At 44.3% G+C, this 288,358-nt stretch overlaps 1 protein-coding gene across 2 annotated transcripts; it reads right to left on the reverse strand.

Moving 5' to 3' along the window:
- Window positions 1-38,962: 38,962 nt before the first annotated feature.
- On the reverse strand, window positions 38,963-235,977 carry GRIA3 (glutamate ionotropic receptor AMPA type subunit 3). 2 transcript variants are annotated; one of them, XM_036740134.1, is made up of 14 exons: window positions 235,744-235,977; window positions 177,263-177,450; window positions 154,308-154,361; window positions 146,567-146,728; window positions 139,559-139,726; window positions 131,505-131,609; window positions 130,356-130,463; window positions 127,984-128,190; window positions 119,256-119,632; window positions 108,932-109,130; window positions 76,541-76,788; window positions 49,397-49,511; window positions 46,555-46,801; window positions 38,963-41,214 (listed from the first exon to the last, which is right to left on the reverse strand). In XM_036740134.1, the coding sequence occupies exons 1-13, from the start codon at window positions 235,928-235,930 to the stop codon at window positions 46,556-46,558; spliced, it is 2,364 nt and encodes a 787-aa protein (XP_036596029.1). In that variant the 5' UTR covers window positions 235,931-235,977; the 3' UTR covers window positions 38,963-41,214; window position 46,555. The 2 variants fall into 2 exon arrangements, with proteins under 2 accessions (XP_036596029.1, XP_036596030.1); XM_036740135.1 differs by lacking the exon at window positions 38,963-41,214 and having other exon boundaries at window positions 46,365-46,801.
- Between the last annotated feature and the right edge of the window lie 52,381 nt (window positions 235,978-288,358).

Genomic DNA, 288,358 nt, shown 5'->3' on the forward strand with positions numbered 1-288,358 from the left:
CTATAAGCCATAAAATTTTAAATGACAACCAAGAACCCAATTTAGACAAAAGTGGTCACTAGTGTGTACAATCCTACTGAAATCAGTTTGTTTTGAAGTTCAGGATCTCCTTGAATAGTCACCTGGGGTTTTTGGGAGGAAGCTGGCATTTGTATCACTTTCTGGTACAGTTTAGTGGTTTTTTTAGGAAAAATGACAGTACTTTGTCTTCTATTTTTTCAATCCAATTACCTCATTGATGATGTCATCAGAACCATTTTTTGTCACACTGCTTTCTGCCCGTGTAGTGTTTAAGCGTTAAGCCAACTCTTCACCCAAAAAAGGAGAAGTCTTTAGGAACTCACTACCTCCATTATTAACTGCAGTTGTGGGGAATCTGGTGGTGATGAGGGGAAGGCCACCACCAGAGCCAACAGAGTGGAGACAATGAGGACCTTCCTCAGTATGGTTCAGGATGGGGTTGGTAGTCAGAGAAGGAAGAGAAATAGTTTCTGTGTTATGGCATAGCTTTCTGCTCTGTTCCTTATAAAGCCTCGAATCCTCATTTCCTTATGTTATTGTTATCTCCTTTCCTAATCATGTCCAGTCTCTCTTTACTTCTCAAAGCATGCTTTGCTACCAACTGCTTCTGTCCCAGGGACATAGCTCAGATGACAATGAAAAAGTCCAAATCCTCTGGTCTTCTGGAATTCAAGAGGTGTGGAGAAGACTGAGGTTAAGGTTAAGACCTCTTCCCCACCTTCCTCCAATTGGAGTGATACATTCTTGGGCATTTGACTGGAAGCTTTGACCTCTAAGCTTCCAGGCAACAGAAGAAGCCTTTCAACTAGATTGCTATTTTATACATGATGCAAATTTCCTCAACCAATCTGAAAACAGTTTGTACAAAGTCATTCCAGTTCATCCAATGGCTTTCAAAGAAATCTGAATTGGTCAAGGATTTTTCACATTTAGTTGAGATGACTGATTGATTTGATTCAACTGAAGTCTTTTCACCTGGTTTAGGTATCAGGACGTTTAGCATATTATCATTAACTATCTTTGTGGGGTAGAGTGACTTGATTGTTTGATTCCACTGACCCTTACATTTGCATCAATTTTTTTTGGCTTCCATGTTGCACTTTTAAACCATCTGATCTTTGTTAGAGAAAATGCTTCCTAATCATGCCCTCTCCATCTTTAAAAAAGATTTTTGACCCAAGTATAAGACTTGAAACATCTCTATTAAATTTTGTGTGATTAGTTTCAAGCCATTATTCCAGAATATTGTAATATTTTTGAATAGCAGCTCTGTCACCCAACATTTGACATATCCCTCTCAGTTTTATGTTATTTGCAATTTTGAAAAGTGGTGATGCCATCTTTGCTTTTATCCAAGTAATTGGTAAAGATACTAAGTTGTACAGGCCAAGCCCAGGTCGCTTAGGCACCGTGCTTGAGAATTCTATTCATTTTGACATTAATGATGACTTTTCCACTTTTGCTTAATAGGATTGGGGCTATTTTTTTTGGGGGGGTGTGGGAAACAGTCTGTGTGTGGGGTCAAGGATACAGCTTGTGATTACCATGGGGGGGTCAGTCTGTGAGCAGGGTGGGGGGAGGTTATTCTGTGTGCACAGTCTGTGATACAGCCTATGGGTGGGGTTTGGGATACAATCTGTGGCCATGGAGCAGAGCCAAGCTAACTGGCTCACACTGGGATTGAGAATATTATGACCTTGGCCTCATTAACACCATGTGCTGAGTTGCTGAGCCAACTGTCCCAGAATCCAAAAAGCTCAGGTCCTGAGAATCTGACAAGCTTCTTGTGGGGTATAAAGACAATGAAACAAAACCATTCCACATTCCACTAAGAGTGAGCCCATCTGTGAAAAAGGAATGGCACTTTCCTATTCAAACTTTCTCCCTATTCTATAGAGGGAATGGTAGAGAATTTCAAGGAACTAGGGACTTGGTTGGCTCAGTTCTTAAAAGATTTCCTTGAAACTAGAACTCAGAGGATCACTAAGATTCACCAGATCTCAGAGATGTTAAATACTGGTGTAACGATGTCCAAAATTGCTATCTCATTTTGGGTTCAGAAGTACTTATGATAGTACCCAGACCTCTCATCCACTGAATTTCCTCCTTTATTTCAGCCAATATTGATCATATCAACTCTTATTGTATTAAAACAAGAATTTACTTAAAATAGGAAGCATTATGATATCAAATAAACATCAAAATAGCATTACATACATAATTATACTTAAGTATATAGTTACCATCCCAAGTCACCTTCTCCCATGTTCCCAAGTCCCAGCCTCAGGTAACTAGGGCTATAAGTCCTGGGTTTCTTGTTACTACAGCCACTCTCAGTTTATGGGAACAGGGTTAGGCCTGGGAGAATTTGCCAATCACTAAAAATACCATATTTTAATGTCTGGGCCATCACTGTCTCTTGCTGCTGGACAAATGAGTTTCCTGAGGTCATGTAGCTATAGTGCCCCACATTAAAGGTGGGAAGGAAGTCTCAAGAATCAGTGAGTCCTTTGGTTGGATGTCGGCAGGAACAGGAGAAGCCTCACTGTCTGGCTATGAAATTGCCTCTTTAACCCTCAAATCTATCATTAGTAGAAACAGGAAAATATGAGCAGCCGTGACACTCCAGCAGGACGGGATGTAGCTCATGGGGTCCTCTTGCCACATTGACCATTCTTTTTTTGTCATTTCACCATCCTTTTTTCCACTAATGGCAGCTGCAAGAAAATACAGTTGAGCTGAGTATGAGTTTTGAAATACAAGCACAGGAGCTCAGAGGAGCGTAGAAAAAAAGGTAAATTGATTTAAGCAACTGGAAGGGACAGTATGATGAGCCAATGCTGACGTTTTAGGAGGAGGTGAAGAAACAAGAGACCCTCAGAATGTTAACGTCCTCAAGGGAGTATTCAAGGATTTAAATAAGAAAAACAAGAGGAACAGGTAGTGGATCAATTCTATTTTGAAAGCTTGAAGAAGAGAAGGAAGGGAGAGTAAAAGGAGGAAAAAACACAAATATGGAAAGGAAGAAGAAGGGAGTGACTCCTGCTATTTCTCACAACTGGGATATATGAGAAGAAGAATATACCAAAATGGAGTGGGAGGAGTGGCCATCAAATAAACTTCATTCTTGTCTGAAATGGACAAAGGAGGGTTGGATACACACATACTGCACACACACACACACACAAATATTATGGTATGGAAAAACATCAAACTACAGGGAAACAAAAGGAGATGGAGGATGAAAGAGGGAGAATAATACCGGGGAGGGAATAGTCACAAGCAAAACAAACTTCAAGATCCTGAAGTGGGGCTTCCAAGACAAAAAACAAAAGCAAAGAACTAGAATCCAAGATGAGGCATCCATTATTTGGGGGAAGGGCTGAACAAATTGTGGTATTTGAAGGTATAGTGATTATGCTTTCTTGACCCACTATCCCAGAGCCAGACTGCTACATCTCCCCCTCAGGGTTGTAGGAAGGGAAACTTTAAGGTGAAGGTATTGTGGAGAGAGGTCTCTTCTCTATTGTTATAAGCTTCAGCCTCTACCTGCTGTGTTTTTCTCATAGTTACGGCATAGTTATGATTCCATTTAACTACTTTTAATATCAGTTAACTTTTACAAAAAAGATAACTACTTTGAAGATACAAAAAGAACATAAATGTAAGCATTTTCCCTCAGCACCTTGGGGGCATATTTTCTCCTGTCGTACCTTGGTCTTTGGGGAGAGTGGTCTCATTCTTAGCACATTTTCTATATAACAGTGGTCCCAGCAAGTTCATGCCAATGTGGCATGATTGCCAGATACGTCCTCATCTCAGTTACCACTGGACTGGGCCCTGAAAATCATTCCTTGCTCCTTGGGGTGCAGATGCTGAGCTGGCTGAAAAATCTGTGCTGGGACATTGGGATATCCAGACACAGCTCTATTGATCTTTTAAAACTCAAGGTAGGAGTTTCCAATCCCTTCATCTAATGCTGAGTGAGGCAAAGAACCCAGACCTATATTTGCTGGTCACATGCTTGCCTTGGTGGGGGAGCCCAAGGCCTTTCCACTCATAGAATTGTTTCCTACTGGATACTATCAGTATGGAAGTCAAAGCAAGAGCAAAATGGCCAAGGTTCTCATTGCTAGTGCCCTTTTGAAGGCTCTTCTAGTTCTATGTGATCAGCCAATCAGAGAGGCTTCTCTTAACCAGATGGTAAGCAGACCAGAGCAATTATTAAATGTCAACACATGTTTCAACATTTCTCCAAGATGCTTCTATTACACATAATCACAACTCTCCTGGAAACAGGACCCCTAGTATCTCCCATGTGGGGAATTTGCATCAGCTTAGCACACTGATGCATTCTGTACATATGCTAGTCCTTGTTACAAATGTAACGGAATATTATTGCTTCATAGGAAATGATGAAAGGCATGCTTTTGAAGAATCCTGGGCAGTATGAACTAATGGAGTGAAGTGAGAAGAACCAGGAGAACTGTCTACATGAGGACAACATCATCAGAAAGAAAAACACCTTTGAAAGACTTAAGAACTCTGATCAAGGCATGGGGTATAGAAATCTATCTTGCCCTACAGGAAAATAGAAAGAAAGGGGATAAAAGAAGGGGGTGATAGAAGGGAGGGTAGACTGGTGGAAGGAGTAATCAGAATTCACGCTGTTTTGGGGTGGGGGGAGGGAAGAGATGGGGAGAAAATTTGGAACTCAAAATCTTGTGGAAGTGAATGTTGAAAACTAAAATAAATAAATCAATTAAATAAAGCAAAACAAAGCAAAAGAACTCTGGTCAAGGCATGGAAAAAACATGTCCCCAGAGGACCTACATTGAAACATGTTACCCACCTCCTGATAGGGAGACGTGGTGTAGAAAGAGACATGCATTTTTGAACAGGCTACTATTTGGATTCATTTTGCTTGACTATACTTATTTGTTAAAAGGGTCTGTTTTTTAATTTTGTTTTTTAATTGGGGGAGGCAGTTTAGGGAGATAGAGGTTTAGGAAGTGATGTCTCCCAAAAGAAGGCCATGAAAACATTTTTAAAATCCATAAAAGAGAACAGAATGGAGTTTAGGAAGCACTGACAAACAGGATGGTTTTGAAAGTAATGTAGGGAATTTATTATATACTTTTCTCTTCTACTTTTTCCTTCATTACAATGTTAAATTTTTTTGTCCTGCCATGTTCTTCTGGAAGACAAAATAGGTTGTCTCTATCCATTCTGTCTTCAAGAAAAGTGTGTTTTGCTTGCATAGTGAGCACATTTTCTTTTAATGTTATAGTTTTTGCTTCTCTTCTTCTAGATTGCCCTTCACTCTTGTATGTTTACATTTCCAATCTATTTTCTCTTTTGTTTCTTTGGTGAGACTTTCTGTTCTGCCTGTTACTTTTACTATTCAGGCCATTAATTCTCTCATAATTCTCATTTTTCATTTTAACTAGCATGTTATGGTTCCTCGTTCTCACATTTTACAAGGTCCTCTGTCTCATTAAGTGCTGGATCACTTTCCTTTCTTTTGCAGTAGTTATTCATAGATGTCTGAACTCTTTTACTAGATTTGGAGGCCATATTTCCTTCTGTTGTTAATGTTTTCCCTGTTGATTTATTTGCTTATGTTCACAAAGGTTTTGAGTTTTCTTCTTTCTGAGATCTTTGGTAATTTTAGTCTTTTTTCCTCCCTTTGATTTCCACCTATTTACTTTCCGTCTCTGTTCTGTCTGATGGTAGTTTCCTTGGGGGCTGGATCTCAAAGTATCTCAGCCTCCTGTCACGCTTGGCAATTCACAGTTTGTCATCTTATATCTCTGTCCCATGTGACTTTTTTGTGGTCAGAACTGGCCCTAGCTGGATGCTATGCTCTTTCTCCTAGGCTTGGTGGAGTGCTGCACCCTCCTTCCCCCTCTCTGTACAGTGTTCTGTCCTGGTGACCTGCCCCACTCCCTCTGTTCCTCAGTTCTCTGGCCAGGCACTGGAAGTTCAGAACTTTGCAGTGCTGGTGCTATGGGTTTGTGGCCCTGCAGCTTTTGCATCCATAGGGCTGTAGCTGCAATGGTTGTCATTGTCCCAGCAAACTTACAAAGCCTGAGACCTGGGTTTCCATGGCACTGGAAAGAAGGAGGATGGGCTGGGGTAGGTTTTGCTGTAAGTCTGTGCCATGTCCTTGGGTTTGCTAGTGCAGTCTCACTACCAGTAGCACGGGAGGTGGGGGAGGGTGGTGAAAGGGAGGCTCAGGGTCAATGTATATAGGTTCATGGGTTTTTTTAACCTTCTTTTGGATTCTGGGTGTCCTAGACCTTGGAAACAGCTGAAGTTGCTTTATCTTTGGCACATGATTTATATTTTGGAGAGGTTTGAGAGGTCATGGGGATCAGAGGAAATGTCTTCCATCTTGTTGCTCACATGACTTGGAACTCTAACATATCCACTTAAAAAAACTCGAGTGATATGAAACGGAGATTCATTTCATGTACAATCTCTTTTTGTGTTTTGCTGTGTATATGGAAATGTTCATTTTTTTCCCCTTGCTTGCTGTTTAAGTTCGGAATAAAAAAAGTAAATAAAATAAAAAAGCTAGCAACCATCTCTACTTGGACTTATCCTTTGCCCTGTGGATTCCAAACAATCTTTTGAGGAGAGACAAGGGGAGAGGGACAAGAATTGGGCCTGTGATTTTATTGGTATAAAGAAATCCCAGACGAGGAAACTTTTCCAGGGCAGGTGGGCAGTTTCTCTGCAACTTCCAGTCTTGGAGAGTTGTCTGGGGGCACTTAGCACAGTGTCTGGCATACAGTAAGTGCTTAATAAATGTTTATTGGATTGGATTGGGGCACTGAGAGGTTGTGACTTGCCCAGGGCTACACAGACCATGTGCATAGCTTAAAGACAAACTCTCTCTTCACTCTGCCAGTACCCAAAACCCCCTTTTTTTTAGGTGATTCAAAATGACATCTTTTATTATGCTAGAAAGATGAGGAAAAGATTTGAGTTGGCTCCATAACAACAGAACTATGGGTTTAAGAAACAGCAGCTGTGTCACCTCCTTGAGGTCCTGGAGAAATGGGTGCCTTTTACCCATGAAAGAGCTGGAGGGAGAATGCTTTTGACTTAAGGCTTCAAGGGTGACCTCAGAAATGTAATCCTTTAGTAAGGAAGATTTACTTCTCTTTATAATTGGGAGGAGAGGAGGTGAAACGGGGCCTGTGAATTGAGCCTGTTGAGGAATTAAATATTTATTTGTGGTGATAAATCATATAGTAAGGGCCTTTGAAAGGGACTTTTCATCTCTTTCAAGGGGGAAAAAGCCATAGACTATAACAGGAGGTTATTAGAATAATAATGACTCCCATTTCGATAGTACTTTAAGGTTTACAGGATGTTTTTCTCACAACACTTTGAGGAGGTGGTGCATTTTACAGAGCAAAAAAAATGAGACTAAGGAAGGGAGATAGCATGCCTACAGCTATATTGCTAGTTAATGGCAGAGCCAGTATTCGAACTCAGGACTCTGACTGAAAAATCCAGTGTTCCTTCTGTTGGCATTTATATATAATTCTTGAAAGCTAATGTTACTGTGTTGCCTTCAGTGAGCCTCTTGCTTGCTGTTTCACATCCTAGAAGTATACAGATAGAGACCCTGCAGTGGCTCTTTCCATAGAGGATAGACTTTGCCCATCAATGGTTGAGGGCAAGAGGTGTCAACATTTTTCTGGTACCGCAAATCATTCATCAATGGGCTTTGCTTTATGTTTAGTGGTGAATGACATGAAGTCCTGGAGGAGGGGGAGATGTGGATGGAGAAGGAGGAACAGGAAAGAGATAAAGGAAGAAGAATATGGAGATGGAGGAGAGGTGAGATGGAAGGAAAAGATGGAGATGGATGAAAAAGGAAACAATGGACTCTGACCTAGGGATGGAGTGTAAATAACCAAGGCTGGTAAGAATGCACAGGGTGTCCCTAAAGTTTGGACACATAGGAAATCTCATGAATATCTCATTAACTGTTGCACCAAAGACTCTGTTGTTCAGCGACTTCTTTTTCTGGGGTATGCTAAAGGAGAAGGTATGCTCAATGAACATCACGGATGCAGCACACTTGACTGAATGCATAAACACGTAAAGAGTGAATGTGCTAAAATTGACGGCAATGTGGAGTTATTACATCGAGTTCACGTGAATCTTGCAAAGCGCGTCAACCTTTGTGTCACAAATGATGGAAATCATGTTGAAGATGTTATTTGTTAATATTCCAATTAAATAAAATTTTATTCATTTCATTTCTTGAAAATATGCATTTTTGCCTATGTGTCCAGACTTTAGGAACACCCTGTATTTACTCAGAGCTTTGTAAATCTAACGAAAAAAGATTTATTTTAGAGAGAAGAAGACTTAAGGAACATATGATAGCTGTTTTCAAGTATCTGAAGAGCTGTTTCATGACAGATTAGATATGTTCTGTTTGGCTCCAAAGGGAAATGCTAGGGCCAAAGGGCAGAAGTTATTAAAAGGCAAATTTAGGATTCATGTTATATGAACCTTCCTAACAGTGTCCCCTGTATGACGTACCAGGCAAATGGTCTTCAGCTTTGGAGAAGATCCTGTTTAGAGAAGGTTGAGATTAAGGAGGAAGGAGGGGGAGGAAGGAGCTCACAGGACCAGAGATTTACATCTGGATGGGACCTTAAAGGTAATCTAGTCCAGTACTTCTTAAACAGTTTAAGAAGTCCTGATAGTCCAGTCTCCTCTTTTGACAGCTGAAGAGACTGAGATCCAGAGTGGTTAAATGACTTACCCAAAGTCACAGATAATAAGTGACAAAACTAGGATTCAAACCTGAAAAACGACAATAGTGTAGGTACTCATCACCTCCAGCCACACTTGTTTCAACAGCTTCCTAATTGGTCTCCTTGCCTCAAGTCTCTCCCTCCTCCAATTCATCCTCCATACAGCTTCCAAAATGATTTTCCTAAAGTGAAAAGGGCTGACTCCACCACCTCCCTATTTACTAAACTCCAGTTTACTGGCTCCTTATTACCTTTGGGATCAAAAAGGAAGAACCTCTGGCATGTAAAGCATCTCATTACCTGTTTCTTGTCTAATTTTTAGTCTTCTTCCATGTTACTCCTCTCCACAGACTCCACAATCCAGCTACGTGGGCCTCCTTGCCGTTCCTCCCATAGGACACTCCATCTCCAGACTCCATGCCTTTGCACTGGCTGTGCCCCATGCTTGGAATGCTCTCCCTCCTCACCTCTACTTCTTAGCTTCCCAGATTTCCTTCCATATTAAGAGGGTATTAAAAACTGACCTCTTCGGGAGGCATTTTGCAGTCCTCCTTCCCTCCCCACTCTCCACTCCAGTGCCCTTTCTCTGAGAATAACTTTGACCTATTCTGTATGTATTTTACTGAAAGTGAACCTTCCCTGGGTGAAATTGTTTTTTCTTTCCTCTTCTGAGCTGAGATTTTATTTCATATCCAGCTGAAGAGCTCATTTAGTCTTGTGTATTCGTTGGTATTTTCTAATCTGTAAAACTTCTCCAATTTCTGTTTGCTATTTTACTTGGGTAAATAGGTTTACTAATTATTAACTGTTTGCAATGGATTTTGTGGAGCTAGCATTTGGTGGGAGGGACTAAGCTGGTTAGTGTAAGCTAAGGCTTACCCTCTCCCTTAAGAATGATCAAGGAGTGGATAGAGCACTGGCCCTGGAGTCAGGAGGACCTGAGTTCAAATCTGGCCTCAGACACTTGACATGTATTAGCTGTGCGACCCTGGGCAAGTCACTTAACCCCAATAGCCTCACCAAAAAAAAGAATGATCAAGGAAGTATCTTTCCTTCTAAACCTCTAAACATTGTTCCCTAAGACTAGAAATATTTGAAGAATAGCATGTAGATATAAGTTTAGCCTAATACCCCTCTTGGAAGGTAGAGGAGATATTGCACAGTCTTAGCAACCCTGGACCTTTCCTGTCCATCTTTATGATTCAGGGACAACCCTTCTCCTACTCTCCTTGACTAGAATAACTCTTATAATAAACTCATATGCCATACTTCCTCATTTTACAGATGAGGAAACTGAGGCACAGAGAGGTTAAATGATTTGTTGAGGGTCACACAGCTAGTAAATATTCAAGGCAGGATTTGAACCCAGGTCTTTCTGGTTCCAAGTCTATACCCTACATCACACTGCCTCTACATTTTTCTCCATCTTCTCTCAGTCTATAAACATTTATTAAGCACCTATTATGTGCCTGGCATTGCGCTAGATTCTGGGGATTCAAAGAAAGGATAAAAAGACAGTTCCTACACTTAAGGAACTCCTAGTCTAATGCAGGAAACCCCAAAATTCAGATCAATGGACAGCTCTTGACATTGGGCATTGTTCCTGGTGGCATAATATGTGTGCAACAGAAAGGCCATGAGCTGATTCCACTGAGCCTTCTGCTTAGGCCTTGGGCTCTCCAGCACCTTTCTCACGGTAAAATTAAAGTGCTTCTTCTCTGGGCTTGCTATTTCAGGAAGGCCCCCAACCATGTTTCACCTCACTCATGCCTCCACTCACTGGACTTTTCTTCCTTATAAGCTGCCTTCCCACTCTGGAGAACCTTCCCCCACACACACACACACTGAGGCCCACATCTTTCCATCCCTTTTCCATCTTCCTTTCCTAGAATGTAAACTCCTTGATTTGCTTGTATTTGAATCCCTAGCACTGGGTACAGTGATGGGCATACAGTAAGTATTTCATAAAAGCTCTCTATATATCACTATAGGGCTCCTTGATCATAGCTTGATGACTTGCTTTTGGGGGGTTTAGCAATAGCCAAGCATATAATAAATGCTTTTTTATTCCTTCATTTCTAGATTTCTTGGTTCTTGTCAAGGCTAGTACCTCCTTGAATAGCCAGCTGTCCAAATATTGACCTTGATCAGAAAGAATCCTGGCAGGCAAGTCATTTGCAGGGTAGTTCTATAACATCATGGCACGTGGAAAAGCCCTCTGGTTCCTGGGTGAGCTAGGCCTATTTGTATGGGGTGAAATAGATGCCCCAACTAGGATGTTGCTTATCCCTTTCTTAGCCCTTTCCAGGGCTTGAAAAGGAAATGGCAAACCACTTCAGTATCTTTGCCAAGAACCCCTCCCACCCCCCAACAAAGGGGGTCATGAAGAGTCAGACATGACTGAAACGACTGAACAACAGTGCCTTCTACAGTAATAAGGATGTTAGAAAGATGGTAGTGTTTGGGAGGAAATATAATGAATTCAGTTTTGGATATGGTGAGTTTCAGATGTTTAGGAGATACCTGGTTTGAAATAATCCAAGAGTGAGTTGGAGTTGAGAGATTGGAGGTCAGGTTAGTGCTGGATAAATTGATCTGAGAATCATTGCATTGATATGAGAATGTGCATTGATATAATAATTGAATTTACGGGAAGAAAAAAGAACAAAGGGCAGGTGTGGTGTGGTGGCACACACCTGAAATCTCTGCTACTGGGAAGGCTAAGGCTGGTGGATCGCTGGAGCTCAGAAGCTCTAAGCTACAGAAGGGCTAAAGCTCTTCAGCTGTCTGCACTAAGCTCGTGATATGGGGAATCTCCTCTTCCTCTGGGGGTGAGCAGTCATCAGGCTGCCTAAGGAGCATCAGGCCTGGGAGGAGACACTATACTTCCAAAAACAGAGGTAGGGGCCTCCCTCTCTCTGCAGATCACCAAGCAAAGGCTGGATAACCTGTTGTTGGGGACATGCAGAGAAGATTGTTGTTCAGGTTGGGGTTGAACTGGATGGCCATTAGAAGGATGTCCCTTCCAATTCTATGTTTCTATGATTTTATGATTCCACATTACAGAAATATAAGGAGCAGCTTCTAAAATAATGATATCCTGACAGTATGCAGAAAGGGAGCTCTTGCCAATGGGGTCGGGAGAAAGAAAGAAAGAAAGAACTGACAGCTTGAGGGGATCAGGAAAATTCTCATGTAGAAGGTAGCCCCTGAGCTGTGCTTTGAAGGAAGCTTAGGATATGAATGACCATGACAGTTTCTTGGCTTCCATCCAATAGATTGTGAAGCACAAACTCTCTCTCAAGGGCCCTCCTTCTTGCCGAATATATACTCTGCATCCTGAAATCTGCCAGCAGACTGCCAGTGAAACATCTGTGGCCTGAGCAAGGGTCAGTAAATCTAAACTGGAATATCAACATTGTGGAGTACACATTTCCTGTCTGAGACAAATAATGTGCTTAATATATTTTTATTGAATTGAAACTAATCCCTCTGGCATCAGTGTGTGTCAAGAGTGCTAAATATGGAGTTGAGGGCTGAGTTCAAATTCCAATTTTTAGGCAGTCACTTCCCTGCACTGAATCTCAGTTTCCTTACCCACAAAATGGTGTCAGTAATCCTTGTACACCCTACGTCAAAAGGATATTGTGAGCAAGATGCTTTGTAAACCTAATAGCCTTCCAGATATAGCCAATGAGCAACAGGGAACTGAATCCTACTCTGAGAACCTATGGCCAAATTTCTTCAGACAATTCAGGATTGGCAACTTTCTCCAAGAATGGCTACGAGAGCAAGGTGAGAATCACATTTGCTTGTGGTGTCTCAAAGAGCAGCAAAGAGACATTGCAAAATGTTTTTTTAATCCTGGATTGATCACTGGGGGAGAACACCATGCTACTTCCTAGGCTAGAATGATCCTAATTTGAGATTATAGAGAACTATGCGATGAATATACCAGATGATTTCCTTATTGAAATTTCTACTAGTGCTAAACTTGAAGTAAAAAAGACCTGGATTCTAATCCTGCCTCTGAAACTTACTGGCTATGTGATCCTGGGAAAGTTTTTTCATCTTTCTGAGTCTCGGTTTCCTAATCTGTAAAATGAGGAAGCCTGACCATACTCTTTCACTCCAGCAATTTTCCAGCCTGTTCTTCATGCACAGTTCCCCCAAACTCCAAAGACCAGGCCCTAGTGGAGCTTTGAAATTAGTGCCTTGAGTTAGCCGGTCCTGATCAGTGTGAGCCATAGCACCATATCTAGCTGGACCCAGACTGGAGCATGTTCTTTCACTGTTCTCCAACCTGACTAGGGCAGGTGCTGTACCCCTAAAGCACCTTGAGAGCAAGGACTGTCTGATTTTTGTATATGTATCTGTAGTGCTTAGCACAATGCCTAGCACATAGTAGGTGCTTAATAATGTCCTTTCCCTTCCCCTTTCCTTTTCCTTTCCTTCTCTGTAACTTATAGTCTTAGATAATTTCTTGAAGTACTGAGAGTTTAAGTGACTTACCTAGGATCATACAGCTAAGATGTCTCAGAAGTAGGACTCAAACTCAGGCCTTCCTGATTCCAAGAATGGATCCCTATCTACTGTTACACTGCTTCTCATGGTCATTAGGCCTCATGATTATAAATGAGAGTTATTCTTATTTATGTATAACTACAATTACGTATTATATATAACACAGAATAATATATTGTTACTAGTTCATACCAAACATATACAAAGTCTGAGAAAGCAGTTGATATTATTGCCCAAAACTTACCCAAGTCCATGAAAGCACCATCTGGTTATTTTGGCCGTTCGGGTCAAGATAAGACTCTGGAGGTGAAAGTGAACAGATTCTACTAGCCCAAGAAATGTGAGACCTGGGTTTGATAATAATAATGAAACTGATTCACACCCCTTAGGAACCAATGTCCAATGTATTCACACTATTCTTGGGACGTTGTCAATACATGTCCTAAGGTAGAGAGGCAGCTGTGGGGGGAAGATGGTTTGGACAGGGGGAAAAACCCTATTTTTGGAGTTAGGAGACCCTAGTTTGAATTTCAGCTCTAACATTTACTAGCTAAGTGATATTGGACCAGTCACATAAACACCCTAAACTGCAGTCCTAGCTCTCCTTTGAACTTCCTCTTTCCTCAGATAGGGCTTCAAAATCCCCAACAACCCTTACCCAAAACATCCTGTCTCTCATCTTTAGCTTTAGCTCTCCTAACACTTTTTTTTAAAGATTGTGTCTCTCCATCTCACCCAGGCTGGACGTGCAGAGGATACTCATGGGCCTGATCAATCTACTCTGATCAGAGCAGGAGTTTCTACCCTCCTTAGGCAGCCTGGTGGCCCTTCTCCCCCAGAGGAGGGGGAGGCTCATCACATCACGAGCTTAGTGCAGACAGCTGAGGAGATTTAGCTCTTCTGTAGCTTAGAGCTTCTGAGCTCCAGCAATCCACCAGCCTTAGCTTTCCCAGCAGCAGGGATGGCAGGTGTGTGCCACCACACCCAGCTCCTGACACTATTCTTAAAGATCTGTGCTAGGTTTTAATATTTATATTATGTAACCTGCTCTCTTGTTCTTGTTTTTCTTGTTCTCCTCCTCCTCCTCTTCCTCCTCCTCTTCCTCCTCCTCTTCCTCCTCCTCCTCCTTCTCCTTCTCCTCCTTCTCCTCCTCCTTCTTCTCCTCCTCCTCCTTCTCCTCCTCCTCCTTCTCCTCCACCTCCGTCTCCTTTAAACAACTTTAACAAAAGCCAACTAAAATGAACACTTCTATGTACGTTGTAGAAGGCAAGAAGAGGATTGTAAATGAAACTGCAGATCTCTCTTATGTAGAGCTTGCTTTTCTTTTAAAGCATATAATGAATTAAACCTGCAGCTTCAAAGCTGTGCTGCTGGTCTGTGATTCTTTCTGGTCTTTCTGTTCACTCCTGTGCCTTTTATTTTATCTTATTTATTATTTTTTTAAAGATCAAATTGCATGAGACAAATACAATAGATTTGACATAGATGAGAGCAGAACTTTAACAAGACTAATTCACAACAAAGCTGCAGTTCACACCTCTGCATGTGAACTTTATTAAAGTATGAGATTGGTTTTTTGATATCACATTATTACAAGGAATCATTGCATCAAAAAAATCAGAACCTTGGAAAAAATTTTAAAAGACTGACCTAAAAAAACATTTGGATATGTCTGATGGTCTATGATTTTGCAACACTTTGTGCAAAAAGATGAAGAAACACTTGATCACGGAGGAAATGAAAAATTGCCCAATTCCCTCTCCGTGGTCCTGATCAACACCTTTCATTCCCACACTGCTGAATACGGACACTTTTAGATTGAAGCATAGCAACAGAATACTCTTCTGTGCATTTAAAAATGTTTTCTTTTCTTCCTCTTTTTTTGGCATCTCTATCCCTAGCCCCCGTCTCCCTCCTACTTTACCATTGGAAAAAATAAAAGCAAAACCTTTGTAACACCCACACAATATATATAACATATATATATATATATATATATATATATATATACACACACACACTATATATATATGTATATACACACACACACATATGTTCAAACAAAAGAAATTTCCATATTACCTGCCCTTTCCCCCATCTTCTAGTTAAAATCTCTTCAAAATCTATTTGCGTCACATCCCTCAAAGGGAGATATTTTGAAATGTAAGCAAGGTATTTCAAAAACCTTAATCATTAAGGAAATGAGTCCTGTGATCATGAACAGGAGGGGAAGGGTGCTGTGGTTGGATTTTGTTGCCCTTTTGAGTTGCTGTAGGTTGTATGCTATAGCATGAGTTAAAGATTTTCAGTAAAAAAGACTGTCAAGTTTAAGGCCAACTTGTCTCTTGCCTTTTTTTTTTTACACTGATACCTAATAGGCCCCTTTCAGAGAAGACATTGAGTTGATCTCATTTATCTGAGCCCAGGTTTCAGTGCTCGTTGAAGGACAGTCAGTGGGAAACTGGTTGGTAAAAATGTTTTTGCAGTTTGGCAGCCTCCAGAACAGATAGCTGAATGATTTCCACAAGAGGCCCACCTATCATCAGAGGAAATGAAAGGGGGGAAGGATGGACTATAGATATTGCTCCTGGGATGTGTCTCACATGTGGGGCCCTTGAGAATAGCTACCCCAGGTTCCATGTACTCTATGGGTTCAAATATACCTAAAATCATGGCTCATGAGCCCCTTCTTATTGTTTACTATTTTTCCTTAGTCAGTGACAGGACACAATGAGCTCAAAGCAAAGACATTTAATAAAATAGCATACTAAAAAAACTTGTAATTCAATATTCTCTTGTGGGTCATACAGTCCCACAAATACATATACCATGAGTGGGTAGAGTGGGCATGCATAGGGCTCAGGAATGAAGGACTTATACATAGGCCACACCTGTGACTAGGGTATACCTGTGGAGGGGCAACTCAGGCCTCTGACATTATAGTACCACCTATGCCTTCTGGCACAATGGCATTGCTCTCACTGGGCCTGCTCCCCCTTGGATGTGGCATCAACATTGAGTATATTGTTCTGTTGTTCCCTCTTGGTCTAGTGACTACTAGGCATATCATTTCCATGGTGATCTATTAGTGACTGCTATGTTGGTAGATGCTATGTGTGTCTTATCTCCAATGGCTATTGCTTCTTGATCTCAGCTTCAAGGCTTTATATCTTTAGGGCCCCCTACCAGCCATCTTAGTTTGAGTCTGCTTGATTGTAATGGCTAGAACCTTTCCCAGATAAAAAACAAGCTGACAGATCTTTACTTTTTAAATTAAATTTTATTTTTTAAAAATGAACAAAAATCTGTTTTCTCTTTTTCCCATCTCCCCCCCCACCCCACCTGGGAAAAAGAGAAAAAACAAAACCCTTGTAACAAATGTGCATAATTAAGCAAAATAAATTTCCACATTGGCCATGTTCAAAAAATATGTCTCAATCTAGACCCTGAGTCCATCACCTTTCTGTCAAGATGTTGATATCATGTTTTGCCACCAGTCCTCTGGAATCATGGTTGGTCGTTATGTTGATCAGAGTTCTTAAGTCTTTCAGAGTTGCTTGTCTTTACGATGTTGTTATAGTAGAAATTGTTCTCTTGGTTTTGCTTATATCACTTTGTATCAATTCACACAAGTCCTCCCAGGTTTCTCTGAAACTATAATTTCTTATGGTACAGTAGTATTTCATTACAACCACATGTCATAATTTTTTCCTCCAGTTGATGGACACCCTTTTAGTTTCTAGTTCTTTGCCACCACAAAAAGAGTTGCTAAAAATATTTTTGTACATATGGGTCTTTTCCCTCTTTCTTTGATTTCTTTGGTGGTATAAGCTCAGTAATGATATCACTGGGTTGAAGAGGATGCACAGTTTGATCATTTTTTTGGGTATAGTTCCAAATTGCTTTCCAGAATGGCTGGACCAATTCATAGCTTTATCAAGTGCATTAATGTGCCTGTTTTCCCATAGCCCCTCCAACATTAGTCATTTTCCATTCTTTTTATCATCTCAGCCAATATAAGGAGTGTGAGGTGGAAGCTCAGAATTGCTTTAATTTGCTTTTCTCTAATTAGTGATTTGGAGCATAATGACAGCTCCTTAGTCATAGCTACCATACCCAGCTAATGAGAGTCAGGCAGAGGGCTCCTGTGTTAAGATTAAGTTTTTCTTTTCATCATTCTTGCCTGAGCTGAGATCTCACACGCTTCCACCCCCTTCCAGACACTTAGGGTTAGATATTCCCAAGATCCTCTCTGACTTAGCGTGCAAATTAATTTGAACCAGAATAAAAAGATAAAGAGAATATATCATAATATGTACAAAATGAATAGAAGGTAGTTTGAGGAGGGAGAACACTAGCAGCTGGTGTGTGTGTGGGGGATCAGGAAAGGTTTTATGTAGAAGGGAGTGCTTGAGCTGAATTGTGAAGGAAACCCAGAATAATAAGAGGCAGAGGTGAAGAGGGAGAATGTTCCAGGCATGGGGGACAGCCAATGCAAAGGCATGGAGATAGGAAATAGAGCATCATGGGTGAGGAAGAGCAAGTAGTCTAGGATGGTTAGATCATAGAATCTGTGGAGGGGAGTAATGTGTAGGGAGATTGGAAAGGTAGGAAGGGGCCAGATTGTAAAGAGCTTCCAATTCACATCTTTCTTGAGCATACACCATGTTCCTTGATGGAAGATGCAAAGCCAGGAGCCCAGATAAACTGGATCATTTGCTCTCTGAATGATCAAGAGTTGACTGTATTATTGTGGCCCCTAGGTCAGGATGCATGTAGATAACCTTTTGAATGAGGACAAATGTATGACTTTGATCTTCCCTTGAGGACTTTCTTGTGTAGTGATGCCTAGTTAGGACCCCAAAGGCAGCTGTTAGCTTTACTCTGAGACATGAAAGGTGTAAATAGCTCACCTGTAGGTACAGGTAAGCATCCCTGGTCAAGAACTCTTCCCCCTTAGGATTTCATTGAACACTTTCATGCGTAAACACTCCATTCTGTTCAGCATTTAATGGCATTTAACATTTGCTATGTGTGATGCAATGGAAAGGCACACCCCACCCCAATTGTGAGACTCTTTCCTCCTCCCTTCCATAAAGAGACATATGTATACATCTGTAGGGCTTTTGTTTGTTTCAAAATGATTCCTGACCTTGCTGAAAGGAATAGATCCTAAATGTCTTTTCAGGTCTAGGCTGTATAACAAATGACAAGTCCACAATCAAGGCTCTGACCAATTAATAGGTTAGATTTCAAGGTGAACATCCAGGAGCCAGAAATGGAGGTAGTGCCCTAGAAGGAAGTAGAAAAAAGACAGATGAATAATTAGACTGTGCTGTATCTGTTTTTGGATGTAGGGCTGTATATAAGCATTAGACTACATGGGTCTGGGAGATGTGCCCCTTGGGAAACTGAACTGGCACAGATGGGAAGAGGGGATGCCTACAGCAGTCATGTATCATTCTTACCAGGACTTGTTAGTTATGGAATGCACATCCTTGGGGATATCACTGAATTAGAATGGCACCAAGGATATAGAACTGTGTGCGTTCAGTTATTTCTATGCTAAGGGAGGTAGAGGTGCAGAATAGCAATGCTTGAAAGTGTGAGAGGGGCCTATCAGCCTGCTCAACCTGACGTAATGCCTTCCTACCACCTGAGGGCTATAAACTGGGCTCTTATCATCCTAAGCATTAAATGTGACGGGTAGTGTGATGTAGTGGAAAGTATACAAGATTTGGCTTCTGGATACCTGGCTTTGAGTCCAGGTTTGACACATACTAGATAAGTGACCAAGGCCAAGTCACTTCTCTGAGCTTCATTTTCCCCATCAAATGGAGATAAAAGCACTTATCTTGCACGATTGTTTCAAGAATGAAATGAGAGCACTGATTTAAAGCACTTTGTAAACCTTAAGGTGCTACATGTGATCAGAGGGACCTTAGAAGCCATCAGCCCCAACCCTTTCATTTGACAGAAGAGGAAACTGAGGTCCACAGAGTTTGAGTGACTTGCTCAAGGTCACAGAGGCAATAAATGGAAGATCTGCAGTTAATATTAATATGAAATTGGGATAACCAGAGGCAGTCATAGGATGAGAATTTCCTCAAGTCATGTTCTCTGAGTCTCAGTTAACTTCTCTGAAAAATAAAAATAATATTTTTACTCTTTCCTTCACAAAGTAAGCACTTTGTAAGGAGAGCTGTTACTGTCTTTTGGATTTATTTCACTTCTGATTTTTTTGAGTCAAGGTTTCTCCTCCAGGTGATTAAGAAATCAGTCAGAAGGAACTAGAAAGAAAAAATGAAATAAAAATTACCTTCTTATTAGGAGCTGTAAATACTAATGGCTGCTATATATAATATGGCACATCTTTGCACAGTATACATTTCTGATGGTGTGGTATTCATTTCCCACACTGCAGCATTAGTGAGGAAATTGGGATCAGGTAAATAACACCAGGAAGTAATGACTGTCGATATTACCACTAGTAATCTGTTTTCCTGGAACAAACCATAAATGTATTCAGTTTGGAATTAATACACTCTTTTAAATATTCTCCATAAAAATGACTTATGAGATTAAATCCATTAGTTTAATGGAATATCACAACCATTATCCGGAACTTGTTTATATTGCAATCAGTAGTATGGGATGTTGTCTCAGAATAAGGAAATGAATGTGAGTGCCAAAGATTTTCCCCTTATTTAATTTTAATAACTGTAAATCATTATATGCGACATGTATTTTTCATACTTATGCCCAGTTATACACACATAAAGCCTGTTAGAAGGAGTAGAAGAGAGCAAGGATCATAGTAGTCTAGGCTTAGAGCTGGAAGGGATCTTATAGGCTTCCCGGCCAGCCCCTTTATTTTACAGAGGAGGAAACTGAGGCTCCTAAAGGTTATATCCAGTGCCCCTCCTCTCCTCTGACAGTGCCACCACCATTGTGTAGGCCCTTTAGCATCTCCAGCCTGGACTAGGGCAGTAGCTTGCTGGTTGATCTCCCTGTCTCAACTTCCCAGTCCTCTTTAATTCTAGTACCTTCCCTCTAAGATGATCTCCAACTTGGCCTGTATGGATCTTGTTTGTACAGAGTTGTTTGCATGTTGTCACATCTTTAGACTATGAGCTCTGTGAAAGCAGGGACAGTCTTGTTTTAATTTGTATTCTCAGCAATTGGCAAAATGCCTGACTGTTTCAACAATCTGGCTAGCAGCTGCTGTGGGGGGTGTAAAATCAATGACAACCAGCCCACAGAACGCTGCAAAAACCCAGGTTCTTTTGATCTGCTTTACTAAGGAAAGCAGTGTTAAGGGGTTAATAAGCTTACTTTAATCTGGCATACAAATACCATTCACTTAGTTCATGGGAAAAAGCCAGCACCCTGAACTTCAGAGCAAATACAAACAAATTACAAACATCGACAGACAGACCAAATACAATTCATAGTTACCAACATCTAAGTTCAGCCCGGGAGCTCATAACAAGGGCTGGCCCAGAGTCACGTGTGCCACCACTGCTTGTGGGTCAGAGCTCCAAAAAAGAGAAAGCCAACCCCTGGTTTTATATTTTTTTCAGGATCAAGGGTGAGTCACGCAGGCTGCTCACCCACGTGACCTAAAATCGTCACAAAGAGGCGACTTAAACCCACGTGGTCTAAAAGCCTCTGACGTCCCAAGCATGCCACTCAAACCCATGTAAACTAGGCCCTCCCCTGAGGCAAGGAGGTCACCAAGGACTCCCAATCTAATCAAGGAAACAAAGGCCAAACTCTTCAAGGGCACTTGGTTGAACTGAGTGCTAAGAGCCCATTTTGATTGCCAACACACTGGCACTAGTAGGCAATTAATATTTACTGATTGACTGATTCTCTCCACTCCAGTCTATCCTCTACTCAGCTATAAAATTGATCTTTCTAAAGTACAAGACTGACCATGTCACCCTTCTCCCCAATTTAATGAATTCTGGTGGTTTCCTACTACCTTCAGAATCAAATATAAAATCCTCTGTCTGGCATTGAAAACCCTCCATGACCCGGCCCTTTCCTATCTTTCCAGTCTTCTTATTCATCTATATGTACTCCATGATCCAGCAACACTGGTCTCTTTGCTGTTCCTTGCAAGAGACATTCCATCTTCTGACTGGGCATTTTTACTATCTACACTCCAGGCCTGGAACTCTCTCCCTCCTCATCTCTGTGTCTTGGCTTCCATGGCTTCCTTCAAGTCCCAACTAAAATCTTACCTTCAAAAAGAACCCTTTCTCAAGCCCTCTTGGTATTAGTACTCTCCCTTTGTTGATTACCCCCAATTTATTCTGTATATATCTTGTTTGTACATAGTTGTTTGCATGTTGTCTCCACTAGTAGTCTGTGCACTCCTTAAAAGCAAGGACTATCTTCTGCCTTTCTTTGTATCCCTAGCTCTTAGTGTGATGCCTAGTACATAGTAGCTGCTTATTGACTTACCTGGGGTACATATCTGGCAAGTGTCAGAGGTGGGATTTGAACTGAGGTCTTTCTGATTCCAAGCCTAACACTTTATCTGCTCAACCATGCTGCCACTCTCAGGATTACATTATGTTCAGGTTGATTTCTTGCTTAAAATGATTTTTAATTAAAAAATTAAGAAGCATCTATTTTCTCTCTCCTCCTTCCCTCTTCCCCACTGGAAAAAGAAAAACAAAGCCCTTCTAACAAAAAGGCATTTGCTAGACGATTTCTCCCAAGGACTCATAGCTCTAGTCCTCCCACCTCCCATCCCTTCCCAAGAAGGCGGGTTATGCTAGTGCAATGGGATATCTTTGGAGGGAGTGAGCAACAGTGTAACAGGTTGTCTTTGGGGGAGTGACTCCTTCATCCCTGGAGGTGTTTAAGTAGTGACTGAAGGACCACCTGTTGGGTGGTTATAGAGGGCGTCAATGCTTCAAGCATGGCTTGGGCTAGATAGCCTCTGAGGCTCCTTCCAGCTCAGAGTGTGTGATGTAGAAATGAAGAGGAGTTTTGTATATTTGGGTTAGATAGAGAATCAAGGCAAAAGAAGAAGGTTAGGAGACATCCTTGACAGAGAGCTTTCAAGGCATGTTTGATGTCTATTCACCAGGATGGGTTTCAGTAACAGGAACAGTAAGGTACTAGAAAGAGCATCCAAGGATGACTGCTTTCTCCTCAGGGGGCATCCATTCAAAAGGGATGAGCTAGCCAGTAGGGTTGGCCTTACACATGGACAGTGCATGCAGCTACTTGGAAGTATGACATAAAGCTCTGCTTTTGAGGAATTCTCTGCCTTTTTCTGATGACCTGCCAGAGAGCCAGAGGCCAAGTAGTTCCCCTTCTGTAGGTTCGTTGAGAGGTACCATGGTATACTTGGGGTTAAAAATACCTGGCTTCAAATCCTGCCTGACATTTGTACTAGTGTCTAGCTCTAGGATCTATGTGGGTGTGAACACGGACAAGTTATTTCATCTTTCTAATCCTAAGTTTTTTCCATCTGTAAGATGAAGACAATAATAGCTCTTCCCTCACAGGATTGGTGTGAGAATCAAAATAGCTAATGACTGTAAAGCACTTTGCAATCTTTTAGGCACTACAAAAATGTCATTGACCAGTAGAGAGCTGGACTAGATGGACCACGAGATTCCTCTCTGCTCTAGAACTATGATCCCATGACTTCAGGTGAGAAGACTTGGGTTTGAATTCTGGCTATGACACTTACTGGTGTAACGGAATAAAGGTCATTCTCTCAACCTCAGTTTCCTCATCTGTAAAATGGGCATAATGATTTTCAAACTTCCTGCCTCACAGTGTTGTTGTGGGAAATAGCCTGTAGATATGTGAGGCTTTCTTGTCATTGTCCCAAGTCCCATGGAGTTGGGGGTGGGAACTGATAATACATGAGTTCACTATTGGCCAAGAATGTTTTGGCAGGGGTGGGCCATTAGATGGTTTTTCTACCTGACCACAGAGACTTATGGGGATGAATAACAAGGGGCAAGTCTGGGAGCCCTTGTCCTGATTTGAAGAGAGGGGAGTGGCATGGGAATTGTGGGCTTTTGCAGAGAGGAAAAGGATAGAAAAAGGAGATGAAAGAGGAGTAGAGCAGGGGACAAGGTTTAGTTACTGCACAATTTTGACAAGGGCTGGCCCTTTTAGTGCAGGTAGTTTTTCCTCCCTCCTCTCTTAAAGTGTGTCTGCATGCATGTGTGCATGTGCATGTATGTACACGTGTGTGTACATGTGTGTGTGTGTATCAGATGATACATACTGGCCAATGGATAATGATTTTTTCCCTTTTAAATGGACAACTTAGCATCATAGATAGAACATTGGCCTGGAGTCAGGAAGACTTAGGTTCAAATCTTGCCTCATATACTTACTAGCTTTGTGACCCTGCACAAGTGACTCCACTTTCCTGAGGTTCAGTTCCCCTCAGTTGTAAGACAGAGACAATCATAGCACCTAACTCATAATATTGACTTGAGGATCAAATGAGATAACATACACTTTGTAAACCTTAATATGCTGTATAAATGTCTGCTATTATTAGAATGCTGGTCTTGGATCCAGAAAGGTGCTTTAAGTCCCACTTTTGACACATACTAACAATGCGACCCTCTCAGGTCCAGGTGATTCTCTAAGTCTAAAACTCGCTAAGGAATTGCTTACTTCCATTGGCAACACTTGGGAGTTCCATGTGTCAATGAAATGAGAGGTCCAGTCCTTATCCTTCCTATTTTTTGGAGCAGACCTGTGATTTCATAGGAAACTCCCAGTGAGGAAATTCCCTCTACCAAAGCAGACCAATGACTGCTCCGCATCTTCCAATCTTAGAGAAGTACCCCCTGAGGAGAGAGCAGCCATACTCTTCGATGCTCTTTCTAGTGCCTCACCCTGTCCCTGGTCCTGAAATGCATCCTGGTGAATAGATATCAAACATATTTCAAAAGCTCTCTGTCAAGAATGTCTCCCAACCTTCTTCCTTCTCCTTGATCCTAGATCTAACCCAATGAAATGAATCTCCAATTCATCACTGTATCACACACTTTGAGTTGGAAGGGGCTAGAAAAGAGAGAAGGGAACATGAGAGAGATTGTGGATATGGAATCCTCATGACTTGGAAATGAATTGGAGTTGAGAGCTGAGGCAGGATGATATAAACCCCAGGGGAAAATGGGAGGCTGGGTGAATGGTAGGACTGCAGACAGAAATAGTGAAGTTGGAAGGACAAGCAGCTTTAGGAGGAAAAACCATGAGATCGTTTTGTGACATGTTGAGTTTGAGGTGCTGGTGGGGTGTCCAGATAAAACTCAGAAGTGAGGGAGGAACTGGAGAGGGAGATTTTGGGCACCATGTCCTTAGAGACTTTGGCGTTTTGAAGTCATGGGAGTGAATGAGAGTGCCAAAGGGAGAAGAGAAAAAAGCCAAGGACAAATCCTCAGGTAACATCCACCTTAAGGGACTGGAAAGAGGAAGAGGAACAAGCAAAGGGAAAAGAGATTGAGTGGTAAGAGCAGTCAAAGGACAACAACTAGGGTATCTTACCTTGGAAGTCTAGAGCATAGTACAGAGGTTAGAGGTAGAGGGTTAGAGGGCTGGATTTAGAGTTAGTCAGCAAGTATTTATTAAGCTTCTGATGGGGTGCTTGTGCTTGGACCCTAATTCTAACAGCCTCTGCTTGGGTGCCTGTGCCTGAACCCCAGTTCTAAAACACATTTTATCCCAGGCAGTTTCTCTCTAGCTAAAGGGCAGTGTGCCCCAGCTTATCTCTGCTCCTTCCTCAGTAAGCAGCTGTATCTATCTATAGATTGATTCCCAGATGCTGATAATTGACTGTACACTGGAGATGAAAGAGTTGGACTCTCCAGGGCATAGTCTCTGGTGGGGCTGGCAAGGCAGTTGGTGAGGCTGTGGAAGAGACGGCCAGAGAGTGAGGACAGATTTGGTAGAGACAAGGCTTGGCAGCTGATTGGGTGCGGGGGATGAATTTGAGTGAGGAGTCAAGGATGATAACCAGGTTGTGAACCTGAGTGAATGGGAGGATGGTCATGTCCTAGACAGGAATAGGGAAGTTTAGAAGAGGGGAGGACTTGGGGGGAAAGATGATGAGTTCTGTTTTGGACACGTTGGGTTTGAGATGCTTGTGAGATGTCCAGATGGAGAAGTCTAACAGACATTTGGAGATGATAATTGAACCCATGGGAGCTGAATGAGATAGATCACTGAGAGGGCAGAGACAGAAGAGTGTAGACCTCTTTTTCAAGAAGTTTGGAGGTGAAGAGGAGAGAGGAGTCCTAAGCTGAGACCAATATCTGATAAATAGCTCATTAGCCCATCTGTGGAAAACTAAGCAACATATTGTCTCTTAGGTACCAATGTGGATGGTCCTGCTAGCTCAATATGAGTCAATAGGGTGACATGGCAGTCAGTCAATAAGCATTTGGTAAGCCCCTACTATGTGCCAGGTACTATGCTACATATATAATTTCGTATTCAATATTTTTAGACATGAAAAATTGCTAGCATTGACAACTTCTCCCAAAGCCCTTGGAAGATTAGGGTGTTTTGGCACAGTTTGGAAGCCTATAGGTACATAAAAGATACCATGTGATTATGCAAGGTGTAGCACATAGAACGGGGGGATTGGAAGCCCTAGGATCTCATGGATCCTTAGAAATGAAAAGGCCCAGAGAGATCATCTACTGCAACCTATGCTTGACCTCTGCACTATCCCTCCAAAGTAGTCAGCCAATTTTTGTTTGAATACCTCTGATAGATAAGAACAAAGGTTCAATATATGCCCAAAGCTCCACCACAGCATTCTTTGTGGTGGCAAAGAACTAGAAAGTAGGGGCCCAGTGACTGAGGATGGCTACAAATATTCTGGCCTATTATTGTGCAGTAAGAAATGCTGACTAGGAGGAATTCCAAGAAATGTGGGAAGAATTGTCTGAAAAGATGCAGAATGAACCAAGCAGGACCAAAAGAACAATGAATGCTACAATGTGATTAAACAGATGGCTGAAAGGAAGCTGAACATTAAGTCATGGAAAACTCGGTGAAGGTCCTGGAGAAAAGATACTTAAACATACCTCCCCCCTACACAGAACAGAGGTGGGAGACTACCAGGACAGACAATCACATCTATTGCCAGCTGCAGTCACTGTATGAGATGCTTTTGTTTAATTGGTTTCTTTGTCAAAACAGAGGGTTCCATCCATCTGGAGAGGGGGTTGATGACAAGGTCATCAATGAAAGTTTTTTTTTTAGAAAGACCTCCAGTGAAGGAAAATTGATCTCCTCTCCATGAAACCCATCCAACTTTGAGAGAGTTAGTTCAGCTGAGTGTCCATCTGCTTCTATGCAATAGCTATTGACCATTACTACTTGTGCCCTCTGGGGCCAAGCAGAACCAGCCCAAGCCCCTCTTCCACATGATGACTTTCAATGCTTCCCTTCAGTCTTCTGTAGGCAAAACATCTGGATATGGCAGTTATCATTCTGCTCACTGTACTGGTTGGGTTTTTTCCCTGGAGGCTCTCTAAGATTGTCAATGTCTGTTCTCAAACAGGGCACCCAGAACTGTACACAATACTCCATGTGTGGTCTGAGGGCAAGGATCAGAATTCCCTAGTTCAGGACAATATGGTTCTAATAATGCAGCTAAAGATAACATGAACCAGAGCTTAGTACAGTGCCTGGCACATAGTAGGGGCTTACCAAATGTTTGTTGATTGATATAAAAATATTTATTATATAAGGTAACTGTCAGAATGAAAACAGGCTTATTTTCCTCTATTTTGTGCTGAAATTTCCATCTTCTCTTCATGGAATATTCCATAGCTCCGAGAGATAGATAGAGATAGAGAGTGTAATGAATAGGAAGCTGGCTTCAGAGTCAGGAAGCCTGGGGTTCAAATCTCACTTCTGACTGACTCACTTCTCACTTCTGGCTGCATGATCCGGATAACCTCTTAGTGTTCCAGGCAACTCTATAAGACTATAAATTGAACAGCAGGTGTTGACATGCAGTGGGAGAGGGGGGTTTCCTCACTGAGTTCCCTATACTCATGGCATCACAGGTTTGGAGAAAATCTTTAGTTTCCAACTCCCCAAAACAGTGTTTATAGGTTCCATCAATATATTTCAAATCCACAGTGTTCCATGCTCAAATGAGTTTGGGAAACCCTGCTCTATGTAAATGTTCAGTTGTTCCTTGGCAAATAATCGATGCCTCTCTGGGTCCTTTAGAAGGGACCAGATGCTCTGGCCTTAGGATAACAATAAATCATAGGGTTCGGGGTGAATGCAACAGACAGTTAGAGAAAGAGAAAATACTTCTTGGAAAATAGAAGATACTCCTGACTGTAAACTCTTCAGGGTCTGTGTATCTCCAACATTTGCAAATGCAGGGTGCTATGCCTTTCTCTAAGGAAAGGAAATCAGGTGTAAGTTCAGTTGGTATCAGGCAGTATTAGATAGAATATGATGACTGCTTCACTTGGTCCTCCAATTCTGGTACCCACTGGCCTGTGGAATAGCATGAGCCTTGAATTTGAATTGGCACAGGCACCCAGTAATATTCTCATGTGCCATGATGATAACACAAGGGGATGGGACCTGAGGCCAGCCACCCAGGTGCCACAGCTGTTTTGTGCTTCCCAGTCTCAATTAATCTCTTCCTTATACTTACTCCACTCACTCTCACCATACATATCACTGACTGCCAAATAACAGCTGGTTCCAAGATAAAATGCACCAGCTCTCTTCTATCCTATGATATGGCTCTCCTAAGTATCCTGGCAGAATTACCAGTGCAATACACTGCCTCATAGAGCTCCAGCACTGCAGGGCCATCTCAGAGAGTCTCCTGTGTGCCTCACACTCACTTTCCCCTATACTCTTCTTCCTTGAATGCTACTACGTTACAGTAATAAGTAACGAGAAGGAGAGAGAGAGAGAGAGAGAGAGAGAGAGAGAGAGAGAGAGAGAGAGAGAGAGAGAGAGAGAAATTTGTTCTTCATTGTCTTTGGAAGATTTTTTTCTTTTTGAGCTCATTAGCACTGGCATTTCTGGGCAATGACTACTGGAACACTGATTGACTTGCTTGGATTTAATGAATATTTATTAGCAAAATGCAAATAGACCATTTTGCTTTTAGATGAAAGCTTAGGGAAACCACTGCAGGGGTAGCTTGGCTGAGCCTGGCCACATGTGCTGAGAGAAGATTATTTATGAGGCTGTCGGGACTGATTCTTTAGTACCCTTATACTTTGTCTACTGTGACTAAGCAGACAAATGAAACTGTCCACTGCCCCATGGTGGGCAGGAAGTTTGGCTGTGTTGTGGGCTCCCAGAATGCCAATTGTTGATACTGCTGGGTTGTGAGCAGCTTCCTGGACACAACACCGGCTATGATTAGCTAGCATTTGATTCTATTATGCAGAGAAAGTGTAGATACTGGGAGGCATAGCTGGAACAATCTTTGGGCCCAGATTAAGCAGTCAGAAACATACCCACGATTTAGTTATTGGGAGATGGGGGTGGGCAGAGACTCTGAGACACCATAGAACCTCTGATGGGGAGACTAATGTGGGGCAGGGAAAGTAGGGGTGAGCAGGGCCAGGGCCAGGCTAGAGATGACTTCACCAGGGGTGTGGCTGCACAGGGAGGAAGGTAACTCTTCATGGGGTTGTTCCTGTCCAGCGCAAGTTCCATCTTCTCAATGAAGCCTTTTCTGACTACCCCTGCCTTTGATAATGACTCACTCTTCTGGCCTACTATAGTACTCAGCAGGCCCTTATGAAATGCAGTCTTTAATGCTAGTTTATATTTTCGTGTGCATGTATCCTCTCTCCCTAACCTAACTAGAAGCTGTTCTCATACCTCTTGGTATATCCCAGAAGTGCCAAGGACAGGCCCAAGTGCTGCATTGGGGCTTGCAACACTGCTGAATAGTGGTGTCTGAACCAAATTGAATTGTAATTGGGAAATGTTTTAACACAAGTAAAAATTCAATAAAACAAAGATAATGTTAATTTGTGGTTTTCTAAGCCAATATGTGGCCTGCAGGGATCCATTTGTATGGGGGCCAGTTGTATGGGGAGTGTGTGACTCAATGACTATGGATGGATTGGTCCACTGTGTGTACCATCTTGTCAGGGGCAGGACTGATGGGCCTCACTTATTGGGCAAATACTGAGTCAGGGAAAGAGTAGTCCTTGCCTGAGAGGAACAGGAAAAATAAGTAGAGGACAAGATTTGCAGTATGTGGAGGAATTGATTGTTTGTGTAACTCAATGCATCTCTAGAAAGCTTTGGTCTTTCATAGGGTTGCTGGTATCTCTTTCACTGACATGATGGTATGGTTTCTAACTCGGTATGCTGTTCCTATGGGATCATGGATTTAGAACTGGAAGGCACCTCAGGGGTCATCCAAACCCTCCATTTTACAGATGTGGAAACTGAGGCCCAGAGAAGTAAAGTAACTTGCTCAAGGTCATAGACATAGAGTTACAAGGGACCTCAGAGGCCATTTGCTTCTCATTTTACAGAGACCTAGTGAGGGGAAATGACTTCTCCAAGGTCACACAGAGAGCAAGTAGTAGAGCTGGGATTTGATACCAGAGCCTCTGTCTCTACATATAGCCCTCTTTCCATTGTGTAAACTACTTCTCCTGTTGAAGCTACACTGGTACTGCTGTGAGCTCTGATTGAAAAACGAGACAACTGTCAGTAAGAATAACTGCTCCCAATTCTAGGATCATTGGACCCTAGATCTAGAGCTGGAAGTGACCTCCAAGGCCATCTACTCTAAAACCCTCATCGACAAAGGAGGAAACAGAGGCCCAAGGAGCAGAAGTGATTTGTCCAAGGTCATCCATAGGGTTCTAGAGCCAGAGCTGGGAGAGACCCATGGAAGTGCTGGAACAAGCTTGAAGAGGAGCTGATTGTTAAATTTTCAGTGTGAGCATTTACACCTTGGGCTACAAAACAGGGCTTGATATATTATGATGTTGGTTGTCTAAGCCTTAAGAAAGTGTCAGAGAAAATATTGATAATGGAGATGAAGCTCAAGTGTGTGTGCTATCCATTTTTTTTGAGAGCCTGTTGTTAACCATTTAGCCTTGGAGGGCCCACCAAGGCCATGTGGCCCAACCCCCTCCTTTTCCAGAGGAGGAGACTGAGCCCCAGGGAGGGGAAGGGACTTGCTCTGTCAGGTCCTTTTCTGATGAATTGAGTGAATTCAGGGCCCCATTAACTGGGCACATGGGCTCAGATGAATGGGTCACATCAGCCCTGGGAGGGAAGAGGGAACTGAATGAGTGGGATTGACAGAGGGTAAGGGGCAGAGTACTCCATAACAGGATACTGCCCTGGGCTAAGAAACAGACAATTACACAGGGGCTTGAGGCAGACTCTGGCAATGTTGGGGTATTGTGGAAAAGAAGCTACTGGAAGGGAAAGGTGGAAGTGACGGGGGCGCTGAAGGTGGCATTAAGGGCGAAAACCAACTTTGTGCCCTGAGGCCAGGGACTAGGCTGTTTTTCAGTGTCCAGCATGACACTGACATTATATTGAATGGGGGAGCAATGATGCTCCTCACACCAGGCTGTGCTTGGAGTAGGGACTGGTCTATACTTGACAGATGAATAGTGGATTGGCAGGGCCTGTCCAGGACCACCTGTTTCTTTCATAGTTGGAGTGTTGGGCTTTGAGATGGGCTAGAAGATCACAGCTTCCAGCTGGAAGGGATCTGAAGATCATAGTACTAAAGCAGGCAGGGTCCTCAGAGGCCATCTGGGTTGAGGAGGAAATCGAGGCCCAGGTTGGGGAAGTGATTTGGCTAAGGTCACATATAAGATCCTAGACCTAGAATTGGAAGGGACATCAGAGGCTATCTACAATACCCTCACTTCACAAAAGAGGAAACTGAGCTTCAGAGAGGTTAAGTGACTTGCCCAGGGTCCTACAGCTAGTAAGGTTCTGAGAAGAGATTTGAACCCAGGTCTTCCTGACTCTAAGTACAATGACATACCCATGATACACCACACTGCTTCAGGATGGGCCATGATAAGACCTTTTTTGGAGCCAGGCTAGTGTGTCATTGCAATCAGTTTTCCTCCATTTCTCAAAGTCTGAATCTCTCCCTATCTACTCGTTCCTTCCCTGTTGCCTACAAACATGCTCAAGTCCCCCTTTCTTTAAAACAGATGAAAACAAACCTTCACTTGACCCTCCCTTCCCTTGCAGCCATCCCCCTCTATCTCTCCTTCCTTTTTCCAGCCAAATTCGAAGCTGGGTGGTTCATTGCCTCCTCTTCCCTTCCTCTCCCTCAGTCTTTGTCTGCCTTCTACCTTCATCACTCAACAGAAACTGTTCTTTCCAAGATAACCAGTGATCTCTTAATTGCCCATACTGAGGGAACCTTTTCTCAGGCCACATCCTCCTTGACCTCTCTGCAGCCTTTGGCACTATAGAGCTGTATCTCTTCCTGAATCTTCTCTCCTTCTTCACCTGTGTGCCTGTTCCTTCCTTGGCTTCTTTCCTGGTTCATCTCGCCTCCCCCCATCTGTGGCTGTCCTCTGGGGCTCTAGCCCCGGGCCTCTTCCTTCTCTTTTCTCTCTACACTCTCTTGGTGACCTTCTCACCACCCATGGGTTCAAATGGGTCTGTATCATGTTCCTTGGACATGGCATTCTAGCTTTTGTCTCTCTGTCTTTGCACAAGCAGCCCCTCCTATGCCTGTAAATCTCTGCTTCTTTACGTCCCTTCCACCTCTTCGAATCTCTGGGTTCCTTTAAGCCTCAGCTCTGGTGCCATGATAAACCCTTGCCTGATTTTCCCCTAGTATCCATGTCTTTAAGGACCCCAGCACATTTCCCCTCCCCCCTTGAAATGACTTTATATTTACTTTTTATATATTTTGAGATGCAATGTGGTTCAGTGGCTAGACAGCTGCCTTGGAATCATAAAGATAAATCAGTAAACTCCTTTGGCATCTACTGGCTCATACAGTATACTGTATATATGTATAGATGTATATATACAGGCTCATACAGTATGCTGCCTCATCTGGCAGCAGCTGTTAAATAAGTCACTTAACTTATAAGTGCCCCAGGCACCTCTTTGAGGCTGGAAGGTGTAGCTCTGCATTGGTAGGGAGGCTTCCTTTCTAGTCATTCCTTACAATATTGAAATATCAGATCTGGGATAAATGTTTTGTATTTACTTCTCTGAGGCAGTGTGATACAGTAGTGGCTTCTGGAGTCAGAGGACTTGAATTCAAATTCCACCTCTGATATTTGCTCTATGTGTGGCCTCAGGCAAGTCCCTTCCCTTCTCTTGACCCCAGTTTCCTTGTCTATAAAATGAGTAGGTTGGACTAGATAGACTCTGAAAGCCCCTCTCAATTTAGATTTAGGATCCTGTGGGACCCTTCTTTTTCTCCTCCACCCTCAATAGAATGTAAATTATTTTTGTCTGTGCCTGATATAAGTTTGCTGGTTGAATATTGAATGAATAAATGAATGGTTCTTCTCTGTCTGGGGGTTTGAGCACCTGTAGGTTTGGGCCAGGGGGAGTAGGGAGGGAAGAAGCCCCTATCCTTGGCGTCTCCCACTAGGGGTCATCCAACAGGCTGGATGTGGATGACCATTTGTTGAGGAATACTTTATGTATGTGTTTGGAGGAGAGTTTGTTCATGAATGGGTTGGCTGAGATGGCCTCTGAGCCATCAGCCAATTCTGCCATTCTGTGATTCCATGACTGATGTTAGGCCCCACTCCCTTCCTTGTTGGGTCAATAATGTTGAAATAACAACCACTGCCATTTCTCTGGTATTATGCTTATGAAGGCATCTGTGACACGGGCAGTGCAAGAGTTATTCTCTCTATTTGACAGCTGGGGAACTGGAGCCCCGAGTGGTGAATGCCCTTGCCCAAAGTCACTCAATTGGCAAATGTCAAAACCAGGATTTGAACTCAGATCTGATGTAAGGTCCCATGCTCCTTCCATTAGGCTTTGCAGCCTCTCATTGGTGGTGTTTTCTGCTTTGACCAAGGAGGAATCGTATGTGTTCTTTGAAAGTTGTATTGGGCTGTCTTGCTATGAGGTGGGGTGTGTGTGTGTGTGTGTGTGTGTGTGATCATGATGAGCTTCAGCTCCCATATGCCATTGCATAGGAACCTCCCAGGGACAGAATTGAACGAAGGAGTTCTGAAAACACAATATTGATCTGGATACTTCTGAACTTGGTGAGCAGAGGAAGCCTTTGAATCCAGCTGAGAAGGTTCCCTAGAGTAGAGAGAGCCAAGAAAATGTTTCTTGTGACCTGTAGAGAACTAGACACCAGGAAACCATCATCACCGGCTTCTCTCCTAAGTCTTAGAGCTCTTGAACTCTTGTCTGACCTTTAGATGACTGACAGGGGAAGGATGGGGCCAGGAAGGGACTTTCCTTGGACAGTGTGATAGATGGTAGCCTCTGTCTAAACACTTGCTCTCACCAGCCTGCCTTCGTTGGGGCCACTTGTTAGGAGTGTTACCAGGTAGGGATGATAAGTTTTACTCAATTAGTGAGTTTACTCAAAAGCATTAGTACACTTTGAAGAGATGGGACCCAAATGATATATTGGGATAGAATAGAGGGAGTCCAAAACACAAATCACTCTCTGACCCATGCTGGGGAGGGGTAGGGTATTGCCACTGGGTACCCTGGATAGCCAGGAGGTAGTAGAAAGGTAGTTAGGGATATGGATAACCAAAGGAGATGTGTCGATTCCTTGAAGACAAGATGTCTCTTTCCCAAATACCCTTAGGTAAGACATGGTGGTGGGGGAGCTCTTCAAACACTGCTTACTCAAATGGAGAGGATTTGCATAGGCAAACAAAGCATTCTCCCCTCCCTTTCCCCATCATGGTCCCCCTCACCATTTCCCCCATAGATTTAGATCATGAAGGTCATCAAGTCCAACTTCTTCATTTTACAGATGAGGAAACTGAGGCCCAGAGAGGGGAAGAGACTTGCCCAAGGTCACACAGCATCTGAGGCAGATCTTCAGCCTCCAAGTCCAGCATTGTGTCTATTACACTATGCTGTTGAATTCCTAGCCATCCTTTAAAATTCGTCTCAAATACCTCTTTCATCATGACGCCCTCTGAAAGCTGTTACATGGCCTTCTGCTCACTTTGCTTTGAGTCTGACTGCTCCAGGAGGCCTAATCACTGGAGTGCTGCCCCTATTCAAATAGGACACATGGACTAGAGCAGGTATAGTCTTTCCTCAGGCATGCCTGTGGTTGTCAGGGAAAAGAAAAAATTGTTTTCCCTTTTCCTTAGAGTCAGTTGTTTGGCACTAGGCTGGCCGCACTAAGGGAAATTACAATGTCAAAGAGCACCCTAGGGTTGCTTCTCAGACTCGGGGTGACGTCAAAGCTTCTAGTGATTCCATGTGAGCTCGATATGATGGAAAATGGTTGATTTGCCCATCAGCTTGGCACTCACTATGAACTAGGCTTCCATTTATGGCCAGGGCCTTGAGAGCTCAGGCTCATGGGAAAGGCCTCCATGTCCCCGAAGCTATTTCTGAGTCATCAAAGGGAGATAAATGTGGTGAATCTAGTTTTTAGCATTATGTGTAATTTACTTAGAGTCATAGGATTTAAAGCTGGAAGGGGCCTTAGAGACTATTTGGTTCAGGGATTCTTTATCTGAGATCTAGGAACTTGTTTTTAAAAGATATTTTGATAACTATATTCTGAATAACTGGTTTCCTCTGTAGTTTATTTTATGCATTCCAATACCTTATTATGGGATGGTCTCACCAGACTGCTGAAGGGATCCATGACACCAAAAAGGTTAAGAAGCCCTGATCTGGTTCAACCTTCCCATTTGACAGATGGGACACTGAGGCAAAAGGTCACACAGTTGCCTAGCACTTGGAGGTCAGATTCTCTGCCTTAAAACCTAGTGCTCTTTCTACTATACCATGATGGCCTGAGAAATCATGGATCTACCCACCTCACCCTTTGTATCCCTGCTATAGGAGATAGGGGGAATTGTTGGGCCTAGATAATTCATCACTTGGTAGCCAATGACGAGACTTTCCAAACTTAGCTGGACTGGACACTGGGCCTCTGCTTGAAGCCTTTCTAGCCAAGCAAGAACTACCAGTTTGCCCTTGGCAGAATCCTGTAGTCTTTGGGATCCCAAGGTCATTGCTATGCCATTTGAAGACATCAGAGGAGTACTCTGATGGAGACTCTTACAGGAGGACCTTTTTCATTTCCTCAGATGCTAGTGCTTCTTCCCCCACATGACCATTTATTTACTTTGCTTGTATTTTAGATATAATTACAAATGGACATGTTGGCTCCCCCAAGAGAATTAAGCTCCTTGAGGGCAGGGACTCTCATTTTTGTCTTGTATCCCCAGTGTCTAGCAAGGTGCTTAGCACACAGTAGGCAGTGAATAAATGCTTGCTGACTGATTCCATTGTATCCTAATTCTGTGAAGTTTGGATACTAGGTACGCCTGATAGTATCCTAGCCACCAGAATGTTCCATTCCTCAACTGGGCTGGATGACAGAGAACAAGTTGTGTACCAATGGAGCAGAGGGGTAGCACAGATAAATAAAGGCCATGGATAATACCAAAACTACTTACGTTTGGCTTCAGAATGTATTCTAAACGCCAACCTACATTTATATAAATAAATCCAGGTTTGCCAACCAGATCAACCAGATTTGCCCACCAGATCAAGGTAGTAGTTACTCATTTTAAGAGATGCTTCCCCTTAGAAAAGGACAGAGCATCACATTCCTCTAATGAATAAACTTGTCTTGTGGGTTTAAAATAAGTTTTGATTTCCTCATCTCCACTTCTATACTCCTATGATACATTGAAGTAGTAGGAAGGTGCCCATCACTGATGTATAAACCATGGCTTCTGTCTGAGGACTAGCTGAACTAAACTCAGAGAAGCTCAGCCACTGATGGACTTTGTTCATAGGAGCATAGATTAAGAAGGGCCCTCAGGGACCATCTACTTCAGCCCCACCATTTTATAGAGGAGGAAACTGAGGCCAAGGGAAGTTAAGGAACTTGCCCAAGGTCACACATGGGATTCTAGATTTCAAGCTGAAAAGGATCTCAGAGGCCCTCTAGTACAGCCTCCTCATTTTACAAAGGAGGAAACTGAGGCCCAGTGCAATTACATGGCTTGCCCAAGATCACACATAGGATCATAGATTTAGAACTGGATGAGTCATTAGAGGCCATCTAGTGTATAGCAACTCACAAAGACTGCCACCCAGGTGGACAAGAGCTGTGACATGGTTTGGTGACTACAAACACCCACAAAAGCAGAGATCCTTGAAATATTGGAGCCAGTCCGGATTTACTTGAAGCTGACAGACACTATTCAGGGACATCTTTATGGCAAAAGCTTTGCCTTCCTCATTCTGAGCGACTCAGGCTATTGTTAAGGCAGGCTCTTGTTCTGAAGGCAGACCCTCCTTGGGAGGGAAGGGGTGGTTCGCCCAGGGTGAAAACTCCAATTACCATGTCTGATCTAGAAAGTAGAGAGAACCCATTACCATTGAGAATTGGGAGTTGAGGATGCCACCTTGGAACGCTGATTTCTAATTGCTGTGAGAAAAAGGGACATTAGCAAATATTCTGTTTCATGGAGATCAGTAATTTCAATGCTTTAACGTTTTACCCTGTAGAGGGGAAACGGCTCGCTTTGGTGCCCTATTACGAGCTCTCTAGCACTGAAGTACTACAGGAGCTCACTAATTCTTTTCCTTCTGAGCAATGCCTGCCTTTCTTCTTTGAAGATGGCACCATTAACAAAGCTCCGCTCCATGTGGGTATAGCTGTGACCACAAAGACACAGGGTCAAGAATTTTGGTCAGTTTTGTGAGAATTGGGACAAAGCTGAAGAACGGTGTTTGGGGATCTTGCTGCCAGGACTGGCTCTGTGCACAAGAACAGGCCTACTTACAGGGGTATTGAAAGGCCTCTGAACAACAAAATCTCTTACGCTGGTCTGTCATAGCATCCAAAATTAGTCACTCTTTTGAGCCTTAGCATTGTAGACCCTTGTCAGAATACAAATTTGTCAAGCTGGAGATATGGCTAGCTGGACCTTAGCTTGATGGCTTTCAAGGTAGCATTGTTCTAATTACTGCTACTGTAGCCCAAAGAAGTTCTCCAGTCAAAGGGAAATCTTTGAAAGTTGAAGGATAAAAAGCAGCAGAAGAACTATGGCCAACAATTAATTAGAATTTCAGAGCACAGATGTCCATAGCCCAAGCGGAGAGCAAACTGCAACGAATGACTATTACTTAATATTTCAAAACCTACTGAGCCCCTTTCTTTCCCTCTCCCTATTTTCTTCCTTCTTCTTCTTCCCATTCTTATACATTCTTCTCTATTTTGCTCTACGTTTCTCTCCCTCTCTGCAACGATCTCTCCTTCTTTTCTCCTTTGCCAATCTTTCCCTCTAAACCCATTTGTCTTTTTCCTTCTCTCCAACCTCCCAGTCTCTCCCACTGTTTCCCCATTTCTCTCTACTTCTCCTTTAACCAGCCATTAATAGGAAATGGAAGGATATTTGAGGGTATTTGTTATATTTATTCAATACGGTTATATGCTCATGAGTTTTTTATGTCTTGATCTCAAAGGAAATCTAACTACATTAAGCTGCTTCTAGCTTCTGTGTGGCCCTTGATTGATTTTTTTCCCCTGTGGGCCAGAAGTACTTGATAGGATAAAGATTTTCCACCACCACCACATTAAGCCATGAGCATTGTAGCACGAATGTTTCTTATCTTGTTAAAGATAGCACCGGAAGGTCTGGGGCGCTAGACAGATTGTGATGAAGCAAGAGAGCAGGAGAGTAATTTGAATTCTAGAGCTGGAAGTGACCTTAGAGACCATCCAGTCCAATCTGGCTTTAGAGCTTGAGGCATCATTTTGGTATGGAAGATCTGGGTGGGCCATGAAAGGGACAGCTAGAATGGGGGCCTCAGGGCCCTGAGCATTGGCCACAGAGAGGGCGAAAGGGTTGGAGAGAGTCACATACTGCCCGTGTGTCCCAGACGCCAGAGCCAACCTGAAGCCTTTGCTTTAGGGAGCTAAGTATCTCACCAAATCTAAGCTCAGGGGAGCAGGCTTCCTTTTGTCAGCAACTGATAAGCCATGGTTCAGGCCTGAGGGCCTGCCTTGGCCCAAGTCGGAGCCAGGGGGTGGGGAGTTAGTGGGTGGTTGACTGAGTGAGTGGCTAGGTAGGTGAGTGGGTGGTTGGGTAAATGAATGGGTGGCTAGGTAGGTGAGTAGGTAGCTGGGTAGGTAGATTAGAATTCAGCGCTTATTAAACTGTGGGTCGTGACCCCACAGTTTAAGAAGTGATGAAGGGGTCTCGAGTAGAGAAAGTTTAAGAAGCCCTGGGTTAGATGAGTGAGTGGGTGGGTAGGTGAGTGAGTGGGTGGATGGGTGAGTGAATGACTGGTTAAATGACTACATGACTAGTTGGGTATGATGAGCATGAGCATGGGGAGTCTAGAGAGCGGAATTGTTCTAGGCGACTAATTGGACATCAGAACAGAGAAGCCGAATTTTCTTTACAATTTTATTTACAAAATGTACTAAAACTGTTTGTACAATACCCCATTACATTGAGGCTCGGGAACTTTTGCCCACACATGCAATTTATGCTTTGATAGCCATTAGTTTGCTTGGAAATGTTTTCGTTCACTTGAGTGCAGTTTTAACGACAAAAGGAAAAGAACCTCTAAAGAAATCGAATCCTCAAGTCTCTACTGCGTGAACTCTCATAGCTTAAAGTTAGTAGCCAAGAAGTTGAAGCAATCGATACTTTTAAAAATTTTATACATGCAAATTTAAAAAAAAATAACAAACCAATTTACCGGCCCTTCACCCTGGTGAAGTTTTCATGCCAAGAAATGGAATAAGCTTACATGAACGGCCATTTCTCTCCGTCCAAGGCCGGTTTGTCGCTTTGTGTTATACAATGTTGTCACGCACAGCTGTAGCTTCCCACTGCAGGGGATGGTATATAGCATTCCAAAGTTGAAAATCACAGTTTCATGAAAAAATGGAAAAAACCCCACAACAGTTTCATCTTGTTCAATACCATTTTAATACTTGACAGGTGAGTTCTTCTCTTTATGAAAAAGTTTTGGGAATGAATTTATATTACACTTTCCTGGGAACGTTTCATCCGACAGGACTTTTTGTCTCCCTTTCCCTTCTGAAGACTGAGTTTAAAATACGAAGGATCTGGGCCTAAGAGTACAACTTTGGGAAAGGACTCAAAATGCCCAGTCTTTCCAGTCTCCTAACTTCCAATCTGCACTCATTGTCAATGAGCTAAGACTATGAAACTGCAGAAAGCAGACTGCTATCTATATAGGAGGTAATCGATTAGTGCATGGAGACTGTACTCGTTTAGACTTCTCAGTTGAATCCCACAGTACAGATGCATCTATTTATTTATTTATGGATGGAGTGAAGTGGGCCTCTGACAGTGCACCCCAGTGGGGAGACTGATCCATCTTGAGGCTCCCAAGTGAGCGGTGCTGAGGATCTCTGTTTAGCAGTAGGATCAAGAATGCGCCTCTTTAATTTTTTTTTTTTTAGCCTTCGCCAACTAGAAAAGGACACATGCAGTCTGGGATGGAGTGTCACGGGCAGTCACAGGCAACAGGTGGTAGGCCAGGTCTAGCAAGAGTGAAGTGAGCTGGAGAAAGCGCCTAGGCTGAAATGGTAGGCCCTCTGTGAAAAGCTGTCCTGTTTCCATTGGTGGACACTTGAAAGGCATACGTATCAGAGAAAGCAGAGCTAAAACACAGTGTTGTTTCTGAGAAAAAAGTGATTCTAAACACGACTTGGAGCAGCATCTCCCTCACCTAAATGCTTGCTAGCTCTTCAGTTATGGGGGATTCCAATACATACAGAAAGCAAGAAAAAGTGATAGGCTTCTTGAAAAGCCGCTCAAAATCCATTGGAATAAAAGCACCGAGAGGTATGCCTGATAGGAGCGTCCTGTTCTCTTGTCATCCATGGGAGAGGGAATGGAGAGTGCCGTTGATTCCTTCACCAACTGGGAAATCACAGAAGCCTTCCAATGAATCTGGTTGCCGACTGCAGAGAAGTCACGGGTTAGTCTCTTTGTCCAAAGTGTTTGAATTCTCTTTTCTCAGAGGGTTGTGTTCATGGTCAAAGGATATACACATATTGGGAACATTGAAAGGATATAGGGCATATAGAAAATCTCCACTGATAGGGAATACCAAAGACATCTGGGCAGCAGCCAATTCTAGAAGTGCCAGTCTGGTTTCTCAAGCGATGGGAGACATAGATTTGAAATCATTTTAGCTAAGATGGAGCATGGGCAGGGGAGGGGGGTGGTATTCATAGAAATGAACTTAGGGAAATTGGTTTTGTTTTGTCGAAGAACAGGATGCTCATTTGCTGTGTACATGATATATACTGGGGTATCAAAGAATGGCTTTTGTGGAACTGCTTGTTTTTACAAGAATTATTTCCTTTTTTCCATATGAGAATCTTGCCCATCCACCTTGTGTGTGTATGTTGGTTTGTTTGTGTGTCTGTTAGATTTTCAAGCAAAGCAAGAATATTTCAATGATGATTTGCATTGCTGCAAGTCTCAGAGTGTTCCATAAGGCACTGAAGGACAAAAAAATCAGTTTTTCCTATTGAAAGGTCATTGCACCATCAGCAATATTCGTGTCATGCCTGACACCAAGGAGAGAGAAAAATCTGGCTCAGGATCCTTGAAGCAGCCACTTTTTCGGTGAATCGTCCTGTCACATGCTCCCAGTGGGGAGGGACCTGCAAAGGCAAGTGGGAGATTCAGCAGTGCCCCGAGGCTGGGCATCCCCTGGCCAAACCCCAGGGTTCTACAGTTCTCAGACTGGCACCAGCCTGGAGCTGCTCCCCAGCTGGTGTAGGCCCTCATGGGCCCTCACATAGCCAGCCAGACCATTTTCTGAAGCTTGATGCTCAAGGTCAGCTAGGCAGGGCTTCCTAAAGACCCTGGAGCCCTGGATACTTGGCTGATGACTTAGGTTGTTTGTAGGATAGAAACCATCTGTCACTGATATTGAGATGTAAAAGTGAAGGACTAATCTGATTTGGTAATTCCATTTCCCTGTGGCAAAGACCTTTAGTGTCTTTCTTACCTTCAAGAATATGTACAAGGTCCCCCTCTGGCACTTGAGGTCCTCACCGTTCTTTCATTTCATCCTGTTCTCTCCCACCCCTGTGCATTTGTACAAACTTAGACTGTACTCCCACATTCCCCACCATGTTGAAGTCCTACTTTGCCTTTAAGACCTAACTTTGGTACTACTTCCTTCCAGAAACCTTCCCCAAACCTTTTATTAAGAAGTGATTTGCCATGCCTACTCTCCCCCCATCTTGAATTTCTCGTGCCTCTTGGTTTTATCTTTCCTATGCACTGAAATTGAGAGACCGAGTGACTGAGGCAGAAGATTGGGCTGCTGCCTTGAAGTTTGAGGTTAGAAGGCCTGGGTCCAATTCCCGTCTCTGACATATCCCAGCTGTGTGCTCATATGGACAGATTACTTACTCCCTCGCTGTCTTAGGCAACTCTCTAAGACCAGACATTACAAACAGTTGCCCATTGGTAGAGGGAGTTTTCACTTGGGAGTTCCCTATACTAATGAAATCATAGGTCTGGGATCCAAACCCCGCCAATGTACTCAATCATATCCTAACCTGCAAAAGAGGCAATTGGGTGTCTGTCTAACCCATGCCATGATACTATAAATCCCTTAGAACTATAGACTTGTGCTCTGCATAGACTAAGCATTTAATAAAGGTGGATCGAATGCGTTTTCTGTTGAAGACATGTGCATTGCAGTTGTACCCAAGGTATTCTCATTTCAGAGCAAGGAAAAAATGTTTCTTGCAGATGACTTAGGTGTTTTCCTGTGGCTGCTCCTTCTGCTTGAAAGGTTACAGATGGTTTCTCTCCTATTCCCAATCTAAGCTTTTAGAGTTTTAAAGTTGGAAAAAAGCAAAATGTCCAGGGACTTGATATGCCATTGCAAGTATGCCCGCTTTGATGCCATGTTGCCCAGTGGAGATGCAGGTCACATGTGGGTCCCTCCCTCCCCTTCTGTCCGAGCACTGATTTTCACCCCTGTGGGATAGCACAATTATGGCCTGCTTGGATGACCTGTCCCTTCTTCATGCTAGGAGTGACTACAGGACTTGGTGGAAGGGGCATTGCAGACATTGCTCCCTCCCATCCCCAAGCCCAATAGCTCTATTCCAGAGCTCCGAACCAGACAATTTCAGAAAAGTAAACAAATTGGCTTTCCTTGGCTAAAATCTCCAAGCCCACTACTTCCTGCTGGCCCCTGGGTAGACCAGCTGCCAGGCCTCAGAAGAGCCCTCTGTGCCTGCCTCCCCATCTGCCAAACAGGGCTAGCAATCATCCTCCCTCTCTCCCAGGATGCTGCAAGGATACAGTGAAGTCTCCAAGGGGAAAGGACTTTGGGGAAACACAAACGCAATACATACTACAGTAACACCTCAGGCACCCAGCAGTGGGGAAGGACGGGATGGGGCACTTAGTGTCATGTTTTCAGTTAGTCAAAGGCCGACCTATTTAGGCAATGAAGGGGTGACCCTTCAGAGGCTATAGGCACTTGTCTCAGAAATGTTTACAAACTCATCTTATCTTTGATCATTTTCAACATTCAGCACCTCCAAAGAAGTCTTGTAGGAGCACACAGCTCACATTGCCTGAGAGAATAAACCTAGAGAGGAAAATGAGATCTTGTCCTTAAAGGTCACACTTACTTCCAAAGTCGACAACGGCAGAAAGAAGACTGGCTCTGCAGTCAGGAGACCTGGGTTCAAATCCGAGCTCTTATGCTTATTACCCTGTGGGACCTTGGGCAAGTCAGTTAGCCTCCCTGTACCTCAGTTTCCTCCTCTTTAAAACTGGAGGAGGTTGGACTAGATGGCCTCTGTGGTCTCTTCCAGCTTTAGAGCCATGATCTATGATCTATGCTCTATCACATAATCATTGAGAAATAAGCAGTATTTAAAAAATAGAGTCTGATTAGAAATGTAAGAAGCCAGAGGGAGTTATGAAAGACAATGGGGCCATTAGACAGTACTTATAGTAGAAAGAATGTTGGATTTTTGAATCAGAGAGAACCTGGGTTCAAGGTCTGATTCTGCCATTGACTAGCTGAGTAGTGTTGGGCATGTTTCTTCTTCTCTCTGAACTTCAGTTTTTTTTTCTCTGTCAAATAAGGGAGTTGAACTAGGTGGACTTTGAGATCCCTTCCAGCTCTAGATCTGTGATCAGATGTGTGACCTTGGGCAAGTCACTTGGCCTCTCTGGGCCTTGGTTTCCCCATCTGTAAAATGAAGGGGTTGGACTACTAGATGGTCTCTGAAGTCCCTTCCAGCTTTAGGTCTAGGATCCTATGTGTGACTAATGCACCAGTCACATCACTTACTTCCCTGGGCCTCAATTTCCCAATATGTAAAATGAGGCGGTTAGACTAGATGGCTTCCGAGGTCCCTTCCAGTTCTAAATCTGAAATCCTTTTAACTCCCAAGACTACATCCAGGCTGCAGGAGAAGGCAGAAACTTCCCAAAGTTCTTAGGAAATGAGAGGCTTTTTGTTGACCTAACTGGTGTCCTCCCAACAAACATTTTGCCAAACTCACTGTTTGCATTCACTACTGGTTTCCCAGTCCAGCTCAGATTTGTGCACTGACACAGGCAAAGTCTATTTCCAGGACTTAGGAGGCTTTCCCCTTGTTCCAACAGGCCTCTGACAGGCAGCCTTAGAGGGCAGCCCTTTGGGCCCGTGCTCTGCCCTGGCTTCAGGCCCGCTATGGTTCTGGTTGTCTGGGTGCTCACTGGGGTGTTACTGTATTGCTGTTCGTCCATCAAGACACAATCTTTTCTCATTTACTCAAGCCTCGAGAAGCAGGAATTTGCTTTGGGGGAAGGGACTCATCCAAGGGCACAAGACTGAAGCCAGAGAAAAGGGCAAAAGGCAAGCTCCGCCTTGGAGCCAAGGCAAGCTCTTCTTCTTGTGGGGCACCTACCACAGGACTATGTGCTTCTATGCTTCTGCTCAGTAACATTGAGGTCCAACGTTTGCTGATTCCAGGGTTTGCTCAGGCCCCTTCCCTGGGGCTATGTTTTTTCTTGAAGGCCAGTAGACGCTTCAATAAGCTACGGAGGTCATAGCTCCTGAGCATCCATGGCTGGGGGCCATGCTCTTGGGTGTAATGGCAGCTGCCCCAGCACATTCAAAGGTCCTGGGACAGTAATCTCCCTCAGCCCTCCAGTGACAGAATATATCTGGGTTGGGAGGGAGGGGAAGAGGGACCTGAGCATGGAGTCTCATGAGCCATTAGAATGGCTCACCACCAAGTACACTATAAGGGGGATGTGGACAGGGAGGAGCTTGGCAATGTTTCCCCTCCCCTTCTGGAGCTTTCCTTTGAAGAACTGAGCATACAGGGCTAGACTTGGCTCTCCATATAGCTGACTCCCATGTTAGGATCCTGAAGGTCACCAACAGGACATGGGCAATCACAGAGGCATGATGATCCCGTAGAAAGAGCATTCCCACTAGGAATCAGGGAACCTGGGTTCCAGCCTTGGCTCCCCTACTTGGTAGCTGTGTGACCTTGGGCAAGTCACTTAGCATCGCTGGCTCTCAGTTTCCTCCTCTGTCAAATGGGCATCATAGTACCTTTCCTCAGATGAGGTAACAGATGTGAAAGCATTTTTGGAGCATTAAAAGCTTATTATCTCAATGCAAGATATCATCATTTTGACCCCATTAATACCAAATCTGAGATAATTTGAGGGGGGCTGGGCTGAAGTTTGCCTTTGCACTGTTCTGCGAAGAGGAGGAGTGGCTAAGCAACTTAAAAATATGCACAAAATTGCAAAGGGTTTGTTTAACCTGCTCGGGAGAACAAAATGTTTTTAAGGACATCGACACATTAAGTGTTTGCATGCAAATGGATGATGCTAATTAAAAATGAGTTCGTTCTTTTTTTTTCCAAAAAGCAGACCCAGCTGAACCTCTACTTGAAAACATGGTTAGTAACATTTCGTGACTATGTTATGACTAAAGATTGAAAAATAGCTGATGTCTGCAGCAGCAAGGAACAAAAAGCAAATTAAGGCATCAAGATTCTGTTTAAACTCAAATAGTGAAGGATAGTCATTTGTTTTAAAAAGCCTTGGACTGATGGAGAGATTGATTGCCCTGAGGTTGGGGAATGGAAGGAGAGTGAGTGGAGGCTCAGGAATGATAGTCATGAGCTTATGGGTACCAATGGCTTTAGACAACAAAGAACAAAGGATTATCTTTGATAACAGGAGTATAAGTAGGATTTAGTCCAACGAATGGAGTCACTCAGTGTTCTTTTCTACTGCAGACATCAGTTTGGTTATTAACTATGGCATATGTACTGAAAGGTATTAAAAATCGATTCCTGAAAAGATGCCTATAATCAGACCTTTTCCTAATTCAAACTGGCCTTGCAGCTGGTCTGAATCAGGTGAGGCTTTGCTGTAGGTCTCTAAGTCCCAGTGGCCTCCAACAGCAGAAGTCTGAATATAGATGGGAAGGGTCAGGGGAGGGGCAGGGAAGAGAAGTTTGTTTCATGTCCTCCAAGAAACACTTACCTGAGCATGAATTCTTGGGGAAGGGAAAAAGAGGGAAAATATGACTCAAATATTGGAAAAAAATGGTCACTGGATTCAAATGACTGTTTAAAGAATCATAGACTCCCTTTGGGATCACTTCACTTCATTTCTGCTACTCATTTTTATCATCGATTACTGGACTGAGTAATGAGAATGGCTTCTCTAGAGACTTTGTTCCATGGCGGGAGAGGGGAAGGGGAAAGGGAAAAGGACGAGGGAATGCGATTCAATCACAAACATGTTACCCAGAAACTCAAGGAAAGCATCATTCATTATGTGTGACAAGAAAGGCACAGTCGCCGAATAGTTTTCAAAGAATCCAACAAACACTCTGAAGACTAGACATGGCTCGGGAGAACATCACCGAGCTGAAAAAGGAAAGGGCACACAATGCACAGCAACGGAAGGGCAATTAGCTTAGTCGTAGCAGGCCTTGGCCGTACCCTAGATCTTAACACTCTCTGTTCCATACACGTTGTAGCCTTCTCTGTAAGTGGCGTAATTCTGGGTGGTGGCGGCAGGAGCAGGCTTAAAGTTTTGAGTGTTCTTCGTGAGTTTCATGCGTTTGGATTCCGCTCGGGATTTGTAGCAGAACTCTATCAGAGCCACCATCATGGCCAGCCCCAGGCCTCCAACAAGGATATAGAATACGCCGGCCACGTTGCTCAGACTCAGAGCGCTGGTCTTGTCCTAAGAGAAATGGACAATGTGATTAGTTGGTGGGAAAACCACAGGCAGTGGGACATCATCATGCTTTGCAACAGTTCAGGGCTGTCCTACACTGTCAAGATAACTAAACACAGGCATAGATGGTATGGCTCAACCCTGGCAACTGGCTCATGTCATGCAATGAGTACATTATGCTTCCACTGACTGCTATGATCCCAGGGGTCCTACCGCCTCAAAAAAGATGTTAAAAGCATAACCTCCTGACAACTAGCTTTAGGAACCAAAGAGTAAATGGAAGCATAATTCATCCCTCTGCCAGCCTCACTAAACACCTATTGTCAGAGTTTAGCCATGGCATCTCTCTCTGTCTTTCTCTCTCTCTGTCTCTCTGTCTCTCTCTCTTTCTCTTTCTCCCCCTCTCTCCAAGTAACAATTCCATTTGGGAACCTAAAGTATTCTTTGGCCTCTCTACCCTGCAGTCCTTTCCCCCATCCTCCTTGAAGCACTACATCTATTAGTCCCCAAAGCAATGGGTGAGAGTATTAGAATTTCCTAAAACTCTGAGCTGGGGACATTCTTTGCCAGGGTCTTTATATCAGTGTTTGCTCCACTTCTTTCTCAGTGGTTGAGAGATCACTCTAGGACTAGCTTTGATTAGGGTGCCAAGCCTTTCTGCTGATGGACTCCATCTGCAGTAGAAGTTAGTCTGTCAACGTCCTCCCAAGAGCTGCAGGGGCCTAGTAGGAGGCCCCTTTAGTCCCCGATTGGCTCCATTTACAAATCAGGGAACATTTCTAGGAGGCTGGTGATTTTAAAAAAAATACCAGCTCCTTTTAAAACTTGGATTTCAGTGAATGTTAAGGATAATCTTTAAAAACACTAAATTGATCATAAGCTTTCTATTTGCTAATTTTTAAAAATGAGGAAGACGGTCAGTTACTTTCAGGTCAGACTGCAAATTTGTCTAAGCTAAGACTGCATGAGAAAGCAAAACCTGGATTGCTGAATAATGGAAAGGAAAAAAAATTGCTACCTGGACCCCACCTTCAAGGTAGGACTGACCAAGGGAGGGAGGAGGGGTTTTCATTGAAAAAGTAGCATTTTGTAATCTGTTTAGAGGGAATTGTAACCATTTTGCTACTGGATTCATCAGAAAGATTTGCTCATCATCAGCTTATTACCCCAATGGATTAAGTTCTCTGTTTTAGCTATAATGCAGTGGGGAGCCATCAAGGATGCTGAGCAACAGAAGGAACATAGCCAATCCTTGTGTCTTTAAGGCAATTAAAGTTAAATGGGAAAGATTATACATTTGTATGGCCACATCCACATGTTTCTATTTCTTAGATGCTAGTCCTATACTTGTTTGCCCTGATGCAAAGGCCAAATGAAATTGGACTGTATATGAAGGAGGATGGAAAATATCCCTATAAGCAACCCTGTGACTCATTGCTTGTCTAGGAGAAGTGACAGTTCAAGTTGAGAAAGTAATCCAAAATATATGTCACTTATGGCAATGGATCAATTTTAGGTTGGCTCCTCCCCTGCCCTTCCCCCCACTAATGTCACCCCAGTCTCACTATTGGATTTCCATATGTGTTCCTTGACATGGCCCCTATAAGCTGTGGCAACAAGAGTTCTGAGTTTCATATAACTGAGCTCCCAGGTAATTATGTCATTTATGGCCACGAGACAGAACTACAGTAGCAAAATGGTTCAGTGCATAGGGGAAATGAATGTTGGCGTTTCATGAAATGAATTAACCGATCCCACAATATTAGTTTAAAGAAAGTAAAAAGGAAAAAAAAAACGGAAACTCAAAGGAAAAAAATAACTTTCTTGGGGGAGCAAAGGGATAGAGGGGTGGGGTGAGGGAGAGGCGGGGAAGAGTGTTTCATGCTTATCAATGTGATGTTAATCCTGACGATGTATACCCTCAACGAGCATGCGGCTAGATCTCAAAAGCGCTCCAAACAGCTTTGGAAGTGAGAAATGGGACAGACTTAGTGGTCTTCGAGAACCACCCAGGTGCTGGACTTGATTCAACAGCAGCTGGAATGAAGCTGATTCATGAATTCTTCCAGAGACCAGTCTGGTTTCCCGATTTGAGGGTGGGGCCAGCACAATATTAGAATAACCAAAAGTACTTACAACTTAACAAAGTCTCTGATACTGGAAGAGAAAAAAAAAGCTGTTGTGATTGGTTCTTTTTTTTTTTTGGTGATTTTGGAATTGTTTTTCCTTGAGCCTTTAAAATGTAAAATACAGTGGAAACCCCTTAGAATATACTGTGGGCCAAATCACGGCCTTTCTCCAAAAGAACGGGCATAATACCACCAGCCCGGTGTGATATGGTTGATCCTCAAGACCCATCCTTGGTCCGTTGCTTCAAGAGTAGCATTATAAGGGGGTCCCATTGTATCGAGGTAGGGTTATATGTGTTTGTGCAGTGTGTGCATGCATGTGTGTGCGTGTGTATGTATATGCATGCGTGTGTGCATGTATGTGTGTGTGTGTGCGGGTGTTGTTTTGGGAAAGCCATTTCAGGGGGAATCAAATAAACAGTGGGTCAAACTGCGATTGCTAATCAGTACAAAAAGACCGCCAGCGACTGACCTTACTCCCGGAGTCCTTGGCTCCGCACTCCCCCTTATCGTACCACCATTTGTTTTTCAGCTTGTCTAAGATGCCTTGTTCACTGAGTTTCAATACTGCAAGGTTTACAGGCGTTCTTCACGTGGGAAATAACATAAATAACATTATATTATGTTATTTTATGTTATTCAAGCTTCAAACTACTTTAAAACTATAGAAAGCGATAAAGCAGGGAGCCCTGGCCACAGTCATTTTAGACACTGCAGGCAACCTGAGCATTTTTACCTTATCAAACTTTACACTAGAGCATCTCTATATTTACCAGGGCCTGCCCATATCGCTTTGAGTAATCGGCACACACTGTTAAATAACGAGGGTAGAAAAACAAGGCAGTCACTTGTTGGGGCGGGCTCTCTCTCCCCTTGGATGCAATTGTCTGACTGCCACTTACTGCGAGTTGGGTTTGATCTAACTGGGCATCTTGTTGGACTTCCAGACAGAAAGCATTTGGGGGCATGGGAAGCAGCAGGGGAGAAGAACAAGAAAGGAGTCCACATTACAGACAGAAAAGCTGAATGCAACAGATCAGACACCATTGTTGTTGTTGTTGTTGTTGTTGGCATCCTCATCGTCCTCGTCGCCATCCTTCTTTTCCTTAGCCGCATGAAGATAGTGGCTGAGAAAGTTCATTGAAACATTCACTGGAGAGGCCTGAAAAGGCCATCGAGACTTTGCCAATATCACAAGTATCTCTTGACCCAAGGCACACCTAAGAGTACGCACCTCTGTTGGTATCCTCCTTTTAGGGCTCACTGTGGGGTGGAGGTGACCCTGGGCTTTCAAGGGCACTGCCAGAAGAAGTCCTGTCAAGCTCTAAAGGCTTCTTTTCCATACTGAGCTCTAGATTGTATGTCTGGCAGCTGAGGGTCTCCCTGGTTAAGTATGTAGAGGCTCACCATCAGAAATGGGATGGGGGGGGAATAGAGCATAAAAAACAATTTTTTTTTCTATAGAAACTCATGAAACTTGTCTGCCAAGGCCTGGAGGGCTTGACCTTTTTGTGGGTGGTGGGAGGATTCAAGATCCAGGTTTCTTGAAGCATCAAGGTAAATGTTGTACATGTAGCAACATTCTAGATATGCAACTTGTCCCTCCAGGTTATAAACAGGTGGCATATGTTAGTCACATGAAAAGAGAGAATGGGGGGGCTAAAGATGGAGGGACTAGATTCTGGGTAGCCTTCTCTAACTGCTATGGCTATATGACCATAGCTGAAGTGCCTCCAAAGACACAGCTCATCCTTGGCCATTGAAATGGCTACTTTGGATTCAAAGGCAGACCACTTGTGAGGCAAGTGACTGATACCATAGTGCCAAGTGGTGCCAAGGACACTGCTGATTCCATAGCTGTGGGGAGGAGGTAGGTGGCCTCCATATGTATCTGCAGTAGTGGGGGCTTCTCTCTGCAAAGAGACTGGGAAAACTCCTGAAAGATCAATTTTCCAGGCCCCATGTCCCCTCCATCAGATGCTTGGGTAGGCCTGTCCTTGGCCTGGCTGGGGTAACTGACATTATTTCTGGGATTGTTTCTCATCTGTCAATGACTATGATGATTCTGGCCCCCTGTCTTCTCTCTAGGGAAGCTGAACATTCAATTAAATATCTCTAGTTGCTTTGAGTAAAAGGGCATTATAGAGACAGTACAGTGTTAGCTTATCATGAGGCAAAGTCAAAATAAGAAAACCAGTAGGAATTAAACAACAATTACATAGACCAAATCATGAAAAAAGAGCATCAGTTGATGGTATCCTGACCAGCCCTAGTACCATGACTAACTGCCCCACTTACTTTCTATAGGAGATGATGAAGGTCACCATGAACATGTCCCACAATGCTCCTTCCATCTCACAAATAAGTCTGACCAATCCCCTTTTCTGACCAATGCCAATCCTGCCACAGGCACAGAGAGCAGGCCTCTGGAACAACCCTACTCACTGAGCCTCCCTGCCTTTTCCCTACCACCACCATCATAAGAGGGAGCAACTTTGCCACTTTTGGATGTGTAATGTGGCTTCTTAATGGAGGACTCTTAAGACAGTGGCAGGTTGATGACAGGCTATTGTTGGAAACTGGAGCCTGCATTTCATCATACAACTGGGAAAGTCTTTGGGGAGACTTTCCTTAAAGTCCCAGTGGCCACGGTCTTTTGAATTGAGAAGAGGGAGGGAATTGATAGGGGTGCTATATGGTAGGTAAAGCATCATAGGATTCTCCAAAGGAAGCTTGAAATTCCATTATGATATTATCTGGGGCTGAAAACTAAAGGAGTCAGGAAAACCCTTAAAGCCGGGCCAGGTAAACCTCTGATACTGATGTCTCTTGGGACCCCCTGAGTCATTGTCCTCTGGCCCATCTTCACTACTCTCTGACATGTGCATTTCTATTCGCCCCTCTTTATACAGTTATCCCTTCTACATCATGACTTTCCCCATCATATCGATATATAGAAGGTTGGCATTAGAAATTAAATGGGAATTTTGGGGGAGTTTTGTGGAAGCTGCAGATGACACATGAAGGCTAGCAGATGACACAGAAAACGTTTAGAAACTCAGAAATGCATAAATATATGTATAGTATTGTGTAATATCAACATATTCTATCATTTAATACCATAAAAATTCAGATTTCTTCTCTGGTACAAAGGGAGAGCCAAAAATTTGACTCAGATTTTCCAGATGGCAGGGGCTCGGTGCCCCAACCCCTGCGATGTGGAAGAGATAACTGTATTGTTCTCTTTTTCCTTCTTTACTCTTTTCTTACTTTCTTTTCCTTTCTCTTTTCTCCATTTCTTTTCCATGTATATGTTTTGGGCCAGGTCTACACAACCTAGGGCTGATAGGTTTATCAGGAGGTCTGTCTATCACCCCGTCATTTCTGTACCTCTCCAACCACTTGACATTTCCACTCCCTCGGCTCCAAGGTATCTTGGGCCTTTGTGGCCTTCCTTTGGTTGACTCAGGTTTCCTAATAGTGATTATTAGTCTGCCAAGTTCCGTTTGCTTCACAATTATCCCTCACCACCCCTCCTTGCCAATCAAAACTCCTACTTTCTCAATTTGGGTGGTCTCAGCTAGGTGTTGGCAAGGAAGCTGTCTGCTTACAAAGTGGTAAATAATTACTCGACAGAGAGTAGTGGCACTCAAAAGAAGTACCTGTTAATTCAAAGGCTCATAGGATCCTCGATCTAGAGGTAGAAAGGACCTTAAGGGTCATTAAGTCCAGCTGCCTCATTTTACAGATGAGGAAACTGAGATCTAGGGAGGTAAAGCAACTTGTCCAGGGTGACAGTTACATTTGAACTTAGGTCTTTGTAGCTCCTGCCTTGCTGAAACACATGGATATTCTTCTAAGCCTTCCTGGTGGCCCTTGGCTCTTCTCTAACTGGAAGGTTACCAGCCCTTGCCTTGGGCCTGTTCAGTGACTCCCTGTGGGATTGCTTCCATTATGGTTTGCTGAGTCCTACTCGAAAGCACTGAGACTCACAACTGACATACAGTGGGTTCTTACACTGCCATTGCTGACAAGCACCATAGGCCACTGGAAATTATGGCCTTTGAATGGGAAAAAATACCCCCAATCAAGTCCAGTCCATTTCAGAAAACATCACAAAGGCAGGCAAAGGAAAGTATAGATAAATACACTTAAGGAGGCCAGGATGGCTGCCAAGAAAACAAACAGAAGCTACTTTCAAAGCCAAATCTCCCACCATTGTATGCCTCACTGGGGTAGGGCCAGGGACAAAGGGAGCCTCTCAGAAGTTCTCGACACACTATTGACTCTGTTTGCTCCACATTGTATGATCCCCACTACAAAGTCACATGAAGGCTTTTCCTTTGCACAAACTACCTACCCCAAGCCAAAGCCAACTGTTTGAAATTTCAAATGATAGACCTAGGTTTGGAAGGGACCTTAGGGGCCATCTTGGCCAACTCCTTCATTTTCCATATTGGGAAAGTGAGGCCCAAGGAGGGGTGAAGTGACTTATCCAAGGTCACACATAGGATCCTAGATCTAGAGCTGGAAGGGCCCTCAGAGACCATCCAGGTCAAACCCTTCATTCTAGAGACTGAGAAGCTGCAAGCCAAGGAGATGAGGTGACTTGACTAGAATCACACACAGGCCCGGAGCTCTAGAGCTGGAACATCCTTTAGAGGTCATTCAGTCCAACCCCCTTATTTTACCAGGTAAAGAGACTGAGGCCTAGGGAGGTGAAGGTCATGTGTAGGATCATAATTGTCATGTTGGAAGGGACTTGCGAGGCCAGCTAGCCAAATTCCCTAATTTTACTGGTGAGGAAACTGAGGCCCAAAGCTGAAGCTATTTGACCAAAGAGGCCAGACACGAAACCAGGTGCTCCTCCTCTAGAGCCATCACCTCCCATTTTCCCACCTTTGCCCAATGACTCTACAGAGGGAGCTCCAAGACCAGGCCTGTCCTAAATCTTGTCCCTCCTCTGGCCCCCTAATTGGTGCTGATTGAACTTATGGGAACTCTATGCCTTTCCAATCTTCACCCCGTTGTGAGGATTGATTATACAGGCTTACTCATCAGCCTAGGGACAGCAGGTGAGGGGACTGAGGCAACTTGAAGGTTAAACAACTTTCTTCAGGCCACATAGCAAATTATTGGGTAGGACCTAAAAGGCAGTGAGGCCTCATGTACTTCCAAATAATGAGAACTCTCACTTTTCTACTACTCTAAGGTTTATCCAAGTACACTCCTCACAATTGGCTTATGACGTAGGCAATTTAAGGATGATTAATTTGTCCCATTTTACAAAGGGGGAAGTAGAGGCTCACAGAGGGGAAGGAATTTGCCCAAGTTTGCAAAATTGCAAATGAGTCAGCGTTTGAACCCAGGGCTCCTGACTCCAAGTCCATACTAGCACCACCAAATCCTATGTTCTGTGCTTTCCAGAAAAACACTTCTTTCGGAAGTCAGGAATGTTACTATAACGCCTTTTTGTTGGGATTATCCCTGACCCAATAAACTCTTAGCCTAGCAAGGGCACATCTCACAGCTGAGATCTCTTGCTGCCATTCCCTGAGAAAACTCCAGAGGGATATGACACAGGCCCTTTGGAGAGTGGGGAAGCATTCCGAGATTTAGAACAGTACTGGAAGAAGCTGTCCAGATTCTTTTCCAGGAAAGTATTTGGGCGGTCATTCACTCAACAAGTTCACTGCAAAATTCTTGCTTAGTAGAGATTTCCTAGAGAAAGATATTGAGTAAGGATGGGGGCCCAGTAGGAGAGACTACACACATCAGCATGACTTTTGGCTCCCAAACACCTCCTTCACTAACCTGCCACCATGCCTATATTTCTGGCATTAGAATTTCATTCCTCGGGTCATTTCCTGTTAAAAAGCACATGTCCTCAAGAGGATGCGAGGAAACTAATACACAATGGTCTAAAAAGTTACGCAATGTTCTCTTACATTCAGAATTGATTTTTAGAATCTTCAGAGAGAGGCAAGGACCTTTAAGCGGAGAACTACATTGTAAGGACATCTTTGAAGGGTTCTGTGAAGGGGAAGGTGGTCGTTAAATGTAGATGGACTCTGGGCAGAAGGGAGGGCAAGGAGGAGAGACAGTGGGGAAAACCAAAACATATCCTAAGGGCATATTGAGTTTGCTTTGATTGCTAGACACAGTTATTAGCTGGCATGAGGTAACCGGTAACCATGTTCACTTGGCTTTCTTTTCATTTGATCCATTTGAGGAATAAGAATGGAGAGGGGTCTTTGCTCTGGCAGCATGACTCAAAGATGGATGAAGCTCTAAGTGAAAGAGTTAGGATGACTTAGGGCCTCCTCTGATGCTTTATCACGGCACACAGGTGACTCTGGGAATCCTGCCAGTACAATATGAGCTCTGGCAGCTAAAAAAGCACAGGCCTGGTGACAGACCATATGTCTGTGGTCTGAGGTCCAGCCATGAAAATTTGGAGAGCCTCATTACCAGCTTGGCCACAGGGTGCTTATTTCATTTTGCTTTTTGCCACAACTCTCAAAGATCATTTTATCAGTCATAGTGGAATTGTGATCTGTACCAGTGGAGGGAATACTGACACTGGGGAAATAAGAAATGCTTGAAATTTTGAAGAAGAGTGATTTAAAGACTAAAGTGACCAGAATCTTGCCACACTTTGATACTTTTTGCCCTAATAGTCAAACCATGCTTTTGGTGGCAATGCACAGGCTGAGGCCCAGTGGTATTTTTAATGTCTAGAAGCTTCAAAGTGAGTTCAGATTAGGCAGGAAGGACGAGTGGGTTAAACTGAGCAGTGACTAAACTCAGCAAAAGTTAGCCAGTAAGAAAACTATTTGCTTCTAGATGGAGATTTTATTATTTTTTGCTCCCTGTGGTATTTATTTTCTTTCTTCATTTGTTACAGCGATCAGAAACAATACTGATACTTTAATAAACTGTTTCTCCTTCTTTTCTTCTTCTTCTTCCTTCCTCCTCCTCTTCCTCCTTCTCCTCCTTCTTCCTTCTCTTCCTCCTTCTCCTTCCTCTACCTTCTCCTTCTTCCTTCTTCTTCCTTCTCCTCCTCCTCCTTCTCCTTCCTTCTTCTTCCTTCTCCTCCTCCTCCTTCTCCTTCCTTCTCCTCCTCCTCCTCCTCCTCCTCCTCCTCCTCCTCCTCCTCCTCCTCCTCCTCCTCCTCCTCCTCCTCCTCCTTCTTCTTCTTCTTCTTCTTCTTCTTCTTCTTCTTCTTCTTCTTCTTCTTCTTCTTCTTCTTCTTCTTCTTCTTCTTCTTCTTCTTCTTCTTCTTCTTCTTCTTCTTCTTCTTCTTCTTCTTCTTCTCTTCCTCCTCCTCCTCCTCTTCCTTCTCCTACTTCTTGTTCTTCACAGCAAATAAAGGGCACAGGATGGATTGCATAGCTTAATTTCTTACATATTTCAATCATCCACACTTAGGGTTAAAGGAACTGCAAAAACTGTGCTCTGTAATTCAGGGCACTACTTACTTGGTAACAATTATCCAAATTGCAGTCAGAGTCCCTAGGAGCAACCACAAGGCTTTAGGGCATATCTTATGGATTCAACGTGATTTTAGTAATGGAAATTTTACATGGCGGGGCAGGAAACAGGCAATGATAGTCTCAGAGAAATTCCTGAGAGGTAGCCAGGATATTTCCCCCTTGCAAAATTATACTTTTTTCTGGAAAAATAAATGAAAAACTTTTAGAACAAAAAATCCTCAATTTATTTTCGAGAAAGTCAAAAGTAATACACAGTAACAAGATACCTATGACACAACAAAAAGAAGTTTTACAAGTTTTATTTTGAAGATAACCTGAGTTGTGAATAGCTTGGAGTCATGTCAAATTCTTTGCTATAACAAAAAATGCCAAGAGAGTAATTTAAGAATGTTGGGCTGTCTTGCAAGGAAAAGGAAGAAGAGAAATGTGGGCCATGGTAATTCATCAGCAAAAAGACTCTGCCAAAGAATCTAGTGATCCTGGAAGATGCCTGGAGATGCAGTGTCTCCAGAGGACCTTGAACTATGGAAAATGGAGCTGAAGCTGACAAAGTTGGTATGGAGAGTGACAGCTTTAAGGACACAAAGGGGGCAAGTGGGAAAAGAGAATATGAGGAAACAGTGATACAGCCGGTGTCTGCCAAGACCACTTGGAAAGATTTCAGCATTATTTACAAGAAGGCAATATCTCCAGCGCCTGTTGGGTAACTTCCATAAAGTAGCTCAGACATAAGACATCGAGGAAGGTGATTATCCTCAGTGTCATTAGGACCATGTTGGTCAAGGGGTATCTGATGTGTGTGTGTGTGTGTGTGTGTGTGTGTTTGTGGGTGGTGTTTCTAACAGTATATTTAAAGATGCCATGTTTGGAAGGTTTAGCTTGAAGTCTGAATATTTTAAAAAGGATGTAATTGCCTTAGAGTTTAAACATACAATCTTTGGCCCAACCTGCAATAAGATTGGAATGGATGCTGCCCTTGGAGTCTGAACATCTGGGTCCAAGTTCAAGCTCTGCCACTTACTTGTTATGTGACCTTGGGTGAGTCACCTTCATGTTTCTAAGGTTCTGTTTTCTCATCTATAAAACAGAAGTGATAATCTGTGTTCTGCCTGCCTCACTGGCTTGTGGGGGTCAAATGCGATAATGGATATGAAAGCATTTTGCAAATGGTAAAATGGTATATGAGTGTAAGCTAAGTTTAGAGGGGGACTGTGCGGGGAGGAAGGAGGGAAGTGGTGGAGCTTACATTCTGCTGGGGGACACAATATATACATCAAATATAAGGTGTGAGAAGGGCTGGGGTCCTAATAACTGGGGGTGGTGTGGAGAAGGCTTTCCAGAGAAGGCAGTATCTATGCTGAGCCTTGAAATAAGAAAAATGAATGGATGGAGCATTTATTAAGTGTTTACTATGTGCAAAAGCCCCAGTGGGGCTTTTAAGTTAAGCACCAGAGGTGCAAGTAGAGGAGTAAGATGGTCCCTGCTACTAAGGAGCTCAAATTCTAATGAGGAGGAGATGATACATGATCAATGATGATATGGTTAATGAATAATGTACGCAGGGTGTCCCAGCAGTCTTAGTGCAGTTTGAAGCTCTCAAAAGATGTTAATAAAATGTTAATGGCCCTCAGTGGAACAAGGGAAGTTTGGAAGAAGGGTGCTATTCCTTGACACGGCCTGCTTTTGTTTTACTTCTACTCTCTACTGTCTCCCTGAATGGAAGGGAAAAGAACACCCATCGCTCTGAGAAGTTACAAAGACAAGATGTTGAGCTTGAGACGCCTGTAAGCTAATGGCTCACATTTCCCTTAACACCCAACTATAGAAATTAATTAAATTATATTATTAATTTTAATTCAGTTAAATTCAACAAAAAGCAAGATGCAAACGCATTCGTGTAGAGGAGTATGGTGGAAGAATATTGGTGATATCACCTCATAAAACAGCAAACAGAAGCAGAAGCAAAAGTAAGGTTAAGGCAAGTCTGGCATGAGACTCAACTATGCTACGTCATCCCACCGGTACTCAGAGATGATGCTGGTAGGAGGACAAGCAGCAAGACTTGTTAACATTACTGTAACTATTTTTATGACCAATGAAAATGGAAGTACCACATTCTGTTCCTATCATCTGAGTCCTAGAGGGAGAAACGACACTTAATAATGGCACTTGGGAAAAGTGGATGGACTTGATCAATGCACACTGAAGAAATGTGGGCTGGAGGCAAAACAACCTTCAAAACATCAAGGGATCATTTTACAAACTATCTTGGGGCAGAGAAGATATCAAAAGGATGCAAAAATGACAGATAATGAAAACATTGAAAACAAGGAGATAGATAGGATGTCAATTACTACCAGCCCACACTTCCTCGTCTTTAGAAAATCTATGAGAACGATCTACACAATGACTACATATCCAGGGTACCTTTGATGGAAAGATAAGAAGGGGACAAGTATGCTTTTCCAAATGATTCTCTATAGCAGATCAGATCTTTACTCATTCACCTGACTGAAAGGTATGGAAAAAACAAGAACCTATTATATTTATTTTTTGTCGATTACCAAAAAGAGACTTGGTGGATCAAAATACAGCCTATAAAATTCTCCTTCATGAATTTGTTAAGATGATACAAAGATTCTCTCATGCATATATTAAAACCACAGAAGATTTCTTGATAAATTCATTTCTAGAGTAGGTTCAACAACTCTCTCATTATTATTATCAAGTGAAGCATAAAACAGGGAGACGTACGCTCATCAAAGGTGTCTGCCACTGTGACAGTAGCTCAAATGGAAGAGGGATTTCCCCTTAGACATCACATCTTCTAGCATAGGTTCCCAAAGTGGGCAAAACTGCTCCCTGAGGAAGGCTAGAATGATGGGGGTGGGGTGGTAATAGCCTTGGGGGATGCAAATTTTTTTAAAAAACCATTAAGGGGTTAAAATCAGTAGATTTCAGGGGCAGGCACTGAGTAATTCTTTTTTGAAAAGGAGGCAGTAGGCCAAATACATTGGGAACCTCTGTAGAATCTAGAGGCTTTTGTTCAGGGGTTCTAGTGTGCTGGTTGCATCAAACCCCTAAACATTACAGAGCCCCCTCATTGAGATCCATGATTACTTTGAAGAGATCAGCCTACCAATCTACACAGAAGAAACTAAATGTATGAAACACACCCGTTGTACCAACTAAGGCATGTATTTGGATAGCTAGTCCATTGAATGAGGCCACCAGTACCTATAAGATGAATGAGTTGGTTTCAGTCTTGAACAGCTTGGGCTGGACTGCATTTGGCAAATGGAACACTGTTTTTAACCATGTCTCTGCTCTCTGGTACACAAGCCAATCATTTTTTTTTGAAGACAAATGTTCTCCCAGTGATGCTCTGTGGTTATGAATCTTAGACTACTATATTCATCTCCAAAGAATCAGAATTGTGAGTGATCCAAAGGGCGATGGAGAGATGCATGGGGGGCACAAGCGGGCTACAGCACATTTCCAGCAATGAATTCTGCAGAAGAAATGCCATAAGGGCTATTATTCTGGAAATATATGATAGTAAAATGAGGGTGGATGGTCTTTTGTTGAGAGTGAGAGATAACCAGTGTTCATGAAATGGAAAAAGATATAGAAGAATTTCTCCAGAATGTTGGATGGACCCTCTGTGGGAGGATCTATTTGAGTACATGAACCAGCATGAGAAGGAAAGGATGAAACAGTAGAGGCAGAAAATTTATCAGTGAGATCATAGATCTGCTGAATAATTCAATTTAATTCAACAAATATTTATTATTGGTATGTTAAGATGAGAAATTAGGATAGCAAGGTGGTACAATGGATAGAGCTCTGGCCCTGGAGTGAGGAGGATCTGAGTTCAAATGTGGCTTCAGACACTAGCTCTATGACTCTGGGCAAGTCATTGAACCTCATTTACCTCAGTTTCCTCATCTGTAAAATGAGCTGGAGAAAGAAATGGCAAACAACTCCAGTATCTCTGCCAAGAAAACCCCAAACGGGGTTACAAGGGGTCAGAGGCAACTGAAACAACTGGACAACAAGATGAGAAAACATTTGTGAATGTTGAAAATTAGGCCTAGCTTTTCTGGTGCCTTGTGCTGGCCCTGCTCTCATTTGGCTCCTCTGGGCTCAGTGGGGCTCCTAAAATTTTAGGAATCCCAGACCAGTCTGTAACAACTAAGTGGAGCCCATGGTATTTGTAAATGAGTTTGGGTGGGCTCTTAGCCTGAAGGGAATCCTTCTTTAGTTCTATCCTTTCCCCAAATTGGTTTTTCAGTTGTACAACGATGTAGATCCCATCGCACCTGGCATAGTCTAGGCCTGAGAAAATGCCTTTGCAGGACATCTGGGACTCATCCAATCACAGACTCCTGGCTCTAGAGTTGGAAGGGATCTCAGAGGCCATCTAATCCAACTCCTTCATTTTCCAGAGAGGGAGAATGAAGCCCATAGAGGTAAAATGAATTGCCCAAGGTCACAGATCTAGAGTTGGAAGGAATCTCAGAGGACACCTAGTCTACCCCTCCCCCGTCATTTTACAGAGGAAGAAACTTAGGCCCTGGGAGGTGAAGTCACTTGGCTAAGGTCACACAGTTAATAAGTGGCAGAGGTGAGATTTGCACCTTGATCCTCTGCCTCCAAATCCATCACTCTCTAAAAAATTTTTTTATTGGTGTTTTCTGTTTCTTACATCACCATGGTATCCTAGGTATGCTGCCCTCTTCCTCAAGAGCTAGCCCATATGGCAAATAGTATTTTTCCATTGCTTTTTTTTGTTTTTTTTTGGAGGGCAACTGGGGTTAAGTGACTTGCCCAAGGTCACACAGCTAGTACATGTGTCAAGTGTCTGAGGTTGGATTTGAACTCAGGTCCTCCTGACTCCAGGACCAGTGCTCTACTCACTGCACCACCTAGCTACCCCCTACCCCCCATTGCTTTTTTAATGTACTGGATTGCCTTGATTGACCTTCCTCATTTGATAAAGGAGGAAATAGCAGAAGACTTCTGAACAATGAAATGTCAGTCATTTTTAGAAAGGAAAGCCAGTCAATTGTGCATGTTGGCACCTGAGTGATCCCTTCCTGGCTCCCAGTTTCCCTGCTCCCCTTCCCCCATCCCTCTGCTTTATATCCTTTGTATCCCCCAGCTAGTGCTTAGCACAATGCCTGCCACATAATTAGTGCTTAATAAATGCTTATGGACTGAATGGTTCCATCTTCTTGGGGCCACCAGGAGAGTTCCAACCTGCCTCAGTTTCCTGCAGCCTGCTAGATAGCTTCCCTGCAAGGCTGTGCTAGCACCTCTAACTCTGAATGCCTAGAAGCCAACTCCTCCTCTTTCTCTCAAAACCAGCTTCCCTCACCTGACTTCCCTGCTCCCGTCAGGGCTGTGAGTCACCTGGTCAGTGTCACCTTTGAGTTTTGGCCCTCCATAGCCAACCGATCATCAAGTCCTATCGAGTCTGTCTTCAGTACGTCTCCTATTCCCTCCTTTCCCTTCCCTCTGACAGCACCTTAGTTGAGTTCCTTTATGGAAGGCTAGGTGGTACAGTAGATACTGCGGGACCTGGAGTCAGGAAGACCTGAATTTGAATCCTGTCTCAGACTCTTACTAGCTGTGTGACCTCTTTCAGCCTCAGTTTCCTCTTTTGTAAAATGGGGATAATAAGAGCACCTACCTCAGAGAGTGGTTGTGAAGATCAAATGAGATCATATACAGGGAATCCCAAAAGTTTTCTTTCAAGTTTAAGTGTAAAGGCTTTGGGGACAGTGTAAAGTATATTGCAGATATATAGAAATATTGCTCTTTTTCAGCCATCTCAGTCGTGAACGACTCTTTGTGACCCCATTTTGGGTCTTCTTGACAGAGATACTGAAGTAGTTTGCCATTTCTTTCTCCAGCTCATTTTACAGATGAGGAAACTGAGGCACACAGGGTGAAGTGACTTGTCCAGGGTCTCACAGCTAGTAATTGTCTGAGGCTGGATTTGAACTCAGGAAGATGAGTCTGCCTGACTCCTGGTCAGGCAGTCTATCCACTGCAGCACCACCTAGCTGCCCTATAGAAACGTGAGCTGGTATTATTTCTAGCTAGATGTCTCAGTGGATAGAGTTCTGGGCCAGGAGTCAGGAAGACCCAAGTTCAAATTTGGCCTCAGACACTCACTTGTCTCTGGGCAAGTCACTTAACTTCTCTTTGCCTTAATCCACCAGAGAAGGAAATGGCAAACCACTCCACTGTCTTTGTCAAGAAAACCCCATATGGGGTCATGAAGAGTCAGATACAACTGAACAACTGAACAACAACAAATATTATTTCTTATCACCTCACTGTAGACTATGGCATTAGCTTCCTGCCTGGTCTCTCAGCCTTTTCCTTCTCAAATCCATGCTTGATGCCACTGTCACATTATTTTTATCTAAAATAATGCTTCTGTTATGTCATTCATCTGCTAAATAACTTTGGTGGACCTATAGCTTAGAAGATGAAGTCCAGACTGCCCACTTTGGCATTCAAGGCCTTTCAGAAAATTGCTCCAGACTACCTTTCCATCCTTTTCTCTCTCATTCTTCCTCTATATGTCCCCATTCTGCTTTAGCCAAACTGGTCCTACACACTGACACTGTCCCACCCCTCTGCATTCTCTACCTAATGTCATTGATTGGTTCTGCCAAAACAGGCCATGAGGTAACTGAATCCAAGAACCTCTGAGCTGTAAGGGACCTCAGCAGACATCTAGCCTAATAGATGAAAAAGAAGCCCGACAATCAACAAGCAAGCCATCAAGTGGTCATTTAGCCTTTTCTTGAAGATGTCTAATGAGGGAGGACCCAGTGCTTTCTGAGGCCACGAATTGTTTGGAAGGTTTGCCTTTTCGCAACTTCCATCTTGTTTTCCTAAACACCTAGAAATAGTGGGAGGCAGAGATAGGGACCAGAAGTGTGATTTCAATGGGATGGGAAGCTCCCACCTGAGGAAATTCTCCTCTACCAGTGCTGACCCTCACTTGTCCAACAGTAGTCTTAGAGAGTTGCCTGCGGCCCCAGGAAGTTAAATGACGTATCCAGTGGTTACATAGTGTCAGAAGCAGGATTTGAACCCAGGTCTTTGTGGCTCTGAAGCTGGTGCTCTATCTGCTGCCTCTTCTAGAGAGGCTGACTTAGACTTTACTGCTTCCATCTCCTCATTCCAATTCACAACTCAGTCCTTTGAAATCTGGCTTCTGACCTCACCGCTGGACCAAACCTGCTCTGTCCAAGGGTACTAATAACCACCTATTACATCCAATGGCTTTTTCTTAGCCCTCATCTTCCCTGACCTCTCTGCAGCTTTTGGCACTGCTATCCATTCCCTGGAGAATCTTTCCTGCCTTAGCTTCTGTGCCATGATTCTACCTTGGCTTCCCTCCTGCCTATTCTCTTCTCCCTGCCCCCCCCAAGTGTGATGCCCCACCAAGGCTCTGGCCTGGGCCCTCTTCTCTTCTCCCTCTAGACAATTTCTCTTGGTGCTCTCAACAGTTCCTGTGGCTTCAATGATCATCTCTATGCAGATGATTCCCAGATTTAGAAATCCAGCCCCTTCTCTCCTGTGCTCCAGCCTGCTATATTTTTCCTCCAAACCTATCCTACCTCTAAGCTCCTCCATGTCTGTTGATGGTACCCCAGTCCTTCCAAGGTTCACAACCACTGAACATCTTTGACTCTTCTCTTTCCTCCAACTTCCATATGCAATCAGTAGCCAAGTCTAGTTGATCTAATTTCATAATATCTGTCTAACATCTGCACCTGACATCATAGCATCCCCAACTCTGCCCTAACATTTACTATACCCTAGGGCAGTCTCTCATCATCTCTTGGCTGCACTATTGCCACAGTCTCCTAATTGGCTTCCCTCTCTGTCCCCTTCTCCAATCTATCCTTCACAATACACATAAATTTGGTCATGTACTCCCTCCCCTTATAAAAAAATCTTCAATGGCTCCCCATTGCATCTTGGACAAAATACAAAATCTTTAGACAGGCATTTAAGATCCTCTGCAGTCTGACTCCCAGCTACCTCTTCTATTTTATTTCATATTACTCCCCTTAATTCACTTTTCATTTATGTCAAACTGGTCTGCTGTTGTTCCCTGTCTGGCCCCTGCCTCCTATACTTTTGTTAACTAGTTTCTATACTGTCAGTACCTTCTAAATTCAATAACCTGGGACAAAGCCCCATTCACCTGCCCTAGTTATGACTTCCTCTCCCTCTCCATATATACCTATATCTATGACTTCCTTCCTTCCTTTCTTCCTTCCTTCCTTTCCCTTCCTTTCCCTCTGTGCAAATAGGGTATAATACCCTTACCTGTGGGTGCTCTGCCCAAAGGGATGTGAATTTTGATCCCTAAAACCTTGCAAGATATCCCCTAGATATTTTTTTAAGGACCTTGCCTTAAGCCTAAATCACTCTGGCTCTCATTGATTGACCAACAATAGGTCCCAGGCCAAGCCCTACTTGGTCATTGTTTAGGTCCTGTTTGGCTCACAGTGAATGTAAATAGCAATTGTTTCTGTTTTGGCCAGAACCCTTGAGGGTCTTCCCCTCAGATATCGGAGGCCATTCTCTGCCTCATTTCTTACCTAGCCTTAATAACTGAATGGGTGTTGCCTCAGACAAACTGAGACCTGTTAAAGACCTTAGCTTAAAAAGGCCAAGATCTCCCACTGAATCCAGGGCCATCTCCAGTCCTCCAGATCTATATCTGGCCACTGGACCTAGATGGCTCCAGAGGAGAAAGTGAGGCTGGTGACTCTGCCCAGCTCTCCCTCACTTACATCCAATTCACTTGCACATCATGGCATCACCTCCCTGATGTCATGGTCCTCTTCAAGAACGAAGACAAACAACATATCTATGTTACCTATTAGCCCTAAATACAAGGATCATCATGCTATCTTCATCCTTAACATTTTCATTTGTAATCAACACGAGTTTTATTTGAGGAGTTTTTCTTCTTTTCTTTTCTTTTTTTTTTTTTGAGAGGGGAAGGCAGGGCAATTGGGGTTAAGTGACTTGCCCAAGGTCACACAGCTAGTAAACGTGTCAAGTGTCTGAGGCCGAATTTGAACTTAGGTCCTCCTGACTCCAGGGCCGGTGCTCTACTCACTGCGCCACCTAGCTGCCCCCGAGGAGTTTTTCTTAATCCTTGTACATTTACCTTTCTAATTATATTATTTTCTATCATGCTACACATAAACATTTATTAAGTAGTGACTATGTGCTAGGCACTGTGCTAAATACAAAAAAGAAAGACAGTTCCTGTCCTCAGGGAGCTTACAACCTAATTCCCTACTGGTGACATTTTACATAGTTAGGAAAGCCACCAGCCAAAACGACCCTCCTGAAAATGGACTTGGTAATAGGAACATCTCTGCTTTAGCTTGGGTCTTTCATAGCATTTTTTCTGTACCTAATCAAATATAGTTTATTTCATTCCTTGAAGGATTAGTCTCTCTTATGATCATATGATCATAGATTTAGAGTAGGAAGGGCGATCAGAGGCCATTTTATAGAGGAAGAAACTAAGTCACAATGTTAAATGACTTGCCCAAAGTCACATGGGTGGTAAGTGACAAAAGCAGGATTTGGATCCAGGTTCCCTGATCCTAAATCTTCACTGTATCATACTGCCTTGCTACTGTATCTCTGTGGTACAAAGACCAAACACTGGGCAGATAGAGGGAAAGAGGCTTTCACAAAAAAAATCCAGAATTCTAGTCCCTCTAGGGTCATCTAGACCTTCCCCCTATCTCTAGCCAGGACTCTGTTCCAATGAACTCAAATGAACACCAGCAGGATCTCAGGGATGGAAAGGGAACATTTTTCTAGCATGGGTTGCCAGGATAGGGACTGAACCTGGGATTACATTGGCATAGGGAACTCCTGAAGGAGGAAATTCTCTCTACCAATTTAGGTTGGCACTTTCTCTGCAATTTCTAGTCTCAGAGTTGTGTAAAGCCTCCAGAGTTCACACAGTCAGCATGGGCCAGAGGCTGGGCCTATATGAGAGGTCTGTGGTAAGCAAAGAGTTCTGTGAATCTTGAAGTCATACAGAAATAGGATATATGCTTATCCTTATTTTCCAAGCGCAGAAATAATGTAGATAACATTATTAATTAAATTAAAAATTAAAATATTAAAATAAATTAAAATTAAAAAAATAACTGAGGTTAAACTGGTCTTAGGAAATATAGCTGTGAAAGACACATTCAAATCAACAAAGTATTTATTCAATACCTTCTGTGTATTAAGCTTGGTACCGTGGGGATACAAAAAGAATAAACTAAATAGTTTACTGACTTCAGCAAGCTTATTTAAAAAAATCACAATTTATAAGGGATAAGAGTGGAATTAGGCAAGTGAAAATCCTTTCTTATTAATTCCAATTAATTTTTGACATTTGCATAGCATGTTGAACTTCTCAAAGCAGGTTCAGAGATATTATCTTGTTTGATCCTCACAACAGTCCCCTTTAACAGATGGGGAAATTGAGGTCTCAGGAAATGGTGGCTGACCTAGAGTCTGTGGTTGTTTTGAGAGGCCAGTTAGGTAGGGAGACAGTGTGGATCAGGGGAAAGTGGTGCTGAAGGACTTTCTCTGAGATCCCCTCCAGCTCTTGATCTAGAAATGAGCTAACATTTTAGAAAGTGCTCGGTCTCCCCTATAGAATATGAGTTCTGCATGGGTGGCCATTGTTTCATGTCTGTCTCTGTGCCTCCAGTGCAGAATACCTGACACATAGTAGGTACTTCATGAATGATCGTTGATTGGTTAAACAGTAATCCCTTTCACAATAGTGAAAGCCTGTGAAAATGCTTTGGAAACTTTTAAGCCCTGTACAGGGAATTATTATTAGCAGTTTGTGCTTATTTTCACTTGCCCGAAAGTCTTTGTATTTCTTTAACTTTCTATTGTTTGTACCTCCAGAAATCCTGGCCTATCACTGGTTGAACAAACCCAGGATGTTTAGCTTGGACAAGAGAAGATGTGGGGAAGGAGACCTGCTATCTGCTAGGTTGTGCTAGGCCCAAGAGGCCAGAACTAGCATGGAAGCCATAGAAGTGGTTCTCAGCTTACCAATCAGAGGTATCTGACAAGGGAGTGGGCTGCCATAGGGGAAGGTAGTTAGTTCTCCTTTGCTGGAGGTCTTCGGGCAGAGACTGAATAGCCACTTACTGGGTATGTTGGGAAGGGAGTCCATGTTTCTGGTACCAATTGGTTGAGTTGACCTCTGAGTCCCCTTCCAGCTTTGAGACTCTATAAAAGTATGTCCGTAGTTAAAGGAAGTATAGGAATGAGGCTTCAGTGTTGCAGAAGAGGCCATGGTGCACATATACCATGTCTCAATTTGCAGACAGATGGGCATCTTTCTTCCCTGCTTTTTCTTCCTGGTACCCATGTGTTACCACCCTCATCCCCATGCTTTCCCCTTGCTGCTGCTCTTTCTGTACTTAGATATTGAAAGCTTAATCAGATTTTTCCAGCCAAAACCATGCCTTCCTAAGTCTTAAGGTCATACCTTGAAGGAGATGGAAGGAATATTTTCCAGATCACCAGAGCTTATGATCACAAGACCACACAGTCAACTTCTACAGAAATATTAGACTAGAATATAGTCATACCCCAATGTCCCATAGGTTCATAGAGGTTAGAGATCATCCAATTCCACCCCCTCATTTTACAGATAGAGGCAACTGAGGTACAGAGAAGGAAGGGACTCACTCAAGGCCACACAGTAGAGACTAGAACAGCAGCTTCTTGAGTTTGAAGCTAATACTTTTGCCTGTCTCTGGCTCACAAACAACATGATACTAGACGGTACAATGTTATGGTGGACAGTTAGTTTACAGGAACAATTTGTGACCTGGGCAGTCAATTGAAAGACATCATGGTGGGATTCAAGATGTTGGTGGGCATCACCAAGGGAATGATCCATTACAGTATATCAAAGACCTTGTGAAATGATTTATTAAGACCAAATTAGGTGGATATATGCTTGCAAATGCTAAATCTCATTTCTTTGAGGTAGGATTAAAAAATTCTTACAAAATCTAGAAACATCCAAGGTTTTGGCTACCACTGGACTGGTTGAGTCCTCAAGGCCTGCTGCTACTCTGCTACAAGCAGAGACCTAAGAGGAAGCGATGGGTTCATTCACCTGTGGCCATCAAAAAACTTCCCAGAGGCCACCATGGCCACATACAAACCAATGAATAGCAGTAAAATACTCACCCCACTACTTTATCCCAAACCAGAGTCTTAGGGATTCCCAGGAGCTCCAGCTAAGACATGAGGAGGGGCTCATCATTCTGTAGGGATTCTTGTCCATACACATAGACAACAGGGTCAGTAAAGAGGCATCGGCTCCATCTCAACCCTGGGGATCCAAAGAGTCTGCCTTTTGGGCGGCTTGTCCCACTTAAAGGTCCATCTTGGTGCAGGTAAAAGGCAACTGTGGAGTCATAACCATCACCCCAGGCCCAAGAATGTCAAAGAATTCTGGGTGGGGAAGAGAATTGGTTAAGAGAGGGTGGCACGGGAAGGAGGAACTGGAGACAGACACAGGAGAACCAGTGAGGCATGTTGTAAGTCAATCATGCACATGAGAAATCCAGGCTGATCTCATCAGTTCAGACTCTCCTTAGCTGGAATCCTTGTTAATTAAGGTGGGGCTTGGCTGAAGCTTGCCTTTGTACTATCTATAAAGAAAGGATTTGATAAGGAAATGCATCATGGGAACAAGATTGGAGGTGGGGTAGAAGGAGGAAAGGTTATAGTTTCATAAGGAAAAAAAAATTGTTTTCAAGCATCCTTGGGAACTTTGGAAGTGTATGTGTGTGTATATCTATCTATCTATCTATCTATCTCTCATCTATCTGTCTGTCTGTCTATCTCTCCATCTGTCCATCTTTCTGTCTATCTATCTATCTATCTATCTATCTATCTATCTATCTCTCTGTCTGTCTATCTTTCTGTCTTTCTATCTATCTATCTATCTCTCTGTCTGTCCATCTTTCTATCTATCTCTCATCTATCTGTCTGTCTGTCTATCTCTCCATCTGTCCATCTTTCTGTCTGTCTATCTATCTATCTATCTCTCTGTCTGTCCATCTTTCTGTCTATCTATCTATCTATCTCTCTGTCCATCTTTCTGTCTATCTATCTATCTATCCATCCATTTGTCTGTCTGTCTGTCTGTCTATCGGTCTGTCTGTCTATCCATCTGTCTATCTATCTATCTATCTATCTGTCTGTCTGTCTGTCTGTCTGTCTGTCTGTCTATCTGTCTGTCTGTCTATCTATCCATCCATCTGTCTTTCTGTCTGTTGGTCTGTCTGTCTATCCGTCTGTCTGTCTGTCTGTCTGTCTGTATGTCTGTCTATCTACCTATCTGTCTGTCTGTCTATCTATCTATCTCTCTCTCTGTCTTTCTGTCTGTCTACCTATCTGTCTGTCTGTCTATCTATCTATCTCTCTGTCTTTCTGTCTATCCGTCTGTCTGTCTATCTATCTATCTATCTATCTGTCTATCTATCATCTATATCTATATGTCTATCTCTCTGCCTGTCTTTCTATCTATCTGTCTATCTGTCTGTCTGTCTGTCTGTCTGTCTGTCTATCTATCTATCTATCTATCTGTCTGTCTTTCTGTCTATCTATCCATCTGTCTTTCTGTCTGTTGGTCTGTCTGTCTATCCATCTGTCTGTCTGTCTGTCTATCTATCTATCTATCTATCTGTCTGTATGTCTGTCTATCTACCTATCTGTCTGTCTGTCTATCTATCTATCTATCTATTTCTCTGTCTTTCTGTCTGTCTGTCTATACATCTATCTCTCTGTCCATCTTTCTGTCTATCTATCTATCTCTCTATCTGTCTGTCTTTCTGTCTGTCTATTGGTCTGTCTGTCTGTCTATCCGTCCATCTGTCTGTCTATCTGTCTGTCTGTCTGTCTATTGGTCTGTCTGTCTATCCGTCTGTCTGTCTGTCTGTCTGTCTGTCTGTCTGTCTATCTATCTATCTATCTATCTCTCTATCTCTCTATCATCTATCTCCAAAACATCTTTATGAATTCATTAAAGTACCTCTGATGAGCACCAGACAACATTTTGGTTAGCCTAGTTGTGTTCTTGCTTTATGTAGCTGAAGGTACTCCACTGGCATTTTCCCTATGACACTTTAGAATAATAACTGGCATTTATATGGTGCTTTAAGGCTTGCAAAGCATTTTACAAACCTTATCTCATTTGATCCTCACAATAACCCTGGGAGGGAGATTTATTATCCTCATTTAACATATGAGGAAACTGAGGTAAATAAAGACTAAGTTTCCTACTCATGTTACACAGCTAGTAAATGTCTGAGTCTGAATTTGAATTCAGGTCTTTCTGATGTCAGGTCCAATGCTCTACCCACTGCACTACCCATCTGCCTCTATAAATCAGACTGGACTTCCCCCAGCTAGTCCAAGTTTTTCTTTTTTGGGGGGAAGGTGGTTAATTGAGTAACCTGTCTTCTCCCATCCCCCAAGAAAAATCCAGGTATATCTGACAGTCATCAGTGCCTTGTGGTGTATTCCCAAGTAGAATCCTAGGATGTTGGAACTGGAAGGAACCCTAGGGATCATCTAGTCAGACTCAGAACATGGAAATGACCAGCTCTGGGTCACACAGTGAATTTAGTGGCAGGACTCCTGGCTTCTAGTCTTTCCATCACCCCACTGCTGCCTCTCAGGCCCTGGACAGGATTTCAGGGAAGTGACATGAGGTTTCAGGTTTAACAAACCTCAGGTATCAAGTGTCTCTGCTTCCTTCTTTTAAGTTGAAGCCTCTTTATAAAGGTAATCAACAGGATTTTTGTTTTCACGGGGGAGGGTCACAGAAATAGGAAGCAGCAAGAGCTGGGATGTAAACCCAGAGAGAGCTGAGAAGTAACTTACACTTCACTCCTGATTTTCTCATTTTGGAATTCATAGACGTGAAAATTTCCAGAGAGAGGTGCAGCCATTCTTTGTCACCAATCTCCAAGGATGGAATGGGATTGGCACTCCATTTGCCTGGGAGAGCGGGCTTGGACTGTGTTCAGTCCCATTCATGTTGCTCACTGGATTGGTACCCATGAGAAACTGACCTTCTGAGGGGGCTTAAAAGCAGTGACCCTGGAGGTCAGCAGATCTTTCTATTACGTCAGCTTCGGGACCTCCTAACTCATCATCCTTTCTGTGCCTCACATTATCTAGGTCAAAGGATTGTACTTTTTTTGATTCTTGGATTCTTGATTGTAGTAATTGTAGAAAGGGATGATGTAAATGCAGTCCTCAAATTATTTTAGCGTATATAGTGAAGACTTATGGATTAGGGCTAATTGGGGTGGGGGGTTGGGATGGCAAGTCTGAATTAATGAACAGCCTGAATTATTGACTCTTTGACAATACGGATTTATCATTTCCCCTCTCTGGGCCTCAGTTTCCTTATCTATAAAATGAGTTGGGTTGGCCTGGATGATCTTGAAGATCCTCTTCTGGTCTGAAATTCTCTGTTCTCTGTTGTAAGAATGCTCTGAACTTTGATCTTCTATGTTCCATGTTCTTTAAATTGTTTTTATTGGTATCTTTCATTTTCATATAACTTGTATTTCTAAATATGTCTTTCCCTGCTTCCACACCCAGAGAGTCATCCCTTGTAAAGAAGAATAAAAGACCATTTTCTATATTTTAAGTCCCTTCCCGGCCTAAGATTCCATATTCTCTGTTTTAAGGCACCTATTTCTGTCATTCTGTCCTCTAAGACTTCTTCTCAGTTTTAACATCCTAGGATTCTATAATTCTGAACACATATTACAACTCAAACAGGGAGACAGCATGACATACAATAGTGGAGAGGGAGTTGCCCCTCAGAGTTAAAAGATGTGAGCTCAAGTCCCACTTTTGACCTACACCGGCTATATGACCTTGGGCAAATCACTTACCCTCTTGGGGCACCCGGTGAGCTTCTAAAGTTTTAAATTGCAGAGAAGGTGTCAGTCTGCATTGGTTGAGGGTGTTTCCTCACTGGGAATTTCCCGTAGTCATGAAATCATAGGCCTGGTCCCCAAATAACTCTAATAAAATGCTTTCTAGTGGAAGATACTCAGGGCAGAAGTGTCAAACACATGGCCTGCAACACTCCCAAGTGGGCTCTGAATCAGTTTAAAATGTAATTGGGAAATATTTAACAAAATAAATAAAAATGCAATAAAATGTAGATAACATCACATTTTAAAAGCTGAGTCAATATGTGGTCCCTCTTTCTATCTGAGTTTGACAGCATTGGCTCAGGGGACCTGCTTTAAGCAGTAGATTTGCTGGTGGAATATTTATTTCTTATTTATAAGGCAGGGATTTTTAACCAGAGGTCCGTGAAGCTAGATAGGGGAAAAATTACATCTTTATTTCAACATAATTGGTTTCCTTCATATTCCTATGTATTTCATCTTATGTACTTAAAAACATTCTGGTCCATAGGCTTTACCAGATGACCCAACCGGTCTGGGGGACAAAAAAGGTTGAGAATACTTCACATAGAGACTGTTGTTAAAATTAATGAAAGGAGATAATTATCTTAAGGAACCATTTCCTTTACCACCTCTTCTACATTCAGTTTCTGTCTCAAACTTGTCTTTTGGGTGTAGATAGCACAGAGATAAACTTCAGCCCAGTCCTTGTCTGACTTTTCTGAATTAGGAACTCCAATGGAAATCTCAGCCTCCACCTTTATTTATCTTTTTAAATGCCAATTGCTAAGGAGGGGACAAAATGGACTTGTTTCATTGGCTGTCTCTTCCCTTGCCTACCCTCTGACATGCCAGAATATAGCAGGTGGGAAACAGAAAGAGGAAGAAGGCAAGCAGATGGATAATCCACCAACGGGATAATCAGGCCCTGAGTAGGTGAGATGTGACAGTACCCAGAATGTGAAAGGTGGATTAACAACTTGCAAGACCATGTAGAAGACTAACTGATCCAAGCTGCTGAGCAAGGAGTATTGTGAGCTTGGGGATGGTGGAAACTTTTAGGACCCAGGAGGAAAGAATGGTAATTTTAAAAGCTGCACAGTCAAGGCTTGATGACCTGGAGGCAGAGGACTCATAATAAATCGACTTGAGAAAAGCTTCTAAAAGAAATATGACCCCCTTCCCTGAAAAAAGTTCCAGTGCTTCACATACGTGATTTATCATCACAGCCTGCCCAATGCTTTTGGGGCTGGAGCTTGAAGGTGCTCTCCCCAAGTCAACCTTCATTATGACAACACATCTGGATAACAAGAAGAAAGCTCGCCGTATGGTGTTTTGTCTAACTCTTGTCAAACAGTTGGATGTCTGGGAATATCAATGGGGAAAAGAGCAGGAGACCTGGGTTCTAGTCCTGACTTAGCCACTCAACGACCATATGACTTTGATCAAGTCCCTTTCCCTCTATTACCCATTCTAAAAATGTGGGAATTGGGCTAGAGAGGATCTCTATGGTCCCTGACAACCTATGAGATCTGAACTTTTGGACCACATAGACAAAACATTCTGAATGAGCGGCCAAAGTTTCTGTCTTCTCATCCAGATGTTTTGGTGTCATCTGGTGCCAACATCTTACATTGAGCATGAATGAGGCATTCATGAGAGCCACTGACTTGGTCTGTTAGTACCCAGAGTTTTACTTGGCAATTCACATGAATGCTGTAACAAAGGCCCCTGGGTCCTGTTAGTTTCTGGTGAAGAAGACCAATAACCAGGTAGATGGTTACTTTTGGCAAGAGGTTAGCCATACCCAAGATCAGGCTATACCTTTTAATGCCTTTCACTCACATTGCGGCAGAGATGGAGTCACTGCCTTTTGCCACACAGTAACACCTTGATTAACCAGAACACTTTGGAAATGGGGTGTTTACCGTGAGTAGGATTTTGTGGTTATCTAAGCATTAATAATTGGTGTTTTTTCTGTTAGCTGTTGGAGATTTTCTCTAATTTTTCAGGGTTCACTTTCTTCCTTACTAAATTCAGTTTTGGGACTGGGACTGAATCTTTCCTTATTGGGTATCAGCTAGAGCCTCAAGGCCATTCTTCAGATCATCGGTGATCTCTGCCAGGTACCAGAGATGGAAATGGGAATGGTGAAAGAGTTGGGCCAAGCCTGGAAAGTGATTTTTCTCAAAACAAAATCTTGACAATGTATTTTCTTTTTCTGCACAATTTGCTGGTCTTGTCTAAGTGGATCCCAAGGAGAACAATTCTTGTCGACTGAAGGACTTGTTGTTAGTTTCTGGTTAATTGAGGCTTTACCATAAAAATTAGAGCCAATGCCTTGACAGATTGTGTGTTATGAAAAGGCATCTTGAAGCTTGTATGGGGGGATGTATCATAGACCATAGGGTAGCTGTAATATTTTGGTTAGACAAAGACCGATCTTCCATAATTTATTGGAGTCTCACACCTCATGCCACAGTGGGGGCCCAAGTTGAGGTTCTTGCTCCTACTTACCGAGCATTCTTTTCCACCAGTGGATCATTTGGTCCTGTGGCTTCTGAGCTTGACCCTATCCCTTGCTGTTCAGTTGATCGCTATTCCTGCTACCCCTGATGAGAGTTACTGAGCCAAAGGAATGCCAAGTAAGATGGGACTTCTCATCACTGTCTGGATCACACCTACCTGAGCCAGGAACAGGTCTAAGGAGAGGACGAATCAGGAAGCAATACCACATACAGCAACCGAGTTATGCAACATCCCTGCTGAAATCTACGAACAGCTTCATACAGCTTAAACCTGGGGTAGCCCACTGAAGAGAAACTCTCCCCCCACTTAACTTGAAGCAGAGCCCATTGTTTTTGCTGTCAAGTTAAATGGGGGTGGTCTTCAATCGGCCATCACAAATAGAGAGCAATATGTTATCACTTCATGTTCATCTTCGCAACAGTCAGCCCTGATTGGTTAGCCAACCAACCAAGTTCTAGTAGCATGATGTCCTGGGAGAAAAAAGCCCATGAGCTGTCATTTCAATGTCCAGGGCTGTTTTCATGGCTATTACCACTTGGCAAAGGTGGGCAGGGACTGCCTCAGGGGCAATCTCTGGACTCTTACCAGCCTAGGCCGCTAATGGCCTTCATAAGTCAATCCTAATGGGGGTGGGAAGAAGAGAGGAAAAGGGAGGAAGCCAATATGGTTGGGGAACGTCTGTCTGGGAGTTTAAGAAGGGACCCAGTTAGATCAAAATCGATAGCGGCGCCACGAGCACTGTCCAGGTTCAAAAGCCACCGGACTTTTGGGTGCATCTTGCCGTACTCTCTCCTCAATAGTAAGATAACAGTCTTGCCGATTACTCGTCACTAAGGGTACCCGGTTGTGGTGACATTGAGGCTGACCTTGGAGTCACCGCCCCCGCTGCCGCACTCTCCTTTGTCGTACCACCATTTGTTTTTCAATTTGTCCAAGAGGCCTTGCTCATTCAGTTTTAATACTGCCAGGTTAACAGCATTTCTTGAAACGATAAAACATAACTTGTAAGAAAATGCACAAATGCTTAGGAAATCGTTAACGTATAAAAAAGGAGCACAAGAGGACAAATTGGCGAAATTGCACAGAACGGGGAGCTAGAAAAATGTCTGTACAGCAAATACAGGGTTAAATATTGGAAGGTGGCATGTAGGATAACGTTTGCTCAAAACTGAAGTGTGCGGGATGGGGAAATTGTCTTTGAGAAAAAAAGTAACTAGACTGCCACATCCATGCAATTAACATTCGTCACACATGGCACCATAACTTGGCTTTTACCATTTAAATTGAAAAAGCCGTTGAACTGTAAAATTAAAACAGCAACAAACAGTCAGAGAGGACAACACAGAGAGAACATTGAAAAAAAAAAGGATGCATTAAATAGATGAAACCATCATTTACCGTCTTATTTAACTCCATGGAATAGTGTAGATTTTTAAACTGTTAAGTTACCTCAAAATCCACAAGAAAGAAAATGACAACAAAGTACATCAGGGTAGGTGGAATACTATAACAACATGGATATTGTTATATTATTCCACCCACCTTAATGTTGAGCCTTTAGGGGTTGCCACACCATAGCCTTTGGAATCCAGATTTCCACCAACTTTCATGGTATCACACGGCTTTCTCTGCTCAATATACTCGTTCATGGTTGACTCCAGCAGGAAGGCGAACTTTCCTTTCGACTTCCGCACTCTGGCCACACCGTCCGCTGTAGTTTTGGTAAACACCGATGGTTCGGCCGATTTCATGTACGACCACATTTTCTCGTAGACGGCTATTTTGGATCGCTGTAATCAACGAGAGATCAATGCATAAAATCAGATGCTCATAGTTCAAATGGACCTCAGGGGTCATCCAGCCCAACTCCTCACCCAATGTACTCTGGGACTGCTCCTACAGGTGGTCCAACAGCTTTTGTTTGAAAGTCTCTAGCAATGGGAAGTTTACTGCTTCTCTAGAAGGCCCATTCTGTTTTGGGACAACTCTGTTGGAAGCTTCTCCTTCTATCAGGTCAGAATCTGCTTCTTTGGAACTTTCTTCCATTGGTCCTAGCTCTCCTTTCTAGAGCTACTTATGCAGAACAAATCAGAGCTCTTTTTCTGATGACAGCCATTAAACATTAAAAAGCTGCGATTACATCCCTCTTTAGTCTTCTCTTCACCTGGCTAGATCTGGCCATTTCCCGCAACCTTTTTTCAACAGTAGAAAGAGCACTGGCTTTGGAGCCAGAGCACCTGGGGTCAAATCCTGCCTCTGACACTTATTACCTGTGTTACTTTGGGCAGGGCGCTTCCCCTCCCTGGGCCTCAGTTTCCTCTTCTATAAAATGAGAGGGTTGATTTCTGAGGTCTTTTCCAACTCTAGATCTATGATTCTGTATGTGACCTTAGGCATGCCACATAACTTCTACGGGCCTCAGTTTACTCCTCTGTAAAATGAGGGAGTTGGACTAGATGGCCATAGAGGTCTCTTCCAGCTCTAGATCTAGGATTCTATCATAAACGCTCTACCATCCTAGAGTGTTCATGTGAGCAAGTACTGCTTTTTCCATGTTTAGTACTTGGTAGTCTCAGGGAAGCTGGCTTATATCTAAGTCCTTTTGGAGGAATTACAAGCTGTCAGGGTTAGATTATCATGGATAGGAGATCTTTTAAACTTGGCATTTCTGACTACCCATTAAGGACCCCTCCCATCCGGCTCAAACCCATATTTCTCTGCTTTGCATTCTACCCCAACTGGCCAGCACTCTTGTCCCCCATTCTAATGCTGCCTCCCTTCCATCTCTGCCTGTGTTCGTGCTGTCTTTCATATTTGGAACAGCAAACACCACATGAGTCTAACTGAATAAATATACACACATTAGACTAATGAGACAAGAACTACCATGCACAAAAAAGAGCAGAGCTACTGAATAAAGTTCCCAGTTCCCAGAAAACCATAGAGAGCCTGGGGTGAGCATGGAGTTGCCAGTGCCTGGTTCTTATTGTTGAATAGGATTAAGCAGGTGGACTGCAGTGCTCTCCATGGTTGAAGATAACAAAATTCCTGAGGGCAAAGTCTATGTTGTTCTTATCTTTGCAAGCCCTGGATTAAGCACAAGGCCTTTTGCATAGTGGGTGCTTAATAAATGTTTGTTGAATGGATGGATAGAAAATCCTGGTATTGGGTGCCATGACTTTGAATGAAATTTTTTGGTTTATGATCAAGATCTCTGTGAAAGATGAGGGGCCATGTTCTATTGGGGCATGATAGTGGTCATGGGTCACCCCCAGAAGATGAAGACCATGGGGCAAATTAGTAAATCTAGGTTTAAGTAAGCCTCTGCCTCTTATTCATCATGTAACCTTGGGCAAATGACTTCATCTCTCTGAGTCCCAGTTTCCTTCTAAGAGGCAGTACAGTCTATGGGTCAAACCAGATGGTCACGGAGATCTCTTCTAACTTTTAAAATCTGTGATTCTGGTATAGCAGAGAAAACACTGGACTTGTTGGAAGGAGAAAGGTGCTTCAAACACATTCCAACAATTCCAATTGTTATGATATTCTTCAATGTTTCGAGCTAATATCTCTGTCTCTGTAACCCATTGTTCCTGGTTCTGCCTTCTGGGGCTGAGGAGAGGGTTCTCATATCTCCCCAAGGTCTTCTCTTCCCCCAATCCTTCAATTGGTTGTTTTTTGGCACAACCTCAGGACCCTTCAACATCCTCTAGATGCCCTCCAGCTTATCTATGTCCTTTTAAGGACTGCCATCCTAACTTCTAAAGCTTCCTAAATTGGTATCCAAGCTTCCAAAATGTTTCCAATTTTTGCCTTTAAGTTTTGCTACATTAGTAGCAGTCGAATATAAGGAGAAGGGGCCAGGCTAAGGCAGATGATGTCACACAACATATATCCGCAGCAGGTTGTAGTGAGGCTCAAATGTTATAATGTATGTAAAGAGCGTTGGAAACATTTGCAATGCTATATGAGCATCAACCATTATTTTGGTGACTTAACCTAATTCAGTATGGAGAGGCTCATCTCTAGGTTAGCCAGTAGGGCCATGATACACATACACACATACATGTGTATATACATATATACATATGTAAAAATATGTATATATGTATACCCATAATTTGTAAAGGCAGACATTGAAGACTAGCTACCAAATGATAGCGGTGTTGTGGTCTATATGAGGGACAAGTCACGTCAATGAAATCACAAATGCTTGAAATGTTAAAGTAATAGAAGCAACTGTCATCGTTGGCATCATCACCATCATCAGCAAATTGTTTGATCTTGGGCAAGTCACTTCCCTTCCCTGGGTCTTAGTTTCCTCGTCTGTAAAATGAAGGGGTTGGACTAGTTGGCTTTTGAGGTCTCTTCCAGATCCAAGCAGCTATGTGACTCAGTAGATAGAGTACTAGACTTGGAGTCAGGAAGACCTGAGTTTGAATCCTGCTTCAGATATGTATTAGTTGACCCTGGGTGACAAATATGACTTCTATTAGCCTCAGTCTTTTCATGTGTACAATGGGGATAATAATAGTGCCTGCTTCTCAGGGTGGTTGTAGGGATCAAATAAGATAATTTGCTCTTTGCAAACCTTAAAGCATTCTTTAAATTTTGGCTAGCTAGGTCTAGGTTCATATAAGCCAACAAATCAGCTCGAAACCCAATTTGACTATCCTTTTCTGGTCATGTTTTCCTATCTTGTCCTAAAGGATAGCTAGCATTAAGTACGCTTCAAATGTTTCACTAAAATCCTTGGTAACAAAGGAAATGAGGTTAGTTTGGCATGATCTGCTCTAAGTGAACCCATGCTATTTCCTAGTGATCATTGCTTCCTTTTGGTAGCGTTCACAAATAATCTGATTACTGCTCTGTTTCAGAATTTCCCTGGGCATCAAAATCAAGTCCACCAGTTCATAGTTTCCAAAATTCCCCCTCCCCTGCCTTCTTCCTTCCCCCTTTTAAAAATTGGGACATTTGTCCACCTTCAGGCTTCTGATGACTCTCCTACTATACCCAAATGACACTAGCATTTCTGTGACCACATGTGCAGATTCTTTCAGGACCTCAGGTGTAATTCATCTGGACCTGGAGAGCTGAATTCATTTCTAGCAGGAGTGGCCAGCCAAGTGACCTCTACCTAGTCTTTAATCTAGTGCGAATTCTGATTTCCTCTTAATCATGGTAATTCTATCCTTGCCAGTTAGAAGATCATTCTCTATGACAGGGAAGAATTTGTGTTTCCTTTTATTTATCCTACAACTTTCGAGCTTAGGGTTGGAGTCAGAGTAGGTCTTGTAGTTCTAGTCTTCAGTGGACAAGATTGTGTTCCCCTTCTCATCCCCTTCCTAATGTAATAGACTTGGATCATATGTCTTCTCAGCCTTCAGCATTCCAGGCTAGAATCCAAAATTTAAAAATATTCTCATAATAATTATAGCTAGCACTTATATAACATTTTAGGATTTGCAAAATCCTTTACAAATATTATCTCATTTGATCTTCACAACAACCTTGGGAGGTGCTATCTCTATCTCCATTTTAGAGATGGGAAAACTGAGGCACAGAACAGTGAGGTGACTTGCCCAATGTCACAATCTAGTAAGTGACCGAGGCAGGATTTGAACTTAGGCCTTCTTGACTCCAAGTCCAATCCTCTACCCATTATACTCCTTTAATACCCGCATAGAAAAGCTTCTTCAGACTCTCAAATTCATCCTGCTTCCTTCTCTCACTTAATTCCCCTCTTGGTCCCTTGGCCATGCCTTCCTCTGTGTTCTCCATTTGGCCTGCTCAGTCCTGTCTTTGGGGCACATCCTGCTCTCAGAAATCATTAGGATGTGTTTCGTCTTCTCTCATCCTGTCTGGTTCAAGCAGGCCTAGGCATGCCTGGGGTCAGTACAATTTGCTTCTCCTGATGTTTGCAAACAGGCCTCTGCATCCAAAGAGAAATGTCTTAGCCAAGGGCAGAGGGGTCCCTGAATTTCTCTCCAAGGATGCTACTGTTTGGATTCATTTACTTCATCATTTGCTCTAGCTCTTGGATCACTGATGCAGGTGCAAAGGTTTAGTCCTCTTAGTAAGGAGAATAAATGGCCATGTTTGTCAGGTGCCATTAAATGGGTGCTGTGCAGAGAAAAAAATGAATGTATGCAGTAAATGAAGTTAGTTAATGGTGGATGTGATCAGTCCCTGGACAGCGACTGAATTCTAAGAAAGGTCAGAGAGCAAAAGGAAATGGTGTAGAAGTGAGGGAAACAAAGCTGGAGCATTTATCTCCCTAACTGGGATTTAAGTGGTAGGGCAGCATTTGTTCTGAAAAAGGGAATGAAACTCCCAGGCATTTTTTTCCAGTCTGTCTTATTTTGGCTGAACTACCGAAGGCAATAAAAAGGGATTGGATCTCAGCTCACTCATCTGGGGGAAATTAAGAATGATGGGCAGGACACATGCCCTGTTTAATTCCTTTCCCATCTGCCATGATTCATTTATTTCATCCCGCCATTTTGTGCCCAAGAAGGTCCAAATAGTGGCTGTGCAGTCATGGCCAAGAGAAATTTATAGGCTCCCAGACCTAAAGCTGGAAGGGATCTCCAAGGCCATCTAGGCCAAACCCCTCATTTTCCAGAGGAAGGATCTGGGGCCTAGGGAGGGGAAGGGGAAGGGACTGGCAACACGAATTGCTGATGATGGTAAGGGCGATGATAATGATGATAGGCATAGAGCTGGAATGGACCAAGTCTTTTAGCTAATCGATCAAGGAGCATTTATTAAGTACTTACTAGCTCCTGCTTGGCAATTACCAGAGGAGATTCACAGAGGAGAAAGGTAGAATCAACACTGGGCCTTCCATATTGATGGAGGAATGAGGGCAAGGATGTTACCTTATCTGCACACAATGGGGGCTTAATAAATGGCCATTGAATCAAATGAATGAGATGAATAAATCATAGCCCAGGTAATTCTAAATAAGACAGAATTAAAAAACCCCCAACACTTTGACTTTGGAAAATGTGCTCTCTGAATTGCTGATTCTCTTCATCTTCCCAGCCACTATGGCCCTTGGCCCACTGGGCCTTGCCACGTGCCCTGCTGCTAAACTCTCTGAATCACCAAGCCTTGTAGTTTGCCCTGTCACTGCACCCTCCTATGCATGTAAGCCCCTTGAGGGCAGGGTCACTTTGCTTTTTGGATCTCCAGTGCTTAGTACACAGCTTGGTGCATAGAGAAATAGATGCCAATTCATTCATTCTTTCATTTATTTGTCCAACATGATTGTGTGTGTGTGTGTGTGTGTGTGTGTGTGTGTGAGTTCTAGCAGATTTCGTAATAGCTGACATTTCCTCAGTACTTTAGAGTTTGCAAAGTGCTTTATAAATGTGTATTTCATTTTCTCCTCATGAGAACCTTATGAGGTGAATACTATGAATATTATTAAGTTCATTGTATAGATGATGGAACTGAGGTTCAGTAAATCACCCATGTTCACACAGTTAGGGAGTGGATAGATGTGAAATTCAAACCCAAGAGTCCCTGCCTACAGGTCCAGCACTCTTCACCACACCATGCTCCCTCTCATTTACCTTGCCATTTAGGGTTTGTTCAGGCCAATACCATCAAACATCCACTTATCTCTCGGGGAATGGGAAATTCTGGGTAATGGAACTTCCTCACTGAGGACCAACCCCTTTTCTTTTGTTCTTGGTTGTGGAATGCTTCCATTCACTTTCCTGTCTTTCTAAGTAGAATCCTTTGTCCATGGTGCTGAAATCCAGGGGACACCTTCCACCTGAATCCCCAGTCTCTTCTCTCAAGGAGCTCACATTCTAATGGAAGAAATGTATTATACTTCTGCTTTAATAGACCTACGATCTTGTGTGATCTTGGCTACATCGCTGCCCTTCCCTGTGGCTCAGTTTCCTCCTCTGTTAAAATGAAGGAGGTTGACTAGATCTAGCCTTCTGTGGTCCTTTCCAGCTTGGGATCTAGGATTATGATCCTATAAGATATCAGCTATTATTATGATGACTATTCAACTCCACGAACATTTATTAAGCACTTACTATGGACTGAGTCTCTCCTTTGGGTGCTATTGTACTTTGTGTATCCCTGTTGTGTCTCCCCCATTTACACTCCCTCCCCAGGCAGGGGCTCTGTGGGTATCTTTGTGTCTCCAATACCAAGCACAGGGCCTGGCACATAGTAGGCCCTAATAAATGTCTGTGGAATTGAATCAGATCTTTGATGTGCTGAAGCATTTAATGTTGAACACTGTGCTAGTTTCCCTCTCTAGATTGCACCTTTAATTAAAAGCCTATAATTAAAAACCATAATCTGTTCCCTCCTCCCTTTAGTCTCGTGGCCCTCCCTGAAATGTCTTCTTTTAAGAAACTCCCTAGTGATACTGCTGGCTGGTGCCAACATCAAGAGGGTAATTGTAGACTTGTAGCCAGCGGAACGGGAGCATTTAAAGCCTCCCAGGGTTGTGAAAGTTCCAACTTTTTTTTCCATTCGGGGTTTGATCATTCTCACACTGCGTTCTGCACATGTTTGGAATATGGAGAGGCAGCCCACACAGGGCAATTCAATCTGAAGCTATGGGATTTGTCCATTAAGGAAGGACTCCAGGAAGCCACACTCAGATTCTCCCTGGGGAGGGGCTTTGTTCTGCCTGGGAGAACCTCTCTTCTTCCCCTTTTCTCCTTTTCCTTTCCCATTTTTTTCTTACTCCTTCCTTCTTATGGCCATACCCTGTGGACAGGTGGGCAGGAGAGAGGGCATGGATGCTCAGGTGTGGAGGGAGACTCCATGGATATAACCATTGCTATATATGGCTATACCCGGAAAGCTTGTTGGTTGATTATTGTATGGTCTTACAATTACATCCAATTAATCATAGAATCATAGGAGTATCATAGATTGAAAGCTGGCAAGGATCTCAGAGGTCCTCTAGTCCAACTCCCTGATTTTACCAAGAAGGAAACTGAAGCCCAGGGAGGGGAAGTGACCTACCCAGGGTCACATGGTAGTATGACAGGTCAGATTTGAGCCCGGGTTTTCTGACTCCAAAGCCAGCACTATTTCCACCACACTGTTACCTCATCACAAAATGTTAGCATTGGCAGGCCCCTGGGAGGGCATGTGAGAAAGATGTCCTTTATAACCTACTCAAGGGGTGACCATCTAGTCTCAGCCTAAGGACCTCCTCCCTATTGAGGGTCCAGGCAGCCCATGCCACGTGTGGACAGCTCTTGGTGGTAGGAAGATTTTCCTGGCATCAGGTCTACCTTGGCCTCTCTGTGACCTACCCCCATGGCTCATAGTTTGGCCCTCTGTGGCCATGCAGAACAGACCTAGCCATCTTCTGCAGGAGAGTCAAATAGACAGCTCTAATATCTCCCCAGCCTCAGCTTTCTCTTCTCTGGGCTTAACCTTCCTAGGTCCTTCAATGGATCCTCACATGGCCTGGTCTCCAATCCCTTCTGCATCCTGGTTGCCCTCCTTCGGGCCCACTTGTTTGTCAATGTGCTCCCTAACAATGAGTGCTAAGAACCAAATACAAGACTCCAGATATGGCCAGAGCACAGCACAGGTCGGCAGGACTAGCATCTTCCTTGCTCAGGACACTATCAATGCAGCCTAAAATCACAATGGCTTTTTTGGCTGTCATCTCACTGATGACTCATTTAGAGCTTGTAGGCCACTAGAACCATGGGATCTTTTGTCATGTGATGTTTGTCTAGCCAGGCCTCCCCCATTTTGTATTTGTGAGGGGGTGTCTTTGGACACACCAACTGTAGGACTTGGCATTTTTTCTTTTTTTAGACTAGGTCTTTTTTAGACCCATGTCCCCCGATTCTTAAAAAAACCCCTCATTTGATCCTTCCCACCCTGCTACCCGTTTCCCCTATCTTTCCTCTCCTTCCCAACTAAACTCTTTGACCAAGCCATGACCAAGCCTCTGCTTCTCCTCCTTCCAATCTCTTCTAAACCTTTGCAATCTGGCTTCTGACCCTATCGTTTGCCTGAAACTCAGTCTTCTCCCAAATCGCTAATGATCTCTTCACTGCCAAATCCAATGGCCTTTTCTCAGTCCTCACTCTCCTGAGCTCTGTGCAGCCTTTGGCACTGTTGATCACTCTCTCCTCCTGGATCCTCTCTTCCCTTTAGGTTTTTGGGACATTCCATGCTCACCTGGTTCCCTCCTATCTCTCTGACTGCTCCTTCTCAGTCTCCTATGATGGAACCTTACCCAGGTCCAGCCCAGTAGCTCTCTCCTGGGTCCTTTCCTCCTTCTCTAGTATCTCCCTTGTTGATCTCATCAGCTCCCACAGATTAAATGGCCATCTCTATGCAGATGATTCCTAGATAGGTGCAGCCAGCCCAAACTTCTCTTCTGAATGACAGTTTTGCCGAGGGCCTACTGCACATCTCAAATTTACTCCCAAACCCTGACCTCTTTTGACCTTCCCTAATACTGTACTCTGGAGGTCCCGTCACCCTCCCAGTCACCCTGGCTCCCATCTTGGCTGTCACCCTAGGCTCCTCACACTCACTCTACACATCCGAATGATTGACACATCTTGTTCCTACTTCTGCAACACTTCTTGAATACATGCCCTTTCCCTCTCGACACTGCCACCACTCTGGTGCAGGCCCTCATCACCTCATGCCTGGGCTGTTTCAATAGCCTGCTGGGGGTGGGGGGTCTGCCTGCCTTAACTCTCTGTTCTGTCCTCCACTCAGTTGTCAAATTGATCTTCCTAAAACCCGATCCTATCACTCAATAAATTCCAGGGACTCCCTATTTCTTCCAGGATCAAATAGGAAATCTGTTTTGCATTTAAGACTTTTCACATCTGAGCCCCTTCCTACCTACCTAGTCTTTTTATACTTTACTCTCCTTCACAAACTGTACAGTCCAGCTACACAGGCTTTCTTGCTGTTCCTCCAACAGGATGCTCCATCTCCTGACTCAGTGCCTGTGCACTGGCTGTGCCCCATGCCTAGAATGCCCTCCCTCCTCACCTTTGTCTCCTGGCTTCCCTGGTCCCCTTCAAGACTCAGCGCAAACCTTATCTTCTAGAGGAGGCCTTTCTTAGTCCTTCCCATTGTTAGTGCCTTCCCTCTTCCATCATTTTGCATGTATCTTGTAGATATCTAGGTATTTATATGTTGTCTCCCCCATTAGAACATAAGCCCCTTGAAGGCAGAGATCTGGTTTTTGCCTTTCTTTGTGTCCCCAGTGCTTGGCATGGTACCTGGCACACAGGCACTTCATCAATGCTTCTTGACTGACTCATTGACATATGCCTTTACCTAAGTCACTGACAAACATGTAAAACAGACTAGGGCCATGAAGAAATGGGAGGCAGCCTGGTACAGGAGAAAGAGCCCCAACTCTGGAGTCAGAGGACCTGGATTCAAATCTACCTCTGTCACTTATTAGCTGTGTGACCTTGGGCAAATCACTTAACCTCCTTGTGACTCAATTTCTTCCTCTCTAAAATTCTGTTTATAAAACTATAAAAATTCTGTTTATACTGTAATAATTGATTGATGAGATGATCCGCACCCCCCCCCAACCAGGTCACAGGACTGAGAACTGAAGGAGGCCTCAGGAGTTACTAAACATTTGCCATCAGAGGATCATTGATTTAGAGCTGTTCAATCCCTCATTTGAGAGTTGAAGAAATTGAGGCCTAACAGAGAGAAGTGACTTGTCCAAGGTCATACTACTAGTTAGTGGATCATAGGTTTTGAACTGGCAGGTGCCTGGGAGGCCAGCCAGTCCAACTCCCTCATTTTCCAGAGGAGGAAACTGAGGCCCAGGGAGGGGAAGTGTCTTGCCCGAAGTTGCACAGATAGCAAGGATTCGAACCTACCCCATCCCTTCCATACCCAAACTCTCCCCACTGTCCCATCCTGCCTCCCATTCACCTTAAGCTTTCAAGAGGAGAAAACTAAAACTGGAGGAAGAGCAGGAGCTGTTAGAGGTCACCCTGCTGGTGAGTGGTAGAGCTGGTTGAACCTGGGGCATCTGCAATGACAGTCACTTTCTGTCCCTTTAGAATCAATTTCACCTGCCAGCTCCCATTTGCTTTAGAGAACCTGTGTCTGTTGTATTGCTGCCTGTCGCTAAAAAGCCAGAGCCGAGAGGTGGGCCCAGAAATCCTGGCTCCCAGTGGGAGCTTTTTGATTGGCTCCTTGGGATGGCTCTCAGATAACCTCAGGAGAGGTCACCTTCACCCTCCTGCTGATATTTCAAGGCCATAGCTGGCATGTTTTTGCCTGACATTTCCAAGCCAAGTTCAGAGGCTCTCCCTCTGATTCCCCAGGGAGACATATTTCAGACACCGTGGCTGCTCTCTGGGCCCAGGCAGGGCTGACATCACAGCTTCCCTTCCCAAGGACCTTTCAAGTGCTTCTCTTAGGAGAGAGAAAGGAGAATTTTCCAGTCAGGTTTGACTTCTGCCTGGCAGACCAACAGCCCAGGCTGAATACAAGGCCTGGGGTGGGGGTGGGGAGTGGAGTCTGGCCTAGGGCCTAGCACAGGGTGAAACACAGGAGCCTTGCCCGGGGATGGGGAGGAGGACACACTTCTTCCCTGGTTGCCTGCCCTTGCCTCACACACCACCAATATGGTATATTGTTGTCTGGTGGCTCATGGTGCCACTGTCCTCCGGCCAGGGTCCTGCTCCCATGGTGTCCCTTTTGAGGGCGCCTTCTTGCTCTGGCAGTCAGACTGTGTTCTGTGTCACTCTGCACCCTCTTAGACTGACTTTACCCTGGCTGAGCTTTGGCTAATTATGGCTCAGGCATGGGTCACGTGGAGGCAAAGCCAGCACTAACAGATGCTTAGAGAAATCATTTCCTAGGTCTTGCTGATTTGACTGTGGGGTGAAGATAAGGGTGAAAAAGTCCCATGTGGGCCTTGGCATACTCAGCTCTAAGTAAGAAAGAGAATACCCTCTTTGATCTTAGAATGGTAGAGGCAGAAGGGCCCTTTGAGATCATCTTAAAAGATGAGGGAAATGAGCTCCTGCCTGAGAAAGCTTGTGTATTAAATGATGAATGACAATAAATCACCTTGGGAAGGCAGACGTAGGTGTATTTGCTGACACTAGGTAGAACATGGGGTGATAGAAAGTGCACTGAATTCGGAGGTGGGAATACCTGGGCCTCAATGCCATCTCAGACACTTCCTGCCTGTGCGACCCTGGCCAACCCTCACCCATTTTACATCTGTAAAATGGACGTAATGACAGTACCCATCTTACAGGGTTGTTGTGAAGACTAGCTGGGATCACCTCTGTCGAGGACTTTGTGGATCCTAAAGCAGAAACCTTCATGTTAGCCATTACTGTTGTTATCTTTTAATATTTTGTTATACTAGTATCATTTATTCAGAAGAATAAGTGATACCGTTATATATCACTGTTACATAATAGTAACTAATGATAGCTGTTACGTAACGCTAACCATTATATAATGCATAACTGGTTCCGTCGGCTTTGGGGGCCATGCTTATCCTTTGTGGAAAGAGGACTTGATCTAGAGTTTAGAGGACCTGAGTTAGAATCCTGCCTCAGCTACTAACCTGCATGACCTTGGGCAAGTCATTACTAACCTTGTCTGGACCTCAGTTTCCCCTCTGTAACAGGAGGAGTCGGACTCTCTGCTTGCTAGGGGCCCCTTCCATCTCTGACAACCTGTCATGATTACGACGATAACTTTTCCAGTTGATTTTGCAAAGAATTTTAGAGACGTGATCTTGTATCACCTTCCAGCAACCTTGTCAGGTAGATACATGATCAGACCCATTTTAGAGATAAATAAAGAGAGACCCAGTGAAGTTAAATGATTTGCCTGTGGTTACACAGCTAGTAGGACTCAAACCCAGGACCCTCCTGACTCTAAGTCTAGCACTCTCTCCATCATACCATGATGCCTCTCTGAATTTTGTATCTCTCTTAGTGCCTAGATATTGCGGCCTACACAGTAGATGTTTAATAAATATTTGCTGAACTGAGTTAGAGACTCGGGTTTCTTGTCCCAACTCTGATCCTAATCAGCTGGGTGCAGAGCTTGAACTAGCAAAGGGCAACTGGTTCTTTGTCCCAGGATGCCAACATCTGAGCGGGTGTATTTCTTATCTGTGCCACCCCTGCTCCTGCATCAGCCCTAGACTGCCACTGCCAGACTTTTGTAGCTCTGGAGCTCTTCTCCCATGCCTGCCTTTCCCCCCATCCAGAGGTTGGAGGATTGGTGCCATTGAGCATGCCAGGGAGGCATGGCTTGGATTCTTGGGAGTGGGCTGAGGCCTCTTTGTGTCCAATGACACCTGGGATGAACTGTCCTCTTTGAATTCTCCTTCTCCCTGCACTGAGTTTGCTCTGGGTCTAAGAATTCCCAGCTTTGGCCTTGCTTGTGTGACTGTGGGCAAGTCTCCTTTCATCTCTAAGCCTTAGTTCCCTTCTTAGTAAAAAAAGAGCAGGTTGGGTTATGCGACCTCTGAAATCCCCTGAAAAATACTGCAGCCGAGAGGAGGAAACCATTTGGGGAGGGGACAGAAGGGTGAGGCAAACCTTGACATTAAAGCTGACCAGAATACAAATGTCCTGAGTTTAGCCATCTAGCGGAAAATTTCCCAGAAGTAATAAATCCTATTTCAAGCTTTGGAGACAGCTGGCTGATGAGATCCAGGGACCACCCTCGATGCCATCAGGATGCAGCTGAGCAGAAATGTAATTGATTAGAAACCCATGTGATATAATGCCAAGTTCAAATCCAAGGGTGGTGTCCTTCAGGAGGTGAGCTAGAGAGGAAGTCTGCCAATGTGGCTGGGACTATCTGGGGCATAGCTAGAGGGAGCATAGGAGATCATCTAGTACAATGCCCTCCATTTATGGTTGGAGAAACTGAGGCCCAGTGAGGTGACGTGACTTGCCCAAGGTTACACACTGAATAAAGTTAGCAGAATCAGGATTTGAACCCAGGTCCCCTGACTCCAAACATAGCACTCGTTTTCCTTTATAGGGTCTTTGGGGGAGATGTTTGAAAATGGCATCCTGGGAGTGGGGAAGAGTTCCTCCAAGTGCTGGAACACATGGAACTTGACTTAGAACAAAATCCATCTTCGCGGATCATGGAAGGTTGACTGGACATTTCCAGCATTACCACCAGCCTATCACCAGTATTCCTCATCGTGCTCTGGTTTGTGTCTTGGGTGGGGGGGTTTGGCATTCTGGGTGAACTGAAAAATCCAGTTCCTGAGCCTTCAGCTAAAGAAATGTGGCACCAAAAGATGGAATTGCAGTAATCAGCTTGTGGGTGGGAAGGGTTTAGTTTGGGCAGCAGGGCCTTTCTAGTCTTCCTTAAATCTCAGAATGTGGGTGGTCATCTCTTCTGCCAGCTTTGCAAAATATATTCCCATCTCTGACACTTGTTACCTGTGTGGCTTTGGGCCTCAGTTTCCTCTTCTGTAAAATGAGGGGGTTGGACTAAGTGGCCTCAGAGAGGTCCCTTTCAGCCTTAAATCTATCTATGATCCTCACTGATGGGTCCCATTTCAGAGCCCATCTTTCTGGGCAGCTGTTTCAGGGTAGGAGGTGTTTTTGCCAACCACACCCTCTAACTATCAATAATAGCAAAGCTGCTAATTCCCAGAATGCCGTGCTATGAATTTATTCTCCGCTGTCCGTCACTATTGACTGCTCCCTAGTAATTTCCCTCAGGTGGCAATAGTCCTGTTTTTCAATGAAATCTCATCTTCATCAATCCAGAGTCCATCATCCTTGGCCTATCTGATTTCACTTTCCAAATGCCTTTTCATTTTCTCTAACTATTGCATTTATAGGAGAAACGAAATCCTTTCATTTGTCTTTAATGGTGTCATTTTAGTGCCAATGCTAAGGCTGACAATATGGAGCCAAGAAAAAGATAAGAAAAGTGGCCGCCCCATTAAGGAGCCCACCTGCTCAGAGTAAGAATGTTCATGTGTTTCCCAGTAGCCTCCACTCCAGTGGGCCTCTAGCGGCCACTGTGGATTCAGGGTAACCTTGGACTCTCCCAGTCTATGCCAGTGGAGCTCAAGCTTGGACAGGTCTATGGAGCTGGACGGACTTGGAGGACAAGCCCAGCTAGGGGAGAAGAAGCCCCTTACTTAGAAAGCTAGCCATTACCTTAGGATTTTTCTTTTGGCCACAGGAACTTGTGAACTCATCTCCAAGGGAATGGAGGGGGTTGTGAACCACGTTGAGATGGAAATCAATCAACTAACAAGCGGTTTTTAAAGTGACTACTGTGTACCGGGCACTGTACTAAGCGCTGGGAATACAAAGACAAAAATGAAACAGTCCCTGCCCTTAAGGAGCTTACATTCCATGGGGGAGACAACATGAACACAGGTGATCCGCTGGTGGAGGGGGGCACCTACACTGATGAAATCATGGACATCTGGAATTTTCCCTTGAAGTATTAGGGTGTGTGTGTGTGTGTGTGTGTGTGTGTGTGTGTGTGTGTGTATGTGATATCATTGCAACAGGGAACTCCCAGTGAGGTAACTCTCTCCACTGCTGCTGATTGGCATCTGCTCCACAACTTCTAGTCTTGGAGAGGTCCCTAGGGCCCAGAGAAGTTGAGTGACTTGCCAGGGTCACACAGCCAGTATGTGTCAAGGCTGACTCAAAGCCAGCTCTCCATCTATTACACCACAGCCTACGCCTCACCTTAGTCTAGCATGCAGGATAGGGACTAGCCCTTGTGACTTCATTAATCTAGACAGATGAAGAGCTTCCTCTCTAGGCAAGCGAATTTTCACCTGCTCTGTTGTTCCTAGTCCTAGAGTCAGTGTGAAATTGTCAGTGTGAGCATTTATACCTTGGACCTAAGAAGGTGACCATTTCCCAGCCCAGCCGTGAGTGGGAGGTGAGGTGGTTTGGGGGGGAGGGTCATCCCTCAGCCTCTAAGTGTCAGAGGCAGGATTTGAAACCAGGCCTTCCTGACTCTGAGGCTGGCCCTGCCTCCACTCTGCTCGATGCTGGCCTTCACAGTAGGGAGAATATAAGTCTCAGGGATATTAGACAATTTGCCCAGAGATCCCTCAGAGAAGAGCCCAGGCTCTTCCTGTGCCAAAGAGCTGCCCTGTGGGCAAGGTAGTCTCCTTTGGGACTAATTGAACAAATCTGGAGAGAAATCTCTTGGAGTTCCAGATCTCACAAAGGCCATGTGTCCAAAACAGTTGACCTAGTAAGGCAATGGGAGGGAAAATTGCTTGTGGCAAATTGTGGATAAGTATATATGCTGTGCTAATATGGAGATGCAGCGTTGATTCTTTTATTTGGGCATAAGAACTTGTCATTCGCTCTTTCTCTCTTTCTCCCTTCTCTCCTTCATCAGGGCCAGCCTATGCTTAAGCAGAGTTAAGGAGCTGACTTTGTGGTGTGGTATGAGGCTCCCCACAGAAGGCTTTGGCCTACTCAGAAAAGAAGACCCCCAGCTAGCTTATCATGGGGCCCTTACAGAATCAGTTCTCTGAGTGTGCTGGGAAATGTTTAACAGCTCTCTGAAGAGGCAGGGCACAGTTTTCCATTTCATCTGCATTAACACCATTTTCTCAACCTCTGTCTTAAACTAGACAATCGACAAAACAACAAATAGAGGCCTGATTTAAAGCATTTGCTGATTTCTGAGGTATAAATGCTCACACTGAAAATCTGATCATCGGCTCTTGGGAACCTGGAGGAGCTGGCTCCAACATGGCCACCATGATTCCAGGAGGGTACCCCTGGCAATTGGAGCAGAATCCATAAGAACGCCTCTACTCTCTGGTCTGACCAAACTGGCGTTTTCACTGCTCTGCATGCACAACTTCCCACCTCTCTATTCCATGTCTGGAATGCTCTTCCTCCTTGTGTCTGCTCCTTAGAATGCCATGTTTCCTTCAAAGCTCAGCTTGTCATGTTCTACTTAAAGCCTTTCCCGATTCTCTGGTTGTAATTTTTTCCCCTCCCAGAATTATGTTGGATCTATTTTGCATACATTTGCATATGGGATATTGTCTGCTCCACTAGACTGTAAACTTCTTGGGGACAGGGACTTTGTGTTCTTAGTACACAGTGCCTGGCACATAGTAGGTGCTTACTTAATACTTGTTGACTGAATGATTAATCAATATTCCAGCATGATTTTGGATATTAGAGAAAGGATCCTGGGTTTTGATGGCAGGAAGAGAATCAGGATCTGAATAGGCATGGGCATGGGAGGGCTCTGCACCATACAGGTTGGGGTATCACCTGTGGATATCCATGGGCACTCTAAGATCCTTCTTTCAACACCAAGCTTTTTCAGTGGCTGTGCCCTATGTCTGGAATGTACTCCCTTGTCTTTACCTCCTGGCTTTCTTCAGACTTCAGCCTTCTTGGCTTTCCCCCACCCCCCAGCTAATGTTCCTTCCTTCTGAGATCACCTTCCATTTACACTGTCTGCATCTTGTATGTCCAGTGTTTTTCATGTTCTTTCCCTCATTAGAATGTAAATACCTTGAGAGAAGAGATTGTGTTTTTGCCTTTCCTTGATCTACAGGACTTAACACAGAGCTTGACCTGTAGAAACTGCTTATAAATGTTTGTCCTTGTTATCTGGATCCTAGGGAGAGAATATTTTTTTAGAAACAGGGAGAGCTGGGCAGCCAGAGGATGGCAGGGGAGCGCTCAGTTTCTTGGTGGTGGGGAGAGTGGCTGGTGAAGACAAATCTGGCCTCTTTCAGAATTAGCCCAGGGCCCACCCTGCTTATTCTGGCTTTTTTGAGAACAGTGGTGTGTTGCTGGAGGGAGTTATGCCAGCACTACCTTAGTGTTTGTGTTCTCAGCCCAAACGAATTATCTCTTAAGAAACGGATCAAATGCCACCTTCTAAAGCCAAGTAAGGCCACCCAAATGTCCAGTTGAAGTTTCTACACATCTTGTTTCTGCCTATGGCCCTTGATTTAGAATAGCTGGGTTTAGTCTTAAGCTTTCTTCTCTCTTGCTGTGTTAGGAGTATTATGGGAGAGCTCATTTCCATAGGCATCACTTGAGTTATACACAGAAAGAAGCTGGCTAAGGCTTTGTTTGGCAAACACACTAGCTGTGAAAGCGACAGGAAAATGGATTTTTCCAGCGCTCCCATGTTCCTGTGCCAACTTCTGCAGCACCAAAGCCTCACTGCCAGGGCCTTCTAGTGAGCCCAGGATCCTGGGAGAGAGAGAGAGGTAACTGAGCTGACAGGCTTCAATTATTCAAACCCATAGAGCTTCAGTGGGGGTCCAAGACAGCAGACAATCCCATTGCTCTCTATTGGCTATGGAATGTGATCATTCAACCCCCTCCCCCATATTCACACACACTCGTGTTCACACACACTCACACACACATACATACACTCACATACACATATACACACACACAACACACACACACACACACACTCACAGTCTCACACAAATACACACACTCACATACACATACACATACTCACTCACACACACACACACACACACACACACTCTCTCTCTCTCTCTCTCTCTCTCTCTCTCTCTCTCTCTCTTCCTCTCACACACTTTAGATTTATGCTGCATATATTTGCTTTGCACTTGCTTTTCCCCATTAGAATGTAAGCTCATTGCCAATAGGGATTTGTACTTGTGCCCCCAGCTCCTGGCACATAGTAAGATCTTAAACAAATACTTGTTCATTAATTGATTGATGCTGTTTTCCCCTGTACAATGGAAGCTCCTTGAGGGCAGTGACTGCTTCATTTTTGTCTCTGTATTGCCAGTGCCTGGTGCACAGTAAGCACTTGAGAAAGGTCTGATGACTTGTTGTTGGACAAGTAGGTAGTGAAAACATAACAACATTTCTGAACTGGAAGGGAGCTTAGAGATCATCTAGCCTAATTCCCTCACTTGACAAAGGAAGAAACTAAGGCCCAGAGAGGGGAAGGGATTTGCCTGTAAAGTAATCACTCAAGGAGGCAGCTAGGTGGTTCAGTGGATAGAGTGCCAGGCCTGGAGTCAGGAAGACCTGAGTTCAAATCCAGCCTCAGACACTTACTAGCTGTGTGACTCTGGGCAAGTCACTTAACTCTGTTTGCCTTAAACTACTGGAAAAGGAAATGGCAAACCGCTCCAGTATCTTTGCCAAGAAAACCCTACAGACAGTATTGGTGTGCTATGGACCATGGGGTCATGAAGACTGAACAACAACTCAAGAAATAAGTGTGGGAGGTGGAATTTGAACCCATGTCTTCTGACTCCAAGTTCCGTTCTCTAAGTATTAATGGCCCAGGGTAAAGTCTTGGACACACCCACCATGGGAAAAGCCAACTACTAGCTCACAATGATTTACATATATTATGCAAAATGATTTACATACATTATTTTATTTCCTCCTCACAGCAAGCCTTTGCCATTATTGTCCCAATTTTACAGATAAAGAAACTGAGGCTGAGAGATATTAAGTAAGTTGACCAAGGTCACATAGTCAGGAAGTATGTGAGTCAGGATTCACACCCTGGTCTTCCTGACTCCAAGTCCAGTGTTCTACCTAATACACCTCCCAACTGTCTCTCATAGTAAGAACACTTAGTATGCAAACGGGTCTGGTTTCCTGAGTCCGTTCTGATCACCAATAGCCAACAAAGTGACCATTTCTCTCAGAATCAAGTGGCCTCTGCATGGTAACTCAAGATTGCCCATACCGCTTGTCTATTCCAATGCTTGGCACATCCAAAGTGCTTAATACGCTTGTTAACTGAATGAGTCTTAGTTGGAACCTTTCGAGCTGCCCATTTGATGGCTTGGCCTTCTGTCTTGAAATGGCTACCTGTGCTTTGTGGAGAAAGTGGGTATCCCTTCCGTGCCCTGCCCTTTGCTCCTCACTGATTGAAAACACAGCCACTAGGTGGGAGTCACAGAGCCCCCACTAAGCTTAAAATGACAGAGATATTCACCTACCCAGCAAAACAGTATAATGCTCCAAGGCAAAATATGGATTTTCAATGAAATACATGACTGCCAAGCTTTCTCAAAGGAAAGACCAGAGCTGAATAGAAAATTTGACTTTCAAATACAAGAGTCAAGAGAAGCATGAAAAGGTAATCAGGAAAGAGAAATCATAAGGGACTTACTAAAGTGGAACTGTTTTGTTTACATTCCTACATGGAAAGATGATGTGTGTAATTCATGAGACCCTTCTCAGCATTAGGGTAGTTGAAGGGAATATACATATATATATATATATATATGTATATATATATATATATATATATGTATATATATATATATATATATATATATATATATATATATATATATATATATATATATATATAGACAGAGGGCACAGGGTAGTTGAATATGAAGGGATGACATCTAAAAATAAAATAAAATTAAGGGGTGGGAGAGGAATATATTGAGAGAGGGAGAAAGGAAGAGCTAGAATGGGGTAAATTATCTTACATAAAAGTGGCAAGAAAAAGCAGTTCTGTTGAAAGGGAAGAGGGGGCAGGTGAAAGGGAATTAGTGAATCTTGCTCTCATCGTATTTGACTTGAGGAGGGAATAACATACACACTCAAGTGGGTATCTTACCCCACAGGAAAGTAGGGGGAAGGGGATAAAAAGGGGGAATGATAGAAGGGAGGGCAGATGGGGGAGGAGGTAATCAAAAGCAAACACTTTTGAAAAGGGACAGGGTCAAGGGAGAAAATTAAATAAAGGGGGATGGGATAGGATGGAGAGAAATATAGTTAATCTTTCACAACATGACTGTTATGGAAGTGTTTTGCATAATGATACATGTGTGGCCTATGTGGAACTGCTTGCCTTCTTAGGGAGGGTAGGTGGGAAGGGAAGAGGGGAGAGAATTTGGAGCTCAAAATTTTAAAAGCAGATGCTCAAAAAACGTTGTTTTTGCATACAGCTGGGAAACATGATATATAGGCAATGGGGCATAGAAATCTATCTTGCTCTACAAGAAAGTAAGGGGAAAGGGGATGGGGGGAGTGGGGTGACAGAAGGGAGGGCTGACCAGGAAACGGGGCAATCAGAATATATGCCATCTTGGGGGGGGAGGGAAGAAATGGGGAGAAAATTTGTAACTCAACATCTTATGGAAATCAATGCTGAAAACTAAAATATTAAATAAAAATGATGAAATAAAAAAACCAAAAAACTAAAAAATATTAAATAATAAAATATGGAATTAAAAAAAATGACAGAGATATGCCAATTTTACCCAGGAAATCAATGGCTGCAGAGGCAGTGCAGCACAGTGGAAGGAGCATTTGCTTTTGGAGTCAGAGGACTTGTGTACAAATCTCGCCTTTGTCACTTAATATATGTGGCACCTGGGACAAGTCATTTCACCTCTCGGGGACTCAGCTTCCTCTTTCATAAAATGAAGGAGTCAGACTGAATGGCCTCTAAGGTTTCTTCCTAGGCAGCTAGGTGATGCTGCAGTGGACAGAACATTGGGCCTGGAGTCAGGAAGACCTGAGTTCAAATCTGACCTCAGGTACTTGCTAGCAGTGGGACCCTGGACAAGTTTCCTCTGTCTGCCTCAGTTTCCTCAACTGTAAAATGGGGATAATAATAGCACCTACCTCCTAGAGTTGTTGTGAGGATCAAATGAGATATCTGGAAGGTGCTTAGCACAGTGCACATAGCAAGTCTAGCTAAATGCCATAATTATAACTATTATTACTCCAGTTCTAGACGTAGGAGCCTATTTGGGACAAGTCACCTGACCCCACCAGGCCTCAATTATCAGCTCTGTACTTTATAGTCTTAGAAAGTCACCTGGGCTACTGAAAGCTTAAGTGATTGGTCCAGGGTTACACAGTCAGTACATGTCAGAGGTGGGATTTGAAACCAGGGCTTCCTTGGTGCCTGGCATATAGTAAGTGCTTAATAAATGCTTTTCAGCCATTCAACTATACATTCCTTCATTCCTGACTGCAAGTACTACTCTCTTATCTATGGTTGGGCAGCCAGTCTAGAGTAGGTTTGGTGGATCCCTCGGAATGGGGTCCAAACTATTTGCCTGAATACAAGCATACATTGCTTTCTACAACAGATAAGGCTCCGAAGATTTGTGTGTTGAGCTGCATCTCAGAACTGGAAGGGCCCCTGGAGGTTGGCTAATTGCAAGCTGGTCCTGAGGGAGGACTCCCTCTACAATACAGCGGCTAAGGCCTTTGTTTGAAGGCCCAAGGTAGCTTCTGGGAACAGCCCATGCCACTTTGGGCTAGCACAGGGGTGGGGAACCTTTGGCCTTGAGGGCACACATGGCCCTCTAGGTCCTCAAGTGCAGCCCTTTGGCTTAGAAGTTTGGGTTTGGTCAAAGGGCTGCACTTGAGGACCTAGAGGGCCACATGTGGTCTGGGGACCGAAGGTTCTTCATCCCTGGGCTAGCACATGGCCAGCAAGGCTCTCTTGACATCCAGCTGAAATTCTCTGCTTTTGCACCCACCCCGCTGTTCCTGGTTGTGCCCTCTGGCCAATCTTTCTTCTGCATGACAGTTTCTCAAATACCTAAAGACAGTTATTATGTCCCCCTCCTAAGGAATCTATTCTTCAGGCTAAAAATCCTTGGTCTCTTCAAGGCCTTCGCATTTGGCATTCTTTCTCCAGACTGCCTCAGAAGCCAAAGGGTACCTTGGGGCTATGCTGCTGCAGTCTGCATCAGCCATATGGGAGACAAGCTCACAAAAACATGGGAAGGAGTGCCTGATGGGGTCAGTGCCATGGCCCCGCAGCTCAGGAGACTCTTTGATGGAGTCAGCAAGGGGTGGCTTGTGAGAGGCCAGCTCCCTGAGAGTGAAGAAGAGGGTGAGCCAACTCCCTCTGTGAAGCCATCCAGGCTTTCCTAGAAATGAGAGAAATGATTCTTTCTCCTATATTAATAACCAATGATTGAATTAGGATGAAGCTTTCGCCCCCTTCTATTTCCTCATTCCCTGGAGAAGTCAGCCTTTGAAGGGCAGGGATGACAAAAAGATGAAATCTTGGGCAGATGTACCCCACTGGGAAAACTCAGATCTGTTCAAAAGGTAAAGAAATCGTATTTTTGGTGAATTGATGGATTCCGGCCCATTGCGTTGTAGTCAGACAGGTCTGGGTAAAAGTGGACCCCCCTCTTTTGTCTAGATTACCCTAGATGGGGTGACATGGGTATAGACTGACCAAGACTGAGTGATCAGTCACATCCCCAGTGCTCATTAGAATAAGCCCACCTCTCGTTATAAGGTATATTCTCTCATTAGTTGTTAACGAATCAGAGTTGATTTCCACCCTAACACATCCCCTTTTCCAAAGGCTTTATAAGTATTGAAGGTTCCACAGGTTAGCTGTTTGATCACTGAGAGGGACAAATGAGCCCATTTTGTTGCTAGCTGTAGTTAATAGAATTGATTATAATTTACCCAGAAACTCTGTCTCTTGGAAATTTTCAATCACCATAGAAACTTGGGGCAGTGGAAGAAGCACTGCCCTGAGAGCCAGGTGACCTGGGTTCAAAGTCACAGCTAGGCCACATATTAGCTGTGTCACAGTGGGCCTCAGTTTCCTCTTCTGTAAAATGAAGAAGCTGAACAGGGGTTCTTAATGTTTTTTTGTGTCCTTGACCCATTTGGCAGTCTGGTGAAACTTACAGACTCTTCAGAATAGTGTTTTCTTCACATCATGCTTTTATGGCCAAAACCCAAATTCAAGCCAAATTGAAACACAGCCATCAATATGTATATTTTTAAAAACAGATTCAGGGATCTCAGGTTAAGAATTTCTGGTGTGACATGTGATGTTTGAAGATCCCTCCCAGCGTTGATCTTTTATTTTCCATGATCCTTAATGGCTCTGACCCTCAATGTTCTGTGTTCTAGGGCCCCTCTCAGCTCAGACATTCTATGTTCTGAGACTCCCGACCAGCTTTTGACGAGCTCAGCATCACAGGATTGAAGAGTATGTGGTGGGGAGTAAGATGTAAGAAGACTGTAAAGGTCAGAGGGGAGTACCTTACGTAGGACTTTGAATGCCAAACAGAGGATTTTGCATTTGATCCTGGAGGTGAAGGAGTTTATTGAGTAGGGGAGTGATGTGGTTGAATCTGTGCTTTAGGAAAAGCATTCTATTGGCTGAATGGAGGATAGACTGGAGTGGGGAGAGACTTGGGACAGGCCGACCCACCAGCAGCCAAGGCAATAGTCCAGGCGTGAGGTGATGAGGGCCTACACTGGGGTGGGGGCAGGGTCAGAGGAAAGAAGGGGGTGTATTGGAGAGTTGCTGCCAAGGGAAAATAGACAGGCCTTGGTGACAGATAAGATGGGGGATGAGAGTAGTGAGCAGTCAAGAATGACTACCAGGTTGTGAGCCTGAGGGACTGGAAGGATGGTGTTGTCCTGTACAGGAACAGGGGAGGTAGGAGGGGAGCTGGAAGAGTTTAGAGGGAAAGAATTCTGTTTTGGACCTATAGAGTTCAAGATGTCTACTGGACAACATCCAGTTCACTCGGAAATGCAAGATTGGAAGTTGGAGGTTGGGGCAGGATAAGTAGATTTGAGAATCATCAGCATAGAGATGCTAATTAAATCCATGGGAGCTGCTAAGCTTATCAAATGAAGTAGGATAGAGGGAGAGGAGAAGATGGCCCAGGAGGGAACTCTGAGGGACCCCTAGGGTTGGAGGGCATGATCTGGAGGAGGAGCCAGCAAAGGAGACAGAGAAGGAATGGTCAGAGAGGTAGGAGGAGAACCAGAAGAGCACGGAGTATCCTGGAAACCTAAGAGAAAAGAAAGTATCCAGTGGGAGAGGGTGATCAATAGTGTCAAAGGCTGCAGAGATGACAAGAAGGATAAGGACTGAGAAAAGGCCATTGAATTTGGCAGCTAAGAGATCACTGGTAACTGGAGAGAGCAGAAGGCATCTGAGTGACAGGAGATGAAGAAGAGGGGAGAAGAGGGAGCTCATGGAGAATGGCCTCAATTTTCTTCTGTTAAGACATTGTGAGGGGTGGAGTGTAGCCAGAATGGACTTTGTTCTCTTTGAATGACTCAGCTTGCCTCGTTGAGCTTCCCTGGACGCTGGGGCTTGCTCTTCCGGGGCAGGACCAGAGCTTCCTGTGTGATGAGTCGTGGTGCTGGCTGAGGGGAGGTGTGTGAACGTGGTCTACGCTGGGGGAGGGGTCAAGTCAAGAACCAATCGGCCCTGGTCGTTCAGGCGGCGCTTGATGATGTCAAAAACTCTATAAGAGGGGAGAGGACAGCTTGACGATCCTCCTTTCCTTTACCTTTCCCTGTCAAACCTTTGCTCCAATCTCCTCTCCTCCCAAGAGCTTTCCTTCCCCAGCTATGCCTACATAGGCTCAAGGACTCTGGTTGTCTGACAGTGATTTGACCTTGAACGTGTAGCACTCTGTAAGTGTTTAAGAATGTGGCTCGCCTCCCTGCCCAAACAAAGCAAGCCCAGTATAGCAGAAAGAGCACTGATTATGATGTCACAGGACCTGTGTTCAAATCCTGGCTCTGTGGCTTGCTGCCCACATGACCTTGGGCAAGTCCCTTCCCTTCCCTTCCCTGGGCCTCAGTCTGTCTACCTGTGAAATGAGGAGCAGAAGAGTACCTATTTCACAGGGTTGCTATTAGGATTAAAGGAGCCAAGGCACATTATGACAGATTGATGATCACCCCTGGATGCCAGTGGTGGATGCCAGTGGTGGATGCCAGAAGCAGCCTGGATCTTGCTCTCCCTGACCCTAGGTCCCACAGAAATCAGGCTGGGGCTCAAATAAACTAGGCCTTGGAGCCTGAGATATTGGGCAGAAAGTGAGCAGGGAGACCCAGCAGAGCTGCCCCCAGTGTCTGCGGGTAGCTCCTGCGGCATTGGGATAGTCAGGCACCCAGGGAGAAGGCTGGGCCTGGGAAGGCAGGAGATCGATGGTTCGAGATTGTTTTCTCACACTTATTCATGGTGGGGTTTCAGAGTGCCTGGCAGGAGAAAGTCAACAACTGATGGTCATTTATGGGTTGTGCAATCTTCACATAGGAAGGAAAATCTTCATTCACCACACTAGGCCTGGAATGGGGGTTTGGGGGAAGTGAATCTTCTTGGGAATTGAAGGGTTCGCTCGAACCCCTTTCTTGCCAGAAATCTTTTATAAATTGTTTTGCTCTGTGTCTCAGTAGACAGAATCTGGCTGTCCTGACTGCAGATATGGGGGACCTTGGGGTTCTTTATCTGACCTTCTAGGATCATTGCTTGGGACTGGAGATGGAGAATCTGCAGGGGATTGGCCTGCTTTGAGTGAGGCCCAAGACTGGCCATTAACAAAATGGTTCATTTTCTTGCAATTTGCCTCTTTCTCCTAAAAGCAGGTTTTAAAAAAATTCTGGTTTACTGAGAGTTCTGGTAAGCTGACAAGGGTGGCATGATGGGGAACAAAAACCACACTGGACTAAAAGGCATAGGCTCAAAGGCTCACAGATTTAGGCTTGGAAGGGAACTTGTAGCCACCGAATCCAAGGAGGCCCACAGGAGTGACATTCCCAGAGTCCCACAGCTAGTTAGTGTCTGAGGTGGGTTTGAGCCTGGGGAGATTTGTGTTCTAGTTCAAGTTTCATTACTAGCCACATATCTTGACCTTGGGCCAATAATTTACTTTTCAGGGGTAGCGGGAGAGTGCGCTCTAAAGGCCCTCCTAGCTTAATGCTCTTAGATTCTATGAGCCTCTGAGTTCCAGTTAATTGAAGTTTTACTATAAACCTAATGGCCAAGGTTTGCAGGCCTCTAGCCAGCAATGAAGGAGATCTTTCAATAATTAACTTGCTTTGCCCACCTGGTGAATACAGCAGAAGCTTGCTTGAACAGATGGGCCTCAGCCCTCTAGCCAGAAAGCTAATACATTATTTGACTTTGTCAGATAAGGAGAGGATGTGAGATCCTGGGAGGTGAGCTTCCCCCAGGGCACGGCCTCGGGTTTCCAGTCTGTTTCAAGAGCAGTGAGTCCTAGCTGATCTTAAGTGCCCTGATGGTGCCCCAGAGAGTTGGCAGGCTCTGCTGTGCTCATGAAGGCTTAACTGGACTTGAGTTTTCTGGGCTGTGAAATGCTCACCTGAACAAGTAGGTTACCATGGAGGACTCTGGGAGATGAGTTTATGGATTTCACATGGTAAGTGACTTTGGGCAGACAGCTCTTGGCCCTCTTGTAGCCTTGGGAGCTTTGAGGGGGTCTCGAAGGACACTTCCAAGAAAGGCACATGGGGTCTCAGGGCATCAAGTCATGGTGGTATGGACAACTGCAGCAAGTGGGAAGCTTTACTATCCTCTATGTGTATGATTAGGTGTACGGACCTGTAGGTTGAGTGTGTGTGTGCATACCTGTAGGTGGGTGTGCACACACCTGTAAGTAAGTGTGGGCACCTGTGGAGGTATGCACTTGTAGTTGAGTGTGTATATACTATGGATGAGGGTATGCACCTGTGGGTTTGTACACACTTGTAGGTGACTGTGCATGCCTGTGTCTATGCACCTGTGTGTTCACACTTGTGTGTGTGCACACCTGTAGGTGAGTGTGGGCACCTGTGGGTGAGTGTGAACTAGTAGGTGAGTGTGTGCTACAAGGGGGAACAAAGGAAAGGAAAGCACTCTCTCTTACCTTCCCTTTATCTCTCTTTCCTTCTCTGTCTCTTTTCTCTCTCCCTTTCTCTTTTCTTACCTCTTACCTTCTCGCTCTTCCTCTCTTTTCTCTCTCCTTCACCTCCTCTTTTTTCCTCGTCCCTTTTTCCTCTCATTTTATCTTTCTTATTTTTTCCTCCTCTCCTCTCCTCTTTCTCCCTCCTTCACATTTTCTCTTTTTTTCTCTTTCTCCTTCCCTCTCCTGGGGCAAAACAAGTTAAAATAAAACCTCTGTGATGGATGGCACCAAGACCGAGCACCTTTTATTTAGGTCATGCCCTTAAAATTATATCTCTCTGGAGGGGAAAAAATATAGAGGCGGGCCATGGGAGGGAGGGAAACACACCACCTATTCTAGGTTGTACTAAGGTTTTATGAGAGAAACAGAGAGAGACACAGAGGCAAAGACAGTGAGAGAACAGAGACCTGAACTCAAATCCTGCCGAAGACACAGATACCATCTATGTGATCCTGGCCAAGTCAATTAACCTTGGTTAGCCTCAGTTCTCTCATCTGTAAAATGGGGGTTATAATAGAATCTACCTCATGGGATTGTTCTAAGAAGCAAATGAGATACTTTGTATGTAAAAGGGCTTTGCAAACCCAGGAAGGTGATGTGACTAGCCCAAGGTCACCTCGCAGACCAAATGAGATAATACATGTAAAATGCTTTGAAAAACACACAATTTTATATTTTATATTGTATTATATATTACATCTACATGTGTGTATATATGTATATGCTAGAGAAATGTTGCTTATTCTTAGTAAGAAACTGGTCTTCTCACGGTTCCTCACACTCATCATTCTGTCTCCCACAGTCTATTCTCCATGCTTGGAATCCTCTCCCTCATTACTTCTGTCTCAGAACCCCTCATTTCCTTCAAAGCACAGCTCAGAGGCCTCTTCGTACACCATGACTATTCTGGTTCCTCAGATGATCTTTTTTGAGATGTCCTTCCTCCTTCCCCCGCTCCTGCCCCCACTATACATATGCTCCTAGAGGGTAGGGACTGCTTTGTCTAGTGTCTGGCACATAGTGGGCACTTTAGGGGAAGCTAGGGGGCAAAGGGCTGAGCCTGGAGTCAGGAAGCCTTGAGTTCCAATATGGCCTCAGGCTAGCTGTGTGACCCACCTCCCAGGGTTGTTGTGAGCATCAAATAAGTTAATATTTGTAAAGCACTTTGCAAATGTTAAGGTGCTATGCAAAATGCTAGCTATTATTAATAAATAATATTTGTGTAATGAATTGTTCAAAAGAAAAAAACTCCCCCTTAGGGTAGAGAACAAGGGCCTTCACTGCTTGACCTCAGTCTTTCCCTTCTTCTCTAATCTGAATTTCAGAAGAGCTCCAGCCAAGATCACTCGGACTTGGTGAACGCCCATTGGTCTCTCAAGCCCCTTAGAATGGGGCATCAGCCTTTCTTGTGCTCAGTGCCCTACAGAGTCTAAACTGATTGGAGAAGAGGCCTTAATAACACACAAATCTGTTGATGAGATGGTTCCTTTGCCTTTTACAACTTCCCGCCCAGGCTTTGGGCTGAGGGGTCTCACTGGAGAGCCTCCCTTTCCCCATCCATATGGATGCCTCCTCTCCAACGCCATCTCTTCATTTAAGGCATACACAACTTTCCAAAGTCTAATTGCTACAAAAGGGGGAATGCATGCCAGTGGGTCCCAGCCATTGGTGGCCATAGAGCCCAGGTCTTTTACTGGGATATTCTTGGGTGGCAAATGCCTTGGGGCATCAATGCAGTGAGACTTCTTCTGATGATTATGTCATCTGCTCTCAGCGTCCAGATGTGCCAGGGTCCTGAATAGCCTAGCAGAGGTAGCATGGTGTCATGGAAAGAACACTCAGGCTTTGCAGTCATAGTGCCTGGGTTCAAATCTCAGCTCTGCTAGTATCATAGAATCATAGGCTTAGAGATGGAAGAGACCTTAGCCACTGGCTAGTCCAACCCTTTCATTTTACAAATGGGGAACCTGAGGCCCAGGAAGATTAAAGTGACATGTGGTTGTGGGATCCTAGATGTAGAACTGGAAGGGACCTTTGAGATGATTGAGGCCACCTCTGTTCATTTCATAAAGGAAACAGAGGCCTAGGGAAGGGTACTGCTTGTCTGGGCCACAAACCTAGCAAGTAGCTAAGATGGGATGTGAACCCAGGTCCTCCTGTCTCAAAATCTAGTGCTCTATCTGTCATACCACACTGCCTCTTGGGTTCTGCCAGGCTGTTCACATGTAGCAGCACAGATCTAGAGCTGGAAGGAACCTCAGCTGTCATCTAGGCCAACCCTTTCATTTTATACATGAGTAAACTGAGCCTGAGAGATGTTAAGTATCTTGCTCATGGTCACATAACTAGGAAGTGACTGAGGCTGCACTGAACTCAGGACTTCCTGACTCAAAGCTCAGTGCTCTATCCGCTACATCGTGTTGCCTCTCAGACACATAAGAGCTGTGTAATCTTGGGCAAGTCATTGCCCCTCTTGGAGCCTCAGTTTACCCATCTGTATAATGAAAGGATTAGGCTTTTTTGCCTCTAAATCCCATAGTCCTGCGGTTGTCAGCCATCTGTTGTCTGATCTCTCCATACACAGAGCAAATCTCAGAGCATTTAGGTGATCGTCTAGACAAAGATACTTATTTTCAGATGGATATACGACATATGGCAGATAAAAGGTTTCTTTTGGCTGGAGTCATTTGGACAATGACTCTGGTGTTTCTCAGGTCTGTCCAGCTCTAATTTCTATGGTTCTAGGGTTAGCAAATTGGGAAAAGCCTAGAATGGGATCGTTCCCAAAAGATGGCTTGATCATCCCACACTCTTAGTGTTAGGGGTGGGACAGGGAGGTTTGGAGGTCAGCTTAGATAGCACAGAGGAGAGTGGGCAGGATATTCTCTCTCTCCAGCTCCTGGTGAGCGATTGGAAAGCTCTGGCTCACACATAGAGACTATTATAGCTGGGAGGAGTCTTAGAGGTCATTTAGTGCAACACCCCTCATTTCATAGAGGCCCCTGAGAAAATGCCTTCACTTCATGGGTTCAGGGACCTTCAAGATCATTTTGTCCAGTCCCTTCATTTTATAGAGAACAAAATTGAAGCCTGGGGCGGGGGAGGGACTTGCCCAATATGTAAGATTCTAATCTGGCCAATGAAGGCCTGGCAGGGTGGGCTTCACATAAAAAACTGAAAAAAGTTGTCTTTTTAAAAGGTAATTGTTGTCAATTCAAGAAACAGGCTTCCCCCTTTCTATTTCCCATGCAGCAATTGGATAAACCCTGCTGTAGCACATTAAAGAATGCACTTCTAACTGATTTACTCATGCAGGTTGCTTTAATCCCAACGTTGATTTACTTTGCATGGTCAGCATCAAAGCAAGCAGTAGGACCCTTTATCTGGGATCCAAATGAGATGATGTTGGTAAAGTGCTTTGCAAACCTTAAAGCCTACATAAATGTCAGCTCTGATTATTATCACCGTCGGGGGCTGATTCCTGCACTATGAGAGAGGATGGCTTATCTTTTTCTTTTTGCCAGATGTCTTTCCTTATCTAATGTGCTGTGCTCAGAGTGATTTCTAAGGTACCTTTTAGGTCTCAATCCTAGAGTCCTCTGGATCTCATACTATAGAGTGACAATTAAGTCCACAGACCACCTCCTAGACAAGCATGTTTTCCTTCCCAGATCACCTGAGCATGACCCAAGGCAAGCCAACTCCCTTGGCATCATTCCGTCCAGTCCAATTACCCAATGACAAAGAAGACTGCAGTGAAAATCAAAGTAAATGGTCCCTCCATCATCTCTCCCAGCTGTCACCCCCTCCTCTCTGTCAATTCTGTTAAGGGCACAGATGATAGCTTTTTGCATCCCTTTCCTAATGGACATTCTGCTTCTCCTGCTAAAGTTGGGGCCTAAGACCCAGTGGAGAACATATCTCCCCAGAATCAAATACACATACTCTCCCAAATAATAAAAAATGCAGCCACTGAGAGACAATCTGAAAAACTGCCTTGGAATATTAAGGATCAGCATATATTATCCATAACTAGCTGCTTTTGTATCTCCGTCAATCAATGAGCATTTATTGAGCATGTTTTATGTGCTAGGCACTGTACTGAGTGCTGGGGATACAACGAAAAGGAAAAACAGTCCCTACCTTCAAGGAATTCATATGTGAAGGAGGGAAAGGAAGAAGCATTTATTAAGCACCTATGCTTTACAAATGTGATCTCATTCATCCTTACAACAACCCTGGGAGGTAGGTGCTATTATTATCCCCATTTTATGGTTGTGGAAACTGAGGCAGACAGGAGTTAAGAGACTTTGCTTAGGGTCACACAACTAGTGTCTGCGACTGGATTTGAACTCAGGTCTTCCTGACTTCAGGCCCATCGCTCTATCCACTGTACCACCTAGCTATCTAATGGGGAGACAATATGCAAATAAATATGTACGTACAAGATATATACAATGTAAATGGAAGGTAATCTCAGACATATCTATGTTGGCCTAAGTTCAAGTTCCATGTCTAACTTAGGTATAATAAGAAGTTGTGATAATGCCTGAAACAATACAAATCATACAACAGAGAGGAAAGTATACTCCAACAAGAAGAATGAGTTCCCATTCCTGGGACCTGCTGGCCATTTCACTGGTGCCAGTATCAAGGCTGAGTCCTCAAGGAAGACTGGCTGGAAGACTGAGTTTTACTAGTATTGTTGGTAGAAGTTTTTTCCCTGGGAGTTTCTTATACCAATGAAATCATAGGACTTGTTTAAAAAACAACAACAACTTTATCTGTATCTATGTCTATGTCTATTTCAATATCTGTGTCTATATCTGAATATTTATACCAATTCAAAGGGACATCTACATACATTTGAAAAGAAAATCCATTTCCAACAAGGAATAACTTGCTTTCCTGTAACCTCTCAGTGACTGAGTCAGACTTAGATTCCTGTAGCAACTCAACCCTTTGTGGTATTTCAACTGTGAGAAATGGAGTACACTGAGGCACCAGTTGGGGTTGGTCCCATTTTTAAGGTCAGAACTTCAGGTACTGGCAAAGCACTGCTACTTCAAAGACCAGTTTCATGCCTTCTTCTCTCTTTTGCCTCTTCCACCTTGGAAATACCATATTTTTTTTAAACAAACGATTTAATGATTTGGACGAAACAACAAAAACCAGAAGAAGTAGGCCCAAACAAATGAAAGGTCACTTACCCGGAAGAATTCTTTGGTCGAACCTGAGTCCAGGGTTCCATAGGCAATCTCAGTTTGCTTAGCCAGATCCTCCGCACTCTCTATGGGCGACACCATCCTCTCCACAGTTAGGAAGGCAGCGAGGTTGGCGGTATAGGAGGAGATGATGATGAGGGTGAAGAACCACCAAACTCCTCCAACAATTCTGCCCGAGAGAGATCTGCAAAATAAAAGCCAAGACAAACCCCAACCCAGAGGGGTTGATAAATCCATGGAATTACTTCTGGTTAACCCAATTACAATTCATCAAAGGGGGCAGGTGATATGAGGGTACACATGTGAGAAAGCCTTTACCTGAAATAGCACGATGCCAGAATGGATGTTTATTTTGGGAACCAAAATATAGGGGTTTGTTTTTTATTTAGGAAAGCCTTTCTTACCTATACTGTTTGCCCCCAGCCATGGAACCATGGCCAGTGAGCACTACATTGTCTGCCACATCCAGGGGAAAAAGCCCTTTTAATCTACAGGACTGGGCACTGAGTTTGGAGTCAGGAAAACTTGGGTTCATATCCCACCTCAGATACTTATTAACTGTGTGACCTGAGGCAACTTAATCTCTTAATCTTTCTGGGCCTCAGTTTCCTCATCTGTAAAATGTGAGGGCGGGACTTGGTGCACTTTGAGGCCCCTTCCAGCTCTAGATCTAGGATCCTATGTGTGACCTTGGGCAAGTCCCTTCCCTTCTCTGGGCCTCTGTTCCTTCCTCTATAAAATGAAGGGTATGGAGTAGATGACTTCTGACATCTCTTCCAGCTCAAGATTTCTCTGTGATATTTTAAGGAGAGATTGTGGCAGGAGAAAAGAAAGAAGCAATATGCTTCCTCACTACAGGAGGAATGGAAACATATAAATGAAATTGTTGCCTACTGGTGGAGAACCCAGGGAAGAAATTTAATAGTGCTAAAGTTCAGTTAGGCCCAGCCTTTCCATTTAAGGAGTAGTTATATATGGAGAAAGGAACAAGAAGATGTTATACATTTCTTTTTCTTGAAATGAATGGCTGGTGGGACTTAGCACCTCTGACACAGGATACCACAGAGAATAAAGATCTCTTTCTACTGAGGCTGAACACCAATTCTAGACAGTCTTTGGGCCTCCTTTCCAATTCAATTCTTTGCATTGCTGCAGGGGCCTAAAGCCTTCCAGGTTACAAACCAAGCCACTTTCACAAGCCACTACCTAATAGTATCTGAGTGGTGTTGTCCTTCAAAATCTCCCCCACTGACCTGCCCTGGTGCATGATTGGTCTACCATGAGAGTGCTTTCTTTGAGTTGTCACTGTATCTGGAAGGCCTTTGGAAAATGTGACTATATAACCAGGTAATGTGGAAACTGGACGTCATTCCATACATGGGGATGTGAAGCTTAGAGAAGATCTGGAGGGGGGAAGGGTATGATAGTTATCTTTAAGCATTTGAAAGGCTGTCATGGGGAAGAGGGACAGTAGCACTCTGTCATGGAGGGTCCTATGCCCACAAAAAAGTACAGGAGGAGGAAGAATTGTAATAAAGTTCAAGAAAAGCTTGTGGGGAGGACGCGAAGCAGTGGAAAGAACTTTGGATGGCCCAGATTTGAATATCACTTTTTAAACTTTCTACATTTGGCAAATCTCTTCCTCAATCTTGGTCTCAGTTTCCCCATCTGTAAAATGAGTGGGTTTGAATCAAACCCATATGGGGTCGTGACCCACAGTTTAAGAGGTGCTGAAGGGGTCAAGAGTGGAAAAAGTTTAAGAAGCCCTCGTCTAGATGATCCCTTAGCCCAGAGGTGTTAAATACATGGTCCGTGGGCATGTGTGGCTCACAACACTCCCAAGAGAAGCCTGAACCAGATTAAAATGTAATTGAGAAATATTTAACAAAATAAATAAAAACATAATAAAACAAATAATAATACATTTTAAAACTAAGTCAATATGCATCCTACAGGGATCCTTATGTATGGGTTAATAGCTCTCGTCCTTATTTGAGTTTTCCACCATATATTTAGCCAGTCTCATCCTTGGTACTCTACTTCTTTGCCACCCTCTGTCCCTCTGATTGGAGGGTGGGGCCATGAACCCCAAACCTCCATTTAAGGAGAGGGCTCATCTCGTTTCTCATCTGGCTGCACTACTTTGGGATATCTCTGACTGACTCTCCACTATGCTCCCCCAATGGGTATCTTCTCTGCCTCTTCCCCCACATTTTGGATTTTTGTGTTTTGTCTTCCTCCATTAGATTGTAAGTTTTTTGAGGGCAGGGACTGTCTTTCTTCATTTATATTTGCACCCCTAGCACTTAGCACAGTGCCGGAGGGCATGTAGTAGGTGCTTAATAAATGTTTATTGACTAAGGCCTCTAGAAGGTTGGTTAGACCCTCTATGGCAAATGCCAAGAATCTATAACTGGTACCATAGTATAGAAGGTAGAGGACTAGCTTTGAAGTTGGGGCTCAAGTCCTTCTTCTATGTGACCCTGGCCAAGTCACTTAACCTCTTAAGGTTCTGGGTGGCTCTCAACAATGCCAAGTTGAGGATGAATTGCCAGTTTTCATTGGTGGATAGAGTTTCCCACCAAGTAGTTCCTTATACTGTTGAAATCACAAGTCCACACCTCCTTCAGAAGTGGGAGAGAGACCCACAGTGGATGAGAAGGTTTGAAAGGGTTGTGATCTATCCCCATGAAAGTAGCACCCATGTTGGATGGATAGAGATTCATCTTAACACTGAATCATGGTTACAAAACCTACTTTGTTTTTCAAGGCCTCTATTCTTGCTGCTTAGCTTTGTTCTCTGGCTATACAAAATGGATTATTTATTTAATTCTTTCCTGAACACAAACACTTCAAGCCCCTCCAACATGAAAAGCCACTTTGCTAACAGGTTTTTGCCAACTAATAATTATTCTCTCTCAGGGTTGCAGTGGGAGAATGTTTCCCTTGCAGGGAAGAAAACATCTGGATGACTCAGAGATGAATGTTACACTTCTGGACACCAAAAATACACAGAACGTTTCTTTTAGAAAGCTGGACCTTCTATAAGCTATTTCTCCTTTTTTGGGGAGGGGGGGATATATGTGCATTTAATTAGTTCCTGACTGATTTGGACGACTTGGGAAACAATTATTAGTGTATAAGGTTTAATCCCTGTAAGTAGCTTCGCTTTGTTAATCAGCAAGAAAATATCTCTCCTTTGTGGTTCCAAGAGGAGAGAAATGGGAATGGTGAGTGATTTCTGCAAGATGCCATTTTCTTATTCACACTGAAAATTCACTTAAAGGTACAGGAGAGCCAGAGCCACCCTGAGAATGGATGGAATGGACAGAGCAGTGAGACTGTCATTGAGAGGAATGGGCCTTGACAGTCTTACGGGAGGACATATTTGGGAGGCCTTCAGGGGTTACAGTGGGACCCAGAACGGTGAACATTCTGCCCCTGGGAACCAGGGTGCAAACTCACAGGTTGTTCCATATGGTCCACTTGTGATAGAGGGAAGGGAACAGAGAGGGCCTTTTGGAAGATACGGCACACAGCATGAATGTATTACCAAAGTTATGCATGGTTCTTTTGACCAGCTCCACAGTTGATTCAGAGACGCTTGATCTAAATTACCAGGTAAAGCATCCAAATCCACTGGAAAATGGTCACCAAAGTGGCCATGAATGCCTAGATCTACTTTGCTATTGAATTAGACAATTATGAGGACAATTTTTTCTGCATTTCTTTGCATATGGTGGTACCTATGTACCAGAAACTACAGCAGTCATTGCTAGTCTCTAATTACAAATTCCTTGCTATATTGGACTCCAGTACAGAGAGAACAAGGATCTGACATAACCAAAAAAAAATCCAGTCCGCTGGAAAATGTCCACTAAGGTGGTCACGAATACCTATATCTACTAGGCTACTGATTTTGGCTATCATGTTGATAATGCCTTTCATTTGGAATCTCTATGAGATTTAGAAGTCGTAGTTTCCACATCCCCCCTCCACCCAAGTAGCTCTGGCAAGGACTCCTTTTTGACATTCTCACCACTCTCTCCCTACACACTTGTAAAGGGTTATCAGTCCCCTGGAGGGAGAGGTGGGGGATGGGAGTTCAGCTCCTATGAGAGGAATGAGCTGCATGTCCATTTACATGTTGAGTTACTTTCTTCATTGCAAATGATTATGACCACATCTCAAATGGCAGCCACAGCTAGACAAAGTGACATTGATGGGCGAGTCCTGTCACTTTTGACAAAGGCTCTATTAAAAGCAGACAAAACTATAGAGTTGAGCTAAAAGGCCTGTCACCTTTCAAGATGTCATTTCCCCCTTTACTAAATTGGCACGTTGCTTTAGTGTTCATTTCAGACCAAGTTTTCATGCATGAGACAGATCTTAAGGTTACTATAATGAAACGGCTTCCCAACACCGGCACTTCCTGTGCCTGTAATGGGGCATTCTAATTAGTGAATCATACTTGGGAGGATTGAGGTAGCAGGAAGTTAAAGCAAATTAGAAGGAAGAGAAAGGAGAGGCAAGCCAAATAAAAAATTCTGAAAGACTGAGCCAATAACAAACACTGTACTTGTTATCTGTTGAGCACGAGAAACCACGATTTCCAAGTTAATCATAAAATGCATTTTATAACCTCTGATAGGGTGCTAAAAGTGAGGGATGGGCCCTTAACCTTCCTCCCATAAGAAAATATATAACTCTCCACTTTGCTAACAAAGAAGTGTCCAAATTGTAAATCTATTTCTCTTTTACATAGACTTTTGGTGATTCCTTTTTTTTTTAATTTCCTTTTTCCAAAAATATACTCCATTTTCATACTGCTCACTGTTCCACGGCTGTGACCAATTAAGAAGAGGATAAAAACCAAAACAAAACACCCGAAACCCAAAACGTGCAGAATCGATCATCAGCTCTTATGGCTCTCTCTGATGGGAAAAAGGAACTGTGTCCCTGAGATGGAAAATGTTGGCTTTTAGCCACAGACCTTGTGAAATAGTTGTAATAAAAATGTTGCTATTACATCATCTATTTATTACCCTGGCTCCCCTAAAGTGAATTTGCAGCAGGAAGAAGAGGTGCTGGTCATATATCAGAAGACGAAAGGATGTTGCTTGAGGTGAGCAGAAAAGAAAAAAAAAACTTCCTCCCCAATCCCTGCTGTCTTTATTGTCATGTTTATTGCTCTGCATAAAGAGGTTCATTAATCTATGTGTCACTAGAGTGGATTTCCCCCCTGCTCATCTACTACCTAGAGAAAGCGGGAGAAGAATGGCTTTGGAACAAGGAGGAGGTTGGCTGGTCTCAAGAAGTCAGTGTTACCTGATTCAAGCTTCATCTCATCTTTCTCAGTACCAAGGACAGCAAAGACATGGCTGGACGGACCAGTTTGATCCCCACCTTGGCTAAGCCTGCAGCAGTTCTGCATACAACCAGCAGGGGGAGCACTTCCCATGCAGTGGGGAACAACAGGCTGGCTTCCTTCCAGACTGCTCCCACTGTTAAGGGCTGTGGCAACTCTGTCTGTCTGTGCGAGTCTGTCTGCTTGTTAAACTCCTTCAAAGACATCCCTTCTGGGGAAGAAGACAAAGCTGTGCGCTTCTGGCAGGGTTGGGAAGATACTAAGGGCTGATGAGGCCAATCACAACATTATGGAGGCTGTATGAGGTGGGGAGAGAGGACGAATGGCTAGGGCTTTGAGAAGGCGCTCATTTGCCCCTGTTGCTAAGAAATAGTGATGGAAATGCTTTATATTTGGAAGGCGAAGGGTGGAATGATTTTTTCAAATGCCCAGTTTTTACTAGCATTAGGCTGTATCTAAGCCCATGCTCACAAACCGGTCTGGAAAAAAATCAGGTGATTTCAAACAGGAACCAGTTATGGAGCCACTGAATTGGATGTCAGAGCTAGAACAACAGCCAAGTGAGGCCTAGAAAGGGAAAGGAGGGGAAGCTCATGGGATCACTGGCTGTCAGAGTCAACAAGCATTTCTTAAGTGTGTCAGACACTGTGCTAAGGGCTGGGGATATAAAGAAAGGCAAAAACCGCCCCTGCCCTCAAGAAGCTCACAGTCTAATGGAGGTGGAAGGAACATTAGAGGTCATATAATCTAACTTCATTTGCCAGAAGGAGAAACTGAGACTGAGAAGGAAGGGGCTCATGGGATCATATAAGCTGTCGGAGCTGGAAGGGGCCTTAGGGATCATCTAATCCAATGTTTTCACTTAACAGAAGGAGAAACTGAGGCTCAGAGCATTTGAATTGTATCTCTCCTTTTGTGTGCTGTGATTGGTTGGTGTGTGTAGAAGCAGGCTCAGTGTTTGGGTAAGGTTACCCTTTTGATATTTGCCTCTCCCTGCAGTTTGATATAGAGCAAACTCATTCATTGTGTTCAGTCAAGGGAATTAAAAGTGTCAAACTTAACATTTGCCCAGATTCTCCTGGCCCTCAGGACACTGTCAATAGCTCAGTCTGGCTGACATGGAATGATGCACACAGCTCTTCTTATGATGGCCCAGCACTTGTTTCCTGGCCCGTTAATTTGGGTGAACACATGGTCAATAGCATTTGAAATGCTCTAAGGGCTTATGTTTGTTAACAGGCTGAGCCAAGGCACAGGCTCATTAGAGATTGGGAAACCAGAACACAAACACTGGGCATCAACTGGAGGAGAGAGACAAAGCAAACCCAAGTGGGGGCAGCATCTGGGTGCAAGGCAACCCAGAACGGGGTAAGAAAGGAGGGAAGCAGGGCTGGCCCATGGGGCCTGTGGAGATGCTATCCTCAGCCTAGCTCTGCCCGACTGTAGGAGCTTGTTTAAGTCTGTTCCCCTATTGAGTTCTCAGTTTCTTCCTCTGTCAAGTGAAGAGTTGAGATAGATCATCTCCAAGGTCCCTCTCAGACTAGACACTCTCCCTTTTAAAGCTCTTCCCCAGCTTTGCCATTCTTTGTTTTTTGGTCCCCCCCAGTTCTGAGATTCTCTGTTCTAAGCTCTCTCCTATGTCTGCTGTTCTCTGTTCTAAGGTCTCTCCTACATCTGCCATTCTCCATTCTAAGCTCTCACCCACATCTGCCATTCTCTGTTCTAAGCTCTCTCCTACATATGCCATTCTCTGTTCTAGGGTCTCTCCTACATTTGCCATTCTCCATTCTAAGCTCTCTCCCACATCTGCCATTCTCTGTTCCAAGGGCCTTCCCAGTTCTAACATCCTATAGTCTATGTTCTAAGGCAGGGGTGTCGAACTCATGGTCTGAAGGGGAAAACTCTCCAATGCTACCTGAACCAGATTAAAATGTCACTGGAAAATGTTTAACAAAATCAATGAAAATAAAATATAGATATTATGAATTTGTAGTTTTCTCGATCAAGACGCAGCCCACAGGAATCCATTTTTTATTTAGGTTAGAAAGCATTGACCTAAGTTCTGTTTTCTGGGCCCTCCTGAGTCTAACGTTCTGTGTTCTAAGGTCTTTCTCCTGGTATGACATTCTAGGGTTTTATGTTCCATATTCCAAGGTCCCTCTCAGCACTTTGGGGGACAATGTTTCATAATTCCTCCATTTACCATTGCGGTACAAAGGCATTTGTGGAAAGTTAATTGCAGATGCATAGATCTTGCTTCAAATGGCAACTGTTTAAAACAAAACAAGACATCTGTTGTCTAGGGGCCTTGAGAGGCCAACAGGTTACATCTTCCTGGTGCAGGGACAAAAAGGCCGGACTCTGAGCCAAGACATCTGAACTCAGTTTATAGCTCTGACACTTACTAGCTGTTCGACCCTGTACCTCCTTTTAGCCTCTCAGTGCCTTGGTTTCCTCATCTATAAAATGGACATGATAATACTCCTCCCAGAGCTGCTAGGAGAGAAGCCCATTGGAAGCCTCCAAATGCTGGACATGTGAGCACTTACTTCTGAATGGGAAGGACGCCATGAGAAAAGGAGGCCTGGGAGGGTGTGAAGCACATTGGATCTACAGTCACAGGAGCTTTAAAGCTTCCCTCTGATCCCTGTTACCTATGTGATCAGAGGCAAGTTCCTTAACTACCTTTGACCTCAAGTTTGTGAACTTTAAAATGAGGGGGTCGGACTCAGCCTCCAAGGTCTCTTTTAGCTCTAAATCTGTGACTCTACTAGCTTCTAAGGGGCTGAATTGGATACCTTCTGAGGTCTTTTCCAGTTCTAAATCTATTGTCCCCTGATTTGGGGCATATGTAAATGTATGTCATAACAAAGACTGCTGGAGTAGTTAAAAAAACAACCAACCAGCCAAATAGCAAAATTTGGGCACTGAGGCTAGTTCCAACTCATTTTGCAGAGGTGACCCCAGCGGTATGGAGTATGAAATGCTATTTGAAATCCAAGGATGCTCTCTTTTTCGATGGGTGAAAACCAGAGAGGGTGGGTGCATTCTGTTCCTGGAAAGGATCACATGCCTAGTAGAAAACACAGGGCTTCTAAAGACGATAATTATATACTCTGAAGAAGTAAATGGCTGCTTGCTCACAATCGCCCCTGGTATCTTTGTCTTTGCAGGAGAACATGGTCTTTGCCATGGGGATAATAGCCTGCTACATTCCTCTGCCACTTAAGTGTCGCCCCATAAATATTGCTACCAAACTTTCAAAACCTGCCTGGCTCGCCAGTTCCAGGACACCAGCCTACTTTAAAGTTAATATTTCTTAAAGTGATTTGGGGAAACCCACCTAAAACAAATGGTCCTTTAAAAGAGTCCTGTGTGAAGCATGCTCATCTCCGGTGGTGAGATCATCAATCCAGTTTGGAGAGCTTTATTTATGCAAAGCTATTAAAACTGTCAATCTTAATGAGTGTACACTATCATCTCACCATAGAGTTACTGGCTGTGTTCCAATAGCCTTCATTAATGGTCATTCACTTTCTTAATTTGCAACAGACAGACAAATGCAAATTTTTAAAGGAAACCTGCCCAACCAATGAGGCCCAGATGAAAGTCATGGGATGCCCTACATTGTTAAGTGCCAAAATGGTAAGGAGTGACCCATTTTGGGGAGGGGGATATGGGACTGAGAGGAGCACTAGGCCCAGGGCCTGTCTGAGCTGTGGCTAGCCAGGGCATGTTGCATTCAAGCCCTGGTGACTATGGTTTTCAAACAAGAGAAGGCAGCACTAACAGAATGTATTTGAGTCAATTGGGTTATTGCAAATGGTAACTCTCTGAGTGTTGTTCAGACTCAAAGACCTTGTTCTTTTTACAGCCTCTACGGGCTCGAGACTTGGCTTTAGCTGTTATCTATTTCATGGCTGAGTCCAAACTCTGATCAATGCCTCAGTGGCCGTTGATAATGTGGATGATGATCAATTTCGTGCTCCCTCTGCCCCCATGATGTCTTTATTGCTAAATGAGATTCAATTCTCATCTTAGTAATAGTTAGCACTGCAAGTGTGGGAATAAGACTGAAAATTTAGTTTATGAAGTGTAATGAGCGCTCAGTTACATGCTATACTTTACGAGTTCTAAATACATCCCTCCTTGGACCATTGAGATGCCTGATATCCTACTAGCATGAGTTGGGGGCACTTCATAATGTTTGGTTGAGGGGAATTTCCTTAGGTTAAGGAATTATCTCCAGGAGTCCCTTGTCAAAGAACAAGTATTCTGGAGGGCCAACTTATTGAGTCTTTAACAATTAAAAAGACCTTAGTGACAGTAGTTTGGTTATCAACTAGATGGTTAGCTGAAAAGGAATGGAAGGACAGTCAGGTGAGTGTTTATGGGGGAAAGGATAGAAGGAAAGGTCTGTTTGGGGAATTATCAAGGGAGAATAACATGGGGCACCACAGTAGAGGGCAGCTCTGAGCACCCAGAGGGCACAGGGTACCTGAGAGATAGAAGATACATAAGGAGAAATGAGTGGGTACCAAAGACAAGCTTCCCCCACTTTCATATGTTTGTCTAGGGCTCGCCCCACTGATGCCTCCCTCAGCCTGGCTCAATAGGAAACCCTCATTGTTTGACTTAAGACTACATTACTTAGACTTCTCTGATAAACATAAGACTAGCTGGTCAATATTGACTTTAGCCAGAGTTTGTATATTAGCTGTAACATATGTAAATATAGATATTATAGCAGAAATGTATTCACACAACTTTCTTGAAGGATGCTAGCGAGCTAAATGGTCTGATGATGCTTTGCTTTGGATGGAGTGGTAAATGAAAGAAATTTGTAGTCAAGATGCTTATGAACATAGCATATGTTCACCATGACCCTTGTGTATGACTGCAAAATGCAAGAAGGGGGATGAGAATGATGTGGAAACAAACCTTGGAGAAATATCACATCCTTGCTGCATAAAGGCACCCAGGGAAAACCAGAGGCTATTAAAGATTCCAAATTCATTAGGTGGGTCAGGAGGGCTCTGGGGGTCCCGAGGTTCTTCATTACTATCTTCCAAGTGCCATTCGTAAGGACTGAATCTGCTGACCAGGAAAAGAACGACACTGACGCCAATGTAGGCAAAGACGATGCACATCCAGATCTCATAGGCCAAGGGGTCAAGAAAAGAGAACACTCCCGGCTTGGATTTCTGAGGCTTCTTAATCATGATCGAGATGCCCAGACTCATGAAGGGCTTGGAAAAGTCTATCACTTCTTCACGGACCAGTGTTATAGTGAGGGGGGCCACAGCTATATCCGCTCTCTGAAAAACCAAGAAAACAAATGACTTAGAGACAACATTTCCATTTGTCACTCGCCATTCAAAAGACGCAGCTTGGTATAATGCAAAGAGATGATGACGTGACATCATTTAGGGGAAACCTTGGCTTGGAATTCCCCCATTTACTAGGCATGTGTCCTTCAGTAGGCTATGTTCCATCTCAGATTCCTCCTCTGTAAAATGAAGAAGCTAGACTGTAAGATCTCAAAAGGCCCTTCCAGCTCAGACGTTCTATGGTTCTACCTTTTGGCAATTATTAATATGGCCACTCAGAGCACTCTCAGAGTCTGGTACGTAACTCCCGAAGCATTGTTGGCTGGCTCATGGGTTTGTGCCTTGGCTTTTACAGAGGTTCCCAAACTTATTTGGCCTACCGCCCCCTTTTCAAAAAAATTACTCAGTGCCCCCCCTAGAAATCTACTTTCTTTAACCCTTGAATGTTTTTTTAAAATTTATATCATTTCAAAAAAAAATACCACCCCCCCGATCATTCCAGCGCCCCCAAGGGGGCGATATCACCCACGTTGGAAACCTATGATAGACTATAAGCACCTTGAAGACAGGGACTAAATCTTTGTCTTTGTGTCCTTCCCCCCTTTCCCTGCTCCCTCCCCAGTACCAGATACAGGGGCTCTATCTGCACATGTACATGTTTGAGGGTTAATTGATTTTATAAGTGCAATTATAAGGGAAATGCAGAGTGAGAACAATGGAAGACCAAATGTAAAATGCTAGACTTGCAACTCAGGAAGACCTGGGTTTGAATCTTGCTTCTGACAATATCTGTGTGACCTTGGGCAAGTCCCTTTCCCCCTCCCTGTGTTCTGAGTATCAACTCTCAGTTTCCTCCTCTTTAAAATGAAGGGGTTGGAGGAGAGAGCCTCTGAGGTCCCTCCCAGCTCTAGAGCTCAGATTGTGGGATCCTACAATCTCTTTGTAATGTTGGCATCTGGATTGGCATCATAGGCTATATGTCAAGCTTTTACCATAGGGACTTATGTTTTGGGTAGCATGCTCTAATCTGTGACCTATTTGAACATGTAAAAGAATGAGCTTCAGGGATCCCTGGTGTCCTCAGTCTGTGGATATGGCCTTTACTGGTCTAGAACACAAGCCTTCATGCCTTCAGAGAAGGCTTCATGAATTGCTTTGGGCCCCCCAGAGCCATTCCCTAGTGGCCAACCCTTTGGCTAAGAACCTCTCTGTGCTAAGGGAGGCTAGGCCTTGGATCTGTCATTAGCCAGCACATGAAAGTCTTCCCCTCTTGGTAGGTCCTCCCAGACCTTGACTCCTGGTGGAACAAGACCCAGACCTGTCCAAGACCACAAGGTCATTTCTATGGCAGAATGAAGCACTGGAAAATGATTTCATTCTGTATTAGGACATTTTGATAGCATGAGGCAAAAAAATCACACAATGTCAGAGTCGAAAGGACCTAGATAGTTAAGTTTCTCATTTGACAGAGGAGGAAACTGAGGTCCAGGGCTGTGAAAAGACTTGCCCGGGGTTCACCCAGCTGGTAAATGTCCGAAGTGAGATTTCAACTGTGTGTCCCCTAGTTGGAATTTGGCCTTCTATGTGCTGTACCCAGCAGCCCTTCGGACCCAGTGCTTCAGTGGGAAAAAAGTGCTATCTTTATTTGTAGTAGCCTTTGGGTTCTTTTCTAATCTTCCGTGTTTGGCTTTTTTTGCAGTTGCAAACACTATTCTGAGAAGGGGCCTATGGTCAGCCCCAGACTGCTGAAGGGGTCCAGGACACAGGCAAGTCGTAGAAGCCCTGTCCTAGAAAGACTCAGAGTGAGGTCTACCATCATACAGGGTCATACCATCATACCATCACTCAAACATCTTGAGGCCATGGGGGTGGGGAGGGGCTGTGCCACGGGTCTTTCCAGTTCAATTAATAATTGCTTGTTGAGCACAACAGCCCAGCCCTTAGAGGGTGATCCTGGACAAGTCACATCCCCTTCTGGAGCCTCAGTTTCTCTATCTGAAAAATGGGAATAAGGACTCTTATACTCCCTTTCTCCTCTGGCCACTTTGATCCTTCATAATCCTTAAAGGGCTTTATGTTTAGTCTCTGGGCTCTGGCCATAAACCCCACTCTCTTTCAAAGGCCTCCATTGAAGCTGAACGGGGAAGGGGGTGGGGTGTCTAGACCACAGGAACAAAGAGCGCTTTTCATATCATTGGACCTGAATATTGGCAAGGGTCAGCTTGACTCTGGTTTTGTTCTATTACTTGGTTATGAGTTACCATTGCAGGCCATCCTCTGGAATAGCAGGGCTCTTGGAAGAACCTGAAATGGTTCTCTAAAGCCCACTGGGTCGAGTCCTGAGCCCCCACTTTGGCAGGCCGGTCCCTTCATAACCTACTCTGCTGTCTGACCTCCTCTCCCATTATCCTCAATACAGGTCAGAGGGTTCATGGTTATGGGATCACAGAGCTGGAGCTAGAAGGGGCCTCTGAGGCCATCTAGACCATCACCTTCATTTTACAGATAGGAAAACTGAGGCTCATGGAGGGGAAGGGACTTACCCAAGGTCACACAGGTTGTAGGCAATGTATGAATAGGATTTTAGGGTTGGAAGGGATACTACAGATGGTATGGTTCATTCCCCTTTTTTTATACAGGGGAAAATGGAGGCACCTCTCTATCCACCATTCCACTATTTTATCCCCATCTCAGAGCCGAAGAAACGCCCCCTCTAAGAGCCACGCAGGCATCTCGTCTGCAGATGTCTGCCCGCTCACCAAAGAGGAGGCTGTCCCCTGGGACTTCTGGGTGCCCCCAGAAGCCTCGTTGGCCTGAACAGCTAGAAGGCAGCTCTCTTCCCCTCAGGCACTGGGGTTCTCGCCTCCACTTGGCATTTCTTCCTGTGTGCTTTTGGAGCTTCTTTTAGAAAAAGGCAATGCAGGACTGTTCTTTCTCCGAATGCGGTATCTTCCTAATGAAGAAGTACATTAAACCTGCTGTCAATTAAGCCTCACTGAAGTGGAAAGCAGCCCTGGCCCAGAGAGGAGCGAAGCCTTCCAGCTGAGCCTTCAAAAGCACCCAGGAAGAAGCGTGGCGCAGCTGGATAAAGGGAGAAGAGCCCGAAAGGTGAGCATAAAGCAGCTTAGCCTCCAGGCAGGAGGAAAGCCACTGTGTAATCCTTGAGGGCAGTCAGGGGGGTAAGAGGACTAAGTTACCTCCCTCACCCATTGGTCTGCACTGGAGGAGGCAAATAGGGGCCAGGCAGAAAGCAGCTCTCAGCTCTTCCATTGGGGGGGCCCAGAGAGGTCACAAAGCACATCTGGGGCTGTCAGCAGGCTCAGGCTCAGGCCCAGAGTCAGAGCTCAGATGAACTGTGGGGAGGGTATTTTGAAGGAAGATATGGAATGCTCATGAGAGTGGAAGAGAAGAAAGAATGCTGACTCTGGAATCAGATGATCTGGGTTTGAATACTGATTTTGCCATTGACTGCCTTGGCATGCCTCCCTGAGCTTCAGTTTCCCCATCTGTAAAGTGAGGGGGATGCACTAAGTGGCTTCTGAAGTCCCTTCTAGCGCTAGGTCTATGATCCTCTGTGTGACTTTGGACAACTCCCTTTCCCTCCCTGGACCTCAGTTTCCCCATCTATGAAACAAGGGGGCTGGACTAGGTGGCTTCTGAAGTCCCTCCCAGCTCTAGTCTATGATCCTTTCCATTTCCAGTACAGAGCCCAAGCTTCCCATTGAAGTGCCCAAAGGGACATCATTTCTGGAGTGCGTGGGGCTGCTACTGATGGATATTGCAATTTTAACCCTTTCAGAGCTTCCAGAATCCCTCACTTACATTTGTTATAAACCCTTCCTTTTACTGCGGGACTGATGAGTACAGAGGGAAGTCACAGATGGAGTGAAGTTACTCTCCGTACTGAGCCACCTATCTGCCTTTTCTCCTGGGACCCAAGGTGCTGCAGGATCACAGATCCTAGACCTAGAGCTGCAAGAGACCTCAGGTCCCTTATTTTACAGAGCAGGAAACTGATTCTGAGGGAGGTTGAGTGACTTGCCCAAGGTCACACAACCAGTCGATCAACAAGCACGTATGAAAAGCCACAGCTACACTCCTCTGCATCAGTGCTCTTGGTGCTATCCCATGGTTCAATATCAGAAATGGATATGGTTTTATACAGCCTCATGATCTGCCTCACTGCCCCAGTGCCCCGTGGGCCTCTCTAGCTGCCCTCCTCTCCATGTTGTCTCTCTCCTTAGAATGTGAGCTCCTTGGGTGCTGAGTCTGTCTTCTTCCCATCTCTGCATCCCTGGCACTTAGCATGGTGCTCTGCACATAGTAAGAACTTAAGAAATACTTTTTCATTCATTCATCATTTTATTCACTCATATTACCTGTCTCACTGGCATGCTATGAGGAAATTCTGTTGTGAGTCGTAAAGTTGGAAAACAAAGAAATGGGAGTTGCTGCTTCCTGGTGAGAAAGTTTAACCCTAGGAAAAGGGATTTCTTGTCCTTCCACCATACTCCATTTATGGTCACTACACTGATTCCAGGTTCCCAAAGGGCACGACTTCCTAAAGACGTAAGCATTTCGCTTTCTTGCCCCAAACACTGACCTCATCTGTCCCAGTCGATGTTGAGAGTGAGGGGGAGGTTCTGGATAATCAAAGATCTCTCATTCTTTAGAGATCCCAGATAACAAAATTTCAGAGTTTGAAGGGCCCCCAGAGGCCACTAGGCCCAGCACACCCATTTTACACATTACAAAACGGAGATTGGGTGAGGGGAACGATTTGCCCAAGGTCACACGTGGGATCACAGCTCTGAAGTTTGAAGGGCCCTCTGAGGCCACTTAGTATAAGCCCCTAGATTTATAGACAAGGAAAGTGAGGCCCAGAGATGGAATTGCCTGAAGCCTCACAGATATTAAGCATCCAAGTCCGCCAGCGAAGAACGTTAAGTCACAAAGAGCTAGTAAGTGTCAAATTGGAGATATCAAGTGATAATTGGGACAAACTAAGTACATTTAACGAGAAAATGGAGTCGATCATACCATCTTCTTTCTTCAGAACTTAAGGTTGTCACTATAAACCTGTATTCCTGTACTGTGGATGTCAAGTAGGGCCACTTAACTGGGAATTCTGACTAATAATAACATGCTTCTATAGCATTTTATGTTTTAATTCAGCTAACATTTATCAAGTACCTACTATGTGCCAGGAAGACAAAGACAAAAGAGAACAGAAATTGGGCTTATATTCCACTTTACAAAGCCACTGTGAGTATCTCAATGATTTTGCCAGGAAAAGGGGGGAAGGCAGAGGCCACAGCTACTGCCTTCCCCCGTCTTTCCATGCTTGGTAAGCTGACCTAGCATGGTACAGCATGAAGAATCCTAGACTGGAGGTTCCTGTCCTGCCTCAATTTCCCCATTTGATAAATAAGGGGACAGGACTACATGACCTTTGAGGTTCCTGCCAGCATGAAGTCTTTGAACCCTGTTGTTCTCCTGGGAACATGCATGGCATGGAATGCCAGGGAAACAGGTGGTCCAGAAGGACTGGGACAGGGCCTCTGTGGTAGGGGTGGCAGATGCCTAAGAGCCAATTCCCAACACAAGCTGCTGAAAGCAGGTGGCCATTTGTAAGGCCATAACGTTCTGAAGAGTTTACATAATGGGGCTCGTCGGGTGGCATTGACGTTTGTTTTTTAAAAATAGCTCCTGAGTGCCCCAAATATCAACCTTGACTATAATTTCTTTGGAAAAGAAGGAACCATTTTGGAAGGCAAATTCAAACCCCTTGGAATCACTCCTTCACTAGCACAGACCGTGAGCCCTCTCTAAAAGCTTTCTTTGAGTCCATACTCCACCACGGGTGTCCTTGGTATTCTCCATCATGGGCTCAAAGTTCAGAGGAGAGCTGGCTGAGCTGGAGCCCTGACCCAATGCAGGGCATGAAGCAGTCGGTGGAGGGGAAAAAGCAGGGTGGGCATGGCTCTGCATGTCCCCTACCCTGGAGGGACACACGCTGAAGCCAAGCTGAAGGCAAGGCTCGTGGCCAACCCCCAAATGGGATTCTGCTCCTGGGCACTGTACAGATTGCCCCAGCTGTACCAAAGCTGTTCAGTGGAACTCAGCCCCTGCCTGCAGCTGGGTCTTCAGTATTAGATTTACCCCTGCTTCCTCCCGCCTCCTTGCAGACTCCTCCCCAGGGCACAAGCTGGCTCTACTCAGAGGACTGTAGGATCTAGGTCTGGAGAGAACCTTCAAGATGACCCAGGCCTATGAGGCTCAAAGATCTAGAGCTGGAAGAGACCTCAGAGGCCCTCTAGTCCCACCCCCTCATTTTACAGAGGGGGAAACTGAGGCCCAGGGAGGGGAAGGGACATAGGTCATACATTAGCTCACAAGATCACCAATTTAGATGGAAAGGGACCTCAGGGACTATTTAGTCCCATATCTTCATTTTACAGATGAGAAAACTGAGGCTCAGGGAAGGGAAGGTCAGAAATGTAAGAGGTTGGATTTTAACCCAGGTCTTAGGCCAGGGCTCTTTCCACTATACTCTGAGTCCTCATCATTTCTGGATGGGGAATCAAGGCCCTGAGAGGGCCAGACCCAGGTCTCTGCATTGGGCAACGCTCTAGATACTGATGCCTAGTCTCCAGTGCAACGCTCTGTATGTAGTTGGTGCTTAGTAAATGTTGCCAAAGCCCTAATCACACAGGCCAGAGCTGGGAAGCCTGGTCCTTCAGGTTCTCTGCCTCGGGCTGTCTCAGGGTCTCCAAAGGCTCATCCAGAGTGGCGGCTATGCCTACTTTATCTCCTCCTCAGGCCCTGTAGGGGTGGGACAGGGTAGGGCACAACACAGGCCTCCCCAAATCCACCACTGTCATGCTCATGTTAGCAAGGTGACCCCTTCCCTCCCAAATAGATTCTCTTTTCCTCTCTCTAGTCTGGAAATTATGCCAGCTGGGGGGGGGGGCCCTACCTGTCTTACTCTCAGGTGACTTGCCTCCTAGTAGAACTCAGAGTGAATATGCACATCATCTGCCTTTTTCCTGAAGTCTCTCTGGGTCCCTCACTGCCTCTCCTGCCCCCATCAGCCACTCTATCTCCATAGTGCTACCTACCACTGACCTTTGTGGATTCGTGGGGGAGGGGGAAAACCACAGAACTTGGCACCATGAAACTTGGGTTCCAATCCTGGCTCTGCTACTTACTGTGAGACCTTGGCCAAATCACTCAAGTTCACTGGGCCTCAGTTTCCTCCTCTGTGAAATGCGGGGACAGGAGCAGATCCTGTGACCCCACTGTCTGTAAGAGGTCTTATGCGAGGCCAGGGTTTTGTAGCCAAAGGTTTCAATCACTTAGGGACTGTTAGCCCAACAGCAAGTTAGTTAGTCTGCCATAGCCTGGCCCTTCTCTGGAGGAATTCAAAGACCTGGGTTCAAGTCCTACCTCTGACATATCCTGGCTCAACCACTCAGGGCCCCAGGATACCCTCGAAGATTATTATTGACTTGGGGAGCACATGAAATTAGCCCTGGCCTTGAATTGATCTTCCTTCCTGTTCAGAGAGATCCAGTGAACACATCATGAAGCCTTTTTATAGGACCCACTAAGGGCCAACCCTCTTGAGGGCTTGTGTTTTCTACTTTTGTCTTTGGATCCCTTGCACCTACAGTTCCCGGAACATAAATGTTTGTTGATTGACTGAATGGTAAAATCAGAAGATCATAAATATGGTAGATGTAGAGATAGAAGGAACCTTAAAAGTTATCCAGTCCAACCTACCTATTTTACAGATGAGGCCACTGAGACTCAGAGAGATCTAGTGACTTGCCTAAAGTCATACAAATAGTGATAAAAGTGGGATTTCAACTCAGGTCCTCCTAGTAATGCATGCTACTTTCCAGTTGAACTGGCATTCGTATTCCCAGAGTGTGACATTCCATTTCTGGCCTCCATGCCTTTGCACAGGCTATATCCCCTATGCCTGAGATGGTTTTCCTCCCTTCCACCTCTTAGAATCCCTAGCTTTCTTCAAGGCTTAGCTCAAGTACCACCTCCAAGATGTCTATTTCTCATCCCTCATAGTGGTTAGATCCACCCCTCCACTTGCCTTTTAGCTATTTTGTATGTATCTTCCATTTGCTTATCTATGTACACTTGTTCTTTCCCCTTTCCCTCAAATAAGAAGTAAGCTCCTTGAGAGAAGTAACTGTCTTGTTTGTATACCAAACCCTTGTATATTTATTAAGGCATATAACAGGCTTTAACAAATGCCTTTTTAGTTGAATTTGATTGAAATGGAAAGCATGGAGTAAGAAAGTTGGATGGAAACTTACCCCATAGACAAGCTCTCCAACCATGCCATTCCATATTTTGGTCTCAGGATCCCTTGCGCCATATTTCCCATCTCCAACGATGGACAGCTTGTATTTGATCCTCACGTGCTTGGCTATTTCATAGGCTAAGTCAACACAATAGCCTTCATAGCGCTCATTGCCTTCTAGTTGTTCATGGTTCTTCTTGTACATTACGTAGGGAGATTCCTTTGGGATCAAAATGAAGATCGAATATTAACTCAAGGATGATCCTGAGAGAGAGAAGCACCTAATCTAGAAGTGTAGGCTTCTTTAGCTTCTAGCTGGGAAGGCTTAGTACTCATGCGGCTGTCATTACGCTGAATCTATAGGCAAAAGTCCCTTAAACTACAATTCATTGAGCCGGACCATTATTCTAGGCACTCAGCAGCTGCTCCGTGAAAGCTTAAAAATCTGTAGATGTGGAATCCTGGAGCTGGACCAACTGTCCACATGTATAGCCCTCAGTCATGCAGAGGCTAATGGCCCTTGATGGCTCAGGGATTTGTAGGGCCAAGAAAAAAAATGGACTTTCTGAGGTGGAAGAAGAAAGTCAGTCGGCACTCACTAATCCACGCTATCTGGGGAGAAAGTCAGCTGGAACTGGCAGAAAGTCTGGATTATAGGATTATTTGGAAGAAAATAAAATTCTAATGAATCTGAATGCTCCTAGTTACTAGATATGGTCAAAAAAAGTATTTGTGAGTAAAAGTCCTCAGACCTGCTTTAAGAAATAGACAAGGATGATCAAGTGACTTCTGGTTAACTTGTAAATGAACGGTATATTAATGGTATAGGATTTCTTTCCAAAAAGTCTAAAGGAAAACTCTAATCGAGCCCTAGTCCTGTCTGCCCTTGTCCCCAAGAATATTCCCCAATTTGGCATTAGCGGAGTTTAAATGAATGAGTTTTGCCTAGACTCTGTAATCTTCCTCAAGCTCTATGAAATCGATTTGTCTTCTGCTCCCTCCAAATGGACCAAATGGATTTTTGAAAAGCCCTTGTGGAATCCTTTTAGAGCAGGCATTGAATGAATAATCACACTTGACATGTGGAAAGTGGTTTTTTTTTAAAAAGACTTTCATGTTGTTTTAACCCTAGGAGGAAGGCAAGGCAGAAGTTGTTCTCCCCATTCAACAGAAGGGAAAACTATGGGGAGGGGCATGGTGAGGTGGCTTTCCCAAGAGCCCAAACCTAGGAAGTAGCAGAGCTGGGCGTCGAATCCAGGTTTGCCAGCTTTACCTCTAGGGCCTTTACCCTAAGACCGTGCCACTTCTCAAAAAGAAAAGAATCTAAATCTAACTTTAAGGAAAGGTTGTAAATAGGTGGGGGTGAGTTTGTGGGTGGGATTGGGCAGATGTGATAAATGGCACCTCCTAGTCATTATTTTGACGTGTTAAACATACCAAGAGGCAGCACAAGAGTGAGGCTGAGGGCCAGGAAGCCCTGAGTTCAAGGACCCCATCTGACCCATCCTGGCTGTGTCACCCTGGGCAAGTTCCCTCCTGCCCAGTGCCTCAGTTAGCACCAGCAGAATGAAATCAATGAAATTAAGCCCCCAACCACATGCACACTCCCTTATCTCAGTGGGCATAAAAGCAATGAAAAGGATATTAGAGATAGGGAATGGAGCTGTGTTTTCACCGGCATAGGGAACTCCCAGGTGAGGAAATCTCTGCTATCAATGCAGCTTCTCTACAATTTATAGTCTTCAAGAGTCTCCTAGAGTATCAACAGATTAAGCGACTTAGCCAAGGTCACACAACCAGTTTGTGTAAAGATATCAAATAAATATAGGACCAGCAGAAGAGATGGGCAATGTGGATGAGGTTCTAATCTCTAATCTTTAATACCTTTTAGTTGTGTGACTATTGGCAAATCTCTTAATCTCTGTGAGCCTCAATTTCTTTATCTGTAAAATGGGCATAACAGTACCTACCCTCACAGAGTTGTTGTGAGACTCAGGAGATATTGCTAATAAGTGCTTTGCAAATGCTTCAAGTAGCATAGAAATGTCAGTGATGATCATCATCCTCATTTATTGAGAGATAGGCCAACTTCCATTGATAGCCATGTAATATCAAGAGATCTGCAGGGAGATCTCCAGCAGCAGGAGCGGCCTGCTGTGGAGGATTGATGGGAAGATATAGACAGGAGGACGATGAGTGGGTGTGTCAGTAGAGGGAGTGGCCACATTGGCCAGCTCTCTTAGGCACTGGAGTGTGGCAGGATTGCAGTGAGTCAGAGCTTAGAGCCACACTTTCTCCTTGACCTAGAGCTCCTCGACCGAAAGTTTTCAAACAAGGACTTGGTTTCTCTAGAAAGAAAAAGCAGCCCCTCCCTCAATAACTTACCAGGATGGTAGTCACCACGATAGTCCTATTCTCAGAGGACGAACTGTCGTTACTAACTTGCTGATCCAAGAAAGGAACAAACCTTTCATATTCGTTCCAATAGCCAGCCTGCAAAGAGCAGACATGTTACTTGCTTACCTCTTTATCACTCTGTAAGTGAAGGATGGAATTTCATGGCTGCAGTAAAGCCATTGAAATAGAAAAAGGGTGATTGAATTTTACACACACACACACAGGATAGATGTATTTGGTTTCTGCCCTCCCTGGCTCCCCCCTCCACACACACACACACACACACACACACACACACACACACAAGAAGGAGTGGCATCTCCTCACTCTGGGGCTTCTAACACCTACTACATCTTATGCAGTAGTTTATCTTGCTAAAGTGTGAAGAGAGCGGTTCTTTTTTTCCTGCTCTTCCTATAACACTCTCATTGAGGAACTGTGAGGAGGCTCAGGGAAGCAAGTAGTAGGTTTCCTGCAGAAATGACACAAGGCAGGGTACCTACTGCTTAATAGCCCTGCTGATGTGTTTGAAAGAAGATGCTTAATGTCCACCCCCTGCTCAGTTAAGGAATGTGGTGAGAGTTAAGGGGCCATGGCTGAGGGAAATCACCTGTCAAAAGACATGTCTGGTGGAAGTAGTTTGGTAGGCCCTGCCCAGCTCTGGTGTTCTCTGTTCTCTTGGCTCTGGTGTTCCATGTTTCACGTTCTCCTGGCTTTGATATTCTGTAGTCCACGTTTAATTGGCTCATCCAGCTCTGACATTCTATGCCTATTAGTAGTCATAGCATTCACCTCCATGGAGAAGGTGCTCGCACTGGCTCTGAGATTCTCAGGGGTCGCAATTCCCGCTGGGGATTTGGTAAGGATGAAAAGATCCCGAGGCATATTTTGCAGTATTCAATTGTCTCATAGCCACTTGTGCCACCTTAAACCTATTGCTTTGCTGTGCTTGGGTAGGGATGACCTTAAGGGGAAAACAATTCTCTCTTAAAATATGTGGAAATACTCCTTTGATAATAGAAATAGCCCAATGAATAATAGTCTTCCTCCCCATGGTGTTCTATTATGTTCATCTTCGTGCATCTGAGTTAACATGTGGCCCATTTTCTTTGGTGAATATATAGTTTGTCCACTTACTTTCCGAGAGCCGGTGACTTTCATTTCATACACATCAATTGTATAATTTGTACGGCGTCCGTAAGTATCAAATTGGATATTTCCAGTCATTCCTTGTACTTGGACCTGAGTGGGGAGAGGGGGGAGAGATAAAGAAAGGAAGGAACAGAAGGGGAGGGAGAGGGGAAGAGTGAAAGGAAAGAGAGACGGACAGAGAGAATTTTTAAATAGTGCAGCATTATTGCTTTTTTTATCTAGTAGTCACTAGGAGTTTGATTAATTCTGGCTTACTTGGAGAAATTCCATTTTGAATAATTTGTTGTTCAGTTGTGTCTGACTCTTAATGACCCCATTTGTGGTTTTCTTGGCAAAGACACTGGAGTGGTTTGCCATTTCCTTCTCTAGCTCATTTTACAGATGAGGAAACTGAGGCAAACAAGCTTAAGTGACTTGTCCAGGGTCACACAGTTAGTGTCTGAGGACAGATTTGAACTCAGGAAGATGAGCCTTCCTGATTCCAAGCCCAGCACTTTATCCACTATGCTACCTATTTGAATAATTAAACATGGTCTACACAGCTGGAATCATCAACTGCTTCTTGGGATTTTCTAGGTGTCAAGTCTTTCCATTGAGAAGTGTTATATACTTTTCTGTGATCTCATAGGTAGACAGAGTAGGTGGTCACCTGCATTATATAATTAGATAAGGCTAAGGCCCAACATGAGTGAGGAGATGATAAAAGAACTACAGTGAGTTACCAGGTCCCCACGAACTACATTCTAGGGTGCTGAAAGAACATGCAGTTGTTATTGTTGATCTTTGGAAACCCATGCCAAATAGAAGAGGTGCTGAGGACTGGAGAAGGGCCAATGTTCTGATTTTCAGAAAAAGAGAAAAGAGAGGAGCCTGCAAGCTATAGCCAATGAGCTTGACTTCAAATTTGAGTGTATTATTAAAGGGATGCTTAGTGCATAGCTAGAAAAGGAAGCAATAATCAGACAGAGCCTGAGAACATGGGTTCATCAAGATTAGGGAATGCTGGACTAACAATATTTCCTTTTTGGACCAAGTTTCTAAATTTGCAGAATTAGGAAAGGCACTAAATAGAGCTTACCCTGGGTTTAGTTCAACATTTGACTACTTCTTGCTTGCTCTTCTTGTGGAAAAGATAGAGAGGTTTGGGCTGTATGTTGGGTGGATTTAGAGCTGGTAAAATGATGGTGTCAAATGGCTGTCATTAATAGACCAACGTCACTCTAGGGTGGTGTGTCTTGTCCTGTCCAATATTTTTTATAAATAGCTTGGATGACAGCATAAATGGTATCCTTATCAGATTTGCAGATTACTTGGAGTTGGAAGACATAGCTAATAAGTTGGATGACTGAATCAGGATTCCTCTGCCTCTCAAAAGATCTTAAGAGTCTAGAAAGATAAGCTAGATATAAAGTCCTATATGCGGCCTAAAAAATTCACCCACACAAAGTTTGGAGCGACATAGCTAGACAACAGTTAAGGTGAGCAAGGCCCAGAGGTCTTAGTGGACTGACTTAGTGGCAGATCAAAACACTGACGTGAACTTAGTCTCCATTAAGAAGGGTGGAATGTCCCAAATGAGAAGGGTGACAGATAGTCTCACTGTCCTCTGCCCTGGTCAGACTTCATCTTAGGGAGGAAATGAAAAGCAGGAATACAGCCAGAGGAAGATGACCAGGACAGCTAGAGGACTGGAGACTGGCACGTGAGAGCCAGGTAAAGGAACTGGGGATGTTTCAATTAGAAAAGACAAGATGGGAAGAAGGATGTGACAACTGCTTTAAGGCATTTGGAAAACTGTAACAGGGAAGAGGGATTCCAATTATTCTTCTTCGCCGCAGAGGACAGAATCAGTAGCAGTGGGCACAAGTATATGGGCTTGATGGGAGGGGGAACATTCCAGAAATTGGAGCTGTCCAAAAATTGAATGGGCTGCCTCAGGTGCTAGTGGGGTCTTTGAGTTGGATAACACCTGGCAGAGTGGATTCTTGTTCAGGTCTGAGTTATACTCGGGGGCCCCTGAGGTTCCTTCCTACTCTGAGGTTGGGTGAGTCTTTGGAACTCTGTTACTTGGGTGGAATAACACCTTTCCTTCGGTGGAGATTAATTTTTTCTGATGATTAACTCCTCACCACCCATTTTCCCTCTAGAGAGTGCAGGGCCTAGAAGAGCTGGGACGAAAGACCTCCCCATTGTTCCTGATTATTCTTAGTGCCAAGAGCTAGTTAGGAGCATGGTGTGGCGGAAAGATCAGTAACCTTGGAGCTAGGAGACCTGGGTTTGAGTGCTAGCACTGCCACTATGTGACCACAAGCAAGTTTCTTCCTTGATCTGTGTCTCATAAAAAGAGGGGGGTTAACCTGCCACTCTGTGCTCTAAGTGATTCTGATTGAGACAGGAAGAGCAGTTTCTTGCCACATTTCTCAAGGTGCACTGGTGTGTTTTGGATGAAAGGTGCTCCATAAAGCTAAGCCATTATCATTACCCACTCACATTACTCATTTGGTGTGTAGGAGCGGAGTACTTAGTTTCAAAGAAAAAAGAATCTGTCTTGTTTCCCTAGTATGGAAGGATGAAATATTTTTTTATCACTTATCAAAAGTGACAAGCTGTCAGGCAAGTCAGAAGAAGTAATGGACTTCTGCTGCAGTCAAGAAGATGGATGTCACACATTAGGGAACATTTTGGTAAGGGGAAGAGGGGTTTGTTCACCAGTGGATGAATACCTAAGGCATGGTGTGGAATGATTATTTCTGGGGCCTTTGATATTCTTCATCAGAGGAGAAACTGAGTTTGAGTAGCCACCTCATCCAACCCATGTGTGGAAAACAATCCCGGAAAAGTACTCATGTAGCCTTTGCCTGAAGACCTCAAGTGAGAGGGAAACCAGTGATTCCTGGGCAGTCCCTTCTTTGTGACAGATCTCATTGGTAGGAAGTTTTTCTGGATATCAAGCCTACATTTGCCTCAAATGCAGCTCCCACTCATTGTTCCCGTTTCTTCCCTCTGGGGTCAATGCAGAACAAGGTGAGTCATTCTTCCACATGACAACGCTTGATATACTTGAAGATAGCTCTCATGCCCCCTCTAAGCTTTCTGTTCTCCAGGCTAAACACCTCCAGCTCCATTATGTTGTGGCTATTGGCTTTTGTTCCTTTACTTAGGCAGGAAGGAAGTAGGTAGTGCAGAGTCCCTGGAGGGGAAGATGAATAAGGACATCAGAGGTTCTGGCAGTAGGGGAAGGACTCAAGTTTTGTGTGGGAAGAGTGTATCTGGAATGATATACATGCATTAAGTGAATGTAACTGGTAGGCTCAGTGAAATGCTGTTTGAGGGTGTTCTGAGAATGAAGGGGGAAGACGGAGAATGTGTGTGTATGTGTATGTGTGTGTGCATTTTGAGTATGTGCATACTTGTGTATGGAGGGGAAAAAAGAAAATAATTCAGCTATTTCTCAGCAGTAAGTTTGTCTGTGTTTTAGAATACAGTCTAGTGTCCCCAATGTCACATTCCCCTCACACAACAACAAAACCTTATTAGCATGGACCACACCAATTTGGAGTTTGTGCTAATTCAGCCATGTTGAGTTGAATTTCAACACTAGCTGTTCAAAATAACAGGGTTAGCTAAGCCACTGAAGAGTCTAAACAAGATTACACAAGAGGAAGGCTTAGCTTACTTAAGAGAACACATGGTTTTCAAACACTTGAGAAGCATCTGCTGTCCAGTCAAGCACAGTGCCTTACACATAGGAGAGACTTAATGTTTGTTGACTTGTATTGAATCTAAAGGAAACAAAGTGGGTGGAAATCACAGGGAGGTGGATTTCAGCTCTGTACAGAACCATCCTCAAATGGAATGGGAGGCCTCAGGAGGTGGTGTCTCTAGAATCCTCCAAGCGGAGGCTGGATGGTCACTTGTCAGGGACATTGCCAAAAGGATTCATGCTTCAAGAATGGGTGGGACTAGATAAACTCCGAAGTCTTTGTCAATTCAGAGAGCCTGAGATTCTATCGTCTCCATCGCATTCTACCTGTCGTTATACATCCTCTCTAGTAGGATGTAAGCTTCTTGAAGGCAAGATCTGTATCATTTTTCATCTTTGTATCATTAGCACTAGTCACAGTACTTTTCTAATAGAAGATACTTAAGAAATCTGTTTAATGAATGAGTGAATATTATCATCACGATAATAATTAACATTTATATCATGCTTACTATGCACCAGTCACTGACTGTGCTAAGCTCTTTTATAATTATTATCTCACCCAATCCTTACAACACCCCTGGGAGATAAGTGCTGTTATTATCCTCATTTTACAGATGAGGAAACTGAGGCAAACAGAGGCTAAGTGACTTGTCCAGAGTCACACAGCTAGTGTCTAAAGCCAGATTTGAACTCAGGCAGACTCCAGGCCCAGCACTCTGTCCACTGAACCACAAAACAATATGATAATTATAAACCATTTTCATCTATTCGTTAAAGTAGATATCCTAGAGACCTCTATTAAGGCAATATTTTTGTTAGTCTGATTTGAGTTACCACATACCTGAAAGTAACAGAACACGATTTAAAGTTATTATTTTATAAGTCATTTTAATAACTTAGCCTAGCCTCCTCAGTTAATGAATTAGTTGCATAGCTTTTTATCTTCAGGTTTTTCTATTTCTCCTCTAATTTTCAAGTTTTCTTCTTTTGCCCTTGCTTTAGGACCGCTAATTTGTATATTTTTTAGTCTTTTAAATCACAGGCTCAGTTCGTTGATATCACTATCTTTTCAGAGATAGAAATTTTCCTCAGAGGACTTTTTAGCTGCATCCCTTAAGTTTTAGCATGATGTTTCATTATCATTATATTTCAAATAATTGTGTATTGTTCCTATGATTTGTTCTTGGATCCATTCATTAGGCAGGATGGCATTACTTCGTATCCATTTGGGCCTTTATTTTTTGCTCATATTTGCTGTACTTTTTGTTGCATTGCCTGTAAAGAACATTTACCATATCTGCCTTTTACATTTATTTATGATTTCTTTATGATCAATTTTTACCGAAATACTATGGGATGCTGGGAAATATACATATATTTAAAAACTCCTATTCAGGCATTGGCATACATCAGTCATGTCTAGTTTATCCCAAAATTCATTCAGTTCTATATTTTCCTCCTTGTTTATCTTTCTGTTGGTTATTTCAGCTCTGAGACAAGAATATTAAAGTCTCTTGCTATCATTGTGTTGCTATCAATATCTTTTTTTTGCAGTTTCCTAGCTTGTCTTTTAAGAACTCAGTCGCTGGCCCATTCGGTGTACATACATTCTATGTTATTTTTCATTCTTGAGGCTGGGTACCTTTAAACATAATGCAGTCTTCCTGCCTGTTTCTCTTGACTTTATCAATCTTTACTGTTGCCTTATCTGAGATCATGATTACAAATCCTGCTATTTTAGTCGCCTGAAACATAATAGATTTTTTTGTCCCCTCATTTTTACTCAATTTATATGATTTAAATGTAGTTTTTGTGTGAAGTAAATTGTTGGGTTTGGTTTTCTTATCCACTCCTCACCTTCTTCTCTTTTTATTGGGAAACTTAATCTATTCACATTTAGGGTTATAGTTTTTAAATGTGCATTTTCCTCAGATAGTCAATAAATTATTAGTGACACTTTACTATCCATCTGTTGCAATGTGGTTTCTTCTCTTGGGGGAAATTGGTCTGTGTTGCCCTCTCTGGGGCAGTGGGCAGAGTTTTGATTCTAGGTAAATAGGCCAAGAGAACATGCTTAGTTGAGTGTGGGTCTGAGTGCTGGAAGATTAGGGCTGTAGGAAGCTGATGAGCTCCAGGAGCTTATGGCTTGAGGTAGCCATGAGTTCCTGAAATGTAATGACTTCTGCTTTGTAACAGCAATATCGATCTGCATAGTTCTTGCAAGTGATGATTTGAAAATCCTGGTCCCTTTCTATTTTTCCACTTTGAAGAATGGGTTGGTGGAGATGTTCATGCCTGTTCCTTGTGACCTTATCAATGGAAACTTCTTATGATGCTGTGAACAGACATTGGATTTAGAATCAAGAGGACACATGTTAGATTCTTTGCTTTGGTGTCTGTGCCCTCGGACAAATCTCTTCTCATCATTGGGCCTCAGTTTTTTCTCTGTACAGTGAAGAGTTTGGGCTAGATGATCTCTTAGGTATCACTCCATATCCTCTGATCTGATTCACTCTGGGGGCATTATTTGATTTCACACGTTGTTCTGTTTTGCCTGACAACACAAATCCTATAACTGCTGTGAAGGTTGGATTTAATTAACTGCTCTTCAGAACCATGTGGTGCCATGTCCCTAAATCAGCACCGAGGACATTTGCTGAGGAACTGCCATAATGACATGAGAATTGGCAGGAGGAGAGGACAAACCATTTCTCTCTCTTGGAAAGACCCAGAGGCTGCTAACCCCTTTGGATCGAATGTTTGCAACTTGGCAAAGAGGAAGCAGCAGACGTGAAATGAAGAACACAGTGGGGGGTGTCTTTGCTATTACTTCATTGCCAGCTTGGGTGGGCTCAGCATTTCCTAGCATCACTTGCCTTTGCCCATGCCCCTTTGGACAATGAAGAATCAGGACATGAATGGTGGCAAGAAAAGAGAGACTAGGGCTTCTTGCAGAGAGGGAGGAACTTGTGGACAGAAGGAAACACCTTTTGCCCAGGAAGCTGGTGTCAACTTGGAACATTGCCCTGAGTCTAATAGCCTCTGCTGGAGGTTATAATGAGGGGGTGTAGGTAAAACTTGGTCTCCCAGTACAAAAGTAAACTTTTTACGTGCATTCACCCATTGATTCTTTGGATCTCTTGCCTCCTGGTGAGGCCTGGGAATCGATCATATTTCTGTACTTCCTTCATTGGAGGAGGGGAAAGAATATTGAAAGGGATAGGTACCCTTAGTACTATTCTAACTAGCAGCTATGGGTTGATTAAGAACCTCCTGGGAAGTGATTTATTTAGCTTACACTGAGAGCTGGAAGGAACCTTAGAAGCCATGTTGTCCTGCTCCCTCTGTTACAGATGGAGAAACTGAGGTCCAGGGAAGGGAAGGGCCTTGCTTAAGGCTGCATAACTAGAGCTAGGACTAGAATAAGGGCTCCTAACTCTAAATCTTGTGCTCTTTCAATGAAATAAAGCGCTCCCTATATTCTATACCAGGGCTGTCCAACCTTAGGTTTTTATTGAAACAATAGACAATATATTTTGATTTGCCATTTTAGTGAGAGCTCGGCTTCATTTACTAAAGCATTTAGGTAAATTTCTATGCTTGTAGGTGGGCCACATAAATTGCACTATGGGCTGCATGTGGCCCACAGGCCTCATTTTGGACAGCCCTGTTATACCTACTCTGTGAAGTCAGATCTCCGCTTGCTAAGTCTCGGTCAGCTAGGAGTTCAGTCCAAATTCTTCCGCCTTCTCTCCTGCTTTTGCTCATACTCTTCCCTGTGGCTAGAATGCTCCTCATTCCTCTCTTCCCTTATTGAATTACTGTTCAGCTTTCAAGGCCAAACTCAAAGGCTGCCTCTTTCAAGGAGCTTTCCCTGATAGCCCAGGATTTCACCTGGCCCTTGGACCTCTGTAATGAACTTGTGTAATATTATGTATTACACTGGTTTGTTCTGATGTCTTATTGCCCTTACTAGAATGTAAACTTCATGAAGGCAGATCTACTTTGTCTCTCTCCCAGAACTAGAAATGCTCTGTGCAAAGTAGACACTCGAGAAATGAATTGAAATGAATTCCTGCATATCTGTCCCACTCCTAGTTCCAGATTTTCCGAATTTGGTGAACTGAACCATATTTACCCTCTCCACAATGCTTATCATTGCTCCCATATCTACTTTATATCATTTTTGCTTTTGTCTCTCAGCAAGGGAGAAGTCTTTTTGCTTTGTCCATACTCAGAAAGAAGCCCATTCTACCTTCTGTCTCACTGTTCATCCTGCCTTCTAGCCCTGGCCACCCCCACTCCCCGCCCCCATCCCCATCTTGACCATTACCATTTTTAGAGCTCTCTCAATATCGATTCCTTGGCTCCACGGCACGGCAGGGTTGGCCAAGCAATCTCCAGCACTGCCTCTCCTGGAGACGTCCACTCGCTGCCTACGCAGATAGCGGAAAGCTTCTGCTATGACCAGTATGGCATCATGTGTCAAGGCGGATGTGTACTGAAAGAAAGCATAACATTGTGATACACGGCCATTACAGGTGGAAAGGTACTTAGAGATCATCTAGTCTAATCTTCTCAGTTTACAAGAGAGGAACCTGGGGCCCAGGCAAGGACTGGGTTAAAAAAGTTAAACTGCTAGGCTGTAGTAGGCCTACAGGATTAGAACCCAGTGCTCTCTCCCCATACCACCCCATAGTCCATACAATCCATTCATTGCCCTTTGCCCCTGCCTTCTCTCATCACAGAGTCACCCTTATTGATGGCTGCAATAAAAAGGATCCTGACATCTTCCTGCCTTGAGATAGTTTTGCATGTGATCCATCCTTGAATCCTATCTTACTCACACAAACATGCAGAGCATGTGAACTCTTCCTAATACGGTCCTTGACCCCATCCACTGTATGGTACTGAGGGTGGGTGTTCTATATTCTTCCCCTAATAAAGTAGCATGGGGCTCTGGGATATTTTTCCCTTTAAAATATTGAATACATAATTAAGTGTCCCCAAATCCTGCTTCACTTGACACCCTCTTCTGATAACCTCCCCAGGGTGAGGAGTGGAACCAGACCCTCCAAGGCAACGTCAGGGGCCTCTGACTCTATAGGCTGAAATAGATCGGCATTTGGGCCCAGTGATGGGCTTTGTGTCAGCTTAGGTGAATACAGTGGGGCTGTGTGGGGGCAGTTGATGCTCAGAAGGCTGCCCTCCCAGAGATAGTCTTTTGACCATAACATCCCATGAAAACATTAACTATGATGGAGTGATGCTCCAGTCTATATTAATGGAAGGAATACTCACACTGAGGAAATCACTGATATTTTGAAGTTACCAAATGAACAAAAATAGTTGTTATTGTATAAAGAACTTTAATTTCTTCTTTTTTGCTCCCTAATTCCCTCACCCCTTCCTTTCATTGAAGGGTATTCCATCTGACCAAAGCCCTGTGAGACATCATTGACGGGTTCTGTCAATACAGTTTAAGCCTCAAAGTAGTTCATGTCTAAATGAGCCTGGCAAATGCTGCTGGGCCTATGACTGAGCTCTGAATTTGAAGTCGGGGACCTGGGCTTGGGCTGCAAGTTTGCCATTTAGTAGCTGTTTGGCTTGGGGCAAAGTCACTCTCCCTCACTGAGTCTCTGCTTCTTCATTTGGAAAGTGAGGGGGATCGTCTAGGGTCTCTTCCAGCTCTGACATTTTGTATTCCTACATCCCTCCCAGCTCTAACATTCTTTGTTCTGAGTACCCCCACCCAAATTGTCTATGTTCTTTGGTCCCCTCCGGCCCGACTTCAGCTCTGATATTCTCTGGTCTCAGCGCGCCCCCCACCCCACTCTGACATTTTGTATTCTCACATTCCTCCCAGCTCCAATGTTCTTTGTTCAGAGTTCCCTAATTGTCTATAGTTTTTGGTCCCCGCCAGCTCTGACATTCTGTGTTCTAAGGGCCCTCCCATCTCTAAAGATTCAATGAATTTACTAAGGCTTGTGAGGTAAGGGGAAGGTTAGCTATGAGCTTCCCTAAAGTGTTCTCAGGCTGGGCTGGTATTTGTTGTTTACTTAGGGGAAAAATGGAAATGGCCAAGTAAGACAGGCTGGAATTCATTTGGAAGAAACATTAATCATTCCTGCCTGGGCCTTGTTTCTGACAAACTGGGACCTAGAGCTAGTAATCAATCAGTCTTCACTTCTGTGGGGGGGACAAAAGTCAAAGTTGGCTTTTTATTGAAGCAAATTCCAGTTGTTATTGGGTTTTCCATTTGAGAATGTCAGCCATTTTTAGGGAGTACTGCTAGATGCAGGAAGATTGCATCCTGCCTGCTCTGCAGCCCCGGGAATAGGACTGGTGACCAAATGGCAGCTTCATATTTGGGGTGGCATTTGTGCACAAATCAAATCGACAAAGACATCAGAAAAGTAACTGATGCTTATTTGTCAATGGACCTAGTACCAGCATGATGCCTGGCACGTAGTATGCACTTAATAAATGCTTACTCACTGACAGGCAGCAGGCTTCTGGCTTGCTTCTTGTGTGTTTTGAAATGTCCTCAGGGCTGTTCCTTGAACATCCAATGCCCCAGCTTTGTCATTAGCTTGCTGTGTGATCTTGGCCAAGTCCCTTTTCTCTGGGCCTCAGTTTCCTTCTCAGTAAAATGAGGTGTAGTTCTTTATGATAATAATAGCTTATATTTCTAGATCACTTTATGGTTCACAAAGCATGGTCTGCACCACCCAGGGAGGAAGGTAGTATGTATTATAATAATAATTACTACCATCATTATTGCTGTCATTATTTGGAAAATTTGGCAAATTAAGAAACTGAGGCTCGGGAAAGTAAATAACTTGGCCATGGACATAGAGCTAGTGAGTAACATGAAATCACAGAATTTTAGGATTGGAAGGGACCTTGGTGGCCATCTAGTCCAAAAAGTACCCAAAAAGACTCGTCACTCTAACATCCAACATGTGATTATAAAGTGTTTGAATGCTAAGAAGTAGGGGATTAGGAAAAGTCTTGTGTATGACCTTTGAAGGAAGCTAGAGGTTCTGAGAGGCAAAGGTGAGGATGGAGAGCATTCCAGGCATGGGGGACAGCCTGGCCAAAGGCATTGAGCCAGGAGACAAAATATAGAATTTGAAGAACAGCTAATTGGCTAGTTTGGTTGGAAATGTAGAATGAGTCAAGAAAAGTAATTTAAAATGTCCAGAGAGTGAAGTAGGAGCCAGATTGTGAAGGGACTTGTGTGCCAATCTAAGGAGTGTGGATTTTTTCCTGGAAGTAATAGGGGGCCAGTAAAGATTTTTGCTTTAGGAAAATTATTTTGGCAGCCATGCAGAGGAGGAATTGGAGAGGGGAGAAGCTGGGAGCTGGGAGTCCAATTAGGAAGCCATTGAGAGGTTGTGAGGGCTTGAACCAGGATGATTGTGGTATGAGTGGAGAGTAGGGGACAAGACATGTGGAAATAAAATAGACAAGATTTGACAACTGATTATGGGTTGGGGAATGGGGGGTGGAGAGAGGGAAGAGTCAAGGATAAGTAAGGTTACAAAACTGGGGAGCTGAGAATATGGTATTATATTCCCCCCAAAGCATGGGGAAGCTTACTGAGGGGTAGTTTTTATGGGGAAGACAAGTTCGGTTTTGGACATGTTTTATGCTTGGACATGTATATCCAGGCAAAGCAGATAGCTGTTGATGAAGAACTGCAGCTCAGGAGAGAGCTTAGGGCTGGATATGTAGAGTTAGGAGTCATTTACAGTTGTGTGTGTGTGGCCAGTTACTTTTACTGAGCTTCAGTTTCCTCCTCTCTAAAATGAAGAATTCAGACTAGATGATCTCTAAGGTACCTTTCAACTCTAAAGGTGGGGAAGCAACCTGGTAGAATATATAAGATGGCTCAGTTTCCTCATCTGTAAAATAGGTGTGATAATACCCATAGCACCTGCCTTATATGGCTTTTGGGAGGGTCAAATGAGATATCATATATATATATAATATATAATGATATAATACATAATATATATCATATACATATCTAACCCATAGCACCTACCTCATATGGCTTTTGTGAGGGTCAAATGAGATATCATATATGTGTATGTATATGTATATGTATATGTATATGTATATGTATATGTATATGTATATGTATATGTATATGTATATGTATATGTATATAATGCTTGACAAACTGGAAAGGTCTCCAAATACCTTTTCCCTGATTAGATAGCCTGGCCTTCAGATAGGTGAGCATTCACCATATTTAGCCTGGACCCAAAGCCCTCCACACTCTTTAACTCCAGTCTCCATTTCTGACTCCAAATTCAAGCTCCCACCTGGGATCCTGGGCTTCTGGTTGGTGAGCCTTACCATATGTAGCCGGGATACCGGCCCACTATTCTACTTGCCCTGGTACCATGAGTGGGCCATCCTCTCTCTTTCTCTCTCTCTCTCTCTCTTTGCCCCTGCCATCCTTCTGCCTCTAGGCCTGGGAACAGTAATGCAATGGATGCTACCATTTCTGGTAAAGAACATATCGGTCAACTGTTTTAGAAATCCTATCACTATTCCTGTTACTTCCACACCACAACACTCCTCCCTGGCCACCACTTCCCTATATGGGTTATGTCCCCAATTAGAGTTTCAGCTGCTTGAGGGCAGGGACTGTCTTTGCTTTTGTATTTGCATCCCCCTTCTGTGATTTTCAGTCTGCTCTCCTTCCACTGTGCTGGCTGCTGCCTTCTAAAGCTTCTATTTCCTAATGCATGAACGTGTAAGATAAAAAAGACTGAAAAGGAAACCTTGATAAAATGTGGCATAAATTAAGCATCGGGACTGTCATTTCAAGGCAATTTTTTCCTGAATAAAAAATATAGCACATCAATTTTTAAAGCGTGCTTTTTGTCTGATTGATAAATAGCGAGCAAGTTGGGTACAGAGCAAACACGTGCTGGGAGCTGTCCCTGTGCTTGGCTGTTCTATTTCCCAAGATACTTGATGGAGTTTTCATTGCTAAAGCTTGCTTAGCAGCTTGAGTGGCTCCTACTGGAGGGATGTGAAAACTGCATTTATCCACACCATAACTGGGACCTGCTGGGAGGCAGAGGAAGGTAGGGAAGCTGCTGTTAAGGGGGAAAGGGACTTGTCCAAAGTCATTCAATGAGTGGAGGAGCCAAGACTTGACTCCAAATCTCCTAGCTCTGAGTGAGATGAAGGCTGAGTGGCTTCACAGTGGATTCCTTGTGCTGCGCTGGTGGTTTTTATTCTTGGAGCCCTTACATCTATACCCCAACTCTGGAATGCTCCCTTCCTTTTCTTGTTCCTTCATTTTGTATAGGATCATAGTTCTAGAGGCAGAAAGGACCTCAGAGGCCATCTAGTTCAACCCTCTAAATTTTGGAGAGGAAGAAACCGAGGCCCAGAGAGATGAAGTGAATTGTCCAAGGTCACACATTGGATCAAAGAGCTAGAGCTGGAAGGGACCTCAGAAGCTATCTGTCCACCCCCCTCATTGCCTGGGGTCAAGCAGTTAATGGCAAATTGGAGATCCTAGCTCCTTTGACTTCCCTTCTCTTTCTGTTCCATATCCCCTACTCCTTCCCACATGGATCCGAAGTGGCAAAGCAGTGAACAGGTGTTTATGAGGACGCTCAGCTAGGGGTAGTATACTTACGATGCTAGAAGATCGGGGCATACACTGCTTTAAGCAAATTTGTGTGGTGGAAGCAGGAAGGAGGGCCAGAAAGGCAGAGAAAGGGAGAGAGGGGAGGAAGAAAGACGGGAGGAAAGAGGAAGAGAGAGACAGAGAGAGAGACAGAGACAGAGAGAGAGACAATGACAGACAGAGAGGCAGAGAGACAGACAGAGAGAGAAGGGGGCAGGCAGGGGTGGGGGTGGAAAGGGAGGGAGAGAGGAGAGTGGGGAGAGTGAGCCAGCCAGACAGAGAGAGACATACACAGAGACAGAGACAGAGAGAGAAGGGGGGTAGGCAGAGAGAGAATTACTGCCTTTCCATATTCCCGCCACCTTTTTTAACACAAATAGTGCTATTTTGGAAGAAGCCTCCATTTCAAATATAAATGGTGTCTCTCTTCCTCTCTTCTCCTCTCGCTGTGGGAAATGGCTCATGTTTAGAAGTCTGCTTGTCCCACAGATGTTCTTTTCCATAGCAAACTGATGCTTCTCCCTACCTGTGCTTGTAACAATGTATGGAAGTAAGCCTTTTACTGACTCGTATTCTAAATTGCAACAAAATGTGGTGGTTTTTTTTGCCACAATTCTTGGTATATGAAAATCTGGATTTGCTGGAAAAATAAATTGGGTGGGGAGGGGGTGATAATTCTGCTTACAAAAACGTAATTAATTTGGTTTTACAAATGGTTCTACTAACCTGTAGGTTGTCTTGATGGTCTTAAAATAGAATTAGCTTTCAAAAATTGGACTTATTTGAAACTTTTCTGGAACATTCTGATTGTGGAAGGCTAGGCACACCTATACTGTGATGAGGGCTTGTAAAGCCTTCTCTTTTCTTCTCTAGATTAGGGATAGTGGGTAGGGGAAGGAAGACCTGGCTTATTCTTCCATATTTTCAGGGCTCTAGAAAAGTTGGATGTAAATTGATTATCACAATGGAATTCTCTTTTCCACCCATTAGGTTCTTTAAAGGAAGTCCAGATCTGGGGTCCTTTTGAAATGTGAATACTTACTCCTGACTTGATCTCTATATAGCCAGATATTTATATGTCATGCTTTTTACATCGAGATAGACCTATCTGTCTAAAGCATGCACATTTCTGGAAGCTTTTAAAGTTGCATTTTTTTTTGTTTTCAATATTTCTATCTTTATTACAGTAAAATGAGCAATCTAGGTAATGCTGTTATTTAAAAGAGATTTTTGCAAGTAGGAAAACATTTTGGCTGCCCCCATGCATAGTGAGCCAACCTACTCTGCATCAGCCTTAAATTCATCTGGCTTCTCAGAGATTCATGGGACTTATTAGCACACAAAGCGATCACATAAATAATGGAAAATCTAATTTGCTGTTTCAGTTCATCAATCTTCCCTACCTATTCTCCCCCCTTCTTGTAATGAATATTCTAAATTGTTATGAGCAGATTACAAATTAAATTCATTTAAAAAAAGGTTAGTCAACTTATTCCAAATGCTGGATGATATTATGAAGGAGAAAGGGCACATAGTTATTTGGTTTAGATTCAGGGATTCGAGTTGGGATTCCCCAACATCTGTGGCCACTTGGTCTGGGCAGTTAATGGGAAGGAATCATTATGGAGGGCAGCCTTGGTAGGCTAGCTTAAGTTTATATTAGACATAGAGGTTTACCTTCAAGGGAGAATTCTTAGCTTCTGGAAATTCTCTTTCATCCAGTCTCACCCAGCGTTGGATGAATTGCTGAACCATGGGATTCTCATTGTTCACGATCTGGAATCCTGTAATGTTGGCACCCCCATGCATGACTCTCTCCAGCACAATGTCCGTGAAGCCCTGCAGACAGATGGAGAAAGGAGATCAAAATGGTGGCAGAGCCCAGGATGATGCTGACTCTGGCAGGAGTGGACATCTACCTGGAAAAGCCTAGGGGTAGGCTTTGCCTTTGAAGCTGAAAGTGGGACCCAAGAACCCTGCTACTTCAAGGTTAGGGCGTGTCTGGTACTGAATGTGAGTGCAAGTTTAGATGCCAACCTTAAGGAAGATGCAAATGCAAATGAAGGCAAACGAAACCACCACTTTCCCACAATTCTTCTCATTTAATTCTCATACCAACCCTGGAAGAAAGGTACTACAAGTATCATCATCTCCATTATTCAGATGAGGGAACAGAGGCTCTAGGAGAAATGACTTGCCCAAGGTCCCACAGCTAGTAAGGAGCAGATCTGGGACTTAAGCTTACATCTTTGGGCTCCATCTGCAGTGCTTTTTCTGCTGTACTATGTTCTCTTTTGTCCTTAGAAAATGGTGGAAAATCATGGACCCTAGACTATAGAAATCAATTGAATCCACCTTTGATATGCCAATTATGAGAAATGATTTCTGATTGTTTTGTTTCTATTGATGGGTCTTTCATGATGAATCACTGTTGTACACTTTATTGAATCACAAACTGATTAAAGCAACAAACCCCCCAAATAGACAGATAAAACTTTGTTGCAAATGGTGTACAAATGTCAATTTGAGTCCCCAAGCAAATTACTATAAAGGGGGGACATGATCTCTTGCCTGTAGCCCTCTTCATCCCATCCTAGCCAACATGCCATCCATCTCCATGTATCCTAAGGATCTGGTGCCTGATTCCTGCGCCTTCTAGGGCCTTCATGCTGCCATTCTTTGAGTCTTGGTATTTGGTGCTAGCTGTATCTCCTTTGATTTCCTGCCCAAGTTTTAGCTGTGGACAGCTCATCATCACCTTTCCTTTCTGAGGACCAGCCTAGCTAGGAACAGAGGAGACAACCCTCAGAAGGCTGAATACACGGTGTTGAATGCTTTGGGCATGGTAACTCATGAAATAAATTAAAATACAAAATGACCTCATCCCTGTGTGGTCCCCTTGACTCCAGCAGTTATGGGATAGAGTAGAAGAACAGAGGATATAGACTATTAAGAATCACATATCCTTATCCAATGACCAGTGAGTAGCCATTCCATAGAAGGCTGGCTCACAGGTTCTCTTTTCAGAGGCAAATAAAAGAATTGGTGGAGTGGGTTTTATTGTGTGTCCAAAGGTAATATCGTGGGACTCTTGGTCATTTCATATTATGGTGCTCATGTTAAACATCTGTATGTCTTCCAAGAAAACAATTTTAGCTTGTGTGCTAACATTTATTACAGAGAATGAGGAGGTACAGAGATTCTACAAGGAACTTGCTAAAACCCTCCAAATTAACTCAACATATCCTTTAAGATTTGGTGGATTCAGTGGAAAGGTGGACATGGAGAGGATGGTGAAAAATACGTAGGAAAACATAGTTTAGGAGTAAGAAACAAGAGCAACTAAAGGCTTGTCAACTACATAGGTCTTTTAAACATTGTACTTTCTTTAAGAAGAGTCAGGAGACACTGGATATAGCAAGCAACAAATAACATTACAAAAATTAAATTTGACTATATTTTAACTGACAGAAAATCACTGGTTACTAATGTGGGAGTTATTTCTGAATCAGCCATCTATATATAGTTAGACCGCTGACTTGTTAGAGCAAAGATCAAAATCAAATACCAAAGAAGAAGGGAGAATAAAATAAAAAAGACAATATAGTGTGCAATTGAAGTAACTCCATTATGATCTGTTTAAACAAGGTATTGATGGTGAAAATAGGAAATGGAAAAAAGACAGACACTGACACAGGATACTGCTACTTCCTAAGGATGTTTACACAATCTTTAAATTTAAGCAGTTGCCACAATAAGTAGGCTGGGAGAGACTAAAAACTACCTTGGTCATTGAATACTTGATCTTAATGAGCAGAGAGAACAGCCATGGGCAAACCCAATTTAGAATATAATCATTTGTAAAAACTTATGGAGGAAGATGGTAGAATATTAAGAACAGTATCACCTCATAAAACATCAAGAAGCAATGGAATAATGGAAGCAATGTAAATATGCAGAAAGCTTATGAGACTCAACTAAGCCAAATCATCTTAAGGCTTTAAAGGATAAAACTGGAAGGAAGACAATGAACAGATGAAAAATGGAAAAGATCTGTCAAGATTTCCACAGCAAATTCTTTTCTCCATCAAGGACAGCTGAGCTACCACATTTGGTCTTTAACATTATTGTCTCTACTGTGCTATTTGAGAAAGTAGAAATGACACTAATTGAAATGACAAAATAGTAGCTGGACTAGACCAAATATGTATAGAGGAGGTTTGTGCTACATGTGACCCAATTTTATGGGTCTTGAGGAATTTATTCTCAAGATAAGTGAAAGAGAGAAATAAATGAAAAGCTTGGAAAAATATAGACCATATTTTTACTAAAACAGCGGGGGTGGGGAGGGGAAATGAGAAAACATCAGTAACTTTGATACATACGTCCACTTTCCCATTTCTACAAAATCTTTATAAGAATAACCTACTTGTACAATGTGGGCACCCTTAGGAAAGGTTTGAGAAGGGAAAATGCAAGCATTTTCTTTTTTTAAATTTTCATTTATTAGTGATTTGAATCATTTTTTCATATTGCTGTTACTAGTTTGCATTTCTTCTTTTAAAAATTGTTGCATCCTATAGCCACTTATTTATAGAGGAAACTTTTTTTCCTATTTATTATTTGTAAAATTTTATTCTTAGCATCTAAAAACATTTTCGAGTTCTAAATTCTCTCTCTCCTTCTAGCCTCTCCCTCACTCACTGAGAAGGTGAGTAATATGATGCTATCATACATTTGAAATCAATGCAGGTATTTTCAAATGATATTCTACCACATACCATATCTTTGTAGCCATACAGCTGAATGAAAGTTGTAGAGAATACAAAATCCTATTCTGCTTATTTGGTAGAACAAAGTCTTCTTAAGACTCTCTTAAGGCACTCCTGCTTGTGGATGACATTATGTTGATTGTAGCCAATCAGGCAAGAGAATTCAGTCTAACTAGCCACACAGGAAAAACCAAGTGGATGAGGAATGCCTGTTATTCAGACTATGTCAGGGAGTAGGAAGTTATAGGACAAGTCCACATATATCTTGGACAGATATTATAGATAGATTATAAGTTGGGCCCAGAGCTGAAAAAGAGCAGGAGAGCAGGTTAGATTTTCTTTGGGAAATTGTGTGGCAGTTTTAATAACTCCAAGGTTCCCCTTGAAACAAAGGTCTGTTTTAGAGCATTCTTCCGGTAAAGCTGTATGGCTGCAAGTCAGGGAATATCTTAGTCTCTGAGGAATTCAAGTTGTGGATCATTCAATGGGCACTGGGGAGATGCATGGTGGGTATGATGAGGCTGTAGTATTTTTTTGTTGCTTAATTGTTTTTTTCAGTTGCATCTGATTCTTCATGACCCTATTCAGGGTTTTATTGGCAAAGATGTCTGCCATTTACTTCTCCAGTTAATTTTACAGATGAGGAACTGGGGCAAATAGGGTTAAGTGACTTGCCCAGGGTCATACAGCTAGTGTCTGAGGACAGATTGGAACAGGAAGATGAGTCTTCCTGATTCCCAGCTCAGCTGCCTGTAGTATATTGCCAATAGGTTATCATCAGAGGAATGTGATTAGAAGGAGGCAAGCTGTCATGTAGCTAGAGCAAGGAGTGACTAATGACCTTGTGTGCTCTTGTAGTTTCCCTGAAAGGGATAGGTCTCTATCATCCAAGGAGCATCTAAGCAAAAGGCTAAGAGGCTGGTCACCAGAGGATTGGTCACAGGTTGATGAGTTTTTCAGCTGTAGCAACATCATGAAGACATCTAAGTTCCCATAGGGATATGATCTACGTTGTTCTAGAGCCTGTGATGTGTCCTAGACTTCGTTGTGTCTATCTGGTGAAGTCTATGGACCACTTATCAGAATAATGTTTATTGCCTACATTCATGATTGAAGGAAATGCTAAATTTCAGCTGGTAATTAGTGTAAATGAGGATGTAATTTATTTCCCATCTAAGTTTACAGACTCTTTGAAATCTATGCATAGGCTGTGGACCCTAGATTAAGAACCCTGCTATAGAGGGAGGATCCCTGAAATATTGCTATAAGTACAGACATTTCTCACCTCTGAATGTTTCTTACCTCTATAGAAACAGACTATCAGGTAAAAAAACACCACTAAAGGTAATTAGTTCTATACAACCAATGGCATAAATGGGTTATCACTAGACAAATGGCTCCACAAGTGGTGGTTTGTGGCATCAAGGGGGATCTGGCTATTAACAACTTATTAGGAAATGACATTGGTTAGGGCAGGGATATTCCCTCTTTTTGATGATGGGGGAGATCTGGGCTCTCTCCCTATTTATCTTGAATGTACTTGAGCTAGCAGGGAGAAGAGGAACAGGAAACAGCCCACCAGATAAATAACCTGAAGAAGGCTCCAGAGTGTCCAATTTGGGCTTATTGCCAAAAGCCTAACATAGGGTTTTGGTTTCCCCTTGGGAGGAAACTGATGGGCCCCCCACCTGCTGCCCTGAAAGCTCACATTTGGAATTTGTTCTCTAATTAAATGAATCCTTTGAATGATGGCATTCAGCATCATTGCCTTGGCATGCCAGACAATATGCACAAGGGAGTCAGAGAGATAAAAGAATGGAGAAGAGGGGGGAAATACAAATTGCGTCCTAATTTATCTGAGTAGGAGGAAAACTAAGGCGACAGTACTCTGTTGGTACAGAGGGATGTTTCTCACTGATTTATCAGGCAGGGAGGTATTATGTTCTTAATTCTTCTGCTAAGCAGGCAGGAAGGAGGAAGCCTCATAATGTGGTGTCGTAATAATCCTTTGTGTTGAGAGGATGGCTTCCCCTGAGCAGTGTCAAACCGAAGCAGCAGCTAGCTACACCCCCATTCTCTGGCTGGAGATGGGGAGGAGGCAAGCATCAGAGGATTACACGCTGGAAAGCCCTTAGAGGTCAGCTCCTGTGATCACTTAACTTGACAGATGAGGGAACTGAGGGGCCCAGTGGGGTGAGGTAACTTGCTCAAGGTCTGTACCAGAGACAGATTTTGAATTCATGTCTTTGGAATCATATGATCTTAGATCAAGAACTGGAAGGAAGGTGGCATTGTGAACTGGTCCAACCATTCTGAAGGGCAATTTGGAACTATGCCCAAAGGGCTATCAAACTGTTCATACCCTTTGACCCATCAATACCACTGTTACCCAAGGAGATCAAAGGAAAAAAAGGAAAAGGACACATATGTATAACAATATTTATAGCAGCTCTTTTAGTGGTGGCAAAGAATTAAAAATTGAGGGGATGTTCATCAAATGGGGAATGGCTGAACAATTTGTGGTATATGATTATAGTGTAGAAATACTGTGCTATAAGAAATGACAAGCAGGATGATTTTAGAAAAACCTGGGAAGACTTACATGACCTAGCTATTCTCAGTGATAGAAAGATCCAAGACAATTCTGAAGGACCCATGATGAAACATGCTATCCACCTCCAGAGAAAGAACTCATGGAGTCTGAATGCAAATTGAAGCATACTATCTTTCACTTTCTGTATTTTTCTTGGGTTTCTTTTGGTCTGTATTTTCTTTTACAACATGACTACTATGGAAATATATTTTACATGATCGCATATGTATTACCTATATAAAATTTCTTGCCATCTTGGAGGTGGGGAGGGAGAGAGAATTTGGAATTCAAAATTTTAAAAAATGAATGTTAATTATTTTACATGTAATTGGAAAAAAGATGAAAAAAAAGAATTGGAAGGGACTTCAGGGGTCATCTAATTTAACTCCCTTATTTGACAGAGAAAGAAACTGAGACCTGGTGAGTTTAAGTAACTTGTTTGAGGTCACACATGTGGTAAGCATCAGAGCCAGGATTTGAATCCAAACCGTTCGACTACATAGCTAATGATTTTTCTACCATGCTACGATGCCTCTGGTCCTTAGAGATCATGAAACTAATTCCTCCCTCCTAACAACTACTTCACCATCTCTCATCTTAGGATAGAGGGCTCTCCAGGAGTTAGAAGTCTGTTGCATTGAATACGTGTTCTAGACAGTACCAGCTAAGTGGTTGTTTAAAGACACTCTTCCTTCCACATAGACATTATTATTGAGAAGTTTGGGCCCGGCAGGGGTTACTGCTGAGAAGTCATATGGTACCCTTGTTAGTCCTATAGACCTAAAATGTGTTTTTTGAGGTTCAGTCACTTGCATGGCAGCAAATGGCTTAAAGCACTTGAAAGTGTGATAGGCCTGGATCTCGAGCTGGCAGGGACCTCAGAGGCCTTGGGGCCAACACCCTCATTTTGTAGATGAGAAAATCGAGACTATAGAGAGCTTAAGTGATCTGCTCAGGGTCACCCCGTCAGGAAGTGTAGGAGGCAGGAAAGCTGGATGACTTCCCTATCTCACAAGGTTATTAGCAGGGTTAGGGGTGGGGGCTGCTTTGTAAACTTCACTGTGACAGAGAAATGTGAACTTTTATTATTAGAATGTCAAAAGGCAATTATGGAGTTGGGTCCGGACCTAATGATTTTGGGAGGTGGGAAGGGGGATTCACTTCTTCTTTTCCCATACCCTGAATTAACCAAAGGTGCTCAACCCCTTGTCTCCCACCCCCCCCCCCCACCTCTGCAGGGCCCCAGGGTCAGCCTAACTTAGAGGGGGCAGATGGCCATTTCCCCCACAGATGCATTAGTCTTTCCTAACCCTGGTATCAGGAATCTGTGGTAAAGAAATTCTTTGTGTTCCTAAGGGTTCTAGAATCCTAGCTCTAGAGCTGGAAGGCCCCTCTGGGGCCATATAATGGAAAACCCTCATTTTACAGAGGGAGAAACTGAGGTCCAAGAAGGGGAAGGGACTTGCCTAAGGTCACACATAGGCTCAGAGATCTAGAACTGGAGGGGGCCTCAGAGGCCAGCCAGTCCAACCCCCTCACGTCATGGAGGAAGAAAGTGAGACCCAGCCTGATAAAGTGGCTTGCCAAGGTCACACAGCTAGTGTCGGAGTGGGCAATGGTGCCATTATCCCAATTCTGAGTAATTCTCCATGCCTGACTACATGAGCACACGGCCCTTTTTATCTAGGGACACTAAGCTATGTCTCTGCATCTAATCTAAGTGGCATAATGGAATTACTTTGGTAGGGGCTTAACATTTAAAATCCGATTAGACTGATCAAAGTTGCATTTAAGAAGCTGTAAACTAATAGAAATAAATTATCAAATTATATTTTTCAAATTACTTGAGCCTATGAGCTTCCCAGCTGAAACAAAAACAGTGTAATTGAGGACAAATGGCTATTACATGCAGCTCCTGGTGTTTAGTGAAGCCATTTTTCAAGATCAAGGACATGCGGGGTGCTTGATGAGGTTCCCCCTTGGCTGATTGCCATTCATGTGGCCTGAGTTGCAGGCACAATTACCCAGGTACATTTGAACTGAGAGTCCTTACCAGATTAGCAAGCATGTAGTGATAACCTCTGGAATGTTTCCCCAGGATTACAACCTGCAGAAAAGAGAAATAAGAAAGATTGGTTAACCAAGGAAGGTGTTCTCAGGCTTGCAGAGAGGTGGGAAACTGAGTAATGTTAAACCACACCTAGTATGTCAGAGCTTTCAGAAGCTTTGTGACCAGATCTGAGGAATAAATCAGTGTTTATTATGTGCCAAGCACTGTGCCACACTCTAAGCTAGATCTCCTTTAGTGATTACTACATTCTTTACACACTTTTGAACTGAATTAAAAAAACCCAATAGCACATGGTTTGTAGCTCTCTTATGTAATGTAACGTACATATAATATCCTATATCATAGTGCTTTGTGCCTATGTCAATCTCCCTACTAGACAGTAAACAGTCCATGTCTTAGCCACATTTGCAAAGGTCTCTCTTCCAATGCTCAGCATAGGATTTAATTCCCAGCAGACGATTCATGTTTATTGAGCCTTGGACACCTCTTTGGGCCTCATCAGTAAAATGAGGGTGTTGGATTAGATTGATGGGTTCTGAGTGTCCTTCCAGCTCTACATCTAGGATCCTATGAGTGACTAAGTCAATGAACCAGAATCCTAAAAGGACCTGAATTCTCTTATACTTTTAAGAGGAAAGAGACAAATTCTGGAGAAATTATTTTTAGGAAATGGAATAATAGCTAGCGTTCATATAGAGCATTAAGGTTTACAAAACTATTTACATATGTTCTCACTTTTGATCTTTACAACAACCCTTAGTGGTGCTATTATTACTCCTGTTTTACAGGTGAGGAAACTGAGGCTGAGAAAAGTTAAGTGACTTTCCCAGGGCCACACAGCTAGGAAGTATCTGAGACAGGATTTGAGCTCAGGTCTTCCTGACTCTAGGTCTAACATTCTCTAATAACAGCTGGCATTTATATAACATTTTAAGGTTTTTGCACAGCACTTTACAAATATAATCTCATTTGATCCTCACAATAGCCCTGGGAGATGGGTACTGTTATTATCCCTACTTATAAATGGAGAAATTGAAGCAATCAGGGTTAAGTGACTTGCCCAGGATCACACAGCTAGTAAGTGTCTGAGGCCAGATTTGAAACAGGAAGACCCGTCTTCCTGTTTCCAGGTCCAGCGCTTTATCCAATGCAGTGCCACCTAGTGGCCCCAACTGACATTTATATAATGCTTTAAATTTTGCAAAGTGCTTTATATCCATGATCTTATTTGAGTCTCACAACACCCCTGCCAATGGGCTATACATTATATTAAGAGACAAATGAGTGACAGAGGTTATGAAGTGTAGTGGAGGATGAGAAGGTAAGGTCACGGTGGATGAGGGTGCTCAAGTAACATTCTTTGGGAAAGCAGACATTTGAGCTAGGCCTTGAAAGACAGGTAGGGATTTCAATGTCATGGCAAAGTTAGAAACAGGTCAGACTGGGCCTGCTTCTCAATGAATTTTAATCCAAGTCCATTTTTTTCTTTTACTATTTAGCTATACCATAAGAGTGAGTAAATGAAAAGTTTTAAAATGTTTTGCTTATTTTCTCAGGTTTCTATTATATAAAATGGTATAATTTGGGATATGTTTATTTGGCAGCTTGCAAGAAATATCACTTGCAGACACGATTTATTAAGTTGTTTTGGCATATCAAATGGTAGGTCAGAATGATACATTTGTCCTATTGAAGATTTAAATCAACGTAGTCATAATAGCTCCTGTTTCCACAATACCTTAAAGTTTACACAATGTTTTTCTCACAGCTATGTGAGAAAGCGAGTACAAGCAGCAGAATGGATAGAGCATTGGCCTTGGAATCAGGAACTCCTGGGTTCAAATCCTGCCCTGCTAGCTTACTAGGTAGTGTGACCTTACTTACTATCTAGCTGTGTGACCCTGGGCAAGGAACTTAACATTTCTGAACCTCAGTTTCATCATCAGTGAAATGGGGATTATAATAGCATCTACTTCACAGAGTTTTTGTGAGGATCAGATGAGATGATGTATGTAACGTGCAAAGCTTAAAGCAATATATAAAAGTGAGTCATGATGATAATGATGATGTTATCAGCATTTGTCTTTGAATATTCAGTGGCTAGAGTGCTAGACCTGGGGTCAAGAAGACCTGAGTACAAATCTGACCTCAGACACTTACTAGCTATAAGATCCTGGGCAAGTCACTTAGCTTCAGTTTGCCTCAGTTTCCTCATTTGTAAAAATGAGGATAATAGCACCTACCTCACAGAATTAAGTGAGATATTTGTAAAGTATTTTGCAAACCCTAAAGTGCTATATTTATACTATTATTGGTATCATTATTTAGGTTGTTTGTAATTCTATTTTATATGTTCTTTGATTTTTTTTTTCCTTTTTGTTGACAGTAAGCTTGTAATTAAAACAAATTCAAAATCCGGAACATTGATTTTTTCCAAAGTTGTGTCTGAATGTGGACTGGACTCAACTATTGCCTTGGTTACTAGTAACAAATGTGGCTAAGGGGAATCAGAAGAATTCTCGGGATCAGTTGCAGAACAAGATGGTGGACACCAAGCTGTGAGGGCTGGCATGTGTTCAGAACAATCGATAAATACGACGGGGAAATTATGGAAGATTTAGATAGAAATCCAGTGTCTAAAGGAAATGCCATTTTCTCCACAAATATGTTTTGAAGGAAAATGTCACAGTTAAGTTACTGAGGTCGACACAGTGGCATGATGTTAGGAGAGGCAATGACAATTGAGGGAAATGGACTCTAGAGGTCGCATTGCCCACTTAGTGGACACAACTGGGTTTGGAGGTGGGGTTCAATCTTTGATTTCTCTGGGCTGGACTTTAGTTGGCTACTTACAAGCATTGGGTTTGGAGCCAGAGGGCAAAGGTTTGAATCTTGGCTCTACATTTTACTGCCTGTGTGACCCTAGGCAAGCCTTTTCCCTCTGGGCCTTGGTTTCCTGCTTTGTCCAATGAAAGGGCCGGACTAGATGGCATCTGAGCTTCTTTTCAGCCTTTGCCCTTTCTCAGTTTCCTTGTTTGTAAAAGCGAAGGGGTGGGACTTCATCTCTGAGGGCCCTTCCAGCTTTCGATTCCAATATTCCTACTGATGAGACCAGTCTTTGTTGCTGTTCATGTTTTATTCTGGACGTTTTCTTACTTTCAGAAATTTGCAAGCAAACTACCCCAGTGGTCCTCTCAAGAGAGACACACAGACCCTCCGGGATGGGCAAGCATCTGTTTTTCTAGTTTCACATTTGGTGGGTTTTTTTTTTTTGGTGTGGAAATGTGTGTGTCCTTCCCCTCCCCCCATGCTCCATCTGTCATGCAAAGAAGTACATTTGCAGACTGCAAGTGGGGGAGGACTCTCTCGCTTCATGTGGGAATCTTCTTCATGGAAGTAAAAGGGGGATTTATATTTCAAGATTGAGCCAAATCATCACACTTTGGCAAAGGCCTTTGATGAAGAAGGCATCCTGACTTCCAGCTTAACTGTGTCTTGTGATGTGGACTTCCCTTGGTTTTGGGTTATGTGTATGTTTATATGCATGCATGTATGTCTGTATGTATGTATGTGTATTATGCATATATATGTGTGTGTGTATATAGTTGTGCATGTATGTACATGTTGCTAAGCTCAGAGATCACATTCCAGGCTATCTTTTGAAACTCTTTCCTTTTTTAGAGGTGGAAACTGAGGCCCAGGGAGGGGAAGAAGCTTGTTCAAGGTCACACATAGGATCCTAGATCTAGAGCTAGAGAGGATCTCAGAAGCCAGATAGGCCAAACCCCTTCATTTTACAGAGGAGGAAACTGAGGTTTAAGTTCACATATACGTATATTTATGTAAGTTACACTTACATATATGTAAGTGCTAGAGGTAGGATTTGAATTCAGGTCCCATGACTAAGTTCAGTGAGAAGGTTTGGCACTCTTTCTATTGCACCACACTCCCTCTGTGCATACATGTGTATAATAATAATAATAATAATAAATAATAATAATAATAATAACTGACATTGATTTCATATTAGTATCATTGTCTCTTCTGAGATGATTATTAATCTGGTCAATGTCAGGAAATGCTGTGAATATAATCTGTAGCTTTTGATAAATTATCTCAGACTATTCTTATGGAGAAGATGGAGAGATGTGGACTGGACAGTAATACAATCAGATGGCTTGGATGGTGGGATTCAAAGGGTCCATGGTTCAATATCACCATGGCAGAAAGTCTCTATTGGAGTGCCCCAGGGATCTGTGCTTGGCCCTTAACATTCTTATCAATGATTTGGATGGAGACATAGATGATGAGCTTATGAAATTTTCAGATGACATAAAGATAAGATAAAGATATAAACACACGGGCAGATGGACTAGAAAGAACATTGGGCTGAACCTAGTAAGATGAAATTCAATAGAGAGAAATATAATCTTGTACTTGGGTACCAAAAAAAATCAATTTCACTGGCATGAGATGGAGGAAGCATGGTCAGACTGCAATTGTTTTGGAAAAAGATCTGGGGGTTTCAGTGGGCTGCCAGCTCAATATGAGTAAGTAGTGGGATGTGGCAGCCTTTGCTCTGGCCCGACCTCGTCTGGAGCATTGTGCTCAGTTCTGGGAACCATAGCTTGAGGAGGACATTGATAAGTTGGAGATAAGTTGGAGAATGAGCAGAGGAAGGAAGCCAGGAGGTGAAGGGCCCTGAGTCCATGTCATATGAGGATCTATTCTCTGCCTGGAGAAGAGAAGACATGGGAGGGGGTCATACTAGCTCTCTCCAAGTATTTGAAGGATTGTCATATGGAGGACAGGATGAGACTTGTCCTGCTTGGTCCTAGAGAGCAAAACCAGGAGGGGCAGGTGGAATTCTAAAGAGGCCATCTTAGGCGTTGGTTCAGGAAAAGCTTCCTAACAGGCTGCCTGGAGAGATGGTGGCAACTTCCCCTTCCTTGGAGGTCTTTGAGCAGAAGCTGGATGCTCACTCATTAGTTACATTATAGGGAATAGGTTGGACTAGGTGGTTGCTGAGATCCCTGGCAGCTCACAAATTTGGTGATTCTCTATATCGCTGTAAACTGTAACAGAGACTTTCCAGCCCCTCTCCCCTTTGATCCTTACAATAGCCTGGCAGGTGGATACTGGGAGGATTCTCATCCTTGTTTTACAGATGAGGACATAGAGGTTCTGTTAGTAAGTGCCACCTGTGGGCTTCCAAGCCAGGCCTCTCCTGACTCCAAGGGTGGAGTCCTTTCCACTCTAGGTATTTGGCAAGGATGTGACATTCCTGTTTTTAATAGGCCTTCTCTTCTATAACCATAGCTTGTTTTTTTCTTTTTTAAAAGGTCTTTGATTGCTTTCCTATTTTTTATTACTGTTGCTTCCAATGGATGTTAATGAGTGAATGTATTACCCTTCCCAAGTAACAGTTGCACGGTTACAGGATCCTTCTAGAAACACAACGCCTTGGCGCCAAAGAAGTAACTTTGTGGAAATTCAGAGCTGAAAAGGCCCTTAGCCAATCCAATCACTTTACACATAGGGAAGCTGAGTCCCAGAAGGGGATATGAGAACTTCTCTGAGATAACACAATGTGTTAGTAACAGACCTATGACTCCAACCCATCACTCCCACTCGCTGAATTTTCTATTTTTGTCCTGACTCATTCACTGCCCCCCTCACTCCCATCTTGATTGGAAGCCCTGAATGAGCAAAGGCTGTACGTAGCTTTTTACCCAGTGGTGGAGTGGATAGGGGGCTGGGCCTGGAGTCAGGAAGGGGATTTCAAATTTGAATAACTGATCTTTCTAGTTCTCTTTCCCATCACAGGTGGTTCAGATAGGAAATCAGCTCTCCTGCTCATTGGGAGGAGATGGGCAAAATAGAAGTAAGTAAAATGAACAATTTAAATTTATATTAGTAATTATGATTAAATTATGCTTAATTATTAAACAAAAGAACATTAGATATTACTGCGATGAATTATCTCCATGTGTTGACACTTGATAAAAATAACTGCATGGTTAGATCTTTCTTATTTCCCTGGTTGATGCGCATGGTTATCTTCGTTGCCTATGAGCATTTCCTGACCTCATGCCAGGCACTGTGGCTACAAAGAAATGTGAGATCTGGTCCCTGCACTCTCAGAATTCAGTCAAGTCCCAAATCTACATAGAGACTTAGAGGATTTTCTGGTTACGCGCGTTGCTGATACAGTTGGAAATAATGTCAAATTTCTTGACTCTTGACTTTCTTTTGTCTTCCCTCTCTACCCCATCCCCTGTCATCTTCTCCAGTAGATTGCTCACAGGAGTGTTCCCTCTCCTTCCCTCTAATTTTCTATATCTCCCTATCTATTGGCTCTTATCTATTGTAGGCTCTTGCCTACAAACATGTCAATGTCTCCCCCCATCCTTAAAAAAACCCTTTTGACCCTACCGTCCCCTCAAGGCATCATCTCCTCCCTCTCACAGCCAGACTGCTAGAAGAAGCTGTCTACCTTCAACAGTCCACTTTTCCTCCTTTCACTCATTTCTAATATCCTAATACCTGCTACCAATCTTATCATTTCACCAAAACAGCTCTTTCCAAATTCACCAGTGGTCTCTGAATTGCCAAATCCAATCAGTCTCTTCTCAGTCTTTATCTCTCTTAGCCTCTGCAGTCTTTGAAACCGTCCTTGATGATCTGCTCCTTCTGGCCACTTTCTTTCTGGGAGTTTTTCTGACTCGTCTCTGTCTTGGTTTTCCTCCTGCACGCCTCACTGCTCCTTCCCTCCTTTGCTGGCTCTATCTATGACCCGTGGGTGTCCCCAAAGGTGGCTCTGTCCTGGGTCCTCTCCTTTTTTCTCTGGGCACTCCCACTTGGTGAACTCATCGGCTCTTATGGGCTTAATCATGACTTGAGATCTAGACATCCAGTCCTAATCTCTCTCGTGCTCTAGGCCCATATTGCCCACCGCATTTCCCAGTGGATGGCCATTTCAAACTCAACATGTCCCAAACACAATGATCTCTCCTGGCAGATCTAGCCTTCTCCCAAGTTTTCCTAATTCGGTAGAATGTACCACCACATGCTTCTAGTCACCTAGGGTCACAGTCACAGTCCCCCTCAATTCCTCACTTTCACTTTGATCCACTTCCTATAGCCAGTTAGTTGTCTTGTCGATTCTATTACCGCACCATCTCTTGCATTTGGCCCCATATCTCTACTTACATTTTGGACAACCGCAGCCACACAAAAAATTGTGAAATTCAGCTTGTTTCTTAGTTGAACAACACAGGTTTCGGAAACAGAAGACATGACTTTGAGCATCGGCTTTGTCAGTGACCTGCTGTGACTATAGCTAAGTCACTTCCCCTTTCTGAGCCTCAGTTTCTCCCTGTTCTGCCTACCTCTAAGGGTATCCCATGAGCTGATAACTATAACATACCATGTCATGGGATAATTGCTCTTGAGCTGGGAGGGCCCTCAGAGGTCATCTATTCCAATCTCTCATTTTACAGAGGAGGAAACTGAGGCACAGGGAGAGGAAGGGACTTGTCTGATGTCATACATAGTATCCTAGATCCAGAGCTGGGAGGGCTTTCAGGGCCAGCTAATCCAACTCATTCATTTTATAAATGAAGAAACTGAGTTCTAAGGAGGTTAAGTGAATTGCCCGAGGCCACTTAGAGAGTGTCAGAGGCAGGATTTGAACTCCATTGCTCTCTATTTATTTCCAAGCCTCTTTATCCCCTACTTTCCTCCCAGTGTTCTTGCCCTCTCTGCCTGTTTGATAAGAAAGGGCAGCTACTTGTTTCCCAAGAAATGGAATCCAGAAGTGGCCAAGACAGATTTACAATCCTGCCAAACTGCCGCTAGTAGGCACAGCTATTTGTTCTTCAGTCCAGACAAAAATCCATTGATTGAGCTCTCCTTTGAATCAAGCCTTTACCTCATCAGAGGGAGTGAGCAAATAATGGAATTGTAGCTTTTCACATGACATGTGATGTCTCCCAGGGCCATGTGCTTCATGGCCAAGAACTCAAACCCAAAGGTACTCACCAGTCAAGTCAGCAGCCAATCTGAACTAGGTCCTAGAAACCTTACACAAGTGACCCCAGGACCCAAAGTAGTGCATCCCAGGACCCGAGCCATGGTTTCTATCAAAGCCAGACACTTGGGTGCTGGTCCGTAGTTCTAGTAGTGGTATACAGCTTATCATGAATGGAATCAGAACTGGACAGAGCATGCTAGATTGGGCATTGTTGCTCTAAATAGGAGATGCTAGCTGGGACAATATACTCTCTAGAATTATGAAGTGACATTTTCTAGTGATATTTTCTTCCTCTGATTCTCTCCTGCTCCAGGTCTTGTCTGGACCACTCATGTGACACTCAGCTTTCAAAAATGGAGAGCTGGAGCAGACATTAGAAGTCATCATTTTATCGATGAGGAAACTGAGGTCCAAAGAGGAAAAGAAACATGCATTTTTAAACATTCACTAGGTGCCTAGTACTGTGTTAAGCTCTTTACAAATATTATCTCATTTGATTCTCACAACAACCCCGGGAGATAGGTGCTGTTGTCTTTATTTTACAGTTGAGGAAACTGAGGTAGTGGCTAAGTGACTAGCCCAGAGTCACCCAGCTAGTAAGTGTCTGAAGCTAGATTTGAACTCAGGTCTTCCTGATTATAGGCCCAGCCCTCTCTATCCACTGTGCCACATAGCTACCTAGTTTCTCTATCCAAGAAAGGGGAGAGATTTGCCCAAAGGAAAAAGCAAATCAAGGTCAGAACCAGAATTAGAACCTTTACCCTCAGATCCCTATTTATAACATAATTGGGTTGGACTAGATACCAATACCTTATTTGCATAGCATTATGTGGCTGATAAAGTGGTTGTCTTAGAACACCTCTGTGGAAGTTAGATAGCCACAAGTTTTATTGCTCCATTTTACAGATGAGGAAACAGAAATCCAAAGACTTAAAATGCCATGCTCTGAGTCACATAGGTTGTGACAATCCAGGACTCTGGACCCCAATCTTAGTGTGCTCTCCACTTTTCACCTCTGATGCTGAGAGAATATAAGCTCTCTGAGAGTGGGGCCAGCCTCATTTCTATTTCTGTTTCCCTGGAGCCTGGCATACAGTAAGTACTTAATAAATGCTTTTTGATTGATTGACTGGTGTTTCCTAAGTCTTCTTTCAATCTCAATCCTCTACAGTTTGGAGTCAGAAGCAGAGTCTATTGATTTAGAGTCTATTGACTTGGGAAGGAGAATTGCTGTTAATGGCACCACAAGGTGGAGGTGGGCTCTGGTCAAGGGCCAGTCCATGTTCTGATTGATTTAGTGTTTTCTCCTGCCTCCTGCTAGAAAAAATGTTGGGTCTTTGATCAGCTGTGCAAGAGAGTATACACTTTCTCTTTTTCTTCCCCTTCATTCTTTTTTTTCCCTCCCATTTGACTCTTTTCCCTTTTGACAAAAGGTCCTTTTGACCTTTACCCAATGAAATACAACTTTTACATTCCATAGTGTGTTCAGGACCAAGGACAGTTCCAGCAGGAGTTGAGAGCATTGGTCAGAATCCTTGGAAGTAGTATGCTTTTAAGAAGCAGGGATGTTATTGTCCATCAGTATCCTTTCCAGTGGTTATTGGGGGATAGCCCTAAGGAAGGGGGGTGTTTTTTCAGCATTATGGGGTTTTAAAGTATGGAGAAAGGAGAGGTGCCTCCTCACCAAATGCCCTTCTTTCCTTTCCTTCCCTTCCCTTCCCTCTCATTTCCCATTTCTCAGGCACTTTGAGGGCCTGAGTTTTGCAGAATTCCCTTCTTGCCATGGGTCAAGAGCTCTGGCTTCCAGGAGAGCTGCCCCGCACACAGGGGTAGGCACTGAAGGAGGATGTGCCCAGGCCCAGGACAGACATTGCCATAGACTGAGTTCCCTGGCTCAAGCCTCTGAGCTGCAGTTCGACAAGTCAGGCTGCAGTGGACACTGTGTTTGGGGTTATATAACATCACGACTGAGAGGGAGGACAGTTTTCTGGCTATAAAGACAGGCTTGCTGGGCATCAGGCCAGTGCTTTCTCTTCAACAGGCTAGGGAAGGAGAAGCCTATAACTCTTGTGGGGGGAGTGAGGAGACAAATGAGATGTCTCTCCTTCCTCCCTGCTGAAAGGCAGTGACCGAGGACTCAGGGCTAGGCCCACTGCCACTAGTTATGGATGAAGGTTGACTGCCCCATTGGGACTCTTCTTACCATCCCTAGAGTTACCACTGAGGGGCTCAGTCAGAGTTGCCATGGCAACTGATGAAGGCAGGGGCTTGGATGGGCCAGTTGGAGTTTGAAGGATTGCAGTGTGCCAGAGAACAAGAGCTTGGAATCCAGTTAGTGCCGAGATGCTGAGGCTCCTCTCTTTTCTCTGCAGCTCCTAAGCGGCCTGGTGCAGAGACGGTTTTCAAGCAACAATTGGTTTTATTTTGGATGCAGAGGGAGAGGAGGGGCAACGGAGCAGGAAGAGTTAAAGCAGAAATCAGGGCTCTAATTGGAAGTGGGAGAAGGGTGCCCCCAAAGGCCTTTAGATTTGGGGTGAGAAATTCATGGTTAGACGTTCATTAGCTTTGTAATTGATCTCCCTGCCTCCAGTTCATACCCCACAGTACAGGATGCCACACTCTCTAAAACACATTTCTGGCCACGTCATTCTCTTGCTCAAGATGCTTCAGAGGCTCCCTGTTGACACTAGGACTACATACAATGCCTCTTTTTGATCTCTCAGCCCCTTACAGTCTGACTTGAGCCTATCTTCCCAGTCTTATTGTACATTACTTCTGCTCATTCACTTTACCATCCAGCCAACTTGGCCTACTCATTGTTCTGCATATATGACATTCCATCCCCCACCTCTATGCCTTTGAATAGGCTGTCCCCCCTGGCTGGAACACACTCTTGTCTTACCTCCACCTCTCCTAATCCTTAGGTCTATTCAAAGTTCAGCTTCTTTATGAAGGCTTTCCAGATCCCCCAGCTACCAATTCCTCTCCCACTCCAAAATTATTGTGTGCTTACCGTGTATATATTTTGAATTTACTTATTTGTGTACACACTTCCCCCTGCCCAGTAGAACATAATAAGCTCCTTGGGCTCGGGGACTCTTTGATTCCCCAAGATATGGCACAATGCCTGGCACATAGTAGGTACTTAAGAAATACTTGTGATTGCTTAGTGATTCATTGAACTCTCTCCTTGCCTCAAAGATTGTGTTTCTAGCTCATCTTTTCTCTTGTTTTGAGATAGGGGAGCAGTATTTTTCTGCTTGTATTGGTTAAGAAAGCTTTGAAAACTTCTTTTCACTAATGAAAAAAAGCTACTTTCCCCTCATATCCCCCCACAATTATTTTTCATATAATTTGGGTGTAACTGGAGCTGGATACTTCAGTCTGTTACAAGGACTGGAGCCATAACAAACAAATTCATTAATTCATATTTGGAGAAGATTTAACGAAAAGGACCATTGGATTATAGAGTTATAGTTTGTTAGTGTTGGAAGGGTCCTAGGCCAAGTCTGTATTATACATACAAAGACACTGAAGCTCAGAAAAGGGAAGAGATTTAACCAAGGTCACATAGCTAGCTGTTAGCAGAACTGGGTCTTGAACCCATGTGTCTGTATTCTCTGTCTGGTGCTTTTCCACTGCACCATGTGGATGGGAAACAAGTGTTTGGAGCACAAGGTGTCACCGGACCTGGGGGGTGGGTGGACTTTAACTTCAGTCAGTGTCTAGGTAGAAACCCTGCCCCCTCCCAAGCCTTCTGAGGGCTGAATTTGCAAATGGAAACCTTTAAAGTGATCAGAACAATATCTCACCTACAGAAATGGATATATGGAATTCCTGAAAACCAGTGGATGGGCTTGAACCGTTTCCACTGGCTGAGCAGGTAGGTCCCCATGTCTGCTGGGTCAGCTTCTCCCTCATGAAACCTGCCTCAGATGATGGAAGGGGGTTAAGGGCTATTATAGTTTCCTGGCTCAGAGAACACACTCTCTCTGGCTTTTTATTTTTTCCTCTCCACTTAGGAAATTAGGTGCAGTGACTCCGTTTAATTATAGTTCTTGGTATTTGTCGAGTCTCCCTCTCTAAGGAGCTTAGAATACCTGATAGCACTGCTCTGATTCATCCCACCACTGTCCTGGGCTGTCCAAGCCAGTGGGAATTTCCTATGCTACTGATGCAGCCGCTAAAGCAAGAAGGCTGAGGAGCTGTCCAAAGTCACAGACTGTCCTTGACGTAGAAGCCAGCCTGGATTTCCATTCCTTAGACCAGTGGGCTATGTCAGATACATTCAGGTACTTACTGGGTGGTGGTGGTAGTAATGGAGATCATAGGATCCTAGACCTATAACTCTGACAGACCGTAGAAGTCATTCGGTCCAACCCCTTCATTTTACAGACAGGGAAACTGAGGCCCAGAGAGGGGAAGTGACTTGCCAAAGGTCACATACAGGATTCTCCATCTATAACTCTAAGAGATCTTAGAAATATCTAGTTTAACATCCTTATTTTGTAGATGGGGAAACTGAGGCCCAGGGAGCAGAGTTACTTGCCCAAAGTCACAATAAGATCATAGATCTAGAGCCAGAAGGGATCTTAGAAGACATCTTAGTCTGATCCCTTTATTTTACAGAGTAGGAACTTGAGGCCCAGAGAGCAGTGAAGTGACTTGCCCAAGGTCACACAGGTAGTATTCAGCAGAGCTGGTAACTGAAGCCACACCCTCTGATTCTGAATCCAATAGTCCTATTCCCCTGTACACACTCTATAAGTCTAGCTGACTGGGACTATTTTCTGTCTCTGGGATGTAGCCTATACTTTCTTACCTCAATGCTTTTGCTCATACTCTCTTATCCTGTTGGAATGCCCTCTCTCACCCTTTCTACCTGCTGAATCCTTCTCCATCTTTTAAAGTCCTGCTCAAATACTTTCTCCTTCTGTAAGTCTTCTAAGGCAACTTAGGGTAGTGGACAGAAGGCAGGCCTCAGGGCTAAGAAAACCTGGGTTCAAATCCCACCCTTGCATATTAACTCTAAGACTACAAAGTTAGAGCTTATTTGTTGATCTGGATTGGTGGAGAGAGCTTGCCCAATGGCAGTTCCCTTTACTCATGGGAAATCCCAGTTCCAGAACCAACACAAATGATAAAGAGAAATGTATTTGTATCCTCCGGAGAGGACAGGAACTGCTGACTTTTCTGAGCTTTGTATCTCCATAAGTTGTCTGCATACACTCAGCACTTGATAGGTGCTTGTTGAGCAAATGACTGAATTGAATGAGAGAGTGACTATATTCAGTGCCCCTCTGGGCAGCATCATAGCCTGGCACTGGGGGATTTGCCCCATTTTTTGAATGAATGAAAAAGCATTTATTAAGTGCTTACTGTGTGCTGGGCACCATGCTATGCACCAAGAATATGAATATTAGAAGAAAAAAGATGGTCTTCTTAGTTCTGGAGCTTCTATTCTGTTAGGGAGAGACAACGCCTCTATAGGAATGGGGACCAGGAAAGGGGGTTTTGTGCTGTTGGAGGTAGGAAGGGGGAAGTAAGGTAGATGGTGGGAAGATAGCCTGGGAGCGTGGCTGACTGGTCTGGAGTCTAGGGACAGCCAAATGGGCTTTGTTTGCACACACACAGTCACCCATCACCTGGACTGGTCCTTAGGGAGGGTGTTCCAAAAATGAGTGGATTGGGGCCTGGAAACTGGGCAGAGGTGGTTCGCCCATTCTGAACCAGGAGCAGTAGGATTGCTGCTGAGGTTGCTCTGCTCTGGTACTGTCAGCCTGGTGACTCTCCAAAGCTCCCACTACCCTGTGACAGGGAGGCCCCCACAGCTAGACCAACATCAGACTGAGCCACGGTGATGGAATACTCCTTCCAACCTCCAGGCTAGCAGACTCTCTAAGCTGTCAGGGATCTGGCAGCCAGCTAGCCCCACCTGGACATGAACAAGAATCCTGTCTGCCACATACCTGACAAGTGCTCATTTGGCTTCCGCTCAGACCTCCCCATCGAGAGGGAACCCACCACTTCCCATGGCAGCCCAATCCACTCTTGGGCAGCTAATTGTTAGGAAGCTTTTCTTGACATCAAGCCTAAATCTGCAACTTCCTCCCATTGATTCTGGCCCTGTCCTCTGGGGCCAAGCAGAATGAGCCTAGCCTTTCACAGCACAGTTCTGCAGATACTTGAAAACAGCCATCAAGTCCCTCTGAATATATAAGAAGCCAGAAAGCCTTGGGTTGGTGTGGACCACCAGAAGGGGTTTAGAGGAGGGGTTTCAAAGATGCATTTCAAGTCTCAATTCTACTACTTACTATCTATGTCACCTTGGGAAAATCATTTACTTCTTTGGGCCTCAGTTTCCTACTCTGTAAAATGAGGGAGTTGGACTCAACCATTTCTGTGCTATCTGACTTTCTATAATTTATATTCAAAGATCCTACCCAGCTCTGGCATTCTATGAATCACCTCATATTATTTTTTACCATCCCACCTCTTGGTTTGCAATCTCCTGGAGCTCTCCAGAAGAGCATTCCAGATGTCCAGGCTCAGCTCCTGGGGCTCTGACCCCTTAAGCAGTGGCCAATGGCTTTGGTGGCCACCACTGGCCTGCCTCCCTACTGATATCCCTAAGTCATCCTTTGCTATCTGTCAGGATCTAGGGCAGCATTCTCTTAATGAGGCAGCTGGGAGACTAACCTAATTGTTCCAACCCTGTAGCTCTGGATCTGGGGGAACCTCCTGATAAAAGGGGATCGTGCCTGCTTGCAAGACAGGAAGTCAGATGGCATCAAACGCTTAGAGCCTGGCAAGGCTTCCGGGCACTCTCAGGGTGAGACCACCAGGCTGCGAGGCATCATAGCTTTTTTCCCCCACTGTTGCCCAAGAGTAGGTATTGCTGCCTGAGGGGAAGAGCAAAAAAGCCACTCAAATCTTTTTTTCTCTTGAAAGTGGCAGATCTGAATTCCTATTTGATTTAAGATGTGGGATTAGCACAATACCAAGGGATATTTGTGTCAGCTAGGCTTATACAGCAGAATTAGATTAGTTTGTGTTTTTATAACTTGGGAAAAGGGCACTCCCCTCAGCTCCTGAGTGTTTGTGCTAAGGATGGGCTAGGATTTATGGGAAAGTAGGTACTAGACAGCATAAACAGCAGCCTGCTGCAGGGAAAGGAGGGGAGGCAGGAGGCCTGGGCTCTGCTGCTGACTCACTGGATGACCTTGGGGAAGGCATTTTTCTATTTCATGCTCCAAAGTTCCTAGCAGCACTGACATTCTCTATTTTAATGTCCCCTCTAACCTGGGCAGCTAGGTGGCGCTGCAGTGGATAGAGTGCTGGGCCTGGAGTCAGGAAGACTCCTCTTCCTGAGTTCAAATCTGGCCTCAGACACTTACTAGTTGTGTGATCCTGGGAGAGTCACTTAACCCTGTTTTCCTCAGTTTCCTCATCTGTAAAATGAACTGGAGAAGGAAATGGCAAACCACTTCAGAATCTTTGCCAAGAAAATTCCAAATGGGGTCACGAAGAGTTGGATATGGCTGAAAAAATGCCTCAACAACAACAAAAACACCAAACAGTCCTGTCTAGGTCTAGAACCAGGGACCTATGTAGTTCCTATAATCCTGTGCTTGTAAAATTACAGAGATTCACAGAGGTAGGGCCTGGGAGAAGTATTTCTGGTAAGTATTTTAAGTCTGAATCCTGGTACTGTCCTGGTACTTACCCCTCTCTGAGACTGAGAAGTATTCTTGCTCTTATACTCTTATTAGGTTGGCTCGTTATGGCTTAACTAATACACATTTCTCTCTTCCAGGCACTCTGTGATTCAGCAACACTGGTCTGCTTGCTGTGCCTCACCCGGGACATTCCATCTCCTTCACGTCTCTCTGGCTTTGAACTGGCTTTGCCCCATGCCTGGAATACACTCCCTTCTTGCCTCTGCCTCTTGAAATCCCTGGTTTATTTCAATACTCAGCTTAAGCATTACCTTCTACATAAAGCCCTTCCTGATCCTCCAGCTGCTAGGGGCTTCACTTATAAAACTACTTTGAAGTCATTTTGTAGGTATTCTGAATATCCCTATATATGGAGCGATGGAGGGTATACTCCCTGAGGACAGGAAGGTTTCATTTTTGTCTTTGTAGCCCCAGGACTTAGCACAGGGCCTGGCACTGAGTCAATGCTTGTTGATTGACTGACCAATATTAAATTGCTACTTTTAAAGGTAAGGAGTTAGGCCACCTAGATGAGTCAAACAGTGTGGAGTAGTGGAAAACCCAATGAAGTTAGAGTCAAGGGAACCTGACTTTGAACCCTAGATCTGTTAATACCCATTTGACTTTGGGTCCTGAATTCTGAGGCCCCTCAGAGGTCTAAGAGCTTATGATGCTATAAAATCTGATCTAGGAAGAGAGGGTCCTTCAGAAACCCACAGCTCACATATCAGAAAGACTAGTCCAGGGGCCTGAGAAGGGCTCACTGAGGCAGGGGGTAGAGACCCCCTGTACCCTTCAGAACACTCAGTATGGGCATCCCTTTGAAGATAATGGAATTTCTCAGCTGACATCCATATGGGACCTATGGCTAGTCATAGCTAGAGGTGCTCCAATGTTGCAATATGGACAGCACACTCTCACGCTAACAGGAAAAGCTGCCAGCAGCTGGAAACATTACTTGGGCATTCATGTCACTACCTAATCCAATGAGAACTGAGCTCTCCAAATTGATTCCTCCCCTTATGGGGCCCATCACTGAGTTAGACTGTTTTCACTCTGAGTAAATGGATCCGATCGTCATAAATGAGCTCTTAGGCAAAGGGTAGGTACAAGGGGCAGATTTTCAATTCAGTGTGTTAATAGGATATAGCTCTTCATCTGTCAAGTGCAGATGATAGCCATGAAATGGTTGCTGTGTAAAGCAGACGGCTGTGGGCCCCTGCAGAACGCCAGCTTCTCAGACCCTCAGGCGCAGAAATGCTCAGGCAGTATCTGTGACTTAGTGTTCCAGGGTTGCTGCGGAGCTAGCTAGGCTTCCCGTATCACTTTTAAAAAATCCACAAATATGCAGGCCGAGCATCTGGAGCTAGAAGGGATCTGAAAGGCCAGCCAGGCCAGAGCTCTCATTTTATGGTGAGTTCAAGGTCACAGATGGGAGGGTGAAGGAAGGGAAAAGTATTTATTAAGCACTTCTTATGTGCCAAGCACTGGAGATGCAAATAGAAAAAGTGAGATGGTCCTTTCTCTCAAGGAACTCATATTCTAATGGGAGGGACAACACATAAAAGAAAACTCAGCTGCAGGGTAGATGGAAAGTCCAGGATTCTCAGAGAGTGCTCAGGATTCTAAAGGTGTAGGGGCAGTTCAGATGGAAAGACCCAGGGGGTACTTAACTTAGATCAGTAGAGCATATGATAGTGTAAGGAAGGATTTGAACCCAGGTCCTCTGACTCCACATTTGGTGCCCTTTCCACTGCCCCACTTACAATTTTGTTTTTCCAGAAAAGCAGAGAGATCTCCTAGGAAAGGTTTTCCTTCAGCCCACATTGGTGGGATCCAAGGAATGACTCTCGCTTATGAATGACTGAGGTAGGATGAAGATGTAAGTCATATGAGCAGAGGATATTGGTGAACTGCAATGCCAAGGGATATCAACATGTGTAAGGCCTCAAATATAGGATTTGGGGTAAAAGAAAAACTGTGAGGCAGAAGCTGAACTCCTTCAATTTTAGTCTTGGCATGCGCCCAGACAACTGATATGCCAGAAGAGCTGGGGAGAAATGGTCCAGTAAAGAAATTTGGAAAGAGAAGAACAGTGAAGAACGTTGTTTGTGAAGGGAGGTTCCTGATGCCTATCATTGGGAGGCACATCTCAGAGGAAGTGCCAACTTTCTGCTTTGTATTGGACTCCAAAGAATCATAGAATCTCAGTGGTCACAGGATCATAGATCTAGAACTGAAAGGGATGCCAGAGCCTGTATAGTATAAACCAATGGTCATCGTCGTTGCTATTATAGATCTACATCTGGAAGTGACCCTAGAGGCCACTTGGACCCTAGTCCAACTCCTTCATTTTGCTCATGCAACATGGTGGCCCACAGAGGGGAAGTGACTTTCTCAAGGTCACACAGGTAGGAATCATCGGAAGTGGGATTTGAACCTGGGTCCTCTGACTCCAAAGACAGCATTCTCTCCACCATACCAGTTGGAAGGGACCTAGGTAGCCATCTAATCCAACCTGAACTTGAATCCCCTCTATAACAGCCCCAACAAGTGGTCATCAACTTTTGCTCGAACACCTCCAGAGAGGGGGAACTCACTACCTCCCTAGACAACCCTTTTCTACCTTTGTACAGCTCCAATTGTCAGTAAATTTTTCTGGACACCAAGCCTAAGTCACCTCCTTGAGATCTTGTCATTGCTACTGGTTCTGCCTTCTGGGTTCAAACAGAAGAAGCTGAATCCCTCTTCCACTGGATATCCTTCAAGTAAAGCTATATTGTTTCCCTTGAGTCTTTTTACAGGCAAAATATATCTAGTTCTTTTAACTGATCCTTATTCAACATGGACTCAAGACTTTTCACCCTTCTGGTCACCTTCCTCTCTGGACACTTTATATTGTATCACTAACCTTCTTAAATTGTGGTGCCTAGAACTGAACCCAATACTCCAGATGTGATATGACCAGAGTAGAATGGAGTGGGAGTCAGAGGGGTGTAGGATAGTGTAGAGTTCAACTGGCCAACCAAAGAGTCAAGTCCATGAAGGGAAGAAAGTGAGGCCAGAGTAGGGTTGAATGATTGGGACATGAGAGGGAAATGGAAGGACTAGCAGGCATGGCAAAAATGAAGGCTAAATTAAGAAGGGGGTGAGAAAGAGGGAGAGATGGAAGGCTAGGATACTGTGATCAGAGGAGTCTTTCAATACTGATTGCTGCAATGGGCATTAAGTGCCAAGGTGATGAATTGATATTTGATCTGAGAGTCAATAGGGAATCCCTGAAGACTCTTGAGGAAGATTACTTTGGCAGCTGTGGATAGGAGCAGGGAGATCAATTAGGAAGCCATTACAATAGTCAAAGTAGGAGGTGATGGAGGCCTGAAAGTAGGATAGTGGTAGCCTTCTCAGTGGAGAAGGGTTGTGGAAGAAGTACTGATGAAATTTGGATGCTGATTGGCTATGAGCTAGAGATGAGGGAGAAGAAAAAGGCAAGGATGACTCTTAGGCTGCAAACCTGGGTGACACCATCTTGAATCTCAGGGAAAACATGCATTTCAACAGACCACATGGCTCCATGTAGCAGCCTATTAGCCACCTGGTGACAGTGTACCCAAACCACGGTGACTGCTGTTGAATACCAGGAAATGAACCCCTTATGTGCAAAAACAAGATACAAAATAAAAGCCACAAGATGATTGAGTTTTGCTGCACTCAAGAGGCCTTTTAGAAGGGTGGATGAATAAAAGCGACTCTGTTTCCCAACCTTTATAACATGATGTTTCTATGACTAGCGATCCCTGAAAAAATCATGTGGAAAATAGAATGAAGTGTTCACGTACAGGGAGGGGTGGAGATGGCAGAGCGTACAGGATTGAACAAAGAACGTTTCTGAATAGTGCCAATAATACTGCTCCCCTGAAACTGTGTAATAATACCAACATCTTACATTTTTGCTCTAGCCTTTGGAGATTTAAAAAAATGCTCTTTACATAAGATCATAGGATCATAGACTCTGAGATGGCGTGAACCTTAGAAGCTGTTTCATCCAATCCTTTCATTTAATGGAGAAGGACCCTGAGGCCCAGAGAGGGGAAGTGACTTGCCCAAGGTCACACATACATTGTCACATTTGATCGTCATGACATCTTTGGGGAGTAGGTAGGGCAGGTATTGATCCCAATTTTTGAGGGGTAAACTGAGTCTCAGTGAGGCTGTGACTTCCGTGAGGTCATGCATATAGTTAGCAGCAGCATCAGGAGTAGAGACCAGATCTCATCCAATGTTCATTTCTTTCATTTTCTTTTTAAAACCACATTCTATTGGCAACTCAGAAACATCCAACACGAGGCCTTATAAAACTGGAAAGACTTCTGAAAGCCAGTTGAGTGACTTGAGCTCCTTTGAAGTGGTTACTTAAAAGGAAAAAGGCAGGGTGTGACAAGGAGGACAGCTGTGCCTGGGGGTGCCTGGCTTTGGCTTTATTTGGGTATGTGCCTGTTCCAGGGCATGGAGTCCAGGCACTGCCATCGCTGACCTGATTCTTCCTTTCTAGACCTAATTGAATTGAATCCACACGGATCAAGGGCAGAGCGTGGTGCTAGGCACCAGGAGAATTACAAGGTTTGGCTAAGACAGGGTCCCAGCCCTTAGGGAGTTTATAGTCTGAGTGGATTTAAAGAAACAAAAAGAGATGTAGCAGTGAGATGGAGCAAGAGTATTGGCCTAGAAGCCCGGAGATTTGGGCCTGAGGCCCATCTCTGTCATTAATTCACTGAGGACTTCAAGCAAGTCATTGAACCTTTCCTGGCCTGGAGGGGGAAGGGAATCTTTATGTCACAGGATAATATAATGACAGTTGTCATTTAAAGAGTGCTTTATTGGGCTAAATGCTATGATTCCCCTCATCTTGCAGATGGGGAAACTGAGGCTGAGGGAGCTTAAGAAACGTGCCCTTGGTCATACAAATAGTATGTGTCTGTGGCTGCATTCAGACTGAGGCCTTCCTGACTCCATCCTCTATGGTCAACTGGATTATAGGATTAGAGTTGGGAGGGAGGCCATCTAGTCTAACCCCTTCATTTTACAGAGGAGGAAACTGAGGCCAAGAGAGGGGAAAGCACTTAGCCCAAATCACTGAAGGAACCTCAGAGGCCAGCTAGTCTAACCTTCTCATTCCATAGAGGAGGAAACTGTGGCCCAGAGTCCACACAGGTAGTAAATGTCAGAGGGAAGATTTGAACCCAGGTCCTCTAGATGCAGACTCAATGCTCTTTCATCTCTAGAGCCTCTGATTTTCAGTTTAGGGGTACAGATAATGCCTGTGCCTCAGAAGAGGCCACCTGCTAGCCTGACTGGGGTCACTTCATTCGTGGGTGGAGGGATCCACCTTCTAGCAAAGAGACAAATAGGGAGAAGGGTCCCATTCTCGTCCCCCACTCTCCAGGTCTTCTGGCAATGGTCACCCAGCTGCTCTCCCAGGGACAGCTCATACTTGACCAGGCTCTGGGGCCTGGAGCCCACTGCGACGGCTGGGTCTGCGGAACGGAACTGTGGTGGGAACGTGGCCCCTCCAGTCATGGTCCTGGCAGGATGGACAGATGGTGTATTCAGAGCTGGGGGAGCAAGCAGCTCCAGCTTCACCACAGTTCAATTGGACTTTTCATTCTGAACTGTAATAGTCTGTTTGGTGTGTGAAGGGAGGCTTATTGGCCCGCTCTCTGGGCGCAGATTCCCTGGAATGTTCGCCCAGATTTCGGAATTAATGCGCACTCTGAATCTGGGGCCCTTTGAGGGGCAGCTTGGACTTCATCATTTACTGCCACTTAACTCACAGTTTGGAGCCCTGAATACTACCTGAGATCCAGGCAGGAGTCAGGAGACCTGGGTTCAAATCTTGCTTCAGAAATTGGCTGGCTATGTGACCTTGGGCCAGTCATTTGCCCTCTGTGAACTGCAGTTTCCCCCTATGTAAAATCATAGGATCGTAGAGAGCTGGCCAGGACCTCAGAAGCCATTTAGTCCACCCCCCGTATCTGATAGGCAAGGAAAGGGAAGCTCAGCAATGAAATCCTTGTCATGAGGAAAGTGCTTTGTAAACTTTAAAGTACTATGGAAATCTGACTGGCTATTTTCCTTTCTTACAGTTTATGACACCCCCTTATTTTAGAAATTGTTTTTGGCAATTTCAAGGAAAAAACAAACCCACAACATATTAGAAATATGAAGCTATCATGCCAAATCCCAAGTTTCAATTCGACTTCTTGACTCAATTCAATCCAAGAAGCATTTATTAAGCTCCTACTGTATGGAGATCTAGAGACAAAGAAGACATCATCCCTGACCTTAAAGGCTTATGTTCTACGGCATAGGGGGAGCAGGGGAAGGGGAGGGGGTGCTACTCCTCCATGCCTAGAGAGAATGAAATATAAAGTCAGTATAAAATAAATACAATGATTCCTGGGGAAGGAGAACACTAGGAAAAGGGAGGAATCCATAAAGGCTTTTGTAGAAGGTGGTACTTGACCTCAACCTTGTGATAAAGATGAGAAGGGGAAGCATTACAAACATGGGGGAAGACTGTGCAAGGACATGGAGGCTGGAGGTGGAATTCCAAGTTTAGGGAACAGCTAGTAGGTCACTTTGGTGAGAACACAGAGTATGCAATGGAGGAAAAATTAACCACTCATTCCCAGCAGAAGTCAGATTGGGACAAGGGATGCTTTGAGAGATCAATGAATTCCATAGTCCTGGGTCATGCTCTGGAGACAAATTCACTTCACCTCATCTCACCTCACTTCACATCACCCTAATTGAATTAAATTATCATTTCTTTCTCTCTCTTCTTAATTCCCCTGAGTATGACAGCACCCTCTACAGCAAGGTCTGTCTGGAAGAAAAGTGCACTGATCACTTTGGAAAGGTCAGCTGTCCATGAACCGTGGGTATATCTCTGGGTGAAGTGGCATTAATCTAGAGCCTGAAATTGCCAACAGATTCCACATTTGGGGGCGGGGGACTGGTGAGAGTTGAGTGAGGTGGTAAGGGTTCAGAAGAAAATTGCCATCCAGGGGCCCATCGGTCATTGAATCATTGAATCGGGCCTGCCATTTCTTTGCAGACGTGGGAAATATTTTAGCGGGATGGTCTGGGAGACTGGCTACACACTGAATGATCCACAGTTGTACCTGTTCCAGAATAGTGTTGATCCTCTCGACTTCACAGTCAATCAAATATCGCTTCTCCTGGCGCCTGTCCATTTCCTCAATGATCCGCCGGAATTCCTGCACATCCTTGATGCTTCCCACAGACCTTGCTGTCACTTGCCAATTGTTCTGCACGGCAGCCTCCATAATTGCCTGGAGGATTGAGAATCCTAGAGGAGAAAAAAATATGGTAATTACTTAATTGAAAATGCCTCTTATTTAGACATCTGTAGACATGGCAACCATTCACTGAACTTTAGGAATCTTTGGCAGGGAATCTTCATCTTCAGAGACAGACAGGCCATTGAATTCATTTGTGGGCCTGGTGAAAAACTCCGGACACTAGGCATGGCCGCCATCTTATTCTTGAATAGTCCGGGCAAAAGCACTTCCATCTTGTTTTCAAGTTGGCAAATTTGGTAGTTAGAGAGCATTAGCTGCCATCTTGTATATATGAATGAATGTTCACCAGGCATATATTTTGTATTTTATTGTAGCGTACGCTGCAGCTAAGAAGTTGAGGAATAGACATACATTAGGTATGTATACAACTTCTATAAACTACAAACTAAGAATGACAGAACTATCCATATAGTTTAGTATTTGCTAGTTTTCCTACATTTTTTGTTATGTATATGTAGTGAGGTCTGAAGGATTAGAAATTCACTTTGAATAAAGCTTGAAAATCATATATTTTATGATAAAGGGCCTTCAATTCATGACAGCCAAAACACTGACATTATATATTTGCTATAAAGAGAATTATAGGTTTTGTTTTCTTGCTATTCAAAGTTACTTATTAAAGACCTGTTTCCATTTCTAAGTTACTGTTTCTAAAGCGATGAGATTATCTACTGAATGTAGGCAGTCTTGCAAACCCTGATTTTGCTTAGACGATACACATTTTATTGGCCTGTATTGCTGAGGTTCTAAACATGGCCTCATTGTGAGCAAGTTCTCTTTAAACCTGGTCTTAATCTTCCTGGAGTCTTTCTTTCCCCCTTCTTGAACTGAAAATAAACCATTGTTAACCCCATTCCTCAATGGCTCTGCACAGAAGTTCAAATCATGGCACCTATACATACAGAGACACAAAACACATACTATAAACATAAAACAAATAGTCTATGACCAGAATTGATTCATTGATTAATATTAAATCACCTGCTTAGTTACTGTCTCTTCTCACTTACATGTACTAGGAATTCTTTATTGATTTTGAATTAATTCATATCTGATTTGTCAAGGTCCAATAACTACTTGCAACTCCACTCTTCTGTATTCCAGATGTACCCAGGATGGAATGAAAAAGAGAAGGGTGTTTGGCTGGTCTAAGGTGAGTGGGAATGGTTTTCTATCCCTTTGAGGCCAAGAATTAAGTCCCCCAAATTTTTTGTTTCTGGCATGAAATTATTATGTATCAATATACTGATAAAATACCAACATCATTAAACTGACAAAAGGGATTAACGAGACGCTAACTGACATCCTGTGTTGTATGTTCTCAGCGCCCTGCCAGCTCTCCCAGTCTCTGTTCTGTGTTGTGAAGTCTCTCTCAGCTCTGACATTCTCTATTCTGTGCTCTATGATCCATTTTAGCTCTGACAGTCTGTATTTTATGTTCTAAGGTCCCTTTTAGCTCTGACATTTTATGCTCTAAGGTCCCGTCCAGTTCAGTCTGTGTTCAAAGTTTATTTCCAGCTCTGATATTCTATGTTCTAAGGTCTCTTATAGCTCAGACATTTTGTGCTGCATGTTATAAGGGACATCACAGCTCAGTTTATGTTCCATAATTCAAGTTTCTTTCTAGCTCCACCATTCGCTGTTCTAAGATTACTATTAGCTCTGACATTCTCTTTTCTGTGTTCTAAGGCCATCCCTCTTCAGTTCTAACATTCTATATTGCATGTTCTAAGATCCTTATTATAATTTTTTTCTGTTCTAAGGTCCCTATCAGCTCCGACAGTCTATGTCCTGTGTTCTAAGGTCCTTTTTAGAGCTGACGTTTTGTGTTGTAAGGTGTCTTCTAACTTTGACGTTCTGTGTTCTAAGGTATAGCTCTGATCTTTTCTGTTCTAAGGGCTCTTCTTGCTTCAACATTTAAGGCAGCCTCTTTGCACTAACTTTGGTATGTGTGTCTGGTGGGGGGAGGTACTTCAGATTTCTCAGCCTGCAAGCTGAACAAGTTCCTTAGCCCCCTACGATGAGAGCGGAGGGAGGAGACCATTGCTCTTTGAAAAGAGTCAGGTTGCTGACCAGCTCTCTGGCCCTCACTCTGCACCACAGGGAGGCTCTGGTTGACAATACTGACTCCTGATCCAAAGACAATGGGCCCAACAATTGGAGTGCCTACTTGAGGAGATGGCAGCACAGTGGTGACTCAAATGGCCTTCATGTTGTGATTGTATGCTGGGCATGCAGGGATGCACATCACAAATGAGACCCAAGCACTGGGTAATTTCCAAATGAGCAATTTCAGTACCAGAGCTCAAAATCACAGATCACAGTCAATTACCCAACTCTGAAATGTTCATCTTTGCTCCGTATTAACCAGCCACACATATTTATTTCTCTTATTTCCATTTTCCCATAGGCCTGAGGTACCTGCTCAGCTTTACTGGGAATATACAGATCAAAGAATGGGATTATAAAGTCAGCATAGAAAGGAAGAGATGGAAATGTTTAAAAAATCTTTCCTGAGTGAGTCATATGTCCAGAATCTGGAATTAGGGACATAGTGTGGTACAGTGGAGAGGACGCTGGCTCTGGAGAGGGAGATCTGGGTTCTTATCTGCCTCTGATGCTCACTCACTACCTGTGTGACCTCCCAGGGGCCATTTAACCAAGTTCCTCATCTGACAGAGCCCTAACAGGTAAAGTTAACTTGCCCAGCGTCACACGAGCAGTCTGACTTGAGAGGAGGCATCAAAATTCTGGACCTTGAGCCACAGTTTCATTCTGCCTTCAAAGAAATTTGACTTCTTCCCCATAAAATTCAATACTAAAATTTTCAACATCGGCAAAAACCTCAGAGATCATTTAGCACATCATGGGCATCTCTCTGGTAACATCCCTGATAGATGGGCATCCAGACTGTTTGGGTACCAGTGTGCAGTAGAAAGATCCCTAGGTGATAAGTCTAGAGGCCTGGGTCTCAGTTCTGCCGTTAACTAGCCATGTGACGCTGCCCAAGTCCCTTCCTCCTCTCTTTGCCTCATTTGTAGAATAAGGGGGTTGGACTATCAAGGGTGGGGAACCTGCAGCCTCGAGGCCATATGTGGCCCACTAGGTCCTCAAGTGTGGCCTTTTGACTGAATCCGGATTCGTGTGGCCTCGAGGCCGCAGGTTCCACACTCCTGTAATTTGCCGGGGTGTTATGAGGCAAAATGCATTGTAAAACCTAAAACTCCAGAGAAATGTGAGCTCTTAGCATCCTTACAACATGTAGCCCCTTCCCTCCAGGAGCTGATTGCCCATCAGGGGGAACAAATCACATGCACCAATAACTAGCATAGAAAATGAATGCAAGAATAGAAGAGAGAGAGAAGGAGCTGCACAAGGTCCCAAAACGTTTCATGGCTGTGATTACATTCAAGGGAAGCCATGAAAAATGGGGAGCATTTTGGCAGGCAGAGATGGGGTAGGCGGAGCCACAATCCCTGAATGGGATGGGTACAAGCCCCAGCCCAGAGCAAAGGCTGGAGAGAATCGCTGGAAGGCTGGGTCCTAGAGCACATGGTGGGGCAGAGTAAGACACATGGCTGCAAAAATCACATGATCCTAGATGGAGGGTTGGAAGACACCTCAAAGGTCATAGTTAAACCCCCTCATTTTACAGAGAAGAAATGTGAATCCCAGGAAAGGGAAGTGACTTGCCTAAGGTCACACAAGTAGTAAATGCCAGAGAAAGGCTCTGAATCCAAGTCCTCTGATTCTACGTAGGTTAAGGCCAGGCCATGGATGGTGGTGAATACCTGGCAAAAGAGTCTGGATCGAATATGAGAGGAGGCCAGGAAGCACAGATATATACAGATGCTCTTCCAAAGCCTCAAAGCAGTCCAGCACATGAGGGTAAAGAGGCTGTGATCAATCCCATGGCAGTTGGGATGGTTCCTTCTAGCCCAATGCATTCCTGGGATGCATTGAAACAATAATGACCACAAAAACCACAAACCAACTGAAAGACTAAAGGGAGCCGAATGAGCTGAAGAGTTGCCCGGGAAGCTCGCCGAACAATACACAGGATATTGACATATGGAAGTTGCTAATGAAGAATCGCAGGAAAGCAAGGCTGGGGTTCATTCGCCTCCTTTGGCTTTCGATCATTCTGGCAGGGGCTCTCTGCTAGATGCAGTGAGCAGTGCAGTGGAAAGAATTGATCGTGAGCAATGAGAAGACCCAACTTTGAGTATCAGCATGGCTATCGACTATGTGATGTTGAATAAGTCACTTCTCCTCCTGGGGCTTCAGTTTCCTTCTTGGAGAAATCAGGGGCTTGGCCCTTTTTTTTCTCAGACATCCTATGAGCCTACATTCTCTCCACCTGATACGCTCCAATCACACAGCACCCAGGCTGCCTGTAGTGGCCACAAGTATCCCTGGGGGATCCATAGTTACAAATCAAAATTGTGTCCTTCTCCCAGCTCCAGGCCTGTGTCTGAGAGAGACATTGTTACCATGGGAGCCTAAGAGAGGTCTTGCCCACACATTGGTCACACATAGGATCATGAGAAAACTGAAGCCCAGAAGGTAAAGAAAATTGCCTAAGGGTCACATGGTGACACATGGTGTCAAAGACAGGATTTGAACCCAAGTCCTCAAAACCAGATCCAGGGCTTTCCCACTATTCCACAAAATGTTCTCAAGACTGGAATGACATTTTTTCTAGACGGAACATTTCTGTAGTGCATGGGGTTTGGGCTGAGGAAGCAACTATTGGTACTTTCCTAGTGAGGAAGAAGAGACCAAATCAGAGGTCAACAGGACCTGGAAACTCTGCCCAATGATCAGGAATCTTGGATTTAGGAAGATATAAGTTGAGGGCGCCAGCCTCTCTTCCATGAGGTGCCTGGGATTGGCCACAACTCAAAGCATGGAGAGCCCAGGCATCTGGGGTGGTGGTAGACTGATTCTCCCACTGCAGTTTGAGGATGTCTTGGAAGAAGAGAGAAAGCAAAGGAGCCAGGGGAGACCTGAGTATGTTATAGCAGCAGGGAGGCTGTCCACCTGTGGGGCCTTGACCTCTGAGCCTGTGTCACTTTTGTCTTGGGTGATTCTGGGGAAAATCTTGCAGATTAGGATGTGCTATGAGCCCCTGGAGGTCTTGGGCAGCAGAATACATCAAGGGCTGGGAGATAATGACTTTCTCACAAGGTCAGTAACAACTTCTGAGCCCTTCCCTATTCTCTTGAGTGTGACTATGTTGGAGCTCATGGGACCCTGGCAGAGGACATGAGGCTACTGCAATAGCATCTTAGAGCTGGAAAGGACCTTATGTTATAATCATATTAATAATCAGCAAATAAAATAATAAAAACAAAAAGACTGGCAGAGGAGCTTTGGGTACTCCTTGGTGACCCTGAAATCATACCAACTAGGCCCTGGCCCAGGTATACATGGGTTCCAAGTGTAGGATTACAGGGGAGAGCTTTCTCTCCAACCTGAGTGTGTAAAATCTGGTTGTTAGGCTGGCTTAAGGACTCCTTAGGCAAAATAGGGTTTAGAAAAAGAAAAAGGCTTATGATCATATACTCTGTGGGATTGGGTAAGCATCTGGAATAAAGACAAGAAATTAGCAAACACACTTGGCAGGTAGTCTAACGTAGTAGATAGTGTGTCAACCTTAGAGCCAGGGGGACCAGGATTCAAATTCAAATCTGCCTCCAACATATACTAGCTGTTCATCTGGGCAAGTTCACCTGGCAATTCTTAGGATGACAAATTATGGACAAATTGCTGCTCTGTATTGGTGGAGGCAGTTACCACACTGGAAGTTCCACTCTCCATATGATGAAACAATAATGTCTGGACCAAAAGAAAAAGACAAAAAGCCTCATATGCATTTGGCTTTCCTACCTGCTTATAGGAAAGCTTAATATCAAGAATCCTATGAGGAGGCATTATTTAATTTAATGAACTAGAAATAAAGGCAGCAAGGTATAATGGAGAGAATGCTAGATAGGGCATTAGAGGAGCTGGGTTCAGATCCCAGCTTTTCTCATTTCTACTTATCTGACCTTAGGGAAGTTTCTAAGTCTCTTTCCCCATGTGTAAACTGATGGGATTGGACTAGATGACCCCTAAGGACACTTCTAGTTCTAAATCTAGGATCCCATGCATGATGTTGGACTAGTCTCTCTGGGCCTCAGTTCCCCTCCTCTGAAAAATTGGGAGAGGGGTTGGATTAGGTGGATTCTCAGGTTCTTTCCAGCTCTAAATCTATGGATTATGCATTTGTTAAGGAATTTGACGATACTGGATCTGTCCAGGGTTAATCAAGAAAAAAGAGCAAAGGGAAAGCATGGTAAAAAGGAGGGTTTTTGCTTGCCCATTGACCCCACAGTAGGCTGCACACAGAGGGGCAAATGAATTGGTGCCACATGCTTATGTTATGAAGTTCTAAAGGGTGACCACAGAGCCTGGCGCTAGTAGGTGCTAAATAGGTGCTTGTTGATCCATAATCCTCCTCCTCTCCTCATTGCCTCTGAACCCACTGGACAGATGGAGAAATTGAGGTGCTCTCAACCTCTATCTCCTGGCTGCTGAACTGTACAGCTCCACCCTCTCCAGAGCAAGTCAAGACAACACACACCAACAGATAGGTCAGCTTTGTTGAGTGCGAGGCCCTTGGCTTTGCGTTGTCAGACGAAAGGCGATTTCGACCATCTGGAGTAGATTTGTTCGATGTGTGAGAACAGCAAGCTGTCTGATCCACTCCCAGTCAGCCTTCCAATGGAAGAAACCAAGAGCACCTGGGATGGGGATTCCAAAGTGTTTGCTGAGAATCCCTTAATGCACCTGTTGGATGTGGGCAGCCTGGCTTGGCTGCCTGAGCTGGCAGGGCTCCTGCCCAAGTGGCTCTGGGTAATATTCCATCATTTTAGAGATGCCATCAGATAATTGATTGTTTCGCCTTTATTAATAATGATGAGCCCCATTCTCTCTAGTGACTTTATGCTTTCCAAAGAACTTTGCTCGCAGCCAGGCTGTGAGGTAGGCAGCCCAAGTATGACCATATGCATGTTTCTAAGGGGAAAACTGAGGCTCAGAGTGGGAGAGTGACTTGCCCAAGGCCACCCAGGAAGTGTCAGGGGCCATGACTTGAACCTAGGCCAGTGTTATTCCTGTATCCAAAGCTTTAGATGGGGAAGGGATTTTAGAGGCCATCTAGTCCAACCTCCTCATTTTATAGAGGGGGAACTGAGGCCCAGGGAGGATCATAGAATCAGAGCTGAAAGAGGATATCAAGTCTAAGTCCTTCATTTTACAGATGAGGAAACTGAGGCATAGAGAAGTCAAATGACTTGCCCAGGGTCATACAACTTTTAAATAAATATCCGGGATGGGATTTGAACCCATGGCCTACCAACTCCAAGTCCATTGCCCTATCTACTACATTGAACTCTGGCTTGTAACTTTAATGTTTCTAGGACCTATGATTCCTCAGTATGAGACTTCCCTCTATTGGGGATGATTTCGTGTATGGTGCTTGAAGCCTTTCCATTTTGGTGGGATCTTCCCAAACCCATGCCTCACTGGCAGAGCCTTCTACATGTTGGGGCCACTGCCATGGCACAGTAGGAGGAATGGCTGCCTAGTTCATCCACTGGAAATGAGTCAGTGCATCATGGATCTCTGGGCCAGAACTCTTAGGGAGCTAGAGGTGACCCTAGCAGGCAGAGGAGGCCAGTTGTGGGGAGGCAGACCCATTGGCTATGTGACTCTGGGCAAGTCACTTGTTCTCTCTGAGCCTCAGTGTCTTCATCTGTAAAATGGGGATGTGATAATAGTATTTTTTTTTGAAGGGGAAAGGCAGGGCAATTGGGGTTAAGTGACTTGCCCAAGGTCACACAGCTAGTAAGTGTGTCAAGTGTCTGAGGTCGAATTTGAACTCAGGTCCTCCTGACTCCAGGGCTGGTGCTCTACTCACTGTGCCACCTAGCTGCCCCATGATAACAGTATTTACTTCCTGAGGGGAGTTGTAAAGAAAGAGTTTTGCAAACTGTAAAGTGACCTAGAAATGGGAGCCATTATTATCTAAGATGGGAAATCTTTTGTAATTATGAGACATAACATGAAGACATGATAGAAGCCCCTGCTAGCCTCCAGGTATTAGTCAAGAGCCATGTTTCCCCTCCCAGTTTTGATCATTCCAAAGGGACCAGAAGGCCAGTGAACTGCCCCCCCTAGAGCCAGATGTATGCTCTGAGAGCTTCTCTTTGGTAGGGCCAATGAAGTCTGCCACATTCTTTCCCCTGGCCTTCCTTGTGATCAGTGAAGCAGTACTGAGTGTAACTCATAGGCTTATTTATTTATTTAGAACTGGAGGGGACCTTGGAAGTCGTTTTGCAGATGAAAAACCTGAAGGGGAGAGTGGTAAAGGATGTTTCCCATGCTCACACATAGGACCATCTGCCTCCAGGTGCCATCCCCTTCCCACTGTATCACACTACCTCTTAACTCAGCCCATGGCTGCAATGAACACGTGAGTAGGTGGGGAGGTATGGTTTCTTCATGAGAGGGAACCTGTGCTCTGGACCACTCAGATGAAGACCCATTGAAGGAAATGGGGATGTTTAGCCTAGAGAGGAGAAGGCTTGGGGGAGACATGAGAGCTATCTTCCAGTTTTTGAAGAAAGAGAGAAAAGACTCATTCTTCTTGGCCCCAGTGGGGTACAAAGTGATGAGGCCTATTTTGGCTTGATCTCAGGAAGTTTTAATGGCAATGAGAGTCATCTCAAAGTAGAATTGGATGCCTGGGGAGGTAGGGAGGTTCTCATATTTAAGCCATTTGTCAAGGATGTTATAAAGAGGATTTTTGTGCAAATTCTTGTGGAAATGTGGGTTGGGCTGGGAGGTATGAGGGTTAAGCTTCACTGATGACAGGGGGTGGCTCAGGGTAGAAGGCAGTATTTAGGCTAGGCTCAAAAGATTGAGTAGGAATAGATGAAGAGGGGGAGGGATGGCATTGTAGACACAGGAAATAGCTTGAATAAAGGTAAGGAGGTGGGAAAGTAGAGGGTGCGTGGGAAACAGCTTGGCTGGAGCATAGAGGGTGTAGAGGACAGAAGTGCGAGATAAAATTGGAGAAGCAGGGTGGAGTCAGATAATGGAGGATCTTAAATGTCAGGCAAAGGAATCAGAATCTTTTCTTCCCAGTTTGGAAGGGCTGCAGAGAGACTAGTTGGCTCCTATCATTTTCCTAGGGTTGTGCCTTGGGTCTTGAGGAAGAGGGAAGGGGCATGAACTTCCGCAGGGGACAAAGGAAGAGGAAGGAAGCCTGGCTCTCAGTAACTGATAATGGGAGACAGGACAGAGGGCAAATAGGCCTTGGTGGTTCAGCTGTGCAGGTCTGTGCCTTACTTTGCCTGTCTTCCCTGCCAAGAATGGCATGATATCTTGATCCTGATGCTATCAGAAGGCTGTCAGAAGGAATATTGAAGATAGGCTCTGGGAAAGGAGACTGGGGGAGGGCGCTGAGGGACAGATGAGGAAGTCCTAAGGACAGCTGAGGAGTTTTCTCCTTGAAAAGATCTATGCAAAGATTTGGTCCTGCCTTCTCACTGCTCTGCCCAGAAATTGTCAGGGACTCCCTGTGGCCTGTCAAGTGAAGCTAGCATTCAAAGCCCTCCACCATCTGCTACCACCTGACCCCTTCATTTACCATTTCCTGACTGTCCTCTGGGCAATGGCTTTCCCTACTGGATGGATTTCTACTGGGGGGAAAGGGGACTTTTGGGGAGGAAGTACATGGATGGATCCATACCCATGTGTCCCTGATACTGGAAAAATAACTCACAGAGGTTGCCCTACTTCCTGACAGCAAGGAGCAAGTTCACTGAACACGTGTGATGGGCAAATGGCTACCGAGGCTGCCAGCATGAAAGATGACATAGATCCTGTTCTCAAGGAGCTTATAATCCAGTGGTGAGTCTGGGACATAAAAATAGGTAACATTTTAGCTCCTTAAAGTCTGCAAGGTGCTTTCCAGGTCTCATTCTCATTCGAGCCATACAATAGTCCTGTGAAGCAGGCACTGCCATTATGATCACTGACAATTTACAGCTGAGGAAACTGACTGAAGATGCACAGGGTCACAAAGCTGGTAAATGGGTGAGGTGGGATTTGAGCCCGGCCTTCCTGACTCGTTTACTCCACCATGCTGCCCCTCACGTATGTACAAATAAACACACTTTAAGTTAGACTAAGGTTATAATGCATAGGAAGGACCCAATGGGTGGAGGGGCTGGTTCTAGTCGGGGTGGGGGGCCCACTGAGGAGATAGCACCAGAATGGGATCTAGCAGGAAGAGAGGTAGAGATGGAGGGGGAGGCTAATAGCTTTTGAGCTGGAAGGAACTTGAGGTCAGCTAGTCCAAGCTCCCCATTTCCCCACAGGTCTCCCCGACCTTGACTTCCTTGCTCCGCTAAGCCAGCTGGCCACGGCTAAGAGCGACCCCTAACCCTGAAATGTTGTCTCAGGCACAGAGCAAGGGGTCCTTGGAGCTGCAAAATGTGGCGTTAAAATGTTTATTGGCTTGGCTAGGAGTGCACCTGCTCCCACTAAAGTCTCAAGGCCAGGCATACACCGCAGCTTTGGCAGGGGCTCTGTTTGCAGAAAATAAGGATTCTCGTTAGAAATCTTAGAACTGGTTGATTTTTTCCACAATGGTAGACTTAGTGGACGAACAGGTCTATTGTGGCCATGGTCTCATAAGCAGTGAGAGTCAGGGGGAAGGATGCTGGATATGGAGTCAGAGGACCCAGGTTCAAATCCTGGCCCTGCTACTTCCTACCTTTGTGACTCTAGTCAGTCCCTTCCTCGCCCTCCTTGGCCCTCAGTTTCTTCCTCTATAAAATGAGGGGGTTGGACTAGAGGGCCTCTAAGGGCCCTCCTACCTCAAGATCTAGGATACTATGATCCTATTATATATATACATACATATATACATATATACATACATACATACATATATATATATATATATATATATATATATATATATATATATATATATATGTGACCTTGGGCAAGGCACTTCCCCTACTCTGTACCTCAGTTTCTTCCTCATCTGTAAAAAGAGGTTGCAGGACTAGCTGCTCTCCAAGGTCCCTTCCAGCTCTAGATCTAGGATCCTATGATTCATGCTTACTCAGGCCAAGTGCCTAGCAGTGGGACCTAACCAAATGTTTGCTCTTAGCTTGCAATTTGTTCCTCCCAGGCTGGTGAGAGGAAAGCGGGTGCCAAAGGGTGCCAGTAAACTTTCCAGAAGGTTGGTGCAATAAGACTGTAAGCAAGTACAGGGAAGGTGGGTGGCAAGAAACCAGGGAATTATTGATTGTTTATCCACAATTTCCTCGGTGGGCCAATGACCTCAGTTGCTCCCTGCACGCGGGATGGAAAAACTAAAAAACAAAACCCAAACCGGACTGCTTGGGACTGTCACGTTGGCCGATTTTGAAAGCTGCCTTAAATTTTCCAGTGTGTTTCCAAACATTGTTTGACAATCCCTTTAGGCCATAAAACATGTTTATATTTCAGATGGAAACGACATAATCAGATGCTCCAGGATCTTCTTAGGGGAGCCTTCCCATCTGTGGGCAGCGCTTGGCTTAGCTCAGTTCAGTTCAGCAAGTACCCATGTAATGGGACAGCCCTGAAACCAAAGATGATTGGTCTTTAAGGTTTATTAGCTATTTCAAGTGAAGAATAGAATCAGGAGCAGAATAAAAGATGTAAGGATGCTGGAATTACCATAGGAAGAAAGTGAAAAGATTTTCTCCACATGCTTTTGTTCTGACAACCGTTAAAGCAGAATGCATCATCTTTGGCCATTGCCAGCACACTAATGGCAACAGAAAGCTCCTGGGGCAATGGTGGAAGGCTCCCTCCGGAAGGGAGGAAGCTCTAGTGCAGTGGCAAGTTTTGAACAGGGGTGTGGGTCTGGCAGCCTGGGGTCTATCTTTGACTCACTGTGTGTTCTTGGGCAAGTCACTCCCCTTCTGGACTTTGGTCTGCTCATCTGTAAGCTGAGAGAAGGTGGGCCTAAGAGTTGACCCTTATTGAGGATGTGACAGCTGTCATAGGGAAGAGGGAATAGGCTCAGGAGCACAGCATCATAGATTTAGAGTGAGAAAGGCCCTCAGAGGTTTGTGAGTTCAACCCTCTTATTTTATAAATGAAGAAGAAAAGTTTAAGAAAAAGTTAAAAGTGCCACGGCCAGTAGGTGTTGAAGGAAGCAGCTGCACCCAGTTCTTTCTGACTCTAAGGCTATTCACTCTACCATACTGCATCTGGGGCCATCTCCAGTCCTCCTGATCTATGTCTGGCCACTGCACCCAGGTGGTTCCGGAGGAGAGAGTGACACTGGTGACTTTGCACAGCCCTCCCTCACTTAAATCCAATTCACTTGCAAGTCATGGCATCACCTTCCTGCTGTCATGGTCCTCTTCCAGAATGAAGGACAAACAATAGCAACAACCATATTGCACTTAGCCCCAGAGGGCGGAACAAAGAACGATGGGTGGAAGATACAAAGAAGCTTGATGTAAGGAGAAACTTCCCAATAATAAGAACTCTCCCTGAATGAACGGGCTGTCTCAACAGGTAGTTAGTTCTCTAGGAGTAGAAGTTTTCAAGTGGAGGCTGAATGAACAATCATCAGAGATACTGTAGCTGGCGTTCTGTTTAGGTATGGGTTACATTGGATGGCCTCTGAGGTCCCTCCCAATACTAAAGTGTTAGGAAACTTTAGAACTCAAATCTAAGCCACAAAAAGAATGTTTCCTTCAATTCCCCAAACATTCATTAAGTGCCTACTATGTGCCAGGCACTGGAAAGACAGAGACTAAATTGATAGTGCCTACCCTTAAAGAGTTGCCATTCTAGTGGAGTGGCCCACAGGAGACAAACAACATGTACACTGTCAATACAAAGAGTATGCAAATAAATACAAAGGCACTTTGATGGATGGAGGAGACCACTAATAGGGGGATCATCAAAGGCCTAGTGTAGGTGATGGTGCTTGACTTGAACCAGACCTGAGACTTAAGGGGAGAGACTAGAGGCAGGGAGAGCAATAGTCCTCTGGGGATTCCAGGAGGCAGAGGAAAGGAGGGAGCGCATTCCAGGCTTGGAGGACAGGTTTGCAAAGGCACAGAGGTGGCAAATGGCTGGAATGGAGGGGGAAGGAAATAACATGAAACAAGTCAAGAATGGAAGTTAGAATCATATTCTGAAGGACTTTAAATGCCAAATGGGGTGGGGTGGGGGAGTTATCTTGAAGCTTTTTATCCTGAAGAAGGGAAGTGATACAGTCAGACATGGCATTTAGGGAAATCAATTTGTTAGATGTGAGGAGGAAGGATTAAATAGGGAAGACATTTGAGGCAAGGAGACCAATCAAGAGCCTGGTACTATAGTACAGATGAGAAGTGATAAAGGCTTGAACTTGGGTGGTGGCCATGTAAGTAGTCAGAAGGTGGCAGATATGAGTAATATTGTAGAGGTAGAAATGATGAAACTTGGCAACTGGAGATGGAGGGTGAGGAAAAGGTCAGGATTACTCTGAGGCTGGGCCTTGAGATGTTCCAGAGTCTCAGTTCATGGGAGTCATGTCTGGTGTCTTTCTCTCCTGCTGTCCTGGTGATCCTTCTCACCTTGGTCTTGTGTCCCAAGATGGGAGATATCTCTCTGAGGTCTCTATATACTTCCTGTAGCTGAATTCATCTTAAAAAGTTGACCTGAGGGTACCTTTTGTGTTGCTAATCCAGGGGAGTATTTTGCTTTGCTTATCTGAGTCTCTGGATACCATAATTGCTAGTCATAGCTCTGTTGCCCTGCAACAGTGAGGACTCACTTGAGATTAGATAACAAATTTGTAGTGGACACTGGCAATACATCTACGTGACTTTCTCCAGCAGAGTTTGGTAGTATGGAAATAGGAATAGAAAACACAGATGGTGTGGTTAATCTAGTTTTGGGAGTCCAAAAGGGATGAGCCAAGGACAAGGGGCCAAAGAATTTGAGGGTAGAAGGTACCATAAAATTGAATTGGTTAACTATAGTGTATATGGCATTGATTTCCTGTAACTTTAAGCTGTTGTTAGAGGGTTATGAGGCTGCATTTGGATCATGGCCATGTCTCTAGGTGTGAAATGAATGGATTGTGATCTGGCTGATTTGGTCCCTTCAGTCACCTTAATGCACCTGATGCAGATCACCGAGTGAGGGATTTGATGGAAGTGGCCATCTATAGCAAGTGGGAACGTGGTCCACTGGGACTCTGATCTGGTTTGTCCCACATGGGTTGTTTCTGAAAGCAGGACTGGTACTTAGAAATACTTGATCCTGTGGCAGCCATGATATTTAGTCCCCATCCCCAAGTACCATTTATTCTAGTAGTTTGTCCTCCTAGGAAATCCTTGACCCAAGAGTAATGATACTGCTAGTTACTTGGATTCATGTTTATAGAATAATGAATATCAGAGCTGCCAGGACCTTAGAATATATAACATAGAGTGCCAGAGCTTGGAGGAAACTTGAAATATAGAACAGAGGATGTCAGGGCTAAGTGGGATCTTGGAACACAGAACACTAGAGTTAGAAAGGACTTTAAAACAGAGAATGACAGAGCTTAGAGGGACCTTAGAAGGCAGCACATTGGATATGGGATCCTAGAGCAAAGAATATTCAAGCCAGAAGGAATTTAGAATGGAAGTCCTGGAAGGAACCTTGGAACATAGAAAATATAATGACAGAACTGGGAAGGACCTTAGAACATAGGGCACAGCATGTTAGGCCTAGAAGGGACCTTAGAGATAATCTGGTTTAACCCCCTCAGTCTCTAGATGGGGAACTTGTGGTTTCCTAGCCCCAGTCCCAATAACACAAATAGATTTATCCCTATCTAGGGATGTGAGCTAGACGTCTGGCATGTTAACTAGTGAAAATAGTTCTTGGCCTAGGTAGGTGAAATCATCTGAGCCATTTCTGGCACTCAAGACCTTGCTGCTGTGCTGAGAACAGAGGCTGCTCTTCTGGACACTCACAGTTTTCAAATCTGATGGGGATTTTGCATCCTCACATTGCTCCACAGAGCTCCATCCGAGGCAGCCTCATAGCTTGGGTGGGGTTGTCTGACCAGTCTGCTCCTGACGGGGTGGTTTAGCCTCAGCCCTTCCCCTGGTTTGGGGGCTCTCTAATCAGCTACAACATTTCTTACAGTTCAGTGGTCCAGGAGCTCTTGACAGCAGGGACCCTCAGCCCAGGAAGTGAGCACCCACAAAGGGAGAGATCCAAAGAGGTTGCCGAGGTGGGAAGGGTTCCTGAAGGTAGGAAGGACCCTAGGAAGTTGAGATGCTAAGAAAGGCAGGACGGTTGATTTGGCGGAGTGGAGAGGAGCAGTCAGCAGGTGAGAGCAATGGCTCTGAGGGAGGTGGCACTAGCCTCTCTCTTATTCTGAGGCCGTCTATAGGTAATAGATGAAAGCTGGGAGTGCCGGGGCCTCTAGGCTAGTGTTTGTGAGGTCAATTCATTGGACCGTTGATACAGAGCTATATGTCCGAGAAAGAAGAGGAGGCATTATTTTTGGTTGGGAGTGTGAGGAGAGACTTTAAACCCCAAACATGACATGGCACATGAGCGGGTTCAAAATATCTAGACCAGCTGTGGGCTACTTTGAAGAGATGCTCCCTGCCCCCTAGAGCCTGAGGACGGATATGATACCAGGTGACCACTAAGCTTTGAGTTAGAAGTGAAATGGCAACAGGATCATTCTGTCACTTTGGGAACCTGAGGCACCTTCCTAGATTTTGCAGTTCCATCCAATGAGACCATTAGTTGGCAAGGTTATACTTTGCCCTCAGAACTCTAACCTGAATCTTGCTCAGGGGGAGGTCAATTGCCAAATGATACTGCTGGAGTCCCTGGGATCAGGACCCCCAGGAGTTGGATTGGATCTTGGACGCTACCTAGTCCAACCCCGTCATTGTGCAGGAGGGGAAATAGAGTCTCAGAGTAAGGGGAAATGACCTGCCCAAGGTCACAGAGGTACTATATAGCAGAGATGGAAACCCAGGTCTTGTGAGTCCCAGTCCAGCAATCATAGATTATTAATTTAGGTTGAGATCATATATTGGGTTGAGATTAGGAAGGGATCATAGGATCATAGATCTAGAGCTAGAAGGGACCCCAGAGGCCACTTCATCCAACAGAGGAGGAAACTGAGGCCTAGGGAGGGGCATTGACTTGCTGGCTAGGCCAACCTCCTCATTTTAAGCATGAGGAAAATGAGGCCCAGAGAGGCAATGACCTTGATCAAGGTCACAAGGTAGTAAAAGTCAAAGGCAAGATCTGAATCCAAGTCCTCTACCCAAAGCCAGTGGTCTTTCCACTGTGCTACGATGGACTCTAGAGGCCTTCTAATCCAATGGAGACCCAGAAAGGTGATGTGACTTGCCCTAGAGTCACCCAGACAACAAGTGGCAGAGCTCCCTTGATTCCAGGTCCAGCATTTGGGCCAGTACACTGCGTTGCTTCCCATCTTCCCACCATGCTTTGCTGGAGGGCTATTAACTGACTTTTCACATCTAGACCCTGTTGTACCATTTTTTCCCCCAGTTACTGTTGTGGAACTGAGATGACTTCCTGGCATGGCTGAAGCATCCTTTAAACACTCCCTCCTCCCATCCCCACCTTCCCTGAGCAAAGTGAAACACCCTGACGGAGCACCAACTCTGAAAGCTGTCCCTTTGAAGCCTCTACAGGCCCTGAGAACCAAATCCAGGCCAGGAATTGTTTCCAGACAAGCCAGCTCACTCTGTGTCTTTCAAGGCCCACACTGGGCATGGGGACTTATCTTGACATAGGCATGGCAAACCTGATGGATTCCTGGCTCTGCTGATCAAATGACAAAACAGAAAGTTAAAAAACTACATAATTGTTAGACGTCATCATTATTACTATCTCTTGGGTGGGAACAGGACCGAGGAAATACAGTTGTTTGCTATCTGTTACTCAGGGCCCCTTTTCTTTTCTCCCTTTGCCAACTGTGGCCACCCTCCCTTCCCTACCTCATTTAAGCCTCTGAGGAGAAGAGGAGGGTGGAGGGCAAAGGGGGGGGCATAAGGGGAAATATGAGGGTGACGGATAGGAGAGATATACTCTGGAACAGATTGCTCTGGAACAAGGCTACCTAGATTCCCCCTCTCCCCCCGCCACCATCCATTACCTTCAGTCACACTGTCTTTGAGTTCAATCTTCTGATTTATTTTTTTTCTGGAATGTTTGGCTCTAGGGATAACCCAGGAAGGCAATTCTCTCTAAATCTTTTGTCGAATTCTACCGACTAAAATCAACTCCATTTTCTCTTGGACGATCTATTAAACACAGGAGATAAGTGCTGCTTGCTAGACTGAGGTTATAGGCTCCTAGCTCCAGAGCTGGCAGAGCCCTCTGAGAGCACCTAACCTAAAACTCTCAGGCCAAGGGAGGTCAAGTGACCTGTCCAAACTTACCCACAGGATCCCAGATGTAGGGCTACAAGGGAGGTCAAGTGACGTGTTCAAACTTACCCACAGGATCCCAGATTTAGGGCTGGAAGGGATCTCAGAGGCTGCCTAGCCCAGCTGCCTCATTTTAGACATGTGGAAACTGAGGCCCAGGGAGGGAAATTCCAAGGTCACACAAGTAGTAAGCAACAGACACGAGACTGGAACCCAGGGCCACAGACTCCAAATCTCTTGGCCTTTCCACTGCAGCATGCTGTGTGTACCACTTTCCAGCTGTGCCCTGAGCAGCTAGCACAGTGTCTGATACGTAGGAGTTAGCTAGTACATTTTTGGTTAGAGTTGCTCTTTGGATGGAAATTGGATCGCTGTTAGAGAGAGACTCATGCAATGTCAGAACTGGAAGGGGTCATGGCAATCATCTTGTCTAAGCCCCTCATTTCTAGTTCTAACCTCCTAGGAAGAAACTAGAACCCAGAGAGGGTGGAGAATTTGCCCAAGGTCACCCAGTAAGCAAGGGGCAGAGCCCAGAATTAAGGCCAGGTCTCCTGACTCTGGGTCTGGTACTCTTTGCACTAGAGCATGGATGTCGGGATACTTATATAAAATGGAGCATCAGAACCCCATCCCCCAGCTCACCCCAAGGTCGTATCAAGGCAGAAGTCACTTTGCAGCACTGGTCTGGCTGCTGCAGGATGTAGATAAAAGGCTTCCAACCTACTTCTGGTCCCCTGAGCCTGGCAGGCCCCCTAGGCCCGTTTTAATTTGAGCTTTCAGGATGGCAAGAGAAGAAGTGAGCAAGGGAGGTTAATTATCCTAATTAGAAAAGAAGCAGAGGCTGGCCCTTCTAGGTCAGGCAGTGGGGCTAGTTTCCCCCAAGCTGCTGGCTTCGGACGTTAGCCAGTCATTGAATGCCACGGGATAGACAAAGAGCCCTCCTTGCTTTGCTGCCAAAGTTCCTTCCTCCGCCTCCCAGCCCACTCCCATCTACAGTGGCAGAAGATTCTTTTTAAGAAGAGTCATATGATTGGGCTGGGCCCTAGAACCAAAGTGTGGGTATCTGGAGCTGAATGAGACCCCAGTGTAGACACAGACCCAGCTGGAGGAGTCCCCCATGCATATGTAGACAGAGGAGGATGAATCTCCCAGTTCTATGTCATTTTCCAACCCTTAGCCCCTGGCTGTGGTGACAGACTGTGATGGATCACGACAGACTGTGATGGACGGGGCACAGGTCTGCCATTAGAGACCTACAGAAATGTTGCCCACCCAGAGACTCAACCGAATCAACACTGCCTACTGTTTTGAATATACAGGCAAAACTTGGAAAGTATGGCTCTGATGAATGTTGTTTTACCATTGTTAAAGCAATATAAGCAAATCTTATCGTAAGGGTGCAAATCACTGCTGTGCCATCATTGGGCCAACTGCCCATTTAGAAAACTGTTCTGGTGGCACCAGGTGCTCCCTAGAACATTGTTTCACCTATATCATGTTTTCACAGACCCATTGAAGGATGTTAGGAAGGGTAAACACACACACATCCCCTCACATACATACTGGACCTATGATTTCATCTTTGTAGGAAGTACCCAGTGAGAATCTCCTTCTACTAACGCAGGCCTTCACCTCCTATGCAACTTCCAGCCTTAGAGAGTCACCTATACCAGTGGTATCAAATTCAAATAGAAATGAGGCCACTAAACTGTACATAAGGTTCCTTGTAGGTAGCATCTTGACTGAGAAAACCATAAATTAACATTATCTATGTTTTATTGTATTTTTAATTTATTTTGTTCACTATGTCTCAACGGTGCTTTAATCTTGTTTGGTAGGCACTTGGACATGTATGGTTTAAAGCCTCTGGCCTACATCACCAAGATGTTCAAGTTCTCTCTCAGTGTCTTCCAGGCAGTAAAGATGAGAAGCGGGACTTGAAGCCGGGTCTTTCTGAGCCCAGGGGCAGCTCTCTAGCCGTGCTGTCCTACTGCCTCTCTTGTACCTTCTATATCAGAGCTTAGAACTTACTTCAGGATAAATCCCCCGAGCACATGGAGCATGTATTTGGGGAGCCCCCATTGATTTTTTAAAGAGCAGGCTGTCTCTTTTGCAGTCTCCTTTTTATACCTACATATTAGATGCTTTGAATTGTTAAATATGCTCATTTATCAATGCGGACAAAAAGAGTTAATGTTTGTAAAGTGCCTGGCACATAGTGAGTGCTTCTTCCTTCTCTCCCTCATTATACAGATAAGAAGAGATGAATGGTTTGAGTGATGCATTAGCTCTCTGGGGATACCAAGAAACCAGAGGAAGGGCTTAGTTTGTTGGATGGTTCCTCAAGGACAGCTTTTATGGGAGGAAATGGATGAGAACTCTAGCGGACCATTGCCAACGGTTTTCTGAACTCGTGGATGTCCCCTTGGGTATCTTGCCCTCACCCTACCGAGGTTATATGGTTACAAAGTGGCAGGGCTGGGGTTCGAAGCTGTCTCCTGGCCCCTAGGTCAGTGTTTTCACCATGTTCTGTTCTGTGCTGTACCATACTGCTTAGGCTTTCCAAAGAGCTCCTCCTTTCTCTCCTCTTAAGAGTCAGGCTGGATACAAGGTAAATAAACAGGGTTTGAGATGTCAACAAAGCAAGTCATTAGGAAGAAGAGATACTGACTGTCAATAAACTCAAAAGCACTGTCTGTTAGGTGGATAATTTAGCCTAAGGTAATTGAGTGCTGACCGTAATAGTCCCTCCTGCCATTCAGTGGGCTCTCCTTTCAAGACTTGAGGGTTGCTGGGAGAGGGGCACCTTTGGGCCCCGGTGCATGACCTGGATCTGGGGGAGGTGTCCCTGCTAGAACACAGTCTGTACATGCAGAGTTGTTTGTGCCGCTCCCAAAGCCCAAAGGGGAAAAGGCAGCAGCAGTCAGGAGAGTGAGCCTGGGGCCCCAACATGCAGGCAGCAGGCCTGAAATCAGGTCAGCTGCTTGGAGATCTAGCACTTCTGATGGAAAGGGAAGATTTACTGAGATTCTAAATAGTCCATAGCCTAAGTTAGGCAAGGAGTCAAGATCTGATGCATAGATCAGGTTGGGATGGCAAGAGAGCTTATGAGACTAAAGCAAAGGTCTGTGTGACCTTGGGCAAGTTCCTTCTCTTCCTTGGGCTTCAGTTTTCTTCCTTATAAAATAAAGGGGTTGGACTAAAGGACCTCTGAGGTCTCTTCCAGCTCTAGAGCTAAGATCTCTTGTGTGACCTTGGGTAAATCCCTTCCCCTCTTCGGCCTCAGTTTCCTCCTCCGTAAAATGAGGAGGTTGGACTAGAGGACCTCTGAGGTCCCTGCTAGCTCTGATAGTCTTTGGACCATAGGATCCTAAATCTAGAGCTTAAAGGATCCTCGGAGACCCTCTGGTCCAGCCTCCTCATTTTACTGAGGCAGAAACTGAGACCCAGAGAAGGACTTGTCTGAGGTCACACAAGTAGGAAGTGGCAGAGGCAAGATTTGCCCTCAGGGTCAATGTCTCAAAGTTCTTTACAAATGTTATCCCATTTGACTCACAACTCTGTGAGCACAGCCCCATTTTACAGAAGCTCAAAGGTAGAGTGTTTCACTCTGGACCACAGTGCTACTTCTTAGGAGCTCGACCTTGGGAGACCAAGTCAAGTCTTCTTTCCCCCAGGCCCAGCATCTCCATTGGCCATCAGTTGCCTGTCACACCCCACTGCCACAGCATCTCCAGAGTTTCTATGGAGCCATAACCTGAGGCAGAGTCATTGGGGGTGGGGACAGTGGTAAGTGTGCAGGCTCAATAATCCTTAACCTGGGATATGAGAGGTATGTGGCTCGATTTCAGGGTGTCCATGAATGTGGATGGGAAAATTACACCTTTATTTTCATCCACCTTTGGTTTCATTCAGAATCCAATGTATTTTGTGGATTTAAAAACATTCTAAGAAGGGGTCCACAGGCTTCACCAGATGGCCCAAGGGGTCTGGGACTCAAAAAAGTTAAGGTCCCTTGGTTTAAGGTGTGACCACACTGTGTAGGGCTGTCATCAGCTAGGGACAGAAGACAGTGGTGGTGAGGAGGGTGGAATTCTGGGAGGTCAAGGAGCTTGAAGGGGACAAAGATTGGGGTAGAGGGGAAGTCTGTGAACCAGGTTCTAAAATGATTGTGGAGGAGGGAGAGTGACATAGAGGAGCCTAGATAAGAGGAAGCTCAACCTGAGTCAACAGACTGGACAGAACTGGGAAGGAGAAATGGTTGCTGAAGAATGGCAGCCTTGGGGAGGTCTGAGGGTGGCAGCAGGGAGCGGGAGTGCACCAGTGAGTTTGTGAGGGAAGGAGCAGCCAGCCTTGGAGACAGGGCCAATAATGATGTGGCATCTTCTGGAGAAAGGCAGGCTTCAGTGAGAACAGGAAGACAGAAGGAATGGGAGAGGATGAGATCGGAGATGAAAGGGAGTTTGTTAATGATCCAGGAGGGTTCCGGGGGTGCAGTGAGAGGGGAGGGCGGACAGAGAGGAGCACTGGGGAGGGCTAGGCATGAGAGTGGGGGCTAGTGGGGGCAGGGCGGGGTGGAGAGAGAACAGAGGCAGAACCGCAGGGATTAGAGCAACAGGAGGGAGGAATTTGCTAGCCTTAGCGCACTGGGAGTATCAAATATATAGGAGCAGTTAAATCAGCTCCCAGCTTCTAATTAGAATGCAGTACAGGGGCCTCTGCAGATCCGGACTCTAGGAAGGGGGGCTCTCCCTCCCCACTTGGATGCAGCAGAGAAGGAGGGGGTGCTGATGGATTGTTTGTTTGTTACTGCCCTCATTGACAGCCCTTTATTGGCCACTTACTCTGTGCAGGCGCTGTGCCCAGACCACAGACAAGGTAGCAGAGGAAGTTCCTTGCCTTCAAAGAGTTTCCTGGGGGAGGGGGAGATATGCAGTGGCTGGCACATGCCACCTTTGCTGATGATCTTGTCTTGGGTTTTTAAGGCGGCTGGTATGATGAGGGGCAGTCTGCCCGGCGGGGGGGCAGTGCCTCCATCACTCCAGGCTAGTTTAGGCCCTAGGAAATACCTCCCACTGCAGGTACTTTGGGTAGCATCAAATGCTTAGTTTCTGTCTTTGGGTAACACACACAGGCACACACACACACACACACACACACACACACAAACACACAGAGACACACACCCACACCCACACCACTTTTCAGCCTGCTAAGAGTAGGCCAGAGAAATCTTTGCTAAGAGCCCTGCAGAATCTCCAGAATGCCCAGGGGCGGTAAGGACAGCAAGTAAAATCATCTCTTTATTTATTTTATCTGATTTATTCCAAGACTCTCCTCTTGCCTTTCAATTAATAATACAAACTTAATTTCCAACAGAGCCTCAGGCTAGCCAGCCAAGTGCCATGCAGTAGCAGCCCAGCTTCACTCCTTAAACAGCTGCCCCTCCACGGATGAGGAGGGAGCTTAGGACACTGGAAGTTAGCAAGCACTCATTAAGTACCTACTATGTGTCAGGCACTGTGCTAAGTGCCTGAGGCAACGCACTGGCCTTCCAAGGAGGAGACTTGCCACTCTTCAGTGTAGGCTAATACTCTGTATGCTGGCCTTTTGACACCAGTGAAAGCCAAGGCCCAGGATGGGAGCAGTGAGCAGGTGGTACCCCTTTTCTTTTTCTCTTAGTACCCTCTGCTAGGATTACCCCAAACCTCGAAGCCATCATGGAGAACCAAGAAGTCACAGACACTAGGATATTAGAATGAAACACCAGACTATCGAGAACTGGACAAAGACGACAGCAAGCACGAGAGGAGTCACCGGTGCGTCATGACATGGTGGCCAAGAAAGCCAAAGCCATCTTACGCTGCATTAAGAGGGGCAGAGTGTCCAGGACAAGGACAGGTCACACCCTGCTCAGACCTCACCTGGAGTGTTGGGGTCAGTTCTGTGCACCTCATTTTAGGAAGGGCTTTGACAAACTGGAAAAAGGACCACAGGAGAGCAACCAAAGTGGTGGAGGACTGATGGGGATCAATCGAAGGAGCTGAGGATGTGAGGCTGGCAGAAGGGAAGACCTTGGGGGATGGGAGGAAGGACACGAGAGTTATTTGGAGAGAGATTTGGTCTTGTTCAATTTGGCCACAGAGAGCAGAATGAGAAGAAGTGATGAAGAGCGCAATTGAGGTGTGACATCAGGAATAACTTCCTAATATTTCGAGTTGACCCCAAGTGCAAAGAGCTGCCCTGAGAAGTGGGCGGGGGAGGGGGGAGGGTCAAGGCTTGCACTGGAAGTCTTCAAGCAAACATCATGATGTGGAGATATGGAGAGGATATTTTTCAGTTAAAAAGTTAAGAGGCTTTATTGGCACTTTTTAAAAACAGCGTGTTAATTTCCCAATATGCAGTCCATCTTTGTCTTTGTTCTAGGAGCCCTCCCTTATAAGAAGAAAAAGAGTTAAGCAAAATGAATCCAGACAGCATGAACTTCATCTGTCAGTGTATACAATATTTGGTTTCCCTACCCCCAATCCTGAGAGGGCCTTAGAACTTAGACACCAGAGCTGGGAGGGCCTTTGCAAGAGAGATTTTCCCAGCCTCGAGGGCCTCGGGACATAGGATTGTAGAACTGGAGCTGAAAGGGATCTCAGAGGACACTTAAGCCTACTTCCTTCATTTACCGAAGAGGAAACTGAGCTGGGAGGGATCTTAGAACAGCGATTGTCAGATCTGGGAGGGACCTTTGAATGCAGAATGTGAGAGCTGGGAATGATCTTAGAACACAGAGAATGTTAGAGCTGGGGGAGACCTTAGAACACAGAATAGGAAAACTAGGAGAGACCTTGGAGATTTTTTAGCCTTATCTCTCTCATCTTACAGAGGAGGAAACTGAGGACCAGAGCTATACTCCTGGTTCCCAGGCTTAAAAGTGAAGCCCAGTCAAGCGTGGTCTATTTCCGAAGCATTCCTCTCCCCCAAAGTATTCCTTCTTCCAACCCAAATCCCCTTCTGCACTGGTGCTAAATGTAGGGAGCCTCTCCCCTATTTAGATGGCCAGGACAAGGATGGTCAATCAATGCCAAGATGGCATCTGACTTCCTTACTGAAGTCCTTATGGCGGTTCAGTAAAGAATATTTGCATCTTCTCAGTTGCCTGGAAATGGAAACCACTTAGGGGTAAGACCTTCCCTCAGAGCCATAACTAGGGCTTTGCTCCAGGGCACAGAAATAGAGAGGAGATTTGCATTCCTTCAACAGCAGAGTCCTCTCCCAGTTACTGTACCCCAGGTGAGCTTCTTCCTTTCATCCTCTCGGCCTCTCTGTATCCCAGGGTCTCTGGGTCCTTACCTTCTCCTGCCTGAGTCAGTCTTAAAGGCCGACTTCATGCCCCATTTCATGCTACTTTCACCAGGCTGGGTCATGCTTTGTAAAGCTTGTTCCAGGTGGGGAAAAGGCCAGTTATAGCTGTGACCTCACTCCAGGCAGCCTAAGACGCCCATGTCTACTGTGCCCTCATCCTGCATCCTGGTGAGGTGACTCAGCAGCTGTAAATACCAAACCTGACAGGCCTGGCTTCTTGTCAAAAGCCTTGGATGACACTGACAGAAAAAAGTCCCCTCCCCAGTGGAGAAGCCGGAGGAGGTGCCCCTGTCAAGGAGAAGGCAGATGGGGATGTGAGTTTCAATCTTTTTGACTCAGCACATCAAACCTCTTTTGTAACACATTCAATGAATTGGTGGATTCTGACTTAATGCTCTAGGACAGAGGTAGGGAAACCTGTGGCCTCGAGGCCACATGTGGCCTTATAGGTCCTTAAGTGCAGCCTTTTCACTGAATCCATAAGCATTAGATTGCATAGACAGCAGAATGAGAATTCTGACTCTGTGAATATGCATGTGACGGTGAGCAAATGACCTGACCTCTGTGAACCTCAATTCCTTATCCAAAAAATCTGGGGGTTGGGATAGATGACCTCTGGGGTCTCATCACCTCTATATCTAGAATCTTGTGATCTGATGATCTTAGGCAAGTCATTTTCCCTCCATGGGCCTCAGTTTCCATCTGTGTAAAATAAAAGGGCTGGACTAGATGGCTTCCAAAGTCCTTTTCAGCTCTACATCTTGGATCCTCTGTTGGATCTTGTTCCCCTTCATTACAGTGATGAGGACCAGAATCAATGGGTAGAAGTTGCAAGGGGACATATTTTTGAATCGAGGGACAAACTTTTTAAGGAGAGCTGTCCCAAAGGGGAAGGGCTGCCTGAGCAGGTAGGGGGCTCCCCCTAAATGGAAATCTTCAAGCAGAAGCTGGACGAGCACTTTTCAAGGATGTCGTGGAGGGGCTCTTGGTCATGGATGAGTTGGCCGGGATGGCCCTGGTGGCCCTGGGATTCTGGCGGGGGGGAGAAATCCAGGCTCTGCCACTTATTAGTTGGGTGACATTGGGTTTACTATACTACTCTAACAGTCAATTAGTCAATTAATCGACAAGCCTTTATTGAGCTCTTGCTAATCGTCAGGCACTGGGGAGACAGAAAAAGCAAACATAGGCCCTGCCCTCCAGGAGCTTATAATCGAATGGGCAAAATGCATGTAGAGAAATTGAGATACCCATGATACATACAGAGCAAGTCATAGATTTAGTCCAAAACTCTTATTTTACAGACGAGCCAACTGAGTCTGAGAGAGGTTGGAGTCAGAGAACTCATTAGTACAAGAGGGAGAATTTGAACTGAGGTCTTCCTAAATTTCAGCCCAGGACTCTATACATTACACCACCTAACTTTATATATGGAAGGTTATCTTAGAGATGAAGATGCTAACAGCTGGAGGGGACAGCAAGGGATGCCTTCAGAAGTTGGCATTAGAGCTGTGTGACCCTGGACAAGTCAGATTTCTCCTCCCTTAAAATGGAGGCAAAAATACTTATTGTACCCTACCTCCCAGGGCTGTGGTAAGAATAAATGTGGAAAACTCTATAGAAGTGTGAGCCCACTTTATTATTATTTATAACATTGTTATCGTTTATATCCATCCTCCCTGATGCCTCAGTGGACTTAGGAATCTTTGCGTGCCCAATTTGGCATGGAAGAGATGCGCTCTAATTATTTATTTGTGTGGAAGCAATTAGTGATGCCAATTAAGGCCATTTAGATCTGTGGATTGTACAGAACACTGTATTTTCCACTGTTTGTGTTTGGAGTAATTGTTTGTGTCAAAGTAATTTCCGAGGGAACATAGAGTAATTTCTCTCAAGTCTCAGTTAGATGGTCTGGATCTAGTTTTGGCCCCTTGGGTAGTAATGGCAGACAAAGACTTCTGCACTAAATGGGTGCAGAGGGGGACGAAAGCAAGAAAGCAGGGGGTCCTGGACACTTCTGTTCTTAATCACCCAGAAGCAAGTAGGAAAGAGACTTAGGGATTGCACGGGCCAATGGGAGCCTTGGGGGCCTCAGTCCATGGAAGGAGTGAGGAGCCACTCCAGCCTGGAGCTGGAGACAGATGCACAAGATCCAAGGAGATGGGATAGAGGTGGACTGAACCCCTTGACAGCTACTGGTGACTGATTTTTGGAATCCTTCATTCTTGCTACATGATTGGGCCACCTCCAGGTGATGTCAGTCTTCTTGTATTTGCCTCATACTGTTGTATTGCCTTCTGGGTCATTTTTATCTGTAGTTTTTCTAAGAATGTCATAGGCTCCTAAATCTAGATCTAGAAGGGTTTTCAGAGGCTATCTGTCCAATCCCCTCATTTTAAAGAGGAGGAAACTGAGGCCCATGGAGAGGAAGTGACTTTCCCAAGGTCACACATAAGATCTCAGCTATTGAGGTAGAAGGGTCCCCAGAGGTCATCCAATCCAACAACCCTCTTACTTTATAGAGGAAGAAAATGGGCCCTGGAGAAGTAAAGTGACAAACTTGGTAGGTCAATTAATTGCTCACTATTATCTTTACTGATCCTGACTCTTCAATCCTGTTGCATTGAAGTCTCTCTATCATGTTGGGTCCTCTCCTGGGACAAGAAAGTTACCCTGTGGCATACTTTGGGTGGGGCCTGCCATGACCAGCACCCAATGCCCTTCGGCAGCCATTTGTTCTCATAGGCGCCAGAATGCATAGCTCCTATTGTAGTGACCCTTGTGTCCCGTAAATTCGATTCTGCTCTACTGACAGAGTTTGCAATTCTAAAAACTGCAGAATTCTGGTTATTAATTTGTCTCACAGAGAAGATCTACAGAGATTTTGGAACATGGATGCAGTGTCAGCTTTTTTTAACCTTGTCCCTCCTACCCTTTTAATCATCTGACCTCTAAAAATGAGCAAACATTTTATAGATGTTTAAGGAAAGGAATTCGAGGTCCATTTATAAGACCAACAAAATGTTTGCATCATAAACAACTGTTAAGGCCTGGCTTTTGTTTTTAATATGAAATTATTCAATATACCTTTTTATGGCATTTCTATAGAAATACGTTTACGTATAAATCAACTTGGAATTATCAAGAGAGTCATTATGACTGTTCAGTCTTCGAGTGGGGAAGACTTGGACTCTGAATGATATTTATTTCCAGGAAATTCTTACTTTGGAGAGGCAACATGGAATACTGGCTTGAGGGCCAGCCTTGGAATCAGAAAGAACTGTGTTTAGGTTCTCCCTCTAACACAGACTGGCCATGCACTCCTGGGAAAGTCACTTAATTTCTTAATATTTTAGGTGAGTACCTAGACCAGGGGTGGGGAACCTGCCACCTAGAGGGCCACATTGGATTCACTCAAAGGGTTGCACTTGAGGACCTAGAGGGTCACATGTGGCCTCGAGGCTGCCTAGTTCCTATTCTTATTTATTTACTATTCTTTCCATCTCCAGTGAAGCCCCAGCAAATGATTGTGAGTAGGTCTTGGATTTTCCAATGAGAGAGGCAAAACAGTGATACCAAGTGCTAATTATCAGAGTTTTAAGGTTAAAAAGTATTTTATACACTTTATCCCATTTGATCCTAATAACCACCCTGTAAGGAAGATAACACAAAAGCTATTCTATTTAAAAGGTGAAAAAAAACTAAGAGTGACTTTCCTCAAGGTTACAGAGCTATGAAGGGCAGAGCTAGGACTGATTCTAAATCCAGTGCTCTTCTAACACACTGCAGGATCGCAAATTGTACCATGCAGGCAGCCAACTAGTACACCTATACTCAGGGCCAGCCCAGGTGCTCAGTATGGATCCTGTGGTGATGATCATGCTGACAGCCCATCAGGCCTTGCAAAAGGAACTCCAACATCATTAGACATTGTCCAAAGGACCACTTATAGGGTCTAAGTCTTAAATACGCATAGACTTTTTGCAATTGGTCCTACCTTACTAGGATCTATTCAGGAATTCTTCTTCCAAAAATCCTCTCTCTAACTCTTTGGAGAGAATTCATAGAAGCAAGAACTCCCAACAAAAATCAGTTTATTGCTCTGAAGCTGGGTGACATCTTAAAGCCAGCTCTCCAAATGTTAAGGCAAATGGGCCTGGATTAGGGCCTATAAGGGAAGAGAGGTATGAAGGCAAAAGATGACCTAAACTACCAGGCCACTCATTGTGTTTCTTCCCTAGAAGGGACATATTCTGCAGTCCATTTTCAAATGCAATTTGCAGTAATATCCAGCCAAAAATCCAATTAAAAAGTAGGAAGAGATTTGCATGCATATAATAATGTGAATGTACCATTAAAACAAATGACCCCAGTAGAGAAAATTCAAAGGTCTTTTCTTTGAAAAAGTCCATTTCTGGAGCATTTTAGCGATTACTTAATTCTCTACCTGAAAATGTCCAAAGAATTGGATGAAATTACAGTGTGTGAACTCACTATGGCTTGATGCTTATAGGGAAAAAAATAAACCTTACTGTGCACCTCGACTGGATTCTGTGTGATTCACTCGTCTATAAAAGCTTTTTACTTATAATCATAGCCAGACAAAGGCAAAATTGTATTTCAAGAAGGTTTCAAACTAAATGGAAATCCACAAACTTGAAGGAGAACATTTTGGTGGGGATGAAAGGCGAAAGAAAAAGGCTATGCTGATGAGAATATTCTATAGGCTTCTCAGTCAGGTGGAGGATATGAATGCTGAGTTCCTGACTTTGATCACAAAATTGGCACAGAGAAGAGCTATAGAACTGACAGGTAACTTCAACACTTTAGAGATTTGCTGGGAGTTTCATTCCACTGGTCAATTCTTGATCAACTTTGAGGACAATTTCATCTCTCAAAATGAGCAATGGGGGTGACCACTACTCTAGAGCCGATCCTGACCAAAAGAAAGAACCAATCAATGTATTACAAGCCAGAACATTTGGGAGGAAGTGGTCATGTCATCTTGGAGTTCACAATTGCCAAGGAAGGGAGTACTGGGCATGGTCACAATGGACTTTAAGAAAGTATTCAAATGTTCAGTGAAACAATAGGCATAATTCCATGATTATAGACTCTATAAGGGAAGATAGCTTAAGTGGGATAGAAAGCGCCACAAAATTAAATTCTGACAATATAATTGCAAATGGTCCCAAAGAAAAAGAAAGAGGGGAAGCCATCTAAAAAGAATGATGTGGCTACACAGGGAGCTCTCTGGAGCTCAGATTTTAGGAAGGCTACAAAAGATAGAAGGAAGGGCACACATATAAGGAAGGATACAAAAAGGTAGCATAGGTAGCATAGGGCTGTAAGAATAATGTCAGAAAGGCAACAACCCATAGTGAAATGAAGCTTGTGAAGAATGCTAAGAACAATAAAAAGGATTAAGGTGTGCTCAGAGCATGAATGAGAAGGAGGGCACAGATAGGTCCTCTGCTTGGGGCAGATGGTGAAATGTAAACTGACAAGAGATGAGATGACAGAGAAAACAGATCTACTCAGTAACTGTTTGACTTAGGTCTTTTCTCTCAAGGAGTATGATCTTTAAACAAGAAAAGGTCAAACAAACATGACTAAGAGGGAACTGAAGTACAAACCAAGTCAAATGAGAGTAAAAACAATGCTGAGCTGCTCCAAATGAGTTCAGGTGTGCAGACCCAAACAAATTACACCCCAGCACAGGAACTTCAAGCACCCAAACCAAAATTCCCCCTTCAAGGTCTCCAATAGGGAATCACTCAGCCTCCTCCTGGCAAAGTCCAAAGAAGGGAAGCCTGTCACCTTTCAAAGGGACCCAGACCAGGTTTGGATGGCTTTAACTCTTAGGAAGTTCCTCCTTAGGTTAAGTCAATGTTTGCTAAATGGATGAAAGAAATCTACCTCCCTGTGACTTCTTCCTAGTTGTGTTCTCTGGGCTACACAGAACAAGTTAAAATCCCTGAAAACTTTACTTTCCCCATGTGCTGGGATGTAATTTGGGGCCATTCCTTTTGCCTCAGAGATTCCATGAAAAGTATAAAAGAGGCAAAGTTTGTCTTTAGTACTGTCCTCACAGAGTCTCATTTTACAGATCAGGAAACTGAGGCCAAGGAGGGTAAATGACTTGCGCAAAGTCACACAGGTCTTAAGCATCAGGTGGGGCATTTGAACTCAGCTCCTCTGACTCCAGAGCCAGAGCTCTTTCAACTGTACCACATTGTCTTGAAGCTGCAATTTGAATATAAATCCATAAATCTCCAGTGCTCTTTTGTGAAGGAATTACAAGATTGTAGGCTTAGAACTGGAAAGTACTGAGGAACTCCTCTAGTCCAACCTGATAGTGAACAAGAATCCCCCCCAAAGTTATGAACTGATCCAACCATTCTGGAGAGCAATTTGGAACTATGCCTGAAGGGCTATAAACCTGTGCATACCCTTTGACCCACCAATACCACTTCTAGGGCTGTATCCCAAAGAGATCACACAAGTGGGAAAAGGAACCCTATGTACAAAAATATTTATAGCAGCTTTTTGTGGTGGCTAAGAATTGGAAGTTGAAGGGATGCCCATCAGTTGGGGAATGGCTGAACAAGCTGTGGTATATGAATGTAATGGAATACTATTGTGCTATAAGAAACGATGAGCAGACAGACTTCAGAAAAACCTGGAAAGACTTATATGAACTGATGCTGAGTGAAATGAGCAGAACCAGGAGAACATTGTACACAGTAACAGCCACATTGCTTGATGACTGACTTTCATAGACTTGGTTCTTCTCAGCAATGCAAAGTTCTAAGACAGCTCCAAAAGACTCATAATGGAAAATGCTGTCCATATCCAGAGAAAGAACTAAGGAGTATGAATGCAGATTGAAGCAAACTATTTGCGCTCTCTCTCTCTTTTTTGTTGTTGTTTTGTTTTGTTTCTTCTTTCTTGTGGTTCCTCCCTTTGGTTCTAACTCTTCTTTACAACATGACTAATGTGAAAAGAAAGAATTCCACCAAAGTGCCCAACAGGCCTCTATCTCAAGACCTCCAAGGATGGAGGTGCTAGTGTTTATACGAAAATTGGTACCTGCCAATATACATTTTTTTTGGGGGGGAAGCAATGGTTCTCTCTTTTTCATTTTTTTCCAGATATCTGGAAGATATTTTCCCCTGTGACTGAGTTGCATACTTACCTGGGTCCCTGTGGGGGAAGGTGTGTGTATATGGGGGGAGGGGAGAAAAAGAAGGTTAGTAACAGGAAGAGTGATGCCCTTCCATTTATAGCTGGTGGCTTTTACTCTTCAAAATGTAAAACTGCCAAAGGATTGCAAATGATGAATTTAAATAGCCTAGCTTGTCAGTTCCCTAGGGTCAGGGATCATGGCTTCTATTTAGTGTGGAGGACGGCAGAGCACAGTGGGAAGGACACCGGATATGGAGTCAAGAGAGAGGGTTTGGGTCTTGGTTCTGACCTTTAGGAAATATGACCTTGGGCAAATGACTTTATGCCTCTGAGCCTGCTTTCTCATTTCTAAAATAAGAATAATACCTGGAAAGGTTGGGGTGAGACAAGAGTAAAGCTTGAGAGAAATGGGGGTTATCTCTGCATCTCCCCAGCAGGAAGAGGGTACCCCCGGGGGTGGTGGTGGTTCAGCCAGCTGAGATTCCCTAACAGCCTTATTCCTTAAGAAGTTCAAGAAGAATCTTTTATCTTGATACAGGTTCAGGGACAGACTGTGTATCTGAGTATCAGGACCAAGCTGGCTAAATTCAGAGAGGCTCATGCTCAGGTTGGTTTTGGGATAATAGATTTTCAGCCATATCAACTCATAGCCTATCTAGTAAAATTGTAGAGTACTAGTCATCTACCCTGGTGAAAATGAAATCATGAAGTCTTAAAGAATTGGTGTCAACACATTATTTGTATATTATTTGTGTTTTCAAGGTATTTTCACAAGGTGGCACATTGGATAGAGAGCTGGGTCTGGAGTCAGGAAGACCTGAGTTCAAATTTGACCTCAGACATTTACTAGCTTTGTGACCCTGGACAAGTCATTTAACTTCTGCCTGCCTCAGTTTCTTCAACTGTATAGTGGGGATAACAATAGCACCCACCTCCCAGGGTTGCTGTGAGGCTCAAATGAGATGATATTTGTAAAGTGCTTACTTAGCACAGTGCCTGGCACATAGTATAAATGCTCGTTTTGTTCCTCCATCACTTCAATTGATGCTCACAACAGTCTCCTGAGGTACATAGAGTAGACCTTACCATCACCATTTTACAGAGAACCGAAGTGAAGTGACTTTGCTAAGGCCACAGAGTTCATCAATGACAAGCAGAATGAGAACCAAGTTTTCCATGCTTTTGACCAAATGCCAATGCCTCCAGTTGAGGCAGCTTGGAATAGTGGAGTCAGGAGGATCTGGTTTTAGATCCTGTCTCTTCCCCTCACTCACCACCTTTGAGATTTTTGGGCCAGCCACAAGCTGGCCTCAGCCTACCTAGCCAGTCTTACTACATATCACTCCCTTTCTTGCATGCTTGGGTTCAGTCAAATGGTCCTCAGTTTCCTCAAGTGTAAAATAAATGGCTTGGACGTGATGGCCTCAAACGCCCCTTCTGAATCTGTGTCCTGAATCTATGATCCTATGAAAATTCACAGAATTCGAAAGTGAAGCCAGGTTCTGTTTGCAGCTAGGGAAGGGAGATAAGTTTAGTGAGACACCACTCCCCAGCCTGGAGTGCCTTTACTCAATCTCTTCCTGTTAACATCCTACCCGTGAGCCCCAGTTCAGCGGCCACCTCTGCAGAAAGCCTTCCCTGACTCACACCATTGGATATATTCTCTCTCTCATCATAGAACTTTATTCCTCACTCGAACACCTGGGCTATTTTGTGTCGTTTTTCTGCACTTATTTCTTGGGGCAAGGGCTATGTCTTATTTATCTTTGTTCCTCTCCCATAACTCATTACTTTGTTCTGCACATAATAAGTATTTTCTGAATTAAGAGATAAAGACATTTGAGTTGTAAAAATGATGGATATATTTTTAGAAGACGGTCAATGGCCTCTGAGAAGTTGTACATTTATTAGCAGGGATCTGCCTCTCTGGGAAAAAAAAAAATGTGTGCACGACACACTTTGAAGTTGGATCTGCATTATTAGCATTTTCTTCACTGTCTTAAGCCTAGATAATCAACAAAGCAAGAAATTGAGCCTTGATTTGGAATGTTTGCTTATTTCTGAGGTGCAAATACTCTCACTGAAAACTCAACAAGAGGTTCCCAGTACTACAGGCTCCAGCACACCCCTACATTTCTCTCTGCTTTTTTAACATTGTGTGAAATTCAGATAATTTGCTTTCAGTTGACCTTACGTCCTGCTAAAGTATTTGGAGATCCACTTCTGAAGGTGCTCAAAATGAGAAGCAGCGTGTATGTGGTGGAGTAGAAGGCACATTAGATTTGGAGCTAGAAGACCTGGGTTCAAATCCTGCCTTAGATGTTTACTAGCTGACCCTGAGTAAGTCACTTACCCTTGGACTTTAGTTTCTTCTTTTAAAACATGAGGTCATTGGATGCGATAGTTCCTCAGGGTTTGTTCCTCAGGGTTTTTCCAACCCTAACAACCTTCTGATCCTACATTTGGAAGAGAATCTGTTCCCATTGCCAGAGACCAGCATGCCATAGACAAGGTCATTTGCATAAAGATGCAAATGAGCATTTTGTAGGCCAAGATCATATTATGCAAAACAAATAGCTTTCAACTGGGATGCTTAAGGATGACATTGTTATGGCTGCCATTATCATCTTGCCTGTGACTTTCCCCCAAGAGTGAAATTTCCCCCTAAGTGTCAGTGAAATGCAGCCAATGTGGGAATCCTTCCCTGAACTAGACAGTGAGGATTTGTTGGGAAAAACATGGCTGGCTACTTAAGAAGGTCAAAACGGAGTTGTTAGGAATAGAAGCCCAGAATCTCAGAGTGAGAAAGGATCTCAGAGGCTGCCCCTCTGTGATCTCCTGGACAAGCGGGCAGCAGGTCTTTTCCCATCCTCCTCTGGGCCAAGCCTAAATTTGTCTCATTGTTCCAGCCCTCTGGGAAGAAGTGGAACAAGACTAATGCTTCTCCTGCATGACAGCCCTTCAAATACTTGAATACTGCTATCACGTCCCCCTTAAGCCTTCTCTTCTCTAGGCCCATCTTCCATCAACTGCTGATGCTATCCTCATGCGGCAGGGGTGGGGAACCTACAGCCTTGAGGCCACATGTGGCCCTCTAGGTCCTCAAGTGCAGCCCTTTGGCTAAACTTTGAAGTTTGGATTCGGTCAAAGGGCCGCACTTGGGGACCTAGAGGTCCGTATGTTGCCTCGTCCCACCCCTGTCATATGACATGATCCGGAGGCCCTTGGCCAGCTTAGTCTCCCTCCTTGGGACATTTATCAGCATCTTTTGAAATCTGCAGTGCGCAGAACTGAACACAACATTCCAGATGTGATCTGATTGGGCAGAGGACAGAGGAACTCTCATCTCCTTAGCCCTGGATACTAGGCCGGCCTCTCTTCATGCATTAGCCTTGTAGGCTGCCAGGTCACACTGTTGACACCTATTGACTCTGCAGTTCACCAGAGCTTTTTTTCAGAGGAACTACAAAACAGCCAACCCTCCCCCATCTTTTATTTGATAAATGGGTTTTTTTAAACTGAGGAGTGAGACCTAACATTTGTTCCTATTGTTTCCTCTTTAATTCAGGCCACCATTCTATCCCGTTGAGTTAATTTTGGATCTTGACTCTGTCATCCTGAATCACAGAATCTCAGTGTGGGAAGGCACCTCAGTGGCCGTCCAGGCTGACTCCTACCTGAACAAGAATCCCTTCTACAGTGGTCATCCAGCCTTTGCTCTCAGGCCTCTAATGATGAGGAGCTCATCACCTCTCCCAGGCAGCCCATTTCACTTGGAGACAGCTCTAATGTTTAGGAAATGTGTTCTGGCATCAAACCTAAATTTGTCTTTTGGCCGCCTTCTACCCATGGCTCCTAAGTCTATCCTCTGGAGGCAATGAGGACAGGCCCTGCCTAGTTCAAAATATAGGCTTGCTGGCTTGGGTGGCTAATGGCTGTCTACATAGGAACCTCTGCTCTGACAGTATTGATGGACTTTGCCCATTGAGGGTGGGTGACTCACCAATGGCAAGGAGGCCCCAGCAATATTTCTATAGACTAGGGAAGATGGGCTGATCCTGGGGGAAGGACCTCCTTCCCAAGTACATTAGGATTTGGGGGGGAACACTAACTTTTTGAGGTGTTGGTAAAATGTCGATTGCTCAATTTTAGGTGTCCTTATGATGCTCCAAACAGTGCCTGGCTCTCCCACTAGCCCTATCCACTTATCTAGAGAGTCCCTCGCTGAGCGGTGGGTGAGCTGCCAATCATACTTTGTGGCGTTTGATATTAACACACATCATAGTGCCAGTCCTCTTTGTTCCTCTGAGATAAGGAGCAAGCTGTATTATTGCCATTTTCTAGATAAAGGAATTGAGAGGCAGGAAATAGGAACGGCTTAACCACATAGAATTGGGAAGAGGTCTCAGCTTATTACAGCCTAGTTTAGTAGAGGCAGTGGGCTGCAAAGGAAAGAGCTCTGAACTTGGGGTCCAAAGGCCTAGGTCACAATTTTAGCTCCAATACTCACTAGCAATGTGAGCTCCTAGCTGTCAGTCTCAGTTTCTCCCTGTGTCAAAGGAGGATGAAAATCCTTGCCTTATAGGATTGTTGGGAGGAAAATGCTTTGGAAAACATCTCTATAGGATCAAAGATCTTGAGCTTAAAGGAACCAATCCCTTCATTTTACAGAGGAGGAAACTGAGGTCCAGAGAAGGGAAGTGATTTTCCCAAGGTCACACATAGGATCTTAGGTCTAGAGCTGAAAGGGACCTCAGAGGCCTTCTAGTCCTCCTACCAGGTTCTACCTCTTCAAGTCTTAGAGGAAAGCTTTCATGAGTTACTATGGCTAAGAAAAATCTGTTCCCTAGTGGTAGCCATCTGATGAGGAGCATCTTGAAACTTAGCTAGGCCTGTCCTTGGTGACAAAGGCCCCGTTGCTGGTCAGTACTTGAAGCCTTTATAGCTTGGAAGGACCCAAAATGATAACCAGGATGGGAAAGCTGGGCCTTTGTCCCAGGCAGCAGCATCTGGACCTCCTTTCCTCCCCAGTGGAATTGTTATTGCCTCTCTGATTTGATCCAGGGACTGCTGTCCCTGTTACTTATGCCTGTGCTGGCCCATGTCTCAGAAGTGTTTGGAGGGAAGGTGGGCCCAGCAGATGGGTTGATGATAGTGGAGGCCAGGAGATGGAGGAAAGGGATGGGCTGCCCCCTCTCCCTTCACAACTCCATCACTCTGGAGGCCTGCCTGCTTTCCCCTACCTTGGAATCTCTTTTCTTCTGATACCACTGCTCCCCCACTCCTTGTTAGGATTCAGCTTGTCGTAGCCCTCTGGAGTCCCTTTCCTCCTCTGCCCTTATCACTAGGCCCCCTGGAACCCTTCTTGATCATCAACCCAAGATCTCTTCCTCTCCCATTTGCTGATGCTCACTGAGCCCCAGCTTTCTCCAGAAGATGCCACATCTCTCTTGGATCCCTCTCTTGGGCTGGCTCTTCTTCCTCTCATGCCCTTTGAGACAGGCCAGGTAGGAGGAGCTGACATATTCTTTGCTATTTTCATATCTCCCTCTCCCCCAACATCTGGTCTTTAAGCTTATTTCTTCATGTCTAGATCACTGTTGCTGTCATCTAGGGATTTCTAGCCAGGTCACTGTAATTTATAATGATAAGATTATAAATCTGAAAGGACCTTAGAGACCATCAAGTCCAACTTTCCCCATTTTGCACATAAGGAAACTAAGTTGCAGAGAGGTTAAGTGATTGGTTCAAGGATAGACAATTTGTAAGTGTCTGAGATGGGATTTTAACTCCTGACTTCCAGTGCTGTAGACTATCTTCTAGCCCAGGGGTGGGAACTTGTGGCTTCGAGGCCACATATGGCCCTCTAGATCCTCAAGTGCAGCCCTTTGACTGAATCCAAACTTCACAGAACAAATTCCTTAATTAAAGGACTTGTTCTTGTGTAACTGAATGCTGTAAACTAAAAATAAATACATTTTTTAAAAAAGGATTTGCTCTGTTAAATTTGGACTCAGTCAAAAGTCTGCACCCAAGGACGTAGAAGGCCACATGTGGCCTCAAGGCTGCAGGTTCCCCACCCCTGTGCTAGGTTATGTTGCTTCTTTTACACCCCAGCCCCTATTGTCTTCAAGCAAAATGGCTTCCTAGTTCCTCTACCTCTTCCACTCCCACGACTTCTATGTCCAGCCTAGCACAATCAGGTATGGGAATGGTCATACTTTAGATGGCTCCCCGGCCCCATCCCTGCTCGGCGGGCTTGGCCCCAGGTACAGAATTCCTAGTTACCTCTCTGGTGAGACCCTCAGCACTTGTGCTCTGCTGACGTAGCCTTTGAGAACTTAGGGTGGCCTGTACGCCACCATGAGGCACTGGAGGAGGCCTTCGCCAGAAGGCCAGAGAAACACATGTAGCTCCTATTTTGAAAACTGCAATCCCATCTTGTAAAAGGACTTACAGCTGTTGGAACTTGACACGATGGTAAAGTAAGAAATCTATCCATTTTTTTACAAAACTTAAAGCTACAAATGCAACCTGACTTTCAGACTGGAGCAAATTGTCTTAAGCTGCCTTCCAGTTCTCAAATTCAGTGCTTTGTGATCCTGGGATCTATCTATCTATCTATCTATCTATCTATCTATCTATCTATCTATCTATCTATATCCATATCTATATCTATATCTATATCTATATCTACATATATTTATGTACCATAAGGTATGCACTGTGCTAGGCATTATAGAGAACAAAAGATATATGAGTGATGATCTCTGATCTCCAGGGATGTTTAGTCCAGCTGTAGAACCCAGCCGCGTGCCACAAAGCAGTTAGCAGATGGTCTTAGCAAGGTTTCAATGACTTGCCCAATCATGAGGTGCTGACTCCAAATGAGCTGAAGTGAAGTCAAATGAAGTGAAGTGGTCAGGGGGTGAGCCCAAAGTTTCAAGGTTTCTTGGGCAAACTTGGGTGGGCTGGAGAAAGTCTGACTTTGGGGATGGTCTTGCATCCCTTGTGGGGTGTCTGATGTCCTCCTTCCCCAAGGGCCTATCCCAAGTCCTAGTCTGGTCAGTCCAAGTTAGTCCATAAAGGTAAAACTGAGTCTTCACTGCTAAGGGAATATCTAGGTGGCTCCACAGAGCATGGAGCTCTATTCTGGTCCTGGAGTCAGTAAGAGCCAAGCGCTCCAGGTACAATTAACTGTGTGACCTTGGGTAAGTCACTTTACCTCTATTTGCCTCAGGGTCTTCATCTGTAAAGTGGGGATAATAATAGCATCTATCTTGCAGGGTCGTTGTGAGAATCAGATAAGATAATATTTATAAAGTGCCTGGCACACAATAGGTGCCATAGAAATGTTATTCATCATCATCACCATCACCATCACCATCACCATCATCAGTAGTAGTAGTAGCAATAGTAGTAGCGCCACTTCAGGCTTAACTTGGGCAAGTAAGGGGGCCCATTGTACAGTAGAAAGAGACTGGCTCAAAAGGCAGATCCTTGTTCAAATTTCACCTCTTATACTTTGCTACCTGTGTGATCTTGGACAGGTCTCTGCACCTCAGTTTCCTCCTCTATAAAAAGAGGAGGTTGGACTGAATGGCCTCTGAGGTCTCTTCTAGCTCTAGATCCAAGGAACCTAGGATGTGGGTAGAGGCACTGAGAGGAAAAGGGTGGCACCTGGAGGCTGAGTATATGCAGTTTTGCTTCCTCCTCCCAGGGGCACTTTTATTCTAAAGGGAATTCTTGGCACCACAAAGTTTTTAAGGCCGAGTGAAATGCCAATCTCCTGGCTCATTTTGGAGCTTCTCAAGGCAATCTGGACAAGTGCAGAAAGTCTCCCTGGTCCCCTTCTGTGACATGTCTGGATCGATCGCCTGCTTTGGAGACGAGTCGGTCCCTCTCTTAGCCATTGTCTTCCTCTCCTTCACAGATGGACAACAGAGAATAGTATGAGCATCTGGGGAAGAGCACTTTCTGCCCAGAGAAGTGTCATGTGGATTAGCCGTTCCTGGGCTCCCCTCCACTGGCACAGATAACCGAGAGAAGCTGGCATGGCCTTCTGCGTTAACCCTAGGAGCTGATCTGCTGTAAAGCCCTCTGTGCACCAGCTCTGCGCCAGCCCTCCCGGCCGCCTGTCATCCCTGTCACTTTGCCTATGTGGGCATTTGGAAACAATTTGTTTTGTTTACTCTCTTGCTGGGAGCCGAGGAGATTAATTTCGTCTTGCTCTTGCCTTGTCTTGAGGGAATTGAAGCAATTCTGTAAATATCAGCAGGTCGGGCCGAATGGAATAGTGGAGAATCTGGGCCCAGCAGCCACCATCTAAATGGCACTCGATCAAGGGTCCAGCCAGACCCAGGTGGCATGAAGTGGCTCAGGAGAGGTCGGTCTGAGGACTAGTCCTGGCACCTCTCATCTGTGTGACCTTAGGTCAGTCACTTGCCCTCTCTGAATCTCAGTTTCCCCAGACCAGACACAGCATTCTACCCTGATCTACTTCTTGTTACACCCCCTTCCCCTTCTTTATTTCTCTTCAATTTCTTGAAACCTCCAGATGGCCAGCTGCAGGGAAAGTCAGGGGAAAGTGAGTGACATTAAAGTCCCTGGAAGGGAAGAATGGGGACCAGTGCCAGGCAAGCCCAGAGCCAGGAGCAGTATGGTCATAGTGGCCAACTTAGAGCTGTCCCCAGTGAGGCTTCAGGAGCTACCTATTGGAGACACTTGGGGAGTGACTCATCAGTCTCTTCTTCCCTCCTACCCAGGAGAGTGCCAGGATGGCCTTGAGCACAGAAGAGAGGGCATATGATTACAGTACTCCAATTGCTTTCACATTTCTACTAAATTCCAGGACTTATTTTCAACCAACCCACCAGGGGAGAGTTTGGGTGTCCTGATGAGACTCCAAAATCACATAAAGAGATAATTTGGGGTTTATGCATCCCTTCCAGGATGATTGGAATTTAGTATAGATATGAAAGAAACTGGAGTACTGTAATGATACACAGAATGATACAGAAAAATGTGAGAACCAGAAGGAACTTTAGAACCTAGAACCTAGAATGTAAGAGTTGGAAAGGACCTTAGAACATAGAATGTTAGAACTAGGTGGGACCTTAGAACACAATGTGAGAGCTAGGAGGGCTCTTAGAACCATAGAATGATGAACTGTAAGAGCCCTTCAAAAAAAGAATACCAGAAGTGGAAGGGACCTAAGAACCCGGCACCTTAGCACTGCAGGGGACATTAGAACATACATTAGAACATAGAATGTCAGAGTTGGATGGGCCTTTAGAATAGGGAATGTCAGTGCTGGGTAGAACCTTGGAACATAGAAAATAGAATGTTAGAATTTGAAGGAATTTAGAAAATGGATCATACAAGGTTAAAGCTGAATGAGAAACAAGAGATCATTTAGGCCAGCACCCTCACTTTACAGAAAAGGAAACTGAGGCCCAAGGAGGGAAAGTGACTTGTCCAAGGTCACACATAAGACCCTAGGTCTAGAGCTGGAAAGGACCTCAGAGGCTATTGAGTCCAACCCCTTCATTTTACAGAGGAGGAAACTGAGGCCCAGAGGGCTGAAGTAACCATGCCATGGTCACATAAGCAGTATGTTTCAGAGGCAGTACTTGGACCTAGGTATTCTAGACTCCAATGCCAGCTCTCTGGTCACTACATTAAAATAGCCTGGACACAAACGCCATTAACTTTTATCGTGGCTTCCAAATATATTCCAAATTCAATCAAAAGAAAGCTGAAGAGAGGCAAAGGGGGAGAGTGGAAACAGCACTAGACTTGGAATATAGAGACCTGGGTTCAGATCCTGTCTTTCTCATTTACTACCTGGGTGACCTTGGAAATACCTTTCCCTCTCTGAGCTGTGGTTTCTTTGTCTGTAAAATGAACAGTTGGATCCCAAGATCCTCCAAGATCCTTCCTGGCTCTCAAACCCACAGCCCTATGAAATCCTGGTCCCAATATGCTTGGGTTGCCTATTTCACCTCTCTGAGACTCAGTTTCCTCATCTGTAAAATGAGGATGGAGCCCTGTACTATTTGCTTCAGAGAGGTGCTGTCAGGAAGGTGCCCTGCAAACTTACAGTCCTAAAGAAATGGGAATTCCGAGCATTACAAAAGGAGCCCAGAACCTGGCGATCGCCCACAAAGGAAGGACCAACGTATGTCTTGGATAAGATGAGGGGAAGTTGTCATGGGACTGGGCCAAAATCAATGCCAAGGGCAGCTACTGAAACAGAACTAGCCGAAGAAGCCCAACCCCCAAGAAGAGCACAGACTCCCATTGGCCTCTCCTCCTGACCTGATCTTAATTAGCCTCTATTCTAGTGCCCAGAAAGCCTGCTGAGACAGTTAGCACCAGAGAATTAATCAGATCATTTGGGGAGCCGACAGAGTGCAGGCCAGCGGCCCAGGGGGTGGCATGCCTGGCAGCAGCCCAAAAAGTCCTGATGGAAGGCAGGCTCTCTTTCCGCTCCCCCCATCTCCCACCAATTAAAGGCATTCAATGTGCCGGGCCTGTGGAGAGGAGGGAATTGCCTCTCCTGTCTTAATCCTCTTTCCCGGCCTTCTGGATGGCTTTCTGTGGAGGTCTCCGAGGTGGGCAGGGATCTGCCCGAGGCCAGGCGGCAGGATCTCTGTTTATCTTCATTGGCATTACAGGGACTTCTGAATTAGCAGAAGGCATGCAAAAGGCCCAGTAGTGCTGCTTTCAAGAGTCCTGCAGCCCTGATTGACAGGCACAGAGTTGGGCTGGGACGTGGCTCAGACTTGGGGAGTTCAAGCCCTGATTGCCGTTTATTTGCTGTGTGAGCCCAGGCCTTCCCTCTCTGAACCTCAGTTCCCTGTCCTGTCAGTAAAACGGGAATAATATACAACAAATGATCCATCCCACAGGGTCGTAAGGAGAAAGTTTCACCTCTCTCCTCTTCACACTTTCTCTGTTCTGACACATGGTACCACTCTCCATTCCCTGACTGTGACATTCCATCTCCCACTGTAGTATTGCCTTACAGTCACTTCCCAGAATCCTTCACTTCCTTCAGAGCTTGCCTTGGGTGCTACCTCCAATAGGCAGTCCTTCCTGGCCTCTCTCTCCACTCCCACCCCTGGGAGAATGCAAACTCCTCGTAGACAGGGACTGCCTTTCATTTTGCCTTGACTTTTGTTAGGTGCCTTGAACTCAATTGATCCTTAATAGATGCTTATTGAATGAATTCTAATAATAATAGCGGGCAGAATATAGTGTTTTAAGGATTGCAAAGTACTTTTAACTCATTTGATCCTTACAGCAACCCTAGGAGGTAGGTGCTATTAGTGTTCCCATGTTGGAGTGGAGGAAGTTGAGGCAAACTGGGTGAAGTGACTTGCCCAGGGTCACATAGCTAGTAAGTGTCTGAGGCTGGATTTGAACTCAGATCTTCCTGACTTTAGACCCAGTGCTCTATCTACTGTGCCACATAATACTTAGCATACATTAATACATTAGAGAAATAGATATTTTTCCCATTTAATAATTAATCAACAAGTTTTCATTATGTCTACTTGGCTTCAGGCATTGTGCCTGGAATAGAAACTGGAATTGTGATATTATCACAATAGGGAACTCCCAGATGAGGGAACTCCTTCCATGAATGCAAGTCAGCACCTTCTCTGTTACTTTCAGGCTTAGAGAGCTGCCAGAGCACAGAGGGGTTAAGTGAATTTGCTCAGGGTCACACAGCCAGAGGGTGTCAGTAGCAGTTCTTGAATTCAGGTCTTCCTGGCCACGAGGCCAGCCGGGACCAAAGAACAAGAGTGAGCTAGTCTTTGCCCTCAAGGAGCTTCCAGTGATGTCAGTAGTGCTCTCTGTTCAGGAGGTTCGAGCCTGCCTCTTGGCACTGTCTCTGGGCTCTGAGGGACGGAGGTGGGGAGGAGCCATCACTTTGTTTTCCTTTAGGAACCCAGACAAGAGCATTGCAGGCGAGAGGGATGTGTGGTATCTGGCAATGGTTTCCCACTTTGTCCATGAAGCCTTCCCTGGCATCTCCAGTCTACATTGAACCAATGATCCTTTGCTGGAACTCCTGGGCCTTGGTCACATGCTGCATTCTGGACTGTTCCTTAATTGTTTTTAAGGTATTTGTTTTGTTTCCTTGCCCAGCTGGCAGAGGGCAGGGGCAGTGGCAGCTTCTCTTAGTCTGGTGCTGAGCATACAAGAGATGCTTAATAAATGCACAGGTGGGTAGTAGGGCCCTTGGAAGCTGCTTGCCATTTATCCTTCCCTTGACCTTGCTACCCCCTCAAGCTAATGTGCTATTTCTTTCCTTCTTTTCACTGTTAAACCTCTCTATTGGGCCATCTCTAACCATCTGGCACCTCTATCCCCTCCCAGCCTCCTCTCATCTGGCTCCTGTTCCTGTGGCTCTTCTGAAACTACACTCTCAGAGGTTACCAATGATCCTGAAGACCTCAAATCTGGTGGCCTTTCCGCCATCTTAATTGTCCTTGTCTCTTCTGCTTCATTTGACACTGTTGGCTCTGGCTTCTTCCATCCTGAAACTCTCTGCTCCCAACTCAAAGACAGTGGATCCCAAGTGGAGCTGCCAGCCAAGGCACCCCCAAAGCTGGAGGAGGCTTGGGGATGAACCTCCGAGTCACAGCACAGAGATGGCTGCTGTTGGGACTTCCTACAGACTTACACAGTATTTTAATTCTAGAAGGTGCCACCAAACACTGACATATTATACTGACTTCAGCTAAACCCTCTGAAATGAGAAGAGTCCTCCATTAGTTGAAGACTGTTTTGAATCTTAGGATCATAAATTTAGAGCTCGGAAGGTCACTGAGCCCAACTCCCTTATTTTACAGATAAGGAAAACAAGGCCCAGAGGGTTAAGTGACTGGCCCAAGGTCATGCCCAAGGAAGAACTTGAGGCAGGATTTGAACCTAGGGCTTTCTGACATCAAATCAGATTGTATGCACTATGGCTGTTGCTACTTCTACAATCTCTGAGCTAGCAGGGTCCTCAGAGGTCACTCCTCACTCATGGCAAGAATTCCCTCCTCAGCACCCTTGACAGGGGGTCTTGACAAGGACTCACCCCTTTTTGCATCAAGCTGTTGTGTATTTGCTCCAGGTGTTCCAAAGTTCTCTCATATTGAGCTAAAACTCACCTCCCTGTAGTGTCTAGACACTGCTGTTAGTCCTTCCCTCTGGGACCCAGCAGAACAAAACTCAGCTGTCTCCCACGTGACAGTCTTCACATGGATGAGACAGGTCTCACATCCCTCCCTCACATCCGCCAACACATACACACACACACACACACACACACACACACACGCACACACACACGCACACACACAGAGACACATACATACAGACATACACACACAGACACAAGAATGGACACACATACACAAATTCTCTCACACACACATATGCACACTCACACACAGACACACACACGGACATACACACACAGACACAAGAATGGACACACATACACAAACTCTCTCTCACACACACAGACATGCACACACTGATACGAAGACACAGACCCACAGACATACACACACACACAGACACAAGAATGTACACACATACACAAACTCTCTCACACACACACATACACATGCACACACACACACACACACACACACACACATACCCCACACACACATGCAGCCTTCTCTTTTCCGGGCTAAACATTCTTAGTTCCTTCAGTTCTTCAATCCCTCATCTAATATCGTTTCCAGTTCTTTCTCCATCCTGGCCATTTCTCTTTTCTCCCTCTCAAAGCAGAAAAGAAAAAGATGATTCTATATGGATCGGTACAACTCTACTATGGACATTTCTTTTAAAAAGTACATAATAAACTCACCGTGTTGCTTTCCAAGCTATCTTGCTTGTCTGTTTCTTCTGGTTTTCTTCTGTGCATTTTCCTTTACTTATTTCAATAACCTGCTTCTTCCTATGTTTTGGCAACATCACTAACCCCTCTTTCTTACTCCCCCTCACTCCAATTGAAAGTAAGCGAAACAAGACCTTTGCGATAAACATGCATATTCACACAAAACCAGCCCCACACATTTCCCTGGTGCATTTGAGCCCACCCTCTCTGTGTCAGGAGGTGGGAAGCAGGCTTCCTCAGCAACACTCTCAAGTTGGGGTTGGCCATTCATTGCATGTTGTTGTCATTGGATAGCTGGTTCTCCTGGTTCTGTTCACTTCATGCTGCATCAGTTCATACAAGTCTTTACCAGTTTCTCTGAAACTGTCCCTTTCACCATTTCTTACTGTACAATACTATTCCATTAAACCCATACACCAAAACATATCATTCCTCAATTGCTAAGCATATCCAAGCTGTCCAATTTTCTTTCTAAATCATGGTACTGGAATTCAGCACAGTCTCTCAGGTGTGGTCTGACCACAGCAGAGTCCAAAGTGACTCTGGCCTAGCTCTAGCTGGACAGTGTCCCTCTCTTACAGCAGCCCAAGATCACATGATCTTCTTTGGCTGCCATATGGCTGTTGACTGCTGAGTATGTAGCCCACTAAACCCCTCTAGATCTTTCTTAAAATATGAATTGTTTTCCACCCACACTTCCCCTATCTTGTACTTGTGAATTTGATTTTTTCAAAGCTCTATGTATCACTTTATATCTATCCCTATTATCTTTTGCCTCTTTTGCATAGGCCCATTGTTCTAGTGGCCAGGGGTAGGGAACCTGCAGCCTCAAGGCTACATGTGGCCTTCTAGGTCCTTGGGAAAAACCTTGTGACTGAGTCCATGTTCTACAGAAGAAATCCTTTTATTCAGGGGATTTGTTCTGTGAAGTTTGGATTTAGTCAATGGGCCTCACTTGAGGACCTAGAGGGTATTTTTTTCTGTGAAGTCTGGATTCAGTCAAAGGGCTGCACTTGAGGACCTAGAGGACCACATGTGGCCTCGAGGCCACAGGTTCCCCACTCCTATGGGATCTTTTTTGAATTGTGATTCTGTTATCCAACATAGTGTTGTAGGATCATGGAGTTAGAGCACCATAGGATGAGAGACCTAGAGCTAGAAGGGATCTCAGAGGCCATCTGTCCTAAGCCCCCTCATTTTTACAGATGTAGAAACTGAGGCCTAGAGAGGGAAGTGATTTGCTCAAGGTCACACATAAAAGCTCTAAAGCTGGAAGAAGCCTCCAAGGCCCTCTAGCCCAATCTTCTCATTTTACAGAGGATGAAGTGGAGGCCCAGGGAGGTTGGGTGACCTGCCCAGGTTACATATATTAGATGTTCTTTCCATTTGGGGTCCATTCTCAAATTGGATAAGCATGACTTCATGTATAAGCACTTCAAATGAACAGTGAGCTGGATCTGGAGTTATGCAGGCAGAAGCCCCAGAACTGGAAAACGGCAGAGTGTTCTAGATGATTCCCTAGCTGCCCACTGTCACAGAAGCCCATTTTTCAAGCATCAATATTCTTCAAGTGAAGAAACTTGAAACACCATGAATTATAACTACAAGCAACCCTTTGGGCACGGAAAGATGCATGGCAGATTGCGAGCCAGCAACATCATGTCACCATAAACACTTGCATATGAGAAATGAGGAAAAACCAGCAGCAAAGATGTGTGGGTTCGGAAAAGGGAGCAGATGGGTCAAGCAGCAACAATGAGAGACAAAAGATGGACAATCTGAATGCCGCATTAGAACTCCTGAGATAGGAAAAAGAGCCTCCCTTGCATTGGGTGGATTCACTGTGGAAGGTTTATGGAAGGAGATGGGCAGTGATTCCATAAGAAGAAATAAATATGTGAGTGTATGTGTGTCGGTGGGGAGGGGAGGGGCATGTGCAGAGGGTTGGGGTAGAATTTATGCCAGTGGAAAGACTGTCCATGGTTCTGAGATCTGGGATCCATCTAAGGAAATAATTCAGTGCACATCTATGTCATTGACAAAAGCGTTGATTAGAACAGAGGTTAAGCTAGATCTCTTTGTTTGGCATGCCGTTGGAGACTTGTTTGTAGGTTGACATCGATCCAATAAACAACTTTTATTTTAATATTGCCGTTCGACCTGGTCATAGATAGGTGTACAGGGTGTGCTGGGTGTGTCTAGGCGTGCTACATTGCCTCCTCTACATTTGGTGTTTTATGTCTCATGTTTTCAGTTTGTATTTTTTAGGTAAAATTTAGAAGTTGATTAAAATCGTTTAATTTTAGACTTTAGCTTGGTTGATGAATAAAATAATGCCCTTTATGACTGCATATTCAAGATTAACCTTAAAAAGTAAAGAGAATTTCCTCGTGCTAATGAAATGTGAACCAGAAACAAATCCAACTGTACCTAGTACCTCTATTCATGTGAACCTTAACCTCCAAGTCAATCTTTTCATCTTGTCTACGAGGATGTCATGACAATTGCCACTTTGGTAGCTGGGTGGCATAGCGGAAAGAGAGCTTGACCTGGATTCAGGATGACTTGAGTTCAAATTAGATCCCAGGTACTTTCTGGCTGTGTGACCCTGGGTAAGTCACTTATCCTCACTCAGCCTCAGTTTCCTCTTCCGTAAACTGAGGGGGTTGGACTACCTGGCCTCTGCAGGCCCTTCCAGCTTTAGATCTAGGGTCCTTTGTATGGCCTGGGCAAGTAATTTCTCCTCCCTGGGCCTCAGTTTCGTCATCTGTAAAATGAGGGAGCTGGACTGGATGGTCTCTGAGGTCCCTTCTAGCTCTAGCAAGTATGACTGTGAGAGGCTCTGGGAAATGCCCTGCTAAAATCTGTTCTATGCCATTGTACTATGGCTTATCTATCTTATCTCTGTTAGTAACCATACTAGGAAAAGAAGAAGAAAGGAAACATGCATTTATTAAAAGTCTGTTATGCGTCAGGCACTGTGCTAAGTGCTTTTAGCCCTGAGAAGCCAGGGTCCCTGAGACTTGAGTCCCATGGGGGCTTCAGACTTGGAAATGAGAATCTGCTCTATCGGAACTGAGTTAAATGATGAACCTAATTCCTTTCCCCTTCCTAGAGATGGAGATGGTATAGTGAGTGGGGATGCCTCCCATGTGTTGTAGAGGGAGTTTGTATATTTGTGATTATATCTTTTGAAGTAATTATTCCTTTGTACAAGCTAAAGAAACAAACAAAAATATTGTCTCATTTGAACTTCACAACAACCCTGGGAGGTAGGTACTGTTATTATCCCCATTTTTGCATTTGGAGAAACTGAGGCAAACAGAGGCTAAATGACTTGCCCGGGATCACACCACTACTAAGTGTCTAAGGCCAGATTTGAATTCGGGTCTTGCTGATGCCAGGCCCAGGGTTCTATGCACTGCCCCACCAGCTGCTTCTAAGAGGTTAGTCCGAGAAATGATGCTTTCTAAGGGCTCCCAAACTATTCATCTAAAACCCTGCTCTAGAATTTTCACCAATCTTAAATTTACCAGTTGATAATTTCCAGAAACTGCCTTTTCTTCAATGCTGAATCTGCCCATTTCTGGTCTTCTGAGAACTGTCTTACTTTTCTGTGATTCCTCCAAGGTCACAGTCAGTGGTTCAGAGATCATACCCACCTGTTCCATCAGTACCCAGGGACATATTTCATCATAAGCTCAGTTACAACAGCTCAATGTCCTCTCACTAGATTCCTCATCTATCCTGGGCTTCAATTGTCTTCACTATATTCCCTTTACCATCACCAACTTGAAGATCATTCTCTTTGACCACAAAAGAGAGGAGTTGAGTCATTTGTCATTCTCTCATCTGTTAGCATTATACCACCTACTCTCCTCTCACAGGTAGTAGGCCTATTTCTTCCTGATTCTTCTTGTTCTGAACAGAGTGATTCAGCATCTTTTTAGGGTTAATTGCTTTTGGGGCTCTGATCTGCCTGGGGAAGGTATAAATGCATTGGAGAGTACCCCAGAGTCAGAAGGAGAGAGAGAAATCCTACCACCTGCTGCCTCTTTTCCTCCAGAGGAGTCAATGCCATTCAGGTAACTGGTGCATTGCAGGGGGTTGGGAATGGGGGTGGGGGAGGGTGAGCTATTCATTTTGCAGGCCAAAAGGAGCAAGGTATTTTATCTTGTGGAAGCAGAATTTTGGACTATGCAGCTGAAGTGGTAGCTACACCCCTAATTCCAGTCAGCATATTCCACACAAGATCACTAGATCAGAGACCTTGGAGTCCAACCCCTCATTTGCAAGGTGAGAAAATTGAAACCCAAAAAGGTTATGTCAGACAGCTAGAAAGTAGCAAAGTCAGGATTCAAACCTAGGGCCTCTGTCTCTAGTCCCACTGAGCTTTCAGTGAGGTGGCACAGTAGATGCTGGGCTGGTCCCAGAGTCAGGAAGACCTGAGGTCAAACCCAGCCTCAGGAACTTAGCTGTGGGACTCTGGGTAAGTCAAGGAACCTCTCTGTGCCTCAGTTTCCTCATATGTAAAATGGCATTTTGAATAGAACCTACCTCACAGAGTTGTCGTGAGGGTAAAAGGAGATAGTATTTGCTCTGCAAAATCTTTAAGTGCTGTATAAATGCAAGACGTTACTGTTAATAATTGTTTTGAAGTACCACCTGCCAGGCGTACGGATAGCCCATTCCCATTATGGAAAACAATTTAAATCTCATGTCCTACTGAGGAGAATGCCATTATCTTACCTGAAGAAGAGAATGTTTTGATAAACCCACAAAACAAGATCTCTTCTTTTATCAGTGTATACATGAAAATAAATAGGATCAGAAGATCGTGGCTAGCTGGACAGGACCTTAGGGGTCACCTAGGTCAAATTCCTTCACTTCACAGATAAGGAAACTGAAGCCCAGAGGGATTCAGTGATTTGCCCAAGGTTACACACTGGGGAAGTATTAGGAGGCACTGTGAGTTTGGGGCAAGAACAGTGGACGCAGAGTCAGAGTATTTAGTTACTTCTTGTGTAACATTGGGCAATTCATTTCACCTCAGTTTCCACCTCTGTAAAATGAGGGGGTTGAACTAGATGGTTTCTGTAGTGCCTTCCAACTCTAGATCTTTGATTCTATGTATGACCTTGGGCAAAATAATTTTCCCTTTCCAGGCCTCAATTTCCTTCTCTTTAAAATGAGGGGTTTGGACTAGATGGTCTCTGAGGTCCCTTCTAGCACTAGATCTATACTCCTATGACCTATATGCTTCTGGGTCTCAGTTGTCTTCTAAAGGGACGGATTCTCTGACAAAGGTCTCATTTCTCAAATATGTAGGTAAGTGAGCCAAATTTATAAAAATAAGAGCCATTCCCCAGTTGACAAATGGTCAAAGGATATGAACAGGCAGTTTTCAGAGGAAGAAGTCAAAGCTTTCAATAGTCATGTGAAAAAATGCTCTAAATCACTACTGATTAGAGAAATGAGAATTAAAACAACTCTGAGCCCTAACACCTATCAGATTGGCAAATGTGACAGAAAAAGGAAAATGATAAATGCTGGAGGGGATGTGGAAAAATTGGGTCACTAATGCACTGTTGGTGGAGTTGTGAACTAATTCAACCATTCTGGAGAGCAATTTGGAACTATGCTTAAAGGGCTATAAAACTGTGTATTCCCTTCGACCCAGCAATACCACTACTAGGTCTGTATCCCAAAGAGATCAAAGAAAAGGGAAAATGACCCATCTGTATAAAAATATTTATAGCAGTTCTTTTTGTGGTGGCAAAAAATTGAAAATCGAGGGAATGCCCATCAATTGAGGAATAGCTGAACATGTTGTGGTACATGATTGTGATGGAATATTATTTGTGCCATAAGAAATGACAAGCAGGATGGTTTCAGAAAAACATGGGAAAACTTAGATAAACTCATGAAAAGTAAAGGTCAGCAGAACCAGGAGAACCCTACACTATAACAAAAATATTGTAAAGATTATCAAGTATGAAAGGCTTAACTACTCTGATCAAGACAATGATTCAAGACAATTCCAAAGGACCCATGATGAAAAAACGCTATCCATCTCCAGAGAGAGAACTGCTGAACTCTGAATGCAGACTGAAGAATACTTTTAAAAATTTTCTTTATTTTTATTGTTTTCTTTGTGTTTTCTTTTGCTCTATGGCTAATATGGGAATGTGTTTTGCATAACCTCATATGAATAATCAAAATCAAATTGCTTGCCTTCTCAAGGAGGAGGGAGGAATGGGAGGGAGGGAGAGAATTTGGAACTCAAAAATTTTAAAAATTATTGCTAAATCTTTTTATATGTAATTGGGAAATCTTTAATGAAATAACTAAAAATAATTAAAAATAATAAATGGAGGGACTGGGGCTACATGACCTCTAAGGCCCCCCTCAGCTCTAAATCCTATAATCTTGTTAGTGGCAGGAGGATTCAAACCCAAGCCTTTTGCTTCTCTCTAAATTCTCCACTCCTTCTACCATCCAAACACCTCAACTCTAAGTTCATTGCCACCAAGGAGTTAAGGACACATTCCAATCTGGCAGGGCATTTGGGAGAGGTATCAGAGAAATAGATTACCAATCGAAGTGTCTTTCCCGAGTCGAGCTGGAAATCTTCCAGTAAATGCGTCCCCTCCCCAGAGGCTCTTCTCAGCCTGGTATGACAGCCCTAAAGGGTGCTGGTATTTATTAAGAGTCGCCTTGTCTAATCTGCTGCATTGTCCCATCGTGGCGAGAACAATTGCCCTGGTAACTAATCTGCGGTATTGGAGTGGCTGGTTTAATGGCTCGTGATTTTTTCTCCCTGATAGTCAGCCCATCCCCAGGAACAAGCTACCAAGCTAATAACCTTTGTGGAAGAGGAAGTGTTTAAATGATAATTTATTTCAACAGCTGACAACAAATTGCTCGGTACTTGCTCTTTTTATGCCTCAAAGCAGTCAAGGATGTGCCGGGCAAAGTATTCAAAAATATGACAGCTCTGGTATTTTCCTCTTCAATGAGATTCTCATTACAGACATATGTACGGCCTTTTCTTCACAAGCCAGTCCAAATAGTCATTCAGCACTCTCTACGGGCTCTGGGGTGTTCTCTGATTTGAAGACTCTTCACAATAGATTAGGCAAGCTGCAGAAACTACCAAATGTCTCAGCTACTGTCAACCTCCATTATTGCTGCTCAGACAGGGGGATTTTGTGTCTGTCTCACAGAGGATAATGTACTCCCTGGGCCTGTCTAATTTATGCAGATGGGAAAAGGAGCCAGAGTTCGAATAAGGCCCCAAACAGAGCCGAGCTGGGCTTTTCTTGTCCCATCCCGACATGCATTTATTAAATACTTATTATGCGCGAAGGCCTGTGCAAGACACTGGGTAAACAGATAAAAAGTGAAGGTCTCTGTGCTCATGTTCCACTGGCTTCATGGCTATAGTCACCATGCCCTTGAATCTGTGCTCCAAGGAGAAGATGTAGGGGAGAGAGCCATAGTAGTTTGCCCCCTTTCCAAGGCAACAAGTGCTTGGGATCAGAGATCTATATCTGGAAGGCCTAAAGACACCATTTGAGGACAGTTACTCAACTGACAGAGAGAAATCGAGGCCCAGAGTAGGAGAATGGACTTGCTCAGGGTCACATAGTTAGTGAGTCATGCTCACAAAGGTGAGCCCTGAAGCTGGGAGAACGGAGCAAGGCTACCAGGAAGAGGACTGTGCCTTGGAGAAAAACGCAGATACTGGGTATGATTTGGACTTTATCTCAGCCCTTTTCAGTGAGGAAGCTGCACATGCCTGTCCAACATAAAGGAAGCATTTCTGGAAAGTATTTCTAGGAGTAGAGAATGTTGGAACTGAAAGGGAACTTGGAGATCATCTAGAACAGGGCTATGTGGCCTGCCTGTGTTTACTACAGGCATGGAAATTGACATAAATGCTTTAACTAAAGAATTTGTGTCAATTTCTGGGCTTGTGGTAGACACAGGCGGGCTGCATGGGGGCGCAGGACCCGTGTTTTGGATAGCCCTGATCTAGGATCCTAGATCTAGGGCCTTCAGGCGGCAGCTAGGCTGAGGCCTAGAGAGAGGGATGTCCCTTGTCCAAGGTTGTAGGCTCAGTAGTAAGAGTCAGATGGTAGTAAGCATCAGAGGCAGGATTGGAACCAAACTCCTTTGACTCTAGAACCAGCATTTTTTTCATTATACTATGTTGTCTCTCTCCATTGTACCATGTTAGTCCAACACAAGGAAAGTGAGGTCAGGAGAGGACTTAAGGACATGTTGGTAATAAAAAGAATAACTGTCATTTATATAGTGCTTTGGAAGTTTGCAAAGCTCTTTATTATCTCCACTTTGCAGATTAGGAGAGACAGCATGGCATGGTGGGTAGGCAGCTGGCCTTGCAGCCAGGGACACCTGGGTTCAAGTGCTGCCTCTGACACAGGTGACTCTGAGCAAGCCACCTGTGCACACTGACTTAGGAAACCACATATTAACATTATCTATGTTTTATGGTATTTTTAAATAGTGAGACATTGGGGTATAGTGGAAGGAATGTTGGATTTCAAGTCAGAAAGGCCTGGATTCAAGTCCCTTCTCTGTTAGTAACACATCATTTAACTTCTCTAAGCTCAGGGCTTCACCAGGGGCTGGATGGAGGATTTCATTACTATGGGGAACTCCCAGAGAAGGAAACTGCCCCCTCTTCCTCTATGAATTCCGGTCAGCACCTTCTCTGCAACACATAGGCTTAAAGAGTTACTGAGTGCAGAGTTGTCAAACACGCAGCCCCCTGGCTACATGAGGCCCACAGCATTTCAATGTGGCTAGAACATTACAATGAACATTTAATGGGGCAACAGTGAACAAAATAAATAAAAACTGAGACCCAGGACAGAGACAGGATTTGAACTCAGCACCTAGGCTCTTAGATCTTGAGCTGGAAAGGCCCTGGGAGGCTACTGAATCCAGCCCCTCATTTTAAGGAAAGGGAAACTGAAGCCCAGGGAGAGGTAAAGTGACTTGACCAAGGCCACACACAGGCAATAAGCACCCGAGGTGAACTGGAATGAACCTAGGACCTCTGACTCCAGAGGCAATTTTGGGAGGTCTCCAAGGTCACATTATCTGGAGGGTTCAATGAGAGGTGACATCTAGGAAGTCAGTCACTGTGTGCTGGAGCAGGAAGTGGTGAGATTTGAGCTGAGCCTTGAAAGATGGTGAGAACTGTTCAAATGATGTCCCATAGCATAAGATCTAGCCCTGGATTTGATGCTGCTGGATATTGCATGTAGACTGTTTGTGAATCAATTTCTCTGGTGTTCCCTGACGGTGTGACCTTGGGCAAATCCCTTCCTTTCCCTGGACCTCAGTTTCCTCCACTGTAAAATCAGTATGTTGGACCAGATTGTCTCTGAGGACACTTCCAGGTCTAGATTCTGTGATCCTATGTATGACCTTGGGTAAGTCACCTTCCCACCCTGTGCCTCAGTTTCCTCTTCTGTAAAATGAGGCAAGGTGGTCTAAATGACTTCCAAGGTGCCTGTTAGCTCTAGATTTATGATAGATCATAAGACTGTAGGATTATAGACTTAGAGCTGGAAGGGACAGAGGCTGGGGAGGTTTCATTTTACAGATGAAGCACTAGAAGCCCTGAGAGGTCAAGTGAATTGCCCAGGGTCACACAGCTGGTAAGTCCCCAAGGTGGGATGTGAACGCAGTTCATCATGACCCCAAGTCCAGTGCTCTGTCCACTCTCTGATGCCTCTCTTTGGTAGGATCCCAAGTCACTTAGACTTACCATTTTTTCCGCTGTAAAAAAAGAGGCCTCCTAAGATGCCCTCTGGCTCTAAAGCTCTGAACCCAAGTGAGGGGAAAGGGAGCAGCCCCTTGGTTCCCTGCAGCCAAGCTGCCCAAGTGATCTGCCCAAGACAGAGGCCACAAGAAGGGCTTCTGAGCCCTTGCTCTGAGCCCTTCATCAAGGCAATACACACTATCCTTTTTATGGCTCCAAGGTCTTCAGATGATAATGAGTTTCTTATCAGTGGAAGTATTCCAAAGAAGGCTGGGAGAGCCACTTAGCAAGTAATGATATTAAGGAGGGGATTCCTGGGAAGATATAGGTTGGACTAAGCACACTCTGAGGCCTTATTACAGTTGGAAGATTCTGGGATTCATGAGTGCAGTTATGAGCTACTAAGGGACAAATCAGCTTTGCTTTGGGGAAAAATCTCTGAAGAATGGTACCTCTGCAGTCTTCTGGGGCAGGGGGTGGGGGAGTCTATTACTGTGAATAGATCCCACGATGGTATGCTTAGGGCTCACATTTCTGCCAGACTAATGTTTCACATGTGCAGATGTGCACATGGCACTCCTCAGCTCAAACATCCTTAGTGGCTCCCTGTTGCATCTTGAATTTATACTCCTTCGGGTCTCCCCACTCCTTTATGCCACTCAACCTCTTCTCATCACTCTCTCTCTCTCTCTCTGCCCTATACAAAACTAAACTACTCTGCCCTCTGCACATGTTCTGTGCTCTCTCCAGCCTCCATGCCTTTGCTTATGCCATTCTCTCCACCTAGTGTGTCCTTTCTTCCCCACTTTGCCCAGCAAATTCCTATCCATCTTTTACACTGAAGTGTCACCTTCTCCAGGAAACCTCCTCTGGTTCCCCTGGTCAGTCCCCCTTGGACATCCTCTTAGCACCTTTTTCTGCCCCACTCCCATGCATTTTTCATGCACCATTGTACACACTAGTGATCTTTGCTGGTACCTTACCCGCCCTGTGTGGACCCCGTGTGGTCCATGCACTGACTCCTTTGCCAGAGCTGAGCACAGGACTCTGGATGCAGCAGGGGCTTCCTCAGTGGCTGGTGACTGGCCATGCTTTGGGTGAGCTTGGGCAAACCAGAAGTCTAACATTTGGTTACAGATCAGGCCCTCGATTGCAGAGGTTCTCTATCCAGAGCATTTCAACACATCGCCTCAATGACAACTGTGAAAAGCTCCCCAAGGCACCCTTCTGGCCATGCCTCAGCTCCTCTGTCTCTCTCTACTACTTGCCAAGGGGCCACTCTAGGAAGATCTAGTGTGGATTAATAGGACAAGCCCTGGGCTGGGAGGCCACAGGCCTTGGTCCATGTCTCAACTTAGCTTTTAATCAGCTGCACAATCACAAGCTGTTTCTTAGGCTTGGCATGTTCTCCTTCCCCATCCTTGCCTGGGGAATTCTTACCTAGCTCAGATGCTACCTCTTCCAGGAAGCTTTCCTGGATTCCTCTAATGATCTCTGACCTCCACCCCCACCTCCGCCCCCTATCAGACTTTACAAAACAATCATTTTGTACTTAAGAATAACAGGCAACATAGCACATTATCTTTATATGAGTCTCATCCCCCTGAAAGAAGTGGTCTGTGTCATGTAATAGAACCTGGAACAACTCTCTGCACACACAATGTGGGATCAAATGTTTGTGGAATTTTCAGTGGGCAACTCAGGTCTGTTCCTGGTATAGAGAAAAGGCTTAATAAATGCTTGTTAATGGATTGATTCTCAGAGCCTTAGTTGCCTCATCTGTCAAATCTGTCAAACATCTGTCTTCCCTACAAGGGAATTAGCTGCCTCCCCCCTCCCCTTCCTCAAGAAACAAAGATTCTTCTGGCCCAAGGCTCTCTCCACTTTGGACTGAATGAACATTTTTGGTACACATTTTAGATCAAATAACTTGTTAAGACAAATAATTTTTAGGGGGAGGATCTCAGGTGTTTTCTTTTTCACTGCTACTACCAATGGTGCCCTCCCTCTTTAGTGTTGGACTATTCATATAGCTTGGATGAAAATGGAGTTAATAACTCTCTTCCTTCTGGTGACAGGGAGGGCCACCAGGCCTTCCTATCTGCTCAGCCATTGCATCCCAAGAGCCTCTAGGCCCTACCTTCTCATCCTGCAGTCCCCTAGCACTGCCATCTGATCAACTTATGTAACGTCCACAATCAGGGATCCAGATCCCTGGGCGTTTCCATCTGCCTCCCTGATGTACCCTTTCCATCTGTCCAATAGATGACCTTTTCTAATGTGCTGTATCCCCCAATGGCGTGTCAGCTCCTCGAGAGCTCTCTTGATCTTTCTATTTGTAGTCTCAAGGCTTAGCACAGTAGTAAATGGCCCATAGTAAATACTTAATAAATACTTTTCTCGTCAGTGAGTCATTATTCATTCATTCTTTCATGAACTCATTCACCAGTTGAAGGAAGAAAGAACTGTGTATATCACGACTCACCTCTTTCAGTATCATACAGGTACACAAACTTCTCCCACTTGTAGTGGCTCAGCAGATTCAAGATGGCACCCTTCAGTGCCGGCCGCATCTGGATGACAAACTGCACGTCGGCATCAGTAGGGAAGCTGGGGGTGACAAAGGATGTATGCAGAGCCCCACAGAAGGAGGTCAGGGTGTTCATTGACATCTGGTCATAGAACCCGAAGATGGCATACACCCCTCTGGAGAACTGGGAGCAGACTGTAATGAGAGAAAGAGAGAAACCCTCCTTAAGTTTTACAGAACAAATCCTTTTATTCAGGGGATTTGTTCTGGGAAGTTTGGATTCAGTCAGAGGGCTGCACTTGAGGACCTAGAGGGCCATATGCAGTCTTGAGGCCCCAGGTTCCCCACCCCAGTTTAGACCCTCTGTGTGGATGGGATTGATAAGACAATGTCAAACCAGAGGCTTCAAAAGAATAGCGATAATCAACCAAAGCTTTTATAAAGTTCGGAATAAGGTAAGGACCTGCCCATGCTCCTGACCTTCTCCACACCAAAAGCATCAAGATATCCCCATCCCATGTCCTGTCCCCTCATGCCGTTGGCTCTATTGGATGACAATGTGGCCTAGTGGGCTCATGAACCAAACCAGTCCCTACCAATATGTTATCCCTCCTTCCAGGTAACAGAAGCATTTTAACTGCAGGAAAATGCATGACAACAGCTGAAGGAATCTGGCTTGGAGAAGAGAAGACACAGGAAGGCCATGATGTCTGTGTCTTAGTGTTTGAAAGACTGGCATATAGAAGAAGGACTAGATTTCTTCTGCTTGACCCCAGAGGGCAGAACTGGAAGCAGTAGGTAGACATTTCAGAGAAGCCAGCGGAGGCATCCTAATGATCAGAGCTGTCCCAAAGTGGGATGGGCTGCTTGGAAAGGTAATAGGTTCTCCCAACTTTGAGGCTTTCGAGCAGATATGGGCTGACCACTCATTGGGTACGTTGGAAGGGAGATTCTTGTTTGGGTTTGGTTTAGACAAGGTAGCTATGGTGTCCCTTTCAGCTCTGGGATTCTTTGATTTATAGGATCTTAGATCAAGGGCTAAGAGGGCCTTCAGAAGCCATCTAGACCAACTCCCTTATTTTACAGAGAAGGATACTCAGGCCCAGGGAGAGGAAAGGACTTGCCCAAGGTCACACAGTAATTATCAGAGGTAGGATTTGTACTCAGGTCCTCTAATTCCTCAGTCAGCATTTTACCCCCTGTACCATGCTGTCTTCTTAGACTCTCAATGAATGGTTCTTCAAGTGGAAATCCAGGGCTCTGAGATAGGGTTATTGGGATCATTTTAGGCAGGCACAGAGAAACACTTTGGGCACCTCTTCCCATTACAATTTGTTGGGCAGGGCTTATCTTCCATGTCTGGGGCTGGTTCTGATTTGGGAGCAACAGGTCCTGCTTGACCAGTGGGGCTTATGTAGGCCCAGGACTGACCAATGCTATGTCTTCCATTCTAGGCCTAGGCTCCTCTGCCGCCTCCTAGCAGTGAGCGGTCCTGGCCTCTCTCTGATAACACCATAATTTAATTACCATCTTTGGGTTCATTTCCTGGCACACAGTTTTGCTTTCAGGAGCACACTGCCTCTTCACAGTCTAAATGGTTATTTTTGCAATTACATGGTATAGAGCTAAGCTGTGCCAAAGGAAATGCTGCTTATCAGCATCAGAGCCTCCTCAAAGGGAGCAGTGAGCAAATGCAGGAATTAACCCAGCAAAACACGGTGCTTCTTTGGGGGTGGGGGGAAAAGCATTCTTTTTCTCTGTAAGCTACAGAATGTTGAATTTCAGGGTTGGGAGGGACCCCAGAGGTCATGCAGTCTAACTGTCTTCTGAGCAGAAATTCCTGTTACAATTTCCTCAGGTAGTCATCTAGCCTTTGCTTGAAGGCCTACAGAGACAGGGAGCTCACTGCCTTGTGAGACAGCCCATCCCATTGTTGGACCGTCGTCCTTCTTAGGAACTTGCTCTTCATGCAGAGTCAGTTCCTTATAACTTCTGCCTTCTGGTCCTAGATCTACCCTTTTTGGTCAAGGAAAATAATTGGACTCTCTTCCTCCTGCAAGCTCTTCTGATACCTGATGTGATTTGGAGTAAGAGGACATGGGTTTTAATATTCAACAAGTATTTATTAAACACTTATTATGTGCCAGGTCAGTGCTAGGCACTGGAGACATAAAGACAATGAATTAAAGAAACCCTACGTACAAGGGGCTTACATTATAATGGGGGAAAGTCTTGGCTCTGTCATTTGGATAAGTTGATTCCCCTACTTGGGCCTCAGTTTCCTCATGTGTAAAATAAGAAGCCTGGTCTAGGGCCATAGGATCATGTAGATTTAGAAGGACCTCAGAGGCCAGCTAGTCCAATCCTCTCATTCATTTTACAGATGAGGAAACTGAGGCCCAGGTAGGAGAAGGGACTTGGCCCAGGTCAATCCAGTTGCAAGTGGCAAAATTACAAAGATATTTTACAGCTCTAATTCATACAAATCCATGTGTTTCCTAAACCTTCCCATCTCCTGGGTAAACACCCCCAGTTCTTCCAAATTAAGGAATTGTTTTGGTCTGAGTTTCTTAACATCCCTTATGAAGTTTTGGCAATGGGAAGGGGTGCACAGAAATGCAATGGGTTGGGTGGGGTCAGGGTGGTCCTCCAGACCCCCTTCGTGTGCAAAAGCAGCAGACTGGGAGTCAAGGACCTTGGATCCTAGACCTATCTCACTGTGACTAAATCTCAGTTTCCTCCTCTTCAAAGTAAGGAAAAGCAACTTTTGTCTCCTTTACTGGGCTGTGATTTAGAGAAAATGAGGTAATACCCCTCAAAACACTTTGGGAATAATTAAAAGTAGTGAATTAACCCAAGGTAGGATCATTATCCATTGTAATAATGACAATAAAGGACTCAATAAAACTAATTGGGGTCACCAATGTCAGTGGTTTCCCTTCCTACCATAGACTTGATGGATCTTTATTCATAAACTATTTGAATCCAGAAACCCTGGATTCAAACCCCAGTTCTGCCACTTCCTAGCTGTGTGACCTTAGGCAAAGTTCTCCCTCGCTTTGTGCCACAGCCTCCCCATCTGGTCCTGGTCCTGATTTACAACTCATTGGACATGGGATTCAGGAGGCATCATCATTGAAAAAGTCATTGAACTCATGTCCTAGTCCCTTTGAATGAGACATAACAAAAGTTGGCTAGGAAGCTGATTCATATGTCCACGTGCCTTTGTACCAGTTCCATAGCTTTTCACGGACAGACGGGGCTAGCGGAAATGGTGCTACATGGTAATATGCCAGGCAGCAAAACTTGGCATTGAGCAGAGGGTTGCAAAGTAATAATGTGGTCTCTGGGCCTCCAAGCAAACAATGTCAAATCCTCTACAAGTGAACAAATGTATTAGGTTTATTGTCAGTGGGGCCAACAGAGCTTTATTTTCTGTGTGTCAAGGAAGCCTACCTCTTACCCAGTGGAAGAATGAGTCATCATTGACAGATGCTCATCCAAACCCTGCTTAAACAGCTCCAGCCATGAGGAAGTCCCCCCCTTCTGAAGCTGCCCATTACTTTGTTGGACAGCTCATTGCTAGAAAATTCTTCCTCATACTGACCTCAAATCTGTCTGTCAATGACTTCAACCCATGGTCCCTAGTTCTGTCCAGGCAATAAAGGAATGGTTCGCCTTTTACTTGTACTAACTTTTGAGCTGAAGACTTGAATTGGAATCTTGACTGCAATACTTACTGCCTTGGGACCTTGGGATGGGCACTTTATTTCTTTGTCCTCAGTTTCCCTCTCTGTAGAACGAAGGGGTTGGATCAAAATACTTTTGAGGTCCCTTCCAGCTCAAACTTCTATGGCTCCGTGTTCTCTTTTTACCAGCCCTATCCTGTCTCACACCTTGTTTTGCTTTTAGTTGGGAGCAAGGTAGTGGAACAGTAGAAAAGGGTGGGGGGGCTGGTAGAAGAGGGCCAGGAGGGAAGAGAAGAGAAGGAAACAGGGAAAACGTGGTGAACAGAAGAAGGGGAGGGAAGAAAGATGGAAAGGGGAGGAGAAAGGAGGAGAGGGAAGGATCCTGGATTCAAACTCCACCTCTAACTCTTACTATGTGACCATGAATGAATCCCTTAACCTTGCTGGGCCTCAGTTTCCTTACCTGTAAAATGGGCATAATAATCCCAGTGGTACCTATGAAAATGTTAAAGGACTTTGCAGACCTTAAAATGCCATAGAAACATGGGCTCTGATTTCAGTAGGCTCTTTAATTTTGTTTGGATTGGGTACAGATCAGGGTGGCTTTGGAGGCAGGCCAGCCTTGCCTGTGGAACAAGCAGAGTGATGGTGAGCCCCGGGTCCTACTGCCCATGCAGAGCACTGGATTTGGAGCCAGAAACCTGGGTTGAAATCTCAGGCTCTGCTGTTGTGTGACCTTGCACAAGTCACTTTTCCCTTCCTGCCTCAGTCCCTCATCTGTAAAAGTAAGAGGTTGGAGTAGAGGCCCTTTGAGGTCTCTTTCAGAACTCCAGCTAGGATTCTAGGATCCACATCCAATGAACCCACCCAGTGGGTGGTCTGTGATGACTAGTCCCTGGTCGGATTTGGTCTCATACCATGTCCCAAATATCTGGGTTGGTATTTCTGAATACTTGTAGTCTTTGCAGGGAATATCAGCAAACAGGGATTCAGGACTTTCTGTATGCCAGCCAAGGTGCTAAAAACTGGAGGGTCAGAGATGAAGTGAAACAATCCCTGGTCTCCAGTACCTTCTGTTCTACTCCTGGAGAGAACGAGTACCTCTAGAAGGATCTAGAGTATAAATATGAACAGAAGAAATTCGAGGCAGCTCATTACAGTAAGAGAATGTTGGGGGGGGTGGGGGTGGGGCAGGGAGCAGTCAGGGGACCCAGACCAGGGAGTGTGTTTGGGATTGGTGCGAGCTGGGGCTGGGGTCCCTGAAAAGGATCCTATAGCCAGAGCTGGAAGAGATCTCAGAGGCCATCTTATCCAGGCTCCTTCTGTTACAGGAGGGGAAACTGAGGCCCAGAGAGGGGAAGCCACTTGCCCAAGGTCACACAGGCAGTAAGTGACAGAGCCTGATTGTGACGCAGGTACTTTGACTCCCAGTGCTTCAATGCTGCCACAGGAGGAGGTTCAGGGAAGGCGAGGAGCGGGGATCCTGCCTGGGGCAGAGGACCAGGTTCCAGGGAGATAGGTGCTCAGTGGATGCCCGGGGGCAGTTTGAGCAGTTGGAAAGCCCCGGTTGCCAGGCACTGCAGAGACGCAGTGGGCGGGCAGGCGGGCTGGAGAGGTGGAGGCGGCGCTGAAGACAAACTTCACCTACTTCCCCAGCCGCCCAGAACAGGCTGTGCTCTCCCCTTCTGGGCCCGGCCACGTCTATTTCTGTCCAGAGCCGGGCCTCGTCGCACACAAAAACGACTCCCGGCGCGCTTCTCTTTGCCTTGGCGCAGCCCTACCCCGGGCTAGCCGCAGGTTGGGGGCCCCCAGGGGCCGTGCCTAAGATGTCCCCGGAGTGGGGGCGGGGAACAGGCTCGTGGAGACCACCCGCATCAACCCCCTTACTGGCCAGAGGAAGGACACGGAGACCCAGGCTGAGAAACAGAGCCAGGAGGCTGGTACAGGTGGTCTTTGACTCCAAAATCAGGAATTTGCACAAACGGATGAAACTTATATAACACAGCTGTTAGAATAAGTCCACAGGCTCCTAGATCTTAAGCTGGAAGGGACTTCTGGTCCAACATTCTCATTTTACAGTGGAGGAAACTGAGGCCCAGAGAGGGACAGGAACTTGCCCAAGGTCAGAGGGACCTTGCATCTATTGCTGGAAGGGACCTTAGAGGAGATTTGGTTTCCCCCTTCTCCACCTAATTTTACAGAAGAAAATGAAGCCCAGACAGGGATGAGGGGGTAGTGCCTTGCCCAAGGTCACATACATAGTAAGTAAGCATCTGAGACAGGATCTGAACCCAGGTTCTCTGACTTCACTGAACCACATTGGGCTCAGCCTCTGCCACCTCCTCCTCCACTCCTCCCCTTCTTTTTGTCTCCCCCGCCCTTGTCTGTCCTCTCTCCCTTCTCTCTGTCCTCTCATCTCTCTCCGATCTCTTTGTGTGTCCCTTCCCCCTCTCCCTCCCTCCCTCCCTCCCTCCTTCTGTCTGTCTCTCTCTCTCTCCCTGCTTCCCCCCCACCCCTAGCTGCATATTGGTTTAACTCTCTTGTGTTTATCCCTGTTAGAACTGCCTGAGTGCTGTCTCCAGAATTCTTCTGGTCCAGCACATTTAAGGGCTGCGAATGTTTCGGATGACACTGTCACTGCTCCACCGATGCCCTCCTCTGATGGATGTCTCCTCGTGGCCTGGAGGTGACCTTGGGCTCTCCAAAGCTCCTCCGGCAGAGCAGCCTGCAAGCTCATCAGGTTCTGCCGAGATGAAGAGGCTTCCCGGCCAAGCTCCTCCTCGGAGAACTGGCTTCTTTGGGGCTTAGCCACTTCCCCAGCGGCTGGGATCTGGGAGGGGGGGCAGGAGCCACGCTAAGGAAGATGCTGCTCTTGTGAAGCTTTGAAGTGTTAATGGCACTTCACCCTCGGTTATCTGGAATGCTCCCCACTCTGCCCCACCCCAGTTTAGCCAAAGCCATAAGTGTAGGGAAATCTAATGAGCTAATAACAGATATTTCTATACAACTTTTGTTTGCAAATGCTTCACATACATCATCTGATTTGAGCTTTAGCAAACCTTTGAGGCTGATAATACCCCCATTTTACAGACAGGGAAATTGAGGCCCAGGGAAGTTAAGCCGTGGTGTCACAAACATGAGAAAGATTTGAACCCACAGTTCAGCATTCCATCCACCGGGCCACACTGCCTCTCTCTTCTAGGACCAAGGATTCTTAACCCTTTTTATGTCCTAGACCCCTTGGGCAGCCTGGCTTATTGACCCTTTATCAGAATAATATTTTTAAATGCATAAAATAAAATATATAGGATTACAAAGGAAACCACTTTTTATTGAAATAGAGCTGCTGTATGACCCCGTGACCTATGGCTCCTCCTCTTCTGTTGGATAGAGGTCTCCTCCCCCGGCCTGATATTTGGGCCCTCTTTAAAGCTCTGGCCCCACTGTACTTATCTGAATTTACTTCGAATGCCTTCCCTTTGGGAGTCCTCTGTTCCAACCAATCCCTTCTCCCCACCACTCAAACCCTCCATATTTTCCCCACTTATATATCTTTGCTTATGCTATTTCTTCTATCTGGGATGCTCTTCTGCTCCATGCTAGCTGTGTGACTTTAGGTAAGTCACTTAATCCCTCTGAGCTTCAGTTTCAAGTGAGGGGGTTGGACTGGCTGGCCTCCAAGGATACTTCCAGCTCTAGATATAGGGTCCAATCATTGGCAGAAAGACAGGACACAGACCCTCATTTCCAGAAGCTTCCACTCTAACAGAGGGGAAGGACAGAGCCAGAAGTCTACATGCAGATGATGCAAGGCAGAGAGAAATGCCAAGCAAGGGTCCTCATCTAGTGCCCTGAGAAACCCAAAGAAGGAACTCTGCCCCCAGTGGTGGAGGTGGGGAAGGGAATAGTGAATCTGACAAAGTCACTAACACTTCACTCCTGATGGCTCTGTCACTGCACCAGGGGAATTTGCAGTTTATAGCAATGAAGGGCTCCTTAAGCAGAAGATCAGAGTCAAGGGAGATCTTACTAAGAGGCCTCATTTTCTAGAGGGAGAACCAGAAGCCCAGGGAGGGCCAGGGACTTGGCCAAGGTCACACAGCTACAAAGGATGTGATCAGAGATCTGGAGGGGACCTCAGAGGCCCTTGAGCACAACCTCCTCATTTTCTAGAGGGAGAAAGGGAAGCCCAGGAAGGAGAAGGGACTTGACCAAGGTCACACAGCTACAGAGGAGCAGAGCTGGGATCAAAATTTAGCATGCGATCACAGATCTGGAGGAGACCACAGAGGCCCTCCAGCCCAACCTCCTGATTTTCTAGAGGAGTAAACTGAGACCCAAAGTGGGGAAGCCAACTTGCTCAAGGTTACACAACAAATCAGTGGCAGAAGTGAGATGAGAATCCTTGACTTTTGACTCCCCAAGTCAGGAAAACTGGACTCAAATCTTCTCTCAGACACTCATTGGCTATTTCATCTTGAGCATCTCTCAGAGCCTCGGATCACTCATTTGTAAAGTAGATGTAAGAAAACATCAATTCCCTTGTTCCCAGGATGGGTAGGAGGAGAATATTATGCAAAAGCATGTAGAAATGTTATCATGGCTGTTTTTGCTGTTTCCGGTTCATCATGTTCCCTGTGTTTGCCTCAGCTTCTCACTTTCCCTGAAGGGACCTGGCTTCTCTTACCTTCCGCCTGTCTGGTGGGTGCTCAGTGACGATCTGCGTTACTTAGTCTCCCACCTACCAGCGCTCCCAAGTTAGTTTCCTGAATCATTGCTGCCTTAGTCTGCCCTTTACTTTGCCTCAATCTGTGTTCCAGCAGCTCTCTGGTACCCTGGAGAGCCCATAGTATTTACACACTCGCAGGGATGTTTGGGGGATTAGCAGCGATGATTGTAAAACACTTAAAAATATGAAGATCTGTAGGAACCCTATTATTATAGGAATAATCATAATTACAGCTGTGCTTGGTTAAGTGCTCCAGCAGGCATATTGAGGAAGCCTTCTCAGGGGGAAAGGCAGCCAACTGTACCGGCAATTAGTCAATTAAGAGTACTTAATTCCCTTTTGATCACTTTTAACTTTTGTGTCTTCACAAAAATGGGGTTTGGTCACCTTCTTTGTCTTCCAAATGGCACCCCCAGTGTGGCTGGATGGAAAAGGGAGGCACTGCCTGTGGAGAGTGAGGCCAGTTTAAGTTTTTCGGTTGGAATACATTAAGGAATTGGCTTCCCTGGGTCTCTTCTGTGTATAGGAGGGGGGTGTGGCTTTAGGAGACCTGTGTGTGTGTGTGTGTGTGTGTGTGTGTGTGTATGTTTTGGGGTGGGAGGGCAAAGAAGGGCAGATAGATGGCGCTGCAGTGGATAGAGGGCTGGGACTGGAGTCAGGAAAACTCATTTTCCTGAGTTCAAATCTGGCCTCAGACACTTCTAGCAGTGTGACCCTGAGCAAGTCACTTAACCCTGTTTGCCTTGGTTTCCTCATCTGTAAAATGAGCTGGAGAAGGAAATAGCATACCAGTTTAGTATCTCTGCCAAGAAAACCCCATGGGGTCAGGAAGAGTTGGACACGATTGAATAATAACAAAGAGACGGGGAGAAGGGGAAAGAGGTGAAGGGAAAAGGGGGAGGAGGAGAAGGGTGGAGGAAGAGGAGGGAAAAAAGGAAGAAGGAAGAAGAGAAGGAAAAGAAGGGGAAAGGGAAAAGAGGAGGAGGAGAAGAGGAAAGAAGAGAAGGGGAAAGAGAAGGATAAGGAAAAGGAGGTGAAAGGGAAGAGGAGAAGGAATAGGAGAAAAAAGAGGAGGAACTTGTCTATAGAGAGGCAGCATAGTGGACTGAAAAGAACATGGGATTTGAAATCAGAATCCTGGCTCTGCTACTTCCCTTCTCTGGGCCTCAGTTTCCTCTTTTGTAAAATGAGGGGGCTAGATGGCCTTGGAGGTCTCTTCCAGTTCTAAATATGTGATCCTGTGACAATGAGAGGTTAAGAGACTTGCCCAGGGTCATGCAGAGGTGGGACTTGAAGGCAGGTCTTTCTGACTCTGGGGCTGCCTTTACCCACTAAGCTACACTGCCTTTCCAAAATTAGAATATAAGAGTAGAGGGTGTTATAGCTTGAAGGGCCATTTGAACATGGAACAGAGAATGGACAGTACTGGGAAGGACTTCAGAGACCATTAAGCCTAAACTTCTCATTTTACAGATTTGGAAACTGAGGCCCAGACTGGGTTGCCTAAAGTCATCCATTGAGTTAATAGAATAGCCAAAACTACGGGCTCAGTCTTGACCCTTGACCTTTGACCCTTGCCCAGAACTCAGTTCTTTCCTCCACCTCCTGCAGCTTCCCAGGGAAAACCAGGGGACTGGCTTCCTAATCTGCTTACCCTGGTCTGTGGCCATCTGTTTCACGAGGTGGCATGCATGCCATGATCTTGGGCCTGGGGTGGGGAACCTGCAGTCCTGAGGCCACATGTGGCCCTCTATGTCCTCAAGGGTGGCCCTTTGACTGAATCCCATCTTCACAAAACAAATCCCCTGGATAGAAGGATTTGTTCTGTAGGACTTGGACTCAGTCCAAAGGCTGCACCTAGAAGGACCTAGAAGGCCAGATGCAGTTGCCTGTTCCCCACCCCTGGCTCTTAGCCCTCAGCACAGCCCTGAACCCTAGCAGGCTGACTCCTAGCTCTCTGGGAGGGCCACACCTTCAGCAATTAAGCTGCAGGGGGAAGTGATTACATTGATAAGAAGTAGCCTAGCTCAGAGGCTGCTCTTTATTTAAAACTGCAGGGAGAAATAATTAGATTTACTAGGAGCTGCATTTCCTCAGTGCTACTACCACGGCTGGCAGGGCCTCCTTAGCAAAGCAGGCCAAGCTCTGGCCTCCTAGGCTAGCTTGGGGGGGTCTCCCTGGGGAAAAAAAGGTGGGGGAGGTACTGCTCCAATCCCTGAGGGGCTTCAAGGTTTCCAAAGGCTCTCCTCACACTCGCCTTATGAGTACACATGTTCCTATTTTACAGAGATGGAAAGTGAGGCTCAAAAGGGAAAGTGACTTGTTCAAGGCTGCAAAATGAGACAGTGGCAAAGTTAAGTTTCCTGACTTCAAGTTCAGGATTCTTTTTATTCTCTAACAAAGTCTGGGTCCCTGGGTCCCTAACAGCCTACATCAGGACTTCGGGGATTCTGCTGTCCTGGGCCTTGTGATTGGGTGGAAGGCTCTAGGCTTTTTTTTTCTGCTTGGGCTTCTTGAGAGGTAGCTAGCTTTGGTGTACACTGGAATGGCAGTTAGAAGTCTGGGGTTTTCCCTGAGCAGGCTGGATTGGAATTTAGGGCTGATGTGCTGGACCCTATTTCCAAAAGCATGTACAGAATGGGACTGTAGAACTGATGAGGTCCCCACTGGAGAGTTTACAAAGTGACCGATACCCTGGGAGGTAGGAAGGACAGGTGATATTTTACAGATTTCCTCATTTTACAGATGACAAAACAGAGGCTGAGAGGGGTCATACAACTACCAAGGTGGGATTTGATCTGAGGTCTTCCTAACACCAAGTCCAGTGTTCTATTCGCTATAGTCTGGGGGTGGGGACCTTCGGCCTCCAAGCCACATGTGGCCCTCTAGGTCAGGTGCCAATCCACATTGGAGGACCTAGAGGGCCACATATGGCCTCAAGGCCTCAGGTTGCCCACTCCTGCACTACCCCATGCTAATACAAACTCAGACACTGATATGGGAGGGACCTAAAAGACCATTTAAGAATACTAGCAACTCACATTTCTATGGTCCTTAAAGGTCATAAGACTACAGATTTAGAGCTGCCACTGAGTCCAGCAATGACATGCAAAGGTCACTCAACTACTAAGTGTCTGAGGCAGAATTTGAATGCAGGTCTTCCCAACTCCAGGGCCAGTTCCCTATTCAGTAGACTCAGGGTAAAGCACTGTCCTCACAACAACCTGGGGAGGTAGGATGTGCAAGCAGGATAATCTCGCTTTTACAGGTGAGAAAACTGAGGTTCTGAGAAATTCAGTGACTTGTTTGGAGATACATAGTGTCTGAGGCAGGTTTCGAATCCAGGGCTGGCCCCAAGCATGCTATTTTGTCACTATGCCACACTGCCTCCCTGTCTTCATTCCTCAGCACTGGTGGGCCCCGTGCCTGGAATGCTTGCTCTCCCTCCTTATCTCTGCCCCCTTTCCTTTCAATCAGAGCATGGAGTTTTTCCTGATCCTCCCAAATCCCTCCCTCCTAAACTACCTTGGCCTTAACTACTTTGTACATATTTCGTGGTTTTATGTTTTATCCTTTGGTCTTTTATCCCCACCTAGCATGATGCCTGGCACATAGCTGGCACGTGGTGAACACTGCTGATTGATTGCCTCTAGCCTGTTCCCATGGTGTCGAATCAGTGTTTGGAACTGAGGCCCAGAGAAGAGAAAGGAATTACTGTCCTTCAGAACATCACTCGGCCTGTCGGAGTCATAACCAGGACTGGGAATGCTCCTGACCTCCATTCGTAGAATAAGGAGGTTAGACTAAATGCCAATAGCTGAGATTTCTTTGAGTAGTAGCATGGAGGGCTAGGTGGCGCTGCAGGGGATAGAGTGCTGGGCCTGGAGTCAGAAAGAGCCGAGTTCAAATGTGACTTCAGACACTTACTAACTTTGTGACTCTGGGCAAGTCACTTCACCCTGTTGGCCTCAGTTTCCTCATCTGTAAAACGATCTGGAGAAGGAAATGGCAAACCACTCTGGGATCTTTGCCAAGAAAACCCCAAATGGGCTCACGGAGAATCAGACACAACTGAAACAAACAACTGAACATCAATAACAACAACGAATAGAAAACTGGGCTCAACCAGGAAGACCTAGGTTCAAGCCCTACCTCTGACACATCCTGGTTGTGAGATCCTGGGCAAATAACTTAATCTTTCAGTGCCCCGAGGCACTCTCAGAATGTAAATTGCAGAACAGGTATAGAGTTTTCTTTATCAGTGAACCAGTGAAAATACAGATCTGATCTGATCTCTCTTCTAATTCGCTAGCCCCTTCACAGTTTACAGAATACCTTTCTGTATTGGGGTAGAACCTTGGGCAAGTCATTTAAGTTCCCTGGGTCTCAGTTTCCTCATCTGTAAAATGGGAGAGTTGGACCCGCTAGCTTCTGAGGCCCCTGCCAACTTGGATTCTCTGTGGGACCTTAAGCAATTCCCTTTCATTTCCTGAACCTCAGTTTCCCCTCCATAAAATGAGGGGGGTGGGATTATATCAGATGTTCTCAATCTTTTTTTGTGTGTTCTGGATGCCTTGGGAAGTCTGGTGAAGACTAGGAACCCATTCTCAGAATAATGATTTTAAATGTATCAAATGCATAGAATAATGAAGGAATGCAATTATACTGAAGTGTTGTTACCCAGATATTTTAAAAAGTCAAGTTCACAGACCCTGGATTTAGAACCCCTGGACTAGATGACCTCTGAGGTCCCTTCCAGTTCTAGATCGAGGATCCTAAGTGATATTAGGTACATTTTACAGAGAAAGAAACTAAGGCCAAGAGAAGCTAAATGGCTACGGTGAGTGACCTTTGGCTTTGGGAACCTGCTCAACATCTCTGCTGACCCTGTACATGACTATGGGGCCCAGAGATCAATAGTGAAAAAGTCTCGGTGTCTCTCAGCTCTGCTCTCTTATCTACTGCCCCTGATGCTCTAGATCAAGCTGGCCTGACCTTTGCCTCTTTTACTCTTCTTTGTGGGAATCTGATTCAGAGTGGTGAGGGTGATGTTGAACAGAACCAGGAAGAGGGCCCTCTTGAAGGTGGGAGAGGGTGGTCTGCACCAAAGATCCAGGAAGGATACAGAGGAAATAGGATCCATGCTCCCTTCCACGTTAAAGCATCCTTTTTCGGTCTGCAAGGGGCTGTGAGACATGAGGAGGCGCCTCCCTGGGAGGCTGGGCAGTGTTCTCGGAGAAGCTTTATTTTTAGAGAGCACAGATGCTCTTTTTTTCAAGTTGGCTCAGGTGCAGTGCCTTGCTGCAATCCAAATACACTCTGTCTGCAGCATTCTCCCATCTACAAGTCTAGTAACCTTTTCAGAAAAGCAAATGAGGTTAGTTTCGCATGACTTCTTAGTGAACCCACGCTGACTCTTGGTGATCACTGTTTCTTTTTTGTAAGTGCCCACAAACCACTTGGCTAATTTTCCATTTGAGAACTCTGATGGGGATGGGTACCTTAGAGGAGAATAGCTGAGCTCTAGAACTGGGGAGAGGGGACCTCAGAGACCATTTCGTCCAACTACTTCATTTTACAGAAGAGGAAACCAAGATCCAGGAAGGGGAAGTGACTTGTCCAGGGTCAGATAGCCACAGTGTAAATGTCAGAGGCAGGATTTGAAACCAAGTCTTCCTGACTTCAAGTCCAAGGCTTTAGCTATGGTACCAGGCTGCCTCCCTTGTATTCCCCATGGCTCCTCAAAGATAAATGAGGGGTGCTCAGATCCCACCAGCACATCCTTTTAGTACCCTGGGATGTTTGTTCTTCGGAGCGTGAAGGCAAACTTATTTAAAGCAGCTGAATGCTCAGATTATCCTCTGCCTCAATTCCCTCTTAACTATGTTTGTTTTGACTTTTCCAGTCTGCAGATCATTCTCATTGGTGGAGAAGACAGAAGCAAAATAGAAGTTGAGTAATTCTCCTTTCTACCTATCCTCTGCTAACCTCACACCATCTGCAGATTTCCAGGTGGTCTGTAGTATGTTTCTATGACAATATCTATCACTTTTTCTTCTTGCACAAATGGTATCCACCATGCTTTCTCCTTCTGATTCTTGGACTTCCTCATATATCTTGTCACATGGGACTCTTTTCTATTTCTCCTTAGTTATAGGGGTCCCTCCTTCCATCTTTTGTACACAATCTCATCAGTGAGCTCCCTGTGACCTCAGGAATATTAGAGCGTGTGAGTTAGTCAGGAAACATTTATTAAGTACCTACTATGTGTCAAGAACTATGTTAAGTGCTAAGTATACAACAGAAAGGCCTTCAAGGAGCTCAGTCTAATGGGGGAGACTTCCCTGACTGACTGAGGGGAGACTTCCCTGACTTATTGACTGACAGACCCACTGTTTGCTAAGATCATTCCACTTTGGGACAGTTCTCATTGTCAGGGAATTTTGAAAGACATCACTTTTTCCCTCTTGGTAACTTCTGCCCAGAGCCAAATAGCAGAATTCGAATCCCTCACCCACAAGATAGCCTCTCAAACAGTTTGATGACAGCCATTGTGTATTGCCCAGCATTTTCTTCTCCAGGCTAAACAACTCCAGTTCTTTCAACTGATCTTCAGATGGGAGAGCCAGGTGATGTATGGAGCATTGGACTTCAAAGTCCTCAGTTTGAATCCTGACTCAAACACTAACTAGCTATGTGGTCACTTAAATTCTCAGTCCCAGCTTCCTCGTCTGTAAAATGGGGAAATTAATAACAGCTACCTCATGGGGTTGTTGTGAAGATCAAATAAGCAAACTTATTATACTATTATTGTTAGTCACATTATTTAATATTAATTTTAAATTATTTTAATGATTTATACTTTATACTTGAATTATTAATATGGATGATAAATATTTATTGATTGATACTAATTATATGGAGAATTTTGCAAACCTTAAAGAGCCAAAGAAATGTTAGTGATTATTATTATATGATTTGAACTTGAGGCTCTTCACTGTTCTGGTGACCACTCTCTAAGCATTCTCCAACTTATTAAGGACCTTCCTAAATTATGGTGCCAAGAACAGAACACAAATACTTCAATTGTGTTCTGAACCAAGTGGAGGATGGATGGTGAGATTCTCACCTCTTTATTCCTGAAATCTCTATTCTTATTTTGTCCAGACCTGCGACTTCGTCAGTGTAGGGCACCCCTAGCAAGGGACCCTCCCTCTTATGATTCATAGCAGGGCCTGCTCTGTAATTTATAGTCTTAGAGAATTGCCTGGGGAGCTGAGAGGTTTTACGACTCGCCTAGGGTCACGTAACCAATATGTGTCAGAGACAGGTCTCGAACCCAGGTCTTCACAATTCTGAGGCTCTCTGTCTACTACCCTAGGGCAGATAGGTTGTGTAGAGTTCTGGCCTTGGTAATCAGTTCAAATCCAGCCTCAGACACTTACTAGCTGTGTGGCCCTGGGCAAGTCACTTCACCCTGTTTGCCTCAGTTTCCTCATCTGTAAAATGAGCTGGAGAAGGAAATGGCAGACTGCTCCAGTACCTTTACCAAGAGAACCCCAAATGGGTTGCCAAGAGTCAGATATGACTGAAATGATGGAGCGACAACAAAAACCCTGCTTCTCAGGGTTATTGTGAGGGCCAAATGAGATAATATTTGTAATGTGCTTTGCAAACCATAAAGCTCTGTATAAATGCTAGCTATCATCATCATCGTCATCGTCGTCATGGTTGGTGTTGTTGTAGCTCATGGCCTCTCCATTCCTGGAAGCTATGTCTCTCTTAATATAGTCCAAGGTTACATTAGCTTTTTTCGGCTACCATATTAATTAAATTAATTCGGCCAACTCATTTATTTGCCCATTCCTTCAACAAGCATTGTTTAAGCACCTACTATGTGCTAGGTGCTGGGGGATACAAAGACAAAAATGAAACACCCATCATACTGTTGACTTCTATTGAACTTGCAGTCCATTAAATGCCCCTCCCCCACCACCCAGACCCTTTTTCAGCCTCACTGTGATCTAGCCATTTATTTAATGAAAAAAGAAACAACTAAAAAGTTTTACTATTCAACATACAGATATCTCTGAACATGCTCATCACAATTCAAAATCCAGTAGGAAGTAAGCTCCTTGACGACAGACTTTCATTTGATCTCTGTAGCCTTAGCACCGTGGACAATGCTTAATCGATCCATTACTAGATCTATCCACTAAAACCCTACTATGTATACCCTATTAAGCATAGAAAGAAACCCTGCTCTTTAGCTCCGGGAGCTCCCAGGCTTGGGAAAATGATGCCACAATGAGGCCTTTCTTTATGTCTGTCGAGCTCACAGACAGTAAACTTGCTGTTCTAACGGCACTGTTGTTGGCCCCTAATTTCTTTGTTGTGCCTTTCCCCAGAAATTCCCCCAACAAGAGCAGCTTTGCAAGGATTATGGGGACTCTATTTCAAGCGACATTTTAAATACCACGGAACCCATCCCTCTACTTTGAGCATATGTTTTTAACACTGACTGCACACCTGCTTTTCTCAGCCTGAGGCCACCCCCAGCGGGGAGCGCCAAAGGGTGCCACCCAATTGCTCTCTGCCCTCTGTGAGCTTAGAATGGAACAGCCCCTGGAGGCCTGAGACAGGCCCAAACAGCTGTTCCAGCCCTCCCTGCCACCCAGATTTCTCCCAATGCCTCATCTCCTGCACCATTCAGCATTTCTCATTTTCTGCGGCTTCGATGTTTTTTTTTTTTGGTTTGGTTTTATTTTTATAGCTTCTTACTCCTGATTATATATTCAGCACACCCTGTAGGGGGCCAATTTGATTTTATTGGACCATTTAAAGGGCAAATAAACCTTTGTTTTTATAAGGAGAAGATAAAGGACCAATTATCTTGGTACTCTTTGCCATATACATCTTTAAAAGAACATTGGCCCATCGTACCCTGTTTCCTTATTTCCTGGCATATTGGCGTGATGACATAACAGGCTTGCCAATGAAGACCTTAGCTCTTAATGAACGAGTTGTTATTTTATTAGCCCCTGTCTTTTTATTTATGGCCTAAGCTCCCATTAGGAGGCGGACCAGTGCCAAAAGGAACATTTCATCCCCTGAAAAGGATGCTCCAACTCTGGTATGTCAATACAACGTCGGAGATGATCAGGTACATGCTGTCATTGCATTGCACACCATGAATTTCCAGGAGCCTTGGAGGACAACCCTCCCCACTATAACTCCCCAAAGGAGTTTGCCCTGAGCAGGCCTGTCACACAGATAGGTGTCAATTCAGCAATTTCTTCAGTCATCCAAAGTCAGGGGGAAAATTTGTTGGTTTGGTTTCAGGTTGCTAAGTACTGCCTCTCTTAAGGATAGAGAGAACTAGTAACTGGGGGAACAAGGAAAAGCTTCTAGAAAGAGGTGGCACCCAAACTGAGCTGTAAGGATTCTGAGAGGAGGATGTGAGGAGGGGAGTGCATTCCAGGCATGGGATACAGCTTGTGCAAAGGTGTGGAAATGAGAGATGGAATATCTAATCAGAATTTAAAGTGCCTTTCTACACTTCTTTTCTATTACTTCTCCCTCCTGTACTCTGTGTTGTAGTTGAGTTGGCCTATCTGCTGCTGCCTGAACTTAGAATTCCACCTCCTACCTACGTGCTTTTGTATAGGCTTTCCTCTTGTCTTGTGTCCCACCTCTTAGACTCCCTAGCTTTAGTCAAGGCTCAGCTCATGTGTTGCCTCCCACAGGAAGACTTTCCCGATCTGCCCTAATTGGTGGTGTGGGCCCTCCCCTCCTCAAATTACCCTATAAATATATGTATCTGGGGACAAAATATGGTCCAGTGGGAAGTGCCCTGCCTCTCAAGTCAAAGGCCCTAGGCTCAGACTCAGACCTTGAGCAAGTCCCTTTCCCTCCCTGGGCCTCAGTTTCCTTTCCTGTAAAATGAGGGGGGTGGGTAAGAAGGCCACTGGGGTCCCTTCCAGCTCCAGATCCAGGATCCTATGATATGATTACATGTTGTATTTGCCCAGTATAATGTAAGGTCCATGAGGGCAGAAACAATCTTTCATTTTGTTTTTATATCCAGTACAGAGCACCAAGGGCATGGGTATGCCCAAGGGGTACGAGAAGCTTGTTAAAGAGACATGGTGATATTTGCTAAATAATAGTAAGGACCTATCGAAAGAAATCTCTCTATTTTATATTTTATATGCACATAAAATAAATTCTAACATTTCTTTCATTTCACATTGAATATGGGGCATGGGAGCCAAGGGTTCCAGGGCCAAAAAAGGCTAGGATGTCCTGACTGAGTGTACCATCTCCCACACAAGCAGGTGCTTTAGTAAATGTGGGCTGGATTGGAGTGGGCATGAGGGAGTTCTGGGGAGGAAGTCCCTCCATGAACTCCATACACCTTGAAGCACTATACACATGTGAGGTGGTATTGAAATCTTCGTTATTTAACCTTAGAATGCTATGTAATCATAAGCTGTTACTATTACTGTGGCTCCAATATTAATTGATCGGAGCAACTGGAGAAACTGTAGATTTCAGCAAGATGTCAAGGAGGAGGTCCTAACAAGCCGGGCTGTCCCAATATGGCTTGGGCATGTTGAGGAGGGAAAGTTGAGGTGGGGGAGGGGTTGAAGCTTCCCACTCCCTGGAGGTCTTCAAGCAGAGGCCTATAGTGATGATGTGGAGAGGGTTCTTGTTTGGTTATAGGGCAGACTGGATAACCTCTGAAGTGTTGGGTAAATCTGCTGTCGTGATCACAGCAACTTCAGAGCTGGAGGGCACGTCAGCTCGAATCTAGTCCAGTTCCTTCATTTTAGAGAGGACAAAACAGGCTTAGAGAAGTGAGGTGATCTGCCAATGTTCACACGCTGCTACTACTACTACTACTACTACTACTACTACTACTACTACTACCACTACTACTGCTACTACTACTACTACTACTACCACTACTACTACTACTACTACTACCACTACTACTACTACTGCTACCACTACAGCTACTACTACCACTACTACTACTACTACTACTACTACTACTACTACTAGCTAATATTTATATAGGACTGAAAGGTTTGCAAAGTGCTTTATGAATATTATGTCATTTTATCCTCACAACAACCATGGGAAATAGGAGCTATTATTATCATCCCCATTTTTACAGATGATGAAACAGGCAGATGGAGGTTAAGTGACTTGCCTAGGGTCACATGGTATATGAGGCTGGATTTGAACTCAGAGGTACCTGGCTTCAAGTCTACCACTATCTATGGTACCAGAACCAGGTCCCCCAATTCCAAATTTCATCTGCTTTCATGACTAGTTAGCTCAGAGGTTCTAACTTGTATATTATTGAGGCCAGTCATCAGGTACAGTCTCTGGGAGTTCCAAAGCCTTAGGACTGTGGGATAATAGATTCAATGCCAGAAGGGATCTCAGAAGAGGGAATAGGCCCAGTTCGGGGAAAGGACTTGCCCTAAGGCCACCCAGCTAGTCAAGGTGGAAGTAGGGTTTTGAACCTGGGCCCTCCAAATCCAGTGCTCTGTCTTCTGCCAGGCCCTCATCATGGATCATACCCTTGTGGTTGATCAGAAGGAGAACTCAGCCAGAGAAAAGGCAGCCATGGAATGATGGAAAGAGACTGGCCTTGGAGACTACAAGGCCTGATTTAGGTCCTGCCTCCACCATACCCTGGCTAGGTGGCTCTGGGTGACCTCTCAGGGCTCTGAGCAGCTCTCCAAGATTCCAAGTTGTGGAGAAGTTGCTGACATGCACTGGTGGTGGGAGTTTCTCCCTGTGGGAGTTCCCCATACTAATGCTATCACAGGTCAAATCTCCATCCTCTTCCCAACGCTTTCTGAGCTGGTGGTTATTCTTCAATGTCATCTTTGCCTGCAGACGGGAGGGCTGTTTTTCTTTAATCTCAGCTGATGTAACAGACATACATTGTATTATTATTCTTGTGTTGATATAAGGACATTCAACCAATAGACCAGCAACCCAAATATAAATATGAGGATTATTCTCTTCTTCTTTTTAGGTTTTTTAGTCTTATCATTATGGGGAAAACATTTTAAGCTGTAAGAAAAGGCATCTGCAGAGGAATAATTCATGGTTCCCGTGTTTAGGACGTTACTCTCTGATCATCAAATTCTCTGAAGAAGACACACTGCTTCCTCTCTCATGTCTGTCCTTTGGACAGGAAGTAATGAGGTTGGAGGAAAAGCAGAAAAGGGAACCATGATTCTTTTATAGGCATGAAAATGCTACTCATGTGATCTTGGGCAAGTTACAGTCCAGGGTTTCCCCAACTCTGTGCCTTTGTTCACACTGTATCCAGTGCCTGAAGTCCCTTCCCAACTTCTCTGCTGAAGTCCTACCCAGCCTTCAAGGTCCAGCTCAGGGCTCTTTACCCTTCAGGAATCAGGCTTCAAATCCCTAATCCTGTCTCCAGGCTAAAAGCAATCTCTCTTTCCCAGAATCCTCTGGCAGGGTTCACATCCTATTTACTGTCCTTTTCATTTGTACATGGGACTTAACCGGCTTCTCCTCCCTCCATTCCATCCAGAGCTCTCTAAGGGAAAGGGCTTTTATCTCTTTGCACCTTTGGATCCCTGGTGCCCAGTACAGGCCCTGATGCCAGGCTAGGCAGTTAATGCATGTTTATGAATAGATTGGAATGTTTGGGAACCCCAGTCTGACTGCTTCTAGCCTGAAGGTCAAGCAGATTTTAATGACGCATGGCTGGACTGTTATTACTAATGAGGACTTCTACATAAAGGACATGCATGACTGGAAACTGGGGCAGCAACTCATGTGTTGTGAGCTAGGGATGACGAATGGATGGAGAGCCCAGGCTCTGCAACTGTTGGTACCCATTGAACGTGACAAGACCCAGAGGAAGGCGTCCAGTTCACTAGATAGGGTCTCCCTCTATGGAGAAACTGTGTAAATTCCTGGACAAGAATCACATGGGAGAAAGAGGCCTAGATGGGTCTCAGCCTGTAACTAGTGGAGGGAAAGCCCACAACAAGATGCTTCAGGCAGCACTCCTTGGAAGGCAGGGCCATCTAGACTTTCTGGAAGAATTTGGTGTGATGGGCCCAAAATATGGGTGGGGCCAGGAAAAAGGTGAAGTTAGGGCTTACTGCCTGGCTGCCCCTGCTCCCCTCCAGACACTTGGGCAAATGCCTCAATGCCTCAGGATGAGGCAACCCTAGTATAAGGAAGCTCAGGGTGGCCTCTGTTTAGATAATAGTATCTTAAGGCCCTTAAGGAAGGGACCCTAAAGACAATTTAATCCAAATGATTAAATGATTAGCCTGCAAAGAGAGCTAAGTGACTGAAGTAGTAGTATGATCCAGGTCATAGAATGTAGAGCTGGAAAAGATCTTAGAGATCATTTATCCTTGTTCCCTGCAACTTACAAAAGATGAAACTCAGGTAGCCAGAGAAGGGTAGTGACTTCTCCAAGGACACATAATGAGTCAGGGACAGAGCTCAGACTAGAACCCTAGTTAGAGGATTTAAAGTTGAAAGAGCCCTTAGAGATCATCTGGACCAAATGCCTCATTTTACAGATGACGAAACTAAGGCCCAGTGAGGGGACAGCCTTACCCCAGGCCTCACATTCTTTCCTCTCCTGCACCATGCTGTAGAAACATGATCAAGAAATGCTCTACCTGCTAATCCATAGTCTATTTCTCATGGCTGAGGAAAGGCTAACAGAACTGCAGGATATTAGGACTGAAATTCTAGAGGTTGTTATCTAGTTACAAATGGGGGAACTGAGGTCAGAGAGGGAAATGACTTGCCCAGGGTCACAAAGGCAGGAGGGGCAGAGGAGGAAGTTAAATGAAAGTCTTCTGATTCCAAATCCAGTGCTATCTTACTACAGTAGGCTTCCTTCCCATTCCTTTCCCATTCCTAAAGAACTTTGACTTCGGTCAACACTAAATGAGATGCCTTGAAGAACTGGTTTCCCCTTAACATTAAGAGAGCAATGAAAATGCATTTCAAAGCCAAAGTGCGAACACAGGTTTATAATACATTATTTTGGATTATCTTTTGCAATGGTTCCCTTCCGTTACTTCAGGTAACAGAGTTGATGGTATTTGTTAAATGGTGGTTGTTGTCCTTCCGGGAAGAGAACTAAAATGACATCCCATTAAATAAGGATTTGCACGTTGACCTTTGGTGATAATGACCTGTCTTTATTAAATTTGGATGGCATTTTTCAATGGCAGCTGCTTTATTCGTTTGACGTGAAGTCTGAAGTTATTTTGTTTGAGAAATTCCTTCCTTTGTCAATAAATCCTATTGGAAAGAGCCCTTGACTAAAGGTCAGGAGGCCCAGGTTAAGGTCACTGAACATTCTGTTGAGAGTGGAAAGAAGGGAATGATTTTGGGAGATGTTATGGAAGCAGAATGGGGGAGCCTTAGAAATGAGAGAGAGAAGAGTCACTGGTGCTTCTGAAGCTCTGGACCTGGGAGATTGGAAGGATTGAGGCACCTGCAACAGAAATAGGGAAGTTTGGAAGATTACCAAGTTTCATGTTGGATATGCTGAATTTAGGTACTGAGGCAATTGTGGATACATGTTTGGAGCTCAGGAGAGATATTAGGGCTGGATATATAGTGTATATCATTTGCAGAGATGATAACTGATCCCGTGGGAACAGATGAGATCACCAAGAAAGAAAGTACAGAGATGGAAGAAAAGTGGGTCCTGGACAGAGCTTAGGAGGACATCTGTAGTTTCTGGGAAGGAGAAATATGATGACTTACAAAAAGAGGTCAAAGAGTGTAAGTCAGACAGGTAAGAGAGCACTGTCAGAGAAGCCAAGAGCGGAGAGAGTATTTAAGAGGATGGGCTAGTGAACTGCATCAACAGCTAGACAGAGCTTAAGTAGAATGAGACCTGAGAAAAGGACTTAACAGTGGTAACCTTAGAGAGAACAATTTCATTCAAATGCTAGGATTGGAAACCCAAGTGCAAACAGTTGAGAGGTTAGTAGGCGGTCTGGAAATGGAGGCAACTGGCAGAGACAATGTATTGTAGAAGCTTGGCTATGAGAAGGAGAAGAGTCACAGATCAATAGCTAAATGGAATGGCAAGATCAGGTGAAGGGTTTTTTTCAAAGGGTGAGGGAAACATGGCTATGTTTTTTGGCAGTGTGGGTGGTAGTGATAGGGAGAGGCTGAAGATAAGAGTGAATGGGCAAGCCCTCAGAGGACATGGGAGGGCATAGGGGCAGGTGCACAGGTTGAGATGCTGGCCTTGGCACGAAGAAGAGCTCTCTCTTTCTTAGAGACTAGGGCAAAGGAGGAGACTGTGAGGGATGATGTAGGGGAGTCTTGAAGCATGGAGGAGAAAAGAGGGAGTTCATGGAAAATGGCCTTATTTTTCTCAGTAAAGTGGGAAGAAGCAAAGTTCTTTGCTGAGAGGGAGGAGGGGGGAGTATGTGTAGAGGACTTGAGGAGACTGTGATAGAGAGTCAATTCAGGAAAAAAATAAAAGCATTGAAGCAGAGCAATGAGAGTCCAGTTGAGATTTGATAACATAGATTTGTAATGGACCCAGTCTGCATGGTTGTGTGACTTCCTTCAGTGACGTTCAGCAACATTTAGCGGAAAAGGCTGATGGGAGTGGGGAGCATGTTTTATCTTCTAAGGTCCCACCTAGCTCTGTAATTTTCTATTCTAAGATGTTCTTCTACTTGGACCTTGTATCTTCTCTGTTCAAAGATCTCTTCTGGTTCTCATGTTCTAAGGAAGTTCCTTCTAGCACTAACATTCTATGTTCTAGGATCTCTTTTGTCCTTAACATCCCATGCTCTAGGTCTCTTCCTACTGTGATATTCTGTTCTCTGAGAATCCATTGATTAGATTTTAAATCAAGGTCTTCTCTATGATGTAGGTGACAGAGATCAGAGATCCGAGAGGCTATGGGACTTGCTGTCAAAGGCCCTGAGTTTGACATTAGGCAAATGCCCTGGGAGCCAGTGGGTTCCTCATCCTTGGGGGTCTTCAACCAGAGTCAGAGTGACCACTCTGGTATGTCACAATGGAGACTTCTTCCATCTAGACAGATGCTGAAGTCCTTTCCATCTCTCAGATTCTACAATTTGGTAAGTCCTTTCCTCTCTTAGGGCCTCAATTTTCTCATCTGTAAAATAAGTGGGTTGGACTCGATGGCCTATGAGGTACCTTTCAGTTCTAGATCTAGGATCCTACGTGCCCTAGGACCAGAGGCAAATCCCTTCCCCTCCCTGGGCCTCAGTTTCCTTTTCTTTAAAACGAGGGGGTTAGACTGGATGGCCTCTGAGGTCCCTTCTAATTCAAAATACTATGAGTCTAGGAAATTCAAATGTTCAACCTATCCTCCTACCCTGTGAAGGGCTGCATTATCTTAGCCCAAGAAATAGTTGGTTTTCATCCTTTTCTGTTTAGTGGAACCACTGGGTCATTCCTAAGACTGAATGATAAAAAGCCATATCTGTCTTTTCTCCCTAAATAGGATCTGGCATTTTTTGAAAGGCTCTTCCTCGTCAAAGGCTATTAAAGAGATTGGCCGAGGGAGATTCCAGAAGTAATCTTTTGGCGGTCAGGAGATTAAGATAGATTTGAGGTGAAAGGGGCCAAGCCCCAGCAATGCAATTCATTTGCATTTTTATTGGAAGAAGAATTTAGAATAAATTAAACCTCAAAGGTCCCAACTTCTAGCCATGTCCCTGAACTCAGCTCACAAGATGGCTTTATCAAACACGCTGGCCTCAATTACTGCGAAATCTTGAAAGTTCTTGCTCACTATATTCAATAATTACCACATTAATTGAATCATTTTATTTTTGAAATGCTAAAGTGGAGGGCAAGAGTCTTTGGACTTCTCTAGGAAATGAAGTGGGAAAGAAGTACTTCAAGCCAATGAATTGCACACAAGGGCCAAGGAGAATTCACAGGAGGGCGAGATCATGTTCTCCCCACCGCCCCCTTCGTGGAAGTGGTGGGTTCTGGGTTGAGTATTGAAGGAAGAGAAGGGCTTCAATGGACTGAGATGGGGCAATAAGACCCCTAACAGATTATAGGATCCTAGATCTAGAGCTGTAAACCGAGACTCAGGAAGGGAAGTGACTTGCCTAAGGTCAAAGACCTAGAGCTGGAGTGGACCTCAGAAGGACATCTCATCTCACACTCCAATTTTCCAGAGGAGGATACTAAAGCCCAGAGACAGAATGACTTGCCCAAGGTCATCTATGACCCCATGGTCATAGATCTAGAGCTGTAAAGAATGTTAGAGGTCATCTAGACCAGAGGTTCTTAACCTGGGCACATGAACTTGTTTTAAAAATATTTTGATAACTATATTTCAATATAATTGGTCCCCTTCATAATCTTAAGTATGTGATTGTACACATTTAAAGAAGTTATTCTGGGAAGCCTTCACCAGACTGCCAAAGGAGTCCATGAAATAAAATATTTATGAACCCTTAATCTAGTCCAACTCTTTCCTTTTACAGATGAGGAAACTGAGGCCCAGAGATTTTGAGTGGCTTGCCTAAGGTCCTACACACAGGATAATAGCTCTTGAGCTGGAAGGGCCCTCAAAGGCCATCTGGTATAACCTTTTCATTTTCCAGATGAAGAAACTGTGACTTGGAGAGGGGCAGTGACTTGCCCAAGGCCACAGAACCAAGATTCCAACCCATGTTGTCTGACTCCAAATCCAGGACCCTTTGTTTCCACTGCACTAGACTGCCTCCTAATGACTGGCTATAAAAGGAAAAAGCTGGAGTGGAGCCAGCCTCTCTCCTCCCGGTTGAACATTCCCATCATCCAGGAAAGGAAGAACCAGTTCCTTTAGCAAAAACCAGTTCCTTTAGTTGGTTGAATAGACACATTCTGTAGAGAATTCCAGCAACAATAATAATTGTCTATTCAGTTTATATTGCAGACAAACTAGACAACTCAGTACCCCCCCCCCATTTTTGGCCTAGCCTTTCTTGCATCCCGAGGCCTTTGCCTACATCGGGGGTGGGGAACCTGCGTCCTTGAGGCCACATGTGGCCCTTTAAGTCCTCATGTGCGGCCCTTTGACTGAATCCAAACTTCACAGAACAAATCTCTTTAATAAAAGGATTTATTCTGTGAAACGTGGACTCAGTCAAGAGGCTGCATCCAAGGACCTAGAAGGCAACATGTGGCCTTGAGGCCACAGGTTCCCCACACTTCGTTATGCCTAGAATGGATTTTCTTCCTCTCCACCCATCACCCTTATCTCAGTCAGCTGAAAATCTATCCTTTTCTCCAGGAGCCAACTCAAGTGACCATCTCCCAGACTATCCTCCTGCACCCAAAATTATCTATCTTTCCTCTAATTTCTCATATTATTTAGCCTGGATTTCTCCTTGGCCCTTATCTCACTCTTCCATGTATTCTTTAGTATAGAAAAGCACTGAATGTGGAGCTAGAATATCTGGTTTCAAGTTTTGTTTCTCTCATTTACTAGCCAGATGGCCTTGGACAAGTAATTTTATCTCTATGAGCCTCGGTTTCTCGATTTGCACAGTGAAGTTTAACATGTATTACCTACCTCATCACGCTGTTGTGAGGAAAGCACTTTGTAAACAATGCCCTACAGAAATGTGAATTACTATTATAGCTAGTTATACTTTTCTATGAGATTATAAACTCCTTGAAGACAGCATCTGTGACATTAAAAAAAGTTGTTTTTTCTAATGCTGTCTGCTCTCCACATCTCACTCAGTTCATGATTGTATAGATAGCCAGAGCCTGGGGATGTGACCTATGACTTCACAGAAGAATGTAAACTACCTTGAGTAAATGTAAACAGCAAAAGAAGCTCCAACTATCCCATGGGCACACTTGTATGTGACCTAGGGCCATCCCTGACACTATGTCTTCTTTCTTCTATTTCTATATAATACCTGACCTGGGGTTGGTGCAAAGATCCATCATTCTGTCCTCCTTCCACCAAGGACTGGTGAGTAAACTCTCCCAATTAACCGTAATACATCTACACACATAAAAACAATCTTTCTCTGGTATCTCAGTATTCTCTCAGAGGGTCTGCATCCTTACAATTGGAATATCAGGGCAGAATAGATCAGTCTCCTTACAATTGGTGTAGCTGGCAGGACTGTCTGCTCCCCTACAAATCTTTTGTCCCTACAATTGGCACAGTTAGTGGGATAGTCTTCCCCTCTACAAATCTTGTGTCCCTATAATTGGCACAGTCAGTAGGATAGTCTGCTACCCCCTACAAATCTTGTGTCCCTACTAGTGGCATAGTCAGTAGGATAGTCTGCCCCCCCGTCCCACAAATCTTGTGTCCTTACAATTGGCACAGTCTGTAGGATAGTCTGTCCCACCCCCCCAAATCTCATGTCCCTACAATTGGCATAGTCAGTAGGATAGCCTGCTCCGTTGTGTCCTTACAATGATATAGTCCAACCCCTACCAAGAACATCATTTGAGCAAATCTGACTGACAAAACCTATCCAATAATGCGTACAACATTCTTTGCATGTAGTGCCCTCATCTCTCCACCGAGAGGAGAGGAGTGGATCTCATTATCTAGTCTCTGAGAACAGAACTGGATGAAACAATCAATATGAATTTAGCTTCCTTCTTGTATTATTTTTGTCTATATCGCTGAAGTTGTTGAATCTACTTCTCTGGTAGTGCTCACATTCACCAATTCATATAACTCTCGCCATATTTCCCTGAATTCCTCATAATCATCAAGAATATTCCATCACATTCATATGCCACAATTTGCTGATACTAAAATTTGCACAAACTTCACATATCACAAAACATCCTGATATGAATTTTTTGGTTCTTTCTAACTTCGTGGGGGCATATACTCAGTAGTGGGATTGTTGAGGTCAAAGGGCATAAGCAACACAGTGACTTTTCTTGCATAGTTACAAATTGTTTTCCAGAGTGATTTGATCAATTCATAGCTCCAACTACTCCTGGCAAAATTTCACTCAAGTTGGTAGGGTTGGAAACCAGATTGCATTTCTTCATCAAGATCATGCTTGTCTTCCCACAGCCTCCCCAACAATGATTATCTTCTTTACCAGTTTGGGGGATGTAAGGTGGAACATCAGGATTGTTTTAATTTGCATTATTAATTTGAAGCATTTTAAAATATGGTTGTTGATAATTTGCTTTTCTTCTATTGAAAATTGTTCATATTCTTAACCATCTCCTTATTGGAGAATGGCTTTTGGCCTTATATATTTGCATTGATTCATTTTATATTTGGACATTAGACTTTTATCAGAAACATTTGATGTGAAGATTTTCCCCACTCAATGGGTTTCTTCTTAGTCTAGCTGCATTGATTTTGTTTACCCAAAAGATTTTTTAAGCTTATGTAACTGAAATTGTCTTTTCTTAGAGGGTCATATGATCAACAAAATGGAGGACTAGACATTTTCTCTGATCTTCACAATCTCTCACATCTTTCCAAAATAGGAATTAGGTGCAAGAAATAAAGCTATTTCAGCTCTTTCCATGGTTTAGGATGCCAAAATACAGTTAATACATGCTACCTGTATAGCTTTTTTCTCTCCTACCACTCCTCTTCTATAATCCAATCTGAAAGTCTTGTCCATTTTACCATTACAACATCTTCTTTAAAAAAAATTTTATTTTCAGTTCCTAATTTTCTCTCTCCCCACCTCTTTCCCCACCCATGGAGAGGGCAGTAAATAAGATACCCATTATACACAGGAAATCATGCAAAACATTTCCACGTTAGCCATATTATGAAAAAGAAAGCAAGGAAAAGAAAGGGAAAAATTCTTCAATTGGCACTCTGAGTTCATCAGTTCTCTCTCTGGAAGTGAATTGATAGCATTTTATATCATGAGTCCTTTGCAATTATTCTAGATCATTCTACAGCATCTCTTATATGAGTCTGCTCTCTATTCCCATGGCTACCACCCTAGGCCAGGCTACCTAAGTGCCTTTTGCCTGGGCTACTGATAATAGCTTCCTAAATGGTCTCCCTGCTTTCAGTCTCTCCTGTTCTCCAATCTGTCCTCCATATAGTCACCAAAATTGGCTTCCTAAGTCACAGGTGTGACCATGCCACTCCAATTCTCAGGAAGTTTCAGTGGCCCCTATTACCTCTTGGATAAAGTACAAACTACTCTGTGTTTGACGTTTAAGCACTTCCCATTTTGGCTCCAGTCTATCTTTCATATTCCTTCCTCTACATATTCTAGGTTCCAACCAAACTGTTCCCCATATAGGAAATTCTGTCTCCCACTTCCTGGCATTTGCCTTTGGAATGCTCTCATTCCTCACCTCTATTCCTGGAATCCCTACCTCCCTTCAAAGCTCAGCTCAGGTGCCATCTCCTACATGAGACCTCTCTTGATTCCCCTACTTGTTAATGCTCCCCCCAATCCTCCCCCTATGCAATTAATTTGTACTCAAATGTTTACATGTTGTATTCCCTTAGTAGGATGTTAGCTCCTCAAAGGGAGTAGTTTTCCTTTCTCTGTAATCCTAGTACCTAGCACAGTGACTAGCACATAGGAGGTTCTTAAGAAATATTTGTGGACTTGAATCGAATTTCTGTTCTGCCTTCCTGCTTTTCATGACTATCAAACTCAGGAGCACCTATTCCCCTCTTGCCCCCAAAACAAAGATTGAGACAACCCCTGGACCCCAAGAGGACTGTAAGAGAAGTGTCCCATGGATGGCACTTGGGGGATGAGGGGGCAGCAGAGGTAGGGGCTTTGAGAACATCATATTAGCTCCCAGGTGCTCAGAAGAAGCATCACTGCGAATTCAAAGTGCTCATTTCTACTTTGGAAGCTCATAGAGAGAATATTTCACTTGGACATTTCAATGTTCCAGGCAGGCCTGCTTGCTCGGCCAGCAGCAGCCAAGGCAAGGGAAGATTTTGACAGGTTAAGACAACATCAAGGGGGCCATGGCATCAGTGTCTTGGCTGCCAAGGCAGCGGTCCTAGCTGCTGCCTTCTCAGGCCATAATGTGGTGCGGATGAGAAATCGATACCTTAGACAATCCCTGCTTAGCCGAGAGCTTATTATTTAAGGCCATGGAAGAGCCGATCAATTTCTTAAAAGTGCCAAGGACACTCTTGACAAAGGACTGCACAGAAGAGGGCAGGCCCTGCTCCATCAAGGAGATCGGAAAGATGGAATACTATGCCCTGTGCCTGTGGAGCTGTTCCAGAGAAGCTGGAAGTGTGGGCACATACATGTGTGCCCATACCTGGCTGGCACAGGGCCAAAACTGTGTTCCCATAATGATCACTTCACACTAATAACAAGAGGCAACATTTATATAGTGCTTTAAGGTTTGCGAAGCACCTATTATCCCAACAGCAGGGCCAGCTCCCACCTTTCTAGAGCTTCAAGGTTTACAAAATGCATTTATTGTAACAACCCTCGGAGGTGTTTTTGTAAGCATTAGTATCCCATGAGAAACTAGTGACTTGTCTAAGGTCACATAGCTAGTAAGCAGAAGGGCTGGGGGAAGAACCAGGTAACCTGACTCCCAGTCCTGTGCTATTTCTGCCACCAGTACTGCCTGCAAAGGTCAAATTCTGCACGTCAATTGATTTAGAATAAGGGATAGCATATTCGGTGTCAGGTTTCTGACCACCTTTCTACTTTATTCATTAGTCAAAGGATCACAGAATCGTGGATTAAGAGCGAAAAGGGACCTTAGAGATTTGATCTAGGCTAACCTCACATTTCAGATGGGGAAGGGAGAAGCTTCCACCTTCTAATGCCCCAAGAAAGATTGTGGGGTTCCAATGTCCACTGGAAAATGTTTGCTCAAAAGCTCCCTACTTGGCTTTTGTAGACAATCAGAATAATTTCAATGTTTGTATATCGCTTAAGATATTCAACATCAAAGAGGTCTTTTAATGCTTACAGTAACTCCACTGAGGCAGATATTCTTCTTTTAAAATGAAGAACACTGCAACATGGAATAAAGTGAAATGACTTAGCTGAGGTTCCCTGTTGAGTTAGTTGTATAGTAGGGACTAGACCAGAGGAAAACTGGAAGCCTCAAGGCCACATGTGGCCTGACCAGGGGTGTGGAACCTGCAGCCTCCAGGCTACATGTGGCACCTCTAGGTCCTCAAGTGTGGTCCAACTACATATGGCCTCGAGGCCGCAGGTTTCCCACCCCTGGACTAGACCCCAGGTGTCTTCTTGACTCGCTAGGAACCTGAAGGTCTCACTATTAAAAATCCGAGCTGCAGCAGTGAGGGACCATACTGATCCTCTGAGCTAGTGTCCAGGAAGCAATTACTTGGATGCCAGACAGTTGGATTACTGGAAGGTTGGCGGCGGCCGAGGCATGTTGGAAGAGATAATAGCTCAAGGATGGGATGCAGTCAGCTTTTGTCTGGGGCAAAATTAATCTGCTTTGGGTTAGAAAGGAACACAAATATAGGGACCTCACTAAAACAATATGGCATATTAGAAGCAACACTGGTCTTGGGGTCAGAAGACCTGAGTCCAACTTACAGTATTGACACATACTTATTGTAAATCCTCAAGTGAGTCATTTCATCTGTTAGAGCCTAACTTTTTTCATCTGTAAAATGTGATAATAATACTCGTATTCCCTACTTCACAAGACTGGTTTAAGGCCATCGCCCTCCAACCAGTGAGGCCACCTACACTGAAAAACCAAAGCAGAGGAAGAGTTGGATGGGTGGCCCCTTGAGTCAGTCCATCAGGACATTTCTCTGTGAGAGACATTACAGATGGACAATGAGCTGAGTTGAGAATTGAAGAGGAGGAGAGCGGAGTGGAGTACCTTTGAGAAATGGGTCAGGATGATGCCAAACCCACCCCTTTCCATCAGTATTATCTCAATGATGCTCTGTGGCTATAAATCATGGAATGCTACAATCTTTAAACAATCCAAATCCTGAGTGACCGAAAGGGCGATGTAAAGACAAATAGCGGGTTTAAGTAGTCAGCATTAGAGTTAGCCAGCCTCTGCCCTGAAGCCCTCCAGTGATGGAGAGCTCACTACTACCCAAAGAAGCCTACTCCACTTTTGACCCGCTCTAAGGAAGTTTTCCCTTATATTAAGCCTAAATTGGCTTCTTTGTAATTTCTACCCATTTTGCTCCTACTTCTGCCCGCGGGGCAGTTCTAATCCCTCATCCTCTTGACAAACCTTCAAATACCTGAAGATGATTATCATGCCTCCCTAAGTCTTTTCTTCTCTAGGCTAAACATAACTCCTCAGTACACTCAATTGATACTCATAATACAGTCTTTCTTTCTGTATTTCATTCTTCCTGTTCTGATTTGCAGTTAAGAGACCCAGGTTCTAATCTTGACTCTACTGCTTATTAATTGTAAGTAATTTCCTTTCTCTGGGCTAATAGCATTTGCATTGCCTACCATCCAGGGAGGTTGTGGGGGAGACTGCTTTATAAACTTTGAAGCTGAAAGGAAAAGAGGAGCCATTACTATTATTAGCCACCATGATCATCACATTGACAAATTGGGACTTCAGCTGAGATCAGGTCCTGGGCAGATGCATATGAGAAAGAGGAGTTTGGATGGGATCAGGAACTGGGAATAGGTTTATAGTAGGTTAGGGGCCATAAAGGCAGCTGCGGAAGGCAAGGGAGCAAATGCAGAAAGTGGGTTTGCGGGGAGGGGTAGAAGGCAAACTTCTCTTATGGAAATTTCAAGGACACCCACTTTTTTGTCTCTTGTCTTCAGAAAGTAGAAAGAGTTCTGACTTCCCTTCCCCTGTCTGGGCCTCAGTTTCCTCATGTATAAAATGAAGGGTTTGGTAAATAAGAGAGACAATCATAAAACATAAAATAGATAATTTTGATTATTTAAATTGAGATGCTTTCGCACATACAATATAAATGAAGGGAAGCTGTCAATTGGGAAAAATCTTTGCATCAAAATCTTTGATTAAGTGTCTGATATCCCAGGTATATAGAGAACTAACACTATATGTGCATATATGTATTGCATATGCATACACACACATACACATATACACACACACATACACAACAGCAAATGCCATTCCCTGATGAGTAAGTGGTCATTGGATATAAACAAAGAGTTCTCAGAAGAGGAATTGCAAATTACAAACAACCATATGAAAGAGTGCTCCAAATAAGTATTAAGACGTAAATCAAAACAGCTCTGAGGTTTCCCCACACACCTAGCAAATTGGTAAACCTGACAAAAGATGGGAATTGTCAGTGTTGGAGGGGTTGGAGAAAGGCATGCACACTAATATACTGTCGGAGGAGCTGTGAATTGGTACAACCATTTTGGAGAGCAAATTATGCTAAAGGAAAAGTGCCTAAAATATTCATACCCCTTGATCCAGAGATCCCAATGCTGGGCATATACCTCAAGCAGATAAATGATAAAAAGAAAGCTCCCATATACCTCAAAATATTCATAGCAGTACTTTTTGTGGTATCAAAGAATTGGAAATAATGTAAGTAGAGGCTCATCAAGTGAGGAATAGCTAAGTAAATTGTGGTCCACGAATGTAATTGAATAATATTGTGGTATAAGAAATGATAAATATGAATAATGCAGAGAAGCATGGCAAGATATATATGAATTGATGAAGAATAAGAAAGCAGAACCAGGAAAACAATACACACACCGAATATAAAAATCCAAATAGAAAGAATTTACAAAAAACCCCAAAACTGACTGCTATGAAATTATATGAAATAAGCAGAACCAGGAAAACAATACACATGCAGAATATCAAAATCCAAATAGAAAGAACTTACAAAAAACCCCAAAACTGACTGCTATGAAATTATATGAAGTAAGCAGAACCAGGAAAACAATACACACGCAGAATATCAAAATCCAAATAGAAAGAACTTACAAAAACCCCAAAACTGACTTCTATGAAATTATAATGACCAAGTTTGTTACCAAAGAAGAGATATGAGAATGCACTTCCCTTCCTTCCTTGCAGAGGTGAGGGCTATGGTTATGGAACACTATATAAACTCTCAGATTTGGTTGATGGATTGGTTAATTTTGCTAGACTGTTTTATTCCCTCTTGTATTTATTCTCTGTTATAAGGTATGGCTCTCTGGAGGAGGTAAGGGAGAGAGATATAGTGTGAAACAAAGGTTATAGTGGAAAAAAATGTCAATAAAATTAAATTTAAAAATGTAAAAATGAAGTTGGACTAAATGATGTCCCTTTCAGCTCTAAGTCTCCCAATCGGATGATCCCTTAGTAATGTCTCCACTACCAGGATAAGATGGAAAGTATGTTCAGTCCAAAGTCTCAGGTCTGTAGGAAGACTTCCTTGGCTGCCTTCTCTGTGCCCTGGCTCAGGGGACCTGCAGACTTTTTTCAGATCTTCTGACTCACATCTGCAAAGTCCCCATCCTGGTACTAAGGCCTGACCTTCTGAGGGCTTTAAGCCTAGGGCCTGCATTGGCTGGATTTGTAAGGACTTTGCTGATGGAAGCTTGCAGCTGCTCAGGTCTCTAGTTCTGCTGGCTTGGCAATGATTCTCCATGATTGGGGAGGTGTGGAGGTATGTGACTGGAGATAGAGAAAGGGTCAGCTGGGTCAGCACCTTTCACAAACCCTCCCATCACTGTTAGAGACTGCCTGGGAAGCTACATATGAGAAGGAGATGGAGCAAGCTTGTGGTATTCCATATGCAAAAGCTGACGCTAGAGTACAATTGTACATCAGACTTATGCTTTTTGTTTTCATAGACAATGTACAGTTAATTCCATATAATGATGATAATGCCACTTGCTCTTATTTTATGTGAAAGGCCTAGGCTCTGCACTGGGGTAGATCAAGGTAGACATAACAAAGGTCATGTGTTCAAGGGGCTTACAGTCTAATGGGCGGGGGGGGGGAGGAGGGGGAAGAGGAAACAATCGAACAAATAATACCTATGTAATACTTACGCCCCTTGTGGAGTTAAGTTCAAAGGAGAGGCCCAGGCAATGTGCCAGAAGAGAGTGGGGAGGGAAAGGCCACTTTTGGGAGGAACCAAAGTTGGAGTTTGATGGAGGGGGTGAATTTCAACAGATAGAAGGGTCAGGATAAAGTAGCTATTTCTGGAACAAGGGGATAGGGTGAGCAAAAACACATTTTGTTTGGTTTTGTTTTGTTTTCTTGATGGGGCTTCAATGAAAGGCCCAAGAAACTGGCTGAGGTGGTGAAGAGGTTAGGGGTGCTGGGACCCCGAGAATGCCAAGGGAGAGTCACCTGGAATGAATTCACATACTCTTGGGTCAGCTAAGGACAAAGACACCCCTGTGTCTGTTTTGATAAGAGAATGTGTTCTGCAACAAGAGAAAATTTTCTCACAGAGCAGGGGCTTATTGAGAAAATGGGAGGCTTCCAAAGACATGATTGGGGAGAAGAGAATTAGTCAGTACTCAGGTTGTGCTCCTGCCCACCTGACTCAGCCCTTTTCTTGGGTGGAGGGTGTGTGTGTGTGTGTGTGTGTGTGTGTGTTTTGCTGCTAGGTTTTTCCATGCAATAAAGTTCTGCTATAATTCAGTGTATACCTATGCCAACATTACACTCACAAACTTCCTCAGTGACACATTAAAAAAAAAGAGGAGCCCAATCAAAATGGCAGCAGAGTTTTAGACACACCAAATGGTTAAAGAATACATAAATACTATCTAAAATAGTGGCGGTGGCAGTTGGTGGCCTCAGGCAGCGGCCTCAGGTAGCTACTTCCGTCCCAAGGCCTAGCTGGCAAAGTCTGGCCACACGTGGGCAGGCCTGGGCAAATCACACCTCCAGGGGGTCTGGGCCTCAAGTGAGGTAAAATGGAGGGAGGGGGAGGGGTCTGCCTCCTGGCTGGACTCACCCGATCTCTGGGGCCCACTGGAACTACAGGTTCCAGAAGATAGACAATGAAAATGGCACTTGAACTTGACAAAGCCCTGACATTTGCTTGTGGAAGTAGGCATCAGAAGGTTCACAGCTTGAGGGTTATTGCAAAGTGAGGCAGGTTTCTGCATTCTCACGGAATCAAACCAAAATCTGAGTTATGCTCAAATTGTTCCCTCATTTATCAGTCAGGTTGGACCAAATTCACAGCTGACAGCCTGGACCCTGAGGAGAGGTCAGCTGGGGCTGCAAAAGGTGACTGGTCCTTCCCTGGGACCAGATACTTAAACCACAAACCTGAGCCTTGAAAGGTAAGGAAATTCTGAAATTAAACATCGACCTTCAGTCATTTATTCATCAAAGACAACAGGAAGGAAGAAATATTAGGAGATTTCTATTCCAATTGGCTCGGCTACTGATTGCTGTGTAACTATGGGTGAGTAAACTGTTTTTAAGTAAATGGAAGGGGAGATTCACCAAGATTAATGAAGGCTACCAGGACAGCATGATCAGGACTCAGATGCTCCCTTAACTATCTCCTGTTTTAAATTGAGAATGGCAGTAAATGGGAAGGAATGTGAATATGATGTATGTATATGTATACATATACACACACATCTATGTTTACTCAATGACATTCAGTAGTGTGTCATCCACAAATTTGACCTTGTCATTGTTGGTTCACTTAGATTCTATCCTCTTGGAGGACAGGGTCCATGTCTGCCCTCATATTATCATTTATGGTACTCCATGACCCAGCTTTACCTTATCATTCCATCCTGATCTCATAACACTCTCTTCCAAACGTTCTGCCCTTCAGACAAAGTTGACCATCTGCCATCCCCCAGACATGCTCATACAAGTTGCCCATCCTATTCCCTAACCTTGGAATGTTCTCCTTTCTATACTTGACATCCTCCTGATCCTTCCAGTTCCAATACTACTTCCTCTAGAAAGTCATATGATCTCCCAGCCACAAGCACTGTCTCCTTCATGTGATCCCATAGCACTTTCTACCCTTTATATGCACTTATCAAATAATACTATTTGTTTCATTTATTTTTATACCTGCATTACCACTTTCCACCTATTAGCTATATAAGCCTAGAAGCTCCATGAGGGCAAGAATCATGTCTCATCACAGACCTAGTACAGTGTGCTACACACAGAAAATATTTAATCTTTATTGAACTGAACTGAATCCAACTTGCCGGGTACTATGCCTAGCACAAAACATATGATGAAAGCTATTTTTTTGCTGACAATTTTGGATGAAGTGGAAGGCCTAGCCCAGGGCCCTGCACATGACATGTCTTTGGAATTGAATGGAATTAAAGTGGAATTCTGAAAGTGCAGCCTTAGGCTAGGTCAGCAGGTGATTATTTCTGAGCAGAGAGGGAGAATTCTAACTCTCCTAAGAGCATCTGGCCTGCCCAGTAGCAGCCAGTGATGCCATTTGCATTGGCTGCTCGTCTCTTGTCTTTATGTGGCCCCAGTTAATGGACCCATTTTGGTCTTTGTTGGCCATTGCCCTCCAGGACTTCCATTTTTCCTGAGTCTTTTCATTTTCTCCCCAGGAGCTTCCCTCTCACACTGAGGGGCAATTTAGTGACATACCCTTGACCTGAAATCATTGTCAACTTGGAACTCTGTAAAGGTAAGCCTTAACCTGCAACCTTAGAAGTAGGCAGCTGCCCTACAATTAATAGTAAACTGACCTGCTTCCCCATCTTCAAGCCCCAGTCTCTGACAAAAACGAAGCTGGTTTTATGCTGTTACAGTGCCTCCAGGCTAGACACATGGGTCTTGCTTGGACAGCCTTAAGGTCCACACTCAGTAGACCTTTAAGAACCAAGGGTTACTAATGTAAAAGAAGACAGATGCTAGTCTGGGAGTTCCTCGATCCCAGCAAAACTTTTAGCCAGTGGATTCGCCACTCCCACTGGTTCTGAACTTGACCTTCAGCATAGGCCTGCCTGTTTCCTTGCTCCCCAGATCTCCTTCTATCTTTACTTGGCTCATATAGTATTTGATTTCTACTTTGGTTGCTCATGCTCTATGCTTCTCAGTCATTCCTTGGGTAACCTGGTACTGGTCCCTTCCTTGGCACCATTGGTGCACTTGGGTCACCCCTAAGCACTAGGCCTTGGCCCAGGAGCAACACTGGCAAACATTCTGCTGGGCCTGTGGGTCTTGATCCATTCCTAGACATTGCTTTGTACACTCATTTCCAAATAAGTGTTTTCTCTACAAACTGCCTACAAATTTGCAACTAGCCATAAGGGAAAAGGTTTAGGCGGGAAGGTTTGGGGTCTAAGAGCTACCATCATTTTGCTTTGTGCCCCACCCCCATGCCCCACTTTCACTTGCTCCGCAGTTTTTTTCATTTAGCTAGAGACATTTCCCCCAGACAAAACTACAGATCTAACCATTGATTCCTCAGCACTGGCCAAGGTCACCTTCATTAAGCATAGTCTCTGAACACCAGCACTTGCCAGAAATGAGAAAAACGCTCTGATGAGAGGATAGGTAGAAGGTAATCCTAGCCAGGGGCAGGGGAAGAAAGCAGTTATAATTTGAAAGGTAGGCTAGGTCAGTTACCAGAGCTCTGGGGGCACCAAGATCTGAGGGATAAGAAGGGGCAGGTGACAGTGAATGTCGACCAGGGAATTCAGAGCTAAGATCCTTCTGGAGACCAGGGAGCCAAAATGCAAGATGTGCCAGGGGATTGAAACTTTGTCCATTTCAAGTCACTTTCTGGAAGGGTAGGACATTCTATTGGGGAGTCTTTGGTGCTCCATTTTGGCTGGCACTGATGCCCAATGTAGCCTTTGGTGGGGCCTGTCATGCTAGGAACCCCTGCCAAACTGTAGGCCTGTGCAGGGAGAGATTCAGATACCATACCCCAACCTTCTATAGTCAGATATTTTACTAAGCCAATTAAGCTGTTTTAGATGAAGTTGGGGGAAGGTCAGTCTGAATTAGTGAACAGTCTAAGCTGAGAGCTGGACTATTTTTAGAAAAAATGCAGATTTATTACATTCATGTTCACACGGGAACTCAAATCTAGGCTAATGAAGCATTGCCAGGATATTTTGCCAAGGAGAAGTGCTAGGGCCTGTTTTAATGATTACATGTGAGGATGAAGAGCCAATGTGTTGTAGTGGAAAGAACACTGGAGGACGTGAGTTTGAATCTCAGCTTTACATCTTGGCCTTGTTGGTTAAGAGCTATGTGACCTTGGACATGATACATGACTTTCTGGGCCTTAGTTTCTCCATCTGTACAATTATAAGTTAGATGATCTCTAAAGGGCCCATTTCAGTTCTAGAGCTGAGATGGCTATTTAATTTATTCATTTTCTGTGTTAATGGGTCTGCCTCTGATGTTCTGTTCCAATGTTTGAGAAAGCTGGAAGACTTTGAGTAAGGCCCCAGCCTGGACCATGTGTCTTTGGTCTGAGGACCACCCTAGCGACACTAGAAGAGGCTCATCAGTGGAGAGATGATGAGTTCATGAAACTACATAAAATAGTCTCATGAAAGCCACATAGAACAGTTAGGGAATGTGTATGTTATTAACTATAACTTCAGCCTTTCTGGCTTTTCTTTGTCTCCCCCCACCCCTTACTTTGTCTCACTTCCCTTTAGTTCAAAAAACATGTATTAAGCATTGACTAAGGCCCTGGGTTATGGGTTGAGGATTAAAAAACCCCCAACACTCAAACACCAAGCTATCCCTGCCTTCAAAGAGTTTACATTCTATAGGAGGGGTGTGGGGAGGAGGGGTATACATTGTATAAACCAATAAGTAAATATACACAATGTGATGGGAGGGAGGGAGGGAAGGAGAGAGGGGGGGAGAGAGAGAGAGAAAGAGAGAGAGAGAGAGAGAGAGAGAGAGAGAGAGAGAGAGAGAGAGATATCCAGGAAACAAGGCCTAGAAGCAGCTCCTGAGCTAGGTCTTCAAGGAAGATGAGGACCCTGTGTGATTTGCAAACAGACATACCAAATAAATGCTTTTTCATTCATTCCACTTGAAAGGCAGAGATAAAGACGGAATGCATCCAAGGCTGGTGGGAAGAAAGAGAAGCAAGAGATAGAAAGTCTAGACCAGGGAAGACTCAAGAGTCCAGAGAGGGTGGAGCATAGAGTGGGTGAAGAGTGATAAGAAATGAGATTGGAAAGGCTCCAGATTGTGGAGGGCCTTAAAAGCCTGGTGGGGGAGCTTGTAATGTTATTCTAGAGGCAATAGGGAACCTTTGACCAAGGGAGTGGTTAGAACTGTGACTCAAATGGTTTCTTGGAGACCTGCTTTAAGATGTCTCCATTACCAATTAGAAACTCCCAAAGTAACATGTTCCCAAGGTTCAAAAGCAGAGAAGCAACTGCTTCGCCCATAGGATAAAACCCTTCATTGCTGGTTGCTGGACGAGTGCTACTTGCTAGAATTACAGTTGTCCTTTGCCCATGTCACTTTCTCCATTACGGTTTTGATATATGGCAGGTTGGCATAAGAAATTAAATGGGAATTTTTGGGGAGTTTTGTGGAAGACACAAACACGAAAAGGCCAGCAGATGACACCGAGCCTATGACCAAATACCTCACTGAAATTTTACAGTAAGGTTCTGTAAAACACCTCATGTTAAAAAAGGAAAAATTCAGCCTTCTTTTCTGGTACAAAGGTAGGGCCAAAACTTTTACTTAGATTTTCCAGATCATGGGGGTGCCCTGCCCCTAACCCCCAAGATGTAGAAGGGATAACTTGTATTTTAGTATTGTATCAGCCAGTCATGTGATCATTGATTATCAGTCACCCAATCAAAGCATTTCTTAAGTGCCTGCCATGTGCCTTGTATTTAGTGTCACAGAAACTTGGGCAATGTATCCCTGCTTTGATTCTGCTCCTTTGTCTTTGTTAACAATTTTCAGTGTTGTGTGTTTGCCTGTGTTTGTGAGGCTGGGGGGTGGGGGAAGGAAGAGGGAATCTAACTTAGTGATTTTAAATCTTTTTCTGCCTACTGGTCACTCTTCTGGGGCAGAAGACCCCAGAAATCATTTAACCAACCATTGTAACATTGCCCAGATACTTCATCAAAGTTAAGGAGATGAATAGCTCTGGGTTAGATGAGAAACTATGAAGCTGGTTCCTTGTCTTTGCTAAATCTGCTAAAAATGAACCACTGATTCAGTTCAGAACCAAAAATATAGATACTGGCATATTACCATCCAATGCCTGATTAACTGGCACTTCTACTTGGCCATTTATACCTATATGTGCAGCAATTCAACATGGTGAAACAGATCTCGTGGCATATTACTCTAAAAATGCACAAGCTGGGATTTTACCCTGAGAGCAGGCATGTAGAACTTCGAAATAAAATATCACATTCCCCCCTTTTTAGAACGGGAAGCTATAATCCTTCCCCAGTCAAAAATGAAGCTAAAGATAATATTTTCAAGATGCCTGTGCTTACAACTCCTAGGTATGGTTTTTAGTATTTCACGTAGCAAATTTTTGCCAGTTTCCTCATCTTTAAAACATCCTCAGTATTATTTCTTTCTTTAACTCAACAGTCTTAATTGCTTTGCATAGCAAAGCCTTTCTAGGGCACAACCTTTCAAATCATGTTGGTCAATGTTCTAGGGACTTCTGAGTTATCAGGGTGCATTATGGGCAGCAAGCCTTTAAGGAACTGACATTCTACTTGGGGGGACAAGGAGGAGGGGGATACATGTACACAGATAAGTACAAAGTATATAAAATAAATACAAAGATATTTCTGTTGATGGGGAATATCGTACTAACAACTGAAGGATTATGGTTGGCCTAATGTGGGAGGGAGCAATTGAGTGAAGTCTTGAAGGCAGCTAGGGATTCCAAGAGGTAGAAATGATGAGCGAGGGTAGTCTAGGCATGAGGGATAGCCTGGGTAAAGGCACAGAGGTAGGAGATTGCAACAAATTTATGGGGAACATCAAATAGACCACTTTGGCTCAAATTTAGCATGTATGAGAAGAAGCAATGTGAAATCAATCTGGAAAGATAAGCTGGAGCCAGATCATGAAGGGCTTTAAAAGCCAAACCGAGGGGTTTGAATTTTATCCATCCAAGAGAAAATAGTGGGGAGAGACTAAAATTTCTTTAGTGGGGCAGTGACATGGTCAGACCAATGGCAGCTGAGTGGAAGATGGATCGGAGAAGGGAGAGGCCAGAGGCAGGGAGGCCAGTCAGGAGGCTACTTCGAGTGTTTAGCTGAGAGGTGGTGAGGGTTTGAGATGGTGGCCAAGGAAATAGAGGAAAGAGGACGAATGCTAGAGATACTGGCAACTGACTGAATATGGGTGAAGCAGAGGGGAAAGTCAAGGATCATTTTAAGGTTGGGTATCTAGGACACCGAACTGAGGACTGAGCTAGTCCTCTTAATAAGTAAAAAGAAATTGAGGGGGAGGGGTGGTTTTAGGGGGAAAGATGAGTTCCATTAAGGACATGTTGACTTTGGGATGCATATGAGATGTCCAGATGGCAGTGACCAGCAGGTAGTTAGTGCTGAGGGAATAGAACTCAGCAGAGAGACAGATGAGTGTTAGATGTATAGATCTGGGAGGCATCTGAGGAGATATGATAGTTGAACCCATGGGAATTGACGAAATCACCAAGAAAGAGAGCCTAATATGGAGCCCTGGGGTACATCCAGAGGATGAAATATATAGATGATCCAGCAAAGGAGACTGGGGAATGACCAGATAGGTTGGAATTTGAAAGTGTCACAAATACCTAGAGAAAGAGTGGCTAATAGCAAGGTCAAGAAGAATGAATATTGAGAAAGGTGAAAGAGGGGGGAGGGATGGGAGAAGAGAGAGGGAAGAGAGAGGGTGGGGGAGGGACAGAGACAGAGAGAGGGAGGGAGGGAGGGAGGGAGAGAGAGAGAGAGAGAGAGAGAGAGAGAGAGAGAGAGAGAGAGAGAGAGAGAGAGAGAGAGATTGAGAGAGATTTCAGTTGAGCAATCAGGTTGGAAGCTAGATTGTAAGGGGCTAAGTGAATTGGAGGTGGGGGGGAGTAAATGAATCTAGACTTTGTCAGTCCCAAAGAATTATTGAAAAGACCAAAGTTATCCAGAAGTAAGGAGATAATGTCATGAAAATGATCTTGTTAACCTTAATTCTAGCTCCTCTGCAAGAGAAACACAATGAACCATCGACTAGTTCTATTAGCTGCCCCTTTACATTCACCCTTGATTGTCTTCTCACCCACCTTCTCCAGCAGATTGCTCACACTATCATCCCCACTCTCACTTATTTTCAGTCTCTATCTACTTGTTCCCTTCCGGCTGCCTGTCCTAGGGGCCGCTAGGTGGCGCAGTGGAAGAGTGTTGCAGTCAAGAAGACCTGAGTTCCCATCCTGACTCTTACTGGCAATGTTACCATGGGCAAATCTTCTAAGCCATGAGCCTCAGTTTCCTCATTGGTAAAATGGGGATAATAATGGCACCTACCTCCCAGGGTTGCTATGAAGATCTAATGAGGTAGCCTATGTGAAATGCTTCATAAACCTTAAAGTGCTACAGAAATGCTGTTATCAGCATCAGTCAATTAGTCAACAGTTATTAATCAAGTCCCAGCTCTGTGTCTTTTTCTAGATCTCACTTTCTGCTCTCTGTAACAGGGAGGGAGGTCTCTAAGCATCCTCCCTTCCACTTAGAGACATCTATGTAGTTATGACAAGCTAGGATAAACAAACCTACCAGGGGGAAAATTTTGAGATAAGCAGAAAAATAAAGGCAGTCCAATAATGATCAGTGGACAGCGATATCTAATAGTGAAAAGCCAGCCAAAATGAAAGAAGGGGCCAATCTGCCACCATTACGCCAATTATATATGGCCTCCGTAAGCCATTGAATAAGCGAAGATACACTGAACTAGCTTTGACAAGCATTCAGACCTTGAAAGCTATCTATAAATGACGGTGAAGAATTGATATCCTTCCTTTTAATCTACTTCCATGTCAAAATAGAAGTGGTCCTTGGAAAGTTGGCGGAGACAGTAATTGAACATGGCCACTTGAGAGTGCCTGTCTCACTTGTGATGGGTAGTCTTCCAATTTGAGGGAACTATTTAGGGACCCAGATTAAACTGGCTGAAAGCAAATCAAGATTGACTGATTGACATGTGGCCCATACTGAACCCCTAGTATGACTATAGAATGTCACAGCCAGAAGGGCCCTTGGAACATAGGGCATAGAATGTTAAAGTTGGAAGAGACCTTAGAACATGGGTGGAGAACCTGCGGCCTTGAGGCCACATGTGGCCCTTTAGATCCTCGAGTGACTGAAAGTCAAAGGGCCGTACTTGAGGATCTAGAGGGCCACTTGTGGCTGCAAGGTCGCAGGTTCCCCACCCCTGCCTTAGAACACAGAACACAGATTTTCAGATCTGGAAGTATCCTTAGAATATAGAACAAAGAGCTGGGAAGGGCCTTAGGAAAGAGATGGCAGAGCTGGAGGGGCTTGGAACACAGACTGGCAGAGATGAGAGGAGACATAGAACACAGACTGGCAGAGCTGGCAGGGACCTTTTTTGCCAGCCCTATTCTATCTTCTGAGCTCCAGTCCCATGTGATCAAATTCTTAGTTGAATGTTTTTCAGTAGATGGCCTATGAGCATCTCAAATTGAACATGTCCCAGACAGTACTCATTATATCACCTGTCCCACCCCATCTCTTTCTCACATTTCCCTACTACTAGAGAAGGCATCACCATTCTTTAAGTCACCCGGGTTCGTAACCTCAATCTCATCCTTGGCTCCTCATCGGTAGAGTGGGGATAATAATATAGTACTTACCTCTCAGGCTGGCTGTGAGGGTCGAATGAGGTCATATACGTGAAATGCTTTGTAAACCTTCATGTGCTAGAGAAATGCCATCATCATCATCATCATCTAATCAGTAAACATCTATTAGTCACCTACTGTGTGCCAGGCACTGTGCTGGGCTATTTTCCCCAGAGATACAATGCTTATCAATACAATACAATATCAGTCCACACATCGAATCATTTCCTAAATCTTGTTTCTATCTCTTAATACCTTTCTTCCTCACCACTCCCGTAACTGTCACCATAATTCAGGCCTTCATCACCTGTATATTAGAGGATTACAATAGATGGCGCTTCAGTGGATAGAGGAACAGGCCCTGGAGTCAGGAAGACCTGAGTTCAAATTCAGCCTCAGACAATTCCTAGCTGTGTGAGCCTGGGCAAATCACTTCACCCCATTTGCCTCAGTTTCCTCATCTGTAAAATGAGCCAGAGAAGAAAATGGCGAACCACTCCAGTATCTCTGCCAAGAAAACCCCCAATGGGGTCAAGAAGTCAGACACAACTGAAACTACTAAACAGCAAAAACAAACAGCCTCCTAATTGGCCTCTTAGTCTCAAGTCTCTTCTTACTCCAATCCATCTTCCACATAGTTGCCAAAGTGATTTTCCAAAATGATCCATGTTATTCCCCTATTCAGTATACTGCAGTGGCTCCCTATTACTTTTAGGATCCAATATAAACACTCTTTGTCACTGAAAGGTTCATAACTTTTGTCCCCTTATTATTTTTCCATTCCTCTTATACATTATTCCCCATGTGCATTCTATGGTCCAGCTAAATTGACCCTCTTGGGGGGTCCTCACTAATGATACTTAATCTCCCATCACCATACCTTTGCAGTGGCTGCCCCTCGTACCTGGGAATAAGGGAATACTCTCCCTTCTCATCTCCGTCTTTTAGAATCCCTGCCTTCCTTCAAGAGGCAGTATGTGTGCTATTGTCAGCAGGAGGTCTTTCCTCCCTCCCCACTCTAACCAGTGCCTTCCTCTTTAAGCTTTCCTTTTATCTATTCTGTATATACCTAAATATATATTCCTCCTTCCTTCCCATTAGAATGTAAGCTTCCTGAAGGAAGGGCATTTTTTTCTTTTGCTTTCTCTTTATTTAGAATAGTGTCTGGCGCATAGTAACCACTTAATAAATGCTTGTTACAAGTCCTTGGGAAAGCTGTAAACACCTCCTTGTTCCTATCTCCCGCAAGCTGGAGGATTTGCTCTTTTTTCCCAGCATGCAACTTTAATTTACCCAAAAAGGTATGTGTGTGGGGTGTTACACAATCCTGAGACCCTAGGACCCAGCATACATTTTATCTTTTATTTTCAGGGAGCAAAACCCCTTCCTCTTTGTGTATGTAGGGCTGCTGACTCCTCAGTAGCTACACAAAGTTCTGTCTCATCGGCCCTCAATACCATCATGAAAGTTGTCTCATCAGCCTCAGTATTGTTCAGTTGCGCTGCTTGATAGTGAGAACAGTTGCTAGAAATGCCAGTTCCTGGGCAGGGCGAAGGGAATCCTACCTTGTTGGGAAGCCCCCAAAGTAGCAGCTGCAGCAGCTTTAAATGTACACATGACACACACATGATAAAGCTCCAGCTTTATCTTATCAGGCGGTGCACTGCGGCAGAATGATTGGCCTAAATGACTACCGTTCCACCTCCCTGTTGAAAACGCCAGCATTTCTCCTCCACTGATCCACCAAAGATCTATTTGCCTGACTCAGTGTCGCTTAATGGGAGCGACCCATGTAAATAGAACATGCATCTAGAGGACAACAAGCTCTGCTGTGGTGGGAATCTAATTTTAACTCGCCCAGCAGTTCGGCAGAAACTCTTCCAGCAGACCTGAGAGATAACAGTGCTTTGCCTAGAGACCAGCATTCTCAGCCCACCCTGTTCTAATAAGTGTTTCTACGCACACCCCCACCCAATGCCACTTAGTAATTCTGGGAAAATGCGATATTAGGTGAAACAACATGACAAGAGGCACTTAATTCCATAGAAGCGTGATAAAAGGGCTGAATGACAGGACAGTGGGGATTTCGTGACTCTAGGATGGCTGGAGTTTGGTTATAATGTATTAACATCACGATTGCATTAAGAGGCAGTGGGGCGTGGCAGAAAGCTTTGCAGTCTGGGTCAGGAGAGACCTGGGTTTGAATCCCAGCTCTGCCACTTCGGGGCTAGCTGTGTGACCCTGGACAGACCAGTTAACCTCAAAGAATCATAAAACTCCAGTTAGAAGGGACCTCAGTGCCCACAGTCAAAGTATCATAGATCCATTTAGATCTGGAAAGGACTTTACTCATCAAGGGACAGCTAGGTGGTACTATAGTGCACAAAGTGTTAGACCTGGAATCAAGAAAACTTGGGTTCAAATCTGGCCTCAGACACTTACTACCTGGGTGACCCTGGATAAGTCACTTGACATTTCTGCCTCAGTTACCCTATCTGTAAAATGGGGATAATAATAGCATCTCTCTTCCCAGGGTTGTTGTGAGACTCAAATGAGATAATATCTGTAAAGTGCTATGGAGAACTTAAAGCATGATATAAATGCTAACTTATTATTAATCTAACCTTTTCATTTTATGGATGACTAAGTCAGAGCCAGCTGGAACCAGGTGGAGAGATGATTGTTAAATATTCAATGTGAGCATTTACACTTTGAAAATCAACCAATGCTACAAATCAGGGCTTGATTTATTGTTTTGTTGATCATTCAGATTTAAGAAAGTATTGGAAAAATGTTAATAATGCAGATTAAACTTAAAAGTGTGTCATGTGCACACATTTTTTTTCCTGGAGAGCTGGTTGTTAAACATTTACCAGCACAGGCTGGTTGTTATCATTGCAAAATGGCATGTCAATATAGAATCCTGAAGGTGGAGGGAGTGGGGAGACAAGGGAACGTTGACAATCTTGTCATTGTTTTCAATATTGTTTTATTCTGGCCCTGTTTTTTTTTATTCTACACCAAGTTCTTTTTGCTTATACAGGCAATTTAATAGGAGTTTCTTCTGCTCTGCAAAGAAGTTCTGACAATCTTGCAAAAAGAATCCCATAGATCTGGGGTTGCCACATGTGGAATTCTAGGTCCTCGGGTGGGACCTTTTGGCTGAGTCCAAGTTTTACCAAACAAATCCTTTTACTAAGGGGATTTTTTCTGTGAAGTTTGGATTCAGTCAAACCAAACACGAGCCTGTGCTGTACATCCAGTGATGCCCTCAAGGGCTATAGAGGCATATAGGGATATTTGCCCCTGCACTAAATGGCCCTTGGTTGCTGTACTTCAAAAAAAATCTGCTATTTGCTCTTTGTCAATTGTCACTTCTCCGATCTGCTTCTAACTCCATCCCTTTCCCTCAGTTCTAAGAGGCAGCGTGAAGGAGTGGAAGGAGAAATAGATATGGATTTAGAAGTCTCGGGTCCAAGTTATAGTTCTCTCTCTAGGTACCTAGAGGACCACATGTAGCCTTGAGGCTGCAGGTTCTCTACCCCTGCCATAGATGTACCCAGACTCTCCAGCAAAAGGACAGTGTGATCATTTCTGCTCAAATGAATGCAGCACTAAGTGCATTTAGGTAATGTTCTCTAAGAAGGAAGTAGCAAATCAGCCATGATTTTGCCAAGATTTTGAAAATGAATAGGTTCAAAGAGATCTGACCCACGGCAAGCAGATCTAGGACCTATGCTCCAAGCAAACATGTCATGTTACTATTAAAAATAGCATCTCTAATATATTTTATTTCCAAACTACCTTCCTACCTTTCCCATCCAGTTGAGACCCCATTCCCTAGAACTCTAAGAGCACCAAAATCTTCTGTTTGTTAGACTGTCATTATTAAAAAGAATAGTTTGGGGGCTTGAAGCGAGACACAGATAAATGGAGGTGCTTAATTTTAACGAGAGAAAGAAAAAAAAAGAACCAAGCAGGGTAGTCTGTGAAGAGAACCCCGTGCCAGTCGGAGCCTGCCTTGAAAGGTATGGCTTGATATTAATTTAAATCAGACAGACATTGGCACCTCATTCTTTTATTCTGCATTAACGTTTTGATTTAGGACAACAGATTGCTGCAGTGAGGGAGCCATCTGCTGTGAATCTACCTGACGACTCTGCCGGGGGCTCCTGGAACATGTGCAAGAGGGACACACACCATTAACTAAATGACAGGATGAGATATTCAAAACTTCATAGGGTCAGAGGAGGCAAAATCAGAGAAGGCAAGCGGGAGCAAATCTGGATTGGAAATCCAAAGGATCGAAATGATTTCTGAGAGCCAATGGGAGCAAATTTTGGCTGGAAGTTGAGTGGGCTTTCTTTAAAAACTAAAAGGGGAAAAGATAGGCTTTGGATACATTTTCCAGGGACTTGAAGCTTGCTTCATTAAACATTGACACTTTTTTTTTTTAAAGAAAATTTAGCCATTTTGGACAAAAGCATTTCTCTGAGTTCTGTTACAACTCTCTTAGCCTTTTTAAACAGAGACATTCATTATTTTGAACACCAAACACGAGCCTGTGCTGTATATCCAGTGATGCCCTCAAGGGCTATAGAGGCATATAGGGATATTTGCCCCTGCACTAAATGGCCCCTGGTTGCTGTACTTCAAAAAAAATCTGCTATTTGCTCTTTGTCAATTGTCACTTCTCCGATCTGCTTCTAACTCCATCCCTTTCCCTCAGTTCTAAGAGGCAGCGTGAAGGAGTGGAAGGAGAAATAGATATGGATTTAGAAGTCTCGGGTCTGAGTTATAGTTCTCTCTCTAGGTAGTTTTGTGACCTTGGACAAATCGTTTTACCGTTCCGAGACTCAGTTCCCTCATTTATTAAATGGGGAGCAATCATACTTGTACCATCTATCTCTGAGGGCTAATTTGTATTAGCTAATTACAGGTTACTAATTGATTACCTTCATTTTATTCACAATTCAAAATAAACAGAGTTTGGGTTGAGGATGGCTTTCATGTTTCTCTTGTGTAATAAAATGCATGGGCTTTGTGACATCTATTTTCCATTCTGCTCAGCCTTTTTGATTTACCTTTAAGCTCATAGCTATGTTCTTGATTGTTCAAGCTGTTAAAAGTTGGACTACGGTGTAAGCGAGGCATGGCTGCGCATCGCTTTGACTATCATATATTCACATACTAGGGTAAAATTCCAATTTTGATAAAATTAGAAGTTGAGTAAATTTTGTACAGTGGACTGAACCTTTTAGTACTTCACGTATGAATTTCAGGAACAAGCTCACCTCTCTGTATTAGGAACAATGATGGCAAATTGATTACTATGATCTCTTTTCTTAATCAGAGGGGATTCGACCATCCAAAAAGGTAATTACTGAGACAACAGAATATGGAGTCACTCATGACTCTCTGGCCTGCCCTCTAGTGGGGAATAAATGACCTTGCCCTTCTCCAGGATGTGAGGAGTATAAGGTGTTCCAAAAATTGTAGGGGAGATTTAAGCTATTAAAATCTAAAGGGAAAGATGAGACAATAACAGCTAGAATTTATATAGCATGTTAAGCTCTACAAAAGCATATGCATATATATATATCCCACATATACTTTCTCTCATATATATATATATATATATGTATATGTTTACTTTACATCCATTATTTCATTTGAACCTCACAACCACCCAGTAAGGTAGGTGCTATTTTGTTCCCACTTTACAGATGAAGAAACTGAGGCTCACATAGGTTAAGAGACTTGCCCAGGGTCACACAGTGAGTGACAGACACAATTCTAATGAAAGTCTTTCTGACTCCAACTCCAGCACTCTATTCACTAAACCACCTAGCTCCCTCAAAAATCAAATATTTATTGCTAGACCCAATAGGGAGCCACTAGAGTTTATTGAGTAGGGGAGTGATACTGTTAGGCCAATTCTTTAGGAAAATCAGAAGATAAATCAGAGAGAGGAGAGACTGGAGGCAGAGAGACTAATTCGGAGGCTATGGCAGTGGTCCAGGCTAGTGGTTATGAGGTCTTAACTAAGCTGTGTTAGGGAAGAGAAGGGGATACATATGAAAGATGTAATGGAGGTAGAAATGAGAAGATTAGGCAACTGATTGGCTAAGTGGGGTGAGGGAGAGAGAGGAGTCCAGGCTGATGGTAATTTGAGAACCGGTGTGACTTGAAGGATGGTAATAGGAAAGCTAGAAAGAGGGGCGGCTTTGGGGAGAAGATGAGTTCTGTCTTGGATGTGTTGAGTTTGAGATGTGTGTAGAACTTTCATTTGGAAGTCGCTAACAGGTAGTTGGTGACATGGGCTGCATATATAGAGCCAGGAGTCACCTGAATACAGGTGAGTTGAACTCATGGGAGCTGATGAAGTCACCAAGTGAGAGGGAAGAGAGTGGAGAACTTGAGGTAGGGCCTTTGAGACTACTCCTGGTTAGAGGATGGGATGTCAGTGATGATCCAAAAAAGGAGACTGAGGGACAGCAGGCAGACAGGAGGACAACCAGGAGAGTATAGTGTCATGAAATCTCAGAGAGGAGAGAATGCCCAGGAAGAGAAGGTGATTGGCAGTGTCCAAGGCTGCAGAGAGGTCAGGACCAAAAGGCCGTTGGATTGGGCCACTAAGAGGTCATGGGTAATTTGGGAGCAGTGCCAACTGAGTGAGGAGTCAAGGGAGGCTGGAAGGAAGATGGTAACATGGGGAAGTTCTGAAAAGGGCTGGAGCTGGGGAGAAACAATGTGCAGGAAGAGGAAGGCCCATCGAGGCTCATTCATTTTGTGCTCCTCACTTTTTCTCATCCCCAGATGAAAAGTGTATGTATGTTTTTATGTGGGGTTGGGGCAGGGAGGGGAATATTATTCATTAGCCACTGTCCCAAGACCACTGATCCCAGGGCCCAAGACCCTAGGAATAGGACTGGGCAATTTTCCCTGTGCAGCTGCTAAGGGGCACATGCTTTGTGGTCACGTGGGAAGCTAGCAAGTGGGAGGGCGTGGAATGGGAAGGGGGTTGTCGAAGGGGGCGGCAAAGACCATGCTTAGGTATGGGGAGGAATATGGGATGAAACCCATCTTCCCGGCTTGTGATTGATGACAAGGAAAGAAAATAAGCATTTATATGGTATCTACTATGTGTCAGGCACTGCACTAAGTGCTTTTTACAAATATGATTTCATTCGATCCACACAACTTTCTGAAATAAGTGCCACTATTATCCCCATTTTACAGTGGAGGAAACTAAGGCAAACAGAGGTTAAATGACTTGCTCAAGGTCACAAAAGTTTCTGAGGCTGTATTTGAACTCAGGTCTTCCTGCCTCTAGGCCCAGCCCTGTGTTCATTGCAGCATCAGTTGCCT

Source organism: Trichosurus vulpecula, chromosome X (genome assembly GCF_011100635.1).
Source record: "Trichosurus vulpecula isolate mTriVul1 chromosome X, mTriVul1.pri, whole genome shotgun sequence".
NCBI lineage: Eukaryota > Metazoa > Chordata > Mammalia > Diprotodontia > Phalangeridae > Trichosurus > Trichosurus vulpecula.

Coding starts and splice junctions, on each gene's coding strand:
- GRIA3 (XM_036740134.1), bottom strand. CDS start 235,930: ATGTCAATGAACACCCTGACCTCCTTCTGTGGGGCTCTGCATACATCC. Junction 154,362..177,262: donor TCAACACTATTCTGGAACAG/GTACAACTGTGG, acceptor TCTTTTCTGCAG/GTTGTAATCCTGGGGAAACA. Junction 76,789..108,931: donor CGACCAAAGAATTCTTCCGG/GTAAGTGACCTT, acceptor CGTTGATTACAG/CGATCCAAAATAGCCGTCTA.